This window comes from Leptodactylus fuscus, chromosome 2 (genome assembly GCF_031893055.1).
Source record: "Leptodactylus fuscus isolate aLepFus1 chromosome 2, aLepFus1.hap2, whole genome shotgun sequence".
Lineage (NCBI taxonomy): Eukaryota > Metazoa > Chordata > Amphibia > Anura > Leptodactylidae > Leptodactylus > Leptodactylus fuscus.
The window spans coordinates 239242779-239531136 of NC_134266.1; the positions used below are offsets into that span (position 1 = coordinate 239242779).

At 43.0% G+C, this 288358-nt stretch overlaps 1 protein-coding gene across 1 annotated transcript; it reads left to right on the forward strand.

Annotated features, from left to right (window-relative positions):
- Positions 1-54137: 54137 nt before the first annotated feature.
- On the forward strand, positions 54138-182506 carry LHFPL6 (LHFPL tetraspan subfamily member 6). Its single transcript, XM_075265925.1, has 4 exons — positions 54138-54359; positions 59946-60494; positions 168841-168939; positions 180016-182506. Exons 2-4 carry the CDS (start codon positions 60110-60112, stop codon positions 180132-180134), a joined length of 603 nt encoding a protein of 200 aa, XP_075122026.1. The 5' UTR covers positions 54138-54359; positions 59946-60109; the 3' UTR covers positions 180135-182506.
- The last annotated feature ends 105852 nt before the right edge of the window (positions 182507-288358 follow it).

Genomic DNA, 288358 nt, shown 5'->3' on the forward strand with positions numbered 1-288358 from the left:
TGTTCTTTTGCCTATCGTTGCAACCTGTAAATGCCAGTGTGTTGGTACGGGGTAAGTCTCTAGACATTCACAGCAAGGGCGCAATTATAGAGGTGCACGGGTATCAGCCACTACTGGGCCCTGGACCCTGAGGGGGCCCCAAAGCCATTAAAATATACCACTATTCTACATGGCACGAGGTAAGTGAGGGCCCCTTTAAAGATTTTGCATTGGGACCCAGGGGCTTCAAGTTACCCCTCTGATTCCCAGCATGGCAGTCATGACTCCATGCCTGTAAGGTAGAGTGCAGAATTGGGTGCATGTAGAGAGATATTTTCTTTTGGAAGCAATGATCCTATAAAGCCCCAAAAGCCATCTTGAATATATCACTTTTTACTGCAGATATTGTGCGCAATTAACCATACATTTTACGCCATGTTCTGGCATATAATGTAAGACAAAAGTTGCAAATTTGGCCATTTTTGTGGCAAACATTTGTGGCATAATTACATGACACTTTTATGAAGAGTGCGCATGTCCACCCAGCGCCGCACCTCCCATGAGGCGACCTGAAGCGAGCGCTTCAGGCGGTGCTATGCCAGGGCCTCAGGGAGGGCGGCATTTTTGGTTACCTAAGCCAGTCCAGGACAAGCTGTCCTGGACTGGCTTAGCACCGAGTGGTGGTTTGGGGAGGCCACTGGAGCAGCGCTGCTCCAGCAGCCTCCCCTCACGCTCAGGCAGAGAGCAGGTCGTCTCCGTGCCTGCTCTCTGCCGGCGAACAGCGCTAAGCCCCGCCCCTGCACTTCGCCACGCCCCCTCCGCTCCGCCCCCTCCTCCCGGGGGGGGGGCGGCTTTCTGTAGTTCGCCTTGGGCGGCGAAAGGGACAGGTTCGCCCCTGTGTCCACAGTAGGGCAGGTTTACCATAATTTAAGAAACTGGAGTAAATAATAGCTGAAATCTATGCTAGCGCCTAGCATATGTTATCGTGACACAGGCAAGATCAAGATTGGAAATGATAGCTCTCCCCTAATGAGTTTGTTTCAAACCACATAGTTGTAATATACTGGGGCTACCATATGGGGCGTCTTCAGATCCCAGTGTATATTAAGCGGAGGCCCAGGGGAATTAAACAAATATAAAAAATATTGTTACTCACCTCCCCTGGACTCCATGCTGTCTTTGGGTCTTTTGACTGACCCTTGATCTATTCATCACAACACCACATGACCCGCGGAGGCCCAATCACAGGCTTTGGCAAACCCTGGCATCAGTCAAAAGATGCAAAGACAGCAGGGAGTCACACCGGAACCCAGGAGAGGTGAGTAACGCTGTTTTCATGTTCAATCACCTCCTCTGGCCCTCCGCTTATTATACTCTGTTGTCTGAAGACCCCAGAGTATAATAATAGCAGTTTCAGTATGGTCATGTTTGGTCTGAACAAAACTGCAAGTGGAAACTCCCAAATATTGTAATGACTGATCCGAAATAACCGAAATGAACAAAATCACATTGGATATCCGGGTCTAGGTTCGGTTTTAGTTATTCTTGATTGCTCATCCCTGCATACTACCAAAGCTGATTTTCTCCTCAAGGCTGAGGTCACAGCATTTTTTGGCTGTTGCAGAATCTCAGCAGAAAAAATGCAGTGTTTTACTGCCATCTATATTAGATCTTTGGGAGTCCATCAGCTGGGACCCCAGCAGATCAGCTGCCTTTGGATAGTGCGACTCCCAGTAATGTTTGCAAGCTGCACTGCTCACTTGCCACATGATTTGTAGTGGCAGGTTAAGGTACTGCAGCATTGTTCCACTGATGTCTATGGACAGGCAGTACCCAAACCTGCCAATACACTTTATTCAGCAAGTAAGCAGCATAGCCCCTAGCATGTAAACATTATCTGGAGCCGCGCTATCCCAGATCAGCTGATCTGCAGGGTCCCAGGTTACGAAAGGATAGGCCTTTAATAATGGAAAGTAGATAACTTTGTAAAATAGTGTCTTACAGCTTGTATATATATATACCCTGTTTCCCCGAAAATAAGACGGTGTCTTATATTAATTTTTGCTCCCAAAGATGCGCCATGTCTTATTTTCAGGGGGTGTCTTATTTTTTTCAAAGAAGAATTCACATATATTGCTAAATATAAAAATTAACATTTATTAAATACTGTACAGTATAAAAATATTTTTATAGATTTGTAGAGCAGGCGATTTTGGACACAGGGATACCTAACATGTACGGTATGTGTTTCACAGTATTTACATACTTTTATATGTGTTCTAGGGAAATGGGTTGATTTTAATTTTTAATACTTTTATATATATATATATATATATATATATATATATATATATATATATATATTTTTTTTTTTTTGCATTTATTAACCCCCTGTAATACATTACAGACAGGCAACCTGCCTTCAAAAGAAATGACGATTTTTTGCAATGCAAATGCAAAGGTTTGATCACTAATGCATTGCAGGATGCCGGGTGTTTAACTATGCCGGCCACCCGGGAGTCGGGCGGCCGCCATAGCCGCCTGGTGTCTGCTGGTGTCAGCAGACATCCAGCGCTAAAGCCTCCGGTCGGTGCCCACACACTCTCCTATAGAAATGAATGGAAGCGCCCGGCACGCCGATTAACCCCAGCTTGCCGGCTACTTCCATTCATTTCTATTCACTACTAGAGAAATCACTACTAGAGATGAGCGAACAGTGTTCTATCGAACTCATGTTCGATCGGATATTAGGCTGTTCGGCATGTTCGAATCGAATCGAACACCGCGTGGTAAAGTGCGCCATTACTCGATTCCCCTCCCACCTTCCCTGGCGCCTTTTTTGCTCCAATAACAGCGCAGGGTAGGTGGGACAGGAACTACGACACCGGTGACGTTGAAAAAAGTAGGCAAAACCCATTGGCTGCCGAAAACATGTGACCTCTTATTTAAAAGAACAGCGCCGCCCAGGTTCGCGTCATTCTGAGCTTGCAATTCACCGAGGACGGAGGTTTCCGTCCAGTTAGCTAGGGGTTAGATTCTGGGTAGGCAGGGACAGGCTAGGATAGGAAGGAGAAGACAACCAACAGCTCTTATAAGAGCTAAATTCCAGGGAGAAGCTTGTCAGTGTAACGTGGCACTGACGGGCTCAATCGCCGCAACCCAGCTTTCCCAGGATCCTGAATGGAATACACTGTCAGTGTATTCCCGTATACCCGATATATACCCCGATACCCGTTCCAACGGTGTGCCCCCCCACCTTCACCCCAGAAATACCCTGCAAGTCCCCTAGCAATAGAATTGGGGCTATATACACCCACAATTTTTACTACTGGTATACAGTGCCATTGTCTGACTGGGAATTCAAAGAATATATTGGGAATACAAATACCCTCATTTCTTGCTACTGCCATATAGTGCCATTGTCTGACTGGGAATTCAAAGAATATATTGGGGTTATAAATACCCTCATTTCTTGCTACTGCCATATAGTGCCAGTTTCTGACTGGGAATTCAAAGAATATATTGGGGTTACGTGCACCCACAATTTTTACTACTGGTATACAGTGCCATTGTCTGACTGGGAATTCAAAGAGTATATTGGGAATACAAATACCCTCATTTCTTGCTACTGCCATATAGTGCCAGTTTCTGACTGGTAATTCAAAGAATATATTGGGGTTACGTGCACCCACAATTTTTACTACTGGTATACAGTGCCATTGTCTGACTGGGAATTCAAAGAGTATATTGGGAATACAAATACCCTCATTTCTTGCTACTGCCATATAGTGCCAGTTTCTGACTGGGAATTCAAAGAATATATTGGGGTTACGTGCACCCACAATTTTTACTACTGGTATACAGTGCCATTGTCTGACTGGGAATTCAAAGAGTATATTGGGAATACAAATACCCTCATTTCTTGCTACTGCCATATAGTGCCAGTTTCTGACTGGTAATTCAAAGAATATATTGGGGTTACGTGCACCCACAATTTTTACTACTGGTATACAGTGCCATTGTCTGACTGGGAATTCAAAGAATATATTGGGGTTATAAATACCCTCATTTCTTGCTACTGCCATATAGTGCCAGTTTCTGACTGGTAATTCAAAGAATATATTGGGGTTACGTGCACCCACAATTTTTACTACTGGTATACAGTGCCATTGTCTGACTGGGAATTCAAAGAGTATATTGGGAATACAAATACCCTCATTTCTTGCTACTGCCATATAGTGCCAGTTTCTGACTGGTAATTCAAAGAATATATTGGGGTTACGTGCACCCACAATTTTTACTACTGGTATACAGTGCCATTGTCTGACTGGGAATTCAAAGAGTATATTGGGAATACAAATACCCTCATTTCTTGCTACTGCCATATAGTGCCAGTTTCTGACTGGTAATTCAAAGAATATATTGGGGTTACGTGCACCCACAATTTTTACTACTGGTATACAGTGCCATTGTCTGACTGGGAATTCAAAGAATATATTGGGGTTATAAATACCCTCATTTCTTGCTACTGCCATATAGTGCCAGTTTCTGACTGGTAATTCAAAGAATATATTGGGGTTACGTGCACCCACAATTTTTACTACTGGTATACAGTGCCATTGTCTGACTGGGAATTCAAAGAGTATATTGGGAATACAAATACCCTCATTTCTTGCTACTGCCATATAGTGCCAGTTTCTGACTGGTAATTCAAAGAATATATTGGGGTTACGTGCACCCACAATTTTTACTACTGGTATACAGTGCCATTGTCTGACTGGGAATTCAAAGAATATATTGGGGTTATAAATACCCTCATTTCTTGCTACTGCCATATAGTGCCAGTTTCTGACTGGTAATTCAAAGAATATATTGGGGTTACGTGCACCCACAATTTTTACTACTGGTATACAGTGCCATTGTCTGACTGGGAATTCAAAGAGTATATTGGGAATACAAATACCCTCATTTCTTGCTACTGCCATATAGTGCCAGTGTCTGACTGGGAATTCAAAGAATATATTGGGGTTACGTGCACCCACAATTTTTACTACTGGTATACAGTGCCAATTTCTAACTAGGAATTCAAAATGCGCAAGGCTCCCGGAAAGGGACGTGGACGAGGCCGTGGGCGAGGTCGGGGGAATGGTTCTGGGGAGCAAGGTAGCAGTGAAGCCACAGGGCGTCCCGTGCCTACTCCTGTGGGGCAGCAAGCATTGCGCCACTCCACAGTGCCAGGGTTGCTTGCCACATTAACTAAACTGCAGGGTACAAACCTTAGTAGGCCCGAGAACCAGGAACAGGTCTTGCAATTGCTGTCAGAGAACGCTTACAGCACATTGTCCAGCAGCCAGTCAGACTCTGCCTCCTCTCCTCCTATTACCCAACAGTCTTGTCTTCCTTCCTCCCAAAATTCCGAAGCTTTACAGAACAATAACCCAAACTGTCCCTGCTCCCCAGAGCTGTTCTCCGCTCCTTTCATTGTCCCTCAACCTGCCTCTCCACGTCACGATTCCACGAACCTAACAGAGGAGCATCTGTGTCCAGATGCTCAAACACTAGAGTCTCCTCCATCTCCGTTCGATTTGGTGGTGGATGACCAGCAACCCACCCTCATCGACGATGATGTGACGCAGTTGCCGTCAGGGCATCCAGTTGACCGGCGCATTGTGCGGGAGGAGGAGATGAGACAGGAGTTGGAAGAGGAAGTGGTGGATGATGAGGACACTGACCCGACCTGGACAGGGGGGATGTCAAGCGGGGAAAGTAGTGTGGATGTTGAGGCAGGTGCAGCACCAAAAAGGGTAGCTAGAGGCAGAGGCAGAGGTCAGCAGCTTAGGCGAAGCCAGGCCACACCCGGAATCTCCCAAGATGTTCCAGTTCGTACCCAGCCCCGAAAAACTCCCACCTCGAGGGCATGTTTCTCGAAGGTGTGGAGTTTTTTCAAGGAATGCGCCGAGGACAGATATAGTGTTGTCTGCACAATTTGCCTCTCGAAATTGATTAGGGGCTCTGAGAAGAGCAACCTGTCCACCACTTCAATGCGCCGTCATTTGGAATCCAAGCACTGGAATCAGTGGCAGGCAGCAACGGCAGGACAAAGGCCGCCTGCCGTTCACGCCACTGCCACTGCCTCTGCCACTGCCTCTGCCTCTGCCACTGCCACTGCTGACTGTGCTGGCGATGCACTCCAGAGGACGAGCCAGGACACCACTTCATCTGCCTCCGCCACTTTGTTGACTTCTACCTCATCCTCCCCTGGTCCTGTCTTATCTCCTTCTCCTGCACCATCAAAGGCACCATCAGGCGTTTCTTTACAACAACCCACCATCTCTCAGACATTGGAGCGGCGGCAGAAATACACTGGTAACCACCCACACGCGCAAGCCTTGAACGCCAACATCGCTAAACTGCTGGCCCAGGAGATGTTGGCGTTCCGGCTTGTTGAAACTCCCGCCTTCCTGGACCTGATGGCAACTGCGGCACCTCGCTATGCCGTCCCTAGCCGTCACTACTTCTCCCGGTGTGCCGTCCCCGCCTTGCACCAGCACGTGTCACTCAACATCAGGCGGGCCCTTAGTTCCGCGCTTTGCACAAAGGTCCACTTGACCACCGACGCGTGGACAAGTGCATGCGGACAGGGACGCTACATTTCACTGACGGCACACTGGGTGAATGTAGTTGAGGCTGGGACTGCTTCCCAAACTGGCCCGGTGTACCTCGTCTCCCCGCCTAACATTCCTGGCAGGGACACGAGAAGAACACCCCCCTCCTCCTCCTCCTCTACCGCCTCCTCCTCCGCCACCGCCTCCTCCTCCGCCACCGCCTCCTCCTCCGCTGTTAGATTGACCCCAGCTACGAGTTGGAAACGTTGCAGCACTGGCGTTGGTAGACGTCAGCAGGCTGTGCTGAAGCTGATCAGCTTGGGGGACAGACAGCACACTGCCTCCGAGGTGAGGGATGCCCTCCTCGATGAGACGGCAATATGGTTTGAGCCGCTGCACCTGGGCCCAGGCATGGTCGTTTGTGATAACGGCCGGAACCTGGTAGCAGCTCTGGAGCTTGCCGGACTCCAACATGTTCCATGCCTGGCCCACGTCTTCAACCTAGTGGTGCAACGTTTCCTAAAGAGCTACCCCAATGTTCCAGAGCTACTGGTGAAAGTGCGGCGCATGTGCGCCCACTTTCGCAAGTCGACAGTAGCCGCTGCTAGCTTAAAATCTCTCCAGCAACGCCTGCATGTGCCACAACACCGGCTTTTGTGCGACGTCCCCACACGCTGGAACTCAACGTTTCAGATGTTGAATAGAGTGGTTGAGCAGCAGAGACCTTTGATGGAATACCAGCTACAAAACCCTAGGGTGCCACAAAGTCAGCTGCCTCAGTTTCACATCCATGAGTGGCCATGGATGAGAGACCTTTGTGACATCCTACGGGTCTTTGAGGAGTCCACAAGGAGGGTGAGCTCTGAGGATGCGATGGTGAGCCTTACAATCCCGCTCTTGTGTGTTCTGAGAGAATCCCTGATTGACATCAGGGATAACTCAGATCACACAGAGGAGTTAGGGATAGCATCCGATCCGTCACAGCTGGAGAGTAGGTCCACACATCTGTCCGCTTCACTGCGTTTAATGGAGGAGGAGGAGGAGGAGGAGGAGGAGGAGGAGGAAGAAGAGTTGTCCGATGATGTGATGGTGATACAGGAGGCTTCCGGGCAACTTCGAATCGTCCCATTGTTGCAGCGCGGATGGGTAGACATGGAGGATGAGGAGGAAATGGAGATTGAACTTTCCGGTGGGGCCAGAGGAGTCATGCCAACTAACACTGTGGCAGACATGGCTGAGTTCATGTTGGGGTGCTTTACAACCGACAAGCGTATTGTCAAAATCATGGAGGACAACCAGTACTGGATCTTTGCTATCCTTGACCCCCGGTATAAAAACAACATCTCGTCTTTTATTCCGGTAGAGGGGAGGGCCAATCGCATCAATGCTTGCCACAGGCAATTGGTGCAGAATATGATGGAGATGTTTCCAGCATGTGACGTTGGCGGCAGGGAGGGCAGTTCCTCCAGTAGGCAACCAAGTTCTCACCGGTCCACACAAACGAGGGGCACACTGTCTAAGGTCTGGGACACCTTGATGGCACCCCCTCGCCAAAGTGCCGCCACGGAGGGTCCTAGTGTCACCAGGCGTGAGAAGTATAGGCGCATGTTGCGGGAATACCTTTCCGACCACAGCCCTGTCCTCTCCGACCCCTCTGCGCCCTACACGTATTGGGTGTCGAAGTTGGACCTGTGGCTTGAACTTGCCCTATATGCCTTGGAGGTGCTGTCCTGTCCTGCCGCCAGCGTCCTATCTGAGAGGGTGTTCAGTGCAGCCGGTGGCATCATCACTGACAAGCGCACCCGTCTGTCAGCTGAGAGTGCCGACCGGCTCACTTTGATAAAAATGAACCACCACTGGGTAGAGCCGTCATTTTTGTGCCCACCTGTGTAAAGCACCCCAACATGAAACTCCATGTCTGTACTCAACCTCTCCAATTCCTCCGCATCCTCATACTCATCCACCATAAGCGTTGCACAATTCTGCTAATACTAGGCTCCCTCCAACATGATTTCCCCCAACTCTGCTGGTTAGAGGCTCCCTCCACCCTGATTTCCACCAACTCTGCTGGTTAGAGGCTCCCTCCACCCTGCTTTCCCACAACTCTGCTGGTTAGAGGCTCCTTCCACCATGAATTTGCCCAAACTGGGCTGTTTAGAGGCTCCCTCCACCATGAATTGGTCCAAACTGGGCTGTTTAGAGGCTCCTTCCACCATGAATTTGCCCAAACTGGGCTGTTTAGAGGCTCCCTCCACCATGAATTGGTCCAAACTGGGTTTTTTAGAGGCTCCCTCCACCATTAATTGGTCCAAACTGGGCTGGTTAGAGGCTCCCTCCACCATGAATTTGCCCAAACTGGACTGTTTAGAGGCTCCCTCCACCATGAATTTGCCCAAACTGGGCTGGTTAGAGGCTCCCTCCACCATGAATTGGTCCAAACTGGGTTTTTTAGAGGCTCCCTCCACCATTAATTGGTCCAAACTGGGCTGGTTAGAGGCTCCCTCCACCATGAATTTGCCCAAACTGGGCTGTTTAGAGGCTCCCTCCACCATGAATTTGCCCAAACTGGGCTGGTTAGAGGCTCCCTCCACCATGAATTGGTCCAAACGGGTTTTTAGAGGCTCCCTTCACCATGAATTGGTCCAAACTTGGCTGTTTAGAGGCTCCCTCCACCATGAATTGGTCCAAACTTGGCTGTTTAGAGGCTCCCTCCACCATGAATTGGTCCAAACTGGGTTTTTTAGAGGCTCCCTCCACCATGAATTTGCCCAAACTGGGCTGTTTAGAGGCTCCCTCCACCATGAATTTGCCCAAACTGGGCTGGTTAGAGGCTCCCTCCACCATGAATTGGTCCAAACGGGTTTTTAGAGGCTCCCTTCACCATGAATTGGTCCAAACTTGGCTGGTTAGAGGCTCCCTCCACCATGAATTGGTCCAAACTGGGCTGGTTAGAGGCTCCCTCCACCATGAATTGGTCCAAACTGGGGTTTTTAGAGGCTCCCTCCACCATGAATTGGTCCAAACTTGGCTGTTTAGAGGCTCCCTCCACCATTAATTGGTCCAAACTGGGCTGGTTAGAGGCTCCCTCCACCATTAATTGGTCCAAACTGGGCTGGTTAGAGGCTCCCTCCACCATGAATTGGTCCAAACGGGTTTTTAGAGGCTCCCTTCACCATGAATTGGTCCAAACTTGGCTGTTTAGAGGCTCCCTCCACCATGAATTGGTCCAAACTTGGCTGTTTAGAGGCTCCCTTCACCATGAATTGGTCCAAACTTGGCTGTTTAGAGGCTCCCTCCACCATGAATTGGTCCAAACTTGGCTGTTTAGAGGCTCCCTCCACCATGAATTGGTCCAAACTGGGTTTTTTAGAGGCTCCCTCCACCATGAATTTGCCCAAACTGGGCTGTTTAGAGGCTCCCTCCACCATGAATTGCCCAAACTGGGCTGGTTAGAGGCTCCCTCCACCATGAATTGGTCCAAACGGGTTTTTAGAGGCTCCCTTCACCATGAATTGGTCCAAACTTGGCTGTTTAGAGGCTCCCTCCACCATGAATTGGTCCAAACTGGGGTGGTTAGAGGCTCCCTCCACCATTAATTGGTCCAAACTGGGCTGGTTAGAGGCTCCCTCCACCATTAATTGGTCCAAACTGGGCTGGTTAGAGGCTCCCTCCACCATGAATTTGCCCAAACTGGGCTGGTTAGAGGCTCCCTCCACCATGAATTGGTCCAAACTGGGGTGGTTAGAGGCTCCCTCCACCATTAATTGGTCCAAACTGGGCTGGTTAGAGGCTCCCTCCACCATTAATTGGTCCAAACTGGGCTGGTTAGAGGCTCCCTCCACCATTAATTGGTCCAAACTGGGCTGGTTAGAGGCTCCCTCCACCATGAATTTGCCCAAACTGGGCTGTTTAGAGGCTCCCTCCACCATGAATTTGCCCAAACTGGGCTGGTTAGAGGCTCCCTCCACCATGAATTGGTCCAAACGGGTTTTTAGAGGCTCCCTTCACCATGAATTGGTCCAAACTTGGCTGTTTAGAGGCTCCCTCCACCATGAATTGGTCCAAACTTGGCTGTTTAGAGGCTCCCTCCACCATGAATTGGTCCAAACTGGGTTTTTTAGAGGCTCCCTCCACCATGAATTTGCCCAAACTGGGCTGTTTAGAGGCTCCCTCCACCATGAATTTGCCCAAACTGGGCTGGTTAGAGGCTCCCTCCACCATGAATTGGTCCAAACTGGGGTTTTTAGAGGCTCCCTCCACCATGAATTGGTCCAAACTTGGCTGTTTAGAGGCTCCCTCCACCATGAATTGGTCCAAACTGGGGTGGTTAGAGGCTCCCTCCACCATTAATTGGTCCAAACTGGGCTGGTTAGAGGCTCCCTCCACCATTAATTGGTCCAAACTGGGCTGGTTAGAGGCTCCCTCCACCATGAATTTGCCCAAACTGGGCTGTTTAGAGGCTCCCTCCACCATGAATTTGCCCAAACTGGGCTGTTTAGAGGCTCCCTCCACCATGAATTGGTCCAAACTGGGTTTTTTAGAGGCTCCCTCCACCATGAATTGGTCCAAACTGGGCTGGTTAGAGGCTCCCTCCACCATGAATTGGTCCAAACTGGGGTGGTTAGAGGCTCCCTCCACCATTAATTGGTCCAAACTGGGCTGGTTAGAGGCTCCCTCCACCATTAATTGGTCCAAACTGGGCTGGTTAGAGGCTCCCTCCACCATGAATTTGCCCAAACTGGGCTGTTTAGAGGCTCCCTCCACCATGAATTTGCCCAAACTGGGCTGGTTAGAGGCTCCCTCCACCATGAATTGGTCCAAACGGGTTTTTAGAGGCTCCCTTCACCATGAATTGGTCCAAACTTGGCTGTTTAGAGGCTCCCTCCACCATGAATTGGTCCAAACTTGGCTGTTTAGAGGCTCCCTCCACCATGAATTGGTCCAAACTGGGTTTTTTAGAGGCTCCCTCCACCATGAATTTGCCCAAACTGGGCTGTTTAGAGGCTCCCTCCACCATGAATTTGCCCAAACTGGGCTGGTTAGAGGCTCCCTCCACCATGAATTGGTCCAAACTGGGGTTTTTAGAGGCTCCCTCCACCATGAATTGGTCCAAACTTGGCTGTTTAGAGGCTCCCTCCACCATGAATTGGTCCAAACTGGGGTGGTTAGAGGCTCCCTCCACCATTAATTGGTCCAAACTGGGCTGGTTAGAGGCTCCCTCCACCATGAATTTGCCCAAACTGGGCTGTTTAGAGGCTCCCTCCACCATGAATTTGCCCAAACTGGGCTGGTTAGAGGCTCCCTCCACCATGAATTGGTCCAAACGGGTTTTTAGAGGCTCCCTTCACCATGAATTGGTCCAAACTTGGCTGTTTAGAGGCTCCCTCCACCATGAATTGGTCCAAACTTGGCTGTTTAGAGGCTCCCTCCACCATGAATTGGTCCAAACTGGGTTTTTTAGAGGCTCCCTCCACCATGAATTTGCCCAAACTGGGCTGTTTAGAGGCTCCCTCCACCATGAATTTGCCCAAACTGGGCTGGTTAGAGGCTCCCTCCACCATGAATTGGTCCAAACTGGGGTTTTTAGAGGCTCCCTCCACCATGAATTGGTCCAAACTTGGCTGTTTAGAGGCTCCCTCCACCATGAATTGGTCCAAACTGGGGTGGTTAGAGGCTCCCTCCACCATTAATTGGTCCAAACTGGGCTGGTTAGAGGCTCCCTCCACCATTAATTGGTCCAAACTGGGCTGGTTAGAGGCTCCCTCCACCATGAATTTGCCCAAACTGGGCTGTTTAGAGGCTCCCTCCACCATGAATTTGCCCAAACTGGGCTGTTTAGAGGCTCCCTCCACCATGAATTGGTCCAAACTGGGTTTTTTAGAGGCTCCCTCCACCATGAATTGGTCCAAACTGGGCTGGTTAGAGGCTCCCTCCACCATGAATTGGTCCAAACTGGGGTGGTTAGAGGCTCCCTCCACCATTAATTGGTCCAAACTGGGCTGGTTAGAGGCTCCCTCCACCATTAATTGGTCCAAACTGGGCTGGTTAGAGGCTCCCTCCACCATTAATTGGTCCAAACTGGGCTGGTTAGAGGCTCCCTCCACCATGAATTTGCCCAAACTGGGCTGTTTAGAGGCTCCCTCCACCATGAATTTGCCCAAACTGGGCTGGTTAGAGGCTCCCTCCACCATGAATTGGTCCAAACTGGGGTTTTTAGAGGCTCCCTCCACCATGAATTGGTCCAAACTTGGCTGTTTAGAGGCTCCCTCCACCATTAATTGGTCCAAACTGGGCTGGTTAGAGGCTCCCTCCACCATGAATTGGTCCAAACTGGGTTTTTTAGAGGCTCCCTCCACCATGAATTTGCCCAAACTGGGCTGTTTAGAGGCTCCCTCCACCATGAATTGGTCCAAACTGGGGTGGTTAGAGGCTCCCTCCACCATTAATTGGTCCAAACTGGGCTGGTTAGAGGCTCCCTCCACCATTAATTGGTCCAAACTGGGCTGGTTAGAGGCTCCCTCCACCATGAATTTGCCCAAACTGGGCTGGTTAGAGGCTCCCTCCACCATGAATTGGTCCAAACTGGGTTTTTTAGAGGCTCCCTCCACCATGAATTTGCCCAAACTGGGCTGGTTAGAGGCTCCCTCCACCATGAATTGGTCCAAACTGGGGTTTTTAGAGGCTCCCTCCACCATGAATTTGCCCAAACTCTGCTGGTTAGAGGCTCAATCCACCCTGATTTTCAAAACAAATGTTGGTGCCAACCTCAACTTACTACAAGGGCCAAATTCACTGCTGGTGACAAGCTCTCCTCACTGCAAGTGCCAAATACACATGTTTCAAGGTGTTTTCCTACTGTCAGAGATGTGGTATTGAGTGTGTAAAGTGTGTAGTTGTTAGGCTGTGATGTTGGGGTAATAGAGGGTCTTTGGTGTGTTAGATGCCCCCAGACATGCTTCCCCTGCTGTCCCAGTGTCATTCCAGAGGTGTTGGCATCATTTCCTGGGGTGTCATAGTGGACTTGGTGACCCTCCAGACACGGATTTGGGTTTCCCCCTTAACGAGTATCTGTTCCCCATAGACTATAATGGGGTTCGAAACCCGTTCGAACACACGAACATTGAGCGGCTGTTTGAATCGAATTTCGAACCTCGAACATTTTAGTGTTCGCTCATCTCTAATCACTACGTCTTATTTTCGGGGGAGCGCCATATATTAGGCAGGGCAGCAAAATGTCTGCCATGCCTTACTTTCAGGGTACGTCCTATTTTCGGGGAAACACGGTAGTTCCACATACCGCCAATGTGAATAGTACCATACAGTGCTGGTCCTTTTGCTATACTATAGGTCTCTTCTGGCTTGTAGTACGTGTGCAGCATCTATCATCTTCAATAGATTAGGGAGAGTCAATCTATTGTGACTCATTCGGGAATGAAGAGGTTAAGGTAGACAGCATCTTTAAATAGCTCAGTAATACACACGGGAAAGATAAAACGTAAGTCGAATATTGATCAGAACATTCTGCCATCTACCGGCTTGCAGGAAAGTAGTTTTGCTTATTGAAATATAATTGCACTTAGACTTCTACTTCCTACCCGAATCAATACAAACAGAAATAAAGTAAAAATAAGGCTACATTCAGGCGGCAGCAGAGCCCGTCCTGCGGGGAAGTCTTTGTGGCACAGAGCACTCGGTCTTGGAAATGTTATATAACCGTTTTATACAGTAAATACTGATACAAATATCGCACCTTCCAGTATAAGTCATAGGAAATAATAGTCATTAAATGTAATATAGCAGAGATGAGTTTATTCTTTTGGCACAACTGATTGAGATATTGTTATGGACAACATTGCAGGGTAATAGGCTGAACTGACGAAGGATCAGAACAATGGACAGGCGTACTGTTACAATAACGGATACTGATGGAGCCTGATAAATCCCATTGGCTATAATGGGGTCTGTCAGGTGTCCATAGTTTTTAAACTGAAATTGGAGCACACAGGGACACTGATGCAGATGTGAATTTAGCCTTACCATGCCAGAAACCTATAGGCGCTAAACATTTGGTTCTATATTTCCTTTATTTTATGCACAATATAACAACTTTATTCATGGCATAGCCTGTGTCTTCTCAGAGAAGCAGTTGTATCTTCTACCTAAGAGTAAGTTCACACGGGGTTTTTTGGACCAGATTTTGACGCGAAATCCGCCTCCAAAAAACGCCTCCCTTTGACTTGGAAGGCGTTCACTTCTTTTTCCACGAGTTGCCCCTTCTTGCCACGGATTCTGCGGTGGAATCCTCCACAGTGTCCATGGTGTGACACTCCCTCCCGACTAGGACCATTCATTTGGGCCTAATCCGGAGCGGAATGCCACGACTGGATGCTGGTGCACAGTAAATAAGGCTATACCCCATTTCCTCCAGTTAATTACAGCAGGTCCTCAGCATTGCCTACTTTAACCTCAAAAGTGCCCCCATTTCCCCTAGCACCTTCCATGCTCCTAAAACACACCCTTTGTAAACATTAAGCTTCATATGAGCAGTCTATCCCCGCCTGCTGTATTACGCTGTGTACTCTCTGCGGTGATCTGACTGTGATCATCTCTGCCAAACCCAGAACAGATGATTTAACAAAGGGAAAAAAGCAGAGAATGAAATGTGGCAAAAACTCTGCAGCTAAAAACGCAACACATTTTTGCTGTGTTTTTCTGCATCATTTTTTAGCTGTGTTTCACTACATGAGGCCTTAAACTTACTCTGATCCTACATGATCAGGTTCTACATCAGGGGCGTACCTACCGGGGTAGTAGCAGTAGCAGCTGCCACAGGGCCCGGGACATTAGGGACCTGGCGATAGTCGCTAACGCTGCGTTTTGTTTTTTTTTTAATTTTTTTTTTACTATAACTCCAGCCAGTAATGGGCCCTATTTACATACCAATCCTGCCACCGCAGGCTCCACAAACTCTATTATTATACTCGGGGGGTCACTATGGGACATAATTCTGTGTGCAGTGGCCACTATGGGGCATAATAGTGCACATAGGAATAAGGGAGGGGTCTCAGTCAGGGGGTCAAAAGTTCGCCATGGGGCCCCACCATTTCTAGTTACACCTCTGTTCTACATCATGTGTGGATTATGCTTTTGATACAAGTTTGAAGCTAAAACTTGGAGTGGAGGAGTAGCTTCTGTCCTTTATGGTCCACACGTAAAGGGGTTGTTCAGGAATTAGAGTACTTGGATAGGAGACCAGGGAAGGTAAAACATAATAAAATGTCATACTCACCTTTCCCTGGCGCTCCGGTGTCTCCCATTGATGTCCAGTCCAGCGTCCTCTGGGACTTGTGCCAGTGGAAGTCCTTGCCACACTTGACCAATCAATGGCCTCAATGACCCATGGAAAAAAACCTGTGACGTGTGTGTGGGACATCACTGGTTCCTCTCCTGTGACGGAGCATCCAACATAGGTCATGTTTTATTCTTGTCCATTTTCCACTGCAATTTTTCCCGCAGTACTTTTTTGTTGTGGTCCACTACGTGGGACCTTAGCCTCAGCCTTGGGTTCACATGGTGCATTTCTGTTGTGTTCTTGTTGCAGTTGAGTTGCTTTTGTAATAGAGCACCTTAAGATCTGCATGCTTTATTATTGCAGTAATGGCTAACATATTTTACTATACATTTCACCTGTATGATATGGGTCAGTAAACCAGATGTTTCCAGTGGTTATTATCTACAGCAGACTAGTCTATAACCAGATACAAAACCTGAATGTGTAAATGCACAGCACTCCCTCAGGTGCAGGGCACAGTCAGACAGTGCATGTGGCTGAAGACTCCCCTGTCAATAACAGTAAGTGCAAACATCGGTAGCCCCACCTGGCATGCATCATGTGTCTGCACCCTCTCCGAGAAAGTTGGAATTACTGGAACTAGACAGTTTCATCATTTAAGTAACTAAACCCTATACAAACAATCTATTGGCAAAGCATGCAGCCAACCTTATAGAATATTTAGCATTTGTCTGTTGCCATTTGCCAACCACTTCATGTGACCACTTGTCAACAGGAGTCAGTTTCAGACTACACTATGTAGAGATAAGTATTGGGAGATACCTCCTAATCATTGAATCATGGGGTTTCATTCATTTCCATTGTCATAGGTGTATACAATCCAGCACCTAATACCAAATATAGTACCGAACATCCTCTGCGGGGGCGTAGCTATAGGGGGATACAGAGGCAGCAGTCTGGACCCCGAGGTGGCCCCAAAGACCCACTGTTCTAAAATAGAACATTAGGTATGACTAAGGGGCATCCTAGCCCTGAAACGCGTCAGCAGCTAAAGGGTTAATGACAGCGATTCAAAAAAACAAAAACCAAACACTTTTTTGTACTTTCTGACTGTTCACTTTTTGTATCTATGGACTATTTTAAGGAATGAATTAAAAGCTAAATTTTAAATTAACAGTCAAGAGTTGCAGATCTTCTCTCTCTATTTTTGGATCATTTTGGATACAGCTTCTACAAGTCCAGAAGCAAGGATCCTGCACCTTGAACTGATATCGTCTGAACGGTAAGCTAATTTACTACTTTTTTGTAAGATTGTTTTACAGGGGTTGGTCAGGGTTCCTTATTTTCAGGGTAGGGAAATCTTAATGCTTCAGCATACCAAGACATGTTGCATGCTTCCAACTTTGTGGGAACAGTTTGGAGAAGACCCTTTTCTGTTCCAACCCTAATGTACACAAAGCAATGTCTGTACAGGCTGGGTTGGTTGAATTTGGTAGGAAAGAACTTGACTAGCCCACACAACTCCCAGACCTCAACCCCATCCAACACATTTGGGATAAACTAGAACAGAGACTCTGAGCCAGGCCCTGTAGGAGAATTGTATAGGCAGCCCAATACTTTTATTTATTTATTATGCTTACTTATATAGCGCCATCATATTCCACAGCGCTTTACAGACATTGCCAGTCACTGTCCTATATAGGGCTCACAATCTACATTCCCTATCAGTATGTCTTTGGTGTGTGGGAGGAAACCGGAGTACCTGGAGGAAATCCATGCAAACACGGGGAGAACATACAAACTCCTTGCAGATGTTGCCCTTGGCAGGATTTGAACCTAGGACTCCAGCGCTGCAAGGCTGCAGTGCTAACCACTGAGCCACCGTGCTGCCCCAATAATTCATATACTATATGTACAGGTACAGCAACCCAACGGAGGAAATCTGGAGGATAGTAGTAGTATTTGAAATAGTGGTATAGCCAAAACTGGATTTTTGGATAGTTTGGATATTAGTGTTGGCTTTCCATCTATGTGCTTATTGTAAATGACTGTTGTTGTGGTTGATTTTGTTAACCCGACATTCCCAATGGTATATGCGCATAGTGAGATTGGATACCAGTATGTGTCTTCCATCGGAGTTTTTCAGAGACGCATGCGTCATATGCTTTGGGATTACATCGGAGCCATTTTTATTAAGGTAAACAGGTGTTCCGTTTTTATTGCATTCCCAACAGTATATATATATATATATATGTATGGTCAGTTTGGATACTAATGTTGTTTTCCCATTCATATATACATTGCAAATGACTGTTTTTTCTGGTTATATTTTGTCAATCCTATTTTTACAGAATCTCTTTATTCAACAAGTTTTTGGATGTTTTCTGTGCCATCTTACTATTTTTTCCTTTGGGGAGACACTAAATGAATTACAATAAGGTTTCTTTAAACTTGTAATATATAATTGAACATCTATAGATTTGTTCTATATTCAGGTGCAACATTGTTTTTAATGGTGTTAGTTTTATTTGTTTGTATCTTGTGTGTTTTTAATTTGTGTTTGTAGTGTGGCCCCGGTTCTATTGATTTAGAATTACAGGTGTCTTCACTCAATTCAGATTAGTTGAAACCTTTATATTGGAACCCTCTGTGGTATTATGTCAGGCTACGACTAAGAGGACCATATGTCCTCGAAACGCGTCAGTCAACAATTCCTGATATGATATATGTTAATGGAAGATCATGATGATGTATGGTTTTAACCATCGAAAATAAAAGCTAAGTTTTAGAAAAACGTCACGTTGGAGCCAGATACAGTTTGTACATGAACAACAAGTTGAACTTCACTGTAGATGGTGCAACAACAACCAAATTCAACTTGCATAGTATGGCAGTACAGTTCTCAATAGTGGTTCCAATGTGGGATAGGGAGGAGGCAGGTGATAATCTCCAGCAATATAAGCCCAGAAGTAGCAATAAGGTGCCAAACTCTTACGTCTCTCTCTCTCTGTAATATACACTGTCTACCAATAAGTATTTGGATACCGATGCACATGAAGATATCTGCGGTCGTCATGTACATCACGCCTTCTGCCGTTAAATAGGAAACAGCATTGGCAGGTGCTGCTCCTCCTGTTCTTCATTTCACTCTTGGTTTTGGCGCCAAAAACTGCATGCAAAATGTGAAAATGTGAACGAAACCTAAGATCTAAGTATTATTGCATGCTTTGGACCATGACATTATTCTTATTTAGCGAACCCGGCCTAAACCCCCCCATCCATTATGAGTGGAATTATTAGTGCATGAAAGGAAACTTTGTGCTCAGCTTATCATAATACCCAATACACTTGTTATTGTGAGTGTGAAATATGCGAATCCAAACTGACAATCTGTCAGTCTGTTAAAGTCGATCTTCCATGACCCCGCTATTTAGCAATAATCATTGTAGACAGTAAAATGAGACGTCTTCTGGACCAATCATGAGCGCTGTAGTGACAACTAGAGGTCTAAGAAAACTACAATACCATAGATGTTTTTACGTTAATAGTTGAGACTAGAGATGAGCGAACAGTGTTCTATCGAACTCATGTTCGATCGGATATTAGGCTGTTCGGCATGTTCGAATCGAATCGAACACCGCGTGGTAAAGTGCGCCATTACTCGATTCCCCTCCCACCTTCCCTGGCGCCTTTTTTGCTCCAATAACAGCGCAGGGTAGGTGGGACAGGAACTACGACACCGGTGACGTTGAAAAAAGTAGGCAAAACCCATTGGCTGCCGAAAACATGTGACCTCTAATTTAAAAGAACAGCGACGCCCAGGTTCGCGTCATTCTGAGCTTGCAATTCACCGAGGACGGAGGTTTCCGTCCAGCTAGCTAGGGCTTAGATTCTGGGTAGGCAGGGACAGGCTAGGATAGGAAGGAGAAGACAACCAACAGCTCTTATAAGAGCTAAATTCCAGGGAGAAGCTTGTCAGTGTAACGTGGCACTGACGGGCTCAATCGCCGCAACCCAGCTTTCCCAGGATCCTGAATGGAATACACTGTCAGTGTATTCCCGTATACCCGATATATACCCCGATACCCGTTCCAACGGTGTGCCCCCCCACCTTCACCCCAGAAATACCCTGCAAGTCCCCTAGCAATAGAATTGGGGCTATATACACCCACAATTTTTACTACTGGTATACAGTGCCATTGTCTGACTGGGAATTCAAACAATATATTGGGAATACAAATACCCTCATTTCTTGCTACTGCCATATAGTGCCAGTGTCTGACTGGGAATTCAAAGAATATATTGGGGTTACGTGCACCCACAATTTTTACTACTGGTATACAGTGCCATTGTCTGACTGGGAATTCAAAGAATATATTGGGAATACAAATACCCTCATTTCTTGCTACTGCCATATAGTGCCAGTGTCTGACTGGGAATTCAAAGAATATATTGGGGTTACGTGCACCCACAATTTTTACTACTGGTATACAGTGCCATTGTCTGACTGGGAATTCAAAGAATATATTGGGGTTATAAATACCCTCATTTCTTGCTACTGCCATATAGTGCCAGTTTCTGACTGGTAATTCAAAGAATATATTGGGGTTACGTGCACCCACAATTTTTACTACTGGTATACAGTGCCATTGTCTGACTGGGAATTCAAAGAATATATTGGGGTTATAAATACCCTCATTTCTTGCTACTGCCATATAGTGCCAGTTTCTGACTGGTAATTCAAAGAATATATTGGGGTTACGTGCACCCACAATTTTTACTACTGGTATACAGTGCCATTGTCTGACTGGGAATTCAAAGAGTATATTGGGAATACAAATACCCTCATTTCTTGCTACTGCCATATAGTGCCAGTTTCTGACTGGTAATTCAAAGAATATATTGGGGTTACGTGCACCCACAATTTTTACTACTGGTATACAGTGCCATTGTCTGACTGGGAATTCAAAGAGTATATTGGGAATACAAATACCCTCATTTCTTGCTACTGCCATATAGTGCCAGTTTCTGACTGGGAATTCAAAGAATATATTGGGGTTACGTGCACCCACAATTTTTACTACTGGTATACAGTGCCATTGTCTGACTGGGAATTCAAAGAATATATTGGGGTTATAAATACCCTCATTTCTTGCTACTGCCATATAGTGCCAGTTTCTGACTGGTAATTCAAAGAATATATTGGGGTTACGTGCACCCACAATTTTTACTACTGGTATACAGTGCCATTGTCTGACTGGGAATTCAAAGAATATATTGGGAATACAAATACCCTCATTTCTTGCTACTGCCATATAGTGCCAGTGTCTGACTGGGAATTCAAAGAATATATTGGGGTTACGTGCACCCACAATTTTTACTACTGGTATACAGTGCCATTGTCTGACTGGGAATTCAAAGAATATATTGGGGTTATAAATACCCTCATTTCTTGCTACTGCCATATAGTGCCAGTTTCTGACTGGTAATTCAAAGAATATATTGGGGTTACGTGCACCCACAATTTTTACTACTGGTATACAGTGCCATTGTCTGACTGGGAATTCAAAGAGTATATTGGGAATACAAATACCCTCATTTCTTGCTACTGCCATATAGTGCCAGTTTCTGACTGGTAATTCAAAGAATATATTGGGGTTACGTGCACCCACAATTTTTACTACTGGTATACAGTGCCATTGTCTGACTGGGAATTCAAAGAATATATTGGGGTTATAAATACCCTCATTTCTTGCTACTGCCATATAGTGCCAGTTTCTGACTGGTAATTCAAAGAATATATTGGGGTTACGTGCACCCACAATTTTTACTACTGGTATACAGTGCCAATTTCTAACTAGGAATTCAAAATGCGCAAGGCTCCCGGAAAGGGACGTGGACGAGGCCGTGGGCGAGGTCGGGGGAATGGTTCTGGGGAGCAAGGTAGCAGTGAAGCCACAGGGCGTCCCGTGCCTACTCCTGTGGGGCAGCAAGCATTGCGCCACTCCACAGTGCCAGGGTTGCTTGCCACATTAACTAAACTGCAGGGTACAAACCTTAGTAGGCCCGAGAACCAGGAACAGGTCTTGCAATGGCTGTCAGAGAACGCTTACAGCACATTGTCCAGCAGCCAGTCAGACTCTGCCTCCTCTCCTCCTATTACCCAACAGTCTTGTCTTCCTTCCTCCCAAAATTCCGAAGCTTTACAGAACAATAACCCAAACTGTCCCTGCTCCCCAGAGCTGTTCTCCGCTCCTTTCATTGTCCCTCAACCTGCCTCTCCACGTCACGATTCCACGAACCTAACAGAGGAGCATCTGTGTCCAGATGCTCAAACACTAGAGTCTCCTCCATCTCCGTTCGATTTGGTGGTGGATGACCAGCAACCCACCCTCATCGACGATGATGTGACGCAGTTGCCGTCAGGGCATCCAGTTGACCGGCGCATTGTGCGGGAGGAGGAGATGAGACAGGAGTTGGAAGAGGAAGTGGTGGATGATGAGGACACTGACCCGACCTGGACAGGGGGGATGTCAAGCGGGGAAAGTAGTGTGGATGTTGAGGCAGGTGCAGCACCAAAAAGGGTAGCTAGAGGCAGAGGCAGAGGTCAGCAGCTTAGGCGAAGCCAGGCCACACCCGGAATCTCCCAAGATGTTCCAGTTCGTACCCAGCCCCGAAAAACTCCCACCTCGAGGGCACGTTTCTCGAAGGTGTGGAGTTTTTTCAAGGAATGCGCCGAGGACAGATATAGTGTTGTCTGCACAATTTGCCTCTCGAAATTGATTAGGAGCTCTGAGAAGAGCAACCTGTCCACCACTTCAATGCGCCGTCATTTGGAATCCAAGCACTGGAATCAGTGACAGGCAGCAACGGCAGGACAAAGGCCGCCTGCCGTTCACGCCACTGCCACTGCCTCTGCCACTGCCTCTGCCTCTGCCACTGCCACTGCTGACTGTGCTGGCGATGCACTCCAGAGGACGAGCCAGGACACCACTTCATCTGCCTCCGCCACTTTGTTGACTTCTACCTCATCCTCCCCTGGTCCTGTCTTATCTCCTTCTCCTGCACCATCAAAGGCACCATCAGGCGTTTCTTTACAACAACCCACCATCTCTCAGACATTGGAGCGGCGGCAGAAATACACTGCTAACCACCCACACGCGCAAGCCTTGAACGCCAACATCGCTAAACTGCTGGCCCAGGAGATGTTGGCGTTCCGGCTTGTTGAAACTCCCGCCTTCCTGGACCTGATGGCAACTGCGGCACCTCGCTATGCCGTCCCTAGCCGTCACTACTTCTCCCGGTGTGCCGTCCCCGCCTTGCACCAGCACGTGTCACTCAACATCAGGCGGGCCCTTAGTTCCACGCTTTGCACAAAGGTCCACTTGACCACCGACGCGTGGACAAGTGCATGCGGACAGGGACGCTACATTTCACTGACGGCACACTGGGTGAATGTAGTTGAGGCTGGGACTGCTTCCCAAACTGGCCCGGTGTACCTCGTCTCCCCGCCTAACATTCCTGGCAGGGACACGAGAAGAACACCACCCTCCTCCTCCTCCTCTACCGCCTCCTCCTCCGCCACCGCCTCCTCCTCCGCCACCGCCTCCTCCTCCGCTGTTAGATTGACCCCAGCTACGAGTTGGAAACGTTGCAGCACTGGCGTTGGTAGACGTCAGCAGGCTGTGCTGAAGCTGATCAGCTTGGGGGACAGACAGCACACTGCCTCCGAGGTGAGGGATGCCCTCCTCGATGAGACGGCAATATGGTTTGAGCCGCTGCACCTGGGGCCCAGGCATGGTCGTTTGTGATAACGGCCGGAACCTGGTAGCAGCTCTGGAGCTTGCCGGACTCCAACATGTTCCATGCCTGGCCCACGTCTTCAACCTAGTGGTGCAACGTTTCCTAAAGAGCTACCCCAATGTTCCAGAGCTACTGGTGAAAGTGCGGCGCATGTGCGCCCACTTTCGCAAGTCGACAGTAGCCGCTGCTAGCTTAAAATCTCTCCAGCAACGCCTGCATGTGCCACAACACCGGCTTTTGTGCGACGTCCCCACACGCTGGAACTCAACGTTTCAGATGTTGAATAGAGTGGTTGAGCAGCAGAGACCTTTGATGGAATACCAGCTACAAAACCCTAGGGTGCCACAAAGTCAGCTGCCTCAGTTTCACATCCATGAGTGGCCATGGATGAGAGACCTTTGTGACATCCTACGGGTCTTTGAGGAGTCCACAAGGAGGGTGAGCTCTGAGGATGCGATGGTGAGCCTTACAATCCCGCTCTTGTGTGTTCTGAGAGAATCCCTGATTGACATCAGGGATAACTCAGATCACACAGAGGAGTTAGGGATAGCATCCGATCCGTCACAGCTGGAGAGTAGGTCCACACATCTGTCCGCTTCACTGCGTTTAATGGAGGAGGAGGAGGAGGAGGAGGAGGAAGAAGAGTTGTCCGATGATGTGATGGTGATACAGGAGGCTTCCGGGCAACTTCGAATCGTCCCATTGTTGCAGCGCGGATGGGTAGACATGGAGGATGAGGAGGAAATGGAGATTGAACTTTCCGGTGGGGCCAGAGGAGTCATGCCAACTAACACTGTGGCAGACATGGCTGAGTTCATGTTGGGGTGCTTTACAACCGACAAGCGTATTGTCAAAATCATGGAGGACAACCAGTACTGGATCTTTGCTATCCTTGACCCCCGGTATAAAAACAACATCTCGTCTTTTATTCCGGTAGAGGGGAGGGCCAATCGCATCAATGCTTGCCACAGGCAATTGGTGCAGAATATGATGGAGATGTTTCCAGCATGTGACGTTGGCGGCAGGGAGGGCAGTTCCTCCAGTAGGCAACCAAGTTCTCACCGGTCCACACAAACGAGGGGCACACTGTCTAAGGTCTGGGACACCTTGATGGCACCCCCTCGCCAAAGTGCCGCCACGGAGGGTCCTAGTGTCACCAGGCGTGAGAAGTATAGGCGCATGTTGCGGGAATACCTTTCCGACCACAGCCCTGTCCTCTCCGACCCCTCTGCGCCCTACACGTATTGGGTGTCGAAGTTGGACCTGTGGCTTGAACTTGCCCTATATGCCTTGGAGGTGCTGTCCTGTCCTGCCGCCAGCGTCCTATCTGAGAGGGTGTTCAGTGCAGCCGGTGGCATCATCACTGACAAGCGCACCCGTCTGTCAGCTGAGAGTGCCGACCGGCTCACTTTGATAAAAATGAACCACCACTGGATAGAGCCTTCATTTTTGTGCCCACCTGTGTAAAGCACCCCAACATGAAACTCCATGTCTGTACTCAACCTCTCCAATTCCTCCGCATCCTCATACTCATCCACCATAAGCGTTGCACAATTCTGCTAATACTAGGCTCCCTCCAACATGATTTCCCCCAACTCTGCTGGTTAGAGGCTCCCTCCACCCTGATTTCCACCAACTCTGCTGGTTAGAGGCTCCCTCCACCCTGCTTTCCCACAACTCTGCTGGTTAGAGGCTCCCTCCACCATGAATTTGCCCAAACTGGGCTGTTTAGAGGCTCCCTCCACCATGAATTGGTCCAAACTGGGTTTTTTAGAGGCTCCCTCCACCATGAATTGGTCCAAACTGGGCTGTTTAGAGGCTCCCTCCACCATGAATTTGCCCAAACTGGGCTGTTTAGCGGCTCCCTCCACCATTAATTGGTCCAAACTGGGCTGGTTAGAGGCTCCCTCCACCATGAATTTCCCAAAACTTGGCTGTTTAGAGGCTCCCTCCACCATTAATTGGTCCAAACTGGGCTGGTTAGAGGCTCCCTCCACCATGAATTTCCCAAAACTTGGCTGTTTAGAGGCTCCCTCCACCATTAATTGGTCCAAACTGGGCTGGTTAGAGGCTCCCTCCACCATGAATTGGTCCAAACTGGGTTTTTTAGAGGCTCCCTCCACCATGAATTTGCCCAAACTGGGCTGTTTAGAGGCTCCCTCCACCATGAATTGGTCCAAACTGGGCTGGTTAGAGGCTCCCTCCACCATGAATTTCCCAAAACTTGGCTGTTTAGAGGCTCCCTCCACCATTAATTAGTCCAAACTGGGCTGGTTAGAGGCTCCCTCCACCATTAATTGGTCCAAACTGGGCTGGTTAGAGGCTCCCTCCACCATTAATTGGTCCAAACTGGGCTGGTTAGAGGCTCCCTCCACCATGAATTTGCCCAAACTGGGCTGGTTAGAGGCTCCCTCCACCATGAATTGGTCCAAACTGGGGTTTTTAGAGGCTCCCTCCACCATGAATTGGTCCAAACTTGGCTGTTTAGAGGCTCCCTCCACCATTAATTGGTCCAAACTGGGCTGGTTAGAGGCTCCCTCCACCATGAATTGGTCCAAACTGGGTTTTTTAGAGGCTCCCTCCACCATGAATTTGCCCAAACTGGGCTGTTTAGAGGCTCCCTCCACCATGAATTGGTCCAAACTGGGCTGGTTAGAGGCTCCCTCCACCATGAATTTCCCAAAACTTGGCTGTTTAGAGGCTCCCTCCACCATTAATTGGTCCAAACTGGGCTGGTTAGAGGCTCCCTCCACCATGAATTGGTCCAAACTGGGTTTTTTAGAGGCTCCCTCCACCATGAATTTGCCCAAACTGGGCTGTTTAGAGGCTCCCTCCACCATGAATTGGTCCAAACTGGGCTGGTTAGAGGCTCCCTCCACCATGAATTTCCCAAAACTTGGCTGTTTAGAGGCTCCCTCCACCATTAATTGGTCCAAACTGGGCTGGTTAGAGGCTCCCTCCACCATTAATTGGTCCAAACTGGGCTGGTTAGAGGCTCCCTCCACCATTAATTGGTCCAAACTGGGCTGGTTAGAGGCTCCCTCCACCATGAATTTGCCCAAACTGGGCTGTTTAGAGGCTCCCTCCACCATGAATTTGCCCAAACTGGGCTGGTTAGAGGCTCCCTCCACCATGAATTGGTCCAAACTGGGGTTTTTAGAGGCTCCCTCCACCATGAATTGGTCCAAACTTGGCTGTTTAGAGGCTCCCTCCACCATTAATTGGTCCAAACTGGGCTGGTTAGAGGCTCCCTCCACCATGAATTGGTCCAAACTGGGTTTTTTAGAGGCTCCCTCCACCATGAATTTGCCCAAACTGGGCTGTTTAGAGGCTCCCTCCACCATGAATTGGTCCAAACTGGGCTGGTTAGAGGCTCCCTCCACCATGAATTTCCCAAAACTTGGCTGTTTAGAGGCTCCCTCCACCATTAATTGGTCCAAACTGGGCTGGTTAGAGGCTCCCTCCACCATGAATTGGTCCAAACTGGGTTTTTTAGAGGCTCCCTCCACCATGAATTTGCCCAAACTGGGCTGTTTAGAGGCTCCCTCCACCATGAATTGGTCCAAACTGGGCTGGTTAGAGGCTCCCTCCACCATTAATTGGTCCAAACTGGGCTGGTTAGAGGCTCCCTCCACCATGAATTGGTCCAAACTGGGTTTTTTAGAGGCTCCCTCCACCATGAATTTGCCCAAACTGGGCTGTTTAGAGGCTCCCTCCACCATGAATTGGTCCAAACTGGGCTGGTTAGAGGCTCCCTCCACCATGAATTTCCCAAAACTTGGCTGTTTAGAGGCTCCCTCCACCATTAATTGGTCCAAACTGGGCTGGTTAGAGGCTCCCTCCACCATTAATTGGTCCAAACTGGGCTGGTTAGAGGCTCCCTCCACCATTAATTGGTCCAAACTGGGCTGGTTAGAGGCTCCCTCCACCATGAATTTGCCCAAACTGGGCTGTTTAGAGGCTCCCTCCACCATGAATTTGCCCAAACTGGGCTGGTTAGAGGCTCCCTCCACCATGAATTGGTCCAAACTGGGGTTTTTAGAGGCTCCCTCCACCATGAATTGGTCCAAACTTGGCTGTTTAGAGGCTCCCTCCACCATTAATTGGTCCAAACTGGGCTGGTTAGAGGCTCCCTCCACCATGAATTGGTCCAAACTGGGTTTTTTAGAGGCTCCCTCCACCATGAATTTGCCCAAACTGGGCTGTTTAGAGGCTCCCTCCACCATGAATTGGTCCAAACTGGGCTGGTTAGAGGCTCCCTCCACCATGAATTTCCCAAAACTTGGCTGTTTAGAGGCTCCCTCCACCATTAATTGGTCCAAACTGGGCTGGTTAGAGGCTCCCTCCACCATGAATTTGCCCAAACTGGCCTGTTTAGAGGCTCCCTCCACCATGAATTTGCCCAAACTGGGCTGGTTAGAGGCTCCCTCCACCATGAATTGGTCCAAACTGGGGTTTTTAGAGGCTCCCTCCACCATGAATTGGTCCAAACTTGGCTGTTTAGAGGCTCCCTCCACCATGAATTGGTCCAAACTGGGCTGGTTAGAGGCTCCCTCCACCATTAATTGGTCCAAACTGGGCTGGTTAGAGGCTCCCTCCACCATGAATTTGCCCAAACTGGCCTGTTTAGAGGCTCCCTCCACCATGAATTTGCCCAAACTGGGCTGGTTAGAGGCTCCCTCCACCATGAATTGGTCCAAACTGGGGTTTTTAGAGGCTCCCTCCACCATGAATTGGTCCAAACTTGGCTGTTTAGAGGCTCCCTCCACCATGAATTGGTCCAAACTGGGGTGGTTAGAGGCTCCCTCCACCATTAATTGGTCCAAACTGGGCTGGTTAGAGGCTCCCTCCACCATTAATTGGTCCAAACTGGGCTGGTTAGAGGCTCCCTCCACCATTAATTGGTCCAAACTGGGCTGGTTAGAGGCTCCCTCCACCATGAATTTGCCCAAACTGGGCTGGTTAGAGGCTCCCTCCACCATGAATTGGTCCAAACTGGGGTTTTTAGAGGCTCCCTCCACCATGAATTTGCCCAAACTGGGGTGTTTAGAGGCTCCCTCCACCATGAATTTGCCCAAACTCTGCTGGTTAGAGGCTCAATCCACCCTGATTTTCAAAACAAATATTGGTGCCAACCTCAACTTACTACAAGGGCCAAATTCACTGCTGGTGACAAGCTCTCCTCACTGCAAGTGCCAAATACACATGTTTCAAGGTGTTTTCCTACTGTCAGAGAGGTGGTATTGAGTGTGTAAAGTGTGTAGTTGTTAGGCTGTGATGTTGGGGTAATAGAGGGTCTTTGGTGTGTTAGATGCCCCCAGACATGCTTCCCCTGCTGTCCCAGTGTCATTCCAGAGGTGTTGGCATCATTTTCTGGGGTGTCATAGTGGACTTGGTGACCCTCCAGACACGGATTTGGGTTTCCCCCTTAACGAGTATCTGTTCCCCATAGACTATAATGGGGTTCGAAACCCGTTCGAACACACGAACATTGAGCGGCTGTTCGAATCGAATTTCGAACCTCGAACATTTTAGTGTTCGCTCATCTCTAGTTGAGACAAAATGCAATAAAAACATGATCTCTGCCACTTATGTCCTGGTTGACCAAATGATCATGCATGTGTAAATAATATTATAACTATTTTTTTACATGTATGACCAGTTTGACAGGGTGGTATTCCATAAAAAAGAAAAAAAAATAGAACATGATCAGTTCCACAGGTTGTTTTTTCTGGACAAAAATTGCCTATTGATGTGAATGGGTGCTTAAATCCATGTCGACTGCAATTTGGTGAGTCGGCACAGTCATCTGAATATGGTCTAAGTTATCCAATTGTTATATGCTACAACAACTGGTCACCACCAAATCATTTATCTGGTGTCCTTCTCCAGCTTTAATGGAATCCTGATCATATAATAATATAGATAGATAGGAGATAGATAGATAGATAGATAGATAGATAGATAGATAGATAGATGTATTATGTGAGAAAGTGACAGGCAAAGTCCTGGAAGGACGCTATACTTCCCTCTCTAAGTTCCCACAGAGTAACACGCCGCTCATTTAGACACGTAAACACGTGTCAGAGCGAGGCGCTTCAAAATAGATCCCATTGACTTCAATGGGTGCCGGCTTACACGCACTACACATTGAAATCAATAGGGAAGAAAGCAGCCCATTTATTTCAATGGGGAGCGCTCGGATGCCGGCTCCCATTGAAATGAATGGGATCTGCTTTGTACGCGCTGATTCTGAACGTGTTTTACATTCAGAATCAGCTCAGCATATACCTAGTGTGAATGCACCCTAAGGCCTGTTTATTTTCTGCCATTTTTTCAAAAATAAACGCACAGGGTAAAACCTGCTTATACCGGATTTTTGTGTGTCTGTCTCTGACTGTCTGGGTCCGCTGCTGCTACCACTGATTGCCCTTCTGAGCGCTACTGCACATGCCCAGGCACCATTTTCATGTGGACATTGGAAGAAAGCGCACAATAAAATGGCGCCCAAGCATGTGCAGTAGCGCTCAGAATGGAGCGTTACTGTGCATGCCTGAGATTTCAAAGGGATCAAGGTTACAGAGAATGGGGGAATTTATGCTTACGGAGGAGGAGGGCATCTTGTAGCACATGCAAAGGAGGGGGCGTTACAAAGGTATTACACAGGGGGTGCACGATGGCTTGGGGAATGTCCAGGGTGCATGGAAAGGTTCATTTACATATCGGTTTTACAGATATGTTAAAAAAAACAGGGGGTGTGGGGGGAAGGGGGTATTTTCAAAATCTACTAGCAGCACCTGAATAGCCTTTCTTTTTTAAGGCTATTCAGGCATATCACTATGTAAAAACACAATTACCACATGATAGAGCCCCTTTAAAAAGTGTAGACACAGTACAGAAGTTTGCCTCCACTGCCTACCATCTTGTTTCCCAAAGACAATACATGTCACAGTTACTTTGACATACAGTGGCATGCAAAAGTTTTCACACCTCTGGTCAAAGTAACTGTTATTGTGACCAGTTAAGCAAGTTGAAGATAAAATTATCTTCAAAAGGCATAACATTAAAGATGACACACTCCCAATGTATTTTTTAGAAAAAAATATTTTCATATTTTACATTTTCAAAATACCAAAAAATTTAAATGGCCTGTTGCAAAATTTTGGGCACCCTGCATGGTTAGTACCTAGTAACACCCTCTTTGGCAAGTATCACTGCTTGTAAATGTTTTGTAGCCAGCCAAGAGACTTTCAATTTTTGTTTGAGGGACTTTCATCCATTCTTCCTTGTGTTGTATGAGATTCCTGGGTCGTCTTGCATGCACTGCTCTTTTGAGGTCTAGCCAGAATTGTCAATGATGTTTAGATCAGGGGACTATGACTATGGTAAAACCTTCAGCTAGCAGATTTTTAGGTAGTCTGTGGTGGATTTTGACGTGTGTTTCAACTCATTCTACACTTCTAGGAGCCATCCTCCACCTCCTCTTTTCAATTTCAGCTTTTTTACAGATGAGGTTGTATGCTTCAATAATTTGCTGAAATTTCATTAAATCCATTCTTCCCTCTACCCGTGAAATCTTCCCCATGCCATTGGCTGCAACACAACCCCAAACCATGATTGATCCTCCACCATACTTAATGGTTGGAGAAATGTTCTTTCTGCCTAAAATTCAGGTGCCTTTTTCTCTCCAAACATACCTTTGATCATTGTGGCCACAAAGTTCTATTTTAACCTCATCATCCCGCAGGTCTTGTTTCCAGAATGCATCAGGCATGTTTAGATGTTCTTTTGGAAACTTCTGTCGCTGAATTTTATGCTGAGGACGCAACAGAGGTTATCTTCTGATGAATCTTCCATGAAGGCCATGTCTATGAACAGGCCATGACTCTGAACAGTAGAACAATGTACCAATACTGTCTGTTAAATCTTCCTGAAGGTCTTTTGCAGTGAAGCAGGGGTTCTGATTTGTCACTCTGGCAATCCTATGAGAAGCTGTCACTGAAATTTTTCTTGGTCTTCCAAACCTTATCTTGACCTCCGCTGTTCCAGTAACTGCCATTTCTTAATTACATTTTGTACTGAGGAAAGGGTGAAAACACTTTGCTATCTTCTTATAGCCTTCTCCTGCTTTGTGGACTCCACCACTTTCATTTTCGGAGTGCTAGGCAGCTGCTTAGAAGAACCCATGGCTGCTGTCTTTTGGTACAAGGTTAGGGGAGGCTGGGGATTGATAAAGCTGTAAAATTTGCATCATTTGACCTTTCCTAACCATGATAGTGAACAAGCCATTACCCTAACTGGCTAATGAAGGTTTGAGACCTTGGTAAAAGTTATTTGAGGTACTCCTTTCCCTTTTTCACTCTAAAATTATACTCAAAGATAATAATACACTGATATTGGTTAAAATTATAGTCAGGTCTGTTTAATCTTTAATGTTATGCCTTTTAATAGTCAACTTGCTTAATTGTTTACAATAACAGTGATTTTGACCGGGGTGTCCAAATTCTCGTGAACATGTACAATCTCTGTACACACTGCTCTGCGATATGTCTTTGTAACTCACAATTTTATTGTAAGGCTAAGGCCCCATGTGGCAGCAAAATCTGCAACAAAAAAAAGCTGCGTTTCCGCAATGTGGGGCCTCAGCCTAAAGGAGTTTTCTAGATTTCGTTTTGTTTTGTTTTTTGATGGCCTAGTGTTAGGATAGGATATCATTATCTGATAGGTAGGGTACCAACACACACTACTCCAGGCCCAGTGCTATATAGTGTACAGAGCATGAAGTAGATGACTCTGTAGATGGTGGCTGCGCAGCATTATTGCACCTCCATTACCATTGAAGTGAACGTCTACAATATACAATGTACAGAGCCATCGGGCTGTATATACTGCATGGTACCAGGAGCACAAATCAGATATTGATTATATATCATTAGTATTAAACTGATGGTAGTGGTGTAATGTCTGGATCACATCTTCCATCTTGTATTCTGTCAGCCATTTTATAAGCATTTTCTGTTCTAAGCTTCATAAGGATGTCTGTTTAGAGTCTAAGAGACCCCTTTAGGGGATAAGGCGTGTGGAATGTTAATGGTTGGGTTATAACTCCTTATCTATTTGTGGTCATCTTTGAGAGTGGGTGTAGAAACCGGTTCAAATAACCTGTTTGGTCGTTAGCCCCAAGGCCGGAGCGGACCAGTACGTGATCATTATCTCTCTTTCTGTGATATACATCTAGAACTAGTGTATGATGTTGGCTTACACATAAATATCTTAGATACTTTTTCATGTCATGAGAAAGGTCATCCCAGGTTGGAGTGTAATAATGATATGCAGACCTCAGCCAATAGTCATGTGCCAGGCTTGTCTTATATCTCTATAACCAATCGTGTTGTACCTGATTAGAATAGCCAAGCCAGCTCTTTGTCTGTAATGTATTTAAACTACCTTTTTCTTATAATAAATCAGAACTCACTTGATACACAATCACCTGCGTGTCTGTGTGGCTTCTCCGGGCCCAATGGGTGGTAGCCCATCTAGGCCTGTTAATTAATTATTTAATTTGGAGCTCTGCAACATACTATGAGGACTCTTTAATGTCCGCAACAAATTGGCGCTTCCAACGTGCGGCTTGAGAAATAAGGAGACGGTTTACTGATCCCTCGGACGACCAGTGATTACAGAAGTTCCTGGAACCACAGATCCAAAGTCAGCAGCTGCAGGTAAGAACTTTTATCTTACCAATCTGATCTGTGTTTCTAAGGACTTTGTTTTCCTGTCCGAGTGTGAGGTAAACACATATGTTCCTTATATAGATATCTCAAGCTTTTTGCAAAGAACCTAAGAGCAGTATGTTGTATGGGTGTTGCTAGATAGAAACTTGGGCTGAAATTGTTAGCTGATCTGTTGTGGTTGTGCAGTTGTTGTATTCCTCATTTGTGTTCTGTAGAAAGTAAGTAGTCACGTGACAAAGGGACTTAGTGATCCCTCATCTGATCTTGAATAGTCACTTTCGAGTCAGATACAGGTGTATCTTGTGAAAGAAAGGGCAGTGAAAGAGGCAGAAATCTAACTGACCTTGAAAAATCACTTTCGAGTCAGATACAATATATATACACTCACCGGCCACTTTATTAGGTACACCTGTCCAACTGCTCGTTAACACTTAATTTCTAATCAGCCAATCACATGGCGGCAACTCAGTGCATTTAGGCATGTAGACATGGTCAAGACAATCTCCTGCAGTTCAAACCGAGCATCAGTATGGGGAAGAAAGGTGATTTGAGTGCCTTTGAACGTGGCATGGTTGTTGGTGCCAGAAGGGCTGGTCTGAGTATTTCAGAAACTGCTGATCTACTGGGATTTTCACGCACAACCATCTCTAGGGTTTACAGAGGATGGTCCGAAAAAGAAAAAACATCCAGTGAGCGGCAGTTCTGTGGGCGGAAATGCGTTGTTGATGCCAGAGGTCAGAGGAGAATGGCCAGACTGGTTCGAGCTGATAGAAAGGCAACAGTGACTCAAATAGCCACCCGTTACAACCAAGGTAGCCAGAAGAGCATCTCTGAACGCACAGTACGTCGAACTTTGAGGCAGATGGGCTACAGCAGCAGAAGACCACACCGGGTGCCACTCCTTTCAGCTAAGAACAGGAAACTGAGGCTACAATTTGCACAAGCTCATCGAAATTGGACAATTGAAGATTGGAAAAACTTTGCCTGGTCTGATGAGTCTCGATTTCTGCTGCGACATTCGGATGGTAGGGTCAGAATTTGGCGTCAACAACATGAAAGCATGGATCCATCCTGCCTTGTATCAACGGTTCAGGCTGGTGGTGGTGGTGTCATGGTGTGGGGAATATTTTCTTGGCACTCTTTGGGCCCCTTGGTACCAATTGAGCATCGTTGCAACGCCAAAGCCTACCTGAGTATTGTTGCTGACCATGTCCATCCCTTTATGACCACAATGTACCCAACATCTGATGGCTACTTTCAGCAGGATAATGCGCCATGTCATAAAGCTGGAATCATCTCAGACTGGTTTCTTGAACATGACAATGAGTTCACTGTACTCCAATGGCCTCCACAGTCACCAGATCTCAATCCAATAGAGCATCTTTGGGATGTGGTGGAACGGGAGATTCGCATCATGGATGTGCAGCCGACAAATCTGCGGCAACTGTGTGATGCCATCATGTCAATATGGACCAAAATCTCTGAGGAATGCTTCCAGCACCTTGTTGAATCTATGCCACGAAGAATTGAGGCAGTTCTGAAGGCAAAAGGGGATCCAACCTGTTACTAGCATGGTGTACCTAATAAAGTGGCCGGTGGTATATATATTGTGTTGTATCTTGTGAAAGAGAGGATAGTGAAAAAGGCAGAAATAAAGTACGCAGAACAGAATGGGAGAAGTGCAGAGTCAGCCAGTATGGAAATCAACCCAAGAGATAGTAGAAGAGAGAGAGTAGAGCCGTGGTGAACAGCTGTAGCAAATTGTTGAAGTTGTTTAGTATTTCTACAATATAAAAGTATAAGAATCTTGATTCATGTTCCCAGACAAAGTCAGGACGTTGTTGTACTGGACTTCTGAATAGTGGTCATTGGCAAGGAACTGACTCCATCCATAGAGGCTGGGTTCAGGATCAAAAATTAAGTAAAATGTTGAAAAGTTGGACGCAGGTAAGCAGGGAAATAGAAAGGGAGGGGTATAGAAATAAGGAACATGAGGGAGTCATGTATTATCCCCCCCCTGAGAAAAACCCATCTCCCTATGGGCAAAACTCTGCACCATCTGCTCCAGGTAATCCTGATGGATGGACATGTGGTCAGGAAAGAGCATGTAAATCAAAATGGCGGCATAGTGAAGCCCCTGCCTTATTACAAGCTGCCAAGGGCCTTGAGTTAGATCACAGGTCTGAGAAGGAGAAAAAGGTATTGCTTGCCTTCAATAATTAAAATTCTGGCCAGAAAACTCGCAACAGACAAGGAGGCAAACAAAAACACAATTACAAGTGTTATCACTGTAGGAAGCCAGGCCATTTTAGGAAGGACTGTAGGTCTTTAAAAGCTAGAAACCCCCCAGCTCAGGGCACTGACCAATGTGCCAACACCCCTCAATGAGGAGTTGGCAACCCTGTACCAGTCCTCCCTGCAAAAACATCAGAAGAAGGTGTGGCAATAATACATAAAACAAAGGGGAGGTATTGGGGGAAGAAATCCCCTTCTTAGTGGATACAGGGGCTGCCATTTCTGTAGTTAAAGGATGCCACATACCTTATGAGCTGAGGACTGATAAATCTCAATCTTGTGTTGGATTAGGAGGAAAAAGATTCATTTTAAAATAAACAGTGCCACTCAATGTGAAATTTAGAGGGCAAAATGTTGTCACCAAATTGCTTGTTAGTGACGATGTGCCAACATCTCTTAATGGTACTGAGGTGTTAACGGTGTTTGGTGCAAATATGAAATTTGATCTTAGTGGGGAGGTACAAGTGGAAACATCAGCTATTACCATTGATGAATTTTGTATGCTGGCTGTCTCATTGTCTGAGTCATTTCCTGTTTCTGTACTAACTAAGGAGGAATCCACCCAGCTTTCCCAGGTACCAGATAAATTCACAATGAGTGTCAGGCCCCTCCCCCACCTCCTATTGTCCTCTGTATATCCACAGCAGAGGTATCATGTTATACAGGTTTGGTAGGAGTCAGCAAGAAGGGGGAAGGGGAGACAGCAGGTGGCTAAGTTGTCAGCTATAAGTGAAATTGTAACATTGTAACACCATTGGTATAATGTATGGAGAATTATGAATATATGGTTTAATAATTTGTAACTGTATAGGGTAAGGTGGTCATATAGATGGTATGTCGAAAGAAAAGAAAAAGATATTAATATGTAATGTTGGTATCAGTATTGGCTGTTTAAATCACATTAAATGTCTTTAGATTTGGATTAATGGCATAAATGTTAGATAATCATTATTATGTTTATTTTTCAGTTATATACATTGAAGATGAAGCCATCTAATGATTTGTTTGTTTATTTTTCCTCAATATTCAGCGGTGCAGGAATTATAACTAACCCTGTGATTATTTGTAGGAAAAGAACAATAAGATGATATCACTGTACAAAATATGTGCAAACTTGACAAGTTCTTTATGATTTAATGGATGTGTGTGTGTCTGGAGCTCCAGTGTGAAGTATGTATGGAAGTAAATGGGCCCATATGTGTTACATGTACATGCTCTGTTTGTTCATGTTTATATTGTTACATTTTTAGTCTCCACAGGGAGCAGATGAAGAAATTGAATGCTGATAGTCCCACAGAGGGTGGTGACATGTAGATATGAGTTCCTTTCCATCGTTGAAAATATATATATATATATATATATATATATATACAGTATGTCTTCTGGTGAATATGAGATGTACTTGATATACCATGTACATGTACTAGGTACTCAGTGTTTATTGGTTATGAGTTTATACTATAAACCCATGAATGTTAACAATCGGGAATTATTTTGTGAAAAAGTTTTATCTAATACTTGGACAATGTTATTAGTCATTTCTATTCAGATTGATCCTTCTGATATGGGATTAGGCACCATAAAGGGGTAGGCAATGCATGTGAGCTATCTTAATATGTACACGCAGGTAAAGATAAATCGTAGTTTTACAAAACAAAAGTGGTATTTCTGCGGCATTGTTTGCTACAAGGTGATAGACATCTGACTAAGTAGATCAGAAGGCACTCGGATATCTGCTCTGTAATGTGTTTTTGTGTATAAATTCTTGTTATGACAGGGGAGGGGGGAGATAGATTGATCCCTTAAAGTTTTTGCCTTCTCTGCTGATATATTTTGAGCATTTAATGAATTAGTTGTAATTCTGGAATAATTAGAAGTTGTAGAGAATTGAATTTACTTAGGATTGTATAAATAAGTTTGAATACAGGTTTGGCAAGTTTTAGCCAGCCAGCGACTTACAATGGCTGTACCCTTAGACTACAGTGTCTTAATTAGTGTCTTAATTAGGTCTCAAAAGTTCTATTGTATATCTGCTGAGGGCAAATGAAGTATTGTACTGCCCTGTATAGCTTAAAAGTGAGACACTGGAAATCTAATTAGACAAAAGAAGTGATAGCAAAAACCACCAGTGTATGAAAAAGATTAGACAAATGTTTTATGGGAGATTAAGTGAATATTATTGTGATATGTTGATAATTTTAATTTTTATTCTTTGTGCCACAGATAGACAGACATGAACCTGCTGTGTTTCCTCTACCAGAACGGTTGTAAGGCCAGTAAAGACAAGCTGCAATTTTGTAAGCAAAAAGGAGGTGTTTTTTAGGTCATTGTCTGAGCAAAAGTACCAAACATCTTTCAAATGAACAGACCATAGTGGTGAGAGAGCTGCAGGTGCCAACCCCCCCCCCCCCATGCTCAGTTACATACCTTTTTGGCCATGGATCAGATAAACTGTGAATGGGCTTGTAAAAACCTGTTTGACAAGGGCTTGCCTGACAGATCAGAAACCCTTTTCAAATCTATGTCACTGAGGTGGAGGGACAGGCTACTGCAGTCCTGAGGCATATTATAGTACATATTTGTATACTGTTGCAAGGGGAATGCCCTCTTGTGCAAGGGTTGTACTCTCCGTACAGGCCCTGCTTGAGACAAGCTCAGACATTGTCCTAGACCACCCCCTGGTGGTATACAAACCACATGACATCTATGCAATCCTCACACAGATAGACAGATGTCATATTTCTTTGGCAAGATAGAGCAACATGGAATTTGCTCTACAATCCTCCTCAAAACATCTCATTTCATCATTATTTGACTTTTGAATCCTGCAACTCTTTTACCAGTAGGAGTTCATGATTCAAAAGGGGGGAGTAGATAATGAGATATTTAGTAGATGAGATATTTTTAAACTCCCTCTCAGAAGAGGCGGCTTCAGTCATGTCACTGATGCCCCATTGGAGAATCCTGACTATGAGATGTTTGTGGACGGTTCCAGGTACCTAACAGAAAAAGGCAAATTTGAATACAGGGTATGCTGTAGTCATTATACATGACACCATAGTATAAGAAGCCCTTCCACCACACATGTCAGTATAAGATGCTGACCTTATAGAAGCCTGATAGCACAGCAAACATTTACACTGACTCCAGGTATACGTATGGCATTGCACATGGTTATGGTCCAATATGGAGGTCCAGGAACTTCCTGATGGCACAGGGCAAACCAATTAAGAATGGAAACTTAGTAAGTCAGTTGAGATATGGCCAGATTGCTCCCTAAGCAGTTGGCAATTGTAAAAGTCAGAGCTCACACAAAGGGAAGAGACCCTGAGAGTATTGGAAATAGAAAGGCTGAGTAAGCAGCGGCACTACTGCCATGGAAGGGTCTCAACCAGGTGAGACATTGACCTAGCAGACCCCAAGGGGCTGTACTCTAAGGTGACTGGTGAGGAAATTGAGAAATGGACAAAGGCTGGTGCCAGAAAATGTGAAGGAATGTGAAAATGGGGGATAAATCAGTGTACCCCCAAATGGCTGGTTTGGCCCACGGTAAGGTGCATGCCTCTTGAAATGCCATGGAGTCATTAGTGGGTAAACTATAGTTTGCCTCAGCTTTTGGAAGGGCTGCAGGGAATCACGTAAAAGCATGTCACATAGGTGCTCTACACAATCCAGGACAGGTAGTTAAGACACACCGCATGCACACCAAAACCCCTGTATCCATTACATATAATTGCCTGAATCTGAACGTACAAATGTGTTGGTCTGTGTATTTGTTCTCAGGTTGGATCAGCCGAGCAACGACACAGGTAACTGCCAAGAAATTGATATCTGAGCTTGTGTGTAGATTGGGGATACCTGAGATGATAGAGTCTGATAGAGGGACTCTATTTCACAGGTGAGATAATGAATAAAATAATGTATGTATTTCGGATTGAGCAGAGTTCATAAAAAGTGAAAAGTTTCTTTGAGTAGAAGTAGCCATGTGTGACCTGGTGAGCGGAGGATGGGCGGCTGCAGGATTTAGTATCACTACTGACAGATATATGTGAGCCTGCATGGCATGTTGTAAATGAAAAGTGTCTTTGAGCCATGCCCAGCGCCCTTGTACCTGCTCCAGAGATTGCAGGATAACTATATGCTATAACTATAACTTTAGTAACTACTAAAGATGAGACGGTATAAGTACGTGCTTGTGTGTATAGTGATTTCTCTTCAGGATGGCCTGGGGCATATCTGGTGAAGAAAGCCATCACAAGTGGGCTGCAGGTAGACGGCTATTGAAAGATGTAGAGTGTCACTTGTATTTGTATTTTCTGTAAGGTACCCTCCTGACAGAAGAATTGGTTTTAGCCCATAGCAAACTTTCTTTGGGTCAGCCCCTAGGTTAGAGTTGTATTATGGTGTACTGACTGACTATGTGATGTCTTGGCAAAAACATCTGACTAATGTATAGTTTTGAGTTTTCTCCTCCCTCTCAGATTTTAAGTTAAGTGGATGGGACCTATTCATTTGAACCAAGAGATTGATGACACGTGAGAAATCCTCTTGAACCAAGATTTGATGATTCCCTCCAAGTGCTGCTAACTACTAATACTCCTATGAAACTTGACGGAAAGCCTAATTGTGTCCATGCTTCACATTGCAAAGAAGTCTCTACACACAGCGATAAAGATTCTCCTGATATTACTGTTATAGATTATTCTGGCGATAAGCCTGCATAGAACATTTGACAATGAGTGGGACAATAAGTTTTTTTTTCTTTAAACATCATATGATCTTGAACGAAGATCTGAATGTGTCAGACTGTAGGATATGTCCTCATAGCCCCATATTAGCCTCAGTCATGTTATATAGCTGTTTTCATAACACAACAGGAAGTAATGATACATAGTATACGCAAGTGAATGTATAATCTTATGTTTATGTGTTTGAAAAATACAAAGCAGACTGAAAATAACAGGCCAGAACTATGATTGAGATTAATTTGGAATACAGGAACATATGAGGGGAATCTGGAAAGGTCCAGCAGTAGATGTTAAGTTACTGAAGTACCTAAATATGAATTCCTGTATCCAATTATCTCAAAATGGGGGAACTGTTAGGATCACATCTTCCATCTTGTATTCTGTCAGCCATTTTATAAGCATTTTCTGTTCTAAGCTTCATAAGGATGTCTGTTTAGAGTCTAAGAGACCCCTCTAGGGGATAAGGCGTGTGGAATGTTAATGGTTGGGTTATAACTCCTTATCTATTTGTGGTCATCTTTGAGAGTGGGTGTAGAAACCGGTTCAAATAACCTGTTTGGTCGTTAGCCCCAAGGCCGGAGCGGACCAGTACGTGATCATTATCTCTCTTTCTGTGATATACATCTAGAACTAGTGTATGATGTTGGCTTACACATAAATATCTTAGATACTTTTTCATGTCATGAGAAAGGTCATCCCAGGTTGGAGTGTAATAATGATATGCAGACCTCAGCCAATAGCCATGTGCCAGGCTTGTCTTATATCTCTATAACCAATCATGATTGTACTGATTAGAATAGCCAAGCCAGCTCTTTGTCTGTAATGTATTTAAACTACCTTTTTCTTATAATAAATCAGAACTCACTTGATACACAATCACCTGCGTGTCTGTGTGGCTTCTCCAGGCCCAATGGGTGGTAGCCCATCTAGGCCTGTTAATTAATTATTTAATTTGGAGCTCTGCAACATACTATGAGGACTCTTTAATGTCCGCAACAGCAACAATAGTCATTCTGCTCGCAATGGCGGTTTTCTTCCTCCGACACTAGAGCTTCTCTCTCCCTTGGAAAGTTTGAGTATTACAAGACCAGCAGAGGAATGCAGCTCCGTCCTCTGTCTCAGTCGCAACCACAGCCCTCGATTTTCCTTCATGTCCTGTGAGGCTTTAAAAGGGGAATAAATACTTTCATGAAAGGCTTCATCAAGTGGGATTTCTGCGAGATGACATGGAAAACGTTCCTGATTTCCCTTCTCTCCCTTGACTTGTTTTTGTCTGTTTGATCCTATTAACTCCATCACTGCCTAAGGCTGAAATGAATGGGGTCAATGAAATCAGACCTTGGCAAAAGGCTTTGCAGCTCCTCTCCCCTCCTCCTCCTCCTTCTTCTCTTCAGCTGCTGCTTCCTGATGACAGACTACTTTAAAAGCAACAGGAATTGAGAAAAACTGAATTTCTATTACTAAGACAGCATTAGGACATTATTTATAGGGTCACATCTTGTCATTCATTCCATATTGTTTCTTAACACAGCATGGGGACATCATCACTGCGGCAGGAAGGGCTGTAGAACAATAGCAGCAGGGAATTCATCATCTTTGTACAGCGCTGCAGAATATGTCCATGATATATAAGTAGCAAAAGTAAATACATAAATATTTACTAAGATATTTTAGGCGAACAATCCCTTTAAGACATTGTTAACATTCTGATTTTCCTACATGTTCTATATCACTGTACAAAGATTGTCACCATCCACCATTGATACATTGCTTTAATTCTTTATTTTCTAGAAAGCCACTTTCCTATCAGTATATTTTTGGAATGTGGAAGCAGCTCAGAATACCTGGAGTAACCCAGACAAAGCCACAGAGAATCTAAATGGAACCCATGAAGAAAACTGGACTTGCTGGATAATACGTGCAGCTTAGCCCATTGACTTATAATGGGGTTTGCCGGGCTCTTCAATGTCTGCCATTCTGATCTCTGCTTTTCGCATAAAATGTGCAACAGATTCTCTGAACAGAACCTCAAAGCAGGTGTGAACAGAACCGAAGGTCCTACGCACATGATCGTATTTTTTGCCCATGTGCATACAGTGGTGAACCTAGCCCCTCTGCTGCCTGAGGCAAACGATTAAAAGATGTCTCCTCCCCCCCCCAGACTGAATAACCATCCATGAACTATTATATATTCTTTTCACACCCCCAAGTATAATAATCAGAGACCCAGGGGAGGTGAGGAAACATAATAAACAGTTTTACTCACCTCTCTGGGATCCAATGTTAATCCTAGCAGGCACGGGGTCTGGGACATTACCATATAGGCCCGAAGCCTGCGTTAGCAGTACCATACAGGCCCGAAGCCTGTGCTAGTAGTAACAGCCTGTTATTGCTAGTGCAGGCTTCGGGCCTGTATGGTAATGTCGCAGATGTGACTGCTAGGAGTAGACTATAATGGGATCCGTGTGCTTGCCGTGCACTGCTCGCATGAATCTTGTGCGGGCAGTGTGCGGCAAGCACATTGACCCCATTATAATCTATGGGGTCCGTGGGCTTAACTGCACAGTGCTTGCAGTTGCGTTGGTATTCCATTGGGGGGGGGGGGGGTCCCTCATGCGGACTTCCAAACGCCAATGTGAACCGACCTTTACTCTGTCTATTCTCTTGAGAGAGCTAATGGAAAAGATGGACTATGTCATCTGTTCTGTTTTCAACTGACCCATACACTACTATACAAAGTATCAAAAGCCTGCAATGCAAGTGAGGTTACACGCCTTGGATATGTATGATATATGACAGATAAGTATCTCATTCTTTATTTATTTTGCTTACTTATATATCGCCATCATATTTTAGATATTATCACTGTCCCACATAGGGCTCACAATCTACATTCCCTATCAGTATGTCTTTGGAGTGTAGAAGGAAATGCACGCAAACCTGGGCAGAACATACAAACTCCTCGTGTGGATTTGTCTCCAGGACTCCTATATGTCTCTTATAGAATTCAGACATACTATATAGTGCACCACTACAGAAGACGCCTCATACACTTGAAAGGAAGCCCTAATACACCTCTGTACAAGGCCTAAGAAGCTAAATCTGATAGTTAGATGGGAAGCAATATAAAGCAATATTGGCCCCTCTTTCATGGCGACATTGTATAATCTCAGTGTATCCTTAGTTTTAGGTCACAACTTGTCTGTATTCACTAGGTATAGCAGACAGGTGCTTTATATAACTATATATCCTTTTATCTCAACAATAGCCCCTCAGGTAAAGCCCGGCTATTTGTCTCTTCTCGTTCCAAAATCCTTCTTTTCTGCTGAGGAGGCTGAGAAGGAGCAGTGTGACATGAATAGTGTGCAGGTTAGGTCCTGCTTCTCAAATAGCGCTGCTCCTGCTCTCTGCTAAATATGGCCATCGCACAGAAAATATATTTTCCATAGAAGGACATGAGAACAAAAATGATCTGACAGACGGGGAAATGCACAGACGAAATGTTCCTGTCTAAAGGGAACCTGTCACTTCCAATGAGCTGCCCAATATTAAATTCCCCGAGCATCAAGCTGCCTCTGCCCATTTGTCTTTTCCCCACTCTGGTGCCATCTTTTCTCCAGGTAAGGGATACTCACGTATTCCACTATGCACATCATGTAGCAGAAAATGGAGGGAATTTACTGACCTGTACGTTGAATTGAATGGACCGAGCTGCAAATGTGGACAGATATAGGACCTGCTCCATATTATGTGTCTCTTCTCTGCGGCCGCAAAAGCTATAGCTGTGTTTATGGATCCACAGAAATGCAGGTGTCCATATTTTGCGGATCAAAAGTACCATCATGTAAAGAAGGCCCAAGGCAAATCACCTTGGCCCAACAAATTGATAACAGCTATAACTTTATATACCTGAATTTTTTTTATGTAGATTGTGAGTAAAGTATGTCTTTGGAGTGTGGAAGGAAATCCACACAAACATGGTGAGAACTTACAAACTCCTTGCAGATATTTGTCCTTGGCAAGATTCAAACCCAGGACTCCAGCACTGCAAGGCTGCCGTGCTAACCACTGAACCACCACATTAACCCTATACCTGAAATCTACACAAGTTCCTGAGTAGTGTAAATTGCAATTCTAGTGTGCGAGACTCCAAAATCCTTAGCTGCTACACATGCATTAAAGGGATTCTACCATTAAAACATTTTTTTTTGTGGATAAGATGTCGGAATAGCCTTTAGAAAGGCTATTCGTCTCTTACCTGTAGATGTGATCTCCGCTGCGCCATTCCTTAGAAATACCGGTTTTTACCGGCATGCAAATGCTCCCACAGCGATGAGGGCGTCCCCACCACTGCCAGAGAAGTGTCTCCAAGCGCCGCCTTCTTCTTCGTCCGCAGCGTCATCTTCAATGTCTTCCGGTGCAGGCTCGTAACTTCTAGCAGAATAGAGCAGGCGCACAGGTCACGGGAAAATGGCCGCTTGCACAGTATTGTTAGCGGCCATTTTCCCGTGGCCTGTGTGCCTACGCAGTCTGCTCTGCTCGGTAACAAGCCTGCGCCGGAAGAAGACGTTGAACATGACGCAGCGGACGAAGAAGGAGGCAGCACTGGAGACAATTCTCTGGCAGCTGGTTGCAGCTGAAAATGGAGACGGCGCTGGAGTGAGCTCTCGGGCAGCAGTGGAGACTCTCCCATCGCCGTTTGAGCGCTGGGGTCCTCCCTCATTGCTGCGAGAGAACTCATTTGCATACCGGTAAAAACCGGTATTTCTGAGGAACGGCACGGCGGAGACCACGTCTAAAGGTAAGAGACGAATAGCCTTTCTAAAGGCTAGTCCAACATCTTATCCACAAAAAAAAAGGTTTTAATGGTAGAATCCCTTTAAGCCTTGGCCATGTATGACTCTTTCACAGATCGATTGTCCTTGCAACACTTTTGGTGCTTACTAAACACTGCAAACCATGATCGCCCCGCAATGCTGCTGTTTTGAAGATGATGTGACCCAGATGAAAGTTGCTTTGCTTGGTGTGAACCTCGTGAGATTCGTTTTGTGAATATTTACAAGGTTCATTTAGGTCTGAAATGACCTAAGTATAAATTGCAGGTACGGACAAACCCATAATTTTTGGAAATTTGGTAACGAATCCAGCTTGTTACGAACCCGTTTGCTTATCTGTAGCTCTGATCCTTAGATTTGCTAATTTTTTACTGCTTTCGACACATCAACTTCAAAATCTGTTCTCTTTCTGTCTAATATATCCCAGCCCTTGACAGGTGTCACGAGAGAGTCGATGTTACTCATGTCATTAGTATTTCTATATATTTTACATCTGCTTCAAAGTTTCTACTAGAGATGGAGATGGATGTGGCAAAAACCACACAATTATCAGCTCATCCCATATCAGATGTGTACCAGCGTCTGCATGGATAGATGCTCAGAGGAGGGTTCCAGCATCTCTGCGGGACTCCCAAAATATAGATTTTTTAGATTCACATACAGGAATAAAGCACTGTCCACAGAGGTATCTCCAACAATGTGTATCAGTCAATACATAAGAGATACGCCCTCCTTGTTCCATAACTGGCAATATTGTGGCAATGGAAGCCCCAATTCAGGCTAAGGCTCCACATTGCGGAAAAGCAGATTTTTTTTGTTGCAGATTTTGCTGCATTTTTTTTTAGCTTAATCCAGGAGTGGATTGAGCCGAAAGTAGAAGTATAAGAACTTTGGATATATTTCTTATTGCTTTTGGAGCCATTGTTGGCTTTGGCTCAAAAAACCGCAACAAAATCTACAACAAAAGCTGTGTTTCCGCAACGTGAGGCCTCAGCCTTACAAGGGGAAAACACTGTTTGATTCAAGAGAGCCTGAATGACCAGGTCTTCTGATGTGCGTTTCAATGTGCTCAGGGTTAGAGATGAGCGAGTACTGTTCGGATCAGCTGATCCGAACAGCACGCTCTATAGAAATGAATGGATGCACCTCGTACTTCCGCTGACGGCGGCCACTTAACCCCCCCGCATGCCGGCTACGTCCATTCATTTCTATGCGAGCGTGCTGTTCGGATCGGCTGATGCGAACAGTACTCACTCATCTCTACTCAGGGTCTGTCTGTGTTTGGGGTGGGGTATTCTCTCCAGGTAGGTGGCCATGGTGTAGTCCCTTTGTAGGGATTGGTACACGGTGAGTTTCTTGGAGTTATTTATTTCGTTTCTCCATTCTTCGATGTACTGCTCTCTGTTTGCCTCTGTGGTCGCCTTTATTTTGGCCTTGGTTATTATCTGTTGGTGTTTTTGGTTTGGTGGTTGGCTGTTGTTTGGTTGGTGAGTGTCTGGTTTGCTCAGGTGGCTTAGCCATGCTTGGTGGTGGTAGGAGTCGGGGTTGCTCCCCCGGATGTGTGCCTGGAAAGCTAGTGCCCTCTTCTGTATGGTGAGCCATAGGGGGAGTCTGCCTAGTTCTGCCCTGCAGGCCATGTTGGAGGTGTTGCGATGGACATGGAGCAGGTATTTGCAGAACTCCAGGTGGAAGTTCTCTATTGGGCTAGAGTCCCATTTTGTCTGGTCTGGGTAGGTGGCTGGGCCCCAAACCTCGCTGCCATAGAGAAGGATCGGAGCGATGACTGCGTCAAATATCTTCAGCCAGACCCTCACCGGTGGTTTGAGGTGGTACAGTTGTCTTCTGATGGCGTAGAAGCTTTTGCTGGCTTTTGCTTTCAGGGTTTCTATTGCTGCTTTGAAGCTTCCTGATTGGCTGAGCTCCAGCCCCAGGTAGGTGTAGCTGTTGGTGTTCTCCAAAGTAGAGAAAATCCTATCTGTGAGGTTGGATTGAGTTGCTGGGTTATGGTGACAGGCTCCCTTTAAGTATTGGTGGTATTATTAGAGTTACTTGTGTGGACAGGGTTTTATATGTCCTTTGTGCATTATGGATGTGGGATTCCCAGTTTTCTCCAGGTTAATCCAGACTGTTCCTATCTATAAGCAGCACAGCCTGCGCTCTGAAGATACGCTATACAGGTCTCTGGCTCTACAGTACTAGACATGAATGAGGAGAAGGCGGCGCAGCGTTTCTGCCATGAAACTGGAGGTCTTGACCCTGCACTTGTAAGAGAAAATGGTATTTATTGTCTGCCTTGTGAAACATGGAGAGTTTTAATGACTTGTGTAGAGAAGGTATGATCTGTGAGGTAATAAAAGATACGGTGGGGAAATGAGTATTCATAGCTTAGTTTATAGGTATGTTACTAACAAATGGCATGTAAAGGTGATATACAGGCTGACAGAATAAAGCCTCACTATGTAAGAACATCTGCAGGATCATGGGAGCTGTCATCTCCTGCAGGTCTATGGACGTGTGTGTATGTGTGTGTACGTGTGTGTGTATGTATGTGTATATGTGTGTGTAAATCTACGTGCGTGTATATGTGTATGTACACAACATACAAGGGGGTAGGATGGCTACACTAAAGGGTCATCTTCTGATGGTTATCGCTCAGTTACAAAGGTTCCCCACAGATTTTAGACTTGTTACATCAAAGGGATGTGCTATCAGGCATATTTACTTACACATATTATACAATACAGTATATGTTATAGTTAAAGATGAGCGAGCAGTGAAATATTCAAGATTTGAGATTCGTTTTGAGTAGGGCCTCAATATTTGACTACTCGATCGAATATCGAATCCCATTACAGTCTATGGGAAAAATGCTTGTTTCAGGGGAAACCACTATTCGACTAAGGAGAGTCACAAAAGTCCACGAGTAGCAGGAGCAGAGTGTTTAGGAGGAGCGAAGTGCAGTTAAAGCACACGGACCCCATAGACTATAATGGGTCTGTGCGCTTTAACTGCACAGTGCTTGCAGTTGCGCTGATATTCCGTTTGGGGGGTCCTCCTGGGAGGCAAGCGCTAATGTGAACTTGCTCGTCCTGCAGAACCAGCGTTGATTGGCCGAATGTTGTACACTGTATAGCATACAGCCAATCAACGCTGGTCAATGCATTCCTATGAGAAAAAGTCAGCTCCCGCATAGCCGCAAGCTGCCAGCTCTCCCGACTAGCAAAGAAGAGCCTGCAGCAGAATCAGTGTTGATTGGCCGAATACTATACTGCGAATAGGAGTAGTATTCGAACGAGTACGGGTATTTCGAATACCGTAGTATTCTATCGAATATCTACTCGATCGAATACTACTCGCTCATCTGTAGCTATAGTATATGTGCATTGGTACAGTACATAATGCAGTATATATTGTAATATACTGTAGGTGCAGTGATGCAGTGTGTAGTGTATATAATATAGTATACAGTACAATATATAGGTGCAGTGATACAGTGTATAGTGTAGTATATATAATACAGTATACAGTACAGTATATAGGTGCAGTGATACAGTATGTAGTGTAGTATATATAATACAGTATACAGTCCAATATATAGGTGCAGTGATGCAGTATGTAGTGTAGTATATATAATAATATAATACAGTATATAGTACAGTATATAACACAGTATGTAGTGTAGTATATATAATACAGTATACAGTACAGTATATAGCACAATATGTAGTGTAGTATATATAATACAGTATACAGTACAGTATATAACAGTATGTAGTGTAATATATATAATACAGTATACAGTACAGTATATAGGTGCAGTGATACAGTGTATAGTGTAGTATATATAATACAGTATACAGTACAGTATATAGGTGCAGTGATACAGTGTATAGTGTAGTATATATAATACAGTATACAATACAGTATATAGGTGCAGGGATACAGTATAGTATATATAGCACAGTACAGTATATAGGAGCAGTGATACAGTGTACAGTGTAGTAAATATAATACAGTTCGGTATATAACACAGTATGTAGTGTAGTATATATATACAGTATACAGTACAGTATATAGGTATGGTGATACAGTATGTGGTGTAATGTATAGTACAGTATACAGTACAGTATATAACACAGTATGTAGTATAGTATGTATGATACAGTATACAGTACAGTATATAGGTGCAGTGATAGAGTGTATAGTGTAGTATATATAATACAGTATACAGTACAGTATATAACACAGTATGTAGTATAGTATGTATGATACAGTATACAGTACAGTATATAGGTGCAGTGATAGAGTGTATAGTGTAGTATATATAATACAGTATACAGTACAGTATATAGGTGCAGTAATACAATGCACAGTGTAATATATATAATACAGTACAGTATATAGGTGCAGCCAGTGATACAATGTACAGTGTAGTATATATAGTACAGTACAGTATATAGGTGCAGTGATACCATGTACAGTGTAGTATATATAGTACAGTATACAGTACAGTATATAGGTGCAGTGATACAATGCACAGTGTAGTATATATAATACAGTACAGTATATAGATGCAGCCAGTGATACAATGTACAGTGTAGTATATATAGTACAGTACAGTATATAGGTGCAGCCAGTGATACAATGTACAGTGTAGTATATATAGTACAGTACAGTATATAGGTGCAGCCAGTGATACAATGTACAGTGTAGTATATATAGTACAGTACAGTATATAGGTGCAGCCAGTGATACAATGTACAGTGTAGTATATATAGTACAGTACAGTATATAGGTGCAGCCAGTGATACAATGTACAGTGTAGTATATATAGTACAGTACAGTATATAGGTGCAGTGATACAATGCACAGTGTAGTATATATAGTACAGTACAGTATATAGGTGCAGTGATACCATGTACAGTGTAGTATATATAGTACAGTACAGTATATAGGTGCAGTGATACAATGTACAGTGTAGTATATATAGTACAGTACAGTATATAGGTGCAGTGATACAGTGTATAGTGTAGTATATATAGTACAGTACAGTATATAGGTGCAGTGATACCATGTACAGTGTAGTATATATAGTACAGTACAGTATATAGGTGCAGTGATACAATGTACAGTGTAGTATATATAGTACAGTACAGTATATAGGTGCAGTGATACAGTGTATAGTGTAGTATATATAATACAGTACAGTATAGAGGTGCAGTGATACAGTGTATAGTGTAGTATATATAGTACAGTACAGTATAGAGGTGCAGTGATACAGTGTATAGTGTAGTATATATAGTACAGTACAGTATATAGGTGCAGTGATACCATGTACAGTGTAGTATATATAGTACAGTACAGTATATAGGTGCAGTGATACAATGTACAGTGTAGTATATATAGTACAGTACAGTATATAGGTGCAGTGATACAGTGTATAGTGTAGTATATATAATACAGTACAGTATAGAGGTGCAGTGATACAGTGTATAGTGTAGTATATATAGTACAGTACAGTATAGAGGTGCAGTGATACAGTGTATAGTGTAGTATATATAGTACAGTACAGTATATAGGTGCAGTGATACCATGTACAGTGTAGTATATATAGTACAGTACAGTATATAGGTGCAGTGATACAATGTACAGTGTAGAATATATAGTACAGTACAGTATATAGGTGCAGTGATACAGTGTATAGTGTAGTATATATAATACAGTACAGTATAGAGGTGCAGTGATACAGTGTACAGTGTAGTATATATAGTACAGTACAGTATATAGGTGCAGTGATACAGTGTATAGTGTAGTATATATAGTACAGTACAGTATATAGGTGCAGTGATACCATGTACAGTGTAGTATATATAGTACAATACAGTATATAGGTGCAGTGATACAATGTACAGTGTAGTATATATAGTACAGTACAGTATATAGGTGCAGTGATACAATGTACAGTGTAGTATATATAGTACAGTACAGTATATAGGTGCAGTGATACAATGTACAGTGTAGTATATATAGTACAGTATATAGGTGCAGTGATACAGTGTATAGTGTAGTATATATAATACAGTACAGTATAGAGGTGCAGTGATACAGTGTATAGTGTAGTATATATAGTACAGTACAGTATAGAGGTGCAGTGATACAGTGTATAGTGTAGTATATATAGTACAGTACAGTATATAGGTGCAGTGATACAGTGTATAGTGTAGTATATATAGTACAGTACAGTATATAGGTGCAGTGATAAATGTACAGTGTAGTATATATAGTACAGTACAGTATAGAGGTGCAGTGATACAGTGTATAGTGTAGTATATATAATACAGTACAGTATAGAGGTGCAGTGATACAGTGTATAGTGTAGTATATATAGTACAGTACAGTATAGAGGTGCAGTGATACAGTGTATAGTGTAGTATATATAGTACAGTACAGTATAGAGGTGCAGTGATACAGTGTATAGTGTAGTATATATAATACAGTACAGTATAGAGGTGCAGTGATACAGTGTATAGTGTAGTATATATAGTACAGTACAGTATAGAGGTGCAGTGATACAGTGTATAGTGTAGTATATATAGTACAGTACAGTATATAGGTGCAGTGATACAGTGTATAGTGTAGTATATATAATACAGTACAGTATAGAGGTGCAGTGATACAGTGTATAGTGTAGTATATATAGTACAGTACAGTATAGAGGTGCAGTGATACAGTGTATAGTGTAGTATATATAGTACAGTACAGTATATAGGTGCAGTGATACCATGTACAGTGTAGTATATATAGTACAGTACAGTATATAGGTGCAGTGATACAATGTACAGTGTAGTATATATAGTACAGTACAGTATATAGGTGCAGTGATACAGTGTATAGTGTAGTATATATAATACAGTACAGTATAGAGGTGCAGTGATACAGTGTATAGTGTAGTATATATAGTACAGTACAGTATAGAGGTGCAGTGATACAGTGTATAGTGTAGTATATATAGTACAGTACAGTATATAGGTGCAGTGATACAGTGTATAGTGTAGTATATATAGTACAGTACAGTATATAGGTGCAGTGATACAATGTACAGTGTAGTATATATAGTACAGTACAGTATAGAGGTGCAGTGATACAGTGTATAGTGTAGTATATATAATACAGTACAGTATAGAGGTGCAGTGATACAGTGTATAGTGTAGTATATATAGTACAGTACAGTATAGAGGTGCAGTGATACAGTGTATAGTGTAGTATATATAGTACAGTACAGTATAGAGGTGCAGTGATACAGTGTATAGTGTAGTATATATAATACAGTACAGTATAGAGGTGCAGTGATACAGTGTATAGTGTAGTATATATAGTACAGTACAGTATAGAGGTGCAGTGATACAGTGTATAGTGTAGTATATATAGTACAGTACAGTATATAGGTGCAGTGATACCATGTACAGTGTAGTATATATAGTACAGTACAGTATATAGGTGCAGTGATACAATGTATAGTGTAGAATATATAGTACAGTACAGTATATAGGTGCAGTGATACAGTGTATAGTGTAGTATATATAATACAGTACAGTATAGAGGTGCAGTGATACAGTGTACAGTGTAGTATATATAGTACAGTACAGTATATAGGTGCAGTGATACAGTGTATAGTGTAGTATATATAGTACAGTACAGTATATAGGTGCAGTGATACCATGTACAGTGTAGTATATATAGTACAGTACAGTATATAGGTGCAGTGATACAATGTACAGTGTAGTATATATAGTACAGTACAGTATAGAGGTGCAGTGATACAGTGTATAGTGTAGTATATATAGTACAGTACAGTATATAGGTGCAGTGATACCATGTACAGTGTAGTATATATAGTACAGTACAGTATATAGGTGCAGTGATACAATGTACAGTGTAGTATATATAGTACAGTACAGTATATAGGTGCAGTGATACAGTGTATAGTGTAGTATATATAATACAGTACAGTATAGAGGTGCAGTGATACAGTGTATAGTGTAGTATATATAGTACAGTACAGTATATAGGTGCAGTGATACAGTGTATAGTGTAGTATATATAGTACAGTACAGTATATAGGTGCAGTGATACAATGTACAGTGTAGTATATATAGTACAGTACAGTATATAGGTGCAGTGATACAGTGTATAGTGTAGTATATATAATACAGTACAGTATATAGGTGCAGTGATACAATGTACAGTGTAGTATATATAGTACAGTACAGTATAGAGGTGCAGTGATACAGTGTATAGTGTAGTATATATAGTACAGTACAGTATATAGGTGCAGTGATACAGTGTATAGTGTAGTATATATAGTACAGTACAGTATATAGGTGCAGTGATACAATGTACAGTGTAGTATATATAGTACAGTACAGTATATAGGTGCAGTGATACAGTGTATAGTGTAGTATATATAATACAGTACAGTATATAGGTGCAGTGATACAATGTACAGTGTAGTATATATAGTACAGTACAGTATAGAGGTGCAGTGATACAGTGTATAGTGTAGTATATATAATACATTATACAATACAATATATAGGTGCAGGGAGGGATACAATGTACAGTGTGTAGTATATATAGTACAGTACAGTATATAGGTGCAGCCAGTGATACAGTGTATACAGTGTAGTATATATAGTACAGTACAGTATACAGCCCGCTATGTGCAGCCTCCCCGTCTCTCCTCATCCTCTGGTAGTAGTGGGCGGGGCCGGGGCGGGGCTTGCGCTGACTGATGGTTCCCCTGTGAGTGTGACACGCAGGCCCCGCCCCTCCTGTGCTCCGGTCTCTCAGGCTCCAGGAATGTAGTAATAAGCCTCGCTGTGTCCGGGGCTCAGTGTGAGGACTGCGGGGAGAGCTGCGGTGTCAGCGGCCTCGGGCTCTGCTCTGCACCGGCTGCTGCGGGATCACTACCGAGGACACGGGATCTCCGAGAAGCCTGCACTTGTGGGATCGTGTAGATCTCCGGCGCTCTGCCCCCTGCAGGAGGAGGGACATGCAGCATCTCTGGGGTAAGTCACTGCCGGACGGATAACTTGTAGCCGAGTGTCCGCTGCTCGGGGAAACTTTACTGCACTGCAACCACTGTGAGCAGAAGTGTCCGCTGTAACCTGTCCAGGAGGAGCTACAGGAGGGGCATTTACAGGAGCGCACTCTCCACTCTAAACTTTCTGGGGGGCCCTACAAACTTTTCCTGTATGTGCGCTGGTGTATAGAGCTTTGTCCCCCACCTCTTTATATGTATAGCTGTGGCCCCCAGCTCAGTGGCTCGGGGTCCCTTTAATTTATAGTGGACAAATCTCACAGTCCATCCAGTCTATTGATGCAATCCAATCCATCCAGCTCCCAAATATTCATACCCCAAGACCCAGGGGGAGTGGGACTGTGTAACAGTGTATAGTATACAGTATATATACACTGTATACTGTAACTGTAAACTGTATCCTATGCTGTATAGAGGGGGAAGTATCTGTATATCCATGCCATGATATATGAGATATAATCTATCTGTCTATAGATAGATAGATAGAGATATATGTATGTATATAGTCAAAGGGTACCCGTTAATAGCTTCCAGCATGGAAGGGGTTACTAGCAGCGCCAGCCAGGTCCTGAGATTTCTTAGTGATGCTAAGGCTGTATCCCAAGGGATTGATCGTACACATAGACCCAACAGACGATAACGGGAAGAAGGAGCTGACACCAGAACAAGTGTGGGGAGAAGACTCAGGAGCCGAGGAGGTACAGTCAGATATGGGGAAGTCTTAGGGTGCAAGGAATTCAGCTCTAATACAGTGTTTCTCTACTCTCATCTTATATGTTTATTATTTAGTTACCTAGTTATTTCCTATAATACATCACATTTCCTTACTGAAGGTTCTGAACTCCTTCTACATTTCTGCCATGAGATAAGGATTCATTGACAATCCCGAATCCTCCAGGTGGGGACATTTCCCCTTCTTCTCATACCGTTCAGTAGTGACAGGCAGGGCTGAGCGCTCAGCATGACTGTGCTCGGGTTAGGAGTCAGAAACCCTGAAATTCCATCAATATCGCTGGAAAATCACATCATCTAGAACTTTTCTTAAAGTATATTATGTTACTTCTGAAAATCCCTTCCGTTCATGTGATCGGGGGTCTTTGGTGTCTTGCCGATTTCTTCCAGCCACATTCAGATAAAAAGGAAAGCTGCAACAAATCTGCCATGTGTGAATTCACTCCTAGCCTTGATGTCTTAGAATTTCCAGAATCTGGTGTTAGAAGAAAACAGGAAGAACTTTAAAGGACTAGAGATGATGTGATGTGTACCAGACTTGTATTAAGGAGCTAAAGCCTGGAAGTAATATTTCCTTTAGACATAAACAGTCTGAACAGTGTGCTAATCTTCTGTTATGTTAACCTGAGGACATATGTCCGCAGTTTTTGAGGCTTTAGCTCAGTATCGGGCTTAAGACTCTATTGCCAAAAAATAATAATACATTTTATTTATATAGCGCCAACCTATTCCGTAGCACTGTACAATTTGTAGGGTTCAAGTACAGACAAAAAAGATACATTGCAAAGAAATAGTCAATCACACAATGGGACTGAGAACCCTGTTCGCAAGAGCTTACAATCTATGAGGTAGAGGGGGTGACACAAGTCAATTGTAACTTTTGACACCCTCTCGTCCATAGGGATACTGTATATGATGCTGTTCTAGGTGGAGAGCTTGGACCCCTTCATTCTCCAGGAATGTTAAGGCTACCCTTACCCTGTATATACTATGCTATATATACTATATACTCTACTATACATATACAACACATCCCATATAGATAGCAAGTAGGAAATGGATAATCGCTGCATTGAATGCTACAATAGACCAAGGCGCAGCATAGCGTATAATGTCAGTGTGTTTTACTGGACTATACACAATATAAACATTTCTATTGGGAAATAAGGAAAAATAATGTAATTTGTATAACAGAAATGTTGTAGAGTGATGTAAAGTAATAACCCTGGCAGTAAAGTTGTCAGAGTCAGCGGGGAAATCATTATTGTGACTCAGTGAAGACAGCAGTGTCTTAAGGTATCCGTCTGTACAGAAGCCATACATTCAGTAATAGAGCATGAACACAAGCAGTGCGCCCGCCCTGCAAGCATTCTCAGCCATACAGACTAGTGCTAGTACTGAGTGTCATGCCAGATTTCCAGCCACCTCCAAGCAGTATCAAAGGGGTTTGACAATTGCAGTGTATATAGAAAAACCAAACCCAAATCTGCTCTCTAAGCCGCTACCTGATGGAATCCACTAAAGTCTCTGTGTTCTTCCTAGACTTTAGTGGGTTCTTAGTGATGGACACGCGCTAATGGGACCTTTATAGTATGTCCTATTATTAATCGAAGGGGTTATGTCAAGAAAGATATTTTTCTTGGGTATAACTTGCTCAATCGGTGGGGGTACAACAGCTCAAAGCCCCACTGATCCTGAGAGTGACCCCAGTTATGAATGTAGCCCCAGTGGACACAGAAGTGCCCCTGCTCCATTTGTTTCAATGAGAGTGCCAAGCACTGTTATTCAGCTTTCTCAAGCACTCCCATTGAAATTAGTGGAGTGGCGGTGTATGCAGAGGTGAGAGCTAATCGGTGGGGGTTCTAAGATTTGGTAATCTAATACTGATGGCCATTGATGTTTGAAACTTTAACCCCTGTAAGTGCTCTATTCCATTGTAGCTTCTCCCACTTTGGGCAACATGTTCTATGGATGATACCCCGCCCTGTGTCCATTCATTGGCTTCTGCTGGACCATATGACATTACTGTTTCAATTGCAGTATCACACTAAATTCGTTCAAGGTGTAGGGCACAATTTAGGGAATTGCGGTGGATTGTTTTTCTGTATTTTTGACATTTAGTGTTCCTTTAAAGGTAAGTGTACCTTTTTTACATTTTGAGCAGCATACAGGTGTATTATAGCCACTGGATCAAATATAATTCAGTTGGATACAGTTTGGGAACATGAAATTATTAATATTTATTATTATTATTATTATTATTATTATTATATCCATCTATCTCCGATCTAACTTATCTTTCTCTGGCTAGGTTCACATCTTCACTTGGGTTTCCATTCTGGGGTTCTGCTTGGGGATCCCCCATACGGAAACCTAATCCACATAAAAAGGGATTACCTTAGAAAACCTCAACAGACTCAATAGACTGAAATGGGGTCTCTGTGGTTTCTGTTTGCTTTCTGCCCAAAAAGGGCAAAAAATACGGAGACCGAGAGATCTCCGTCTATCTATCTATCTATCTATCTATCTATCTATCTATCTATCTATCTATTTCCAACTATCTATCTCCATCTATCTATCTACAGTGTTGGCCAAAAGTATAGGCACCCCTGCAATTCTGTCAGATAATATTCATTTTCTTCCAGAAAATGATTGCAATCACAAATTCTTTGGTATTATTATCTTCATTTAATTTGTCTTCAATGGAAAACAACAAAAAGAATTGTCAAAAAGCCAAATTGGATATAATTCCACAGCAAACATAAAAAGGGGGTGGACAAAAGTATTGGCACTGTTTGAAAAATCATGTGATGCTTCTCTAATTTGTGTAATTAACAGCACCTGTTACTTACCTGAGGCACCTAACAGGTGGTGGCAATAACTAAATCACACTTGCAGCCAGTTGAAATGGATTAAAGTTGACTCAACCTCTGTCCTGTGTCCTTGTGTGTACCACATTGAGAAAGAAAGAAGACCAAAGAACTGTCTGAGGACTTGAGAAGCAAAATTGTGAGGAAGCATGAGCAATCTCAAGGCTACAAGTCCATCTCCAAAGACCTGAATGTTCCTGTGTCTACCGTGCGCAGTGTCATCAAGAAGTTTAAAGCCCATGGCACTGTGGCTAACCTCCCTAGATGTGGACGGAAAAGAAAAATTGACGAGAGATTTCAACACAAGATTGTGCGGATGGTGGATAAAGAACCTCAACTAACATCCAAACAAGTTCAAGCTGCCCTGCAGTCCGAGGGTACAACAGTGTCAACCCGTACTATCCGTCGGCGTCTGAATGAAAAGGGACTGTATGGTAGGATACCCAGGAAGTCCCCACTTCTTACCCAGAGACATAAAAAAGCCAGTCTGGAGTTTGCCAAAACTTACCTGAGAAAGCCAAAAATGTTTTGGAAGAATGTTCTCTGGTCAGATGAGACAAAAGTAGGAAAAGGCATCAACATAGAGTTTACAGGAAAAAAAAAAGAGGCCTTCAAAGAAAAGAACACGGTCCCTACAGTCAGATATGGCGGAGGTTCCCTGATGTTTTGGGGTTGCTTTGCTGCCTCTGGCACTGGACTGCTTGACCGTGTGCATGGCATTATGAAGTCTGAAGACTACCAACAAATTTTGCAGCATAATGTAGGGCCCAGTGTGAGAAAGCTGGGTCTCCCTCAGAGGTCATGGGTCTTCCAGCAGGACAATGACCCAAAACACACTTCAAAAAGGACTAGAAAATGGTTTGAGAGAAAGCCCTGGAGACTTGTAAAGTGGCAGCAATGAGTCCAGACCTGAATCCCATAGAACACCTGTGGAGAGATCTCTTGATGGCAGTTTGGAGAAGGCCCCCTTCACATCTCAGGGACCTGGAGCAGTTTGCCAAAGAAGAATGGTCTAAAATTCCAGCAGAGCCTTGTAAGAAACTCATTGCTGGTTACCGGAACCGGTTGTACGCAGTTATTGTGTCTAAAGGTTGTGCTACCAAGTATTAGGCTGAGGGGGCCAATACTTATGTCCAGCCCATTTTTGGAGTTTTGTGTAAAATGATGAATGATTTGACTTTTTTTTTCATTCTCTTTTGTGTTTTTTCATTGCAAGCAAAATAAATGAAGATATTAATACCAAAGAGTTTGTGATTGCAATCATTTTCTGGAAGAACAACAGTATTATCTGACAGAATTGCAGGGGGGCCAATACTTTTAGCCAACACTCTATCTATCTATCTATCTATCTATCTATCTATCTATCTATCTATCTCCTATCTATCTATTTACAGGCCTTTTCTATGGTAATCCTGTATTCTGAATGCAAAGAGACTTGCTAATAAATCCGCTTTTTTCAAATAATAAGTCTTAGAAATGATCACTAAGCACTTTTCTCTAATCCTTGGCTTGACGGAAAGAAACGCCTTTTTATTTTTTGCCCACTTTTTGCCTTTGATTATTTGTCATACGGATGAGCCCTTTCCAACAAAGAGTCTTTTAGAGGTCTGTGCATTCTTTCATGGATGCTTGTCGGGGTATTGTGTCCCTGCTGAATATCCCGAGACGACCACTCGTTTGTGTCACTAAATTAAATTTACTTATTGAGCGGGGAGTTCAGTCGCTCTTTCCCCTTTTCAATAGAGAGTGGCTAAATTCAATATAATAAGAATACTGAACCCGATAATTGTACTTTTTTATGACGGGGACTGATCCATTATTATAATGCGCTTCCTTCCTCACCTTAGATAAACATGACTCCACATGAATAGAATTTTTATTTTCATTATCAGCTAAGTCTGGTTTTATTTGCTCTCCTACCAATAATTCTATTTGTTTTCCTCCTTCCTCAGGAATCCCTGAGCGGAAAAAGTATTGACTTCAGCCTCTGGAAATTGAAGCGTGCAGGATTACGTTGTATTTGGGAATTGCTCAACACATTATTTTCCCTTGGATAACCTTGTTTGTTTTAACTCTCTTTAACCTTTGATGAAGTTTACCTTCTTGGCTTGGCATCATGGCATCGAGTTTGACATGTACCGGGGTGATCTGGGCACTGCTGTCCTTCCTGTGCGCTGGAGCGTCTTGCGTGGGGTTTTTCATGCCTTATTGGCTTTTGGGTTCTCAGTTGGATAAGCCGGTGTCATTTGGTACTTTCCGGAGATGTTCTTACCCTGTGCGAGATGAGAATCTGCAGACCACAGTCATGGTGGAACAGTGTGGTCGCTACGCCTCCTTCCAAGCCATTCCAAGCCCTGAGTGGCGAATCTGTACGGTGGTTACTGGACTTGGATGTGGTCTTCTTCTTCTGGTGGCATTGACCGCTATCATGGGATGCTGTGTCTCTGAGCTTATCTCCAGGACTGTTGGAAGAGTGGCTGGTGGGATTCAGTTTCTGGGAGGTAAGTTATGTTTGTGACTTGGGTCTTTCTTAAAAGAAAGTCTTCTTTATTCCTTATTTCTGTGTCCAATATTCTTTTCTTTTTGTCAAATGTTGGAATCATTTCAAGATGTGATGGAGTATTGCTCTCAATGACTGACCATAACGGGTGCAGAATCCTAGTACTGGATATAGAGTACATTGGATGTATATCAAAGCATTTAAAGTGAGCCTGTCAGATGGAAAATGCAGTGAAATCTTCTGACCAGGAGCAACATCATTAGTCATTTATTCATTGAAATCCCTCTGAACTTGGTATTGTAGCTCAGCCTTGTGTCCAATCTCATGAAGTCACTGGCCTAAGAAGCGGAAGTGGATGTTATACATGAACACATTAATTATAACATCGGCCATGTTATATACCACTGGAAAGCTCACTCAGCCCACTGACGGCTTTACTGGTATCCGGCCCGGTTTCAGAGATATTGGTGCTTTTGGTTTCAGTACCAATATCACTGCACTGTTAGAGGAGCTAGCCTCAAAGGTCAGCGTCTTCGCTGGGTGTTGAGGAATGCCCCCTGAATCCTTGATGGTACATTGCTATAGTCTTATACTGAGTCTAGTTCAGTGATATTGGTACGGCAACTAAAGGCAGCAATATCTCTGCAACCAGGGGAAATCCTGGCAAAGCTGACAGTGCCGGGAATTCAGAGTACTGTCCGCTTTCCAGCATAAAGCGGCTGATGTTAGAGGACATGAAAGGTTGGCTTTAAATGAATACATTACTTGTTATATTGCATTTTTCCACCCTTTTTCCCTGTATATCAGTGGGCTCAGCTCCAGAATTTTGTATTCTCATTTTTTGTAGACCCTGTGAGTAACAGACCATAGACTCCGTATTGCCATGGTGTCTTGGGCGTTAATGCCTAAGTTGCCAGTTTGCCCTTGCTGTCCATACAGAAGTTCACAGTTCTATAAAATGTGTGAAACTTTGTAACAATTTTGGGATAAGGCGCTTGTATTGCTGAGATGAGGAAGATGTTTCGATCATATGGAGTTAAATTGCTACAAAGTTTACTCTAACATAATTCTCCCATCTAGAGTTGTCTTTGGCCTTGTAGAGAGGACATGGTAGAAGGGCCTGTGTATATGGCTTTACCATTTCTGCTCTGCTGCGATTCTCATGATCATATAATAACCCAGAATGGGTCAGTTCAGAATATTCTCTACTTTTATTTCCTGTTAATATTTAGCAGCGGGTCTGTTGTGATAAATGAAGTATGTGAAGAAGAATGTGATCCTGTCTATGGGAGGCCTATGGTGGTTTATCTATTCACATTGTTTGGCTGATATTGGAACCTCCTGACTTATTCCAGTATAATAATGGACCCTATTTGCTCATGTATTACGTCTGAAATTCTCAGCTGGATTGTGACTTTAATAACCTGAACCGACAACAGTACAATGCTGAAGTGTTATAGCAGACACTTCTTATTTATGAGACGTTGCTGCAGGATTATCAAACACCAGATGTAAGAATTACAAGGATCTAGAATATTCTTTTAGCGAAGTTAAAGGATAGGCTAGACAATATATATGTGTTTGGTGGCGGCTGACTGCTGAGACCCCCACCGATCCTGAGAATGAAGGGTCCGCTGCACATTTAGCCTGACTGCTTGACTGGTGGTGGACTGTGCTCCCATCCACTTGGTTGGGAGTGCCAGAGATAGCCAAGTGATGTGTGTGTGTGTGTATATATATATATATATATATATATATATATATATATGTTAATGGTTATGCAATGTAATGTAGTTGAATTATTGCTCAAATCCTGATTTTCGCCCCCTCTCCTGGTCCTTCTAGCTCCACTTCCATGTTAATCCTGACACCAGAAGGGAGCTTTGCCGTCCCCTCTTGCTTCACATCTGGATTGGGTCTCCGTCGATTGGGTCCGCTGGGGGATCCAAATGACAAAGAGCCTGACCACTAAAACAATGGTTACCCGTGAACACCTGTGGACACTATAGACTATAATGCGATCTGCCGTTTTTATACTGAGCTTGGTGGAGAGAAAATTCCTCCATGCAGGACTATTCTCTCCACCAATTTCTGGCAGCTTCTGCAACGGAGTCTCCGGCACAGAGGTGAATCTCGCCTAAGTGTTGCTTTACTTTTTCTGTTACTATTGTATATGACAGTGTTTGGTGAATATTAACCTGTTTTACTTCCTTTTAGTAGAAATCAGGCTCTAAAGTTTTCCCTAATGAGGCTCAAACTAAGCATTGCCAGGATTGGTCTGTCCTATACATATTGGAGGTGACTTAGTAAGCAAAATGAAGCAGAATTCTCACATATTTTGTACCAAAAACCGGTCTAGCATGCTAGTGTTTTAGACATTTTTCAACTTGACCAAAAAGGGGCTGGTCCTCATGGAAAATAGTTGCCACAAATGCGCCAAGAATATTTAAAACTAATAGGAGATGTAAACTTAGACTAAACAATCTAGGAATACAACAGATTTATACAACAACTGTATCAGACACTTTGATAAATCTGGTGCAATGTAAAACTGTCTAGTCTGGGTTTGCATTGTCTAGCTCTTAGACTGTATTAGTAAATCTGAGTCCCTGTGTATTGCCAGCATGTACAGATGTAGCATTTGTCAAAGAGTGGATCAATTCAACTAGCTGCACATCTGGATTTATACCCCTGTGATCTCTGTAGCATATGGTAACAGTAACTCAGCTTTCACATGACACCAGAACCACTGTTCTCGGTGATCTAAAACCAGAGATGTTTAGCCATAACAACAATAGTAAATCTGGGTCAGTGTGTATAGACTCTCCTGGCAGTACTTACTTGGATAGAACTAGGGAGAACTTTATAGCCTGGTTTCTACTAAAACTTAGTACAATAAGATAAAAAGTACCGTATATACTCGACTATAAGCCGACCCAAATATAAGCCGAGGTCCCAAATTTTACCACAAAAAACTGGGAAAACTTATTGGCTTGAGTATAAGCCGAGGGGGGGAAATGCAGCAGCAGAGTTTTGGGTGCAGTAGATGCTAGGTGATAGGGAAGGGGAGGGGGTGTTTTGGTTGTCTGTCTGCCCCTTCCCTGAGCTTGAGGACTGTTCCCCCCCCCTCACTTGGAATTCAGCCTGGCTGAATATAGGGGATCTGCACTGCTCCTATTAACCCCTCGCGATGGAACAGGAGCACTGCAGATCCCCTATATTCAGTAGACCGGGCACTGTCAGACACAGGGATACCTAATGTGTTTGTGTTTCACAGTCATTTTCTACTTTTATATGTATTCTAGGGAAAGGAGGGATTTACAACTTTTAATTTTTTTAAAGCTTCTTTTTTTTCCCCACTATTTTATGGGAGATTCTATACATTGATATTGCGTCTGGTCATAGACTCCCCCCACCCCCACCCCCTTAAAAAAAAATAATATATTTTTTATTTTTTTTGCTGACTCGAGTATAAGCCGAGGGGGGCTTTTTCAGCACAAAAACTGTGCTGAAAAATTCGGCTTATACTCGAGTATATGCGGTATATTACAAAAATGTTCACCAAACACCCTGTCTATGGTGAAAAAAAATGAAACATCACTTACACTCTAAACAGGGCTGTCGGTGTAGTTCATTTCAGTAGCTAAGCCAGAAAAAGGTACTGACATAGGTAGTCAACTGAGCCAGACAGACAGGCAGACAGACAGATAGGCAGACAGCCAGATAGGCAGACAGCCCTCTTCAAACCGAGGGATCAGATATTGGAGGTTGAAACCGAAACATTGTTGCAGATTCAGACAATAAATTATAATAATACGCTATATCACATTTCATCCACATATATTTCTACATTTCTGTTGATGGACAACTCCTATAATTTAAAGAGAACGGTTAGTCATGTTCGACAAAGGAGAGAAATGTTGAATATGCAAGAATAAGTCATTATGATCCTTTTCTTATAGATGACGGCACTTCCATACTCCATCTCCCTCTGGTCAGTCCTGTCGTGATAGAACATTGATGGGAATCATAAATCACTATCCATGTCAGTGTCCAGTTCCTAAATGATTGACAGCTAGGATATGGATTTTGACTGTGATTCACACCAATAATCCCCTATGATATCTGACAAGTGGACCAGAGGACTAAGATGAATTACAAAAAAATCTGAATTATTGGGAGCCGATTTCTTAGGAAAACAGGGATTAAGATCACAATAACTTGTAACATTTCTTCTTTATTTAGCTGACCTTTTCTATGTATGATGAATAGACTATAGCAGCATCTATTTGTTTTATTATGTAATTGAATCTGACCCGGATAGACTTGTACCGAACAAAACGGATGGAGCTGTAGCATACAAAAGCGATGAGGTCAAGTATTAGAATCTGATCTCTAAAGAATCTGAAAATGACACCAATGGAAGAGCCCCTAGGGATATAAAGACATTAGGACAGGGATTTATGCAAGGTATTACATGTCTTTTTAGCTTGTTCCAGCCAATGCACTTTGGGGAGAAACAAATTACTAGTAGCCAACACACTTATACATTTGCTTCTGGCACGTACATTGCTGCAGGCCAGCCACAAATGAGTTTTAGCCATTTCTTAGGCTGGCCGTACACAATAGATAGCTGTCAGTCAAGTGATAGCTATTCCTTTAGACACTTGGCTTGTGTTGTCTATAGGGAGAGGGGAGTAAGATGTTGCCGGATGCTTCTGGTAGCGCCTTATCTCATTTGGAGGTGAAAGGATTAGGCATGTTGGAGTCCAAGTACCTACTACCCTACGCTCTACTTCTGCCATCCAGGACAATCTGGAGGCCGCTATACACTTTATATGGTCTTCATGTTCTACCAAAAATGGTGGCTCCAATGTGTATGTCAGTTTTTGTTGCATCTTGTTCTTTAAAGGGGTATTCTGGTGGGAAGAAGTTATCCGCATCTAAAGTGGGTAACTTGTATAATTACGTAGTTACATAGTAGATGAGGTTGGATGAAGATATCAGTCCATCAAGTCCAACCTATAACCCTACAGTCCCCAACAGTGTTGATCCAGGGGAAGGCAAAAAAACCCATGCTGATCAGTGGAGGTCAGATTAGCAGGTTGGAACTGTGTGGGGAACCACTTTAGGTAGCCGAAATTCAGCACTCAGTTTCCATTGACATGAATGGAGCGGTGGAATACCTTTCCAACCTGCCGCTCTATTCAGATTAGGAGCACCCCACTTCTCCTGATCAGTCAGAGTCACTGTGGTCAGACCCCAACAAACAAATCAACAAAATACCCACTTTTATTTGCTTACGTAGTAACTTATTGATGCTGGAATACCCCTTTAAGAACTTTGCAAACAGTATTAACTGCCATAGTTGGATTTTTATGCAGTTTTTTAGACTCCTGAATGGTATTATTAAAATAATCCTTTAATAGTCCCACAGTGGGGAAATTTCAGTATGTTACAGCAGCATAGTAATACAGATACAGGATAATACACAGTAATATATTACAGATGTAGACACACATAAGCTGAGAAGAGAAGATATACTAGGAGTCCATGGCAGCTAAGGAATGGAAGAGAAAGAAGGAAGACTTCATGGTCATCGTCATAATCATTAGTTCTCTGTGTGGAGTGATCTTCAATTGGTCTGATGTAGATTATACAGCCTGGTCGCGGTTGGAAGGAAGGACTTGCGATAGCTCCTTCTCACACTTGGGGTGAAGCAGACGGTCACTTACAGTGCTGCCAAGTCCCATCAGGGTCCCATACATGGGGTGGGATTTGTTCTCCGCATGGAGGTCACCACAGACAGTATTAATGATTTGGGCACTGTAACTAGTTGGTTAGGTGGTAAAAAAAAAGTTCCTACAGCCATTGTGTTTACTGGTGTAATGCATATTTTCTCCAAGGAGTAGCAAGGGGCTGTGTGAACACTGACAGATCTCGACTTCTCTTAAAGACAGACAGATTTGGTATTCCAAACAACCGCGAGTTCTCCCAATCTACAGTCTGTAAATGAGAACAAATGGGCAGGTTGATGATAAAGGTTCAGACATTATAATTGCTAGATCAAGAAAATGGATGATCTTTAGATTAGGGAATGTTGCTACACATTACACATTACAGACTGGGAACAAGACAATGATGAATGGCTGCAGTTTATAACCAATGCACCAAAAACGGTCCGGAAGACATTAATTATTCATGAGTGTTGTCTGAACACATGCCTTCTATTGTGCCGCCATCCAGAGACAAATCTCCAGTTGTGACATGTTCTTCTATTCGGCCCCTTATTCAGTTAATGTGTAGCACAAAGATGACAAAAGCAAAGAAAAGTAACATAAAATAGAAGAATCCTGCGGCTGGCACATAACTGCGACAGTAAAACATTTTATTCTGGCCATTCCCAAACCACATTGATTAAACAACCTCCTTAAGCAGCACTTCTGAGTAACTCAATAGCGTTATATATGGAATAATGTCTCCCCTACTGTACATTATAAGGATATTATAAGACACCCAGGACTTCCTTGACCATATAAAAGTAAAATGCCTCAGGCCAAGAACCTCTTGTAGAGGTCGCGATGATATAAGGCGATTTCTGTAGTGCAGTAAGACTTGTTAAAGGAATTTTTTACCACCAGTTACCTTCTGCTTTCTCCCTAGGGGAGCAGGGCTTGGTAACGTGCCTGGATCCATTTGTCGATGGCTGATTCCATTACTCAGGATGTCTATTAATTGTTGTAATGAAGGCTTACTACTCATGGACAGCATCGTTCTCCTTGGAAATAAAGATCTTAGAGGTGTTGTTAGTAATAAGCAATATAGGGGTTATCCAGGGACTGAAACTAACTTACCTGGTCCAGGCACTTGTTGAAGCTGTACCTGGGGGTTTAAGGCTGATTCGGACTCTGGGTCACCTGATCGGAACCAACTTTATCCCCAGGTCACCGGGCCTCCTCCATCCTTTACTGTCGGCCAAACCCCATAGCACCTGTGCAAACAGGAGGGGATAGAGTTTCCCAGGGACGAGGACTGGTTTCAATCATGTGACAATGACAAATGAAAAACATTTTCTCAAACAAGGGACTCACAGTGCAGGGACCTTTGTTGCGTAGGGGAGTTAATGGCTGCTGTACAGGCATTTATCCCCAATACCCACAAGGATCAATATGTTGCGGTCTGTGGGAGGAAACCAGAGTATCTGGAGGAAAACCATGCAAACATGGGTAGAACATACAAACTCCAAGTAGATGTTGCCCTTGGTTAAATTGGAACCCATAACCACAACCCGTGTAATGTCATGTTCATTGGTCACATGTACTATTCAAGTGAATGGACTGAGCTGCAATACCAAGCAACTATTCAAATGTATGGCACGGCACTGGAAAAGTAGTGAAGAGGTCACAGCATTCATCCGATCACTGCAGCCTCTTCAAACCACTAAATGGCGCAGTCTTAGGTGTCAGGCAAGGATAGGTCATCTATTACTAAGCCTGGGAAATCCATGTAACGTGGGCTTATTCATTCTGAGAACTGTGATACAAAACCAGGGCCAAAAGCGTTCCATTAACAGTATACAAAGGAGTTCTTTACAGTAAGAGCGGTGAATAACTGTCCATCCTGTGCACTGCCGATAAATGTTTTTCCTCCAACGCACCTAAGTATCCAGACTTTATGGAAGGAAGCGACTAAAATCATAGGGGTAAATAAAATGAGACTTAGTCTATCGGCTCTTGTGGGTCCCTTCTGACATTTAGAAGATTTGTAAGAAATTTATGTTAAGATTTCCTGGAGCTTTTATATGAAGAATAAATAGAAATGACTACTATTAGACACCTCTGCAGCCGACATCCCATTACAAAGAGGGAGGTGGGAGATCAGAAAGTTTGCACAGAACTAAGTCTATTATTATATGATTATTTATCTTGCCAGTTTATAGGCTGAAGCTATTTTCTAGCCTCCGGCTATCCCGAGCGCTGCATAAACTGCAGATTTCTAAAGCAAAATTTACTGTTCATTCACACAGGTGTAGCAGAGGTGAACTTGTCATTTAACTCTTTAGAGTTAGGGAGATATTTCTCTAAGCCAAGAAAAATCGATACATATTATATACCAGTTGTTCAGTGGTTAGAGTGGTTGCATTTCAGCCAGTGGTGTAACTAAAGTCATGTGGGCCCCGGTGTAATCTTTTGTCTGGGCCCCCTACCTCACCCTAGTGATGGTTACGGGTGCTAATGAGTTGAATCTACCTTAGTGTGGTTAGGATAAGCTCCTTGCTTTATGGGCCAGATGGAAGCTGCTATCTCAATAATGATGCCAGTGCTTATGGGCCCCCTAAGGCTCCTGGACCTCGGTGCAACTGCACCCTCTGCACCCCATCAAGTTACGCCCCTGCCTTCAGCACTGGGGTGTCCAGTTTGTATTCTACCTTGATAATCTCTATGTTCTCCCCTCTGTTTCCTTGATTTCTGTTTACCTGTATACTTACTGTTATTGATCCTCTTTCCTATAACAAACCTATTGTAGCTATATTTAAAGGGAGTCTGTCACTAGAACCCAACTCTCTCAACCCAGCCCTCAGATAGATAGGATAAGGTCACTTGAATCAACTATTGTTTTCTCTTTGTGAATCGGTGTCTCCGTTGGCGAGATTTCCCTGATTTTGTCAATATGCAAATTAGAATTTTGGAGCAACAAGGACATTGCTCCAAACAGGTAAGCCACCCACTGCCCGGTGCTGTCCTCTGTGCCTCACTCATTCCTTTGGGCACAGAACATGTGTCTTTGACCAGGCAAGCCACTTCAAAGGAAGGAGGAGGAGGCCATGGGTGGTACTGAGCAGGGAGAGGCTTACGTCTTTTGGGGCAATTAAAACACCTTTGTCACTCTAAAGAGCTGATCTGTATGTTGACTAAATGGCAATATCTTCGGTAATGGATATACCAAGTCACAAGGGGAAAACACTATCTATCTAAACTATCTATCTGCAGGGCTGGATTGATATGTTCTGGAGACAGACTCCCTTTGAGACTGAGCAAATGCGGCATTTTGTTGCAGATTTTCCTGCATTTTTTGAGCCAAAATCAGGAGTGGCTATAAGAGGAATGCAACATATAAAGGAAGCTCTTAGATGTTTCCCTTCTGTTATATACACTGCTGACTTTGGCTTAAAAAATTGTAGCAAAATCTGCAACAAAATGTGCGTCCTTAGCCTAAAGAAACGTTTCAGCTAAGTGAATGCAGCTGAACTACTAAATGAATCAGGTTTGTCTGCCTCTAGCACAGCAGGAAGTCCCAGCAGGATCTTAACCACCATTGGGCAGATGCATGTAATCCAGAACATTATTTGCATGTAAACAGAACCATACTATAATACTGTGTAGTAAATAAGTGCTTTCATTCATAAAATACCAATTCTGGAACATTGTTTCTTATCATTTCTACTTCCTATATTATTCCTCTTACAGTCTTACATTGATGGTGTCAGACAAAGAGAATGGCAATACCCAGTTGCCAATGTATTCAGAAATTTCCAGGAGGCATAGCATAGGGATGACACAACACGATATGAAGAGACAACTGTATGAGCTATAATGTAGAATGTGTAGGCACATAAGTTGTATAGAAATACAGCACTTTCCTTATCAGTGTATTTTTTAATCTCATTTTTATTGAATTCATTGTAAGTGAAATGGCATGTGTGTAATCTATAGACAAACACAGCCTGCTGAGTGATGTGGACATACCGGAAGGTATACTGTGCTGTGTGATAGTATTGCAGTATGGTAATCATTCCTAATGCGCTCTAGGTTTAATAATGTACTGATCACGCCAAACTAAACATACTGAGTACAAAGCACACGTCTCTTTGAACTTCAGATAAGCGGTGCCAGCATTGTTCCATTAACTTCTTAATAAGGAATGATTGTGCATACTCTACTGCTTCTGTGCACCGACCGCTCCGCCATCAGCCATCCATGGAAATTCCTCACGTCAGATAGTTCTGCCTGACATGTCGCTGCATTTGAAACACTTGGAACTCATCATTAGGGGGGATGCTCTGGATTTTTAGACATTAGCTAACCTGTTCTGCACTGAGTAGTCTGCTGTGAGGTCATGTAGTACTTCATACAATGTAACAAAAGGAGCATTGATACCTACGGTAAAACTTTCTGTGCCCCCCAGTTGTTATGGACATTTCTTGGCAGTAGTCATAATGTATCGTGGGCTTGAAGCAGCAGGGCTGTCGAGTCAGTAGGTTATACCACCAACTCTGATTCCTCTATTACTTGACAGCCCAACCCCTTATATTTTAGCCAGAATTGCAGTCGGTAAATTGTTTGTAGTTCCAACTCCACTCGAAATTGACCTATTGCTATCATAGGTCATCAATTAACCCCCCCCCCGACGCCCCCCGTCCCAATTAACATGACATCACATGCCCTGTGAAGTGGCCGCTGTTACTTCAAACAGCTGATCCACAGAGGTTCCAGGTGTGAACCCCCTCTGATCGTCAATTCATGACCCATCCTAAGGATAGGTCATCAATTATTTAGTCCTGGAAAACCCCTTTATTTAGGCTAAGGCCCCATGTAGCAGGCTGCAGCAAAAAGTGCTGCTGGAAAAAAAACAGCGGAAACGCTTTCCTCTGCGAACTTTCTGCTTGAATTAATTATAGGTATAGGGAAACCGCCAAATTTTCCAGGAGTATAATTGAAATGCTGCAATTTCCAAAAACGTGTCTGTTATGGAAATCACAGCTTTTCCGCTGCGGGTATTTTCCTCCAATGTGTGGCCTTGAAGACTTGTTGTAAAGCAGCTGTAAACACAAAAACTGCCCTTCATACATGTAATTTGTAAAAAAAAAAAGAAAAAAAGTCCATGTATGAAATGGATTTGGGTATACTACAATCATCTGATTTTATATTTTAAGTTCTCAGTATTTCGGGGTGGAAGGTATCTGACACAACTAAGCTGATCTGAGACACTAAATGTAGCACTTCTGCCTCTAGCACAGCAGGAAGTCCCAGCAAGGTCAATACCATAGATGCATTTTATTCATTAGTTTAACCCTATGTACAAAACTTCTCTATTTATCAGAGAACAAGACTATACTTATGGTTTATATTGACAAGAGGGGCATTCGCTTTTCCATCAAATAAAAGGTTTCTTAAAATTGTATTCCAGAAGAAGGCTGGTGCTAGTGTTCTATGGGGAGGAATCCCCCTGCTCAAGGTAGTTTACAAGAGAGTGGAATTATACACCGGATGATGTGATTTATGAGATAAAAGATATGAAAAGTTCTTGTCGAAGACTGTGATTAATCTTGGAGGAGTCTACAGCTAAAGACAGCTCAGACACACTAATCATGCAAACAGTTGCAGGAAATCATAACTAATATATTAATGCCATCTGTTTTGTGTAGGCAGCAATATAACACCGTACTATCTGAGACATTTCCATTAAGATCAATCTTCCTACACAAGGTTAGCTCTTAGCAAAAACTTTCTATAGTGTCATATAACCAACTTTTCACTAGTTCCTTCGCCTTTTTTTTTTACATAGCTATATCATATGTTTTTTTTTTTTATCACAGCTGTTAAAAAACATATATGAAATGTTTTTTTGTTTTTTTTTTACTGTAGATCGTGAACCCCACATAGGGATCACAATGTACTTTTTTTTTTCTTCCTATCATTATGTCTTTGTAGAGTGGGAGGAAATCCAAGCAAGCACGGGGAGAACATACAAACTCCTTGCAGATGTTATTCCTGGTGGGATTTGAACCCAGGACTGCAAGGCTGCAGTGCTAACCACTGAGCCACTGTGTTGCCCATCAAAACCCATGAAAAATCCTATATTGTACTGTCTGGGATGTAACATGGTGGACGGTTTCTCCTAACAGACATGACATTGTGACACATAGCAGATGAAAGGGTTTATCACCCCAAATTTTCCTACTTTAATAGTTTCCTATCTTTGCGGATCCAATACCAAGATCCCACGCAGATCAGTCTGCTCCTATGCAAGTAATAACCCAATATGGCATCAGGGGAATACTCAAATAGAATTGGATTGTTTAAGTTCCCCATCCACTACCATAGCTTCTGGCATCCAGGGAGAGCCAGATCAACTGATTTCTGTGGGGTCTGGGTTTTGGTCCTCCACAGATCAGATCCTGTGGATAGGTCATCAGTATAAAGAAAGCACTTGCGGCTGAAAAACTCCTTTAATGAAAGCCAACTATCTAATGTGTATAGGGTATCTCGAATCTCCCCTGAAAGATGTTGAATTGAAAGTTCTGCAGAGATTTAAAGATTGTCTCAAACCATCTTAGGGTAAGTTCACATGGAGTTTTTTGGTCAGTATTTTGAGGCCATTTCCGCCTCAAATCAATGGGAGCCAGTCAGTTCTTTTTTCCAGAAGCTCCCAAAAAAAGAAGCGAGTTGCTCATTCTTCAGGCCGAGTCGCCTCGCAATTCGGCCTGAAGACACTCCCTCCTCCCATTCATTGGGCCTAATCCGGAGCAGAGTGCGCGACTGGATGCCAATGCAGAGCACAGACACGGCTACCCGTATTTTGGTCCGGAAAAAAACCCATGTGAACTTACCCTTAGTGGTGACAGTGTTTTGTCTTCATTGGTTTCCAATAGACATGACTATGAATACAGGAACTTTGAGCAACCCAACCATGACCTCCAGCCAGGTCACACGCTTGGGTTTCCGTTCTTCGGGTATGCACACGAACCTGAAAAACAGAAAGCCAATCTGCTTACAAAGTTGACTATAATGGAGTCCGCCAGGTTTCCGCCCGAAAAATGCGGAGAGAAAAGTCCTGCTTACTTGAATCAAAAGTTATATTGAATGTTTTCCCTAAAAAAAACTATACATCAGTTTGTTCAGCAAATCCGGGTCTATTTATGGTGATGGCAAATCAGACACCAATTTAAATTCAACAGGATCCCTTTAAGGTGCCCATACACCCTCAGTAGTTGTTGGCTGAATGCTTATTTGACCAACAGCGGTTCCTCCGGGTACCCCCTTGGGACAATCGAGAACGCTAGTGCCGAGCAACTCTGGTGGTGACTTACCTTCTGGAGCGATAAATCATTGGGCATGATAAAAGCCAGTATGCCTGATCATTTCTTCCCCAACATAATCTGTTGGGGAGAGTTGAGATGCCTCTAGTTAGCTGGTCAGCCAAAATCAATGGATTTGACCAAATTTTACACTACGGTATCATGGAGGGCTTTACTCCCCTCTACCTGTTTAGAATACGTATACAGTCAATATCAATACAGTCTGAGCATACAGGATCATGAGATCGAGTGGAATTGAAGGTGTTTGACCCTTTCAGTTGCCAATGTAATACACATATACATCAGCATACATTATATTATACTTTGAGTTACTGTCACACAACGTTTCTGACACCGTAATGAAAAATTGGTGAAAAGTGAATATTCTAAAATCATCTGTAAATCTGTATACTGTAAGTTGGTCTCAGCAATAATAATGAAGTCATATGGGAGCCAGAAAATCCACCCGACACTATGTTCTGAAGGACATCTTGTCTCAGTAAAAAGTTTGGTGTTCATCAATCTCCATTTTCGGAAACGACGTGTTCTCGCTCCTGGTGTTTGCATTTTCTCATGCCCTGAAGCAGAAGGGATTTTGTTTTAGTTCTGAAAGTAGAGAGGAATTGTGAGCTCCTAATAATGGTACCAGCAATATGAGAGTCATCCATCTATGTCATGCCTGATTCCCTCATACTAACATCTATACATCTGCTCCGGGCGGAGTCGCCCTCAGACCACAGCTATGTACTGGTCTGCACACAATGGCTTCCACATTTTAGTAAACAAGATAGTAGCGGGCTAGCGTTGGCTAACATGTGCTGTCCAGGTGTTTGCATAATGGTAACAATATGGGGTAAGAGTCACTTCATGTGTGTTTGATAGTAATACTGGATCATGAGTTACATGACGATATGATCTTGGAATGAACAAGTGATTCGACTTTCTTTTCAGGGATTGTCGAAGCGGAATAATGGTAGAATCCGCCACCATTTTCCGATCAACTATTGTGACTCCCGACAATCACTAGAACAAGGTGGCAATGGCACTACAAAAGTGTTGTGCCATTTGGTTCAGCTTTTTCAAGTCCATCAGTTTATCACCCATTGACCATAATAGATATTCAGGAGTCAAAATGATATGGTTTTTTCCTAGTGTCGCCATTGTAGTGTCGTTATTGTTTGGACTCCGACTGATTCATTATTGGTGACATGTCCTCATCTAGGTCTGCAATCAAATAATTATCTTAACACTCCAAAGCATGGCAGACACAATAGCAGGCTACGATGACAGCCAAAAGACAACGATGGCCAAACACTTGCTCCTCCACCCGATATGTACACTTCCAGGTTTCTTTGGTACAGAAATTCACTTTTCCATTCATCTAGTATTTTGGGGTGTTATAATCGGAACTATCCTCCTTTATATATGGAGACAACCAGCACCACGAGGTCCGTCTGATTTTGATGTCCTCTATAGCAATAATGGGGTCGTGTTGGGCGCCAAAAAGTATGAGATTTCGTCAACTATCGAACTGTCCTAGCTTATAGGAATAGTTTATTGCTTTTTATAGTGTTTTTGAATATTATTATTTTTATTTTATAGCATATCTGATAAACTGCAGATTTTATTTGATAAATGGCGCCCTAATGTAACGCGTCCGCGAGATACCCGTCTTGGCCGTCTATTCAGTAAAGACTATACGACTGTTCATGAGTGTATTGTTCAGGACTTCGGCTCTTTCTTTTCTCGTGAAGAGAAGAAAAGTAATAAAATAGCACAAGAAGGATGAAGGTTATAATTTGGAAGCTGCGGTTTGTAGTTGCTAAAACCACGCGGCAGGCTGGCAGGGCAGGCATTAAAATGCCACAATATGTGCACTTCTGACTCCCAGCCAGTGTATTTTTGCTAACAAAGTGTTCGCCGATATATACAGCGGAAATGGAAGGTTTTCTAAAATAGCAGGCACGTGCCCTTATTACAGTCAGGAAAGCCACTAAACTCTGAGTGAAACGTACTAAAAATGTGGAGAGGCTGGTAGTGCCAGCGTATGTCTCGTACTGAAATGCAAAGTGTCAGTGCCATGATGGCATTGTACTGCTGTCACTGTATTCAGTGGGTTTAACGGTTCTCCCCGGGTGGTAGGAATACAAAGAATATTCTGTTTGTTTGCAGATATATTTGTGTTCTATCTGGAATGATATAGAGAACTTTCAGTCTTCATCTGTTCATAACTCATGTGTCATTGAACTTAATATTACAGTATGCGGCAAGGTCTTAGGCTTCTTATCATGGCAGATAGTAATACTAAACCCAAAAAAGAAAGCCAAACGTATAGAATACATACAGTATCCCCCACTATTGTCTTCATGATCATGACACCAATAGTCCTATCGAAATCCTTAAGAAAACAAAGATGTTAATCTCTTGTTGGGCATCTTCGTCTTTGGCAAATGCACATGAATTCCAGTACTTATTCCTCATTACAATTTGGGTCAAAACCATGGCAAATCTGTCTCCCGTCAACTTTAATGGCAAAGCCGTATGGAAGCTGATACATCCAGAAAACGGCACTGAAAATAGAAGTTGCTGTCGTTTCTTGAAATGGATCTGGCATGGATTCCTCATGGAAATCGCATAAAGTAGCCATTGAAATTTGGTTAACCATTAGAGATGAGCGAACAGTAAAATGTTCGAGGTTCGATATTTGTTTTGAGTAGCCCCTCAATATTCGACTACTTGAATCGAATACCGAACCCTATTATAGTCTATTGGGGGAAAATGCTTGTTTCAGGGGTAGGCAACGTTCGATCAAATTATACTTACCAAGTCCACAAGTGAGGGTCGGGCTGGATCCTCCGAGAAGTCTTCTCCTTGCAGCGTCCCCGCGGCGTCTTCCGGCTCTGAATTCACTCTGCCAAGCATCGGGCCTGGGCAGAGCCGACTGCGCATGCCCGCACTACAAGCGGACATGCGCAGTCGGCTCTGCCCAGGCCCGATGCCTGGCAGAGTGAATGAAGAGCCGGAAGACGCCACGGGGAAGCTGCACGGAGAAGACTTCTAATGGTAGGAGAAGAACCAGCGTTGATTGGCCGACTGTATAGCATTTGTCCAATCAATGCTGGTTCTGCATCGAACTTTTCCATTCAAATAGCGAGTGGTACTTGATCGAGTACGAGTATTTCGAATACCGTAGTATTCGATCGAATACCTACTCGATCAAGTACTACTCGCTCATCTCTATTAACCATCAAATTGCACAATTGGAAATTCTCCAAACTGCATCAACAAAATCTGAATGTGTACCCTTACCCTAAATCTATCCCAGGGTCAAATGTAGTCCAAATTCCATCCTATGTGACCAAATGACCTGTAGACCTGAGACACCATAGCTTTGGATACATCCTATATGCCCCTTATAGTTATGTCCGACCTGTTTTAGCACTGACATAATGGAGGTGGGGGTTGGGATAGAGGTGCATGGACTTGTAAGGATTAACATGACTAATGGTGGACATAGGAATTCACATTACCTAAGGCCTAGCTCTGACGTAGACACGGTCTGGGAGTAGTCTGGTTTATGGAGTATATGTCACAAGTCAGTAATACGCTTAGATAGTAGCCAAAAATTTTAATGATGGCTGGATTATGTGTGATCGAGGTCGCTCCAAAGACTGTAATAAGGGGACATTAAATTCATATAATATAGGGACATTAATACAATGTAGTGGTTAGGATAGATATAGTATACCCCTCCTTATACCAACAGTAGGTTGCTTGTGTATTACATGACGGGTCAGCTGAAAGTGATGTGGATTTCCGACTCAATAGTAACCATCAATCATCGCAAACACAGGCTTCAGGCTAAAAGCACCTACATTTATTATACTGTACAAACCACTTAAAATCAAAGGCGGCGTAAAGATAAAGAAGGGATTAAGTGGTAAACTTCACTTCAGAAACGTAACCAGTGCGTGACCGGAGACACACGAGGGATGTACATAGGTAGAGATTTAAAAGCGCGGCAGTGAAAAAGTAATGGAAGAAGTGCAAGTTATAGCCTAACACTATTGGGGGAGTTTATTAAAACGAGTGCACCATGCGGCGGACTTCATATTGTGGGCGCTGGTAGCAGATAGATCGGTATTATGTCTTGTGAACCCGCATTGAAGTCTACACAAGACAGACTGATTTAAAGTTGTCCCAGAAAACTGGTGTGATAACTTAACATATTTTTTAGAATGTTATTTTAAATTTTCCATGTCGCTATATCTTGCAATTTTTATGCTGACCACTAATCCTAATAATATACTGAGTAACACAGATCCGTTCTGTCGATTTTTCTTTGGAGCAGTCATTTACAAAGACCTGAATGAGTTGGCTCCAGTCTGTTGCTGTCTATGGCCACGACTATGCTGTAAAGCAGATCACTAAATGCTGTTAACAAAGCAGAGCCCCGTCCATATACAGAGGATATAATTAAAAAAATTAGTCATAAAATAGATGAGAATAAAGTGATAGATTTTAATATCTGGTTTTAAAAAAATAAGAAAAAATATTGGCAACACATTCCTTTTAATAAATCCTGCAATATATTTTCTCTTGGGCTTCCCCAGTCTAGCCTATAATGCCTGCCAGGCTTATATCTTTTGAATAGCTGAATGGATTTGGATAGATAAAACACAACAACTATCCGATGATTTATGTCACTCGGCTGTTCAGACCTGGTGACGGGTCCCCTTTAAAGTGAATGACCTGTCTGCAATATGCGGGTGTGTTGGGTTCTCCAGAGTGAGATACTCCTTATAGTGTCGCTGCTTACCACCCTGTGTGATCTGCATGTGGTGACTTTGGTTATTACACTTATATATTCTAAGTCACGATTTGTATCCCATTTGCTTTTCTATACTGTATTTCCATTTACTTGGCCAGTTCCAGAAACTCTTGCAGCAATAGAGCTGTAACGGTTCCAGGGAGATGCCCCCGGAGCAATATGTCTAGTTTAAGGTCGAGCTGTCAAATTATACTCAGTTTTTTACGTGTCACCGCACCACCGCTCTCTAATGCGGATCTGAAGTCTTAGAATGAACAAGAACAGGGCCTGGGAATAATTTTTTTCCACAATACGAGCTAGAGGAACTTCTTCTCATGTCTGGAGTCAGCAGTGGGCCAACCTTGGGCGGATTACAGGGTCATTGAAGGATATTTCCAAGAGATAAATATTGATGACCCATTCACTATCTGATTGGAAGGGTCCGGCACCCTGGATTCTAATCTGCTTGGAGATGAATGGGGCAGAACTGCAATACCAAGCGCAGTCCCTGCACAATGTATGGCAATGTGCTCGGTATTTGGTGAAGGGGTCACAGTGCAGTATCTTCTAACAGTTGACCTGTGAAGGTCCCAGGTTTAGGACTTGCACTAACCAGATATTGATGACCTATCCTAAGGAAAATGCTGGTGCTGGAAAATGAAGAGAATTCCTGACATGCGGCTCACAATGTTACTGCCCACTTGGCCAATATTCCCTAATTTACCTTTAAGCTGGGGGTGGCACTGCCCCAAGGACCTCTTTCTTATAGGTTGAGCCGTTGGGGCCATATTAAGACCATGATAATAATAAAATAAGTTTTAATGGAGTGATAGAGCTCAGTATTTGTACACTACATACCAGTTAACCATCTGTAACAAGGGTAGTGTTACCATTCTGCAAGTGGAAAGCTTTTAAAGGATTAGATGAGCGCAAAAAATAGAAAGTTCTATACACAAAAAGACTAGAGAGACTTCAGCACCCTTTAGTCCACATATCTATATTGCAGAGCCCCGTATAGCAGCACAGCGGAGCGCGGTGTCATGTCATACCCTTGGCTCTCCTCATTAGTCGGTACAATGTGTCAGTCCAGATCCTGCTGATTCAGCCTCATATTGATTTCCCGGGATTCAGGGCCGGTGCACCTGTCAGGTCTTTTCGCCCTCTGTATCATTTCATTTTATGTGTACGTTTAGTATACTAATGGCATTTCTGCAAGGATGTTTGAGCCCAGCTGCGCCCTTTACTCTAAAGTCAAAGAGTCATTTCCTCGCATGAGTACACCCGGGACTTCTAGTATCTAGCGCTAACCCCGCTTCATTTAACCACTGATTTACCAACACTATTTCTGTGTGATTATCGGGTGATGGGATAGATGAAATACGGGCCATTTATTGTGTGTGTATTATGTGTTAAGTGAGATGTAGGCAGTATTATTTCGTGTTTCTCTGACAGGCGTTGCTTGCGCTGCAAGAATATATTGAATTTATATAGTGAAAAATTGGAATCCTTGAGGAAAGGTAAGGATGGACCCATTGAGGTTATAAGCCCAAAGCCTACAGAACGATTCTAATGATAAGTGTTAGGATAACAGAAGCAGTTCTGAGTCAATAGTGAGAACCAGCATTAGATAGACTGATCAAAATGGTTAATATGACGCTGAGTGTCCAGCACCACCCCAGGCCGCACCAACTCCAGCCCCACAGAGTTCACCAGAGCCCCAGATGGTGGGAATGGACTTGGTGGCACTGTTGGGCAGAGCAGTACGGGATGGGAAACGCCAAACACACAGCGCATCACAAATCACAGTAGAACCAGAAACTGGGAACTCTAACCAGCAGATCTTCAGGGTGCGGTGCAGGTCCAAGGAACCAGAAAGCAGAGCGGACGGTGATCAGCGAGTAGCAGCAGAGAGTCAAAGCGTAGTTGTACAGTCCGGGTCAGCAGCAAGAGGGCAATGCAGTACGGGGGTAATCCAAAGGGTAGGTCAGGCAGGCGAGGAGTAACAGGAGAGGCAGAGTAGTATAAAAACGGGTTCAGGAAGCAGAGGTCTAAAGGCAAGCCGGGGTCGTCACCAGGAGAAGGCACAGTACACAAATAAGGAGACAGGATCAGAGGTCAAGGCAAAGGGTCAGAGAACAGGAGGAAAACACTATCAGGAACTAGGTGGTACACTGAATAACCAACGGCGGCCCGGAGCAAGAGCCCATCTTTAAATAGACTCTGGACATTGCTGTGGAAGTTCCGGCCTGTCTCCCGGGACTGAGCAGGGGACTGGGGAGCGCAGGGAGTGGAGGGCCGGCAACCTCCGCACAGCATTGCAAAGTTTCGGCCCTACTCCTAACAACAACATCCTTTTCTGATTCCTGCCAGAGGGGGCAGTATCATGAAAACCTTGCCAAGATTCACAGTAACAAACACAACAGTACTATTTTATCTTGCTTACTTATATAGCCCCATCATATTCCGAAGACAAATGCCTAAGGCTGCAGTCACACAATAGGGCCCTACAATCTGCCGTAAAATAATACAGTGGCCAGGACACAGCCGAGGAACCCTGCAGTGTGAATGAGCCCTTATACATAGCATTGCAGAAATAAGACACCAACCTGTCCTCGAAAAAAAAATCACCATTCCAGTACTAATACTAAACAGTGTAGTATGTGATGGTAGACATCCTATACAGTATAATGATTCTAGACAAATAAATTGGAGGGTTTGATACCACCCGGGAATAGCACATGGCGCGTATTCTGACCTTTTATATAATGGCTTACTTCTTTCCTTAGAGACGTAGAAATTACTATTGACTGTCTCTACAGAAACATCTACCAGTCTCCTTGACAACACCCCCCATCCCGAATAGACGGGAGGGTAATTAGAGAGAGATGAGCACTTTGGGTCCTATTTTGACCCAGAATTGGTCTGACCTTCACATTAGCATAACAGGGGCATATTAATGGAAATGCCAGATAACCTTTGAACTCAAATGCCCTTTAAAGATGAACCTGCCATATATGATTTGTGTTCTTTGTGACATGTTACTGATGCCAGACTGCTGACAAATCTATATACTCCGCTAGCTTTTATCTGGCTAGGAAGTTTTGCAAGTTTGCACTTTTTGTGACTTTGGTTTCATCAAATTATTAAGTCTAATATGGTGGCTAGGTAGCAGACTGAAAGATAGAGATGTATGAAAATGAAAAATCACGCCCCCCGTTGAGCGAACCAGCTGCATTCTTTATATATAAAGGTTTGGACTTCACCCATTGTATCTATTTTTCATTGTTTTTATTGATGTCTCCCTCCTGTCCTGGCACTTCTTGGCTCCTCTGACGTTGGCCATACATTTTGGGCCCGGTTCACTTCTGCATTCGGGCCATTCCGTTCCGCTGTCCTGCAAGCACCACTTATCTCTCTTTGTGCGGAAACCGAGTGGAAACCACACGGACCCCATTATAGTCTATGGGGTCCAGCGGTTTCCTAAGGTAACCACTTTTTTATGTGGATTAGGTTTCCGTTCAGGGACCCCCTGAACGGAAACCCCTGCGCAGATGTGAACCGGGTCGTAACCTTCCCATACACATGCAGGCTCAGTTTATGTGTATGATGAGGTAGAGGCCTGTAAGCCATTGATAGACAGCTCTGGCAGCAGCTTATCTCCCCTGCAACAAGAGGATAGGGCATATTGAAATCCTACAGCCTAATCCTTCTTCCCCCAAGGTCTGTCATTGTAGGAAAGTCAGGTCACATTGAATGGTGAAATTAACCGGCTTGTCCAATATTAATTTATTTAATATTGATAATCTGTCAGGCTCCATTTACACTTCTGTCATTGAAGTCTGTTGTTCTGATCTGTCCTAGGATCAGCACAATGGAATGAAATGGAAACAGAAAGCTTACATCTTGTTATAAACAGTAGAGTGAATGGTGACAGATGTAGACAAAGGATGCTTTGTCTGCATCAGTCATTCTGTCATTTCAATCCATTGCTCTTGTGACAGATCAGAACAACAGACTTCAATAACTACAGTATAAATGTAGCCTTATTTTTGAGTGACAAAGAATCCATCCTTGTTGACCAAAGACAAAACACTGTTGCCTGGTGTTTAGAGTTTGACCCTCCAGGTCCGTAGAAACAATGTGTTCCGAATTGGACTAAAGAAAGTAGGGATCAATGATGTATTTTTCTGCACCAGACTGGAAACTTCATCAGGTTTCTTTTTTTTCATCCTGACCAAAAAGACGCTACCATTGAAATCAATGGGAGCCGGTCAATTTTTTTTTCGGGAGCCATTTGTTCCGACTCCCGAAAAAAGAAGTGAGGTGCTAATTCTTCAGGTCAGTTTGCCTCGTGATTCGGCCTGAAGACACTCCCTCCTCTTGACTAGGCCCATTCATTGGGCCTAAACTGGAACGAAGTTCGCGACTGGGTGCCGATGCAGTGTACGGGCATTCAGCCGCGGCTACCTGTTTTTTGGTCCGGAACCTGAACCGGCCTCCGTCTCAGGTTCTGGACCAAAAACCCCATGTGAACCCGGCCTTAGTCTGTAAATCTACTATTTTCATCGCCAACAACCATCTCATTTTTCCGGCTGGCACTTGGGAATCCACTCTTGTGTTAATCCATTTTGGCCCTATGGATATCTTATAAATGTAAAGTAGTAGGTGAAATCTTAAGTAGACAATTATCATTTCCGTTACAGTATTTATTTATATCTATAACAATTTTTACCTTTAACTCTCTTCTCGAAAACTTACCTGGAGTTCCCCGAAACACAATGGTTCCTGGATGTTCCATCTTGATCGTTGCATCTTCTACACCTCCATTAAGTGATATCATGAACTAACCAGTCATATAATCCCTTTACGGCCGGGGTTCCAAGTCCTATCTCATCTCCACTTTGTGGAAAAATATACACAGTGGACACTCTAATTTCCAAAATCATTGTGGCTTGTCAATTACACCTATGGAAACGTTGACAGTTTCCCTATAGGTTTTATTGAAGCAGAAAGTCCACAGAGGACAACTCTGTGGACCTTCTGCGAAAAGCGATGCGGGGAAAAACCGTGATGCGTTGCCCTCGCGATTTTTCCAGTAGCATTTTAGCCTAATACAGGATCCTATAAGAGGAATATCTCTTTATAAAGAAATACTTGGAAGAGAATGATGCCATTCCTAAAAAATTTGAAGGGTTTCAAGGGAGAAGCAAAGCAGGAGAACCTCTGGGGTCTTCTAAATCTAAGGATCAAACAAAATTTCTCTTTTTGGCTTTAAGATATGCTTTAAACTTTTACAGGACCTGTAACTTACAAGGTTTACGTGCACATAAAACCGTGCAGGATAAATTACATTCCTTATCTGGTACTTAACCTGTTCACTTATAGAAGGCTCACATGTAATAAACTAAGATGAAGCACTTCAAATGGAAAGTTTAGAGAAGACACGGCCGGCCGTATATCTAGCAATAAAAAAAATGGCGCAAATGTGCTTTTCCCTATCCACTTAGAAGTCTGTTTCTTCCTAGATAGCAAGAGGATTTCTCCCACTCATGTTGTTATCCATAATCTTTCATGATGCGTGAACTGAATGCTTTGTCTATGTTGTATTACGGGCTGTTCCTTCTTAGATCACTTAGGAGACTTATTTACTCCTACACACATTTTCCAGATTAAAATCTAATTGTAATATTACCACTTGTTTGTTAGATGGGGCAGACAAAAGTCTAACAACCGGGGCCTGGAATGAATGTGTAACAAGGGGCTCCTATGTCTTGTCTGTTATCAACTACATTGCCGTAAAATGAAGGATCCTGTTCATTGCAAAAATGTGCCAAATTTACCATTAAAATATTATGTATTATTATTATTATTATTATTATTATTTTATTTTTCTTACTTCTATAGCGCCATCATATTCAGGAGCGCTTTATAGAGATATTGTTGACACTGTCCCAAATAAGAGCTGACAATCTACGTTCCCTATCTGTATGTCTTTGGGGTGTGGAAGGACACCAAAATACTCGAAGGAACCCCAGGGAGAACATACAAACTCCTTGCAGATGTTGTCCTTGGCTGGATTCAATCTCAGGATGCCCAAAACCAGGCCAAAAGCATTGTGAAATCCACTCGGTATTTTAAAAATAAACACCTAAAAAACTTGTCTTTGAAGTTATTCCGGCATCCATTCTGCCTCTAGAAAAATCTGTATGAACATACTCTAAAACATAAAGGGGTTGTCCAGTTTCAGCAAATACTTTTTATTATAGCTATAATGAAAAGTGAAACAATTTCCCAATATAATTTCTGTATCAATTCCTTATGGTTTTCTAGACCTCTGCTTGCTGTCATTCTGCTTACTTACAGTAGATAAAAATCAGTCCATGGTCATGTGATATATATAGTCCATGGTCATGTGATGGACACAGGTGCACAGCTCGTTAGTAGGCAGATATTGGATTACTGTGCTGTGACTATAACGAGCTTCGCACCTGTGTGTCCATCACATGACCTTGGACTGTATATTGTATGACAGTGGGCTGTCCGTCACATGAACATAGTTAGAATATCACATGACCATGGACTGTATATCACATGACCATGGACTGTATATCACATGACCATGGACTGATTTTCATCCACTGCAAGTAAACAAAGAATGACAGCAAGCAGAGATCTAGAAAACCCTGAGGAATTGATACAGAAAGTATAATGGGAAATTGTAGCACCTGGACGACCCCTTTAAAGATGTAAATCTTAGTAGATGATGAGATAATACAGAAGTCTCTGAACTGGACTGGTCCAACGTATTAGTAGTGGATGATCTGGTGGACACAGGATCACACAGTGATAGACCTCATAGATCCAGCAGAACAACCCCCATAGGACCTGAGTTTAGGACTAGTCACTTGCCAGTAGGGTCTATCTGTTATAGGTTAGTTTACAAATAACCAACTCAGCCTTACTAATAATATAATGTGACATCAAAAGTACATGAAGACGTTAAGAGTCAATGTGTAAATGTTCTATATGGATGGAGGGTGGACCGTCAGAATGATTTCCTTAAGAAACTTCAGTGTGACTTCCGTGAATTTCCATCGAGAAAGTTACAAGACTTATAAGATATATTGGTTGAAGTAAATCCCATATAATGCACAACGCAGATATAGAACTGTCCATCGGGCACTACTATATGGCACTCGTCTTTGTGCCTTACATTTGGTATGTTTGTGTGTCACTTATAGATACAATAATCCTAATATTCATATATGAAACTAGGATTTTATTTTTTAGAGATTTCTGGTCAGTGACCATATTTCTTCCAGTGCATTAATAACCAATTTCATATAGAAAAATGAAGTAGCCCAGACTGTACTTGTACCCTACAGTAACCTGAACGTGTTTAGTTACATCATCAAAGCTGTAACTAGCAGATCTGCGGCCCCATCAATCACCCCAAGTAGGTCAGTGACATACATGACTGGGTGCAGACACTTAACCTTCTTAATGGCAGATCATTGCCCCAGGGGTCTCGTGTCAGTGTGAAGATGAAGCTCAGTTTGGCCAAGCCTATTTCCTGGCTTCCTTTTATTATTCATGGCTACTGTGTGTTTAGGGGTTGTATTTTGTTATATCACATTGGTAATGCTAGGACTCCAAATGCCATGGACAGAATCATTCCCATCATGTTAAACGCTATGGGGGGGGGGGGGGGATTTTTCTAGCCCTACATTCCTGAATTCTGGCGTTAAAAAAAAATCACAAAATAGGGTTTTGCAACTTTTTGGGCTTGTTTGGAACTTTTTGCGATTTTAAGCTAAGGCCTAACCTAGCATTGTGATTTTGCATTGTTTCACTCTGCGGACTTTCTGCCCCTATTACACCTATATGGAACATGCCCGCGTTTCCACAGATATAATTGAAAAAGCCACATTTCCGCTGCAGATTTTTTGCTACAATGTGTGAACGGGATTAGAATCCCATCCACTTTGCAGGTACGGTAATACGCAGAATTTTTTGCTAGTGCTTTTTCGCAACTTGAGGCTTCAGCCTTATGCTGCTCACTCCACTTTTTGGGTGGGTTTGCTATTTTGTACATCAGATTTATGGGCATTTTAAAGTCACAAAAATTGTTACAATCTCGCTCTAGTCCAGGGTAGACATAGAAAACTTAGTAACACCTCAGGACAGAAATATTAGGCTAAAAGATGCCCCAGATATAGAAAACATTGTGTGATATTTAACAAATTTGGTATATATTATGGCAACACAGCGAAACTGTAAAAATTCTGTTCGCAATCATTTTTCTCCAGTATTTCTGGGAATGTGTCACTTCTGCTGGACTTCTCATTACCGATTATACAGAGTAATTACAAGAGTTTTTTTGCAACTACATCTTGACTTGCTGTAACTAATTATCTGGGGAAACCAGATTTATTCACAGTTTAATGAAGTTCCCTCAAGGCATGGAAAGAGTATATCGTGACCTTACAGACACTCACACATAGACTACTTAAGTGGCTGCACTACATCTAAAAAAAAAAGTGATCATCGGTATTTGTAACATAACAAAATAGCAATTTACATTTTAATAACATTATTATTTATAATTACCGAACCATTAATTCCATTGTGCTGTACAATATATTCATGGTGCTGTACATTATTGTATTAACCCCACGTGCTGTACATTATTATATCAATTCCATGGTGCTGTACATTATTATATTAATTCCATGGTGCTGTACATTATTATATTAATTCCATGGTGCTGTACATTATTATATTAATACCATGGTGCTGTACGTTATTATAGTAATTCCATGGTGCTTTACATCATTATATTAATTCCATGGTGCTGTACATTATTATATTAATTCCATGGTGCTCTGTACATTATTATATTAATTCCATGGTGCTCTGTACATTATTATATTAATTCCATGGTGCTGTATGTTATTATAGTAATTCCATGGTGCTTTACATCATTATATTAATTCCATGGTGCTCTGTACATTATTATATTAATGCCATGGTGCTGTACATTATTATATCAATTCCATGGTGCTATACATTATTATATTAATTCCATGGTGCTGTACATTTATGGGTATAGATACAGTACACAAAATACGTACAATACTAACAGTGACTGACTGACTGGCACAGTGGGATTTAGGGCCCTGCTCGCAAGGGCTTACAGTCTATGATGGAAGAAGGATAGAGACATTAGGTGAGGGGAGAGACTGTTCAGATGGTGTTGTGGGGTTATTAGAGGTCGTAGACCTTCCTGAATAGGTGAGTCTTCAGGGTGCTCTTGATGGTAGTGATTGTGGGGGACAGTCTTATATGTCGAGGTAGTAGGTTCTGGGGGATGCACGGGAGAGGACGTCTTGGAGATGGTTGTGTGAAGAGCAGAGCTGAGTTGTGGATCATGAAAGCATCAGAGGTTACATGTGGGCAGGTAGCAGGAGACTAGGTCAGAGATGCATGGAGGGGGCAGGTTGTAGATGACTTTGTACGTCAGTGTTAACATATTAAACTCTATTCACTGTGCGATGGCCGCCAGTGAAGGGATTGTCAGAGGGGAGAGTCTGATGAAAAATGGGGGTAAGGTAGATTAAGCAAGTGACAGAATTTAGGGTGGACTTGGGAGGGGGGTGAGAATATTAGCTGGGAGGCCATGGCAATGTTTATTGGGTTCCCGTATACCCCATTCATCATGGACTGTTCATTTTGTAGCTTATTTTGCATAATCCACTTGAACAAATAGGGTACCCTGGTGATTTTCTAGATTGAGTTTTCCTTATCTCTAGATCTTGTCTGATAAGAGGTTTTATGCTGGAGTAGAGGTTTAGAGAATTTCACAAATGTTTGTCAGAAGCCTCTGCAATCCATTGTTAATGTCCTATTAGAAGCGTCCTAGTAAAGGTAATGTTCCATGATGGGATTTCTGAACGCCAAGTGTTGTATCCTTATATGAACTGCCGTCTGAGGTGAATCACTGATGCCTTGACAATAAGCAGAATTTGTATCTGACATTTCTGAGAAATTTTTAAAGCCTTAATGTGGTTTCAGGATAAGCTGCCCTGTGTTACTACTCCTACTATTAATACTAGTAATACTATTTCTACTCATTATATGACTTATATTCTGCAATTTGTAACAGTTTCTACAGTAAAATAAAACTGGACTTTGAAGTCCTACCTGAATTGTAGGGCGTAGATTAGCTGCCCTATACTACACACAGTGAGTACAGGAGAATCTGCTTTATAACTTTTTCTCAATCGTATGGGACATATATAGAATAGTTCTGACCTGTACTGATGTTTATAAAGTGCTTTGGTTGTGACAGAAACTTCCTGTTCAGCTGCAGCATCAGGATAAGCTTATCTTTCTTCTCTTATTGTTGAGATCCAGCTGCTTTACCTTTAATCTTACTGTGTCAGCCTGGGAAGCTTTGGCAGTTTCAGAAGTTTCCTGGGCTGCTGAGGAGGCCTTTATAAGACCCCTCCCTCCTGACACGGGGCCGGCTAATTGTTGTACTATTCCTGGCTTAGCTCTGTATCCTGTTGTCTTTGTTTTCTACATGCTGACCCCTTGACTTGATTTTGGATTCGCTTTTGTTCAATGATTTTTCTATTTGGATTTTGACCCTTGGCCTATTTCAGGATTTCATTTGTCTTCTGATTTAGTCTCCGATGTCCACTCCTGATTCTGACCCATGTCTGTACGACTTTTCATCTGATTTGATTCCTCTGTGTAAGTCAATAGTGGGTTTTGTTTTGGTTGAAGCTAGCAGTACATTTATTATTGATATATCTTTCTGTTGGTGACAATTCAGACCCAGATTCAACGAAAGTCCATCCGGCCTTGCAGTGAGCTCTGGTGAAGGTGTCTGGGGGGTCTGTCTTGATTTGTTGTTTTTTTAATAGCTGTCTACTGCTCGCTGTTATTAGCCAACTACTGCTGTTGCTTTTGTCAGGCCTTGCAACAAAACCATAACACTTATCACCTTCACTTCCTGCTGACTCCTTCCCCTTCATAGACTTCTATATTATATATATATATATATATATATATATATATATATATATATATTATTAGTCTATATTAAAATTTGGGTTTTAAGAGGGAATTTCAAATCAAGGAAAGAGCGACGGATTTATGAGTATAAACTAATGACCCTGCTTCAAACACTGGAGAAGGGGTTAAATCTGTCACATGGGTTTATGGCATCTTACAGAAAACACTGACCTGAGAACTGATAAGAACCTGGAATTGTTTACATTGTTTCTACCAATAACTAATAACCCTCTCCCCCCCCTTCTTCCTAGAATTCTATCCCTATGTGTCCTTTTGTACATAAATATGCATCCTTCAGAAATGGTTTTTAAATTTACTTGAGAAAGGAGCCGAGAGTTCCGAAACGTTGTTATTAGAGATGAGCGAGTACTATTCGGATCAGCCGATCCGAACAGCACGCTCCATAGAAATGAATGGATGCACCTGGTACTTCTGCTTTGACGGCGGCCGGCCGCTTAACCCCCCGCATGCCGGCTACGTCCATTCATTTCTATGCGAGCATGCTGTTCGGATCGGCTGATCCGAACAGTACTCGCTCATCTCTAGTTGTAATCTGTCATCATTATTAGTTAGCCATTAAAAAGGTATCAACTACTAAAGACTGTCAAGTTTTTTTGTTTTTTTTTTATATTTCCTACCCACTGGCTAACATAGTACGAGAACAAACATTTTCCTTAGACTTATATAGACATGAATTATGTGACTTGCAGTTCATCTTGAGATGATACAGTAGGAAAGGCAATTTAGCAGAAGGAGGTGAGCAAGGAAACAGCCTGATAAAGGCAGAAAGAGCCATTGTTCTCCGATAAGATGTATTACAAAGTTTCTTATCACCTGTACGGTTTCATTTATGCGCCTACTTAACTCCTGATATTATTGTGGATTATTAACTTAGGAAGTTGTGAAACGTGATAAGGGTGCTTGCAAATATCTGTGTTTTACATGAAAAAGAATGTCTAACCATAAATTGTGAGGCCCGGTTCACATCCGCGTTCGGGTTTCCATCATGGGGGTCCGCTTGTGAATTTGTTTTTTGTACAATCTTTAAGAAAAAAAAAAGAAATGCAAAACTCAGTAGTGTGTTGTTCATTTTCATTGGCTCTGCACAGACAAGTGGGCAGTCTAGACCCTCACGTATGAGCCCCAAATGAATGGCCACTTTATGATGTCATGTTTTCTGTACATGGCCTCTATATTATGTCATGTGTCCTATACGTAGCCTCTATATTATATCAAGTCTCCTGTATGTGGCCTCTATACTATGTCATGTATCTTGTACATGACCTTTATATTATGTCATGTGTCCTGTACGTGCCCCTTATATTATGTCATGTCTCCTGTACATGACCTCTATATTAGGCCAAGTTTACAGTACGTGCTCTATATTATGTCAATTCTCCTATATGTGGCCTCTATATTATGTCATGTCTCCTGTACATGCCATCTATAGTATGTCATGTCTTGTGTACGTGGCCTCTATATTGTGTCATGTCTCCTGTACGTAGTCTCTATATTATGTCATGTGTCCTGTACGTGGCCTCTATATTGTGTCATGTCTCCTATACGTGGCCTCTATATTATGTCATGTCTCCTGTACATGGCCTCTATATTATGTCATGTCTCCTGTACATGGCCTCTATATTATGTCATGTCTCCTGTACGTGGCCTCTATATTATGTCATGTCTCCTGTACGTGGCCTCTATATTATGTCATGTCTCCTGTACATGGCCTCTATATTATGTCATATATCCTGTACGTGGTCTCTATATTATGTCATGTGTCCTGTACGTGCCCCCTATATTATATCATATCTCCTGCACGTGCCCCCTATATTATATCATATCTCCTGTACGTGGCCTCTATATTATATCATATCTCCTGTACGTGGCCTCTATCAGCTGCAGTAAAGCGTTCGGATTCCATGCCTAATTGTGATACAGACATACACTATCCAGAAAAGGAATAATCTAAACAACAAAGCGCTTACGTTATACGAGATCTGCTCAGAAAATCCCCGGACTATTTCCATAACATAAGCATTCTTCTCTTCTGTACAATATCCCACTCACATAGGCTCGGAGCACAATGCTGACACACTTGTATAAATCCTTCACTTCAGGCTTACACTTCAGTGGGGGAGGTTGAATTTGCTATTTTGCCGAGGCTGACAATATACTTATTTCATGTACTGGAGTTGCTTTAGGAGATCTGCTTTACAGACATACGATAAATGAGCCATATTATGGTTTTTTTAATCCGTTTTCAAACATATCAAATGTTTCTTTCTTTTACTTCCCTTTAGTTTAGGCTAAAGTCACCGCACAAACCTCTATAAGTGGTCTCATCATGGTGTATAGGCATATATTTAGTGTGCCCATGTCCGTGACTATAGGAGACAATCCTCCTTGTAATGTCCATATCATCCTATATAGGAGACTCATTATCTTCTGACCTAAGACTCAGTCCACAATCCTCTCCTATGTCGCTCAGTTCTTTCCTCGATTTTATCACATGACACCGAGCCTTATGTAATTTCTTTTGGAAAAAAAGAACGCTGTAAATAATGGCTGATTCATTTATTATGTGGTTTATATTCTCCATCTACTAAAATGTGCATCCAAAACTCAGCTTTCACATTTTCTCCGAATTTTGGCGTCCATTCCATCTTTACTTGGCTAGTGTCAGTACCTTATAAACATCGGTTGACGCCAAGACTCTCTAACCTTGGGGGAACCCATCTTGGTAAACATGATCTGTGAGTATATAAGGGCCTCTGATGCTGAAGGACCCACGTATGCCTGAGGCTGGTCCTTCTTGGGAACCCTTTTCTTCTCTAAGTCACCCACACACTAGGGCTGAGCGATTATTATGGCCCAAATCAAAATCACGATTAATTGAGAATTTTACCTCAATTATGTTAGGACACTCCCCCTTTTTATTGCCATGCCCCTGTTTATATGCCACTCTAGCACTGGACAATTATGACGTAAAAAAAAATCGCAATTACCGTAATTGGGCATTTTACTTCAATTACAATTAATGGCAATTATTTAGTTAACACCCCGGTTTCTAAGATTGGTGGCCACACAGTGGCTCAGTGGTTAGCACTGGAGCCTTGCAGCGCTGGAGTCCTGGTGTTCATATCCCGCCAAGGGCAAAAAAAAATCCATCTGCAAGGAGTTTGTATGTTCTCCCCGTGTTTGCATGGATTTCCATCCCATATTCCAAACAAGACATACTGATAGGGAAAAATGTACATTGTGAGCTCTATGTGGGGCCCACAATCTACATAAAAAAAAAAAAAAAAAAAAAAGAAGATTGGTGGCCATCAATATTAGACAGATGGAGGTCCGACACCTTGCCTTCCCCCCCCCCCCCCCCAGATCACTGGCACCGAGACAGGATGGTAGTGTTCGCCCTGTGTCATTCCATTGGGTTTCCGTCCTCAGTCCTGGCAAAACTGGATAGGGGATGGCTTCCCGGCGGTCAGCTTTACAACCCATTCATTAGGATGGGTTTTTAAAGGTAACCTCCAGTGTCCGCCCTCCTCTCCGCGGGGAAAGTCTCGCTTGTCTGTCTGTCTTGTCTTTTGTGTCTGGCCAAATAAGACGGTTTCCCCGGAAAGAGGCTGCTGGCGGACACCAGTGGTTACCTTTAAAAACCCATTCAAATGAATGGGTTGTAAAGCTGACCGCTGGGAAGCCATCCCCTATCCAGTTTTGTTGATGCTGAAGATGGAAACCCGGCGTAAAGACACAGGGCGGACATGGGCAAAACTGTGAACATCCCCTACACTGTAGTGGTGAGTGTAGGTACTGCAGCACTGTCCCATCAGCTTCAAGGATAGGTCATCAGTCTTAGAAACCGGATAACCCCTTTAATACTTTTCTTGACCCAAAAAATACATTTATATAGTAAAACTTTTTTCCATCTCAGTATTAGAGGTTTATATATACTTCTACTGATATTGAACATTTTTTTTCTTATAAAAACGCTCTGCTATCTGAATCTGTGTGTGAATTTTATACCAGTATGGGGGAGGGGTGCATGTAGTTCAGCGACTGGATTAGCATTTTTGCGTGCCACTGGTTAAATGATAAACATAATCTTGTTTTGAGGTGAAACATAACCAGTGTTGTGTGAAATAATTCTGAATTGTAGCGTGGATGCACTCGCCGCAAGGAGAAGGCGCTAGTTGTCAAGACAATAATTAAGCATTGTAGCATTCCTCTGAAGAGCGCCTCCTTATTGGGGAGTAGCCTCGAGGTCTTCTCTTCATGTAAAGAAAGCGGTATATAGTCATTAGAGTGTCCTGATACTGGTAGTCTGTGTATTCATAGGAATAAATCACTCATATATGTATAATGTGTATTAGATCCAAACCTGTTTTAGGCTGAAGCCTCTCCGGAAGCGGCTAAAAAGTGCTGCAGTTTACTGTACCTGCAAAATGAATCAGAAAAAAATCACGCAATTTCAAAAACACTCACTATGACTGCAGCGCCTCCACAGGGCAAATGAAATATTACACAGTTAGAGGAGCTCTTTGTGCATGGCAGGTGAGAGGTCAATACAGGGGGCTAATAATCATAGTATTATCAAAAAAACAGAGGTTTTCGTGAATATTTCCTGAATAAACCCACAATTTGTCTCTCTTGTTTTCGAGATGGCTTGTAAGGTTCTTGTATGGTCTGTACAGGTAAGCCAATGTATTATTAATGAGCTGATGATGCCTATACTGGGAGCTATAGCCACACTTTATGTGGATGTTTGTGATGGGAGATCAACAGAAATTCTAGGCCAGTTTCTGACTGGTATACACTTCCATTCTGAAACATTAAGAGGCCAGAGCTTCTTAAAATTTCAGACAGGCCAGATGGGCCTTTATTATGAATGACGTTCGAAACGCTAGTCTTAATAAATCTACCCCTGTATGTCTCTGGGCAGTGGCGTAGCTACAGTCTTGTGGGTCCCAGTGCAGTCTTTTGTCCGGGGTCCCCTACCTCATCCCTACAGTGAATTCTTGATAGTGATGGTTACGGGTGCTAAGCAGTTTAATCCACCGGTCTCCTTGGTTTATGGGCCAGATGGAAGTTGCAATTTCAATACTGATGGCTGTGCTTATGAGTTCCCTAGGGCTCCTGGGCCCCGATGCGACTGCACCCTCTGTGCCTTTTCAAGTTATGCCCCTGTCTCCGGGTGACATTGCAGACTTACAGAGGTCCGAAAGTACCCTATGACATCTGAAACAGAGCCTGTCTGAGCTATAAAGGTAAGTTCACACGGGGTTTTTTGGATCGGAACCTGAGGTGAAGGCCACTCCAGGTTCTGATCCAAAAGCCGGGTAGCTGTGACTAAAAGTCGGTACACTGCATTGGCATCCAGCCGCGCACTCTGCTCCGGATTAGGCCCAATGAATGGGCCTAGTCCAAAGGAGGGAGTTTCTTCAAGCCGAATTGCGAGGCGACACCACCTGAAAAATGACCATCTCGCTTCTTTTTTTCTAGGAGCCAGAAGAAACAACTCCCGTAAAAAAGACCTGAGCGGCTCCCATTGATTTCAATGGGAGCCGTCTTTTTGGTCAGGGTTTTTACACGGATACGGCCTCAAAACCCTGACCAAAAAACTCAGTGTGAACTTATCTTAAGGATAGTCTTCCATGCTGACCCTAGGTTCACATTAGCATTCGGATTTCCGTTCTTTGGGTCCAATTGGTGACCTGAAAAACGGAAAGCTAACCCGCTTAAAAAGCAGTTACCTGCAGAAACAATAGACTGTAATAGGCTCCACCTAAAGCATGCGCTGTCAAGCGGATTTGGGGACAGAATCCCCAAACCAAATCCAAGTGCTAGTGTGAACCTAGCCTTATTGTGGGCAGGTTATCAGGCAGGAACACTACATGAATGAGAAGATAATCAATGGCTGGGTTTCTGACCATAGAAAGTTCCTGCATTCATGGTCATATCCAGTGACATTGAAATGACCGTAAAAATTCTTAAAAACTCTCCAAATAATTCAATTATTTATAATTACAATAGACTATAATGGGGTCCGCCGGGTTTCCGCCCCAAAAATGCAGAGTGATAAAGTCCTCCTTGCAGGAGTCTTCTCTCCGCAGATTCAGGGACAGGAACGCCGAACGGAAATCAAGCGCTAGTGTGAACACAGCCTGACCATGACTCACAAAGCAGATTTATAGATTTTGTCTATCGAGTCTGTTTTACGACCCCATAAAGTATGATGTGAGTGTTACTTTTCAATATGCCAATCCAATTTCCAAATAACTACACATTTGTTCATGTACCGTATCATAATCCTAAGTATTTTAATGAGATAGCAGCATTTTTATTTTCTGGATGGTGGGCAAGTAATGAAAGCGGCAGGAGATACCTATTAAATATACAGAATATTTGTTAAGGTCTTGAACATTTGTGATGGAGATTTAACTACGAGAGCAGGATAAATATTTTAGTTCTTCCTGTCAGGCAATAAATTCTCGCAGTGCCAGGGATTAGGGAAAGTTGCCATGCTTAGTTCCTCCACATCAGTGACTATGCTGAAAGCCCGCACCCCTGCAAGACACATTTCTAAATTCAATTTGGCTTTCTATGCCCTTGGCACTCCGCAGGTTTCATTAAATTTCACAGCAGTTACTTTCAATTGCCTGTGCGGATACCTTTTTATCTACATTTAACTCCGGCATAATCTCAGACAAGCACGCATTGTGCAGAATTATTATGCAATAATAATTCTGCTGTCCACTTAGACTTGGTTTCCTAACTGGCAATTTCCAGATAATTTAGTCATGGTAGAGACTTGGTTAAATAACCAGTTAAGAAATACACAAGAGCGGGGATAAAATTTGATTTGCAATATGACTTGCGGTACGTGATGGGTTTTTATAAAAGAAGATGTTACCTTAGATTATGGGACCTAAATAATTGAATCCAGGCGGTATAACTAGGTAATATACGATATTATACGACAAGATCACGTTGGTCAAGTTTGTAATGCCGAACCACCGCAGGTTTACCGATTAATAGAACCCATTAAAGGGAATCTATCACAGATCCCATAGATAGATGGATAATAGATGGATAGACAGACAAACAGATTTCTGAAATTTAAGGCCGGAGACCCATGGGACAGAAAAGCTGCGATTTACAGTAATGGCAAAGTGGATGGGATTCTAGCGAATCCCATACCCACTTTGTGGCAAAAACCGCATTGTGGGCACGACGCGATTTCCAAATTCGGTGTGTTTTTGGAAATCTCAGCATGTCAACTATACCTACGGAAACGCCAGCGATTTCCCCATAGGTATAATTGTAACAGAAAGTCCGCAGAGGAAAACTCTGCGAACTTTCTTTCTAAAGCGCTTCGGAAAGAACCGCAAAGCATTGCCGCCACATTTTTTTCCCACAGCGCTTTATTGCTGCGGGACGTCTTGTGGGGCCTTAGCCTAACTGTGATGTCCTGGACTCATGACACCAGGCTATGTGTTTTTTTCATATGTGACATAGACATGTTATGTGCTGGTCACGTCACAAGAAAAGGGGCATGACCGACCCAATGGCATGCATGCGTTATACAATAGGTCTTTTCATATCCAAGAATTGTGCATGGTCTCCACTTTGCACACATCCACTTAAATGGTTACAAGTATGAGCTCAATCCCATAGAGTTGAATTAAGCGGCAACGTTCATGCTTGACCACTGCTGCATTTTAACAGAGGGGGCACCACACCACCATTCTTATGATCGATGGGGTTTACAGAGGTCTGACTTCCACAGTTGTCACCAGTCATGTGCATGTCATGTGTTTAATTCTTGGAACAACCCCTTTAAGGCTGCCTTCACACGGAGTTTACGCTCTGCTCATTCAGACACGTAAACACGTGTCAAAGTGACCGCTGTAAAACAGAATCCCATAGACTTCAATGTGTGGCGGTCTTGCACGCGCTACACATTGAAATCAATGAGTTTAAAAGCCTCCCATTGATTTCAATGTGTAGCACGCGTAAGCTGGCACCCATTGAAATCAATGGGATCTGTTTTGAAGCGCCTCGCTCTGACACGTGTTTACGTGTCTAAATGAGCGGCGCGTTACTCCGTGGGAACGGGGCCTAAAAGGAATGAAAACAAATGAACAAACCTAAGTATCAAAGTCCTCCTTAAAGAAATGAGCTATCAGGGCTAAGAAATAGGAATGTTAGAAGTGAATTACTAAAACAGGGAACATTCGATACGGGCTATAAGCAAATTTTTGAGTATCTTGATCTTCTTCCATGAATCTGATGGCAGCTACGGAAACTAACTCTAGATCAATTGACTGAAAAATATTAAGCTTGACAACTGTCCACACGAAGCTTCGCCGGCGGCCAGGGCTGTGAATGTACCTGCTGTTACTCAGTCACCCATGTGTCAGCTGTTTGTGCCATTTAGGGCTTTTCTAAATTAGATGTGGGATTTCTCCATTCACTTAAAGGGAGATCATTGAGAGCACTTTCTGTGATCTGATCCCAAAAGCAAAAAATAGAGCTGGCCTAGGATTAATCTCATAACCCATGAGACAATTGGGATTGGGATTGCAAAGGCAGGATATATAATATTATATAATACGTAAGTGAAGTGACTATGCAAAAGTGTTGTGTCTAGCAAATCCATTAAAACCTATCCAGCTCCCAGCAGTGCCCCCTACAGGGACGCAAAGTGTAACGTTTGTCATTTGGGATTGAATATGGTAATAATTGTCTATTGACCTTGGCAAGGTGGCGCGTCTTCCCTAATACATGTATGCTTAAAACATATTCATGGAGGGGTCCATCCAATGCTATAGAGTCATTTCGATGTAAGATACTAATATAAAGAGGTCGCTGAAAGTAACTTGAAATCTACGTAATGTGAATTATGTTATATTCTACTCAGTCTCTGTTAACTCCCTCTCTTAATATTAAAAGCCACGCTGCTCTGATGGAATTGCTGTATAACAAGTCCAAATGGTGACCTTTGCACCCCTTTGTCTTTTTAATGGTAAGAATGAATAGCTCAGCTTGCTTCCAGATGAGACCTAAACAGAGGCTCAGTGTGAACACAGGCTAACATTACTAAGTCTTCATACATAAGGAATCGTATCCTCATAGATGCTAAGCAGGTCTTCCACTATGTTGGTGAGTTTTAATCTATCTTAGGTTGTAATGACAAGTGTCCGATGGGTATTCCCTATATGTGAGGCATCTAGGGACTGAACGTTGCTCAGACTCGAACCTATAACTGTCACTCAAGAGCAAATGGGAGTGTTGACTTCAGAGAGCCCACAAACACTTGGCTGAGGCCCCACATTGCAGAAATGCAGATTTTGTTGCAGTTTTATGAGCCAATGTAAGGAGTCAAATAAGCAGAAGGTAGAAGTATAAAAACTTCTCATGTATTCCCCTTTCCTTTTGCAGCCATTCTTGGCTTTGACTCAAAAAAACCGCAGCAAAATCTGCAACAAAAAAAGCTGCGTTTCTGCAACGTGGAGTCTTAGCTTGAGGCCCCATGTTGAGGTAATGCAGCTTTTTTTGTTGCAGATTTTGTTGCGGTTTTTTTTTTTTTTTTTTTTTTTGGGCCAAAGCCAAGAACGGCTACAAGAGGAATGGGAGATATATAGGGGATTTTTATACTTCTACCTTCTGTACAATCTACTCCTGGCTTTGGCTCAAAAAAATTCAACATAATCTGCATCAAAAAAAAGCTACGTTTCCGCAACGTGGGGCCTTAGCCTTAAACTTCTTTTTCTGGCTCATGTTCCTAGTATGACCATGAACATGGCACATGGTTGTAATGGGGTTACATTTTCCTTGTCTAGTGCTGTCAGCAGCTTGGAGGGGTCAAAACTACTTTAACTTTTCCCTGTACATGCCCAAGCCTAAAGCCAGCGATGCTATATATAGCGTAGCATAGACTATATAATAATAATAATATATACTATTTTTGCCAGTTACTTTGGTTTTCCTGTGTTCCTCTCGTATGCTGGTATGTAAATTCTTAGCAGAAAATTCTTCCTTCTTTTGTTTTGCCCAGGAGAAGGAGAACGTGTTGTTATACATAGGATAGATTTCCTTCCTTGACTAGTAGAGAGACCTAGAGATCCATATGTCATCATAAAACATCTTGTACTCCAGACGTCTCAGACAGCATTCCTCATGAGAAGGTTACAAGGACGCGTCAGCATGGGCACAGGTGCTTTAATCATTAGGCCATTTGTTTCCTTTGTACCACCCGTTCTGGGGCTCATAAAACTCCGATCTGTTACACGAGCACAATTCCTCTATTATGTAGCACAGTAGGCCTCCCTTTATATTGATAGCTCGGTGCCGCTGTAAGAATCTTGGAACTTGATTAAAATTGATCAAGATTGTTCAGTGCCATTATACAAAAGCTGCGTCTTACCTGAGGGATACTTCCTAATATTATCATGACTAGTGAGTTAAAGGGAACTTGTCAGATTGGTTTGGAACGCTAAACCACAAACAGGTCCTTATGGATTGGGGCGTTTAGTGTCTCAAATTGCCCTGTTGCAACACAGTCTGCTCACAGATTAAGGGTAAGTTCACACGGCGATTTTTGGTCTGGAACCCGAGGCGGAGGCTGCCTCAGGTTCCGGACCAAAAGCCAGGTAGCCACGACTGAAAGCACTGACATCTAGCCGCACACTCCACTCTGGATTAGGCCCAATGAATAGGCCTAGTCCGGAGGAGGGAGTGTCTTCAGGCCGAATCGCAAGGTGACTCATCCTGAAGAATGAGCAAATCGCTTCTTTTTTCTGGGAGCTGGAAGAAACGTCTCCTGGAAAAAACTCCTGAGCGGTTCCCATTGATTTCAATGGGAGCTATCTTTTTAGTCAGGATTTTGAGGCGGATATGAAATCCTGACCAAAAAACTACATGTGAACTTACCCTAAGAAAGAGCTTTTTTAGTTAGATGCTGGAATGGAGGAGATAAAATCAGGTGCTAGCTGGTAGGCCATGGATCCAGTAGATTGGCGCTGCCTCTTGTGACTGTAGATATTAGGCAGCTCCCACTGTGTCCACCCAAATCCATGTGCATTCACATCTGCGCTTGCCGCTCCGTATGGGGATTGTGTTCCCCTCTCTACATTTTTTGCCTTTTTCAAGCGGAAACCAAACGAAACCCCAACGGACCCCATTATATAGTCTATGGGGTCTGTGGGTTTCCAAAGGTAACTGCATTTTTATGCGGATTAGGTTTCTGTATTGGTTGTCGTCAAGTGGACCCCCTAAGCGGAAACCCATGCGCAGATGTGAACCAAGCCTTAGGGTTGCATACAGAAGAGGCATAGCTAGTCTCTAATTGGACCATGCAGCACCCAAAAATGCAGAGGCTATGAGTGTGTTTGCTGCGATGGGTGTATATGGTGACTTGATGATTGGTGTGGGTCCAACCTTTGATATTGATAAGGCCCCTTTACAGTCCTTGCAGCAGAACCCTATTGAAGAGAATGGGCCGGCTGCTTTTTTCTGCATAGCCAGGTGGCCGGGAGTTCAGCTGTGCAAGAAATAAAGGGTCTACGGCACTGAATTAGGATTGGTGAAGGTCTGACCTCCGGGAGTGATATATATGAGTTGTCAATACCATAGTAAGCCTGTCTCCCTCATCTGGCATCTACAGTATGTGACATCTGTACATGGGTGTAGAGAGAAGCTGGAGATTATTCATGTGCATTTGGGAAACTCCATTCTGCATGATGTTTATATACCGTACTAGGTCATGGTAAAGTATTTTTATGGCTAGCGCATGATGTAGCCGTAGCTGGTCTGGAGGGTGATTTTTTTTTTTGTAAATTTTTTGAATGTACAAATTTTTTTCTATAGGATGGAGAAAAGTGTTTTAGATTTTGTGAACCTAGTTCTTACATTTGGTGCCGATTTTACTGCTTTAACAAAAGGCACATAATTATTTAAGTTCTTTGTCATATTAATAGGATCCTGTTGTCACCATGACAGCCTGCTCCGGGGAATTGGAGCGTGCTATTAAAAGCAATCAGCCATCCAGCTAGCGACTTCTACAGACTGGAGACTGCAAGAGGTTAAGAAGTATGAATATTAAAAAGTCTTAAAGGGTTTTTCCAGGTCTTAAAGAGATAAGTTAAATGCAGGCACTGGTTTACAATAAAAAATGGTAAGTTGGTAATTTTTTCTTCTTCCAAGTGGTGGGACTCCTGGTGGTCATATCATAATTGCAGCAGCAGAAACTCTGCAGCTGACAACTGACTACTGCACATGACTGCTGAGGACAGTAAATATATACAGCGGCCATGTTGCCGTCAATGGTGTCATCACTGGAGGTCCCGCGTTGAAATGGATGGAGAAAGCAGGAATAAGACTTCTTAAAAATGTTTTATTTTTTTTAATATTAAATTTTTTATTTTAAACCAGCACTGTTCAAATGGCTTTCCATGCCAACAATACTGGTGATAGGTCATCAATTGAAGATCAGTTGTCACTTCCAGCTGCTGATCTCCGGCCAAAAATAGGTTATGAATTTTATAAGCCCCCCAAAAAACCACTTTAGTTTTTAATTTTTATTTATTTATTTTTTTACTGGAAAACTCCTTTAAATATAGCTTTCACATTTATCACCTAGAACCTCTATAATATAACCTTATAGATGGCTACTTACATAGCAGTGGCGAAACTAGGAATGGTGGGACCCCATGGCGAACTTTTGACATGGGGCCCCCCGACCAACGCCGAAGACCCCAACCGACCCCCCCTCTGCATTCCTACATGCACGATTATGCCCCATAGTAGCTCCTGTACACAGTATTATGCCCCATAGTGGCTCGTGCACACAGTATGATGCTCCATAGTGCCCCCTGCATGCACAGTATTATGCCTCATAGTGGCCCCTGCACATAGTATTATCCCCCATAGTGGCTCCTGCACACACTATTATGCCCCACTGTGGACACCTATGAACAATCATTATACACTGGGGTCTTTTCAGACACCAGAGTATAATAATCAGAGACCTGCGGAGGAGGGGGGGGGATAAAAACATTAAAAAACACTGTTACTTACCTCTCCCTGTCTCCACTGCCGCCCCCTGATGTCGCCCATCTTCAATGACGTACGGGATGTCACATGACCCGGGGCCTGCATCGCAACGCAGTCACACAAGTAGGCCCGAAGCCTGCCTGGAGCCAGGAAAGGTATGTAAATAGGGCCTGCTACCGGCTACAGTTACTCCAGCCGGTAACGGCCTATTAAAAAAAAAAAAAAACACGCAGCAGTAGCAGCTATCTCCGGGCTCACTAATGTCCAGGGCCCTGTGGCAGCCACTACCGCTGCTACCACGGTGTGTACGCCCCTGCTACATAGTGTCCTTGCAGCCTTGTATACTTGTATATTCAGTATATTATTGGGCTGGTGACGTATAAAAGACAAATTACGCTAGGTTCACACTAGCGTTCGGGTCTCCGTTCTCAGCTTTCCGTCTTCTGCATGCAGAAGACGGAAAGCTGTCAGAGCGGGTGCGGCGGTGTGAGCGTTTTATGCTCTCTGCCGCGAAACCATTTTTTTAAAACCAGACACAGAGTACTGCATGTCCAACTCTGTGTCTGATTTAAAAAAAAAAAAAAACGTTTTGCGGCGGAGAGCATAAAACGCTCACTGCCACTCACGGCCGGACAGCTTTATCACCTATTCAAATGAATGGGTATGAAAGAGTCCTGCAGGTTTCCGTATCCTGCCTCTGTTTTGTGCAGGACACGGAAACCTGCAGAACGGAGACCGGGCGCAGATGTGAACGAGCCCTTACTGCACATACTTCATAAACTCATCTACAGTCTAGCACTATTCACACATACGAAGAATTATCCAACAATTTGCTGACCACAGTCCTTACCAGCACTATGAGAAAATTGCTGTCATTTTTGCAAACTCTTCCATGCTATTTCCTGCTGATAAGCATCGTTGTTGAGTAAATGTTTGATTTATGGGGACATCTTAACAAATTCCAACCTATTGACGCATTTTCGGAAGCTTGTAAGATCAAATTATTTTCCCTTGCTCCCAATATTGAGCTTATCAGCAGTGGCCGCTGCAGTACATTGCTGCTTGTGGCTGATAGAAAGCAGGGTGTTGGGACTGAGCTGTTAATCTGTTGGATATAGCCTTCCTTAGCATTTAGATGAAGTAATCTTATTGACACACGGAGGTTTACCATACTAAAATGTATAATTTGTCTGAACCACCGAAAGAACTGAGGCTCGGACAAGCTGAACCGTTCAGAAATAACTGGACTCCTATTAGAGGACCTACTGACATACTGACTGACATACTGCTGTATCAGTGCAATATCACATCTACCAGTATCCTGACTAGAGTGGTTTTCTGGGTACTTAAAAGGCCTTTAGAAACTAAAAATATATCATTGTCACATTTGTAAGGATACATCACCTGGCACCCCCACTGATCAGCTGTGCTTAGCAGCTAATACCCAGAGAATGGAGTATTAAGAAGACAGCACTGTTCTCTGGGTAGTGGCCAGACCATGTTACTGCAGATCAGCCTCTATTTAGTTAACGCTGGTCTTACACGACCGTAGTTTAAGTCCGCAAATGGTCCGCAATAGAGGGTTTTCAATTGCGGACCATTTGCGGACACATTATACTCAATGCGGCCTCTTACACCACCGGATATTTTATGTGTGGTGTGCCGGGCCGCAACCGAGGTCCGCACTTTTTAGAACATGTCCGTAATGGCCGCATTGCACGGCACTGCACGGACTCGCCCATAGAACTCTATGGGCGAGTGCAGCAGATCACGGACATCTGCGGAGTGTAAGTTGATGATCAGCAACTAGTGTTGCTGATCAGCAACTTGCGGACCATAAAAGCATTACGGTCGTGTAAGACCAGCCTAAATGGGAGCAAAATTGTAGTGACACAGTTCAGTCACTGTACAGAGAACAGCGCTGTCTGCTTCCTGCTCCATTCTCTGGGTATTAGCCGCTGAAAACAGAGGATCAGTGGGGGTGCCTGGTGTTGGACCCACACCGATCTGAAATTGTTGGCGATTGGTATTTCGCCACACCCTACAACTACACCCCCATCTGGGCATTTGTCTCAGTAGGAATGGGGCTCCCCTTGAGTAACAATTGTTGCCCTGTCATTCTGTTTGGTGGCACATAGCCTAAAATGCTACTTAAAAATAAAAATAAAAAAAAATTCTGCATGTCATTTCACAAAAAGGACTACAGGTTATAAAACTACTCAATTTACGGGTGACAGAATATAGGAAGTCAAAAATAGACAAAATACGTAACATAAATATGGGTTTGGTCCTTAAGGGGCTACTTAAGGACTAGATGTGCTGCAGCTGCATTGTGTGGGGGTCTCGTCCAATAACTTCATAAAAGTAACTTTTCAAACAAATCGCATCTGGAAATATCTTAATATCTGAAAAGCTGTAAAATTGATATTGTAGAGACTTGAATGTCTCTGATTTATGGCCAGTTGGAAGAATATTGCACTCGCAATCACAAATGGTCTGATTCTGTAATATGTTCCATATTCATATCTTCTTTTCTAAAAAAAAAAAAATATCATCAAGAAGTAAGCAGCGCATTCCCTACAGATGAGATCAGATCTTGAATCCGTCAACATTTTTAATCAGACCTTGTAATATTTTTTCCAGATGTCTTCTACGTTATGGATTTATTGAGTTTATTTCTAAAAATTACATTTCGGCGTTTTAGGTGAGGACAAAATATTAAGCTGGACAGTGTTCAGATAATTTATTCTAGCCTATGACAAAGTAACTTTTAGGGGTTTTCTCTAGCTAGTCCTGTCACTTTCCCCAAATGCATAGCCCTTGGTCCTTTATCCTTTGTAAATTTGGGAATTGTGAAACTGTTGGAAAGTCGATATCTGAGAGACCTACTTGTGGCTACACAGAAAAGCAATAGGCGACAATGGGCTGTACACGTGTTGACTGTTAAAACTGCCCCCTTTGCTGACCGGGGCCAACTACTGATTATTCCAGAGAGCAGTGGTCTGGAAACCAATAGGCACTTCTAGTAGTAGATGTGGCAGCACTCACTGGGTATTGGAGTGCTCAGTGAGTCCTATCATTCCCTGCTCCTGTTGTGTATTGGTGTCACTCTGACATAGACTCAAGAACCAGATAGGGGCATCCTAAGGGTGACGGGTACTCACTGTCATACTTACTGCTCATTCCCCAGGCCCCATATTATGTGGGTCCAGGGCAATGGGACATTATACTTGGAAATTGCCAACAAGTCTGTAGAACAGCAGGTCGAGCATTCATACCACTCACCATTCACTATAGAATTGCTGAAGATATTTCAGTACAACACTTGGCTATCTCCACCAGTCCCATAGAGTTGGCTCCAGTTCTTGTGCTCAACAGAGGTCCCTCAGTTAGGGGGTAACTTGGTATAAGTGAAATACCCCTTTAACAATAGCAGGCTATTGGCTATTTAAGTTCATTTATCTCTCCAAGGAGCCCTGCTTAGACACCCATTCGTTCTTCACTTTAGCACGTTCCCAACTTGTAAACCTTGTCTGTAGCTTTCTGAAGTAATAGGTTGCTCATGAGAATACTTGCCTAAAGAGGTTGTCCAGGATTGGAAGCAAGCAGAGGAGGCCAGAGGAGGTGTTAAATAAAAAATAAATCATATTCACTTGTCTCCAATGCTCCATTGTCTGCTGCAAATGGACTCCAGTGGTGGACAATGGAGCTGAGTATGCTTTATTTTTTATTTTTACCTCCCCTGGCCTCCACGCAGGTTTTTGTTGCAGATTGTGCCTCATTTCTTTGATCCAAAGCCAAGGAATACAGGATGTCCTTATACTTCTCCCTTCTGCTCAATCCACGCCTGGCTTTGCAGCAGCAAAATCTGCAACAAAAAAAAAGTTGCTTTTCAGCAAAGTGGGGCCTGAGCTCTAAAGTACATTCTCATAAATACATTTGCATACTTCCCAAATGTTCTGAATTTGCTGGGATTGTTCCAAATTTTCTGTAACAATCCCAGAGTTCTTATCAATGTGAATGCTATATGTGAAATACACAAGTCCACTATAAGCTATAAGAGAATTATTGGAAGTTCTGTTGAGCTACATGCTGGAGAACAAATCCCACCCCATGTATGAGACCTTGACGAAACTTGGCAGCACAGTAAGTGACCGTCTGCTTCACCCCAAGTGTGAGAAGGAGCGCTATCGCAAGTCCTTCCTCCCAACCGCGACCAGGCTGCATAATCTACATCAGACCAAGCGAAGATCACTCCGCACAGAGAACCAAATGATCTTGAAGACTGCCTTCTTTCTTTCTTCTCTTTCTTAGCTGCTGTGGACTCCTAGTATATCTTCTCTTCTCAGCATATGTGTATCTATTTCTGTAATATATTACTGTGCATTATCCTGTATCTGTATTACTATGCTGCTGTAACATACTGAAATTTCCCCACTGTGGGGCTATTGAAGGATTATCTTATATAGATGTGACAGTACATGGTCCTAGACCGTGTCCACATGCTATTTTAGAGAGTTGTGCCCTTTTTGTCAGCCCCACGTATCCAGGATTGAACTTCTGAATAGAGATACACCACATCTACATATTTGCCCTTAGAGTAGATCAGAACCATTTCCATGTAATGCGCTAGAAATAGGAAGCCTGTCATTATAAACTGACAATTGGATCAGAAAAAAAAAAAAACGAAAACCGTACTGGTATTTCTTATGGTGGTTTTTAAGGAAAAACCTTAGTGTGCAAGTATAGCCATTGGAATTCTCTCAACTACTTGCTAAAGGGTTTGGAAGAAGATACACAGAAAACCAAACAGAGGTCAAGCTAACATTACCTTGTGAAATAAACAGGACCAGATGAGTTTGTGTGGGGGGAAAGAACATTGATCCACAAGAGGACAAATCCTTTATTTATGCTCTTGTTTTTATTTCCCGTGCAGATTTTCAAAAGTTGAAAACCTTTTCACTTCCAAGTCCTATATTTTCCTTAAAAAAGGGATAAAATAGTAAATTCTTAACATATTGGTAATGTTAATTGCCATATTTAACCACTGTCCCCTCCCCAATTATTAATATTACTTATTTATAAGGTGAAGGCCCCACAGCAAAAAAGCACTTCGGGAAAGACCACGGCAGCAACGAATCCCGATTTTTCCCACAGCACTTTTAACAGAAAGTCCGCAGAGATTTCTTTTGTGGACTTTCTGCTTCCATTATACCTATAGGGAAGCTGTCGGTGTTTCGATAGGTATAATTGATATTTGGCAATTTCCAAAACCGTGACCTTTTGTAATGGGGCCCCAAGGATCAGTGGCTCCTTGGGTCCTATTGATCTTGCCAGGGATAGCATTGGCCAGTCAGACATTTTCTCTGCGTCTCTTCGTTGTTTGGGTCTACATGGGGCCTCAAAAGATGGAGACCCTTTCCACTTAAAAGCAGTTAAAACCCGGAGACCACCTAGACTATAATGGGGTCTACCAGGTTTCTGCCTTTTTTTTTTTTTTACTGGTGAAGGGAAAAGTCCTTGCAGGTCTTTTCTCCCCATTGATTTAAGCAGAATCTGCGATTGAGTCTTCTAAAGAGACTCCGAAGGAGATGGAAGTCCAGCCTTAAGGTGACCAGACACAACAGACATTTATTGGCTGAAAATACAGTGCGCATCCATTCGCGACAACCAACAACAGACTTGGTAGATGGACAGATAGTTTGGCTGTTTGGGAGCTTTTTGTCCTACCAAATAACAGTGTTTGGCATTCATCCAAATGCGACCTGTTATCAGTCAATTTCAGAAGATTCCCTGTGCAAATTCACTTTACAACTAAACTGCCCGCACTGATCAAGACCTTTAGTTATTAATATCGATGGCGGGATTGTTTGTACCAATGATCCCATCATTGATCAGATGGTTGCGTCACAGCTGTCCAAAGATGTCTTAAGTCTACCAGAATGGGAAGCTGCTCATATAGGGCAACTTTCTGTTCTGGGTTATAGGCAGTAGACCTGTGTGGGGCAAGGAATCTGTCCTCATAAGACAACGTCTTCAAGAAATTGAAAATTGGATCAAATAATAATCAACAAAACTGAGTGTGCCAAAGAAGTGGCGTAGTGTGCACACAGCTCTCTCCATCTTCTTACTCTTATCATACATGTAAGTACTAAAATTACAGCTTGGAAGAAGAACAAAAATGTACAAAAAAAAATCCACAAAATTAGAAAATGTAATCAGTAGAGAAGAAAAAGTGCGTAGCTAGGCAACAAGATGGTTAAAACCAAATACTCTGGATAAACATATGAAAATGGGAAAAAAACTCATTAAAACGAGGGCACCCGGCCCACTCATAAGCAGCGCAACCTGCCAACTGTTGCCAGACGGAACGCTAACTATATTGTCATGGCTACAATATGTGTAAATATCCCATGCTATGGTATTCTAGAGTCATGGAAGGCCTGAAGAAGGAGTCTGACAATATTTTTCCATTATGAAGATATGTTATAAATTATACATGTCCTTTTATGTATTCTCTTAACTGTGTTTTTTCCTCCTCTCTGAGACTTTCGAGTACATTTTCACAAAAAGTCCATAAAATATAAATGCTGATAGGATCAGGATGGGAACAGTAGGAGCTCAAGTTTTTACTCTCCTTAAGTTTTGATATTGCAAGAGCTCCTGTGGAGATATTTTGGGTCGTTTTATAAAAATCAATGGTTTCGCCATGTCGTAGGAAACTTGTATGTTGTATTTTATGAGTTTTTACCTTAGAGTAGAACTCAAAATCAATTGTTGGGAAATATCAAGGTTGCTATTTTCTTACTCCCCACTGTGCATGACTACTGAGTGCTGAGGCAAGTAGATTATAACACTACCCAACAGAAGCCGCCATGGCTCATAACAACACTTTTATAGAAGAGACATGGAGGAGTGTACAGTTTTATGTTCTTTCACTGTCTCAATTTATAACAAGAGAGGGAACTAGTTCTATATATATATTTAATTTTATATATATATATTGTGGGAAGATAACAGGCAGAGTGCTGGAGTCCAGATATATCAGCCCCAGGTTTCTGACATATGTGAGGTCCAGGGCGGATCTTGAGTAGGCCTCAGCCCAGGTGTAGATCCTGGGATCATTACTGGGCAGAAAAAGGCTGCAGATCCTGCATTGCAGTGTAGTTCTATGGAGTGAAAGGAGGTGGATGGGTCTGTCCTGTAACCCTGAGTCCGGTGAGTCTATTTTGCGCCTGTTTTGCTCGTGTGGCTGGAAGTAAGCCATGCGTATAGTTAGGTTATCTGTTCTGTTTAGTTAGTTGCTCAGACGAGCAGGTTTTTTATACATTGTTTTTGCCTGAAGTTAAGGCTGTATTTTGTTTTGTTTATTTTTGTGCCTGAAGTCAAGGTTAATTTATTTTCCAGTTTGCTGCATATTTTGTGTCCCTGTCTTGACTGTTTGGTTCCGCATATATATATGTCTAACCTCAGCTTCAAAATTAATTGATTAGCTGTTTTAAATTTTATTGATTATTTGTTATTATTTTTATTATGTTTAATATTGTATAATAACTAGAAATATCGTTTATTACTTATTTACCCTCTTAGGAATTTAAAAAGTAACCGCAATACCACAACTATTAATCCATGGGGTATGGATCAGTAATATGTCGTCCATACAGTTCTGTAAGCCTTTATTGTACTTCTTTGTACAATCAGAGAATCAGCAAGAAAACAATTGTGCAATGGTCCATCAAATGCCATATTGCAGATGTATCCTCCTCATTGCTTATATGGAAGAATGCAGTGCCGTATGGATGCACCATATGGTAGTACATGGAGTGCGGAGGGTCCATAGGGACTACTTCTAACACAACTATATTGCTGATTCAACTTTTCATCAACAACTGATGTATAGAAAAAAGATTTTTTATATTCTTTAACCAAAGCGCCTGTGCATAGTACATTCACTGTAATAAATTCTGCTGACAACAATAGGGAAAGTTTCGTTCTGCATTCTCTCCGACCAGAATATTTAGTATGACATAAGCTTCTAATGTTCATTAGCTCTTTATAATGTGTCTCAGTCTGCCTGTAAATCGATATAATAGGCAATGTCGTCTGCTTCCCTGATAGGGATCCTTAGAAATTCCTGACCAGCCGACCTACTGTGTCACCGCCATTGATTTTTTATAACATGTACAAATACAAGCGCTGGTGATTTTAAAGTACGATGGGCCCGGGGCAGTGCTCCTGCCAGTAGCCCCCTCCTCTCATGTCTGTTTCATGTCTCATCACCCAGTAGGACATTTTTCTTTGATGTTTCCATTACTTGTCATTATACACAGTAAGCCTAACAAGCGAGAATATAAAACAGGACTGGAGTATACAAGATCCCTCTCCTAGGGCGTAGATTATCTCTTGAGAAGGTCATCATTGTGCGTAGAGGATAAATGATGTTGCCCATTCTACATGGCACAAAGGTTCCTACTTGAAGCGGCCTTTTGGAATCTGTTCTTATTCTGCTTCATTTTCTTGCTGTATACTACAAGTGTAGACTGAATATATCCTTGGAACGACCTGGATGGACTAGAAGAAGAGTAGAAGACAACAGATAAATGAGAATATTTAAGTTTCAAGAACAAGAATTGAGGTTGTTTAGACAGATGTCATCATCCTCGTAACTCATACTGGAAAGGGGGCGCCATCCTAACTACTGATGGGTGGTATGAACCAATGTTCACTCTCCTGCTTTGAGAGTCGCATATTTTTTGATGGAATGGAATATGGAATGTGATGAAGCTCTGACTGTACAACGGTATTCCACTGAGAACTTCCTCACGGACAGCACACGGATGATATTCAGATGCTGTCTGTGCACTCTGCGGACACGGACATTTCTGTAAATGAGTTCAGACTGCAAAATGGTCAGGAACAGAGCCTGTCCTAAGTTTTGCCTCTGGGTTCCCAGTCCCCTTCATGGGTGTAGAAAAAAATGGGCCAGTGTGCTAGCTGTTAAAGCACAGACAATCCACATGGTCGTGCGCATGAAGTGGTATGAAAATCTGCCGTATTTTCAGTCTGTCTGGTCTAACATTCCACCACTTAATTGGCTTAGTTTACAACAAAAAATGTACCAAATGTACCTGCCAAATTTTCAGGATGAGGATCCGGTAGGTCCTTCTGGTGACCCCCTTTACCAAGCCCTGCCCCTTTAGGTTGTGGCACACCCTTTTTATTGCATACCATACCCCTTTTAATGATTTGGAAAATGAGAGGTGCTTTTCACACCCCCTTTTTGTGACTTGATCGACACATGAAATGCCCACATCCCAAATAATATGACCAAGAGCCTAGGGGAATCCTCCTGCATCTGCCTCCTCAGGAGATTTGCCCACTCTTTTGTGTCGCCGGGAGGTCATCCCTTTTTGTAGGAGCCTCCTTGGAAAATTTCCAAGTATGATGACTCGGCATATTTGTTGCATTAAACCCAGACCCAATTTTGACAAGCCCCAGCCTTTCCTGATAAGTCCCGCCCACTTGTCGTGCAACTCTATGGCCATGGAAAGTCTTAGCAGATTATGACTACTTATAAGGAGAGTAGCGGTAAATGATATTTCCCCGAGGTGATATAAATGACTGGTTTGTGTCATTCTGTACTGACTGCAAGGCAAAATAACGGCAATGATACAGTTTGAATGTGACAACGGGGTTGTGTAGCAGTATGAGAGCAGTCTGTGTATTGTCATAGTGCACATACAGTAGTAACCGCAGCACAATGCATCACTCGTAGCCTACAGAGACGGCCCCTGCAAGGCTCGGCTGTATTTTAATGCCTGCTTTTGCATAATGTAATGAGCTTTAATAGGAAAAGCTGTTTATGGCTGCTAGCTGCGGACAATAGATTCACATGTGTCCAATTATAAACAGTTTGACCATTTCTTTGAATATTGGTCACACTATGAGCTCGCACCACATGCTGTTCCATTTTCATGTCTTCTCCTGGTGGAATTATAGCAGCAAACATGACATTACATAAAATGCTGACTACAGGAGCAGCCAGGTATAAAAACTCCTCTAATAAAAACCGCCTTATGAATGCATCTTTGTAACAGGTTTTAATTAACTTAATGGCGGCCGTATAGCGTTGCGCAGCGTGCATCTGCTTCATGAGGAGTTATTGCTTTTGTCTTGTCCCCAGTAAACACGACGATTGCATTTTGGTTATGAGGACATTTCAGTCATGGAGAACATTAAAAAAAACTCTGCTTTGTGTTTGTGCCAGTTGTCTGACAGTGTGTCAGCGGCGCGGGCTTATTTGACACTCCTGTTTCGGTGTAAGCGTGCAATTAGCCCGCGTCTCTAATGTATTGTGACATATTTTCTATGCAGACACCTGCACTGGCTGACATATGTGCATGAAGCTCTTGTTTGCTTTGGAGAACATGCTGGGTATACATGTCTATCAGACCTGTAACTTCTGATATGGTTCTTAGCAAGAAGCTGAGGAGGTCAGGTAGTAACTCGTATACTTCTGCATTGCTTTATTAGATGTAGCTTATGTATATTTGTTACTTATACAGTGCCAACATATACCATGGCTCTTTACATGTCTGTACCCAATGAGAACATACAGCTGTTTCAAACGTTAACTTGACTCCACATTTAAATGGTCAGTAACTTTTCAGACAACTTAGTCTTATTTCATAGAGCATGTTATTCTTAACCAAAATGTAATGCACTTTAATTAAAAATGTTACTGTTTCCTACCTGAAAAACTTTTCTAAAGTTCCTGCCACTAGATGTCTCCCTTCTATCTAATTTGCAGTTCACTCCTTGATACTAAGGAAGTCTGTCCATAGATACATTAGATAAGCAAGAAGTCTTCACAGTCAAGGAAGGAGGAGGGTCTGGTCTCTTCACATAGTGAATGCAGATTGGAGGACCGATTCTCCTCACGGCCTCCAAACACAATTGAGTCTAGAATTGAGTAGTTTATATCAGGTGTGTTGTGTATGCAATAGGTAGTGGTACCTTGGCTCTGGGAGTGTTAGCTGGTGGACTCGGCATGTCACTCCTTACACACTTCAAGGCCAGGGATTTTTGGGTGTTGCATTCTTGAAATTGAGGCTAACTATTAGGAGATGGCACATTTATTGATTTAGGACTTTCTACTAAGGGACAGGGACTAATTCAATACCCCCCTCTCATGGGGGGTAGGGGTAGTGAGTTCTCTTCCTCCCTAGTCAGGGAGAAAGAGGAGGCTGAAGTCCTAGTTAGGTTAATACCCCGGTTCCAAATCAGATCACATGTCATTTTGTGGTCAGGAGATGGCATATAGCCCTGCTCACTTTATGGTGATTTATTGGTGTGCAAATAGACGACTATGAGGGTAATTTTTGATCAGAACTCATAGCTATGACCCAGCCTATTAGTCACAATCCAGGTTGGACACCCTTTGATGACCTCCACTCTGCACCCAGGGTATTGTAGGCATTTTTGCGGACTCTTTTGAGATGTGATGCTCAAAAAAGACTGGGAATAAAGACATACAAGCCCAATAGTCCTTGGCAAATAAGGTTGGTACTACTACAGTCATGGGGTCTATCTGTCATAGCGTTAATTATGTTTTCTGCTCCTAGAAAAAATACATTATTACGTAATTCACAAGACTGATGTGAATTGAGTGGAATCTGTATAGGAGAATATTCTGAGGTCTCCTGTCTCTAGGTGTTCGTCAGAACTTTTTGTGGATATCCTCATCATTTGTGATTTCCTTACTGTAATATCATAAGATGACTTGTCATGACGGCCCTAGAACGATCATATCTTTATTTTGTCCCTACAAAGAAACTATGTAGGAGGTACGAGGGTCCAGGATAGGGTTAAATATTGACGCTTTCCGGATTTAATTTTATACTTTGTCTGAAGAATGTGAGACATACTTAGAATTCTTGAATCGTGTTGTTGCCATTTAGCAGTGGTAGAAAAATGTCTTTTTTTCAAGCTGAGTCCTGGCGCTTTTCCGTCTCTTACTTACAAAGCATTCATGTGGCATTCCTGACAAGTAGACTATCATTGCCGCTGCTCTATCCCAATGGACTACCATTTATTGCTCAGTTGCTTCCTACAATAACTGCGCTGCACACTGGGTCTAGCGTTCATTTTTCAATGTTCTCCGATTTCCACCCATCACAGCAGGAGGGCTCCATCAAATCACACAGCCAGAGACATCTCTGTTTTATTAGAGGGTGGGGGTGAGACGTCTCGGCTTTATCTTTTCTGTAGAGCATTGTTATCGGATCTAAATTGTACTGTATCACTTGGTTCCTTTTTTAATATCCATCAATATCATTTTAGCTGGCAGTAAAGGGATACAGTTTATGTCGCCTTTCACTAGTTTTAGATTTGCTTTACGCTATAGAAAATAGTCAAGCCCACCCATACTAAAGAATCATACTGTATTGTGCTAGAGACATGGTGGGCCACTCATACGATATGAAGGACACATGGCCATTATAGGTTAATGATAGGGGCCTAGAGGGACATGACGGAGTATGGCAAGCAGCTGGTTTAGGATGGTGTGGACTGACTTCTGTATACTAATCCAGATAGACCATCTCAGGAGCCCGTTTGATGACTATAAATCTGTGCATACACCATCAATTGTTGATGCTGGTTCAGCTAAAAGCTACTCACCTTGAATATCCCATACACACGTACACTCAACCTAGGAGAGAATACATGTGTTCTCAATGGACACAGGGAAGATATTTGTGGCGTTGGCTTATATTCCATGAAAATCAATGAACAGACACTTAAAACGTAATACGCTTGATCCTTCTTTCTTCCAACATCTGCTGGGGAACGGTGGTCATACCCCAATCCAATTAAATTGGCGGGTTCAACCATCTTTGCTGTTATTTCTAAGGACACTTAGGCATCATGAACAGCTTTGTAGGTGCATTAGTTACTAGGCTCCTGGTATTTGTCCAGGCTCCATGTATCATGATTGGCTTCCAATAAAATTGACCCATTATATATCTGAGATAACACATATGGCCAGCACACCTCTAATGTGTATGGGCTTCTTAAGATATAGGTTGGCACTATATAAGCAATGGAAAAGAAATAAATGCCCAGTATGGTTGTCACTTTTATTCACTTGGCCCAAGTCTCTTAGTCAATCATAGGAAAAGTAGAAGACCTACCTAAGCTAGGGAAACCATGAATACAATGTCCCCTACTAACCGGGAAGGGCAGGTTTGGGAAAGTGGTTCCTTGTCTGAGATAGTTTTCACTTTCTCATAAGGAATAGAAAGATGGCTCTCTCTGAAGCACGATACTTAGACTCATAGTACAAGAGCATATTCTACCAGGATATGTATATATCCTGTACAAGTACATCAGTAAGTTAGAAATAAGAAGACTATATATGTACATTTTTGCCTCGGTCAAACTGTTGTTCCACTGTCCTAGTGATATAAGTTAAGCAAACAATCCATGTCATTGATACAGATGCTCGGAAGTGTAGGAAACCGTGGAACCACAAATGATAGAACAGAATGTCCAATATCCTTAAAAATCGACAACTATATTTAATTTCCATAAAGTCACCGGAACAGAACATGAAGTGCTATCACGTACACTTTTCAAGCCTTAGTGGCTCTTAGTCATTGTATACCAGCACTCTATTGCTAGGACTAAGAGCCACTAAGGCTTGAAGCGTGTACGTGATGGCACTTTACCGGTTCATGTAATTTATGGAGCTGAAATAAAGTTTCATTTCTGCTCTACTACTGATACTTTTCAGGTTTGGGATAATTTTTATGGAGAATTTTTATTTTCATTCTACGAAAAACTTCCTGTCTATTCCGCCCCATTGACTTACAGTATAATATGGTCAATGGAGATCCATTGCGTGGTATGTCATGTACTATAAAGTCTGTGGACTCTCCTCACCACCAGTTGGGTGGTGAAAATAAGTTCCCGACTCCAGCTCCGGTGTTAAAATAAGATGATCAATTATTTTTTATTATATTATACAATTATTGATATTGCACAATATAGTTTGATGCAAATTTACTTTCATAGGAGGACAATCGCTGACTTTTTAATGAATTAAAGGAGCTTTAAGGCTTCTATCTGACCTTGACTGTCGGCCATTTACGATGGAGTCGGAGTAGGCGTGGAGATCAGAGAAGATTTGAAGTTGGAATTGGTGGTTTTGTCTACAGACTCCGCAGCCCTGGTCACCATAAACTTGTACTAGTAGTAAAATTTTGAAATAAATGAAAAATTGTCTGATTTGTGAGGATCATTTGTATGGAGCTTGTATGGTGGCATGTGCAGGAACTATGGCCCAGTATGGGGAAAGCAAGTGAACTATGTATGGTGTTATAACGTACAAAGTAGGGGAGAATATCTGCCATATAAGATTTAGTTGAACATACCATGATGTCTATTCTGTATTATATTTCATCTAAGGCCCTGTTCACATCTGCGCATGGGTTTCTGTTCGAGGAGTCTACTTGGGGACCCCCAGAATGGAAACCTAATATGCATAGAAAAGCGGTTGCCTTAGGAAACCCCCCCTAGACTATAATGGAGTCCATGTGGTTTCAGCATGAAAAGTGCTGCTTGTGGAGAAGGGAACGGAATGACACGAACACAGATATGAACTGGGCCTTACATTGAATTGTAGGTATTTAAGAGTTACTCAGTGACTCCATAGATTTCTATGACTTTATAGCATTTCTATACAACTTGGAAGCTTCTATAGAATCCTATTACCCCTCCTATGAATGAGCTTCTTAATATCATCTCCGATTCTAAACAAACACAACTATAACATTATCATCCACGGTTGAAGACATGTCAAAGCTCTGGAGAATATGACTAGGATCCAAGCACAGGTGCGGAGCATCCAGATCATAGCAACTGTTCATTGCTGAAGATAAAATCATTTTAATATAAGACTAGAACAATAAAAATCCGAAACGCGGAGAGAGCTACCGAGGAAATAGCATTGCAGCCTATACAATTATCACTACGCCTAGAAGCCGAGGCTTGAAGGAAAGGTTCATAGCAAGTGAAGCATCCCCCCTGTGCGCTGCTGTAGTATTAGCCCAAGAATCATGAATTCTTAATGAAACCTACCAATTAACTAAATAACAAATTGATTATACAGAACAATGGCAGCTTGCGCTGATTGCAGCTGCCAAAGGGTTAAAAAGGCTTTTCAGCGTCTCAGTTGGGTCTAAAGCTGACTTAGTGAACCGGCTGATAAGTGCAGCGCCTGAAGGAAGAATAGATCAGAAGGGTTTATAATATGCATGAAAAGTGGGTCAACACATAGCATATGAGAATCTTCAGGTTGCAAATTACATCTGACACCTCTCGTGTGGCACTACCAAGTCTTTGTCTCCTATTTTACATGATATTGTACTTGCTTTCTTGATCTGGGAGGCTTTGTCTGAGTGTCTGTGCATATACTCTAATATATAGTATTACCACTACTGCCAAACCGGTAAAAGCTTATGGGATACCGCCAAACTGTGCTCATCCTTGTCAACGCTTTGTTCATTTTAAGCTTTCTTTTCTCTGTATAGATGAATGTAATTGTTCCCTGCAGCCAATCCAGCCATGAAAAAAGTAGTGATCACAAATTTTTTGACCTTTTATCACCTCATATCCCCTAATATGTATCTATCATTATCAGATGATAATTCTATTTTTTAATCAGATTTTTTGGACCAAGGTTCTGCTTTGGTTTTGGGTTAAATGAATTTGTGGTACACAATTAAATGGAGTTTGCAGTATCGGGTTGGTTGAATGGTTACATCTATAAGACTTTTTATTTGCATCCATCCTCATCGAAGTTACTGTCAAAATAAAAATGGTGGAAGATTCCTTATATCACCTTTTTTTCTTCTTTCTATAAAGTGATGCGGCATGCGGTAGGGACTTACCCAAGATATTCCAGGAGGGGGCACGGTGTCCTCACCCAGCTGAAGACTGGCATCACTCCCCTCCCCTTTTGCTATGTCTGCCACTGCTCTCCAGAAGTCCTGGTGCAGGACTTGTGGGAAGTCAGAGGTGGCGCTCTACTGCACCAGGACATCAGGAGAGCGGCTGCTACTGTAGATTGTGAAGTCAAGGGGCAGCAGCAAAGGAAGGGGCAATAAAAGTGAAACTGCATCGCCACTGTCCTGATGATCATCATCATTCAGAAGAGCAGTGGCCAGCCGGGGTCAAAAGGACCAGTGAAAACGCCCCTTTGCCAGATTTTTGTTTTCATATGAAATTAGAGGTTTAAGGGGTATACCATATATTTGTAAACTGTTTAGGACTAACATACTACTGTACAACTTACCTAGGCTCCTCCGTATGAGGACCCCCCCCCCCCCCAATGGAATACCGTACGCAACTGCAAGCGCTGTGCCAGTGAAAGCACACAGATCCCATAGATAATAATAATAATAATAATAATACATTTTATTTATATAGCGCCAACATATTCCGCAGCACTGTACAATTTATAGGGTTCAGATACAGACATACATAACAAAGAACGTCAGATCTCTGCTGGGATCATGTGGACAGGAAAGTAGTTCACAATCTACTTTCCTCTCCGCATGATTCGTGCGGGCAGTATGCGGCAAGCACACGGACCCTATTATAGTCTATGGGGTCCATGTTCTTTCACTGCACACCGCTTTCAATTGCGTTCGGTCCCCATGTGGTCTCCCCAAATGGAATACCAAAAGCAGATGTGAACGAAGAATAACTGGCTACAATCACACATATGTTGGGTGACTTTTCAAGGACCCCATTCTCCTTTCCGCCCTTTCTTTCTTTTGGGTGGAAACCCGGGGACCTGAAGAACGGAAACCCAAATGCTAGTGTGAGTCTTGCACGAGGAGGACTTTTCTCTCCACTTTTTTCAGTATAAAATCGTTGGAAACCTGACGGATCCCACGCAAGGTCCACAGGTTTCTGCATGTAACTGCTTTTTACATGGACAGGGTTTCCATTTTTCAGGTCCCCATGTGGAAGGACCGAAGAACGGAAACCCAAACACTAGTGAGAACCTAACATCAGGATATATATATAGTGGGAATGTAGCCGTGTGCATGATGTCTTAAATGTTGTTGCAATATTTTGGAGCCTGTAAATAATAGGTTTCTAAAACCTCTGGTTATGAAACAACAACAGATATGATAATTCTTCTCCAAGTAACCCAAAGATGATATGGCAGCCTCCAAACCTGCTCATATTCAGCTGTCAGGTATAGTAAATCGAGCAGCTTCTTTATTGTATCTTGCTTTGTTACAGTGTTGCTTCATTTATATTCCGACTTCCTTTTATGTGAGATGCCACGTATGCGAAACGCTTAAGATATAATTAGATGTCTGACACAGCTTAGCTTCATCTACCAGATCTCTCAAATTTTCCTAACACTTTTTCCTCCCATGCCAGTTGCTCGCAGGTTGGTTGTGTTAATGTTATTAGACGTGCTATGGCTCCAAATCAGTGATGTCTTTGTTAAGAAGATCTCAAGTGGCAGTGTTACTTATATTAGAATTGCTCGGGTCTCACCTTCAACGTGAACTTCAGCTCTTAGAGACTTTGATGTTGTGTCTGGTTCTCCATTACACAGACTGTGAATACCAAGTATTCGTCTGATGTAGAGACTGTTTATACTTTCTGTAAACTTTTGCATATTTGCATTTTGGATGAAAATAGGTCAATTTATCAAGTGCTAAATATTTGTTAGCACCCCAGCTGTTACTGCAGAGAGAAGCGGTCTATAGAGAACCTTTATCTTCATATTTTTACTTAAAGGGATTTTTCTGAGAGTCAAATATTAATGACCTTTATGGTCCCTGCCACTTTGAGCAGCTGATATGTGGGGGTCTCGGGTATCAGACGCCCCCGATCAGATATTGATGACCTATCCTAAGGATACTGTAGGTTATCAATACGTAATTCCTGGAAACCCCATTTAAATACTGCTTCGATCTAGCACAGTGGAGGCCTACCCACCACATTATGGGGACCTTAGATGACACCATTGACTACATCTATACATTCAGTGACAATTTGCCCACTGCGGTTGGTTTGTTCCAGTTGTTCCAGAAGCCATTTACCATGAAAGTAAAATTCAATTATTTGGGCTAATCTGGCTCTCTAGTTTTGGACATGAGTAAAGCTTCCCAATTGCTGAACCCTCAGTAACCTGATGAACATTCGATCCTACTCACCAATATACACCCAAGCAGTGCAGAATATACCAAAACTAGACACAGATAGATTATATTGTGTGAGAACAAAGGCGTTGAAGTTCACACCCATAAATTGGGTCCCAATGAAGTCATTGGGTTTGGATACCTTTGCTCCTATGTGTATGGACCTTAAAAGGACTCTAACACCTCCAAAATCTCTTCTAAACTACTTAGTCCTCCTACACACCGGGGTCTGGAAAATCAAGTCCATATATTGACCAGCTTTCCTTCACCTGAACTCTCCCAACTTGGAGTCTTGTCTCCTTACTGGGCTCAGGCTGGGAAAACTGGTTGAGACGTGGACTAGCTTTTCCGAACTGTATTCCATTGGTAACTCGGTCGGTAACTTGTCTTTTTTGCTGCTGAAAAAATGAACTTTTAGTCATATGCTAATTGTCCGATGCTTCGGGGTGTGGCCATATCTTCTTCATTGCTACCTGTTGTCATCACACTTTGGGACTTCTTTAGGTTAGAAGGTGGTGTTGAGTGGCGACCACAGGCAAACCAGGTACACTGTTGTGGCCACATCTTAGGTGCCCCAAATAGCTCATTTGCATATGGATTAAAAGGAAATTTTCTTCTCATTAAGAAGTCATTCTTTGACTCAATAAAGGTATGTTCGCTATTCGGCTCCTTCAAGAGTATATACGCGGTTTGGAAACAATTTTGATGGTGTTGGTGGTGGATTCTTCTTAAAGTATGTTACGGGGAAGGAGACTCATTAGAACTATTAGCCTTCTAATTCTTTTACTATATTCATTTATTGTTTGGACACAAACACCGTAGCTATTTATATTTCTAGGAAGAAATCGATACCTGAATTCCATCTAGACTTGTTATTAGCTTGAGTTGTGAGGCTTGTCATGGGTCTCGGAGTATGAAGATAGAAGGTCCCAGACCTTCCTTAGTTGTTCTATAATTGATAACTTCTGTGTTCCTTCTCGCTCCTAAGACTGATGTCTTTGATGTGCTAATTAGTAAGCGAGGAGATGGGAGAAATGTATTTTGCCGCACTTTAATCTCTTTTATTAACAACAATATCTGTCTTATCCAATATTTGCTTTGTGAATACATGTAGATAAGTCTTTGATTCCGTTCTGGAACGAGCAGTAAAACGCGTCAGTCTGATAATTGCTTTTGTGGATGAAGCCGACAGGAGAATAGTATCCTTTTCCTTTGTATCTGGAATAAATGAAAAATCCATTGTTTTAGCAGGATTCAGTCCTTCATATCAGGCACATGATCAGGCACATGATCAGTCTGCTTCACTTATACTACACCTGGTCAATTATTGACAAGGTTATGTGAATATCTGATATACCGTAGACGAGATTTCACGTCTTTTGTTTAGTTAATGGGCACTGAAATTTATGTACAGTAGACGGAAGCAGATAACATGAAATTCCTTTTGCGGGTTGTGTTAGACATAGACAAAGGTGGCTTAAGATTTGCCACCCATGACATGTCAGTGGTGGTCCGTGCCTCTTTGAATTTGACGGCTGTGTCTGGGATTTTCTTTGGAGCCACATGGTTAACCATTGACTATAATAGTTTTACCATGCATCCGCCATCAAAGTCAAATGGTGGCAAAATTATAGTTATATGATGTTTTACTTACTTCACTACAACGTTGTTCTAGTGTGCAATGTATTGAGCCTTAGGCCTGGTTCACATCTGCATTCGGGATTCCATTCAAGGAGTCTGCTTGGGGACCCCCTAATGGAATACCAAACACATGGACAAGTGGTGAGCTTATGAAAAAAGCACACGGACCCCATAGACTATAATGGGGTCCATGTGTTTTCTGCGCAATGTCTGCACAAGTCATGTAGAGAGAAAAGAACTTCATGAACTACTTTCCTCTCCACATGTTTCATGCGGACACCGTGCAGAAAACACACGGACCACATTATAGTCTATGGGGTTCATGTGCTTTCAGTGCTCACTGCTTGTCAATGCATTGGGTATGCTGTTCAGAGGGTCCCCAAGCAGACTCCCCGAACGGAATACTGAACGCAGATGTAAACCAGGCCTTAGACAGAGTCTGTCACAGAATTCAGCATATCAACCCAGCCTTGCAGATAGATAGGTTACGGTCAGCAAACAGTGTAGTCCACTTTTGTCTTGGTTGCCGTGATATTGCCATTTTTGTCATTGTTCCAAAGAGCTCATTTGCATATTGACAAAAACAGCAATGCCTTGGCTATGGAGGTACCAATTCCAAGGGTAAGATACCAGTTGATTCAGGTGACCCTAACCCAGGGGTAGGGAACGTACGGCTCTCCAGCTGTTGCAAAACTACAAATCCCAGCATGCATACTGGCTCTGCAGTTCTTGGAACTCTCATGGAAGTGAGTGGAGCATGCTGGGAGTTGTAGTTTCACAGCAGCTGGAGAGCCAAAGGTTCTCTACCGTGGCCCTAACCTATCTATTGGCAAGGCAGAATTGATATGCTGGGTTCTGGTGACAGACTCCCTATAATATAGTCAAGTACATGCACGTAATATAATTTATATAGAAAGTTTCCATCTAGCAGGGTGTACACCACAAGTGAATATCATAGCATGTTAACTATCAAGCTCAGCATTCACTCCCATAAACTGGAATAGTGGGTGACCACGTGTGGTCACTTTTGTGTTGTGGCTAGAGACTTTGTTCCACAAAGCGTTCGGCTTTCCACTCCTCGAATCTTCTTCGGAACCCGAGAAACAGAAACCTAATCCATTAAAAAGTGGTCCCCTCAGAAACCTGCAGACCATATAGTCTATAATGGAGTCTACCCGGTTTCCAACTAAAAATGCGGAGAGAAAAGTCAGAATGGTGAACGGAATCGCCGAGCGCAGATGTGAACATACCCTTAGATGTCAAACTCCATTTATGGCATCTTTGTACATAGTATAAAGCTACAAATGGCAGGAACCATTTTGGATACCTATGCTATGGAAGTTTAAACCATATCAGGATGCTTTTGCACTGGAACCCGAGCACGGGCGCGACTGTTTTGCATTTAGACATTTTTTTCCTGCCCTGAATAATCGCTGTGCCATATTATTGCTTTCCGAGTTACTTATATTATTTTATGCCTGCAGACTACAGTGAATGTAAATGTGAATATAAATGAATGTATTATGTTTGTTTTATATCTGGTGTGTGTATAATATTGAGGAATGAGGTGCTATATATTATCTACAAGTTCTTCCAAGACTGTGCTATACAGTGATGTCCATATCTGCATATAACAACATGGATGCCTGAAATTTAGCATTTCATTTAGGCTCGGTTTACTTCACTCCTCTCTCAGACATATACGCCATGAGTATTCCTCACCATCTATATAGTCTCATTGAAGGGGGTCCATCTAACCCCTACAATACTGAGAACTAGGGGACCGTGCTGGAAAGTGTTCTCATATGCAGTAAAGTCGGCCCCGTCAGCCCTCAGATCTTACAATGCTGCCTCCTATGGCAATGTATTACAGAATAATTTTCCTCTGCAAGCATTGGTTCTAGTACGTAATGTCTCCATTTTATGTAATCTAATGAAGGATAGCATGATATTTTATTGTATAATTTAGAGACGTATGTAGTTGATACTATGCCTGAAGAAGAGGCCTAGAGCCCCGAAAGCTTGTAATCTGTCATCATTTTAGTTAGCCATTAAAAAAGGTATCAACTACTGAAGACTCTCAATTTTTCATATTTCATATCCACTGGCTAACACGGTGCAAAGATATTTTTCCTGAGATATATGTACCGTATTTTTCGGACTATAAGACGCACCTAGGTTTTAGAGGAGGAAAATAGGGAAAAAAAATTTGGAAGCAAAAAATGGTAAAATATTTAATATATGGGAGTTGTAGTTTTGCAACAGCTGCAAGGCCACATTGACAGGTGACCCTGCAGCTGTACGGGGACGCATAGAGTGTTTTTTTTTGCGGGGCCAGAAGTACTTTTTAGTTATACCATTTTGGGGACTATATATTGCTTAGATCACCTTGTATTGAAAAAAAAAAAACGGTGGTTTATGATATATGATTTTCTACTTTTATATATATATTCTAGGGACAGGAGGTGATTTAGAACTTTTATTTATTTCATATTTTTATTATATATTTTTAAAGTGTTGTTTTTTTTTTTTTTTTTTTTACTATTTTATTCCCCCCCGGGGGCTTGAACCTGCGCTCCTCTGCCCTGCATGAAGCCAGCGGCAGGGGGGACGGAGGAGCGGAATAGCATCGCCCCTGCCGCTGTTGGCTTCATGCAGGGCAGAGGAGCGCAGCGATGGCTCAGGCCCCGGCGTCTATCCCTTGCCGACATCCGCCTCTCTATTACGGCGGGTACCAGGCGCCACATTCAGACTATAAGACGCACCCTTCTTTTCCCCCCAAATTTGGGGGAAAAAAAGTGCGTCTTATAGTCCGAAAAATACGGGTAGGTAGAGTACTATCCACTGGATCCTATGGGTACAGTATAATGGTTTCAGAGAGGAATGACCATAATGTGTCCATGCGCAGGAGGCCATACTGTTTCTGATCCTGTGATGCCTGACACCCTCCCACCAGTCTCTACCGACAATATGTTGACATAGATACATGTGCCCGCTGCAGCCAACCAATGAAGGCAATGTGATACATGTGGGCTCAGAGAGGTCACTATTAGAGATGAGTGAGTAGTATTCGATCGAGTAGGTATTCGATTGAATACTACGGTATTCGAAATACTCGTACTCGATCGAGTACCACTCGCTATTCGAATGGAAAAGTTTGATGCAGAACCAGCATTGATTGTCCAAATGCTATACAGTCGGCCAATCAACGCTGGTTCTTCTCCTACCTTTAGAAGTCTTCTCCGTGCAGCTTCCCCGCGGCGTCTTCTGGCTCTTCATTCACTCTGCCAGGCATCGGGCCTGGGCAGAGACGACTGCGCATGTCCGCTTGTAGTGCGGACATGCGCAGTCGGCTCTGCCCAGGCCCGATGCCTGGCAGAGTGAATTCAGAGCCGTAAGATACCGCGGGGACGCTGCACGGAGAAGACTTCTCGGAGGATCCAGCCCAACCCTCACTCGTGGACTTGGTAAATATAATTTGATTGAACGTTGCCTACCCCTGAAACGAGCATTTTCCCCCCATAGAGTATAATAGGGTTCGATATTCGATTTGAGTAGTCGAATACTGAGGGGCTACTCGAATGTTCGCTCATCTCTAGTCACTATGTCTTTTTCAATGTTTGTCCACCATTCTCATCCGTTTTCACAGTAATTACTTCTTTATTGGACACCCCCTTTAATTATTTTTGAGTTTCACACCCTACAAAATACAATGTGAAATGTCCATTGGGGATGAACACTTTTTCCAGGCCCTGTATACATTGCCCATCTGTTCTTGGGTATGACTGCTCCATCAGGGAGATGGATAATAATGGCGTTTCTCGACGTCTAGGATGTCGGTGTGATCTTATAGTTGTCAGCCGTGTTTTACTTAGCTATTATGTCCATAGTTAATGGATAAATGATTTGTAAGGAAATGATCCCGTGCCAGGATTTTCAGAATCTGTGATGGAAACTGTGCAGGTGTTAATACGTTACTTGCTGCGAGCTAAATACGTGAAAAGATGGATCACGATTTTCGTGAAGAATAAGAAGTAAAAATAACATTTCTTTTCCAACAATAACCTTACAGTTAAGATCCTGTTGATTCAGCTGTAAGGAATATTGCCTTACATTTCTGTACCGTACTACCGTCTGCGTGTGGCTCGCGTCACCACTGTGTGAGACGGATTTGTGTTAGCTGTGTCATCACTTTATATTGTAGAATTTTCCATCAAGTGTAACAATGTGTTCAAGTATGTGAAAACTGATAATACCAACTGTATATTAGCTTTTGCTGCAGCTGCCTGACATCAAATGCCGCCATTAATTCTCATTTATCTTACTGTCACACATTGGGAGCGGCAGAGACATTCTTTTATATACATTTACACATGCTAATGAAGGTTGACTTATTGCTGTAAATTCCAGAGTAGTTTCTTTTTATGTATTTTTTTTTTAGCTATTTCTAGTGGTCTCCTGCACAGGTTGTCATCTGTTATAGATGATGGGTAACAGCCACAAGCCATTGTCACCCAGCTTTCCTTCAAGTCTATATCATCTATTTTTAACGCCTCCTTTAAGAAAATGTGTTTGATTTTCTTGACTAGCTCTAAAGATAGCTCAAGTTATCGTGCCAGAATCAGCGCTGCAATACTCCGTGTGAATACCCCCTATGGATAGTTGTAGCTGGCCATACATTAAGGCCAAAGCCACATATAACAAGCTACAGCCAAAAACTACTGCTGCTGCATTCTTCTGCTTCCATATGGAAAACGCAGGCGTTTACGTAGGTATAATTAACATGCTGCGATTTGCAAAAATATGAGTGTTTTTGAAATTGTAACATTTGCACTGCAGATTTTTTTTCCCTCAATGTGTGGATGGGATTAGGCAGAATCTCATCCACTTTGCAGATACTGTAATACACAGCGTTTTCTTCCGCCATAGTCAAAATGCTGCGTACATACAAGGGGCCCCGGTCTCCAGGGGTTTTCAGGATTTTTGACAAATGTGACCAAGTAGACAATGTAAATAAAAGAATAAGGCTACACACACGCGACCATGACCCTTGTCAGTGCGTTATCCATTTTTTAATGGATGGCGCTCTGACCTATTCTTTTCTATGTCCCAATACACAAGGTTGTGAGTCCGTGGGTGGGGGGATGGGCCTCAGCTTGGAAGTAAATATCAGCACAGGTCCTAGTCCTGTCTGTTTGTGATCTGGGCTCATTCACCGAGATATAGTGGTCCCTGGGGTTCACAGATGGCACATGTAGCCAAACTAATAATCGCCCCTTGCTGCTCCAGATCCTCCATTCACTTGTTAGTTTTCTCCCATAAATTTCTCCTTTCTCTACTATTATTATCACTTATATATACATAGAATTGTTAATCCCATTACAACAACTCCTTCTCGGCGCTATATTTTTTTGTCTATGTGTCGGAGCATCAAGGCTTTCCATTCTACAATGAATGTGCTTTAAAGGGATCCTATCATTAAAAGTAAATTTTTTGTCCCTAACACATAGGAATAGCCTTAAGAAAGGTTATTCTTCTCCTACCTTTAGATGTCTTCTCCGCGCCGCTGTTCAGTAGATATTCCGTTTTCCGTCTTTATTCAAATGAGTTCTCTCGCCGCACTGGGGGCGAGAGAACTCTCCAGCGCCGCCTCCATCTTCTTCAGGAACGTCCTCTTCACGCATCTTCTTCCAGGGGTTGGCTTCAAACTTCTAGGCCTAGGGTAAAGCCGACAGCGCATGCCCACCAGCCACAAGAAAATGGCCGCTTACACAGTATTGTAAGCGGAGATTTCTCTCGCAGCATTGGGGATGCCCCCAGTGCTTTTTGAGCGCGAGAGAACTCATTTGCTGGATTATATACTGAACGGCGGCCCGGAGAAGACATCTAAAGGTAGGATAAGAATAGCCTTTCTTAAGGCTATTCCTACTTGTTAGGGACAAAAAAATTACTTTTAATGATAGGATCCCTTTAATAACGTACAATGGGAACTCCTCTATACGATAGAGATTAGATACTTGTATTCTTATATAATGGATTTGGAGTCCGCATTCATATTTCAAGGACACTATACTGTACGTGAATGTGTATTCCAAGGTCTGGCCACAGTGATCGCCAGCTGTTAAAATACTGTAGCCGCAAACTGGAAATGAGGAAGTAGCAGATCTCGGCAGCTGGCATCCCAGGATGAACCATTGTGTGAAGATTTTCTCTTCTGTTCCCCTTGGATTTGATGTTTGACCTTAACCAGAAGATGAAAAGCCGCGTCTCATGCAGTCACCATTTATATATGTCTCCGCTAACTTTTATCTATTTTAAACTTCTGAATAAATCTTATTTTCAGCCATCACAAAGCGTGAAGATAAAAGCACATAGAGAATTATACCAAGGCAAACTTTTATTACAGAGTGTTTGAAGCACATAGTGTCGGTGTCAGGTATTCCCCAATTAGATTTCTTCCGGTTATTCCGGGACTTTCTGGATGTGACAGTTTGTAACATTCTTAATATAATAATGTATTATATTGAAATCCGTATCCTATAGGGTTAAAATGATGGCATTATTTATTTCCATTATGCAAGGGACGGAGGAGAAATGATATTAGGACACCAGTTATCTAAACCACAGAAATGCAAATCGGAGGATGCTGCTGCCAGCCATACATTTACCCCACAGCAGCCATTGTAAGGGTAATGTAGTAATACATGGAAACCAATGAACGTAATGGCGATGCCAAGTCTACCAGTACAGGGGCCGCCCTTTACGCCTTGTCTATCAGATGCACCGCCTATATAATGTCTGCACAGAGCGTATACGCAAGAGTCAATATCAAGAGTAGAATTTCAAGTAGCTGCTTATAGTCTGTACAGAATACATAGATTACCATATGTTATCTCCAGTCTTAAATCAATACATGTAAATATGGATAAGGGGAACTACAATTTCCTTCTGTACAGCTGTTAGTTGAATGCATGGGGCCATATGATCTAATAGTACAGATGGAAAGAGACAGTATTTTGTAGACCAGTCCCTTTCAGGTGAATGGGGCTGAGCTGGAATACCAATACAGCCAGTCTACAGTATACGGTACACAGCCTGGTGTGGTGCGGCGGTCGTAAAGCTGATTGGTGAGGTTGTCAGTTGTCAGGGGCCCACCAGTCTGATATTGATGTCTGTCTTCAATGATGAATGGTATCAGTATCACAGAGTAAGAAAAAGGGCTCGTCCAATATCCTAAAATTAAGTGCAGAGAGCAGGATAGGGCTAGAGAAGGCATGAATCTATTCCTGCCCTGCTAGGATACAGTGACTTCATATTGAAGGGGCTACTGCAGTGAATGACCAAGCTGGACTGTATACTGCCGCGACCGGTTATTGGCTGCAGCAGTCCCATCAAAGTAAAGTCACTGCTACAGCCAATCTGTATACAAAGAGCCGCAATGGTGGTGGTCACCCAGTGCAGGAATGGAAGATAAGGATGCAGGAAAGCAGGAGTGAATGGTTATTTTCCAGATTCCCTTGTATTTAGTTTTATGATCCCAGACAACCCCTTTAGGCTGACGCCCCACGTTGCAGAAACACAGCTTTTTTTGTTGCAGATTTTGCTGCGTTTTTTTGAGCCAAAGACGTGAATGGAGTGGTGTGTTCATGGCCCCGTTCTCCTGATAGCAATTTATCCATTATCCTAAGGGAAAAATTCTCTTTAAGGCTAAGGCCCCACGAGCCAGAACTGCCTCACTAAAGCGCTGCAGGAACAACCGCGGCGTGAACGCATTGCGGTTCTTCCCGCAGCGCTTTGAACAGAAAGTTCATGGAGTTTTCCTCCGCAGACTTTCTTTTACAATTATATCTATGGGAAAGCCGCAGATATAATTGACATGGTGCGTTTTTCAAAACCGCAACGTTTTTGGAAATCACAGCGTGTCCATGCTGCTATTTTTTTCCGCAAAGTGGGCATGGGATTCACATGAATCCCATCCACTTTGCAAGTAGTGTACAATGCCGCGATTTTACCCGCAGCATTTCTGCCACGGCCAAATCGCGGCATTTCCGACCCGTGAGGCCCCAGCCTAAGTCTTCACCTCCCTACCACAACTAGATTGACTACATAGTAGGGTGACTTATCAAACCTGTTACGTCAGCGAGTGGCATAAAATATTTGCAAGAGGCATTATGGTGCCGGCCTCGCCATGTTTCTGGGGGCCAGGATATGCGCCACTACTTTGCACCATATTCATGAACATCTTGTAACGTAAATCTCACCAGAATCTACTTGAGCCCAAGGGGCAGCAGAGGAGCAGGAAACCTCTACACCAAGGGGCAACAGAGGCGCAGGACACCTCTAGACTAACATAAAATACACTAGTTTTGATTGAATTCCTCCCAATGTCTTCTCAATCTTCCGTTCATTGAATTATGTTTATCTCATAAAAATCTAAAATAGAACAGGAAATTCTATATGAAGAAGTATTTCAGAATTTTATTGGAAAGATTTTTGCATAAGTCATCTTGTCTTTAGTATCTAATGGATATTTCTGCAGACACGCTGACTCTGTGACTGGCGGATTGCTCTGCAAGCAACCCGATCAGTTGGTGAGGACACAAAGGAGAATGATCTGACTGCCAAAGGTAAGCATATTGTAAGAGGAAGGAGCAGCCGGGACAACATATGTTCTCGCAGGAACCCACTGACTGATGCAAGTAACACTGCTGTCTATGATACATAATATGTCAGCTGCAGCAAGAAATAAAAATCACATTCTTCAGATATGAAAAAAATATTTTCTCACCAGAAATCCAATAATCTCAGAATTCTTTTCAAGAACCAACTTGTGTATACAAAGACTCAGCAAATAACTTTACTAGCACTCACATATGTATCTGATGGTTATATGGTAATTTGAGGACGTCTAATTTTTTGACTGTTTAGATCATTTTTCCAGATTATTCAACATTTTAACATTTACAAGGAAATAGTCAAATGCTGTTTTTTAAAGGGGTTGTTTAGGGTTAAGGTTTTTGCTATATTTTAAAGGGGTTGTCCAGGGTTAAGGTTTTGTTATATTTTAGGATCCATTCACACGGAGGAATTTGGCGTGGATTCTGACGCGAGTTCCGTGTGCAAAAATAAGCCTCCCATTGACTTCAATGGGTTCTGTTTTCCGCGCGGAATCCATTGAAATCAATGGGAGACTTTTTTTCCCATTTGAGTTCAAAGGGGACCCAAAACGGAACCCATTGAAGTCAAAGGGAGGCTTATTTTTGCATGCGGATTCTGACGCGAGTTTTGCGTCAGAGTTTGCACCAAATTCCTTGATGTGTGTGAATAGACCCTTTAAGGGGTTGTCCAGGGTTAAGATTCTTTTAATACCTAATCCGTGGGAGCCCAACAGTGGGCTGTACTGAGCCGCTTCCGGCATCTGTCCTCTACCTAATAGAGGGCTGGAAGCAGAAAGCTCCATGCACTGTATAGCGGCCGACAACCTCTTTCAAAGGGAATCTATATTGATTTTTGTGTCCCACTGATTTGGTAATAACATGCCTGAACCTATAACTATTTGGTATTTTTTGGTTAGTCTTCATACATACAAAAATTTGTAGATTTGGCATAAGTAACACCACCTAAAGTGATTTCAAAGTGAATTTTTCCTCATAGATTTTAGTCTATCTGGTTCGTAGGACCCTTCAGAGGAGGAGATTGCAAGTATTCCCACCAGGTATGGGTTGTCATCACAGTTTACTTGGTTTAGAAGAGTATTAAGTGAGTTTAAGTGAGGGAAAAAGTGCCCCTGTCAAAATCAAAAACAACATGGCAGAGAGGGCAAGGAAATGCTTGTGTATTATATATAGGCGAGTGACCAAATACAGCTTTCCGAAACATTCAGAATAACTGACCATAGTGGAATCTTCTTGTCTTCATAACATTTATAAGCAAATATTAAAAATCAAGTAGATGCTTCCCACTTAACCGACATGGAGAATGGAAATAAACTTTTTTTAAAGGGATGTAAAGGCATTGAAAATATCCCAAAAGGCGATACACTTCAAATTAAAATTCAAGATGGCAGGTTTTGAGTTGGTTAAGGGTTAAAGAGGACCTTTCACCACCTCAACCAACTCCAGGTCATAGCATCTTGGATAGCTGCTGCTCCACTCATATTGGCACAGTTGGAATTTTTTCTCTAGCCTCCACCATTCCTGAGCAATCAGTGCAGTTAGTTTTGGTGCCTGATATTTAGTCTCTGTACTGTCAGGAGGGCGGTGCCAGGCAGGAACAGGCGAGGGGTGTGATTCTGAGCTCTGACACTGGCTGCCTCTGATTGGAGCTCTGAATCTCACCCCCTGCCTGACACCACCCACCTGACATTACAGAGCTTAAATAGCACATCAGGCACCAAAACTAGCTGCACTTGTTACTCAGGAATGGTGAGGGCTAGAGAGAAAATTCCAAGTGTGCTGGAATCAGGTGAGTAGAACCTACTGATAGATACTAAGAACTTGAATTGGTGGAGGTGGTGAAATTTCCTTTTTAAAGTAGGGAGAACAGACACAGAGTTGAGTAACCCCTTTAAGGAAGCATCAGATTGGGTCAGTGCAATATCTTAATTATGTAACATTTTCTGGTACAGTTCCTGTCATTCTCCTGACCTGTTTCCATCATGTTAGACATGAATCGGTTAGTAAGGATATAAAATGAGGTCTCAAATGAGGTAAACCATACAAGTGATTTGGCCAATGTTCAACGTGGCATTGGGAGACGAGGGCTACATATTGGGTAATGCATTTGTCTGGGCAACTGGATAGCCCATAATGGTAGCTTTGAAACTTGTTCATTTTACAAGGCTCATTGGATACTTACAGGGTATGATGTTGGCACGGCCATCGTTGTTGCTTTTAGTTTGTTTGGGTAGGGTTGAGTCTGCCAACTTTTGCAGCTCTCTGGTACCAAGCATGTCTTGACACCCCTCTGTTAGCATTGTTCATGCCTGGTTGTCAATAGTTGCCCTTTGTCCAGAACATTTATGATGGATATGTGTACTTTTTAACATGTGCTTTTTTTTCCAATCCGCCCATTCATTCCAAGAGATTATTGATTGAATGCATTTGGCAGCGCGATCCCGGGCACAAGGAAATGATTTTATGTACTCAGCTTTTTTCCAAATCATGGGGGCAGTGAACCTGGGAGTGCTATTGATTGTAGTCGCTGAGAATGCGCTCGGAACGCTTCACGTTCTTAATCTTTCATTTGGAGAACGGCCAATAAACAGTAAGAAGCTCTGCGGAACAAGAAAGCCATTTACAAAATCAAAACATGAAATGCCCTGATTCTTATCAACGGAGCACAGGCTTTATGAACCCTGCCAGATAAGTAATGTCTTCTATCTTACTTACGCATAATGCTCGCCAAAATGGTCCTAAACCCACTGTGGCTGTGAAAAGCCTGTTGGTTCTTAATTGCATCAAGAAAGAATTGATCCCACTAGGATTCAGCAACTCACAAAGTGCTTTTTCTCTCTGCTATCTTTCATGTACCATTTCAAGAAATTGGCTCTAAAATCTTGACTTGGACCAGTAGACATCTAGATTTTCAAGTATAGCATTACACCTGGTATGTGATGCCACAACTAATATATATAGTCTGGATTATGATGGTCCATCAAGACATTATAACAAATTTTCTTGCTTTATTTTTTATTTATTTTTTTTTATAGCATGTATGCAGACCAGTTTAGTCTGATATTGCAGTAAGGGCTAGTTCATATGGGGCGCAGTATGGCATATTTTGGTTCTTATTCTGATGCAGGAAGCCGCGTCAATAGGGCCAAAATGCATCTGTCACGACTGTCGTGGCTTCTGACACTCGCGTCTTCCCGCTCCGGAGTAGGCGGACACCGGGGCTGAATCAGCCTGAAGAAAGGGCAGCTCGCTTCTTTTTTCCGTGAGCGGCCACAAGCTAGCGGTCTACATAGACCTCCATTGTGAGGGGGCGGATTATGACGTGGATTCAGCACCAAAATCCACCCCCTCTTGCCCCATGTGAACAAGACCTAAGGCTATTTTTCATCCAACTCTTAGGCCTGGTTCATATCTGCGTTTGGTATTCCCCAAGCGGACTCCCTGAACGGACTACCGAACGCACTAACAAGTGGTGAGCCTAAGAAAGCACACGGACCCCATAGATTATAATGGGGTCCGTGTGTTGTCCGCACAAGTCATGCGGAGAAGAAAGCAGTTCATGAAGTACTTTTCTGTCTCCATGTTCCGTTCGGACGCAGTGTGGAAAACACACAGACCCCATTATAGTTTATAGAGTCCGTGTGCTTTCATAAGTTCACCGCTTGTCAATGCATTCGATATTCAGTTCGGGGAGGGGGGGGGGTCCTGGTCCCGGTCCCCAAGCAAACTCCCCGAATGAAATACCAAACACAGATGTGAAGCAGGCCTTAATTCTTGGTAAGATATATTCAGTAGCTTAACAAGGAGCAGGGGACAGATGGAGGAGAGCATGTCTGCAAGTAGTCTGGAACCATGAGATGGTATAGGAACAATAGACAAAAAAGTAATCGGATATTTTTAATAAAGTATATTTGTGAAGTTGCTTCATTTCGTCCTTTATGTACTGCGAAAAAAAGCTGAAAATGTTTATTTCAAAGATGATCTTACTGTGTGTTCTCAGCTCTATACACAGAAGTTGTAAGTTACGCAGCATTCACATGGATCATATAGATGCAATTGATTCTACACGCAGAGGTCACATATACGTAGAACATATATTATATTCCTTGCAGCAGGTATAGACCACCAGCAGTGCTCCCCTCTCCGCCTCCCGCAGGTGATCATTTACTAGATTTCCTCCCAGTGGGTCTTCTTCATGTCTGAACAGGCTCTCATGCTGTGGAGAAGATGTCTGCAGCCCTCCCTGTGATGACTCCTACAGTATAAGGGAAGCATGTATGGGTCGTGCTGACACTTTGTACTATTTTGAGATCCTGAATTTCCTGCAGGTCAGAACACCGACGGTCAGCAATGATTTTCTTAGAAATTTCACCATCAGAAAATATTATATATAAAGGGAAATCTTGTGTTACTTACTTTAACGACCGTTTTCTTAAAGGGGTTATATGCTTTTTCAAAATTGATATCGCTGTGACTGTCTGGACCTCTGCTGATCAGCCTTTTCCTGAGTCTCATAGACTTGAATGGGATGACTGCTACTGTACTCACAATCACTGCTACTAAAAGTATGGCAGGTGAGCACGGGGGAAACAGCTGATCTGCAGGGTCAGATCCCCGCTTGTCTATCATAACAGTCCATTTTGAAGTGTTGTCAAAATTTAAGCACTATTAAGAAAGATAGATAGATAGATAGATACTAGATAGATAGATAGATACTAGATAGATAGATAGATAGATAGATAGATAGATAGATAGATACTAGATAGATAGATAGATATCAGATAGATAGATAGATAGATAGATAGATAGATAGATAGATAGATAGATAGATAGATAGAGGTATCTGTAAATAGATAAGGTATTGCCAGTTATTTTCTGGTAATCATACTGCAATAAGCGCATGCACGCACATGCACATTAGCAGTATTATCTCCCTTGCTCATTTTATGTATGTGAATGTCAAATGGCATCTATAGCAACATGTGACTATTATTATATGGGGATGGGGATGAAATTCCCCCTGCTGAAGTCTGATTATATATAGGTGATCTGATTATACACATATGCAATGGATATCATCTATTCTGGCGCTGAGATGTGTAGATGATGTATGAAGAGGTTGGAATGTCTCACAGATTTCTCATTCCCTGCTACAATTGGGGCCTTTATGTATTGGTGTACGATACGCCAATCTCAATAAATCTGCCCAAGTATGTTTTTCATGGATATGAAATTAAATTTTTAGTCAAAAATATTTTTCTTAAAAAAAAAAAAAAGAGATACATTTCGGATACATTTCGTTTGGAAAAGTATCACAGAAGTATTCACATAATTCTCCTTTATTCTATGGATAGAGATTAACTTTCTCATGGTTCAACCCCTTTAAGGCCAGGGCCCAATGTGTCGTAAATGCCATGGTTTGGCTGCAGCAGAAACGTTGCAAAAAATGACGCGACATTTTACAGTAATTGCGAACTGGATGGGAGTCTTTCGAATCCCATCCTCACATTGCGGAAAAATACACATAGTAGACATGGTGTAGTTTCCAAAACCGTTGTGTTTTGGAAATTGCAGTATGTCAATTACACCTATGGAAAAGCCAGAGGTTTCCTTATAGTGGAAGCAGAGAATCCGCAGAGGAAACATGTTTTTGGTTTTCCCGCAACACGTTGTCGCTGCTGTTATTCTGTACTTTTTTGCTAGATCATTGAAAGACCCCAGCCAGTAGATGCACGTCCTTGACTATCCCTTTAAGTACAGTCAACCCTGGAAAAGGAAAAGCAGCAGTCAATATAGAAAACAAGATCCCCACCCCCAGCTCAACAAACAAGAGAGGGCAGGAAAAAGGATCTGCAGATATCAATGTAATTGCAAATAGAGCGCCTGTGTATTCAGCCATATATACTGGATATTGCAGCTGTGAATGAGCCTGCCCCAGCACACTACTAACAAATACATCATTGTCCACATGGATTTACCACCAATATTAAGTGGCACTAGCCAAAAACCAGAACAGTTAAATGCAGATAGAGACCCGCTGTCCTATAGCCCGAGCCTAGAGACCTGCTGTCCTATAGCCCGCGCCTAGAGACCTGCTGTCTTATAGCCCACGCCTAGAGACCCACTGTCCTATAGCCCGCTCCTTACATCCATCACATACAGTCCTATGAAAAAGTTTGGGCACCCCATTTAATCTTAATCATTTTTAGTTCTAAATATTTTGGTGTTTGCAGCAGCCATTTCAGTCTGATATATCTAATAACTGATGGACACAGTAATATTTCAGGATTAAAATGAGGTTTATTGTACTAACAGAAAATGTGCAATATGCATTAAACCAAAATTTGACCGGTGCAAAAATATGGGCACCTCAACAGAAAAGTGACATTAATATTTAGTAGATCCTCCTTTTGCAAAGATAACAGCCTCTAGTCGCTTCCTGTAGCTTTAATCAGTTCCTGCATCCTGGATGAAGGTATTTTGGACCATTCCTCTTTACAAAACAATTCAAGTTCAGTTAAGTTAGATGGTCGCCGAGCATGGACAGCCCGCTTCAAATCATCCTACAGATGTTCAATGATATTCAGGTCTGGGGACTGGGATGGCCATTCCAGAACATTGTAATTGTTCCTCTGCATGAATGCCTGAGTCGATTCGGAGAGGTGTTTTAGATCATTGTCTTGCTGAAATATCCATCCCCGGCATAACTTCAACTTCGTCACTGATTCTTGAATATTATTCTCAAGAATCTGCTGATACTGAGTGGAATCCATGTGACTCTCAACTTTAACAAGATTCCCGGTGCCAGCATTGGCCACACAGCCCCAAAGCATGATGGAACCTCCACCAAATTTTACAGTGTGTAGCAAGTGTTTTTCTTGAAATGCTGTTTTTTTTTGGACGCCTTTTTGTATGACCAAACAACTCAATCTTTGTTTCATCAGTCCACAGGACCTTCTTCCAAAATGAAGCTGGCTTGTCCAAATGTGCTTTTACATACCTCAGGTGACTCTGTTTGTGGCGTGCTTGCAGAAATGGCTTCTTTCTCATCACTCTCCCATACAGCTTCTCCTTGTGCAAAGTGCGCTGTATTGTTGACCGATGCACAGTGACACCATCTGCAGCAAGATGATGCTGCAGCTCTTTGGAGGTGGTCTGTGGATTGTCCTTGACTGTTCTCACCATTCTTCTTCTCTGTCTTTCTGATATTTTTCTTGGCCTGCCACTTCTGGGCTTAACAAGAACTGTCCCTGTGGTCTTCCATTTCCTTACTATGTTCCTCACAGTGGAAACTGACAGGTTAAATCTCTGAGACAACGTTTTGTATCCTTCCCCTGAACAACTATGTTGAACAATCTTTGTTTTCAGATCATTTGAGAGCGGGCTGTCCATGCTCGGCGACCATCAAACTTAACTGAACTTGAATTGTTTTGTAAAGAGGAATGGTCCAAAATATCTTCATCCAGGATCCAGGAACTGATTAAAAGCTACAGGGAGCGACTAGAGGCAAAAGGAGGATCTACTAAATATTAATGTCACTTTTCTGTTGAGGTGCCCATACTTTTGCATCGGTCAAATTTTGGTTTAATGCATATTGCACATTTTCTGTTAGTATAATAAACCTCATTTCAATCCTGAAATATTACTGTGTCCATCAGTTATTAGATGTATCAAACTGAAATGGCTGTTGCAAACACCAAAATATTTAGAACTAAAAATGATTAAGATTAATAGGGGTGCCCAAACTTTTTCATAGGACTGTATAGTAAGTAATGGCTAGCTGAGAATGGTCGGATTTATTCACATTCATAGAATATTGCTGCTCTGTTTTAAGTGGAAAATGTCCATGTCCCTTGCAGAGCTTTGAAGTTGCGTGATACGCTTTCTAAGAACGCTCGGGGGACTTCCAGTCGGTGGATCCTGTCACTGTTACTTAGTATCACTTAGTAAGCTGCGTGACCTGATATTCCTCTTTGTAAATGAATTGAAATACTCTATTAAGTGGCTGAGCTATTTATGTCAAATGGGAGCTGCCTATTACAATGATGTATGCGCTGGATACATTTGTGACGCTTCACAGGAGAAACCGGAACTAGTGATAATCCCAAAGTATTCCCTCTATGAAATCTTTGTTTCATCTATGTGTGAGTGTATAAAAGATATCTATCTATCTATCTATCTATCTATCTATCTATCTATTATCTATCTATCTATCTATCTATCTGTCTGTCCTGTGATAGTAGGTCCTCATCTTGTACGGAGGGGGGGGGGGGGGAGCCTGTGGCCCAATTGCAGAGGTCTACTGGTTCCTGGGTCTCATCTTTGAATGCAAAGTCCAACAGCACATTTCCAGACAGAAGCAGCTGTGGTTGAAAATCAAAGCTTGGATATAGATGTCATCTTTGTACAGTGCATGCTTCATGACTTTCTCTGATGCTAGTACACTTAAACTTGCATTCAACTTTACATTCATTTCAGTGGGCGTAGCTTTGTGGGGTTTTTGGCTACAATTCTATGACCTCCTCTTCTGTTCTTTGTGTCAAGCTTTGACTTCTGACCAAAGCTTTCACATAATAACAGCCACCTGGTGTATAATGCCATAGAAAAACATAACTGAGATCTGCACAATTAAATATTTAACCACTTCCTATGAATGGATGTGGTGATGTAACTAAGAGTCAGTGAAGCTGTAGAATTTCTAGGGTTACTTCTATAATATGAATGCTAATACGCATCTGGATTATAGCAGCTTGAGATCAGTGAATGTCACGTTTTAGACTAGTTATAGATGATTCTCATGATATCTGATACATTGCTATGAATTAGAGCATCCTGCCAGATGATTCCAGGGTACTTCATTTATTAACTGCTAGTATCTTCTCCAAATGTATACTCCAAGGAGGTCAAGCTGGTCTCTGTGTACTTGCTCGTATTATATGGATTGCAGATCGTTCTCTCTTATGGTCTAGATGTGTCATAATAGTGTACATCCCTGAGGAAGTTATTCCTGTATGATGGATGTAAATATGAATATGGACTTATACACTCCAAAAGATCATCTCTATAAGTAGACTATTCCTTATCCAGATCAGGTTTGGTAACACATTTGCTGCTCCACCCTATGTTATGCATACTGGCCATGTTCTTTTGAAAAGACCAACCCCTTTAAAGACAACTTTTCATGGCACTTGTAGGTGCCCATCCCAAACAGGTTTCATAGTATTTGCTCTTCAATGATTCGGTGGTAACACCTATAGTATGAGGACATAGACCCTTACAGCAGCGTGGGGGCAAGGGTTCATTTTTATAGACCATTTGCTGCTTTTTCTTTTCCAGTTATATGTAAACTAGCATCTGCCCGTGGCTTCGTCTGCGGGTTGGCGCTGACCGGCGTGCATTTAGGCAATTGCTTGTGGTTATGATCCGCCGTGTGCCAACGTGGCCCCCCTTTGCCCCCACAGTCCCCTATGACTTGTAAGTCTCCGTACTGCCTATGTAGGCAAACACTCTCCCTGATGTGTACGATTGTCCCCTGACCCTGGTCTATAGTCTCTCACTCTGCCAAATCAGTATCCCTGCGCTATGCTGAGGATGGCCCAATAGGCCGAAACAGCGCTGTCCATAGCTGGGAATCTGTTCCTTTTGGGACAGAAATACTGATTTGGCAATTAAATCCACATCATGATTAAAAAGACTTTATATCTGAGTCATTCATGATGTTAAGGATGCTGCCTTCTATAGGGTGGTGCACAGAGTGCACTGTTCTCCTAATTCCATCCTGGATAGAGATGAGCGAGTACTGTTCGGATCAGCTGATCTGAACAGCACGCGCCATAGAAATGAATGGATGCACCTGGTATTTCCGCTTTGACGGCGGCCGGCCGCTTAACCCCCCGCGTGCCGGCTACGTCCATTCATTTCTATGCGTGCGTGCTGTTCGGATTGGCTGATCCGAACAATACTCGCTCATCTCTAATCCTGGAGAATAGATTTGCATATTTTTTACCCAGAATCCCTAGCGGAGCAGGAATGACTTGTAAGTCTCCGTACTGCCTATGTAGGCACACACTCTCCCTGATGTATACCATAATATCTTACACAATCCTGTTCACTATTTAGTTGCACGGTGGCTTGGTGGTTACCACTGTTGCCTTGTAGTATTGGGGTCCTGGGTTCAAATCTGACCAAGGGCAACATCTAATGATAACATTGTATGTTGTAAAATATTTATGCATGTTTTTTTCTTAATGCTTTGGTTATATGACGGTATGGAAGGGATGGCGATATGGCCTTTGCCTTTAGTCTACGGAAAATTTTGCAGTCTTTGTAGCTGATCAAGGTGACTGTGACAAGATCTGGTTTTTAGCTGCTTGGTGTTATCAAGTGAGTGTCATTCCTCGAGCTGTCACTTCATCCTTCTTGATGGGCCTGTCACTTCCCTTCATCACATCATCACTATGTGCAATACAATGCACTACATACAGTGCATAATAATAGAGGTTCAGCTGCTTAACAAATGTATGCTACGTGCTCAGCTGGGAGAGATGACCTATTTTATGTCTGTAAGGGAACTTTATGGTGGCTGTGAAACCTGTTATTTTGTACAAAACGTACATTCAATACTTGCATGTAACATATACTACTTTTTATATACCATTATGAAGATGGTCACCCTATGAGATATTCTGCATTAAGTAGCACTCTGGACTTCCTGAGGCTTATTTGATTGGTATATGTGTTACCTGAGAGGTTCTTTGCAGCAAGTGTATGGCCACTACTCGATTTCTTGAGCAGTATGGAAAGTGGAAACCTGAAATGAGCAAATCACGATCACCAGACTCATGTTCTGCTACTAGGCAAGGGGTCCATGGACATAACCGTGTGTGCTTCCGAGTTGGGGGCCGAGTTTATTATAGAATGCAGTTGGATGACATCTGAGTGCATTCTGTGATACATTCATGTCATTGGGGCTTCCAGATCCATTCTGTTCCGATAACATGGTTGATTATAGAGCAGGTCCTATTCTTCTCCATGTTATCGGAATGGCCTGGAAGCCCCATAGATTTGAATGTATCACGGAAAGCATTTGCATGTCACTCCAAGTGTCATCCAATGGCATTCTGTGATTAACTCGGCCCCCAATTTGGATGAACACATGGTTGTGTGCATGGACCTTTATGGTGTTGAAATGTCACAAAATCTGAAAAGCACCATGTTTGCGCTATAACTGAATGGTGAGAAAAGTGGCCAGATTTAGTGGGGGGGCGGAATTCAAATGGGCAGATTTACTATTTATTATTCCAGAAATTATAGCGCAAATTGACACCTGCTCATATTCACCTTGAGCCCAGAAAAGAACTAAATGTATTGACAGATGTGCACCTCTTAATTCACCTGCATTGAAGTGTGGATAGCCTCCATTTTGGATTCCAGGGTCTTGCCTGTAGCCATTTTACATTCCTCTTTGTTTAAAGAGTTTATCCCCCTCTCAGATGCCCTATTGGGATGAGCTGCTCTCGTGTTTCTTATCCAATAGCCATGTGCCAGAACTATTTTACAACTTTGCCACCAATCATGTTATACTAATTATACCAGTCCAACCTGTTCTTTGTCTACACACTGTTCTTAAATTACCTTTTTCCCTCCATTAAAGAAGAGCCCACTATATACACAATAGCTGTATGTATGTATGTATGTATGTATGTATGTATGTATGTGTGTCTCTCCAAGCTAGCTCATACATTGACTTTATGACTTTGGACTTCAATATGGTGATACTTACAGCGGATTGCACACACAGAAGTATGATTTAAGAATAGTGGGGGATCCGCCAGTCCTCATAAACTCCATTGATCACTTTGATCTCGGCAGCAGATCATCCTCTGGCCTTCTAATTGTCGGGGGACACTTACCATAGTGTTTGTAGGTAACACTATGGGCAGCAGCTATTATGGTACATCTGGTGCACGTAGGGCCCCTGATCATACACCTGATAGAACTGTGTTCACTTAGAAGTTATACATGACTTTATTTTTTTGAACACCGGTATATAGCCGTCATAAGGAAGGAAACAGCAGTGATGTCTTGCTGTGAGAGGTTATTATAGGCTCTTATTCTGGCATCCCCACTGAGCCATTAATATCTTCATTACTGCCTTGTAAACACTCTTCTAGTGCGACATGTATTGTGCATTGCAATTGTCATGAGAAATCAGTCTCTGATCTTCAGGGAAACTATCATTATTCTAAAAGTTCTAAGTTCTTTACTATTTACTGTATTGAACCGCAGATTGAAAGGAATAAGCCATTATTTTCTTCGCATTGCCTTACTTGCTCTGTCAAAGGCGTAATTACAAGGAAATTGTCTTTAGGGCCTTGTGATCTTTGAGTACTAGGATGTCCATAGAAACGAGGAGGCTTGAACCTAAAGTCCGCAGGGTCGCCTGGATAACACCGTATTTTCCCTTTGTAAATCCTTGCAGGACACCTACAGCAGGTATTCAGGCATTGCGAGAACATTTCGCTAGTCCTCAGAAGATGCCGGCTTTCTTTCTTCTTGTGATTGGCGTTCTTCAACCTGTTCTTATTGACTAGAGATATTTTTACGTGTATGTTTATTCCCGACACTACAAAGCATCTTGAATGTGTGTCTGCATGTGATCACTGTTACATTATGGATGTGTACCCGCTGCCAGATTGGCAGTGCCAGGCACTCTATGGGGGCCTTATCTAGCTGTTGCATTTACAGTTCCGGGTGGAATATCTAGGAATGCTCTTCAGAACTACATTGGCGCTTAGCAACATTTCAAGTGCTGTCTGCCAGAGCTGATAATGATGTTTTCTGCTGCACTGTCTGAAGAGAGAAGAAGAAGAAGAGTCCTTTACTAACAGGGAATATTATTATCATTACCACTTTATTCTTAGCAGCTCTTTATTACATATATTTAGTGGTGAATAATACTACAAACACTTTGCTACGACATCGTATCAGTCCGGGCTCTACACTGTACTTTACAGACAATTGCTTAGACTTTATGTAATTGTTGCATACCCTTACACCTGGTTCACATCTGCGTTTGGTAATCCATTCGCAGGAGTCCACATGGAGACCCCCCGAACGGAATACCAAACGCACTGGCAAGCATTGGGCAGTGAAAGCACACAGACATTATAGACTATAATGGGGTCCATGTGTTTTCCGCGCACTGCCCGCATGAATCATGCGGCAGGAAAGTAGATCATGTAGTACTTTTCTGTCGCAATGTTCCATGCAGATACCGCGCGGATTGCACATGGACCCCCATTATAGTCTATGGGGTCTGTGTGCTTTCACTTCACACCGCTTGCCAGTGCGTTACGTAGTTCGTTCGGGGGGGGGGGGGGGTCCTCATGCAGACTCACCGAACGGATTACCAAATACAGATGTGAACCAGTCCTTAGCTGTAAGAAGTATGAGTTCTGTGCAGCTGATCAGGATGGAAAGTCTTAAAACCAGGTTCAGTATATTATATATAATCCAACCGTTGCGGTTTTGTAAATTGCACCCTGTCAATTATACCTACGGAAAGGCCGGCGGTTTCTCTATAGGCATAATGGAAACCTCTGCAGACTTTCTATGATGAACGTGATGTGTTGCCGCCGCATTTTTTTCATGCAGCGCTTTTATTGCTGCATCCTGCTACATGGTCAGTGATTGGCTGAACGCATTTCCAGTTTGTCAAGAGGAACCAAGAAATAGACACCAGCAGGGACTGAGGAAGCTGTATATGGAGAGTGGATGACCCCTTTAAATGGATTCTTAAAAGGATTTGCATATGGCAAAAAGAAGTAAAGGGGCAGTGATGCTTCATAATATACAATAGTCTGTCAAGTTAAACTTTGCTTTATCTGTACATCAACATATACATTTTACAATATGTTGGTGAGATACTTCTACAATTCCCAGTTTTAGGATTCATTCACATCATGCTTTCATCGTCCATTTTGTGGATACAAAAAAACTAATGCAAAGAATGTACGAAAGCAATCGAGATGGATAACCATCCATTTACATAGAGTCAATAAAAACAGACCGGTTTCTGTAGGACAGATAACACTACTGTGTCCCACAAAAAAAAGACAGAGACTGTTTTTATATGACATTGACTCTATGTAAATGGATTGTTGTCATCAGTTTCCATCCATTTTCGGCTCTATTCAAATCACGTTTTTTACATTTGTTTCACAGATGAGAAAAAAATTGGTGATCCATTTCCATAGACATCAATGTAGAAAAAAAAAAGATCCGTTGCTGGTCCCTTTCTTTCAAGGATACAAAAACTTAGTATATCATACCTTTATGTCTGTCCCAAAAAAGGGACAGCAACTGTTTGCTTTTTTTTTTGTTTTTTTTTTTCACATTGATGTCTATGTAAACGGATATCCATTTACATCCATTTTTTAATCAGTTTTTGCATCCATTAAACAGAATTTAACCTTAAAAAAGGTTTTCCAGTTTTTTTGGGTTTTTTTTATACCTGGACAACCAGGAGAGGTGAAGTTTAAAAAAAAAAAAAAAATCATACTCACCTGTCCCTTACTCCAGTGTCCTCCCGGCACATTTCGGTGCTTCTGCTCTGGTGGCTTCTCACTGGTTTCTTCCTGGGTTCCACTAAAGCCACTGATTGGCCTCAGTGGTCACGTGACCGCTGAGGCCAATCAGCGGCCTCAGCAGTCCTCAGGAAGAAACCTGTGATGTACCGGTAGTGACATCATATGCCCTTCGCTGACATTGCTGATTGGCTTCAATGGTCATGTGTAGATGGGACTTCCGCCACACGTCGAGAGATGAGCGAATACTATTCGAAACGGCGGTTTCGAATAACACGCTCCCATAGGAATGAACGGGAGCGGCGGGCGCGCAGGGGGTTAAGCAGCTGGACGCCGTTGCCGTCTGCGTCCATTCATTCCTATGGGAGCGTGCTATTCAAAATTGCCGTTTCGAATAGTATTCGCTCATCTCTAGAGAAGACTGGACCATGCAGGGAGCAACTGGGGCATCAAAAAAAGGTTAATATGATTTTTTTTGTTTACTGCCCTCTTTCGATTTAAAACTTAAACAGGTTGTCCATTTAAAAAAAAAAAAAAAAGTTACGATTTTTTTTTTTTTAAGGCACTGGTTATTATTTTTTTAAGACATTTCTTTAAATCCCAAACACTATAAAACAAGAATAAAGTAATATCTTCTTTCTCCTTTTCTCTAAATTGTTGTGTTTTTCGCTTGCATTGATTCCAGGCTTTTACACAGACCACACACACAGAGCGCAGTCACAGCACGGCAGGGTAATGGCCCACAAGGCCTGTTCTACCTAATTGACTGCTTGGATCCATGATTCATTCAGACTCGTAGCAAGTTGGTCATATTTCAGTAAATGTTTCCTTATGTACTCTTACTAAAGTGCTTATGTTTTGCTAGGTACAGAAAATTTGACAGTTTTAACAGAAAAGTGATACATATCAGCTGCTGAAAGGCACGGCTGCTGAATTGTAGATTGTAATGGAAGATTGATAAATTCAATGTTTGCTTTACTTGGTTAAATGAAGCAAACATTAATATTAGACGAGATGCCGGCAGGCGCTGATGACCAAAAGAGCCTTATGTCTACAACAACTCTTCTAAGCATGAATTTTTTCTCAGCCCCTGATGAGTCGCAGCAAGATTCAGTGATGAAACTTATTAGAGATTTTATTTGTTAGGCATTTCACAGGCTGAACAGATAGTCAGTAATTCATAATAATGTTCACAATGTGTTTGTGCCTAGCTGAAAAAAGTCGCAAAAATCCGCTCACTATTGATGCGGTTTGTGAATTCAGGGAATTTTTGACCCACTTTGTTATTTCAATAGTTTGGCTGCTGCGAAAACACAGATATCAGATTGGTGAGGGTTCAGCACCTCTTCCAGTGTGCTGTTTGCAGGGTTTGGCGCCATGTGACTTTTCCGCGTGCATCGGCATCCCGCTCCTCATTAGGCTCAAATGAATGGGTCTAATCAGGAGGGTGTCTCGAGCCGCGGATGACTCAACGGTGGAATTCGAGGGAAGATAGGGCATGACGCTTCTTTTTCCTGCTAGCTGAAAAAAATCGCTAGCGGGAAAAAACATAAGGGACTTCCATTGAAATGAATGGGAGATGTTTTTGCAGGCAGATTTTGAGGCAGATTCAGTGTCAAAATCCTCCTGCAAAAAATCTCCATGTGAACGAAACCTAAGACATCCAAGTGAGCGCAGCAGCTTCTTCATTGTTGGCATAGGTCCGTCTACTCAAGTGAAGAGAAGATGGACCCATGAAGTGAGACAAAGCTGTAATACCCTGCACCACCACTGCTAACTTGAGGGTCTAGAGCTCAACCCCATACAGTCCCTTTGAACAGCTTTGAGTCGCATCCCCACCGATGAGATATTAGCAGTCCATCCCAAGGAATTTGTGAAACCAGAAAGCTGTTGTCAGTCTATGTACATAACTAAGACTGTTCACCTCAAAATTTTGAGGAATTAGAACAGAAAATGTATTAGAAATTAGCAAAATTGTGTATTTGGTAGTAATCATACTTGACAACTCAACCAGGATGTCCACGAGAAACCAGAACTAAGGTAAGACTACCTGGGCTCCACCAGAGCTTGGAATCTACTGGGCCAAGCCGGCTCTTTATTATTGTATATGTGACATTAGTCGGGTCACACAAATAGGCGCGGCGTGCTCCCAAAATGGTGTCACGGACAAATGCAAGAAAATGCTAGCTGGGGGATTCTCGATAGGAGTCTTAGGACGACCCAGTCCATATGCCTCATCAGATGTTAGATGGATGCCCCCTCGGGCTCTTCCTTTATTAGTCAGCCCAACCATATATTATATGGTCGGCCATTTCACATATGGCCATCTGGGCTTCCTCTCATGTTAACAGCTGATCACCAGGGGGTTTATTAAATCAGACCTGCAGCGATCAGCTGATCCCTAGGCCACGGCTTGTCATGTAGAGCCAACCCCTTTAAGCTATCCAAAAAATCCCTTTAAATATATACCTTTTGTTACAACCATGACATTAACAGCGATATAATTCCATGTAGAAATTTAAGAGATCAGTGAAGTGTAAAAAGTCAGATCAGCAAAGGGTTATGTAAATGACAATATTCAGCGATTTCTGAGAATATCGTGTATTGTAGGAATCTCTGCTGTCTCAGGTATTCGTCTTTTCTATTTTTGCTTCTGAGGCAAATTGCATCAATATTTTATAGCTGTCACTTCAGAGAAGTCATTGCGTCTTAAGGTCTGACAGTCCCACTATTTTGTTCTTTATCAAAGCAGATCAAAATATGCCTGAAAGCGATGGACTGCCAGAAAGCCACGAGTCAAATTCCCTGTGTGGCATCTGAAGAAGATGTTGTTAAGTGATAAGCACAAGCGGCCCGATATTGTCTCCGAAAGGAATGAATAAAGATTGTTGTCGTAATTGTGTTGTAGTGTTACAGACCAAGGATCAGGACTGCCGAAAGGCCGCACTTATACGATTGTCAGGGAGATGCATCAAAGAGAAGCTTCATAGTGAAACCATGTAAAATAATAGTACTAGGAGCAATTCTCTAAGAATATTAACCATAATGGTGGAAAAACTGCTATAGGCATAGTGGGGGAATGTACGGTGATCTGTACTATATGTGCTATACTGTGTACTACTTCTACTACATGTATTAATATCTAATGGTGCTGTACTACAACATTATACTACAATCCACCTATAGTATATGTACACTACTGCTATATATCTGTACTAGCCTCTGCCCACGACTTCGTCCGTGTATTGTTGGCGTCGATGATCCGCCTATATTCAGCGAATTGCTGCCGTCAATGGTTTGCCTGCTCCAGCGTTTTGGCAGCTGTTAAGCTGTCCTGCTGCTGAACTTGTTCCTCACACCATGCCTGTGATTGTTCCAGCATCTCAGCTGATCGCTGGGACGCCATATAATGAGCGTGTTGTTGGCATTGATGATCCAGCGTTTTGGCAGCTGTCAAGCTGGACTGCCGCTGAACTCATTCCTCGTGCAGTGCCTGTGATTGTTCCGGCATCTCAGCAGCTTGCAAACTTTCACATTTATAATAGTAGGATAGGATTACAAGCACTAGGCTGTTCTCTACCTGTACTACATATACTATACTGCCACCTCTACTATATGTACTGTACTGTTCACTACCTGTACTACATGTACTATTCCGCCACCTCTACCACTTCTTCTACTGTACTGTAAATACTATACTATTCTTGGCTGTATGACCGGATGACGGAAAGATATTTTGGGGATTTGGTTTTGTTTTTGGGATGGCATTTAATATATATATATATACAGTCCTATGAAAAAGTTTGGGCACCTTCATTCAGGATCCAGGAACTGATTAAAAGCTACAGGAAGCGACTAGAGGCTGTTATCTTTGCAAAAGGAGGATGTACTAAATATTAATGTCACTTTTCTGTTGAGGTGCCCATATTTTTGCACCGGTCAAATTTTGGTTTAATGCATATTGCGCATTTTCTGTTAGTACAATAAACCTCATTTCAATCCTGAAATATTACTGTGTCCATCAGTTATTAGATATATCAAACTGAAATGGCTGTTGCAAACACCAAAATATTTAGAACTAAAAATGATTAAGATTAATAGGGGTGCCCAAACTTTTTCATAGGACTGTATATATATATATATATATATATATATATATATACATATATATATACACACACACACACACACACACACACACACATTTCATGTACTACGGTATTTTAATGTAACACAGGCTTGTAGTAAGATAAACCTCTTCCCCTCTAGGAATCTCTGTAGTAGCAAAACATAAAGATGGCACAGCAAAAACACAGCTTGGTGTGTAATCACATTACAATAAGAGTCTCCCGCCGGTGGGAATATCTTCTATTTTACTCAGCACTAAATAACAATTTCCATTACTGGTGATACACATACATGCAAACAATTCCTACTGTATATGGGAAAACATAATGATAATTAGGTCCCCGGGGATCGCAGGGAGCAGGTACGGATGACCGCAGCAGATGTCTAAATAGTCTAAAATAATAGCCCTTCTAATAATGTGCAGGATTAATGAGATGCAGATTGGTTGCTTTATGGATTGCCAGATAGACAGCGTACATTTGTCAGTTCCTGTATACTCGGAAAGTGTCTGGAACATTGAGGGGACCAGACTGGGGATAAATGAAATATTATTATCATAACTGCTGGCTTGTTAAAAATCGTACTGCACATAATAGGGTTAAAAACGCTGTATATCCTGAGTACATCAAATGTATTGTGGTCCTTGGGCAACAGCATAAACTAGGTCCTGTGTCTATCCACCCTCGATAAGTATAAATCATGTTTACCCAGTGCTACGTATCCCCCTCCCCAGTATATTCCGCCCTGGCATCTGCTTACGCTTTGCCTGCTGTTGTCGCCAGCCCTGAGCATGGCGTGACATATCAGGAACACTTTTACATTAGTATAATGTATATATGCATGTACGCTTGATAAATCTCCAGCTCAGGGCTGGTGGTGTTCGTCATAGAAGATATTATGATAAATTGGTCACATTTGTATGTGTCGGGAAAAGTAGCTCGGAGACTTTATAAATATGGTATTAAGCTCTAATGTATTTAGGCCAGTATGCTGGCCTAATAGATCAAGAAATCTTCTCCATGGACTTTGTAAGTAATAGAAATCTTGGACGTCTTATGATGACTGGGCAGCCACATGTGCTTGTATTGCCTCACGTGTAACATTGCAGGGTGAGAGTACTTGTTGCATTGTCCTATGGCTTCAACATGGTGAATGTCATATGAATTAAAAGTGTATGCTAGTATATACTTTTACTTTATTATCAACAGAGGTCCAACTTCTGCGATAGCCACCCCTTGAGTGCAAAATTTGCACATTTTTTACAGTTACTTTGCACCACGGTTATGTAAGCTTAGAAGGGTATGCAATACTACCCCAGAGGATCGTGGGTGACCCAAATGTAAGATCCCACCGATTATAAAGTGATAACATGTTCTAGCATTATGCCATAGCATTTATTTCGGATTACATAATTTTTATATTTATAGAAACCTCGAGCTACAGATATTTCTAGATAAATGGTATTGCGTACTGTATCTTATTATTAGGTGTTTTATGTGGTGCTGTCTCTATTCTTGCCAGGGATGATTGGGTTAAAAAACTTGACTCAGATTCTGGACCAAAAAATGGCTAGCCGCGCCTGGATGCCGATGCAGTGCACCGGCATCTAGTCGCGGCATTCCGTTCCGGATTAGGCCCAAATGAATGGGCCTAGTCAGTAGGGATGTGTCTCTAGGTGAATCCACCTGAAAAAAGAGAATGTTGCTTCTTTTTTCCATGAGCGGGAACAAATCGCTCGCGGAAAAAAGAAATGATCGGCTCCCAATGATTTCAATGGGAGGCATTTTTTGGATAGGATTTTGACACGGATTCCACATCAAAATGCTGATCAAAAAACCCCATCTGAACTTATCCTTATATTTCTACCTTTTGATCAATGCACTCCTGGCTTTGAACCAAAAATCGCAGCAAAAAAAAAGCTGTGTTTCCGCAACATGGGGCCTCAGCCTTAGGCTAAAAACCTACATAGTGAGCCACAGCAAAAAAGCGGTTTGGGAAAAAAACGTGGCGTTGCAATTTTTCCAGCAGTGTTTTGCACAGAGACCTAGCCTAAGGGAGCCTTCACACGGAGTTTACGGTCAGCTCGTTCTGAACGTAAACTCGTTCAGATTGAGCAGCGTTAAAACAGATCCCATTGACTTCTATGGGTGCCGGCATACGCGCACTCCCCATTGAAATCAATGGGAGGCTTTTTTGTTTTTTACGCTGCTCACTATGAACGAGTTTACATTCAGAATGAGCGGAGCGTAAACTCCATGTGAAGGCTCCCTGAGTTGGAGATCCTGTTTTCTGGTCATAACTAAGGACCAGAAGGAAGCAGAAAACACATTTCTCTTCAAGTATATGCCTTTCTAAAGGACCAGAGAATAACAAAAATTAGTGGGAGTTCTACTTTAATGTGTGTCACCTGTATGTAATAGTAAGAACTTGGCATTGAACCAAATAAATACGTACGTTACATATAGGTACCATTTTTGTAGATGGTGATTGTATAGATTGTTTAGGTATGTAATGGCTCTTTAACAAAAATTTAGGTACAAGAAACCAAATATCCTGCACAGCTGAGAGGGTCAGCGATTTCCCATATTAGTAATGCACCAGAGCACTCCTGTTTGATGGACTTGGTGGCAGCTGGAGTGTCCCGGACAGCCTTGACCTGTAAATCAACACCGTCTGGAGACCTGCAGTGCAGTAAGAAGACAAACTTCTGACAGAAAAGGAAACTTGAGTTTCGGAAGGAATTTTAAAGTCTAAACACAAGTGTTGCTAGGCGCACCTCCATTGGGGACGTTACTTTTTCCAAAACCTTCAGAATCTCATGTGGCAGTTTGTTTATATGGAAATTTCTATTACATTTTTAACTAGAAGAAGCTCTTTCCTGGATCCTTGGCAAATACACAGAACTTTTTAAAAGAAATTTTCAGATTTTGTTCTTCTCTCGAGGCCTGTTTTTTATTAGCATTGTAAAGTTGGTTTTCATAACATTTAGCGGTATTATTTCTATTGCTAGAATCGTCATTCTAAAGAATAGAAACCAAAACCTGATCATACTATCCAATTACTATACATTTTCAGACTGACCCTCTGTAGCTATGTTCACACTATCATTATTAATGTCCGTTGCTGTCATCTGGCATAGGATGACAGCAACGGACAAGGGAGTCCTGTAAGGGCCCCTTCACACTACTGATACGCTGCCTGATTCTGAACGTTAAAACACGGTCAGAATCAGCGCGTATAAAGCAGATCCCATTCATTTCAATGGGGAGCCGGCATACGAGCGCTCCCCATTGAAATGAATGGGCTGCTTTTTACTCTACGAGCGCTCCCATTGAAGTGAATGGGAAGCACTCACGTGTACGGCTCGCCGTGTGAAGGGGCCCGGCGCTCAGTCCGAGCCGTACACATGAGCGCTTCCCATTCACCTCAATGGGAGCGCTCGTAGAGTAAAAAGCAGCCCATTCATTTCAATGAGGAGCGCTCGTATGCCGGCTCCCCATTGAAATGCATGGGATCTGCTTTATACACGCTGATTCTGACCGTGTTTTAACGTTCAGAATCAGGCAGCGTATCAGTAGTGTGAAGGGGCCCTAATTCTTTGATTCTTACCTTCATTTCTTCAAAATTCGATATAATCCTGGAATGCATTCGCACAGTGCTCTAAGCACCCCACCACATCATACATGACCACCACCCCATTCATGTTTGTGCTTCCTCCCCTCCTATTCTTCTCTGGAACTTGTGCCTTGCACAGGCCTCTGATGCCGTGCTCCACCTATCTAAAATCTCGTGCATGCGCAATCGGCTCTGCCACTCTGGGTTCAGACAGAGCCGACTGCACATGCCCAAGAGGCCATTTTATGGTGGTGTGCTACATGAGCGTACTGTGCTCATATACGGAGTTCTCCAGAGAATTACAAGCGCGTATTACGCAGGTGCAGTATGCTCATGTACGCTCAGACCAAAACAAATTGGCCGCTCAGCATGCGCAGTAGACTCTTCCCGAGCTCGCAGTGGCAGAGCCAATTGCGCATGCGCGAGATTTTAAATAGGTACAGCGCGGCATCAAAGGCCTGTGCAAAGCACAACAGAGCAGAAGAGAAAGTTCTGCATGCATAACATTTCCTCCCATCACAAAAAAAGATGAAAAAGAGATTACATCATGTTTATTACGTTGGGGTGAATGCAGACGCACACCCAATAGAGGGAGCGCCATCTGCATCTATCATTTAATGTCCGTGATACGTGAACTACAATAGTAGTGTGAACCTAGCCTAAGCTTTCGTCTTCCAAGTCTTCATCAATGGCTTTCGAAATTCTGTATTATGTCACACTGGAAATAATACATTGATGAATATCTTACATTACGTTTTCAACGCTTTTACCATTAACAGAATGCGACTAAATAGGGCAATGTAAGATGGGGGAAAAGTTGAGAAGTCTTTGTGATATCGGTAGCTGTACAGAACATTGGCGGCGAAGGCTGCGAAGTCTTTGATTTACTGTGGAAAGTGAAGGAGACCTGGTGAAAATGAACTCATCATTTCTAATTAGTCTGACTTTCACTGTGTATTAGAACAATGTTATGAGCTTGTATTACATAAATGCCCATTTATACTTCAAGAGAGCGAGCCAATGGAATAGATTTCCAGCAGACATCCATCTCCGAAGATCCGCCATTCCTTACATTAGTCAAAGGAGTTTTTTTTAATGTCCTATGATTATGAAATCTGTTTCTCCATTTGTAAAAAAATCCCCTTCAAAGCTTACTGTTACTTAAAGGGGTTGTCCGGGGAAAACAGATTTTTCTAATCTAAGCTATAAACGTATGAACTATGTTAAAAAGGTTTCCTAAAAATCTAAATAGAATATAGCTATCACTTTAAAAATATTGTTCTGAATATATGTGGATGGTTTTGTTTTCCTCATTTTAATGTGGGGAGAGTGTTGTGATATTTGGCGACCACCCCAGACATAGAGACCCCTTTTAAATTGAGAAATGGCCAAATTCTACATTAGTATGCAAATTAGCTCCCCTCTAGAAGGCAGAAAACTGTGTAGAGCCACCAATAGGTCAAACCGATTAAGCTAGTAACTTGCTCTGTACAGGCGAGGAGCAATAATGGGTAACTACCTATAGGTGGCACTAGGGAGATCCTTCAGGAAACCAGCTAATTTGCATATTTTTATGTAGATTGTGAATTTCTTATAAGGCTCACAATCTACATTTTTCCCTATCAGTATGTCTTTAGAGTATGGGAGGAAATCCACGCAAACATGGGGAGAACATACAAACTCCTCGCAGATGTTGTCCTTGGCAGGATTCAAACCCAGGACTCCAGTGCTGCAGTTCTATCTACTGGGCCACCATGTTGCCCCAGCTAATTGGCATATTTGTTCCCAGGCAGCAATGTATGTAAGACTCCCTATCCCACTTGGATCCCTGAAAGAAAAATCTATATCCCCCCAGTAGCTGAAACTACAGTAGTCAAACTAAATGAGCTTATATATCATTATACAGATAGAATAATGTGTGATCTATACATGGCTGACATTAATCATACTGTATACATATATACATTCTATATTGTAGCACTAACTTCCTATATGTGGCCAGGAAGCAGTAATAAACATGTGAGCGCACAATAGCGGTATTATTTAAGGACGATTGAATAATGCTGCTTAACAAATCCTATATTGTTCTATTATTGTGATAGCCCCGGGTGCCCTCATGTCAAGAGATGGCCATGGTATGATGGAGAAGGATGTGTTCTAGTGTTTTGCCTAGCCTAGCATAAACCTATAAAGAAGAAGATATTAAGTTCAGCTCCATTATATCATTCTGACAATAGTGTGACTTGTATCGCGCCCGTGTATATAACGTGTTTATAACATTGATATGCAGCCTCCGTATATGTTCTGCACATTTTAGCAAGATATAGTGAAGAGTCTCCAAGCGAGTGAGCTACAAACTGTATGTGAGGTTAAGGACATGTCCTGGAACAAAAGAAGCAAAGACTGTGCAATGGAGGGGCGAGTGGAATTGGCAGAAGAAGCTCTGAGAATGGCTATTCGTATTATACATCTGGGCTCCAAGCCAGGCTCAAGCAGGTCAAGAATTGTATCACAGTAGGCCAAGCTGCTCAATGGCTCTTACAGACCGACAGAAGAATTTGTCTTCTTTCTTCCAGAAATCTTTAATCTGCTCTATGAATAGAGGTCTTAGGAAGGGACTAAATGTTTAATATGTTCCTTATTAGCATCATTACTGTGAATGGTATTGGTGTAAAGAATAAAGTCAATGTAGAAGATGTAGAAGTAGAACATGTTGAAGGCTTTGTGTAGGGGGTTCTTACCTTTGTTTCCTGCACTAGTTTTTGCTTTCTTAAACGAGGTTCCTAGGACATAGCCAGTGTTGGTGTAAGTCCTAACATTGGTCAAAAGTGGTCTGACCCTACCAAACGTGAATGAACCAATGCACAACCATTGGGATGAGTGAGCTGTTGTGCCCATGTCAATCATTAAGAAGAAGGGATGTGGCCCATTTATTCTGACGGTCAGCAAGTTGGAGCCCACTATTGGCTTCCATAAATATACACCACCAGTATTTAAATGGGTTGCCCTACCAAAACAACTTATCTGCTATACACATAATATAGTATAAATCTAAAGGATTATGTTTACCACACACAAATACAATAGAAAAAAAGCTTTAAAAAGCTATTTGGGGTCACCCCCACTAGATGTGTCCTTAATAACCTATCCTCTTGGCTAGACATGTCCAGTTATATGTATCACAAGTTAAGTATCCATCCTCAACACAACGTGTTTTTTGAGTAAGGTTATCCTTACTATTCTAAATGTGTGTATTTGTCACCACCTTGGGAGAAATTGGAGAGTAGTTAAGTGTGGACACATCTTTAGCTGCCAGAAATATATTTAAAAACTATTAAAATACATTAAAAAGGGGAAAAATAAAAAAGACACAAAAATGACAAGTGAACATACTCTAATGTCTCATGTTTTGCTGTACAGAACTGTAATATGAGATTTATTTTGCATGCCAATGGTACATACATTGATATTTCTGTTGAATTTAGCATAAATCCAACTCCAAAAAGTTCACTTGCACTACTGATGGACTCAAACATAAGATAAAGGCAAAAAAATCCGTCTTGACAAGACATACCTGAGAATTGAAAACCATTCCAGGTGACTACCTCATGAAGCTGATAGAGAGAAGGCCGAGAGGTTTAAGTGGCTACTACCTTTAGAAGCTAAAATATAAAACATATGTTGGTTTGGTTATCACTTTTTTGTTTGCTACTTAATTCCATATGTATTCCTTCGTAGTTTCCATATCTTCAATATGATTCTACAATGTAGAAAATAAAAAACAAAACAAAAGGTGTGTCCAAACTTTTGACTAGTACTGTAAAATCTGTAAGACTTTTTTAAATCGGATTAGGTTTCTCTAAGCGGACCCTCTGAATGGAAACCCGAACGTAGGTGTGAACCTAGTGTCACGTGTATAACGGAGGGAATGCGGAGGTCTTCTATTTTTTTGGATACCCTCCACTTTACAAATCCAGTGTGTCAGCGTAGGCCTCGAGTTCAAAAATCTGGATTTGTTACTTACATATCAAATGCAAAAAGGCTGAGAGATTCCCTTTATGCACATTAAACCTCGTCTCATTCATTGTAGTGTATTAAAGGATAATATCCTACTTGTGCGGAGGAGATGATTTAGAAATGCCTCCGGCGCTGACAGCGTTACCTGCACACTTGTTTTATTAAACCTCTGAAGAATGTGTCTGCGGATTGGGTGCTTTAAATCTTTTGAGACCTGAGATTGTCGAGATTTGTATTGTCTGCTTGTAAGGGATGAAACAGTTTTTAGCTCCTGGAAGGAGATAAGATTTTATTTTTGGCAGCAGGTTGACGCATTTGTGAACACAATGTCTAAATAATTATTCTTGTCAATTTATCAAAGTCGGGACATTCTTTTATTCTTCAAAGATGTCAATTATTATGAATTATTGTGAATAGTAAAAAAAAAAAAAAGATAAAAAATTATAATTAAGATCTTTAGTTTTCTATTATATTGGAAGTATTCGGAACTAGAGTCTTCATTTTTTTCCGAGACGAGCAACGTCTGTAACTTATGCGTATCTACAATGATAGTGTAAAGGACAGGCATAAAAATTTATTATATCATCAATTACCATAGTCGTTTTATTGCGAGGATAGATTTCAGATATATATACATGAAATTTTTGCTAAATATTACACATCAGATTTGAACCTCAAAAAAAAAATTATTTTATTTATTTTAATCCTTATTTTGACCCCATTGCTCGTGGGACCATCCAGATCGGAAAATTAGCCAGATTTGTTGGTGTGAACCTTGCCAGGAGATAGGACTCCCTCCTTGCATCATGCTGGGAGTCCCTGCCTCCTATTATGGCTTTTAGCTATACTGAGATATATTATTTAAAATTTTTAGGTCGATGCTGTAGATGGACAACTGTATGAATAGTCTGTATGCAGTGCCGCACCTCCCATTAGGCGACCTGAAGCGAGCGCTTCAGGCGGCGCTATGCCAGGGCCTCAGGGAGGGCGGTATTTTTGCTAACCTAAGCCAGTCCAGGACAAGCTGTCCTGGACTGGCTTATCACCGAGCGGTGGTTTGGGGAGGCCACTGGAGCAGCGCTGCTCCAGCAGCCTCCCCTCACGCTCAGGCAGAGAGCAGGCAGTCTCCGGGCCTACTCTCTGCCGGCGAACGGGGCTAAGCCCCACCCCTTCACTCAGCCACGCCCAGATCCGCCCGGCCACGCCCCCGATCCGTCGGCCACGCCCCGACCCCTCCTCCCGGCAGGGGGGGGGGAGCGGCTTTCTGCAGTTAGCCTTGGGCGGCGAAAGGAGCAGGCTCACCCCTGTCTGTATGGTATCCGTATTTTTCCCAGTTAGCATACAAGCCCATTCATTTCTATGGGCCCGTACACATGACTGTGAATTACACGGTGCCATGTGCGGACCAACAGTTCGGGACGCAAAATATGGAACAGGTCCGATTCTTGTCCAATTTTGTGGCTCTGCTTCCACGGCTCTTATTCATTGAATAAAAAGGGGCCACAGAAGTGGCCACCTGTGCCGTTCATTCACGGCACCCAGTTAGCACATAGCTGAGTGCAACCGACTTTAGGCAAGGAGAGGCACAAGCTGTGCCTATACTTAGATTTCGTGACAATAGGGCTAAGGAGATGTAACATGGGACTTGTCACCAAGTGCAAGATGCTCAGTGACATATATTTGGTTAGGGGATGATCGTACACATCAGGGAGAATGTGTGCCTACGTAGGCAATACGGAGACTTACAAGTCATTCCTGCTCCGCTAGGGATTCTGGGTGAAAAATATGCAAATCTATTCTCCAGCATGTAATTAGGAGAACAGTGCACTCTGTATCCCGCCCTCTAGAGGGCAGCATCCTTAACATCATGCATGACTCAGTTAATAAGTCTACTATCATGATGCGGATTTAATTGCCAAATTAGTATTTCTATTCCAAAAGGAACAGATTCCCAGCTATGGACACAGCACTGTTTCGGCCTTTTGGGCCTCCTCAGCATAGCGCAGGGATACTAATTTGGCAGAGTGAGAGACTATAGAATATATTTGGTTGTTATTGTGGCCCTAAAGAATCTGGTGTTTGTTTTTTTTTATTCTATCAATCCATACAATAGATATGGCTCCCGGAAGGTTATATGTAAATTAGCTCTTATTCACCATGAGGGCGTTGACATTTATTTTCTATCTCCATGTCGTAGTTCACATTCGGCCTTCAGTTAGAAACATTTCTACAAACGGGTAGATGGCAAAAACTATATTTAAAAAAATACAAAACCAAAATTGTATATTTCATGTAAAATACGTGACACTATTACGTGATGTGAACCATGTCTTAAATTAGTGACGTGAATAAATTTGGGGAAGATTATGAGTGTTTATGTTAGCAAGAGATAAAAGGAATAATAGAGCGCTCACGATTTCTAGGAAACTACTTTTTACTTGCAGCTGACGTGTTTTGCTGGAGCCTACAAGATTTTAATCTTGCAGTATTGAACCTGACAGCAGAGATGTGTCTCTGTATTCCAGGGCTGACTTGTTTTCTCTATGGTCACCTTCCTTTATTGACCACCTGGACCAGGGCATGGGGGTCACATCTATATTATCATATGATGATCTTGTATGTTACACTGTCTCTCAGTCAGTATAACATCTACACATTCAGTAAATCAATAATCAGAAACATAATCTGAAAAAAAACGTCATGTACAGGAGCACTAAAGCATATAACTCTACATACTCTGATAACATTACCCAATTCTTAATGTGGTCGTGTTACAAGATTACAACACCGCAGTCAGCAGACATCCGAATATTCTGGATTTCAGAACAACCACGTTCACTATCATTAGTTGAGATTAGAATAGTGAACTTAATGCTGCACATGTAGCATAGTCTCTCTTTTCATTCCCCTTGAGATATACTGTAGATTTATGGAATTACCGACTGTAAGATTTTTTTTCACCATGAAACTGAATTGTAATTTCATATTTTGGTGTGTAGTAAGATTGAGCCTTTGGGGTGATTTTTGAGAAGTGTCAACTTACTCTAGGTTCACATTTGCGCTTGGGTTTCCTTGCTTGGGGACCTGAAAAACGGAAACCCAATCCGCTTAAAAATCAGTTAGCCACGTAAGCCCACGGACCCCATAGACTATAATGAGGTCCACAGGTTTAAATCCGAAAAATGCGGAAAAAAGTCCTGCTTTTTAAAGTATAATGGGGAATGGAATCCCCGAGTTCAGATGTGAACCCAGCCTTGCCGGTGTCTTGAAAGGTTACAATGTCTGTGCAGAGCTACGTATACTGGCACTATATACTATATATATTACTGTGTATTATCCTGTATCTGTATCACTATGCTGCTTTAACATACTGAAATTTCCCCACTGTGGGACTATTAAAGGATTATCTTATCTTATCTTACATACGTAATTGCCAATAAATAATAAATCGGTCTGGAAAATTTTCCTTGGCAAACACTTTAGATTAAATTCTTTGGTCGTCTTGAGTCACAAAATTATCGGCAAAAACAATCAATATTGGCCAGTTGATGGATGAACCTGAAATGCTATTTGACTGCCACATGGTATATAGAATAGTTACAAAATATTTCATTATAGGAGTTATATTAGGCTTTGGTTTATTAGTAAGATAACAGGTTAAGGAGATATTTGTCACGTTAGTCCTAAGATTGCAACTGAGAAGTGAAAATTCTAAAAAATTTTCATTTCTATGAAAAGGGTTTCAAACTTGTAGTATGGATCTCATGTGAACAAGAACATAACCATATTTACACAATAAAAAAACATTTTTGCCAATATAAAAAAATGTAAATTTTGCTAAATTTTACAGGTTATCTTTACCCATCTTACTGGAGAAAACCATTTGTTTTGGTCGACTGCCAGTGGAAATGGTTAGAGAAAATCTTTCAAATTTTTAATTATTTATATTCACAAAATATTTCATTTTTAATTGTCTACAATTTTTTGTTCTGTATTTTCTAGTTGATGTATATTTTTGGAAATCTGTATCTGCTCTAGTCCTTTCCATTACACCGCCGCCATTACATTATATTTTCTCACTACACAAGTCAGAATTTTGGGATGATTTTTTTTTTTTTTTCCGGATTTTGTCTCTGCATATGTGATACACAGAAGCGTATTGTGATAGCGATGACACAGAACAGATGCTGCCTCTTAGGTGCCACATTTCTCAGGAACGATCTGGGCAACTTAAGAATTCTGATTTTAGTATTCCTCGCTCCTCCTGGCCAATGTTGCTGGCTACAGATACTAGTCACAAGCTCATGTAAATTTCATTATCACCATCTGTATATATTGTCAGTTTACATTGCCCTGGCAGTCTTGGTGAATACAAAAGAAGAAAATATTTTGGTAGTTCATTGTCTTTGTTGCTTTTGAGCCTGGTTAATTGCACATCTTTGCGTATTTGCATTTTTATTCTTGGTTGAGGCGGCCATTTTTGTTTCAGTGACAGCAGGAAGTGCAGTCTTATAGGTTGTCATCTCTAAATTATATTGTCACAAAGTGATGCCCGGCTGGCATTTTGTCAGCACGTTGAAACTATTACAAAGTAATAATTTACTAAGAAGCTAAGGTGGCGACCAATATGGCTGAATATCCTGTTGTCGAATAAACAACAAAACGGATATGGTAATAAAATAGACTGTCACGGAACAAAGGTATACGTCTTCCTCCGGATGGTCTTTTGAATCAACACGGACGCAAGAGGTCGGGAGACAACAGCAATTTATTGTAATCCACAAAGTTAGTAGCCGGTGGCGGTCACATCAACCGTAATAACAATAAGTCCACAGAAGTCACAATCCAATGATAACTTTGGTTCCTTGGTCCTGTAACTAAGTCCTGGCTCTCTGCAGAGCTGTGCACAGGCCGGCTAACACATACTAACTGCTAGCTACATCTATATACTAAACTGTTACTTCCTATATCTGTGGGTGGGAAGGGCTGAGTCACAGATCCTTCCCCCCTCACCTATACCAAGGAGAGCAGACTCCCTGTCTACTATGGACAATGCACCATCCAACATCTTCTTGGAGACACTGATCAGATTATCTCCACCCATTGTCCTCACTGGTCCTCACTAGTTAGAGGTATTTGCATACAATGTGCTAACACACTAGACCCTAATCAGCCAACTACACACTGATGTTTACAACAGGTTAGAGAATACATTCCACATGAAATATATATTACACATGGCCTATAGTATAGACTCTAACCATCCCGTGACAACCCCTCCCCCTCTCAAAACATGTGCATGACACAATTGGCCTACACAGGTAAATTGGGGAATGCACATCAGTCTCTATAGCTCATATGTCCTCCTGCCGGGATAACCCATCCGTGTTCTGGTGTTGGCTCCCTCGGCGGTACTGAATGGTAAAGTTGTAGGGTTGAAGGGCCAGACTCCACCTCAACAGTCGTCCATTGTCCCCAGAGACTCTCTGCAGCCAAGTGAGGGGGTTGTGGTCGGTAACTACGGTGAACTCCCGACCATACAGGTACGGCTGTAACTTCTTGAGGGCCCAAACTACTGCCAAGCATTCCTTCTCTATAGTGGCATATGCTACTTCCCGGTCCTGCAGCTTCCGGCTGAGGTAGGCAATGGGGTGCTCCTCCCCCGCGGCATTTACTTGGCTGAGGACGGCTCCCAGTCCATATGTGGAGGCGTCTGTCTGAACAATAAACCTTCGTTTATAATCCGGGGCAGCAAGGACAGGTGAGCAGGCAAGGGCGTCCTTCAGTTGGTTAAAAGCTCTGTCGCAGGCCGGGGTCCAGCTCACCACTCTGGGCAGGTTCTTCTTCGTCAGGTCTGTCAGGGGCTTGGCCACGGAGCTGAAGTTAGAGACAAATTTTCGGTAATAACTAGCAGTACCTAAGAACGCCATGACCTGTTTCTTGGTCTGTGGTATGGGCCAGTCTCTAATAGCCTGTATCTTAGCGGGCTCTGGTCGCAGTTTTCCCCCTCCCACTCTATGTCCCAAGTATTGCACCTCGCCCAGACCTATCTGGCATTTGTCTGGTCTAATTGTCAGGCCAGCCTCCTGTATCCGATCTAGAACAGCCTCGACATGATGCAAGTGGTCCTCCCACGTGTGGCTAAAGATTGCGATATCATCCAAGTAAGCACAGGCAAAGTCTCTGCATCCTTGAAGTAGCTGGTCCACCATCCTCTGGAAGGTTGCTGGGGCATTCTTCATTCCAAAAGGCATGCTTAGGAATTCAAACAGTCCGAAAGGGGTTATGAACGCTGACCTTTCCCTCCCTGCAGCGGTCAGGGGAATCTGCCAGTACCCCTTGCTGAGATCCAAGGTGGTGACATACTTAGCCGCAGCGAGTTTGTCCAGAAGCTCATCAATGCGTGGCATAGGGTAGGGGTCACTCATAGTATGGTCATTCAGTCGCCTGTAGTCCACACAAAATCTCGTACTGCCATCCTTTTTGGGTACAAGCACCACTGGAGAAGCCCAGGGACTGTGCGAGGCTTGGATAACCCCTAGGGCTAGCATATCCTCCAGCTCTTTGCACATGGTGTTTTTGACAGATTCAGGGACCCGGTAAGGTGCTTGTTGCATTGGTGGGACACCGGGGGTGTCCACATTGTGTTGGGTCAGCCTGGTTTGCCCTGGTCGGGAGGAGAACGCAGCCCTGTGCTGATGAAGTATATTGGACACTTCCTCTCGCTGTGCTGGGTGCAGGTGGTCCTTTAGAGGGACATCTTCTACAGTGGTGATGCGTTGGGCCGTTTCTAGGAGATCCGGGAGGGAGTCTCCTTCTGAGCGCTCCTCAGAGGCAAGTTGGCACATGGCAATCATAGGTGGAGCCCGATCGTGATACTCCTTAATCATATTAATATGGACAGTCTTTTGTCGGAGCCCCTGCTCATCTAGTGCTAAGAGGTAGTTGGTGTCATTGAGCTTTCGGAGGACTCTAAAAGGCCCTTCCCAGGTGGTCTGTAGCTTATTTTGGGGATGTGGGACAATCATAAGAACTTGTTGCCCCTCAGTAAATTCCCGATAGCGTGCTTTGCGGTCGTACCAAGTCTTTTGTCGAGTCTGCGCCCTCTGGACCTGCTCTTTAGCAAAATGGGCCAACTGGGCCAGCGTGTCTCGAAGCTTCAGAACATAAGGGACAACAGGAATTCCGGTATCCTCCACTGTCCCCTCCCAGTGCTCCTTGACTAAGGTTAACGGACCACGAACTTTCCGGCCATACAGCAGTTCAAAGGGGGAAAATCCAGTAGATTCCTGGGGCACTTCCCGATATGCAAACAGGAGATGTGGTAGGTACCTTTCCCAGTCTGGATCAGTCTCAGTAAAGGCTTTTAACATGTTCTTTAGAGTACCATTAAAACGCTCACATAGTCCATTGGTCTGGGGGTGGTATGGGGTGGTCCGGATCGCCCGCACCCCGCAGGTACGCCATAGACACTGTACCAGTTCGGACATAAATTGGGTACCCTGGTCTGACAAGATCTCACTTGGGAATCCAACTCTGGTGAAGACAGTCACAAGGGCCTCGGCTACTTTGGTGGCAGAGATACAGGATAGTGCCACAGCTTCCGGGTATCGGGTGGCATAGTCGACTACTGTCAATATATATTGTTTCCCAGATTTACTAGGTCTAGCCAAAGGCCCGATGATATCAACAGCCACTCGTTGGAAGGGTTCATCGATGACGGGCAAAGGCTGTAAGGGGGCTCTTGGGTGGTCCCCTGGTCGGCCTCTACGCTGACATACATCACAAGTCCGACAGAACTGCGCAACAGCCTGAGAGATCCCAGGCCAATAAAACAAGTGAGTAAGCCTCCGTTCTGTGCGAGTTTTCCCTTGATGGCCAGCCATGGGAATGTCATGGGCAAGGTGCAGTAGGGAGGCCCGGTATCGCTGGGGCACAACAAGCTGTCTACAATAAGTCCAGGGTTTATCTGGAGAGCAAGCCTCTGTAACCCGGTAGAGGAGTCCATCTTCCTTAATAATCTTCTCACCACTTTCTCCTATCTGTCCAATCTCAGCCCGTGCTCGGAAACTATCCAATGTAGGGTCCGTCTCTACCTCCCTCCTAAACTGTGCCTTGTCCCAAATTGCAGGATTATTAGCCCCGAGGAAAGAGTCACTCACCAGTTGGGAAGTTGGGGCCGCTGGGCTGGAATCTGGCAGCAAATCCGGTCGATCCATGTTGGCTTCTCTCTGAGCTTGGCTTCGGGTCACTGCTCCCACAAAATGGCACTGTAGATTTCCAACATCGTTGCCTAACAGAACATCGGCCGGCAGCCCGCTCATCACACCAATTGTGCATCGTTTTGGTCCATAACCATAGTCAAGTTCCACGGTAGCTTTAGGAATACGTCTCCGAGTACCCTCTGCCAACTCGATAGAAATGCCAGGGCCCTCCTCTAGGGCCTCGGGTCGCACAACTCGGGGGTCCGCTACCGTTAGGAAAGCTCCCGAGTCCCGGAATCCAACAACTGTTCGGCCATCCAGTAGGACCTCCTGCAAGTGCTTCCGCTGAAGGTTTGCAGGATGTGTGGCAGAAGGCTGAATCCCATAGACCCCTGGAGGTGGAACAGATGGGTCATTCATGGAGTCATCTGGACATGGGGCCAAACTTTCTGTCCTAGGGGTGGTTCCCAGGTAGTGAATAGGCCGAGATGCCACGGTGGCCCGTGCCCCCATGTTAACAGGGCAACTAGCTTGCAAATGTCCAGGCCGCCCGCAACCAAAACATCTGCGCTCTAGCATTCTTCCAGTAGGTCGTTGTCTAGGGACAGGGTTGTTCATAGCTGGAGGCCGATGGGCTGGGGCAAGGGTAGAGGGGAAATTGTAATCCTGAGGCCGGGCACGAAAGGTGGGTGGCTGGCTGAAGGGTGTCTGGCGGACTGTGGTAGTTTTCCGCTCCTCTGCAAACAACCTCTTCCACTGCGGCTTGATGGTCAGGCCCTCATCTGCAAGAGAAGCAGCTTGCTCAACTGTGGCTGGGTTCCGTTCCAGCACCCACTCACGGATCTCAGCGGGGCACTGGGAAAAGAACTGTTCCTTAAGTATGACTTGGAGGATCTTATCGACTGTGACAGCCTCCTCTCCTTCTAGCCAGCGCTTGCATGCTTGCTTCAACTTGTGGGCGAACATGTGGAAGGAGCTTCCCCCATTGTAAGACAAAGAGCGGAACTGAACTCGGTAGGACTCTGGAGTGACTGCATAATACTTCTGCACCGCTCTTTTAATGGCCTCATAGTCCCGCTGATCACTAGGGTCCATGGCTCTGAGAGCTTCCGCAGCCCCATCTCGTAGGTGCCCCACCAGATACCGGACCCAATCCTTCTCTGGGACTTCCATCAGGTGGCACTGGTGTTCGAAGTCCTGAAAATATCCATCAACATCCCCAGCCGCTTCATCAAAGGTCTTGAAGTGTTTATGGGAGACATATGGTGGTTCTCTCACTGTTGGGCTGGGGGTCGACGTTTGATTATAATTCCGCGCAGTTATCTCAGCCATTCGCATTTCATGCGCCATTCTTTCCTTTTCATGCGCCATTCTCTGTTCCTCCTTCTCCGTTTCCTGAGCCCTCTGTAACGCTCTACTCCTTTGCTCTGTAGTTGCTCCTAGCCCCAGCACTGCCAATTCCTCCTCATACAAAACAACCCATCTGCTCTTTTGGGTCTGTACCTGCCACTCCCGTATCTCTACTGTCTCCTGGGGGCAGCCCTCCTCATCGTCGCTTTGCAGGGTCATCTCCTCCAGTGCCTCGATCAGTTGCTCTTTCGTTCTTCCCTGGTAACTCAGGTTTAGTTCCCGGGCCCTTACTTGTAGACTTGCCATAGTCCAGTTCCTGTATTCTGAGGTTGTGGCTCCATTAATCGCTGAGCTGCTGTAGTCCATCTCGCTGTCCGCTGTTGATCCCACCGCTGCCAACCAGTTGTCACGGAACAAAGGTATACGTCTTCCTCCGGATGGTCTTTTGAATCAACACGGACGCAAGAGGTCGGGAGACAACAGCAATTTATTGTAATCCACAAAGTTAGTAGCCGGTGGCGGTCACATCAACCGTAATAACAATAAGTCCACAGAAGTCACAATCCAATGATAACTTTGGTTCCTTGGTCCTGTAACTAAGTCCTGGCTCTCTGCAGAGCTGTGCACAGGCCGGCTAACACATACTAACTGCTAGCTACATCTATATACTAAACTGTTACTTCCTATATCTGTGGGTGGGAAGGGCTGAGTCACAGATCCTTCCCCCCTCACCTATACCAAGGAGAGCAGACTCCCTGTCTACTATGGACAATGCACCATCCAACATCTTCTTGGAGACACTGATCAGATTATCTCCACCCATTGTCCTCACTGGTCCTCACTAGTTAGAGGTATTTGCATACAATGTGCTAACACACTAGACCCTAATCAGCCAACTACACACTGATGTTTACAACAGGTTAGAGAATACATTCCACATGAAATATATATTACACATGGCCTATAGTATAGACTCTAACCATCCCGTGACATAGACGTATGAGGATACATTGGCAGATGCTTTAATGTTCGAATTTTTACATTTTGGGTTGAAAATCTCAAATATATACATCACAATTAGAGATGAGCGAGTAGTACTCGATAGAGTAGGTATTCGATTGAATACTATGGTATTCGAAATACTCGTACTCGATCGAGTACCACTCACTATTCGAATGGAAAAGTTCAATGCAGAACCAGCATTGATTGGCCGAATGCTATACAGTCGGCCAATCAACGCTGGTTCTTCTCCTACCTTGAGAAGTCTTCTCCGTGCAGCTTCCCCGCGGCGTCTTCCGGCTTTGAATTCACTCTGCCAGGCATCGGGCCTGGGCAGAGCGGACATGCGCAGTCGGCTCTACCCAGGCCTGATGTCTGGCAGAGTGAATTCAGAGCCGGAAGACGCCGTGGGGACGCTGCAAGGAGAAGACTTCTCGGGGGATCCAGCCCGACCCTCACTCGTGGACTTGGTAAGTGTAATTTGATCGAACGTTGCCTAATGCCTACCCCTGAAACGAGCATTTTCCCCCCATAGACTATAATGGGGTTCGATATTCGATTCGAGTAGTCTAATATTGAGGGGCTACTCGAAACGAATATCGAATCTCGAACATTTTACTGTTCGCTCATCTCTAATCACAATGTGTATTCAGTCCTGCATTCAGGACTCTTCTCTTCCCATTTTTTATGCAGGTTCAGGGACTGGTGTAAACTCAGCCTGAAATGTTTGTCACTTATCTATAGGCTACATATAAGTCTGAATCCCCTATACAGTACTTGTTGTCCTTGGGTCTCATCTCCTCTGTAAGTGTACATCTAGGAAGCCCTGCACGGTCTGATACAGTAATATGTTCTTGTTTCCTTGCAGGGCTGCTGATCGGATCCGGTTGCGCTTTGTACCCTCTGGGCTGGAACAGCGAGGAAGTTCGACAAGCATGTGGGAATCTTTCTGCACAGTTTGAATTGGGTACGTACAACCGCTATAACCACATATGGAGACACTTGGATAAATATTTTGTATTTGTTTACTTAGCCTGTTTGGAAAAACTAAAGCGCTAGGACTCATGCTCCACTGTTGTTCCATAAATAGGGGGTTTTAGACCCAAAATAGATTTTTAATACACATCAGCTGTTTCGGCAAGTTTTCTGGTTCCATAAGATGTTGTATTGAACAGAGAGCATATACAGGCTGCTCCTATTCAGGTATTACTTCACCTGCTCCCTGTCTACTGCAAGAACGTCTGGTGTCTGTAGGCTGTCAGAAAGGGTTGAAGGGTGCAGTTCTGGGTTTAGACCCTCAACATAATAGATACTGTAGATAGGTCATATGTATGAAAAAATCCATTTTGGGTCGAAAAACCCCTTTAAACTCATGTTCTCTCAGTGGAGGACCACTGTGCAGGGAAAGTGCATAGCCGATAATATGCACTCCTTCTACATTGACCTCAGCAGAGGTAGACGCAGTGGCAGGCAGTAGCTGATTTGCAACAGAGAGCATATCCCATTAGCTCATTAGCATATAAGAGGTACAGTTGCAAGAAAAAAGTAAGTGAACCCTTTGTAATTATCTGGTTCTCAGCGTACATTACTAATAATATGTGGTCTGATAGTGTGAGGCCCGGTTCACATCTGTGTTCAGACCGTTCCCCTCTCCGCATGAAAAATGCAGAGAGAAAAGTCCTGCAAGCCGGACTTTTCTCTGCATTATTCGTGCGGAAGCCGAGTGGAAACCACACGTACCCCATTATAGTCTATGCAGTACGCAGGTTTCCTTAGGCAAGCGCTTTTTTAATGCAGATTAGTTTTCCATTCTGGGGGTCCCAAAACGGAAAACCAAGCACAGATGTGACCGAGCCTAAGTCACAATTGTAGACAAGGACAATCTAGCTAAACTAAGGACATATAAACCATTTCACCATTCATATGTTTTACTGAGCATATTAAGTTAGTGCAGGGAGAAGTGAACCCCTCAAATAACAGCCTGAAGATGCCCCTTTCACAGCAACCATGTCCACCATATGCTTTCTATAGCTGTAAATAGGATCTGCACAAAGTTGAAGAGGAATTTTGAACCGATTCTCATTGCAAATTTGTTTCAGTTCATTCATATTTCCGGGATGCCTTTCCTACATAACCTTCTTCAGGTCGTGGAACAGCTTCTTAATAGGGCTTGCACTTTGACATTATCCAATCCAAAACACAAATTCTACATTTTTAAATGATTTTTAATCAAACTGCTCAATAGAAGATGTGAACAGTACAGCTGGTTATGTGCGGTGAGTGCAGAGCGGTGGAGCCCTGTTGTGACCATAGAGTGAAGTAGATGGAGAATATCCTGTTTTCTTTATATAGTGTTATTCATAGGCCACTACTGATATATGTGCCCCAGTTTTAATGTATACCTGGTGAGTACACATCATTCTGCTTAGCTGGAAAGTCTAAGGGGGAAATGTATTATCATTGGCTTATAACATATGATCTGGCAGGTGGACGATCTGCCCGATTTGTCACAGTGGCTCAAGCTGTGTGATAGATTTGGCTACTGTTGCCAGACACGTTAGAAGATATGGCTGGCTTACTTTATACCAATGTACACAGCTATGGAGATGGTCGGTTAAACCACTGACTCCGACTTGTTTCTTTATGCTGGCTCCGACTTCTTCATTACTTCATTACTGGCTAATGGTCATGGTCAAGTACAGACAAAATAACACATTACAGAGTAATAAATCAATGAGACTGAGGTCTCTGCTCTCCTACAATCTATGAGGTAGAGGGGATGACTCAAGAGGTAGCGGGGGCGGCATCGGAGGTAGTATTGCTTATACAGCGGTCCGTTACACATATAGCTGTATGAATTGTCACCAGTCGTGTCCTTTTAAGTGCAGATGTTGCCTGAACATATAAGGTTACAGTCCATCATATTCTGTGAGGTAACGTGGGAGTGTTAGTTTTGGGGAACCTAACTGCAGAAGTATTTAGATCACGAATTGTGATAGGCCTGTCTGAAAAGATGTGTCTATAGTGGGCTCTTGAAGCTGTAGAAATTGAGAGTCAATCTGCTTGTCTGGGATAGAGCATTCCAGAGAAGTGGTGCAACTCGGGAGAAGTCTTGTATACGAGCGTGGGAGGTTCTGATAATAGAGGATGTAAGTCTTAGGTCATTGTCATCTCGATCAAGCAAGTCTATGGGTGAAAAAACAGACCACACGCAGACGTCATACGTGTGCTCTCTGTGTTATGCCTGTGTTTTTACAGATTTATTGGTATGAAAAATAATGACACATATATCAAACACAGGACAGTATGGGAGAATGTGGGCAATTACCCGCAAAGTGAATGAGATTTTGTATAATCTCAACCACACATTACAAAACAAGAAAGTTGCGGAACAACAGCGTGTTCCCTATATATTTAATAGGGGAATAAAAATTGCAGAGAAAAAGGAAGCAAAAATTCAATGAAAAATTATTCAGAAAAACACACTGCGTCTCATCATTGTGGGTTTGTTTTTTTTTAGCTGCGTTTGGCTTCATGGGGCCTTAGCCATAATCTGGTGTAAAGCTCATACCCCAGTTTTTGGCACAGATTGAGTCAGAAGTCATTCAGCTTATTTGGAGTATCTCTCCGGTCTATCAGGCGGTGTACTATTGGTATGTTTTCCTATTAATGAAGTCACGCTTGTCTCTTTAATTGGTTTCTACTTGAGGCAATATTCCCCGTTTTCTCTTAATGTCTGATCTCTGCGATGCTCTCGCCGCCTCCCGTACCTGTTTTCCTTATTTTGACTGCGCCCCATACGTGCTAATCTCGCTGCTTTGATTTTCATGTTAGATTTCAATGATCTCCCCGGAGCCTGAGCCGGAGATTAATGAATTCAATTGCTTAAAAAAAGAGCACAAGGTTCATTTAAGTAATTGCTACTTGTAATTGAATATTCAAGGCTAAAAAATAAAATGTACAAAAGATATGCAGAGGATAAATATGAGCAGCAGACAGGTTAAGAACACATGGAAATAGCCTTATTAATACAAGCTCCCGAAATCCCAGTGGTTGGACCCCCAGCCGTGATATACCGTATTTTTTTTTTGGACTATAAGACGCACCTAGGTTTTAGAGGAGGAAAATAGGGGAAAAAAAATTTGAAGCGAAAACTGGTAAAATATTTAATATATGGGAGTTGTAGTTTTGCAACAGCTGCAAGGCCACATTGACAGGTGACCCTGCAGCTGTACGGGGATGCATAGAGTGGTTTTTTTTGCGAGGCCAGATGTACTTTTTAGTTATACCATTTTGGGGAATGTCCATTTCTTAGATCACCTTGTATTGAAAAAAAAAACAGGAGGTGATTTAGAACTTTTATTTATTTCATATTTTTATTATATATTTGTAAAGTTGTTTTTTTTTTTTGTTTTTTTTTTACTATTTTATTCCCCCCCCCCGGGGGCTTGAACCTGCGGTCACTTGATTGCAAGTCCCATAGACGGCAATACAAGTGTATTGCCGTCTATGGGACATTCTGTATATTAGTATTACGGCAGCTGGTCATAGACCCAGCCGCAATACTAATATACAGCAATGACAGGCCTGGGAGCCTCATTAGGCTCCCGGCTGTCACCCGAACAGGTCGGCTCCTGCGATATCGCCGCGCAGGAGCCGTCCTGCAACTTCACAGGTACGGGGCCGGTGGGGACCGGCCCCGGGGGAGAAGGGGCCACCGATACTGACCCGGCATCCGCTGTACTAGAGAGGCGGATGCCGGCGAGGGATAGACGCCATCACAGGTGCCGGGGCCTGAGACATCGCTGCGCTCCTCTGCCCTGCCTGAAGCCAGCAGCGGGGGGACGGAGGAGCGGAATAGCATCGCCGCTGCTGGCTTCATGCAGGGCAGAGGAGCGCAGCGATGTCTCAGGCCCCGGCTTCTATCACTTGCTTGCATCCGCCTCTCTATTACAGCGGATGCCAGGCGCCACATTCAGACTATAAGACACACCCTTCTTTTCCCCCCAAATTTTGGGGAAAAAAAGTGCGTCTTATAGTCCGAAAAATACGGTATGTATCGCCTATTCTATGGATGGTAATAAAGGTTTGTCATGGGGGTAGGCCCAGTTCACATCTGCGTTCAGGGATTTCGATCCCCTCTCCGCATGAAAAATACGGAGAGAAAAGTCCTGTAAGCAGCACTTTTTTGTCTCCACATTTTTCATTCGGAAACCACACAGACCCCATTATAGTCTATGGGGTCTGTGGGTTTCCTAAGGTAATCACTTTTTAGGTTTCCATTCGTAGGATCCCCAAGTGGACTCCCGAATGGAAACCCATATGCAGGTGTGAACCAGGCCTAAGTCTTTTACAAACAAAGTTGATAGTAGCATCTCAGAGGGCTAACGTCTGAGAATCTATACACACAGAGTAATATAGAACAGATAGGGTTTCCATTGTATTATAAAAAAAAAAAATTAAATGGATTGTCCAGTTCCAGCAAATAAATGTTATTGTTTGTATAGTGAAATGTTAGATCATTTTTGAATATACTTTCTAGCAATTCCTCAGGGTTTTCTGGATCTATGCTTGCGGTCATTCTTTGTTTATTTTCAGTGGGTAAAAATCAGTCCATGTAGGGGCCACATGGTGGCTCAGTGGTTAGCACTGCAGCCTTGCAGCGCTGGAGTCCTGGTGTTCAAATCCCGCCAAGGGCAAAAAACCATCTGCAAGGAGTTTATATGTTCTCCCCGTGTTTGCATTCCAAAAAAGACAAACTGATAGGGAAGATCTATGTGGGGCTCACAATCTACATTAAAAAAATAAAAAAATCAGTCCATGGTCATGTGTTGGATAGTTCATGGTCATTTGATGGACAGTCCATGGGCATGTGATACACAGTTCATGGTCATGAGATATACAGTCCATGGTCATGTGTTGGACAGTCCTTGGTCATGTGATGTACAGTCCATTGTCAAGATTATGTAATGGGTAGTCCATGGTCATGTAATATCCAGTCTATGGTCATGTGATGGACAGTCCATTGTCATGTGATATAAAGTCCATACCCATGTGGTATACATTGCATGGTCATGAGATATACAGTCCATGATGATGTGATATACAATCCATGGTCATGTGATTCACACACAGGTGCACAACTTGTAAGAAGACAAAAGTCTGACTATTGTGCTGTGACTATTGTCACATGACCGTGGCCTGATTTTTTTTTTATCCATAAATACATGAGCTAAAAACTAAAATAAGATCCAGTCATTACAACATATCTAATAAACATATTGCAGACTTTACAGTTTTCGGAGAATGGTTACATTGGAAAAGTAAAAATTCACACACATGACATTTTCTTTCTGATTTGTATTCAGTATCTTTTATTGTCCTTCTTTTTGTTTCTTTGGGTAACTAGAGATGTCTTTGAGTTAAAGTCTTCAGAGTCTGCTAAATGTTCAACAACATATTTTATTTTTACAGCTCCTACATTTCTGTTCTTATAACTACATCTGGAATTATACGTATGTCATATTTCTAGAGGATTGTAGGATTAGTCTTTTTTCATTTATTTTGGATGGTTGCGGCAACGTACAGGGAACTACGAGAGGACATCAAATAATCTCACCCCTCCCCCACCCCGCACCTTGTTCTGAAGCTAGTGTAAAGTCTTTGGAGCTGTAAGAAGTTTCTGAAACTTTTGTGTGTCCATGGAGATATCACACGCGCCTGTCCTCACAGGTTTTGCTGGTGAAGATAAAGCTGATAGATGTTTTTGCCTCATTCGACCTTTACAGTAGTGTCAGCATTGGATTTATTACAACACGTGAAGCTTTGTTATAACAAAAGCATAACCAATTTTCTGGTTAATAATCTTTCCAAATGATTTATGTGACTGTTAAACAATAATTTTGCATCTCGATGTGTTCTCAAGTCTGTGAAATTACTGACCTTCTCTAACTTTTACTCTGGTAAATAGAACCGCCGGAACATCAACAAGTTTATAGTTCACAATAACACTTTATGCGCCTTCATACAACTTTATCATATTTTAATGCAAAGGAAATGAAGGCGACTTGAGCTCTACGAAGAGCAATGTCCGAACTGATTTACTTTGCATGTTTTAGTCTGATTGGTTTGAGTAGACATGGAAGGGTGGTTGGGGGTTGTTGTGTGCCAGTTTCTCTCCCAATGCGTCAAGTAGGATGTAGTTAAAGGGGTTGTCTGGGATAAATTGATATTTAAAACTAAACTATACAATATACTTCCCTAACTTCTAACTTACTTACTTTAAAAAAAAAGTATATTTTCCCAGGTGCCCGGGGCGATCATATGACTGCCCCAGGCACATTTTATGATTTTTCCGGTGACGTTCCATTTCCGGAAAAGGAACATCACCAATAGTACTCAACCCATCATACTTGCCTGTGTTCATCTCCTCCTCTTCTTCTAGGCATGAAACATTACTTCCTTCATTTCTGCCGCGCCTGTGCAATAGAGCCAGAGTGCATTTTGACTGTATTGCGCAAGCACTGGCAGACATGAAGAGGAGAATGATTGGGCCTGCTGGCACTCTGGGTCTGTTACACAGAAGCCGAGGGCAAAAGAAGCTGGCAACACAGAAGAAAGTGATCTCTGGTGTAATGGGGTAGATGGAAGGGCTAAGTTAGTTAAGTAGGTTTAGCAGTCCTCAGGCTAGCTAGGGAAACAGAGAGAGGGTGTGAGAGAGGGAGGGGGAGGGAATGAGAAGGGGATCTGAGTGATGATCAATGCATCATGGTAGTTGTTGGATAGGAGAGCAGAAAGCTACCCATGTAAACAAATGCAGAAGATGCCTGGAACTCCCAGAGAAACCCAGAAATCACACAAAACACTGCTAAAGGTATTTGCGTGAACTTATTAACCTATTAATAGCATTAACAGACCTATTTTTTTTAGGTCATGCAACAGATACAGTAATCCTTATTTTACCATGTCTGTCATGTAGCCAGAGGTCGCAGTGAAGGAGTAGACTTAAAGGGACTCTATCATTAGAATCCCTTTTTTTAACTAAGAATACATAGGAATAGCCTTAAGAAAGGCTATTCTTCCCCGACCTTTCTTTTTCTGATCCGCGCCACCATTCCTGAGAAATTTCTTATTACTTTCATTTGTAAATGAGTTTTCAGACAGCAATGGGGGCGCTCCCTGTGCTGTTCGAAAACTGCAGCGACACCTCTGTTTTCTTCTCCCGACCGCCTCTTCACCGCATCTTCATCTGAAAGCACTGACAGCCCATGTCCGTTGGCCATTTTCCTGTGGTCGAATAGGCACTCATGTAAGAATCCACAGGAAAATGGCCAACGGACATGTGCAGTCAGCACTTTTGGATGAAGATGTGGCCAGTGACACAGCGAAGAGGCGGTTGGGAGAAGAAGATAGAGCTGTCGCTGGAGAGTTTTTGGACAGCACAGGGGAAAAAGAAAGGTAAGAGAAGAATGGCCTTTCTTAAGGCTATTCCGACATGGTCTTAGTAAAAAAAAATGATAGAATGATAATGATAGAATGATAATGATAGAATCCCTTTAATAATAACCATCTGTGTTGATTTACAAAGAGGGGCAGATTATTAACATTATACAGTTCAACATCATGGAAGTGGATTTTTCTCAGCTCTTATCACTATGCACTTCAATAGCTTTGGCTTTTTATTTCTCTAAATTTAGCTTTAGCCTCTGCATTAAGTGACGCGTCACTGCTTACACCTTAACCAAGTATAAAAGAGTAAAATGACACTCCGAACATTGGAGAGGCACTGAAGCTTCAATATCAGCAGAGATTTTACACCCAGCTGAGCGGACAGAGAACGGAGCTGCTGATGCATCTTGTGCACTGGATGTACTGGATGAGAATAGCTAATCCATTGTGCACTTACCTGGAAATCCCTGCCCGGCAGCAGCAAGCATTCATCATAGGACACCCCAGAGTGCAAAATTGTACTGAATTTAATGGTATACTTGTTACTTTCTATAGGAATGAGCTGCAATAGCAAAAAAGATTTACTAAAGTGGTGATATTTCTGGAAAATTGTTTTTCCAAACAACTCCTTTTGCAGTGGCGTAACTAAAATCTTATTGGCCCGGGGTAAATCTTTTGTCCAGGGCCCCTTACCTTATCCCTACAGCGAATTCTTGATAGTGATGGTTACGGGTGCTAAGGACTTTAATCCACCTTAGTGTGGTTGGTTTATGGGCCGGATAGAAGCTGCAATCTCTATACTGATGCCAGTGCTTATGGACCCCCTAAGGGTTCGTTCACATCTGCGTTGCCCTCTCCGTACTTGAGGTTTCCGTTTCCTGCCTAAAACAGAGGCAGGAGACGGAAACCTGCAGGAGACTTTCTCACCCATTCATTTGAATGGGTGAGAAAGCTGTCCGGCCGTGAGCGGCGGTGAGCGTTTTGCGCTCTCCGCCGCGAAACCGGGTTTTATAATCCGGACACAGAGTCGGACATGCAGTACTCTGTGTCCGGATAAAAAAATCTGGTTTCGCGGCGGAGAGCCTAAAACACTCACCGCCGCTCACGGCAGGACCCGGTCTATGGTTTCCGTCTTCTGGCATGCAGAAGACGGAAACCATAGAACGGAGACCCTGAACGCAGGTGTGAACCTAGCGTAAGGCTCCTGGGCCCTGGTGCGACTGCACCCTCTGCACCCCCTCAAGTTACACCCCTGCCCTTTAGAGGATCAAGTATGTCTGCTATCGGAAATGTCCCTTTTGGGCAGGAACGCTCTGATAGTAGAGAGGGCCAGCAGAAAGGATATCTGGTAGCAGACTGGCTACTTTCCCATAGCACTGTATATCAATGGCAAAATTGCTGAGTAAAATTAAGAATCGATTTCCCCCAACCCATTAACCTTCTCTATTATCAAAAACGGTGAAGTTCTGATAATGATATGCAAATTATAATTATTATGTGTTAGGGAGTTAATAGAAATGTAAACCTTCTGTATATAAAGATAGATTGCAGAAAGGTGGACCATTTCCGAGAACCAAAACATTTCCAAATTCCAATTATTCATAAGGGATCTTTAGATTTACTGTGAATATATTTATAGCTGTTCCATTTTCTAAGCAGTAGCTTCAATATTCTTGTGTTGTTGCTTGGAAACATAGGCCTTAGCTAGTCGGTGACTCCTCTGTATCTCCATGATCTCCGTGAGGGATCTGGTGGTGTTAAACATTATACAATAGAATGGGTCTTCTAGAACTTCAAGTCAAAGGTCTACCTATGGCTGCTGTAAGGCCTTTGATGTGAGGAGGTTTGGTTCTGGTTAGACCCATCACTTTTGGCATTAGTTGAGAAGAACCTGTGCTGTGGTCACCTCTCTAGAAGTGCATTGTTGGCAAACAACGGTGGCCCGAGAAACATAGGGTGCAAGTGGAAAGAACCAGCGGGGTGGACCTAGATAGCAAAACCTACACAAGTATGATCTTTGCTGCGAGGCCCTTTATTTCTTTGTATCCCAGATAAAATTTTTGACTATACTTTGATAACACTTATTCAGCATTTTAGATATGTATGGCATATATACTGAGGACTCTACTTCTGGGACTCGACTTATCAGGACCGTAGATACCCACTTGCTCACCTTTTTTGGACCCCAGACAAGATTGTCTCCATTGTAGTTTGTGGGAAGAGCCAGTTATCTATTTCATGACTTCCATAAACGTCCTTATCTCTTCCCGCCGTTAGTGCCAAATGGAATAAGATCCCCAAATATAGGGACACTAGCGATAGCACGGGCTACAGAGGGAAGCATTGTGTGCCACAGGTTGTGCAGTCTTGGTATACAGATATGTCCATACTTTCCTTAGCTTGACTTTGGTTAGAGTCCAATTTTTCTTGAAACAAATTCAATGCAGTATCGTGACATGATAGCAAAGCCTTTGATAGGCTGTCGCTTACAACAAAATCCACTGAGTGGCCACACATATAAGATTGACTTATCATGGAGAGTCTGCCACAAGAAACCAGCATATCAATCCAGGCCCCCACATAGATAAGTTTGGGTCCTCTGAATAAAAGGAGTTTTTCAGTGCCAAACAGGAGCAGAGCATGGTATAGTGCAGCGCTTTCCCCTTTGATCCATTGCCACAATATTGCTGTTTTGCTCAATATTCAAATGAGCTCTTTGAACAACAAGGACATTGCTGTCTACTTCATTGCTCCAAAGAGTTCAAGAGTACAAATTGACATAAGCGGCCGTGTCTTGGCAATGGTGATGTTTGATGAAGGTGACACTAACCTATGTATCTACAGGGATGGATTGATTTGTTGCAGTCTGGTGTCAGACTCCCTATTACACTGCATATTGCGAAATTGTTTTGAAAAGCTGGTCATCTCACAATTCACAAAACTGGAGATATCAAGAGGAATGGTAAGGAAGGACACATCTGTATGCCATCTTTCTAGTCTTCTCAAAAACAAAAAAAGATGAATCACCGAGCGGCCCATAGTGTAGTTTGGTAAATAAAACAACTGGTGTAGAGATAGAAATATATCTCACCTTGGGGGGTTGTGAAAATGGTCTCAACTCCACACTGCACTTAGGGACCAGTTGGTCAGAGGGTTCCTTTATCTGGGTGGGGTATAGCTGCTAAGCTCCTCACACCTCTTGGTCAGGTGAATAGTTCTCAACTGCTGGGCCAGATGCGCATCTGGCCCAGTGGTCGAGAGCTATTGCACCTGATGAAGGGCGATTCTTAACCCTAAAATGCGTTGTATCCAAAGTTTATCTCCAATAAAGCCGTTTTACTAAACTCATATGGTGGGAGCGCAGTTCCTTTTCTATTACATTGACAACCCCGTCTGTGTACCGGTCCTTCCAGCCATCTTTCTAGTCTTGGCTCTCAGGCAGAGGAAGTCCTTGTTGCTGTAAATGCAATACCCTCTATTGTTCTTATTATATGTTTAATGTTAAAATATGGAGATTGAAGCAGCTGATCCAGAGGTTTTATTATATGATGTTACATGTGTCCCTTTATTCATAACAGTATCTGTTTTTCTCTAGGCATGTGCCGAATTGGATGGGCTTATTACTGCACCGGAGGAGGAGCAGCGGCCGCAATGCTCATCTGTACATGGCTGTCATGTTTCTCTGGAAAAAAGCAAAAGCAATATCCATATTAGAAGCCACACAGAAGATGAGGAGCAGCCTTCTATTCTCTGAACCTAGTTTTGGAACTTGCCTACCAGGATTGTTGACAAGTTAAAGTGACTTTGTGATCTGACTCTGCACCGGCAAGAACTTGAAATGGATAAAATGCAAAGTAGGAGAAACAAACGTCAGGTTCTAAGTATGGACAGTGTGCTGCGGACAGGTGACCATGCTACTTGAAGGCCACAATAGTGAATTTGATGGAGCAAGGTCTACACTTGATAACTATCGATTGGGATAAGCACATATGTATGAATAGCACAAAGGCGTCTGTCACCACAGCCTTTGATAATCCCGTCTATCTAATGGATTACTATTACAGTGAAATATAATAGAATGCGGTGAATTGGAGGACTTTTTTCTCTCTCTCGTTTTCACGTTTTTCCTTACGCTGGACCATCGGACCACAGGTGGACTCAGCACAATGGTCCCAGACAAGATACTGTATTTGAGACTCCATAAGAAAAATTGCTCCTTCCAGTCCCCACAGTTGTCTCTATATACACATTATGGAGATGGGCAGAGTCTTAAATTCGACAGTCCACCATAGATTTTAATGCACTAGACTAGCAAAGGTGTCGGCATTGACCTATTCTCTATTTATACCACCAGGGCAGATGGCATGAAACTATTACTTACCATTGACAACTTAAGATGCCGATATTAACCCTTTCACTCTTGTAGACTGCAGGGCTATTACACAATACAAGGTCTCCGGAGGAAGCCATGACCCTATTAACGCAACCTATTTTTATCTAGCCATGGTAATAAAGCAGGTAATACTATATAGAAAGCTGACAATCTTAAATTTGGCTCAGAATATAGGCTAGGGCTACTTTGGTGGCGACTTCACTAATGTAAGTGTATGGACAGACGGAGGTGCGACTGCGACTTCTAGTTACAAAAAATCCAGCGCTGCTCAATCTTCTTGTGACTAGAAGTCTCAGTCCTGATACTAGTGAACACGACATGGGAAGAATATGCAAATCTGTCTCCCAAGATGTAAACAGGGAGACATGAAGTCCAACCAGACAGAAACGGTGCCATCCGTAGCTGAGAAATTGATTTGGTTATAACCTCGCATTATGCAGAAAAGACTTCTGGGAAAGTCGGGCATGTTGTTCAGGGTTGCTTCCCATAGAGGGCGGCATAACAAAGGCACTGTCTCCTTGTTTACATCTTGGGAGACAGATTTGCATATTCTTCCCATGTTCCCTTGCAGTGGAGCAACTATGGCTGTGTAAGTCTCCACACACCTGAAAAGGTGGTCTCTCCCTAAGGATGGACGTTATCCCCATAATCTAGTGAAGACGAGTAAGTCGACAATCTTCGGTTGCATGACCAGAGTTGCCATGTAGCCCTCTTCTTAAAGAGCCTGAACATTTTTCCCTAGAAGTTAATACATTTTTGTAATTCTGTAGAGATATAACTTTTGGTCCTGGTTGGACAAGCTGCATTTTAGAGGTCTCACCAGGCTTTTTATATAGGTCATGCAGTGCCATATGCAGTGTTATAGTCTAGGAAATCCATTGACATAGGAACTTTTTGCCCCCTTAAATTCGGTAGATGCTCTAGATATTATATACTGTACCGTATATGTAAATTATAACAGGAAAGCAATGGACCTTTCACAATTCCTAGTAAAGGACGACAACATTTTCGCACCACTTCTTCTTCATTCCTTCAGATTCACGGCACGAATCTCGAACTATGTAAGGAAACCTTCTTGGCCTTTAATCTGATCTATATAGTACCTTCCCCAGAGCTTTTCTATGGTGTAGATCAGGTAGAAGCCATTGCGAAATAACATGAAAACCTGAGAGACTTGTCTTTAACTCTCCCATGTCTCTGAATCTCCTCTGTGCTACTATGTCCTCCGAGAAACAGAGGAGCTTCACGTTCAGTATTATTTTTCCTTTGCTGCATATATTATGTATAATACTCATTGGCCCGGTAGTCACCCTATATAACGCCTTCCGTTATATGTGCACAGGTGACGACAGGAACCAATATTGCGTTATCTTATATTTTATTATACATGTTTTATCATATTCCGACAATATTATATAACAGGTATCGTTTGATTTGCTCTCGCAATGCAATATCCGGATGTTTTATGGGCAGAACCCCAATAATACTCTCCTGCATACACGGCTTATATTCTACATTGCCATAGAAGTCACATGTGTGGTTTAGTCGCCATGCCGTCTTTGGACTAGGTAACGTTTACTATCATTTTTTATCTACGATGACAAGGTAGTATGTTTGTAAGACCTGTAAATATACAAGCTTCTTTTACCATTGGTTTGTAGACTAAACAATAAAGTACGGATGGTACTTTTTACGTATCCTGTGTTATTGATATTTGCTACAATTGTACACTATGTTTCAGGATTGTGGAACTTGTATTATCATCGAATGAGCCGCGTGTCTCTCCATTATTCGCTGACTTGCCGCCCTCATGGAATTGACAATAGCTTATTATTGGTGTTTAGCTAAAATTCCGATATTTGCTTGGGGGAAGGTCGGCAGAGTGTCTGTATAGTTTACCAGTAACGTTCTTGCGTGGTGTGACAGCCACGGTCATTTACCATTGACTACAGAACCTTATTGATTTGCTCTATTCACAGATTATGCACAAACTGTACAGAAAGCCTATCAACCTAAACCCAAAGATGGATAGGGTCGGGTCATGTGAATCAGGCGATGTTTTCCCTTTGTATATCGGCGCCTCTGTTACTGTGAAATCACCTTTTCTGTTAATATGCAAATGTAGAGGTAACACCCTTGTTGTTCCAAAGAGCTCATTTACATATTGCCAAAAATAACGATACCTCAGCAACCAATGCACTGATTCACAACGGGGAAAATGCTTGGTTTGGTTCAATGCATCTGCATGGTTTAGTCAGTACGTTGGATGACATACTCACTTTAAAGGGGTTATCAAGGATTTTAAAATCAATGTCCTATCCATCTTGTCTGCCAGGACTCCTGCAGATCAGCTGTTTCCTCATGCCAGTGCGAGCTGCCGAACTTTAAATGGCGGCTTTAGTGAGCAAAAGTTGTCTCATAGCCTTAAATGTGACAACTGCTGCAGTACTCACTACGGCCACTATTACATGTGAGCACTGCAGCTTGCACAAGCACGAATAAACAGCTGATCAACACGATCAACAGGCAGCAAAAAAAATTGATGTCCTATCCTTAGAAAGTGACATGAGCAGGAAAAACAAAATAAAATGACCATGACATGCTACAAAACTGGCATGTGTCAACAATTCTGTATACAGAGAACTGAACTTCAGTGAAGGGAATTTCTATGTCATGATGTGCAAAGTAGGGCTTGGATTGATAGCCATAGCACAGTATAATAGCAGACATAGTAGGCGGCCAGCAGGGACTCATCAATGGTAGTCAGTAAGGTAACACTAGAGGGAGACAGATGTCAGGGTCAAGGTTAAGGGCAAACATATTAAGCGGCCAGTAGGGACTCTAGAGGTCGATAGATGTCAAATTCAGGGTCAAGGCTGAGGCCAAATAGCAAAGAAGTACAACACAAACCAAGCGTTGATCCAAGAAACAAACAGAAGGAGAGTCAAGGACAAGCCATGGTCAGGAACTGGATCTGATTTATGTACTGAAGCAAAGACCGAGCGAAACCTCTAGGGAAATACTTGTCACTGGCAATAAGTGACGTGTATAGTAACATGCCGCACAACTAAAAGAAGCATGCATTTGTTGATTAAAAAAAAAAAAAAAGCAATGTGTGAATCCACCCTAAGGCACAAAATATGGAACAGGTCCTATTCTTGTCCAATTTTGCAGCCTTGTTTCCATGGCTCCTATTCATTAAATGAAAGGGGCCGCAAAAGCACGGCCAGTGCAAGGATGGCACATGTGACATGTGTTGCCCACACACTGCCCATAACAATCATTAACGGCAGCCAGTTGGTACATGGCCATGTGCAATTGGCTTAAGCCTAAGCAATGTGACTGCGTGTATATATAACACATATGTCAAGCTCATCCAGATCAACTCAATAGCAGATAAGTTCAAGACAAAGAAAAGTTAACCATTGTACTGCTGCAGCAGAGCAAGAACCAACTAAAGGAACAAAAGTGTACTGGAACCTTTGAAGGTGACATCCTATTACCAATCTTTTATATGGTGAGATTATCTTTTACTGGACATAACCATTAAATAATATTCAGCAGATCCTGCCAATATTCAGAACTCAACAAAAATCTATTGCATATTGATCGGGCCTCATCGTGAAACTTTTTGGAAAATGCTTGGTGGTAAATACCCTTGGGCAATTACTGCCTTTACCCTTCATATAATCTAGCCCTAGTCTATGTTGAATATTTTCTTCCAGATGAATAGGGCACTATGTGGAAATGATCATTACATCAGCCACTAGATCAGGCATAGATTTTTGGACATAGCTTTGTAAATTTTTGTCCGTTTAGGACAACACCTTGGTGAGGTTAGGTTATAGGACTTGGTGAGGTTAGGATATAGGACTCTGTGAGGTTAGGATATAGGACTCGGTGAGGTTAAGAAAAAATGTCTTTGTACCATGTTAGCCAGTGGATATGAAATGAAAGAAATTTTTTGAGAGAAGTCCTCAGTAGTTGATACCTTTTTTAATGGCTAACTTAAAAAAACTTTTGATGACATATTAGTCTCGAAAGCTCGGTATGTCATCAAAAAATTTTTTAAATTAGCCATTAAAAAAGGTATCAACTACTGAGGACTTATCTCAAAAAATTTTGTTGAGGTTAAGTCATAGGACTTGGTGAGGCTAGGATATAGGACTTGTTGAGGTTAGGTTATAGGACTTGGTGAGGCTAGGATATAGGACTTGTTGAGGTTAGGTTATAGAACTGGGTGAGGTTAGGATATAGGACTTGTTGAGGTTAGGATATGGGACTTGGTGAGGTTAGGTTATAGGACTTGGTGAGGCTAGGATATAGGACTTGTTGAGGTTAGGATATAGGACTTGTTGAGGTTAGGATATAGGACTTGTTGAGGTTAGGATATGGGACTTGGTGAGGTTAGGTTATAGGACTTGGTGAGGTTAGGATATAGGACTTGTTGAGGTTAGGTTATAGGACTTGGTGAGGTTAGGATATAGGACTTGGTGGGGTTAGGTTATAGAACTGGGTGAGGTTAGGATATAGGACTTGTTGAGGTTAGGATATAGGACTTGAGGTTAAGTTATAGGACTTGGTGAGGTTAGGTTATGGGACTTGGTGAGGTTAGGATATGGGACTTGGTGAGGTTAGGTTATGGGACTTGGTGAGGTTAGGTTATAGAACTGGGTGAGGTTAGGTTATAGGACTCGGTGAGGTTAGGTTATAGGACTCGGTGAGGTTAGGATATAGGACTCGGTGAGGTTAGGTTATAGGACTCGGTGAGGTTAGGATATAGGACTCGGTGAGGTTAGGCTATAGGACTCGGTGAGGTTAGGCTATAGGACTCAGTGGGGTTAGGTTATAGGACTCGGTGAGGTTAGGATATGGGACTTGGTGAGGTTAGGTTATAGAACTGGGTGAGGTTAGGTTATAGGACTCGGTGAGGTTAGGTTATAGGACTCGGTGAGGTTAGGATATAGGACTCGGTGAGGTTAGGTTATAGGACTCGGTGAGGTTAGGCTATAGGACTCAGTGGGGTTAGGTTATAGGACTCGGTGAGGTTAGGATATAGGACTCGGTGAGGTTAGGTTATAGGACTCGGTGAGGTTAGGATATAGGACTCGGTGAGGTTAGGATATAGGACTTGGTGAGGTTAGGTTATAGGACTCGGTGAGGTTAGGTTATAGGACTCAGTGAGGTTAGGATATGGGACTCGGTGAGGTTAGGTTATAGGACTTGATGAGGTTAGGTTATAGGACTCAGTGAGGTTAGGTTATAGCACTCGGTGAGGTTAGGTTATAGGACTCAGTGAGGTTAGGTTATAGGACTCAGTGAGGTTAGGATATGGGACTCGGTGAGGTTAGGTTATAGGACTTGATGAGGTTAGGTTATAGCACTCGGTGAGGTTAGGTTATAGGACTCGGTGAGGTTGGGTTATAGGACTCGGTGAAGTTAGCTTATAGGACTCGGTGAAGTTAGCTTATAGGACTCGGTGAAGTTAGCTTATAGGACTCGGTTAGGTTAAGTTATAGGACTCGGTGAGGTTAGGTTATAGGACTTGATGAGGTTAGGTCATAGGACTTTACTTGCTGCCACTCGTACATTTTATTTTGCAGCTATTCGATGAGGTCACGGTTTTGCAGACCGGTCAAGTTCTTTCACATAATTTCATGTCGACAATAACTCTGCTCAGTGAGCTTGTGCGTAATAGTCCTATATTTCCCAACCTGCTGATTGATATTATTGCTCGGAACAATTAGGACTCTTTTACCAATGTAATAAATATAATGGGTCCTGTTCCAGTGAATGGTGACCTCTAATACACATGGCTAGCCAGTGTAACGTGAATGTTAATTGAGATTTGGATGACATGTGGATCTGGTGCTGGAAATTGTAAAGGCTTACGACAGCCTTCTGACCTTGGGCTCTACTTGGATTTCCAGTAAATGATTCTAAATCTACTTGGATCTGGTGACATCTGTACAGATGCAGCAGGAGTAATTTCATATTATTCGGTGGGCAGAACATCTTATTTATTGCAGACAGAATGAACTCTTCATATTCTAGTTGGACAGAACATTATGTCTCATTCAAGGAGTCTTCAAAGATTTCTGAACTTCTATTGTGAACAGCAAAGATTTTGCTATGACAGTTCTGAAACATTTGTTGTACTCAGATTTACAAGACAGATCGTCTCGCACAGCAATAGCAATGACAATAGAGTGCCATCCCATGTCATTACCGTGCAGCCTGGCGAGAACATGATGCCCAATTTAAAATAATGAAGATCAAATGCTGTCAGCGCCTGTCTGCCGCTGCCTGCTTAAAGTCTCTGTACTGTCAGTATTATGGCATTCCAGCAGGTATTGTGCTTTGCATTACCTAAAAACTACTATGTCACAATGCGGTAGCGGCAGTGAAGACTTGCTATTAAACTGCTATTGCTGGCAATAATTGGGTCCACACTACAGGGAAATATCACATGTATCACTTTCTGGCACTCACCAGCAATTTATATCAGTCAGGATCTAGGGGGTCACTGTGTAATGATCTAGGGGGTCACTGTGTAATGATCTAGGGGGTCACTGTGTAATGATCTAGGGGGTCACTGGGTAATTGTCATGTAAATTGCTAATAGATGCATAACTCTAGATCAATATATATATATATATATATATATATATATATATATATATATATATATATATATATATATATATTGTCAGCATCTGGGTTTGCTAGGTGGGGTGGCATAGACACACAAGTCCAGTTTCTTTTAGTCCAAAACAAAGGTAGAGTTTATTTTCACTCAAAAATGTAGTGCAGCAACAAAGGGAAACAATACAAAAATAAATCCCTGCCCGGCTAGGCTCTAACTGAACATAGAATAGGTTACCTCACCTAGAATAGCAGAAATCCAAAAAGCCAGTAGAATCATTCAGGACACAGCTCCAAAAATATGACCTCTCTGTTGGCTCTCCAGCCAAACTCTGCCAAAGTGTTGCTGCTAAATCTGGCTTCTTAAGCCTCCTTGACGAGGAGACTCTCTGCAGCTGAGTCGTTGCCGGAACATCCCCAAAGTGTGGACTGGAGAGGGGTGGAATGACAGATCCCACTACCAATCCTACCTGCCATTCCTAAAAATCCAGCCCAGTACTGAGCATTTACCAAAATGCTCAGCAGAAGAAAGTTGTCTGCTGAGAACAAACATTCTTGGAGTTTTCTCATCTCACCCACCTGAGCAGTCTGGGTGAGATGTACACCCCCTCCATTACCTGACCAGCCATCGGCTTACAATATACTACTACAATATACCTACTTAGCAAAGCTGGTTGGCAGTAATCCGGCAGTCATTACAGAATGGATGAAGCCATTAGGTGGTTAAAAAAAGGGGGGGGGGGGGGACTTGGAAGACCCCTGTAACTAACTATTACTAACTATTAAATGGAGGGGGGGCACGGATTTATGATGAAAAAGGCAGCGTGATACACATGGATAACGGTGAGGGTTAGGACAGTAGGGAATGTGATGACAAACTGAGGTAGATAAATGTAGTTCAACTTATAAACCAGTTACGATAGGTTCACACTAGGACCCGAACGACGGAGAACCTGTCTGCTTAAAAAGTGAATACTCCAGGAGACCCGCGGACCCCATAGAATATGGTCCTCCTTGCAGGACCTTCCTCTTCTCCAATTTTAGGCGGAATCTCCAAAGCAGATGTGAACTTAGTCTTAGTTGGACAGAAAGTTTTGTTATTTGGACCAAGGGGTCCAAATCTTTAAGAATTGGGCATGTGAACAGGCTCCCCAGTGTAATATCTCATCTAGTCGGTAGACTTGGGTGCATTTGTTGACCCACCTAACCATTGTCAGGGTTAGTCCAGTAGTATTAGGGCTGTGGCTGTGGCTGGTGGACTTCTAAGTTTCATTTGTGATATGGTGGCCTTAATTTGAGAAAGCAGGCCTAAGAGACAAGTCTGAGGGGAGGAGGGATAGGGATCCCAGATATCACTGAAGTCTGCTTGTATATTTGATCCAGGACTCTTCTATCTCATGGCAACTTCACCAAACGTAAAGAAAGGTGTCTCATTCCAATAAACATTGTAACCTTTTTTTTTTAAACCCTACTTAAGAAACCAGCGGGTAAAATAAGATTATTGACGTGTAGATTCTAACATGGTTCAGAAGCAAAAATAAATCATTACAGTATTACACTTACTTATACTTGAAGATTTGGGTCTCCATGGAAACTTCACGCTACTAGAAATGTAGAAAATATCACCTACTGATCATAGAAAGTCCAAGTCCACGCAGTGTTTTATCTGGTACATGACATAGTCTTAACCCGTTAATGACTGGCCGATAGACTTTCTACATCTGTCACTAACAGGACTTATCCAATGCATATGACTTTCTATGTCTTGTGCATCAGAATACCGTGGGATCTCCTCCAGTATTGAAGCAGAATGTACTCTGTATTGGTAAGCCTCTCTAGATGCCTCCTCTGGCCACCCCAGTATCCAAATGGCTGCAGAACAGTGGTTCCAATCTGTGGTTCCCGACCCTCTGGGGGGAATTCATGTGAAGACTATCAGAGATCGTAAGTAGAGATGAGCGAACACTGTTCGGAACAGCCGTTCCGAACAGCATGCTCACAGCACGCTCCCATAGAAATTAATGGAAGCGGCCGACACGCAGGGGGTTAAGCGGCCGGCCCCCAGCAAAGTCTGCGTGCCAGGTGCTTCCATTCATTTCTATGGGAGTGTGCTATGAGCGTGCTGTTCGGGACGGCTGATCCGAACAGTGTTCGCTCATTGCTAGTCGTAAGCCATCACTGATAATTATGCTGTGCATTACTGCAATACAGTGCCAATGTGGCTACTGAAGAGGTGAGGCATCCGACAATGTCCTGACATCCTCTTAAGGCCTCTTATGGCCTCTGAGTAACATCAAGCGCTCCAGGGCTAACTGCTAAGAATGTGATTGAGACTCAGTGGTCACATGGGGTGCACTGATCTCATAATGCTGGATCAATAGATCATGGCGTCAACGCTCCCCCTGTGACTGTTAAGGACCAATCACAGGCCTCAGAGTGACCCCTCTGATGTCTGAAGAGGACAAGAGAGGCCACACGATGCTACTGGATACTGCTAGGATGCCCAGGAGTGGTGAGGCAAGGTAAGTGTTTTGTTTTTTATTTTTCCTCACCTCTCTTGGGCCTAGACTTATTATGACACCGAACAATTCAGCAATTTACCATAATGAACCTGGGGAAAGAGGAACCTCACACATGTTCATTGAAACAAATGGTCTGCTCTTGAGCATTAAACTGTGTGGAGACACTGTGGAGCATTATATAGTGTTGGGCCACTGTGTAACTTTATACTATATGGAGACACTAAGGAGCATTATATTGTGTGGAGATACTGTGGAGCATTATATAGTGTTGGGCCACTGTGTAACTTTATACTATATGGAGACACTAAGGAGCATTATATGGTGTGGAGATACTGTGGAGCATTTTATACTATGTGGGGCTACTCTGGATCAATTAGTTGGCCCTTCTTCGACACATGCAACTTTACAGTCCAGTTTTTCTTAAATGTACGTTTTTGAAAATTTTTGCTTTTCAGCAAAAGATCGCTGTAAATTTGTATGTGTATTTATTCTATTTTTATATGTGGAAAATAATATTACAAATCTTTCTATATCTAGTGTATCCTGACACTGCAAAAATCCTCAACAGAAGAAGAATTTCATAAAATAAAATATAAAATGAATAAGAATATGAGGACGCATGGTATTGGCAATACTTGGTGACACTAAGCCTTCTTATATTGATATTGATTATATAATGGTCTCATTTAAAAGATATCTCAGTAAAAGAAGAAGCTTATGACACAAGAAGATTCCTTAAAAGAGAGCTGGATCTGTCTGGTCTTAGGGGAAAGTGCTGTCTTTTCTATGGAAGACAGAAGTCTCAAAGGAGAAATAAGACTGGAAGGGAAAATGTTATTTTTGTTTTCGGCAATGCCTGATGTTACTTTAATTACCTGTCGGGGGACCTGTCATTAGTCTTCTTCATATTGTGTCTGCCGCACTGACAAGGAGTCTTGAAATCCAAATTTGTGGTCGGCTGCTCCAATTCTGTATCCTGTGACACAGCTGGAAGAGATCAGCATTGCCAGTGTGACCCATTTAAGCAAATCATTGCGGCTCCCTTACCAAGGCTTACGTTCCGGTTGTGCTGAAATAATACACTAATATTAAAATACCTTCACACTTAACCATTGAAAGCCGGGGCCCTAAGTGGTGGAAACTACAGCGTATTACAGTCCCTGCAAAGTGGACTGGCGAATCCCGTTCACACATTGCAGAAAAATATGCGCAAAGGACACGGTACAATTCACAGCATGTCCAATAACCCAGGTCTGTCATACTGTCTCCGGCTTTAACTTAATGTGGCTGAATGTTACTTTCCTACCCCCCTTGCAGGGACCATCTCTCCTCTTTATCCTACCTATCCATCCCTTTTTTTCTCCTCCATATGTTTGTTACTGGCTAGCTTCCTTTATATCCATATTATCCTATAGGACGTACTATTTTGGATTAATTACCATGTCGGTGTACTATGCCCTGGATGTTTCATTTCCTCTTAGGCATGTTTAAGGACTTTTCTTGCGCCAAATCTGCACCACAACCCCTGATCCAGGCATTGGTTGCCACATTGTGTGAATGGGAGTCGGCAGTCAGGTGAGCCCAAGCAGGAACATCTTGGCCGGTTATTGATTGGAGTATGTTTGCATTCCGGCGCTGGGACATGTGGATGGAAGGGGCCTCTTTATAAATCAACTGTTCCCTGCCCCAGTTTGGGGGTGGTCCAATAAACACTAGGCTTAAAGAGGTTGTCCAGGCAAAAATGGTCTAAAGTCTAAAACTGGCCAGGGATGGTGTAAAAATTTTAAAAAAAATTAAACTCACCTTTCCACGGTGCTCTAGTGTCTCCCAGCACAGTCCGGTCTTCTTGGCGTGTGGCGGAAGTCCTAGCCATCGTGACCACCAAGGCCAATCAGCGGCCTCAGCAATGGGCATGCAATGTGATATCACGGGTCTCTTCCTGAAACCTACCGAGGCCACTGATTGACCTTAGCAATCACATGACCAATCGGCGGCTTCAGCAGAACGCAGGAAGAGACCCATGAGAAGATGCCGAAGCAGAAATACCGGGACACGCCGGGAGAGCACTGGAGCATTTGGGACAGATGAATATCATTTTTTTTTTATTTTTGTCACCTTCCCCAGTTGTCCAGACATTAAAAAAAATTCTGGACAACCCCTTTAATAAATCTGCCCCATTGATTTTATTTAGGCTGTTCACATGTCTGTCTTTTTGATATTCTATTTCAAAAAATAAGACATGACCTATTTTTGTCTGTTTTCAAAGATCCATTGATAGATTCAATGATGGATCTGTCAAAGCGGATGCCCCGCAGATGTAAAACAAGTTGGAAAAAAGAAAACTTGCCTTCATTTTTAACTCTTTTTTTTTTTTCCCCCAACATGCATGAGGTGTGCATGAGGCTTAAAAGCCCAATTTTTACAATACTTTCTGGGTATAAAGATAAAACTAAAAACTATAAAACCCTATCTAATGCTACAAAGAGAAGGAAAAATCATCATGGAAGATAGATTTGCACATTCTCAGTGAGCGCCCTCTATTGGTGTGCGTGTCTGAGGCACTGGCTTCCTAATTACATCATGGAAGTCATATTTGCATATTCTTCCCATGTTCCTTTGCACAGTGGAGCGCTCATGGCTTAATAAGACTCCACACACCTAATTGGTGGTCTCTCCCTATGGAGTGACGATATCCCCTCATCCCTGTCTAAGCCTCTCACCTCTGCCAGGTCAGTCCTCTCTGCGCCAAGCTGATGAGATGCAAGAACATTGAAACAGCTGTCCTTGGCTGAGAGACTGTATCTGGTAAAATCCCAACATCATTGCAAACAAAGGCCTCTGAGAAGGTCGGCATGTTGTTAAAGTGAGCGCCCTCTATTGGTTTGTTTGACTGAGACTCTGTCTTCCTAATTACACCATGGAAGACAGACTTGCACATTCTCAGTGAGCGCCCTCTATTGGTGTGCATGTCTGAGGCACTGACATCCTAATTACATCATGGAAGTCAGATTTGCATATTCTTCCCACGTTTATAGCCTGAACATACAAAAAATATTTAACCAGTATAAATGGAAAATTGCCAAAAAATTCTTCATAACAGGGAAAAATTTGTACATTTTTAAGAGGTTAAAATGAATTTGCCCCCTTGTTCCCCAGTACAGGTATCGACTTCCATTTATATAGTAGGATGTGCTATATTTTAGGGTTAGTTGTACACTGGTGACGTCTTCACGATGCGTCCATTGCTTAGTACAGTCTTCTTCAAGGTCTCTCCTTCCGACTAATACAGAGACAGTAATAACTCGGTGTTCATTGAATGTCATGGGAGCGAGTCTATGATGAAAATGAATGGAACGTATTAGGATTTTCACTGCAATGAATGGGTCTAATCTGTCAGAGATCATTATGCCCTATTTTCATACGAGCGCATATTATAGCAATATTACAGACCGCCAAATAACGCTAATATCTCATAGCAGCCATTACCGCACAATAATATAGTAATAATTATTCCCTAGTAATAAAATCATAGTTTTATTCATGGATTTATATCTATTGACTTCTCCCCCGAAGATCTTAAAAATGACCTTCCCGAGTCCCGAACCGGTTAAACATGTAAAAATCAATCCGAGTCTTCATTCACTTCTCATAATGTCATGTAATCACATCATTCCCTAAGGAGGAAACCTCCGTCCCACTAAATTAATTGTTTGTAAAATTCCATCTCGTGCTTCAATTAATTAGAAAGCCCGACATAATGAAATATCTAAAGGGTCATATGAAATGGAAAATAAAGTGAACACGGAAAGCAATTTATATATAATTGCTGGTTATTTGCTTTTAGATTTCTTTCATGTTCTAGTGTTACCATATGAGGAGGGGGACGGAGATAATGAGCCGGAAGACGGAGATTTCGGGGCCTTGAGTTTAATTCATTTGCAAAATTTAAATATGTTTAATTTTTAAGATATTGGCGGGGGAGGGGAGATTGGCTTTTCTCATCACTCAGCGGGGTTGCATGCATTCCCATTGTAATTATGGTGAAATGAGCGGATACAAATTATCACGCTCAAGAAAGTGACGTAAGGCTCTGTTCACACAAACGTATGCTTTATCAATGTGCTAGACTTGGCTAGAACAGTGACCTATTATATTCTATGGTCCCATACACACACTCGTGAATTATCAGGTCCTTATGGGTAAGAAAAGTCAATGGGTCCGTGGAGGCTCGGTGGGCACATAGATGTCATCAATGTGCCATCCATGCCGTATTACCATAGACCCATTGCTGTACACATTCATGTGCATATAGCCTAAGGCTTCATATACACCCTGGGGGAGAAATATCAAGGGGGGTATTTTTAAGTCAGGAGTCCATGCTGTGTTATTATAATTTGTGCCAAATGTATTAAATCCCACAATGTTTGATAAACTTGGTGCAGCTATAAGTCTAACAATTCTGTCCTTACTCCACTTTCTACTACTCCCACTCACCAGATTGCAAAATTTTTCTACTTTGTAAAATATCACAGCAGTTTTGGCTGTTGTCTCTTCTTCTCACTTCCTATATTCTTTAGCAAGCTGGTGGGCGACTTTGACTTTTTGACGGACAGGACACTATGAACCACCTCAATAGATATAGACATTACCTTTACCATGAGAGATTATTTATATCAAATAATATAATATGCACAGTAAACGTATATTATATTACACAGGTTTGTATAAAGGTCTATTAGAAGATCTGTTACAGAAATTTTGCAACTGTTCCATAAATTTGAATTGTAGCTTGCAGAAATCCATGCACATGGTGCAGAAATAACCCATGCACTTGTGGCATATACAGTAGCTTTCTTTGGGCACTGTATTACAGATCTGGAAGACACAGAACTGTAATAGGCCCATGTTCTAAACACCTAATGGTGGCATTACTGGTTGTCAGATGTATAGATGTGTTCTCATTATCTGTCGCAACATGACTAATTTTTCAAACCAATATGATTTTGTAATATTCGGATATGAGGTACCTATCCTGTATTTCTATGGGAGGCCCGGTTCACATCTGCATTCGGTATTCTGTTCAGGGAGTCCGCTTGGGGAACCCCCTGAATGGATTACCAAACGCATTGACAAGCAGCGAGCACTGAAAGCACACGGACCCCATAGACTCTAATGGGATTCATGTGCTTTCCGCGTGGTGTACGTACAAGTCATATGGAGAGAAAAGTACTTCATGAACTACTTTCCTCTCCGCATGATTCATGATTCATGCAGACACCGCATGGAATACACACAGACTCCATTATAGTCTATGGGTCCGTGTGCTTTCAATACTCAATGCTTGTCAATGTGTTCGGTATTCCATTCGTAGGATCCCCAAGCGGACTCCCTGAACAGAAAACTGAACGCAGATGTGAACCAGGCCTCAGACTATGTGTGACATCCTATCCTTTCTTTCCTGGTATTTGTGTCCTCACCCGGTGGTTGTTTTGTTACATACGGTATGCCAAGGGTTTTACTAACTTGTCACAATTTTGTATTGAATTGGTTTAAAGGGAACCTATTATTTAAACCCTTTTTTTCTGAGTAACATGTAGGAATAGCCTTAAGACACTCTACCTTTCGATGTCTTCTCTGCGCCGCCGTTCTGTATGAATCCCAATTCTTGTTGGTACGCAAATGAGTTCTCTCACAGCACTGGGGGCAGGCACCAACGCTCAAACAGCACTGGGGACGTCCCCAATGCTGCGAGAGAACTCTCTCCAGCGCCGCCTCCATCTTCGTCAGCAGCGTTGTCTTCACCCGCTTTTTCTGGTGGTGGCGTGTAATTTCTAGGCCTCGGGCCATGAACATGAAACAAAAATGGCCGCTTGCACAGTATTGTAGGCGGCCATTTTCTCGTGGCCTGTGGGCATGCGCAGTCTGATCTGCTCAAGGCCCGAGGCCTAGAAGTTACAAGCCACTGCCGGAAGAAGGGGATGAAGACGACGCTGCTGACGAAGATGGAGGCGGCGCTGGAGAAAGTTCTCTCGCAATATTGGGGACGCCCCCAGTGCTGCGAAAGAACTCATTTGCATACTGACAAGAATCAGGATATGTACGGAACGGCGGCACGGAAAAGACAACGAAAGGTAGGAGACGAATAGCCTTTCTTAAGGCTATTCCAATATTTTACTCAGAAAAAAAAGGGTTTATATGATAGGATCCCTTTAATTAAAGGCTGGACTCCTTCACAGCTTGTTCCGACATTTCTTTTTAATGACCTACAAAATAGAAGATTGGGATGGACAAAAAATAAAGTTCAATGAAGTTCATTTTAAAGGGGTTGTGCTGTTATGAACACCTATCCACACTATAGAGAATAAATGTCCAATCGCTGGGCACGCTGGTCATCAGAAGGACAGGGGATTGCAAGAACCCCTAAAGCCTCCTTGTGAATAGAGCGTGAGTGCGTTTGTGTGAATGATGCTCTATTCAATTCTGTGGGGCTATTGGGACTGCAAACTCTGGTAGCCCCATAAAAATGAATGGCACATTGGTCACGCCAGTAGTCGTGGTCTCCTGTCCTTCTGTTTTGTAGGGAACCCAGAGATCGGACACTTATTCCCTGTCTTGTGGTCAGGGGATAAGTGCCCATACAGACAGATAAAAGATGACAAACTGATGCAAAACGGATGAGAAAACTAATGAAAAATATGTGACACGCTGATGGAAAACGGATGTCATAAAAGGGACAGTTTTATCAATTTTTAATGTCTGTATTTTCAGTTATTCATGTATCCTTAGAGTATCCCTAACTAAGGCCAGATTCACATGAGAACATTTCACACCTGTATTACACCAGATCGCAGGTCCCGATCAATGATGCTGTCAGTTCTGTCCAGGAGACCCTGATTTGGATTGGGCGTCATATGGGCATATTTTTGAACTCGTGGCACCGCTCGGTGCTTCTTGTTCCTGCTAACATGAGCTGAGAACAGATTGAAGATGTGAATAATTGCAGATTATAGGGCGGCAGATGGGCTCATTGCTGGGAACAGCTGATGTTTGCATCACTTAATTAAATAATACTTGGGAAAGATATTTTACATCAATACATTCATGGAAATATATGTTATATACCGTGAAATGAACAGTCGCATCCTGAACATTCACTGTTCAATAGACAACAAATGCAAAAATCATAGAAAAATATTTGTGTATTCCATCATCGCTGTAATATATTAGTAAGCTTTTAATACAGCATTTGTATGTTACCTCTTATTCCCACACCAGTGACTGGGCATGGCATCGTACATGGATAGCATGGCACATCGTCCTCATGTACAGATCCTAATGGAACATCTTGAACTTCTTTATTGCAAAGATTAGATTGGGTATGCCTACACAAAGATTGGACCAATGTTGGGTCAATGAGACCTATATCAATCAATATTATTGTTCAGAAATTGCACATTCATTTAAAGGGTTTCTCCAGGTCTTCTCCAGATATGAACATAGACTTAGTTGGCTTACTTTAACTCAGAATTTTATGACACAATCTTCTCACATTTAAGAGTCAACACCCATATGTCTAGCAAGTCTAAACCTCTTAGCCCAAAATAGATGCACCAAGACACGCTTGGTATATCTAGTGTGATCCAGATTCAGTTCTGCATGGGGTGTAACTTGAGGGGGTGCAGTTGCACCAGAGCCCAGGAGCTTTAGGGGGCCCATAAGCACTGGCATCAGTATTGAGATTGCAGCTTCCATCTGGCCCAAAGACAAAAGATTGCACCAGGGCCCACAAGACTTTAGTTACGCCATTGGTTCAGCATGTTCTATATCAGCGGTGTTGTATATCACCTACAAGCTATGATTCTGTTCCTGTAACCTGCTTTTGGTTACAATGTAGACATAATAAAAGTAGCACATTCTAAGAATATCTGGAAGATCATTGGTTTCTTCAATATCCTCAGTAGTTCATTACACACTTGAAGGAGGTCACAGATCACCCAAGTGTTCCACATTATTCTTCTGCCAGTCGTAGGGTCTCCCATAGTGTTAGCCTGTAGGCCAGTGCTTGGGTCACGCCCTATGAATTTTTTCATGACTTGAGAAGGTCACTGGCTGTGTTTTAAGATTTAGCAAGGAATGGTAAGATTCCTTCTGAATGTATTTACATGTGCTATAATAGATGTTTCTTCTCTCTCTTCATCTCTTTCCCACAATGTGTAATAGTAGATTGAATTATTTTGGGCAGAAAGTAAAACCGTTCTGTTCTCATCCCTCCTCTTTCAGTTACTTTGAGACTTTACCCATAAATGGAAATGTATCGAAGCTTCATTGCTGCTGCCAAAGATATAAATCAGAATCACGGAAATAGTAACCCATTGCTACCCATGTGCAGTTAAGACGGAACTTGTATTCGCTTACAGATAATGAAGCAGATTCCTTAAGATTGGTGTCTTGGACGTAAATCAGAAGATAAGAACATTCTTGACAGCGGCAGATGTTGATGTTTGATAGACTTGGTGCACATTAGACTCAGTCTTCTTCTTGATGCTAAAGCCCCGCGTTACAGAACGGCAGAAGAAAAAAAACATTGCGTTTTCCAATACCAGCAACGTGAATGAGATTCTGACTAATTCCATCCCATATTGTATAACTGATAGTTACAAAGACACAAACGTGGAAATTTAGAAGAACAACTAAGACTAATAACTAAATCTATTTCTCCATTCTTTGAAATAAGATTTACAAGACAATGGATAGAAACGCAGACTCCCGGGATAAAGATTCCTCTGCTGCAGTCAAGTGTAAAATGTGACATTTCCTAGGAGATTACGGAATATAAATAACTGGGCATTGAGAATAATCTGTTAAATAATACTCAGTGTTAGCAAACAAAATGCCTAATAACTTCTCCGACAACAAGCCGCCACCGTCATGGTGAGCGATGGAGGTGACTTACATAATCGATTAAGTATCTGTGGGAAGCAGAAAAGGAATTTCTACAATACTTGTCTTTCTATGTACATAAATGACATCACAGGATGATAGCGGTAATGTGGGAGCTGTAGTTACCTACATGTATGATTGACTAATATGTTACACAGTAGAATGGGTCACCTAAGAAAGACCAACGCTGTCTATGTCTTATTAGTATAGATATGTACTGTATATATGAACTTCTTGGTGGATTAAGTAAATCTGCACAAAATATTTTCTTTTTTTTTCCCTAAGGATCACCCACCAGGTCCTCAACAAAGAAGTATGCCGAATGCTTATAGTATTTGATGGGGTCAGCAAGTATGTATAGTCCCCATAAAACACAAAATTATGATCAAAGAGCCCAGATCATATATTTTATGCTAATCATTACATCAGCATATTATAAAAAAAGGCACAAGTCATACCAGTTCCCATAGTGGTTCATCCCTTTCCTAATTAAAGATGGACCCTTCATTCTTGATCTCCAGTATGGCACCCATCTAATTCTTGGTATCCAGCATAGCTCCCCTCTTATTACTAGCCTGACTAGCACAGCACCCCTCTTATTACTACCCTTACTAGCATAGCTCCCCTCTTATTACTAGCCTGACTAGCACAGCTCCCCTCTTATTACTACCCTTATTAGCATAGCACCCCTCTTATTACTACCCTTATTAGCATAGCTCCCCTCTTATTACTACCCTTACTAGCACAGCTCCCCTCTTATTACTACCCTTATTAGCATAGCTCCCCTCTTATTACTACCCTTATTAGCATAGCTCCCATCTTATTACTACCCTTATTAGCATAGCTCCCCTCTTATTACTACCCTTACTAGCATAGCTCCCCTCTTATTACTACCCTTACTAGCATAGCTCCCCTCTTATTACTACACTTACTAGCATAGATCCCCTCTTATTACTACCCTTACTAGCATAGCTCCCCTCTTATTACTACCCTTATTAGCATAGCACCCCTCTTATTACTACCCTTATTAGCATAGCACCCCTCTTATTACTACCCTTATTAGCATAGCACCCCTCTTATTACTACCCTTATTAGCATAGCTCCCCTCTTATTACTACCCTTATTAGCATAGCACCCCTCTTATTACTACCCTTATTAGCATAGCACCCCTCTTATTACTACCCTTATTAGCATAGCTCCCCTCTTATTACTACCCTTACTAGCATAGCTCCCCTCTTATTACTACCCTTATTAGCATAGCTCCCCTCTTATTACTACCCTTATTAGCATAGCTCCCCTCTTATTACTACCCTTACTAGCATAGCACCCCTCTTATTACTACCCTTATTAGCATAGCACCCCTCTTATTACTACCCTTATTAGCATAGCACCCCTCTTATTACTACCCTTATTAGCATAGCACCCCTCTTATTACTACCCTTATTAGCATAGCTCCCCTCTTATTACTACCCTTATTAGCATAGCACCCCTCTTATTACTACCCTTATTAGCATAGCACCCCTCTTATTACTACCCTTATTAGCATAGCTCCCCTCTTATTACTACCCTTATTAGCATAGCTCCCCTCTTATTACTACCCTTACTAGCATAGCTCCCCTCTTATTACTACCCTTATTAGCATAGCACCCCTCTTATTACTACCCTTATTAGCATAGCACCCCTCTTATTACTACCCTTATTAGCATAGCTCCCCTCTTATTACTACCCTTATTAGCATAGCTCCCCTCTTATTACTGCTTTGGCTCTCTGGCTTTGACCCTTGACTTGCTGACTCCTCTTCTGTGTTGCGTTGACTTGTCCGCGTATACTGTTTAGACTTATTCAGAGAAGGGACCGTCGCTCAGTTGTCCCTGTCATTAGGACAGTTGTGGTAAGTAGGTAGAGATATGGGCTGAGTCAAGATTAGGACTCACTGCCTCTGTCTACCCCTTCCTTCATGGTTTCAGCAGCAGCACTAGAGAATTGCTCAACAAGCAACTCCCTTAATCTAAAAACATTCTAGTAAAGGTCAATTCTAATCTAATCTGAAATCCTAACCTTGGCAGAAATAATCAAAAAGTATAGTAAGTCCTCATGCACATAACTGTATAAAAACGGGAACCAATCCTGAACCTCTACTAAGACACAAACTTTACTTGTTTAGTTCCATATTGTAACATTGTATTTTGTGAATGAATATTTCATATAGTGATCCATAAGGGTACTACATGAGTCCTACGTACTTCTACTGAATACAGTGTTATGTACATGTACTGTATACAGATCTATATATTTCCTGATTCATAAGGAGTCTTGCCAGGATTCACTGGTGCATAGAATTATTATTATTATTATTATTATTTTTATTTTTGGCTGACAGATCAGATAATCATCTATGTACAAACAAAATGCATCATACAGAAACCTCCACTGGATACCTGCCAATAATTTATCCTGAAAAATCAAAAAACAAAATCTATTAAATATGCCAGTATCCAGTCATATTATGCAGTAATACAGGCATCAAGTTATTGAGCAACACACCCGGGGTGTAACTTGAGTGGGTGCAGAGGATGCAGATGCATCCAGGCGCACAATCCACTGTGGTATTATCTGCAGCAAATAGTGCAGGTTTCTATGCAGAATTCATAGTGTAATTTCTTTCTTTCTGGCCTCGGGCAGAGCCAACTGCGCATCCCCGCCTGGTGTAAGTGGCCATTTTCTTGTGGCTGCTTACCCTGTTTACTGTGTAAGCGGCCACAGGAAAATGGCTGCTTACACCAGGCGGGCATGTGCAGTCGACTCTGCCCAAGCCTCGATGGCAGAGCCGACTTACACATGCGTAGAAGCTCCACTCCAGCACCGGAAGAAGACACGTGAAGAGGCCATTCCAGAAGAAGATAGAGGCGTCACTGGAGATTTTTCTCGCAGCATTGGGGACACCCCCAGTGCTGTTTGAGCGCTGGGGACCGCCCCCAGTGCTGCGAGATAACTCATCTGCATACCAAAGAAAACCAGGATTTCTACTAAACTTTGGCGCAGAGAAGACATCTAAAGGTAGGAGAAGAATAGCTTTTCTTAAGGCTATTCCTAAGTGTTAGTCACAAATAATTGCATTTTAATGATAGAATCCCTTTAATGCTGTATGCTATATATTGCATCTTTTGGCGTGAGGAGACAATTTTATAAAATCTCATCTGCTTGGCTGATATAACATTCAGTAGACTTTCTGCAAGCAATTCTATATTGGGAAGCCAAGAACATATCCAGGATTCGCATCCCATCAAGGGCAATATCTGTATGGAGTCTGAATGTTCTCCGCAGGTTTACGAGGGCGTCCCCAGGGCCTCTGGTTTCCTTCCACACTGAAGAGACATACTAATAGGGAATTTAGAGTGTGGGCCCTACTGGGAACAGAAACGAATGACGTCTGTAAGGAGTTGCTGCTATAAAAGGAAGAGGAATAAATAGCTGCGATATGTGAACATAGCCTTAGAAACCACTGACGCTCTATGTGCACAACAGCAACAATTCTGAACCTAATGCAACTCCCAGGTTTATATTCTGGCAAAGTATTCCTCATATTTTCGCACAATACATGGTGATCTTTCCTTGACAATATCCAGCCTGTGAAGATGACCCAGCACTGAGACATTATGGCTGATGACCTCCTCCACATTCGGCAGCCTATTTCATAAGTGACGTTAGGTCACAAGGAAACAGTTACACAGTTGTCAGAAAGAACCCTGGGAAATCTCATCTAGCACCTCTATGGATACAATAAATATCAATGATGTCCTAGTGACAGAACCCCAAGCAAAAATTCCCAAAGGGTTCCTCAATGATGGAGACATTTTGGAAGATATTTTTGACATTTACAGATCTGGTAGAGATCAGCGAATAATGACGGAAAAATGCAAAAACCGATGGACAATCTGCAAAGTAATACAATGTAGGAGATGTAGTGGGTGATAAAAACATAAAGCACCATGCACAGAAGAGTATCCTGGAAATGTAATATACATGTCAGCAATTCCATCTGAATGAAATTCTTCAAGGCTCTAGCGGGAAAATGTAATGAGTAACATCTCGGGCTTACAAGATCTGATCTATACATCTCATATGCAGGGACAAATCCAACCAAGCATCACATTAGCTCTCCATCCATTGTCTGAAACTGCATATTTCATTACAACCTCCATATGTGTACTGTTAGTTAAAAGGGGTTTTCTGGCCACAAGTGGATTTTTCATACAGACAGGTCATCAGTATGTCATGTGAAGGGGGTCCGACACCTGGACCTCACACAGATCAGATGTTCTGGCAGCTTCCAGGTGCCAGAAGTCACAGCAGCGGAAATAAGAAGTCCATGCCCATAGGTCATCACTATGAAAAATACATTTGGGGGTGGAGAATCCTTTTATACATTTTTCCAAATATGAAAAAATATAAAATGTCAATTCATAAAAATCTTGACTGGTTGACAATGGTCAATGGTCATGGTCTGGGACTATGGTCTGTTTTCTTTATTGTGGACAGATTATCAGGCAAGGACACTACATGTATGAGAAGATAACCTGACCACAATAAGGACATCATATCTGGATATCAGGAGGGAACACTACATGTATGAGAAGATAACCTGACCACAATAAGGACATCATATCTGGATATCAGGAGGGAACACTACATGTATGAGAAGATAACCTGACCACAATAAGGACATCATGGCTGGTTATTAGGAGGACACTACATGTATGAGAAGATAACCCGACCACAATAAGGACATCATGGCTGGTTATCAGGAGGACACTACATGTATGAGAAGAAACCAGGACACAATAAGGACATCATGGCTGGTTATCAGGAGGACACTACATGTATGAGAAGATAACCTGACCACAATAAGAACATCATGGCTGGTTATTAGGAGGACACTACATGTATGAGAAGATAACCCGACCACAATAAGGACATCATGGCTGGTTATCAGGAGGACACTACATGTATGAGAAGAAACCAGGACACAATAAGGACATCATGGCTGGTTATCAGGAGGACACTACATGTATGAGAAGATAACCTGACCACAATAAGGACATCATATCTGGATATCAGGAGGGAACACTACATGTATGAGAAGATAACCTGACCACAATAAGGACATCATGGCTGGTTATTAGGAGGACACTACATGTATGAGAAGAAACCAGGACACAATAAGGACATCATGGCTGGTTATCAGGAGGGGACACTACATGTATGAGAAGATAACCTAACCACAATAAGGACATCATGGCTGGTTATCAGGAGGACACTACATGTATGAGAAGATAACCTGACCACAATAAGAACATCATGGCTGGTTATCAAGAGGGGACACTACATGTATGAGAAGAAACCTGGACACAATAATGAAATCATGTCTGTGTTTCTGACAAGTCCCAGATCATAGAATGGTCTTGTATATTATTATTATTATTATTATTATTATTAATAATAATATTTTATTTATATAGCACCAACATATTTCCCAGCACTTTACAAGTCATAGGGTACATGGTCATATCCACTGGCAACTGATGAAGACTAGACTGTCACCCATAAGAATATTACAGAAAATATTTAAAACTCTACAAAATTTGTCTATTTATATTTGTTGAAATTTTATCTTTTAATCGTCTACATACTTATATATGTTTTTGATCTAGAACATGGAGATCGTGGAAATTTCTTCCAATTTTTCCCATATTTTACCTCTAATTCATCCCTTAATCTTAGAGGGGTAACTCATAGTAGAACAATGCAAAATATATGGCGCTGTGTGTATACCAGCAGCACTACTTGTACCCATTTGAGAAGCAGGTATATATTGCTGTCATTTTGCTGTCAGAGACCTATTTTTTGCTATTACGGATCAGACAATAACAGATCAAAGCGGCAGACATGAGGCAGACGTTTTTGTGTACGGCTGGCAATAGCATCTCCATCATATTTTAATTTAAGTGCGGAGTTTAAGACAGTCCTGGATTACAAAAACAGCAAGGGAGCTACGTCATGCTGACTGTCTCTAATGAAAAAGTCAGGAGATTTCTCCCCTGCCATTTGATCAGAGCGCAGAAGTCAGAAGTAAGCCCACAGCTCTGTAACATCATTAGATAGCAGATTTGCTGCTTGGTGGATCAGTTATCTTCAAAAAGGCAGCGATACAAAAGGAAAGAACAAAGCTACATAACATCTGGGGGGTTCTCAACACTGCACATGAAAGAGGAGACGGATTATCATCTGTGGCAGATTGGTGACTGATTTCGGTTATAGATGTCAGACAAAGCTGGAGTTGTCTTAGTGTCTCATCCTTGTGTCATTAACAAACAGCATTCTAGGTAAGACATCAGTCTTAGTCTCAGCACATTGGGGCGTCCTTTGTTATAGTCAAGGCCCAATGAAGGTGGTGAAAGTCTTCGTGCAACAAAAAAAATGGAGGGCCATTATATCATCTCTAGGACCCAAACTCCACTTGATCCCCTATCACATTGGTCTATGTAGTCTATGGGACCTAGCCACTGACTCCCTTGGTACGTTCACACATTGTGGGATTTGCTTATGGCAATTCAGTTGTATTTACAGGGGAATCCACAGCAGAAATCCAAGGCTGACACATATCTCTGCCATGAATGTACAGAGCAACTATGCACGCGCATTCAATGGGACTAATCCATGGCTTTTATTAAGGAATCAATGAGAAGAATGAATATGTAGCCTATTCTGCAGCCTTAAAAAAACCTGCACTAATTTTTTTTAGTGCCATACGTAAACTGGGTAAAAATTGTTTAATTCATGTACACTGGGTACGGGAAGTATTCAGACCCCTTTAAATTTTTCACTCTTTGTTTCATTGCAGCCATGTGCTAAAAGCAAAAAAGTTCATTTTATTTCTCCTTAAAGAGGACCTTTCATGGTTTGGGGCACAGGCAGTTCTATATAATGCAGGAAAGCCGACAGTGCGCTGAATTCAGCCTATCGCGCTGTACAGTGTGAGCGGTGAGGAACGCCCCCCTCCCCTCCTGATAATACTCGTCTATGGATGAGCACTGTGAGCAGAGGGAGGGGGGCGTTCCTCCCCACTCACACTGTATAGCGCGATAGGCGCTGCTGTGGAGAAGGACGTACCTGACTGACTGTCAGGAACGCCCTTCTGACTGTAAAGCGCTATGGTACTGGCACCGAAAGCTCTTTACCCAGGGCACAGATCGGGAAAGCCGACAGTGCGCTGAATTCAGCGCACTGTCGGCTTTCCAGCAGTATATAGAACTGCCTGCGTCCCAAACCATGAAAGGTCCTCTTTAATGTACACTCAGCACTCAGCACTTTTTTGCAAATTTATTAAAAAAGAAAAACTGAAATATCACATGGTCATAAGTATTCAGAGCCTTTGTTCAGTATTGAGTATTTGCACCTTTTGAGCTAGTACAGCCATGAGTCTTCTTGGGAATGATGCAACAAGTTTTTCACATCTGGATTTGGGGATCCTCTGCTATTCTTCCTTGCAGATCCTCTCCAGCTCCATCAGGTTGGATGGTGAACGTTGGTGGACATCCATTTTCAGGTCTCTCCAGAGATGCTCAATTGCGTTGAGGTCAGGGCTCAGAGACAGAATTGTGGCAGGGCACAGATCTGGCCAAGGTTACAAAAGAATTTCTGCAGCACTCAAGATTCCTAAGAGCACAGTGGCCTCCATAATTCTTAATTGGAAGAAGTCTGGGACAACCAGAACTCTGTCTAGACCTGGTCGTCCAGCCAAACTGAGCAATCGTCGGAGAAGAGCCTTGGTGAGAGAGATAAAGAAGAACCCAAAGATTACTGTGGCTGAGATCCAGAGAAACAGTAGGGAGATGGGAGAAAGTTCCACAAAGTCAACTATCACTGCAGCCCTCCACCAGTCGGGGCTTTATGGCAGAGTGGCCCGGAGGAAGCCCCTCCAAGGTGTAAGATATATGAAAGAATGCATAGAGTTTGCCATAAACTACATGAAGGTCTCCCGGATTATGAGAAATACGATTCTCTGGTCTGATAAGATGAAGATTAAACTTTTTGGTGTTAACTCTAAGCAGTATGTGTGGAGAAAAGACACTGCTCCTCATCTGCTCTATACAATCCCAACAGTGAAACATGGTGGTGGCAGCATCATGCAATGGGGCAATTGCAATGGTTGCAATTGAAGGAAAGATGAATGTGGCCAAGTACAGAGATATCCTGGAAGAAAATCTCTTCCAGAGTGCTCTGGACCTCAGACTGGGCCGAAGGTTCACCTTCCAATAAGACAATGACCCTAAGCACACAGCTATAATAACAAAGGAGCGGCTTCGGAACAACACTGTCATTCTTGACTGGCCCAGCCAGAGCCCTGGCCTAAACCCAATTGAACATCTCTGGAGAGACCTGAAGATGGCATCAACCAACAGTCACCATCCAACCTGATGCAACTGGAGAGGATCTGCAAGGAAGAATGGCAGAGAATCCCCAAATCCAGATGTGAAACACTTGCTGCATCATTCCCAAGAAGACTCATGGTTGTACTCATGGCTCTGAATACTTAAGACCATGTGATATTTCAGTTTTTCTTTTTTAATACATTTTCAAAAGTATCTACATTTCTGGGGGGTTTTCTGTCAAGATGGGGTGCTCAGTGTACATTAATGTGAAACAAAATGAACGTTTTTGCTTTTAGCAAATGGTTGCAATGAAACAAAGAGTGAAAAATTTAAAGGGGTCTGAATACTTTCCATACCCACTGTACACTCAATGTGGAATTTTAGTGGATTTGATGAAGATTTCTGTATAAAATTCACTCTAAAATCCTCATCAATATTTGAATTGAGCTTAAAACTTCAAGATAAAGAGACACACTATATCCTCTCAGCTCTGTAGGATTCCCAAGAGATCCCAATTTTCCTAAGGGGTTGAGGGCAGTGTATATACTACCCGTAGTAATAATGTAACTAAAAATTGTGGGTCCCACAACAAGACTATTGAAGGACGACGGAGGTCCCTAGGTCATAAATACCAGCTTCAATATTATTTGTCAACTCCTGATACATCTATACGGAACAATTCTAGTATCTTTTTCTCATCACTTGCATTGCATTATTATTTTTCTTAAAGGAATTTCATTTCCGATAGCTAAAATACATTTTTCTGTGGTTACTTATAAAAGAAAGTTCTAAGAGAGAAAACTTGCACCTGCAACAAAAAGATGCCAAATACGTCCAAGTGTTGGGATTTTTCAGGTAGTGTGATCTCCTTGCTGCTGAAATTCAACTCCATTTTTGGAAATAAACCTACAAGGAAACATGTAAGGAAGCCAAGTAAGTGAGACCTAGAGGCAAAAGTAATCTATGGCAATGACGTTACACCCTCACGGGGGAGAACAACTGAAGGTAACAGAGACATTCAACTAGATACGTGGTTTACCAAGTAGAAAGCCTGAAGCTGTGTTTCTCAAGCAGGATTCTGTGGTCTGGTGTTATCCGGGGAACTGTAGCAAGAATCGACACAATTGCAGTAAGGCTAGGGAATACATATCTTTTCAGGGGTTTCCCAATGGTATAAAGGTTAGTAGTAACTGGCCTAGGAATTCGGGAAAGCTTTATGTTCTCGCAGATATTTCAAACTGTGGCCGCTTATACAGAGACAAATACTAGAGTTTGCCACCGTGCCAAGGCTTGGTGCCTAAAGGGTGCCTAAGGGATCCAAAGGATCCAGCCAACCCTCTCGAAAGGATTTTCCCACAATGGACATTTATCACCTATTCATAGGTCAGGTAGTCAATGTTGGATCACTGGGGGGCGCCACCTCTAAGATCCCCACCAATCAATACAGCAGGGTCCCGAGCTCACCCATAAATCCTCACTACATGAGTACAATGAGGGAAGTCTGTATGGCACATTTATGCTGCCTCTTCTTTCAATGGCTTGAGTTTGCAGAAACAGCAGAGTACACTGCCTTTTTGGGGACAATGACTTTATAAGGTTATTCCCATATTGGCAAAGTGCTGATATGGTAAGAAATGCTTGTAAGTCCCAATAGGACTTAATAATAATAATAATAATAATAATAATAATATTATAGTTTATTTATATAGCACCATTAATTCCATGGTGCTTTACATTTGGGGTTTACATACAATACACAGAATATACAGGTAGATATAATACTAACAGTGACCGACTGGCACGGTGGGGTAGAGGGCCCTGGCCGCGAGGGCTTACAATCTATTACCAAACCAAATGAGCGGTGCTATGGATATAGCAGAACATATTTAGCTACATTATTTCTGTAACGTCGGTGACATGGGAGCAATGTAGCTCAGCTGTACCACACAATTCACCTCTATGGGTGTTACAGAAACAGCTTAGATCATTCAGGTGAATGATCCCAGCATGGTCACTACACAGTTTGCACCTCTATGGCAGTATCGAAACAGTACAGAGCAGCATTCAAGTGAATGGGAAGTAAGCTACAGTAAGCCAGCATGGCCAGTGCACAGTCTACTGCAGTGGTTCTCAATATGCTGTATGCATATGCCGGGGGTCTGCTCTGGGGGTACAAGCCATGGCTGAGAACCACTGTACCCCCTGCTCAGAATGGATGCCTAGGTATGACTGGGGGCACCTGTATTAGTTTAGAAGGGTAATAGGCACTTCCATCAGTGTTGATGGAGGTGCTCATTGCAGTTACAAGTGCCCCAGGGAGCGAGAGGTGAGTTGTATTCATGATTCATCACTCTGTTCCCCATTTCCTATCGCGCGCTGACTGCTGACATCACAACAGGCCCCAGAGCAGAGAGGAAACCTGGAGTAGAGTGGTGAATAATGAATACAGCTCTGAGCTCACTCCTTAGACATTGCTGGGTGTGAGGTCACTGAGAGGATCATTATACTGAGTGTGGGACCATTATACTACGTGTGAGAGCACTGAGGGGGTCATTATACTGAGTGTGGGACCATTTTACTACATGTGGGAGCACTGAGGGGCCATTATACTGAGTGTGGGAGCATTAAACTACATTTGGGGCTCTGAGAGGGCCGTTATAATACATGTGGGAGCACTGAGGGGACCATTATACTACATGTGGGAGCACTGAGGGGACCATTATACTACATGTGGAGCACTGAGGGGACCATTATACTACATGTGGAGCACTGAGGGGACCATTATACTACATGTGGAGCATTGAGGGGACCATTTTACTACATGTGAGAGCACTGAGGGGGCCATTATACTACATGTGAAGCATTGAGGGGACCATTTTACTACATGTGGGAGCACTGAGTGGACCATTATACTACATGTGGGAGCACTGAGGGGACCATTATACTACATGTGGGAGCACTGAGGGGACCATTATACTACATGTGGGAGCACTGAGTGGACCATTATACTACATGTGGGAGCACTGAGGGGACCATTATACTACATGTGGTAGCACTGAGGGGACCATTATACTACATGTGGGAGCACTGAGGGGACCATTATACTACATGTGGGAGCACTGAGGGGACCATTATATTACATGTGGGAGCACTGAGTGGACCATTATACTACATGTGGGAGCACTGAGGGGACCATTATACTACATGTGGAGCACTGAGGGGACCATTATACTACATGTGGGAGCACTGAGGGGACCATTATACATGTGGAAGCACTGAGGGGACCATTATACTACATGTGGAGCACTGAGGGGACCATTATACTACATGTGGGAGCACTGAGGGGACCATTATACTACATGTGGGAGCACTGAGGGGTCCATTATACTACATGTGGGAGCACTGAGGGGACCATTATACTACATGTGGGAGCACTGAGGGGACCATTATACTACATGTGGGAGCACTGAGGGGACCATTATACTACATGTGGGAGCACTGAGGGGACCATTATACTACATGTAGGAGCACTGAGGGGACCATTATACTACATGTGGGAGCACTGAGGGGACCATTATACTGCATGAGGTAGCACTGAGGGGACTATTATACTACATGTGGTAGCACTGAGGGGACCATTATACTACACATTAAGACATAACTGTTGATGGAGACTCCAAACAAAGCCTTATTTTAACATTCTTAACTGATTGCTATTTTGGAAGAACTAGGTTGAGACCTTTTCTCTCTTCTGGGTACTTTACTTGAAAAGGTTCAGAAACCCCTTTCTATTGTATACTGCAGTTCTGGCACTAGCGACTGCTGTGAACAGCAGATGAATGGGGGTCACGTTTTGGACCCCAATCAATTTGATATTGATCACTTACCTTATAGGGGTTGTCCAGGATAAACTGATAATTAACGCCTAAATTAAACCACCTCCCCCACCTAACTTATAATTTACTTCAATTTAAAAAAAATTATATAATTAAAAATATCCCTGGAGCTGTCATGTGACCACCCCAAGGACACTTTCTGATAATCTGGTGACGTTCCGTTTCACCGCTTCAAAAACAGAACGTCACCATCACTCTTCCCCTATCCCCATCAATACTTACCAAGCCTATCTGTGTCTGGAGACAACTTCTCCCTGTCTTTTTGTCTTCTAGTAGTGGGCGGAATTGGTTAGCCATAGAGACTGGTGAGGGTGGGAGGGGCTAGTAATGGGCGGGATTAATAAACTTTTGTGAGACAGTGAGGGTGGGAGGAGCTAATAATGGGTGGGATCGCTACAGTGGGAGTGGGAGGAGCTAGACTTAGTGAGAGGGAACTAGTGCAGCAGCTACACAGGAAGCTGCACAGCAGGAAGCTAACACCAACTAAACAAAAGCAGAGAATGCAGCAGCTGCCAGAGACACCCAGAAATCACTCCAAAAACTGCTGAAGATATATGGGTGTGCGTATTAACCCATCACTAGGACTAACTGACCTTTCTAAAAAAAGAGAAAAAAAAACATTTTCTGCCCAGAAAACCCCTACAAGGATAGGTCATGAGATTTAAAAGGCTGGACAAACCCTTTGAGATAAATGAGAAAAGTGCAAAAATGTATGCTGCAAATCTGCCATATCCTCAGTGGTCTCAATATTAGTACAATATTATATCCTCTCCCACCACGTTGATAAATGGAGCTGGATCTTCTTCGCTATTCTATGTATTTTTCCCTTGAGAATATTCTAGAAGTATATACTTAGTATCTTGCAGCCTCTGCTTTGTTGACATCCTGGTAGTTCTTAGTGAATTGAGGTTACATTCTCATGTGTATTGTACAAGTTCTCATTAATATTTGTTTGCATTAAATTTATAATGGGTTTTCTTTGTTATATTTTGTGTATATTGATAGATTCCCAAGTAACTCGGTCTATTACTGCTCTCTTGTTATAGGTCTGAGAATGAATTCCACATATTTACCAAGACTTGTCAAAAGCCGGCTGCGGTGCTGTCTATTACCGTGAACCTGAGAGGGATAAACAAGGGTATAATACTGAGACTGATGAACCCTACACAACAGTCTCCGTCATTACCTAACAGGAGGGCGGACGGAGATATATGCTATATATCTAAAAATAACCCATACCCTTTAGGTACAATGTGATACATTGTATGCTCTGCTGTACAGAAGAACTCTGCTGTACAGAAGAATGGAAATATAATACCAGCGTTCCCAATGCCACGAAGCTAGATTCCTGGGAAAATGTAACCTATAGTATATAGGTAGTAATAGAAAACAATCATACCTGGAAAAGATAATGCATTGTATAGTCCCTAAATAACAGTACTACAAACTATCAAGGACAACACATACCACCATACAGTGGTCAAACAATACAACTATACACTGACACCACAACAGCACCATATATAACATTATGTGAGCGGCCATTTCACACAGTATAATGTCCCATAGTGGCCCCTGCACACAGTATAATATCCCATAGTGGCCCCTGCACACAGTATAATATCCCATAGTGGCCCCTGCACACAGAATAATGTCCTATAGTGGCCCCTGCACACAGTATAATATCCCATAGTGGCACCTGCACACAGTATAATGTCCCATAGTGGCCCCTGCACACAGAATAATGTCCTATAGTGGCCCCTGCACACAGTATAATATCCCATAGTGGCACCTGCACACAGTATAATGTCCCATAGTGGCCCCTGCACACAGTATTATGTCCCTCAGTGGCCCCTGTACACAGTATTATCCTCCATAGTGGCCCCTGCACACAGTATAATGTCCATTAGTGGCCCCTGAACACAGTATAATGTCCCATAGTGGCCCCTGAACCCAGTATATTAACTCATAGTGATCCCTGCATCCAGTATGGTGTCCCACAGTGGTAGTGAATTTTTGGGGTTCACCACCCACAGACTATTATTATACTCGCAGGTCTGATAATGATCAGAGACCCATAGGATGTGACAAACATAAAAAACAATGTTACTTACCCCTCCTGTGCTCTTGAGCGACTCCCTGCTGTCTTCAGCTCTCTTAAATGACATCACAGAAGTGTGTTCTGGGAGACCTGGCACCACATGGGCACAAAACCCAAGAAAAACTCCCTCCACATCCAAAATGGCAATATCTGGCTCAACTACTTCAGAGGTCTCTACAAAAACATCCCAGAAGAAGACCTAACTCCAGAACAGCAACAGATAATAACCAAACTGAGGGACATGGAGAAAGTCATCAAAGACTTCCAGAACCCTCTGGACTCGCCAATCACCATAAAAGACATACAGGAAAGAATTGCCCTGCTGAAAGGCAAAAAGGCCAGTGGCCCTGACGGCATCCTACCAGAGATGATCAAATACAGCCCTCCAGCAATACACGCGGCACTGGCAAAGCTATTCACCCTCGTGCTCAATGCTGGACACTTCCCTGAAGACTGGAACAAAGGCCTCATAACCCCCATCTACAAGAATGGGGACCAATACGACCCCAACAACTACAGAGGGATCTGCATCAGCAGCACGCTGGGGAAACTGTTCAACAGCATCATCAATAACAGAATCCTCACCTTCCTCACACAACACGGGGTCCTCAGCAAGAGCCAAGCAGGGTTCATGCCAAACCACCGCCCCACAGACCATATCTACACCCTGCACAGCCTCATCAAGATGCACGTCCACAACACCAGAAGAGGCAAGATATTCGCCTGCTTCGTAGACTTTAAGAAGGCGTTCGACTCAGTATGGCACCCAGGCCTACTCCTAAAACTCAGAGAGAGTGGAATAGGAGGAAGAACATATGACGTCATCAAGAGCTCCTACACCGGAAACCATTGCAGTGTGAAGGTGAATGGGAAAAGGACAGCATACTTCCAACAGGCCCGAGGGGTCAGACAAGGCTGTAGCCTGAGCCCAACGCTCTTCAACATCTATATCAATGAACTGGCTACAGCCCTGGAGGCCTCACCAACCCCAGGCCTCACCCTGAACGACCGGGAGGTGAAGTTCCTGCTATACGCCAACGACCTCCTACTCCTGGCCCCCACCGAGAAAGACCTCCAAGAAAGCCTGTCAGTGCTGAAAAAATTCAGCACCACATGGGCTCTACCCATCAACCAGAAGAAGACCAAAGTCATGGTATTTCAGAAGAAGGGCCACAATAAAGCCTCCACCCCACAATTCACACTGAACGGCTCCACACTGGAGAAAACCAACAGCTACACCTACCTGGGGCTGGAGCTCAGCCAATCAGGAAGCTTCAAAGCAGCAATAGAAACCCTGAAAGCAAAAGCCTGCAGAACCTTCTACGCCATCAGAAGACAACTGTACCACCTCAAACCACTGGTGAGGGTCTGGCTGAAGATATTTGACGCAGTCATCTCCCCGATCCTTCTCTATGGCAGCGAGGTTTGGGGCCCAGCCACCTACCCAGACCAGTCAAAGTGGGATTCCAGCCCAACAGAGAACTTCCATCTGGAGTTCTGCAAATACCTGCTCCAGGTCCATCGCAACACCTCCAACATGGCCTGCAGGGCAGAGCTAGGCAGACTCCCCCTATGGCTCACCATACAGAAGAGGGCGCTAGCTTTCCAGGCACACATCCAGGGGAGCAAGCCCGACTCCTACCACCACCAAGCATGGCTAAGCCACCTGAGCAAACCAGACACTCACCATCCAAACAGACAACCACCAAACCAAAAACACCAACAGATGATAACCAAGGCCGAAATAAAGGCGACCACAGAGGCAAACAGAGAGCGGTACATTGAAGAATGGAGAAACGAAATAAATAACTCCAAGAAACTCACCGTGTACCAATCCCTACAAAGGGACTACACCATGGCCACCTACCTGGAGAGAATACGCCACCCCAAACACAGACAGACCCTGAGCCGGTACAGACTGAGCGCCCACAACCTAGAGATAGAGAAGGGGCGATACAGGCAGACGTACAAGCCACGGGAGAACAGACTGTGCCAGCACTGTGACCAGGAGGCCCTAGAAGACGAGACCCACTTCCTGCTACACTGCACCAAATACTCAGCTGTGAGTGCCATCTACTACCAAAGACTCTCTGCCCACATCCCAGATTTCATATCTGCAGACGAGAAGAGGAAACTCTACATCCTACTGGGAGAAGAAGAGGCCACTGTGGAGATCGCTTCCCAATACGTGTCCAGCTGTCACCAAACAAGAGGAAGATGAGACTCCACGGACTGTTATATTTATCCCAATACACCCGCCCCACCCCCACCCCCACCCCCACCTCCCCATATAGCGGTCACCAACGAAGAGGAAGATGAGACTCCATGGACTGTTATAACCCAAACCACAGCCCCACCCCCCCATACCCACCACTCACCCACCCGAATCCAACTCCCCCCCCCCCACCGCCCACTTTACTAGCTTTGGCAATGCCAAATACCGATTCGGACGTGCCAATAAAGCTTTTTTTATTTGATTTGAGATACACAGGCTCGCTCCCTGCACTTAGCCCCTCCTCCCTCCCCCCTGAGAGCAGCAGATACATCACTTGACTCATGAGCAGCTAAGTCAGGGCTGTGGCCACAAAGAATTGAATAAAGTAAGATAGTGTTACACCGGTGTCATTATGCTTTGCAACACCAGCTTTATCCAAGTGTGACATATGTTACATCATTTAAGAGACCCGAAGAAGCAGAGAGTAGCGCCAGAGCCCAGGTCAGATGAGTAACACTGGTCACCTCCCTGGGCCCTCCAATCATTATACTCCAGGCAAAAGTGTAACTATAGGCATTTGGAGTAAAAAAAAGGTTAATTTCCTCTTCATTGATAGTGGAAGGCTAAGTATCATAAATCTTCTCACTCATGGTCACCAGAGGACAGGGGTAATACATTTCTAATGCACAAACTGCCAGTGATCAGAGGGATTCAGAAAGTTGATGAAAGAAGTTTAATTAGCCTTTGTGTGCTGAGGGTGACTTATAGACCCAGTGGTAGATGAGAGCACTGTGCGCCATTTAAGTTATGCCAGTGCTTATGGCCCCCCCTAAGGCTCCTGGGCCCGGATGCAATTCTGCCGTCAAGTGACGCCCCTGACTCTGGGGTCTGAAGTAACCCCAGAGTATAATAATAGCAATTTTGGTTCAGACCTATGAGACGCAAGGGGCCCCTTGGAGGGCTGAAGGGGAAGTAAAGGCAGCCATGGCCAGGAGTGGGGATCGTAAAAGGAGGATGTTACCGGCTGGGGCTACTCCAGCAGGTAACGGCCTATTTAAAAAACAACAGCAGCCACAGTTGACACCCGACAGCAGAGTGGGCCCCTTCAGTAGCTTGGGGCCCCCGGCACTTGCCCGGGTTTGCCTGATGCTGGCCCTGATCTTTTGCTTCTGTATTACAAAAATTAGGAGGTGAATTTTCACTAATTTAGCATTGGGATGTGGAAACTTCAGTGAAATTTACATTTTAGTAAATGTCGCTTTGTTATCTGCTATTCAGCAAGATTTAGTCAAGGCGACAGATTTTCAACAACAAAATCAAATATTCATGCATGTCCTCGAAACAGCGGATTATTAGGTGCATTAATCTTATATCAAGTATTAGATGGCGCGCTGGGTATTGTGCCCACTGTCTGTCAGCCGCTCTGGCACAGGCGCATGGTATTTCATTTCATTCATTTATAATTAGTAACATTTGTTGAGTATTTATTACACACTGTAAATGATGGCGGTTATTTAGTATACAGCTAGTTTCATTTCCTTTCTATTCCGCATTGTTTACAGCAATCTGCTTCTAATTGGTTTCCACAAATCTGCTTGAGAAATGGCTTCAAGATGTCAGCCTTGGCCTGGTCCAAATGTAAACTGCAAGCAATGGGATCAGATTACTGTTACGTAGCAGATGCTGTGTCCTTCAAGAACAGTGAAGACAACTATGCAGCGGGGTCTTGGTAACAAGTTTCCAACATCTTATCTTAAAGGAAAAATTTTAAAGCTGGAACCACATAGAGCAAATACCAAGAAGTGGTGACATGCTCCTTGTTGTGTGCCTCTAAGACATACTGTAGTTGGCATGTAGAGGGCGCAATATTATCTTAATCATAAGATTTTTGGTAAATTTCTTGATGACTTGATACCAGGAATAGTATCAGTATCAGTACTGTATTATTAGCCACAGTTGTGAAATATTCATATCTAGCGACCTTCGAAGACTGATGCCACATGTGGCTTAAACACCGCTGCAAAAAGCGCAATGTTTTACAGCTCCCTTTAAAATCAAATATGCTAATCTGTTTCCCAAGATGTAAATGGGGAAACATTGCCTCTGTTTGCTGCCCTCTAGGGGTAGCTCCCTTGAACATCATGCCCAACTTTCCAACAAGCCTTTACTGCTATGATGCAGGATTTTGCCAAGTCAGTTTCCCAGCTGTGGACAGCACTGTTTCAATCTGGTTGGATCTCTTCAGCACAGTGTAGGGAAAACTGACTTGGCAGAGGTGAGAGACTTCTAGACCAGGTTATGGGGATAATGTCACTCCCTAAGGAGAGACCACCTTCTCGGGTGTGTGAAGTCTTACAAAAAGCCATTTTAGCTCCACTGGGGGGATTATGGGAAAAATATGCAAATCTGTTTCCCAAGATGTAAATAGGGAAACAGGGCTTCTGTTTGCTGCCCTCTAGGGGTAGCTCCCGTGAACATCATGCCTAACTTTCCAACAAGCCTTTACTGCAATGATGCCACTACCACTGCATTTTTTTTAATTTTTTTTTTAGTAGGTCGTTACTGGCTGGAGTGAATGGGAGCGGCCGGCGCGCAGGGGGTTAAGCAGCCGGATGCCGGCGCCAGCTGCATCTATTCATTCCTATGGGAGCATGCTATTTGAAACTGCCGTTTCGAATGGTATTCACTCATCTCTGTTAAACACCATTTGCAACAAATTTTTATTTAAAAAAAATGTCACTTAAAAAGTAACAAACCTAATGTTTGCAACTTTTTACACCACTTTTCTGGCATAGGGGCTTAATATATTGTATCTGTCTCATTGTCTTGAGGACCTAACAATGGTGCACATCCCATCGCACTAGTGTAAGATTTTAGGATTAGATGTTTAGACACTCCTAGCTTTATTACAGTCCTATAATGACAAGGATGCTCATAGTAACAATGGAGGATTCAGCCACTGGGGAAATTAACTATAGGATAGAAGCCGGTATAGTGAATGATAACATAAGTACTGACAAGAACATCCAGCAATCTGCATTATCAGGTCTGGATAATGATATATGGGGCAGGGAAGGAATTTTCAATATGAGGCAATGAGCACTGCACTTACGTATGTGCTGGCGAGACAAATAGGTACATTAGAATGGGCATTTTTTTGCATGTTCAGATATAGCAGCAATATCGTCTTTGTTTTTTTATAGAAAATGCAGGTAAAAGTACTGCAGGAATGTATTGGCATGTGTTATACGGCAGTGCATGGGTGTAAGATGTGCCAAATTATTAAAATTGTCCTTGCAAGAGATTGTGGATTCTAAGCTAACTAGGAGGCACTATAGATCCCAGCAATAATTCACACTGGTGTCCTAATGTAAATTATAATGGATTTGTCAGGGCGCAGTGAGTTTGCTTATCCACCTCTGCCCACGCGCTGCTTACCAAGTAACATGAGCACCAAAAAATGCTGAAAAGGTGCAATTTTTGCCACACAAATGGCATATGGCTGCTTCTATACCAGAAAGTGGGCATAAATGCAATGATACACTCCCCAGTGAGAGTTATAATAGTACTTAGACCCAGCTGCAGTGTATTTAATAACAAATCCAACTCTGCTACATCTGTATTTTTTCAGATTCCATGTGTCTTGGATCAGAAACCGTGCTGCAGCCAAAAGCTTTTTAAGGAGGGGATGGAAAGGAAAACCAGTCACACATTATAGTTAGAGATGAGCGAGTACTGTTCGGATCAGCCGATCCAAACAGCACGCTCCATAGAAATGAATGGATGCACCTGGTACTTCCACTTTGACGTCGGCCGGCTGCTTAACCCCCCGCGTGCCGGCTACGTCCATTCATTTCTATGCGAGCGTGCTGTTCGGATCGGCTGATCCGAACAGTACTCGCTCATCTCTACTTATAGTCTAGCCTAGCATGCGATCCTCGCTGTCCATAACATTTGGTTAACACAGTGCAGCGCCCACATGTGGCCGCTTTCCTCTGCTTCCCCATCTTATTACAGTGAATGGTTTCAATATCAAGGTGGGGGAGGGGTCACAGGACTCCTGTTCTTCCAATATACCATGGAGTGGTGTTTTTGGCGTATACCACCTCTAGGATCTGGTGGCCTCAGTGAGGGGAGAGGTGGCCGTGTATACGTTCTCCCCATTCACCGGCCCAAGGTACATTAGACATGCAAATATACTGTAAACCTCATCTGGTAGTCAAATTCTAGTTCTAGGACTATTCGGTACGTGAAATATAATGTCTAGCTGTAGTTACAGCAGAATGCTGAAGAAATGAAATGACAAACCTTCACTGACCATCTATCCTACTATTAAAATTCTTGAGTTTATTGCAAATCTAGTAATCCAGCATTTCAGCCATAGTAATGTTATACAAGTATATTAATAGAATTTGTGTTTTGGAAAAAATCTGGTAAAAACTCTCAGATAGCATTAGCCCTTAGGTCTATTTGCTATGTATGTGGAGCACCTCCAGATGTTTCCTGGGTCTACATATTCCATGATGTCATGCTGTAAATTGACATCTGGTAACTTAGTGCTTGTGTTTTGGAATGTTGCTGAGGTCTGCTCAGTGGGGCACCAGTAAGGGATCAGCTGTACGCCCTATACTGCTCCATTCCCAGTGCCTGCCCTGGTAGACTGTAATGTGGATATTCCAATAAAACACTCTATAAACATCAATTCATGTTGCTCTTTTTCTGGACACACACACAAAAAAAATGGAGGGCATGGAGGTTCACTCATTTATGCTGTTTGCACATGGTGGCACAGAAATCTAAATTCATCTTAGGCTAGATTCACACTAGGTCTCCGTTGGGGGTTTCCGTTCCCCATTCTGGTTGAAAAATGCGTGATTTTCTCTCCATATTTTCCAAGAGAAAACCCAGTGAACCCTATTATAGCCTATGGGGTCTGCAGGTTTATGCAAGTAACCGCTTTTTAAGTGGATTAGGTTTCCATTCCTCGGGTCCCCAAGCAAAACCAAAGAACGGAAAGCTGAACGCAAGTGTGTACTAGTGTTACCAGGACATGTAATACAATTTTTTTCTCTTTTTCCCACCACAGTCTTGCCTTTTTGTTTCCCCCAGACAGCAATGGCCCTTAAACTGGTCGGCTGCTGTTATAGCCCATCTATGGTAAAGAATGACTAGTTATACATTAGTACACATTAGTTGCACACCATCATTGTATTCTGTGGCTTGCTTGACTGTGGAGGGGGGAGGGGCAGGTCTTTCTTCACAGGCCTCCGCATGTTTATACACAGATTTGCTGCTCTGTGCTCCTTGCTTGTACAATTCAAAGAGAGGGGTCTGCAGCTTCTCACAGTTTACAGTGAGTGCAAGAAGAGCCTATGTACTTCTGACTAGCCGCTTGTCTTATTGCTGATGAGATGTTAGTCACAGGTAGCAAGCAGCTTTCCTTATTGTGTTCTAGAATTTTTTTTTAGCTGCATTGAAACCTTGGAGTTCACTATCCCTGGCTCTTCTATATTGTGTTCACTCGGCTTTTCTCAGCTATTTGTTTATTATTATTATTATTATTATTATTATTTATTTATTTATTTATATAGCACCATTAATTCCATGGTGCTTTACATTTGGGGGTTACATACAATACACAAAATATACAGGTAGATATAATACTAACAATGACCGACTGGTACAGTGGGGTAGAGGGCCCTGCCCGCGAGGGCTTACAATCCATGAGGGAAGGAGGATAGAGACATAAGGAGAGGGGGAGACTGTTCAGATGGCGGTGCGGTGATGGTGTTATTGGAGGTTGTAGGTTCTGGTTGTCGGGGGGGGGGGGTGAGGTGGATTAAACGAGCAGCGCAGTTTAAGGTGGACTGGAGGGGGGCAAGGGTGTTAGCTGGGAGTCCATGGAGAAGGGTGTTGCAGTAATCTAAGCGGGAGATTATGAGGGCCTGGATGAGCATCTTAGTAGTTTCAGGGGTGAGGAAGGAGCGGATTCGATGGATGTTCTTGAGTTGGAGGTGGCAGGAAGTGTTGAGGGTTTGAACGTGTGACTTGAAGGATAGGTCGGGGTCCAGGGTTACCCCAAGGCATCAGGTCCATGGGACAGGGGTAATTGTGGTTCCGTTAACTTTGATAGATGGGTCAGGTGGAGGGGCCATACGGGGTGGGGTGAAGATGATGAACTCCGTTTTCTCCATGTTGAGTTTGAGAAAGCGGGAGGAGAGGAAGGAGGCTACGGCCGCTAAACAATCTGGAACTCTGGCCAGCAGGGAGGTAATGTCTGGTCCAGAGATGTATATTTGGGTGTCATCGGCATAGCAATGGTACTGGAAAACATGAAATTATATGAGTTGGCCCAGGCCAAGGGTATAGATGGAGAACAGGAGGAGTCCTAGGACGGAGCCTTGGGGACACCTACAGAGAGAGGGCGAGGTGAGGAGGTGGTGTGCGAGTGGGAGACGCTGAATGTGCGGTCGGTGAGGTATGAGGAGATCCAGCAAAGGGCCAGTGGAATGTCGGGGTCTGAAGCCTGACTGTAGTCTGTCAAAGAGCAAGTTGGACGAGAGATAGGAGGAGAGTTCTGAGTGGACGTGTTGCTCAAGCAGTTTTGAGGTGTACGGGAGTAGTGAGATGAGACAATAGTTGGCTGGAGAGGACGAGTCGAGGGACGGTTTCTTAAGTTCCTACTTTACAATTACTAAGGTAAAGAAGCCAATAGTAGTAATAATGGATAGGGGGGCTCTGTACATATCTCATGCCTCAGAGAGAAATGCAAAATGTGCTGCAGTCATAATGTGGATATTAGCAGCAGAAAAATTGATAGGACACCATGTATGAAGGCTTATACTGCCAGACAACAGACTGCCCTGCATGACCCCGCAGATATTTCAAGTTTTGATGAAGATCTGGGTACCCTTTAAAGAACAAATTTGTCTCAAGTAAAGTGGCCATCCAGTGTATATGTATAAAATGGAACCCCAAGACTGTAATGGGCCATATTCTACCCCTGTGTACCTCTGATTTTGTATTTTTCCCAAAGATTCTGTGAGCTAAAATACAGTCCTCAATACACTTCTTTAGGTTGCTGGCCCTCATAGCAAAGTCTATGCCACAAAGCTATATCTAACCTTTAGCCATCACTTTGTTAGAATGTGACTATATCTTTGCAATTATATCTTCACATTAATACAGTAGGTTCCTGATATTTTATGCTGCAAGGTAGATGCATCTAGAACAGGGAAGTTGCTACAGGTATAGGGGATACAGAAGTCGCTACCGTCCCATAGAACCTTAGAGGATGCAAATGTCTCTCTGTAACATAAGTAACACCAGTATTATAGATAGCTTATGATAAGTGGGCCCCATTACAGATTTTACATTGGGACCGCAAGCTTCAAGTCACGCCTCTGATCGAGAGTATCCACCTATTTGTGAATATGTTTGGATGCCCCTCGTTTTCTAAGACTCCATTATCTACTGTAAGTGGCCAAGCCCAAATCATAAAAACCTTCCCTGCTATCTCAACAAAACAATACAGTGGGCACTATAGTAGATTCTGGTAACATGCTAGTGCTTGTGGGCATTACCTCATTCCAGCTTCACCGTGCAGGGTATATTGTGGTGTCGGATCTAGCTTTGTAATTCATAAGGAGTATTATCTTTGTCTATGCTGTTCCAGTTCAGTCTAGGTGTTTGAGAATTTAGTAGCGCCATGGTGTAGGCACCTCACGTACTACCGTACAGCTCAGAGCTACTGATAATATTTGTCTATGGTGAATACATCCCTGTAACCTTAATTTTATGTTCTTCTTAGCCATGAATTTGTGTTACAAGGTCAACAAAACATGTAGATCCACTGAATTGCTAACAGATTAGCTAAACCAAGCATCAGAGTCTATGAGATTATGTGTTCTTCACTTACAAGGTGGAAATTGTTCTTTCCCACAGGTAAACCCCCAGGATGCTGAGCTGGTCCTAGAGTAGTCAGTGTTAGCAATAGGTATTGTGCTGGACAAATGAAGACATCAAGTTATGACAGAGTTTATGATGGACAGCGGACAAAAAGACGTGATCCAGTATGAAACCCAAGTCAATGCCATATGGGACATGAGAAACATACTATGGTAAATGTCAGATACTATACAGTCCAGTTACATTAATGTGACCACCTGTCAAAATCCAGAATAACCATCTTTGGCAGAGTGGACCGCTGTGAGATGGGCAGGAAGAGAGAGGATGTTGTGATGATGATCACTGGGATGTTGAGCCATGCCGACTCCAGTGCCGTGGCCAGCTGCACTAGGTTACGCGGTTGAGTATCCATGGCGCGAACAACCCAATCGAGGTGGTCCCACAGATTCTCCATTGGGTTCAAGTCCGGGGAATTTGCTGGCCAAGTGTCATGACCTGGTTGTTCGTGTATTTTGTTTCGGTTGGGGATTTGATCCGGGCTCCTATTTTCTGCTGGTGGTTGCTTTGCCACTGGACCATCTGGTTTGGTATTGGGGTCAGTCCTCTTAGCACACTTGAGGTTCCAGGAATCGAACCTCAGGTGTTTAATATTGCCATCATCCTATAGGAGGATTCTGGGGCCTTTTTAAGGAAGAGGGCTGGCCCCACATGTTGCCGGTTTTCGTGGTTTACACCTTAGAATTCTTGGCTCTAGGAGCAGGATTGTTTTTGGTGAAAGTTCCAACTGATTAGGAAGTGGTGTGAGAGTTGCCTGTTGTTTGTATCTGGTTTGTTCCCTCACACCCTATCCTTCTGCTCTGTTTGCCTGGCACTTTCTTGTGGTTTGAGAGGTTTTGGGTTCCAGTGTTTTCCCCAGTCCTGTGTTTACCCTTTCCTCACCTCTCCACTGTCCCTCTCCTCATTTTCTTGTTTTGTTTTGTGTTGTGCTGCGTGTCTGTTGTCCAGCACCTCCCAGCCCGTTTGTCTGTCTGCAGCTGCACCTGGATTTCTGTAGGGGTCACCACTTTAGAAACCCCAGTCCTTAGCTCTCCTATAGCTCTTGCCCTATCTGTCTGCTAGGTCTTCGTGCTAGAGAGCCAGGAGTTGTCGGGGCCAAGACTAGCTTGGGGACAGCTGACCACCACCCGTAGGCAGGGCCTAGCTAGCCACCGCAGTGCCAGGGATAGTCTCCCCCCCCTGTTTCCTTAGCGGTGCAACCTGCAATCCGGAATCTGGGTCTGGACTCAGACACGAACGTAACACCAAGGGAGTACGGTAAACTCATCCTCCTGCTTCTTGAACCACGCACGTACACTGCGAGATTTATGACATGTCGCATTGTCCTGCTGGTAGATACCATCATCCTGAGGAGAAACAATTCGCATGTAGGGGTGAACATGGTCCACAAGGATATATGCATACTTATGTTGATTCATTGTGCTTTCCTCAATGATCTGTGCACCCACATGACTTATAATACGTGCCTTCTGCGATTGGTTAACGTTGACGTCAAAAGTAGGCGGTGGTCACATTAATATGATTGGACTGTGTATATAGATCTTATTCCTTAGGCATGGAGAAATAGGTAAAGGTAATGAAGACGTCTTGGCCATTGGCTGAACATGTTATGGCTTTCAGAAACCAAGTGTCAGGTCATGCATGTATTTGGCACCCAGAGTAGCCTCAGCAAAGGTAGGACATGAGGCGTGAGCCAGCGAATTGTCACAGTAGGGAAATTTATTAAAACTGGCATTTCTTGCACCAGTCAATTTCTCCAGTCTCTTCATAATTCTAGCGCATCTTGAAAAGTCCTTTGAGCTAATATCGAGGTCTACGCTGGTCAGGAACTGGAATATATTTCTGGTATAACTCAAGCTCACTTCTAGTAAGAGTTCTAATATATCTTCTAGACTAAGATGTCTCTGCCCTGGCCCACATTGATCCATACACTGCCCACCTTCTTAAAAAATGGTGAGTATGGTGCATAAACACAACAATGGCACATCTTTGGTGCGAACCTGGGTTGGTCAATTTTTTGCTGCAGAAAATTTGCATGAGTAAATTCTAGAGATGAGCGAACACTATTCGAAATAGCCGTTTCAAATAGCACGCTCACATAGAAATGAATGGAAGCGGCCGGCACGCAGACTATGCCAGCGGCCGGCCGCTTAACCCCCCACGTGCCGGCTACGTCCATTCATTTCTATGGGAGCGTGCTATTCGAAATGGCTATTTTGAATAGTGTTCGCTCATCTCTAGTAAATTCCACTCAAGGTCTTTGAAATGGTCAACACCACTAAAATTTGTAATAAATAACACCTGACCAGTCTCGACATCTAACTCCACATCAACCCTACTTGAAATAATAAGCTTTACCCGGAGAAGTTTAGTTATTCATTAAATTAAAATTTGATGAGACAAACTTTTTAATCAAACGTAAAATGCAATTGCTTTAATGAGGATACGGCACATTTTGGTTTATCATTACCGTGAAATTGTTCATGAGCTAAATATAATTTGGAAAATGAAGTTTTATATTGGGTTATATTACGTTCTGTGAATCAGGAGTAGAGGATGAAGTAATCACAAGATGATGATACGAGTACTGATGGCGAAAAACAAGCGAAAATTCTTAAAAAACGAATGTTCTTGGAAGTAATTGTTTCCATCTGTGTGTGAGGATGAATACGACAGCAGGAGAAGAGGGGGAGGTATAATTTTTTTTCCAGTTATTGAACCACCTGCGGAAGTATAATACGGCAATGTAACATAATACAAAGAAATAGGGTCATCTGGTAAATAATATGTGAGGTGCGCAGAAGATTTGTTCATTAATAGCCAACAGTAAATGCCTGGAAAACATAAAGTAATAGAAACCTTACAAATGTGGGATTACTACCATCCATCCTATATGTCAGGGCCACCCCTGAATGGCCTTTTTAAAGGCTATTCACGCATATGTGGGGCTCTATCAGCATGATTTTGCTGATAGAGCCCCTTTAACTATTGGTGATGAACATATCAATGTACATGTATGATTTTGTTGGCAGCCTATACACAATGGGCACTCAATGGTTAATGGGTTTTACAACACTAAGGCTCGATTCACATCTGCGTTTGGGTTTCCGTTCATGGAGTCCACTTGGGGACTTCCCGAATGAAAACCTAATCCGTATAAAGAAGCAGATACCTAAGGAAACCCGCGGACCCCATAGACTGTAATGGGGTCCGTGTGGTTTCTGCTCGATTTCCGCACACAAAATGCAGAGAGAAAAGTGCTGGAATGGCCCGGACACAGATGTGAACTGGGGCTAAGATATTGATAACATATCCTTATGAAATAACCCAAAAATAAAGGTACTCAGTTAATAATGACCCAGCGAGTCTAAAGACCCTAATCCAACTAGGGGTCATAACCTTTAATGATACTGTTATAAAAAATGGGGTACAGTCACCTAAGTAAGTAAAGTAGGTTCCAGGGACCCAGATCACCAAAGCAATTAATAAATATTAGAGATGAGCGAACACTGTTCGGATCAGCCGATCCGAACAGCACGCTCCCATAGAAATGAATGGAAGCACTTGTGACGCTGACTTTGCCGGCGTCCGGCGTCACAGGTGCTTCCATTCATTTCTATGGGTGCGTGCTGTTCGGATCGGCTGATCCGAACAGTGTTCGCACATCTCTAATAAATATATAAAAGGCCCAAAACATCGACATGGAAGCCAAAGAAAACCACCCTGTTGTACCATATTCTCCTAGGAGGTGGCTTGTACATTGGGATGTCTGGGTTCTCATATAATGCAGTGAAGTGTAATCCCAGGGTAGGTCCAGTGGTTCTGTAGCCAAGGATGTGATGAGGACACTTAAATACTGGGAGGTGTCATTAACTGCCCTATTACACCCTATCCAAAAGATTGCCCTATTATGCCCTAAATCCCTACCTTCAGTACTGTGGTCCTAATTATCCACAATCCAAACCTACAATCTTACCCTAGTTTTCCATGCTCTATGAGACCCTGGGGTAAACATAACAGTGTATTTCCAAAAAGTCAAATTCCTATCCTTGGGAAAGGTCATTGATAGCAAATTATTGGGGGTCCAACGCTAGCCCCCCATCAATTAGCTGTTTAAAGAGAGAGCATTCAAAAGAGCTTTGCAGCCGATTCACTGCTTAGCCAGCACAGCATAGAGCATACACAGCATACAGCTCAGCCCCATTCATTTCAATTGTTACCTTGTGAAAGCTCTGAGCTTATTTGTTCTACAGAAACCAGCATAGGGAATTGGGTCGCTCTACCAATACATTTTGTCTGCAAGCTTTTGAGAGTTCTTTCCTTAATGACTGTTCATTACTTGTTGGAACTACCAGAATTTTAAACGGGAAACCATGAAAAAAAATTTGCGTGCTATTTTTCCAAAATAAAACTACCCAATAAGCGCTCCAGTAAATTTATTTTTACCCCAATATTTAAAATTGAGCTTTTGTGTATTCCAGGGTTCGGCAACCCCCGACACGCGTGCTGTGCAAGTCTATGGGAGTCAGAAGGCACAGTATTCTGAGTTTGACCTCCAATTTATACAGGGAACACTGTGTGCATTAGATGTGCAGAGAGCAGGTCTGTGCTCCAGAGAGGAGCAAATAACCTCATAATAAAGCTGTAAGTTATTCAGAAACAGTACATACACACAGGCTCATACAAACTGATTTTTTTTTACTGGAGTACTTCCTTAACATTATGGTACAGCGTCAATGTTCTTTCTTGGATTTGATATTTCATAGCATTTGCTGGCACTAGCATTTTTATTCATCTGGACCATTTTTCATAAATTATAGGCAGGCTTCATGAATGGCCCTCAGCACTCAGACCAGTGGCGTAACTACCACCATAGCAGCGGTAGCAGCTGCCACAGGGCCCGGGACATTAGGGGCCCGGTGACAGCTGCTACCGCTGCTATCATTATTCTCGGAGGTCTTTTCGGACCCCCGAGTATAATGATCGGGGCCCCTGTGGTGGAATACTTTCCATCAACAGGGGGCCCCGAAGCTGCAGCAACGGCTGAGACACAGGAGCTGCAGGTCTGGCTCCTGTCAGCTCTTCAGGACGATCCCCCCTCTCTCTCCCCCCTCCCTTTCTCTGCTGTCCTCTGCCCACCAATGAGAGGAGGAGGCGGGGCTTATCCCTTCGGCAAATAGTTCTAAGATACGGAGCGTGTCCACTAGCCAGGCCACTTGGCCCGTGTTTGGGGCATATAAATTTGCAAAGGTGTACTTGTGAGACGCGATCGTGCCCTTGACAAGCAAGACCCTGCCGTCCTTATCCATATAGCTTTGAGACAATTGAAACGGTATCGACTGGTGGATCCAAATCGAGACACCACAAGAAGAGGCTTTAGGGCTAGTGGAATGGAAGCTAGTGGGAAAGTTTTTAAGGGGCATGCGGGGGACATTATTCGTTTTGAAGTGTGTCTCCTGAAGGAAAACCAGTTGAGGATGAAGTTTACGGAGCAGAGTGCAAATTTGTGAGCGTTTATTGGGCGAATTCAGACGGGGCTTATCCCTGCCGAGCTCCTGCCGTCCGTCCTGCACTGGAGGAAGAAGGAAAATGAAACTGAAGCTACACAGGTACGTACTGGGGTTACTTATTAATATCAGGCATATGGGGTGATTACTTGTGTTTTAGTAACTCCATGTGCCTCATATTAATAGTAGTTAACCCCATCATCTCCCTGACATTAACCCCTGTGTGCCTCACCATAAGAGTTACTGATGTGTGAGACATATGGGGGTAATAATAATGAAGATACTTTATTATTACCTCCATGTCTCTCACATATCAGTAACCCTTATGGTGAGGCACACAGGGGTTAATGTCAGGGAGATGATGGGGTTAACTGCTATTAATATGAGGCACATGGAGTTACTAAATTGTAATGCACAGGACCAGATTTTATATCCACAATTTGTCCTGGTATAGCGGTCAGCGGGTGACGTGACAGTATTTAGTCCTGTAGGGGCCACTAAGGGACATAATACTGTGTGCAGGGGCCACTATTGGGTATAATACTGTGTGCAGGGGCCACTATTGGGTATAATACTGTGTGCAGGGGCCACTATGGAACATAATAGAGCGCGCAGGAATGCGTAAGAGGGACTCGGTTGAGATCTTCGGTGTCGGGGGGGCCCCGCCATTCCTAGTTACGCCACTGACTCAGACCACTAGAAATTGCAATTTGCTGTCACCAAAGAAGCTTTTCTGCTCGGAGTCTATTCCATCACATAGTCAACATATGGAGATTCATTTTTCATTCACAAAAGACTCTGATTGAATATTATTCTGAGCGACAGATATAAATGTAGTTCAGAAATTAACTGAATTTTGCTGATTTGATATCAAACATCTCTGGTTTCTGTCCCTTGATCCTGATGCTGACAGTTATGTAAAACCAGCCTTTGGATGAGACACAATCAGAGCAAAGGCAACATAAATTACCCCGACTATTGAATATATATACATTTATATAGATTTCGGAAAAGCTCCAGTATGGCAAAGAGGTTACCTAATGCTTTGAAAGCATCTTCTTATAGATATATTGCTGCGCATTATCATCCTATGCAAGGCTCCGTGCCCACTTAACATGCACTGTAAAAAGTAAATGTATCAATACGTTCACAAGTTGGTGTTGGATATATGTCCAGCAAGTTCGACCACTAGAAGGAATGGTTAAATATATTGTATGATGATGGTTGGGGTGATGAATCAGAATTATGTGCCCCGTGTGAGATAGTGAAGGGTGTGGTCTGGGAGAACAGGTATGTTCCAGCCAGGCAGCTAAAGGGTGTATGGTAAAGACCCACACCAGGGAGGTCAGCTGACTAAACAAGGCCTAATATTAGATTGTGTGTAAGTGCTAGGAGCTGTGGCACCACACTGACAAAAGCTGAGAGTTCCTGTGTGAACTGAACCTATAAACCGGGTACTGTGCCACCGTTTGATGTATCCAGAGTGAGAGTCTGGTAGCCAGGCTCCTGTATAGTCAGGGAACAGTTCCTTATGTTATAGTTAGTTCTCAGCTGAGAAGGCTTTTGTTTTGTTTGCTTATGCCTTTGTGAAGGCAGTTTATGCACTACAAGTGAAATAAATGCTGAACTTGAATATAATCCAGTTTATGTGTCCCTGTTTCCTGCACTGCTACCAAGCATCTACCTTAGTAGTTCCCCACACCCACTATTAATCCAGAGGAAGTCATAAAGCATAGAATATATGGCATGAGCTAGTCATGAACTGTTTCTGGCTAAAATGACTCCTAGGCTAAGGCCCCATGTAGCGAGGCGCAGTCAAAAATTGCTTTATACTTATACTGAAAATCGCACCATTTATGCTACATGGGGCTCCGGCCCTAAGGTAATTATTCCACAGCATTGTCAGATAGAGCGCCCCCTCCACTCTTGAGGGAATTTTGCACAATGCAGATTTCTACCATATTTTATAGAGACTATTTTTATACTTATACAGATGCAATTGGTTAAACTGCTGCAGCGAGATATCACAGAAGACAAGAAAAACAATGAAAAGGCATTGAAAATTTTTAATGCTTTTTCATTGTTTTTCTTGTGTTCTGCAATAAGATATCTTGCTGCAGCAGTTTAACAAATTGCAGAAGTTCAGGTTAACTCTGCTACATTAGTATACTGTCTACCAATAAGTATTTGGACACCCATGCAAATGAAGTGCAAAGTTGTCCATTTTCGAGAAAGGGGTAGTTGTGGGGTACCACAGAAATGGTCGATCCTTAAGGGACATAGCAAGCTACTGAATTACCCAAAATCAACAGTGGCCTATGTGATTACAAAGTGGAAGGTGAACGGTGATTGTCGGAATGTGCCCCGAGTCGGTGGACCCCCGAAACTGGGAGATAGAGACCGACAAGTGCACCCACCGATGGCTCACATACACCAGGAGTTTCACCAGGCATCCCGGAGTATTGTGTCGCTCAATCCCATCCATAAGGAAACATCTGCTGGGGTCTACCTACTATTATATATGAAGAAATGTTGTTTTTCTGTTCTACCCCAGGCGTCCAAATACTTATTGGCACACAGCGTATATGATGTTCTCCCTTTGGTATTTCTTTTCAAGTCTAAATAAATGGTCAAAGTCAATGTAATATTTTTTAAACTCTAAAAATTATAACAAAAAAAGAAATGGTAAAATAGCACAAATTTAGAACAAAAAGATAAGTAAAAAGTGAAAATTCACTATAAGGACAGGAGTCAAGAAAACTCATAACCACTTTACTTTAGTCTTATTTTGTCTCCTGTTACAATTAAAGGGGTTTTTCCATACCTGCTGGACATGAGACATCACTTCTTCTGCGCTGTCCAGAAGAAGTGACATTCCATTCTGAGAAATTCTGGATCGGAAGACAGATAAGTATGGGGGTTGGGTTAATTAGGAAGGGCTAGCAGTGGAAAGGCTAGATAGGGAGACAGGAAGTGAGTGAGAAAGGGAGGGGGAGGGAGGGAGTGAGCGAGGTGGTGCAAGTCAGCTCTGAGTGAAGCCCAAGGCATCATGGTGGTTGTAGAACAGGATGATGCCCATGTAAACAAATGTAGAAGATGGCAGGAGCTCCCTGAGAAACCCAGAAATCACTCAATACACTGGTAAACGTATTTGGTTGCACTTATTAACCCATTAACAGCACTAAGACCTTTTTTTGAAAAATTGCTTTTTGCCTGGAAAACCCCTTTAAAACTGAGAGATTATATATCACTTTCTTCCCTGTGACTATTATGTCAGGGAAAGGTAGTGGTTGACAAACTATGTGGGGACAGCACCCTAGTTTTGGGATCTGTGGGCCTACTCCTGGCATAGTGAAGGAGACGGCTACTCCTTCACAGTGAAGTTCCCCTTTCTGTACCCCATGGCCCTCAAAAATAAAATTATGTTCAGTTACACTTATCTGATCCCTGGGTTTGGCAGCATCCCTTATGCATATCGTACATATCGCATGTGCATTGTATAATCCCAAACTAACACTGGGAACTGATTGAGAATGAACATTCCTATGAATTATCATTCAGCTGATAACCAGCCCATTTTAATGGCACTGAAAAATTTATTCTGGTGGGGGTCCATAGTACTGGATATGCTCAATGGGCATGTACCATACCTACTGGTATCTCCACCGAGGAAGAACGGTCCCATTGTCATGTGCTAGTAAGGTACAATACTGCTCCTAAAACATCGACATTGGACCAATGGGAGGTTTACAAGATGAGTATTTTTTTTTTTTAATGAATTATTTTATTTACTTATTGTTAACTCTCATATAACCCCTTTAAATAGTATATCCAGAAAATATCTCCTTCCAGCATTTTACCTAAGGATACAAGAAACACAAAAAAAGAATAATGCTGGGGCTTGTACCTGTGAAAGTACAGAAAATACAGTCAGGTCGCTTGCTGATATATATATATATATATATATATATATATAGTCAGTCATCTGTAAGTGAGGCACAAGAAAGCATGGGCACAGGATTCCAATACTGTTTAATATTATGGATATAATGAAGATTTATCGTTGGCCATTTAATCACAAAAAGGACACAAAAAATGGAAATGACAGAGATGGCATCAGATGGAGACCTCAGTGTGTATTAGGTACAAGTGGTCCCGACAAGGGGAATAAAAGATGGAGATATAACATGGTATGATTGATTGATGTGTCACAAATGTAATCACAGGATAGTAAAAAAGATATCAGTCACGGGGCGCAGAGGTAAAATATACCGTGTGATCCTAATAGGAAATACTAGACTCTGAGAAATAGGTCTGTGCATAGATACAGGTGATGCAGGGACCCGGTGTGAATAAATCACTAAAGATGGCAGAAGAAGATGACGAAGAATCTTAGCAATGTCCATCTCAGCAAATCAGAGTGTGCTGGTGACAGATTTATCTTATAGCATTCACAGTCTGGGCATTTTATGTATGTTTTCTCAGCAAGTGCGAGCTCAGCTCTATTTGTAGTAAAAGATGTGAAACTTTGAGCTGGTCTTAGGAGGGCATCAATAACCCTTTAAGGACGAAGTCTCAGGTATTGTCAGGGCTCCCACTGTTAGGGAAGTGCCAGGACAGTAATTCACCAGTAGCTGCTGGAATCCCTGGGAAGGGGCACAAGAGACAGTGAGCCCTGGTCTGAAACCCCCCCACTGTCCCTTCCTGCTTGCCTGGTCCTATCCTGTGTAATAGGTGGCAACTGGGAGACGGGCCCTACCTATATACGAGAAACACAAAACGAAGACAAGACAAACAACACAAAGGGGAAGTCAGCAAGCCAAGGGTTCGGTAACAGACGAGCTATGCAGTGCCAAATCAAAATCCAAAGGATAGTCAATAGGGAAAACCAGAGGTTGGAGGTCAGTAATATAATAGAAGAAGAGAAGCTTAGCAGGGACAAAGTCATTAGCCAGCATGTCTATGTAGGCTGATCTCCTGTATATAGGAAGCCAAAGACCAGCCCTAGGCTTGATTGGAAGACAGACTGTCAGTCACACGGCAAGGCTAGAATTAACCATTTCATGAACAGAGGCAAACAAGGTACAGAAGATGGGTGTGGTGGAAATTCAATTACAGAAATAGAGCCACGTTCACACAGTGCAACCATATACTCTAAGCAAGGAATGAAACACACGCCTCCTGTACCGCAGCATGCGAACAGAGGGTGGTGCAGTGACTGGAACAGGCAGAGACGTTACACCCACACAAGTCAATGGAGAGTCCTGTGCGTACCCAGACATCTCTCCCTTAACTGCAACTGCAAGACAGCTAGGTACCCTTATTCTTGACATAGTGTAGATGGGGACCTGAAAGATGTGATCAACATTTATTGGGCAGCTATGACATAAATATCTAGATGGGAATACCCTTATCAAGGATGAAGCTAATAACATATAAGGGCTTTTATTTGATGAATTGTAATTTTATGTTTAATCAGTTTTTAGAAAAAGTTTTTACAAGTAACAATAGAAAAAAGAAAGACAAAATTCTTAGAGGCGTGCAAGCCTCCCAAAAAAGAGAGAACGTAAAAGAACAATCAGGGCAGAAGGCGTGCGCCACTGAACAGACTGAGGATAATAATGAGATGGACAATAATGTTAAGGAGAAGAGTCACAGATCAACAGAAGAATTAACATCCCAAGGAGCAGAGAGGTCCAATAATGGGAGACCATCACAACGCTATCCTAAAAAAAAAACACAGAAGAAGAAGTGGGGGAACAAGTGGACACTCAATAATGGACAAGGAAAAAAGCAAAAGAAGAGGTAAACAGGAGGAAGATGCTCTGAAGAGGGTGCGGTGGAGGTGCCAGCACGAGACTGAATGGACACTACCGGCAGACAACGGAGCGCCAAGGACAGATAAGTATGTTTTATTTATTTATTTGCTTTTTATTTTACACCTTCCGCCCGGCACATGAGTTGCTCCAATTCCTGGACAACCACTTTAAAGGGGCTCTATCAGCAAAATCATGCTGATAGAGCCCCACATATGCGTGCATAGCCTTTAAAAAGGCTATTCAGGCACTGTAAATGTTAAATTAAACTACCCCCCCCGTTTTAAAATAATAACTTAAAAAAGAATGTGATTTACTTATGGAACGTGCACGCTGGGCGGGCATTCAGGGTGTGTCTTCATCTTCTTCCCCGCCTCTTCTTCCTCCGATGTCTTCGGGTCCCGTCCTCCTCCGGCGCTTGCTCGCGGACACTGATAAAAAAAATATAGCCCGGGCGCATGCGCAGTAGCCGTAGTAGAAGCCGCATGCTACTGTGCATGCGCCCGGGCTATTTTTTTTTATCAGTGTCCGCGAGCAAGCGCCGGAGGAGGATGGCACCCGAAGACGTCAGAGGAAGAAGAGGCGGGGAAGAAGAAGACGGCGCACCCTGAATGCCCGCCCAGGGTGCACGTTCCGTAAGTAGAGAACATTCTTATATAAGTTATTATTTTAAAACGGGGTGGGGGGGGGTAGTTTAATTTAACTTTTACAGTGCCTGAATAGCCTTTTTAAAGGCTATGCACACATATGTGGGGCTCTATCAGCATGATTTTGCTGATAGAGCCCCTTTAAAGGATTTATCAATGTTTCTAATATTGGTGGCCGGGCCTTAGGATAGGCCGTCAATATTACATTTGTGATGATACAACAGCCAGGGCTTCTATAGCCGTTGTGTCTCAGTACCACTGATCTGCAGGGTCCTGGCAGTGAGCCCCTAGAAACAATTCCACTGGTGGGCCCTGGACACCCCAGTCCGACCCTGATGCCATGATATCGTCAGTTGAAGAGGCACAACAGGACAGCTGAGCGGTAGTACAGTGTAGGGTCTGGTAGGTCCGTGTACCCATCGCTAATAATGGCAAGGCAAAGTCCAGAACCATATTCTGCTGCGTGCTATTCTGGACACAAACTTCTCAAACAAGGACTGGACACGGGCAAAGAAAGTGCACAGGAGGTGGATGGGAAGTGCCTGGAACACATACAAGCGTTGGGGAACTATATACATCTTCAAAGTGTGAATGTGACCAAACCAGGTAAGAGTGAGGGCACATGAATTGTAATTTTAGAAGCAATTTTTAGCATTAGTATATTCACATCTTCTGTGCAGGTATTATTGCAGGGCTGTACTATTAGGGGCCTAGGCGTCAGCACAATATAATAGTATGGTCCAGAGCAGGAAGGGATTCAATACTTTATGTGCATTATGGAGTTGCCTATGGAAGTGTGTAATAGATCCTCAGTAATGACAGGCTTCAACAGGGTCCCAGCCGATCGCCATCCTCCATTGACGTATCTGCGTGTGAAAATCAGGAGACGATGGCACCCCTGCACCGCAGATATTTAGATGCCTCAGTCGCAATTTACCAAAGCATCTAACAGCACCGACTGTGGCTATTATTGGTAGGTGGCCGTGTGTGCCCCCTCTATACCAACTTAACAACACCATGATGTACTAGTATGTCATGAGCTAAGGGGTTAAGGAAATTGGTTATTAAAAAATACCTTGAGATAGCGGTATAATAATCTCACAATATACCGGTAATATTGTTACTATATTACTATTATAATTATTCTATTGCGGACTCGCTTCTCTATAATAACATATTAGAAATATTTAAGCAATTGTTTTATTATAATTTCTCCGTAAATTGTCTCTGCAGGTGTTTGACTTAGAATAAGCCTTTACCCAAGAATTTACACCGCCTCCTGTCTAGGCTATAAATAGTTATAGATGAGAAATGCTCGTGTGAAATCTCATGCGTGTAAAGACTAAGCTGTATCTCGTATTTTATCAAGAATAGGCTGGATTGTAGCTTAAGGGGAAACCTGATCTGCAATATTTTTATACATTTTTTTTTCTAAGCAACACAATTTTAGCAGCCTTCCCTTACATCAGAAATATTTATTGAAGTGCTATATATTTATTACGTATGTGACAAGAACATTGCACTCAGTACTGCAATGAAAGGCCTAGCAGACAGATACAATAAAATGTCGTTAGTCTACCACAAAGGAAGTTGTGTCTTCAGGTGGCTTTACACCAGTGGCGTAACTAGGAATGGCAGTGTCCCGTGGCAAACTTTTGACATGGTTTCCCCCCAACCAACGCCTCCCCCCCCCCCCCCCCGAATTCCTGCACGCTCTATTATGCCCCATAGAAGCCCCTGTACACAGTATTATGCCCCATAGTGGCCCCTGCACACAGTATTATGCCACATTGTGAACACCCATGAACAATCTTTTCAGACCCCAGAGTATAATAATCGGAGACTGAAAGGAGATACCAACATAAAAAACACTATAACTTACCTATCCTCGGCTCTGCTGCACTCCTCGATGGTGTCGGCCATCTTCAATGACGTCCGGGACGTCACATGACCCGGGACACAGGCCCCTGGACGTCACATGACCCGGGGGCCTGCGTTACAACGCAAAGGAGGCCCCGGTTATGTGACATCAGGGATGTCCTACAAGTAGGCCCGAAGCCTGCCTGGAGCCCGGAGAGGTAAGTAACACTTTTTTTTTTTTTTTTTACCTTTCCTCTCCTGGGCCTCCGATCATTATACTCTGGGGTCTTTTCAGACCTCCGAGTATAATAATAGTGTTTGTGGGACCCGCGGTGTCACTTACCAATCCCGGCCCCTGACAGGATTGGTAAGTAATAGAGCCCATTACCGGCTGGAGTATTTCCAGATGGTAACGGCCTATTAAGAAAAAAAAAAAAACGCAGCGGTATCGTCTGTCGCTGGGGCCCCTAATGTCCCAGGCCCTGTGGCAGCTGCTGCCGCTGCTACCCCGCTAATTACGCCCCTGCTTTACACAAAGAAGCTGCCACTTCAAATTGTGTGTTATAATCGTAGCAGTGCGTAAATGTGTTGTTGCGATTGTTGGTGGGATGGCAAGTAAAAGTGAGGGAAATTTTAATTCAATTAAATAATTCATTGATTAAATGTATCAATTTAATTAAAAACATCTTTGGTAGATTGGTGGCGTACACAACCAAACGGCACATCACTGACTGATCTCCGCAGTATTGTGCCATTTGTGTGTCTCCAAGGAAACTAGCGAAGAAGTAGCAAAAGCCATTACTGGGCGGCCGATGTGGAAACAAAAGGGTAAGGCCCCAGCGCTTGTACTACGTTCAGGGTTTCCATCCTGAATCCACTTAAAAAATACGGAGAGAAAGTATTTCTGAGGCAGATACCTGGCGCACCCCTTTATAGTCTATGGGGTCCGTGGGTTTATGTGGGTAACAGTTTTTTAAGTGGGTCAGTTTTCTGTTTTCCAGGTTCCCAAGTGGACCCGAAGAACAGAAATCTGAATGCTAGTTTGAGCCTAACATAAGTTATTTTTTCTATGTAGTCCAACACATTGCAGTACCAGTAAGTTTGATGCGTTGGGCAACTACTTATTTCATCTGGTTGTGTATTGCCCAGTTTAGAGGGAACTGCCCCGGACACTAGCTACAAAGGCTTAGAGAGAACATTGCCAGTAATGCTGCTGAAAGTTCTGGGGGTGTAAAGGCCCCTCGGTCACCCATCTCAGCAATGTAGTTGTAGCTGGTTTACCACAGCGCTGTAGTCAATCGATTATTAACCAGAAAATATATTCTTACACATTTGTAGCAATGGAAAAACTGGATATTTACTCAAATTTGTTCAGCTACAGATGATCCACAGCTGCATAAATAAGTACTGGAGACTCTCACATGTGCAAAAGTATCTCAAATTCCATATAACAGGATTAACACTCTGGGTAACTCATGTGCATGTGGTACATGGTTTCATGGGTGATGTATGAAGGACCGCATGGAGGTATCGCAACATAACACTGCTCATACTGGCAGTTATGTAGTGGCACACAGGTACTGCTATCTATAGAGTGAAGGGTCACTGCGTAGACCCAGTGTAAGGGCATAGCCAATTCTGAATTGTACTGCAGAGAGCGTCCACCAAACTCTGAAGACTGTAACACAAAGGCTGAACAAAAGGCCTTAAGGGGTAATGGGACCTGGTCACAGAAAATAGGAATGCTTCTAAGTTGCCCAAAAGTATTTTGCTGAGCAATTTGTGCTTTTCCCATCTTTCTCTCTCACCAGTTTGCCTGCTGTCTCTTCTTCTCACTTCCTGTATTCTTCCACAAGCTGGTGGGCAGGTTTTGCCTGATTGATGGACAGGACACTATGAAGTATCTCAGATATAGATATTGCCTTTACCAGGAGAGATTACTTATTATCATTACTAGAAATCTCTAATAATGCAGATCAAATATTATGCAGAGTAAATATATATTACATTACACAGGTTTGGAGGAAAAAAAACTACATCCTACTAGGACAGACAATGGTCTTGGAGTAAACTCAATGTTATGTTTGTATTTATGTAGGTGTAACATCTCTGCCTGTTCAGGCCTCTGCGCCACCCTCTGCTCGCGTGCTGCGGCGCAGGAGGCGTGTGCAGTTTGATAATCTGATTAAAGTTTTTAGTTGCACTGTGTGAACACGGCTCTAGTCCTTAATTGGATTTGCACCACACCCGTCTTCTGCCAAGGTTGCCTCTGTCCATTAAGTGGTTAATCTGGCCTTGCCCTGTGATTGACAGCTGCCTTTCTGTGAACTCCATGGGTGGGGTCTTCCTCCCTATTTAGCCTTGGTTCCCATTCACACCAGTGCTTGTTATTGCCGTGTGCATACCTGCTCTTACTGTCCCTGTTTTGCTTATACTATTATACTTGACCTTTGGCTTTCCTCATTGACTATTCTCTTGACTCCGATTTGGCACTGCATCGCTCTCCTGTTACCGAACCCTGGCTAGCTGACCTCCCTTTGTTGTTGTTCGTCTTGTCTGCGTTTTGTGTTTCACATATTCAGGGCGGGGCTGTCCTCGTGGTTGTCGCCTATTACCTAGGATAGGGTCTGGCAATAGGAAGGGAAAGCGGGAGGCTTCAGCTTAGGGCTCACTGTCTCTTGTGCCCCTCCCAGGGTTTAACAGTTCTGGGAATTGCTGTCTTAGCAATTCCCTTACAGTAGGAAGATAACAACCACTGTCTGAGCCTTTAAGAACAAACTGCAATTAGAAGAGCAGGAGATAACAGAAAGTAATACAGAAAACTCAGCCCCCCTCCCCTCCAGAGAGCAGTGAATCACATCATCCATTCTATAGTGCTAGATAAGGAGAGATACAGGTCAGGGAACAAGGAAATGATGTATAAACAATGGGGAGGGATAATGTGCCATAGCAGGTAAACAAAGCAGCATTGCTAAAGAAATGTATTTAGGAAATCACTTGAATTTAAATAAACTAGAAGCTTAGAAAGGATCCTTAAGATGGGAATATCCCTTTAAATGGATAGATAGATAGATAGATAGATAGATAGATAGATAGATAGATAGATAGGAGATAGATAGATAGATAGATAGATAGATAGATAGATAGATAGATAACTCTTGCTGAATTTCTTATCACTCGGTTCACACTAATCTGGCTGATTTTGCTGTAAACTTGCTTTTGCACCAGTAAACATATTTCCGTCTTTTTGTTAGTAGTATAATTATTCCATTAAAATGAAGCGCACGGGATAAATTACCGAGCGTCGTACGAGCAGATGCTGACACATCATCCAGAAATATTTGCAATGCAAAACTGTCCCTTTACAATTCACTTGTGTAGGATTACTAGAACCAGATTGTATGATTTACTTGGGAGTTAATCCTCAGAAATTAGTTTCATAAATCAACATTACCCCGGTCAAGTGATTAACGCTATTATCATTTATTACTAATGTCAGCATTATAGCCATTGGGCTTTCTTAATATGTATTTTTTATTTTTTTGCAAGAATTTGTGAGCAGAGTTTTTGCGGAAAAACCGTGATGCCGCAGTTTGTCCCACATTACTTTTTTGATTGCAGCTCACGACGTGGGGCCTTAGCCTTACTCGCGGTTTCTCCTTTGTTGTTTGTTCCTCCCAAGAAAATTATGACAATATTAACAAATGGGGATGTGTCCCCATGCTGGCAGACATAGCCCATCTGCGTAGGAACACATCCCTCAACAAGTAGAATGGTAACACTCAGTTGTCAATTTATTCTTACATTTCTTAGAGGAATAACAGAGGAATGGCACAAAGAAGAGTTATATGCCTTATTGCTCCAGAATTGTTATTTCATGGAAAATACAATTATTTCCTAAAACAGACACGTCTGGGAGGTGACAGGTTCTTTCACATGGATTTATAGAAGACTTGTCATTTATAGTGACGTGTTTGGTTTTTTTTTCCCACATGGAAAAAAACACAACATTTTACTGTTCCTGCAAAGTGGATAGGATTCTAGCTAATCCCACACTGTGGAAAAAGTGGACATGCTGCAATTTCCAAAACCCTTGCAGTTTTGGAAATTGCAGAATGTCACTTATAACTACGGAAACGCCGACAGTTTCCCTATAGGTATAATGGAAGCAGAAGGTCTGCAGAGGAAACCTCTGTTTTTCCTGTAACTCTTATTTTGCTGCAGCTCGCTACATGGGGCCTTAGCCTTAATAATGTCCAAGTGCCACCTTAATTAAGTAAATTGCTTCCTTAGATTGTGTCCCTGACATAAATACTGCTCCCCTAATAGCCCTAATAGCCACTTATATAAATAACCTAATATAATATAAATTCCCCATCCTAACAACCCCCTTATACTAATAAAATATCCACAACCGTGTAGAGTGGTGAGCCTAGCCTATCTGCTGCCTGAGATGGATGACAGAAAGGCGAACCTTTCCCCCCTTACTGGAGACGTCGCTGACCAATCACACACATGTCCCGTCTCTTCCCTCTGGACCGCCATGACCACGTCTTCCACCTGTGATTTGTCTCTGGAAAGTTTGCAACACAAACATCTTTGACTCCTCACTTCTCCAAGCACCCGACCAATATTGTCCTTACCTACCCAAAGCCCCTTAAATAGTGCCCCATATTAATAATACCCCCTTGTATTAATAATGCCCCTAATAGCCCTTATATAAATATCCCCCTTGTATTAATGAAGCCCCTAACAGCCCTTATATAAATACACCCCTTGTATTAATAATGCCCCTAATAGCCCTTATATAAACACCTGTTAATTTATAAAGTGCCCCCCCAACAACCCCTTAAAATACCCACAACTCGCCTAAAAAAAAGAGTTATACTCACCTACCTAAAAGACCCTTGATGCAGCCGGCGTCTTCTCTTCATCACCCGGGATCACAGCGCACAGGACGTCTGTGTCTCAGCGTAGGAGGTGCGTGACGTCATCGCATCGCGCATGCTACACAGAGAAACAGACATTGCCTGTATTTCCTGTGTCTACAGTCATAGAATTAGTTTTAACTAGATTGGTGTCTTGCAGATGCCGATCTAGTTAACAGTGCAGCCTGGGGCATTACTATCTGGAAAGGCATAATAATGGTCTGGGGCATGACGGAAAGCATGCAGACCAGCGCCCCTCCATGCCGCCGCCCTGATAGACCCGCCCGAGGCCGCCACCTCACATCGCCTCATTAGAGGTGCAGCCCTGACTGTGCTAAGTCTCTGCACAGACTTCTAGTGAATCCCATCCACATATACATGACATAATACATGCAATTGACATGCTGCAATTTCCAAAATCCTTAAGCATAACTACTCTGTAATAACATTCATCTCCTCACACAACTCTTTTAACTTGACTTTCAAGCCCCATCTATTTAATTGTGACAAAACTTTTTTTTTTTTTTTATAAATCTTTGGCCTTGTTCACACTGCGCAGCTCTGAGAAACAATACCAAATGGCTAAATCCAATGGCGACTTCTCTCTTCTTATTCTTCTGGACCTCTCTGCAGCTTTTGACACTGTTGACCATCAACTCCTCCTCACTATGCTCCACTCAGTCGGCCTCAATGACACTGCGCTCTCCTGGTTCTCCTTTTATCTCTCAGACCGCACTTTCAGTGTATCATTTGCGGGCTCTGTTTCCTCCCCTCTTTCCCTTGCTGTTGGGGTTCCTCAGGGCTCGGTCCTAGGCCCCCTCCTCTTTTCTCTCTACACAGCCCCCATTGGACAAACCATCGCCAGATTTGGCTTCAGGTACCATCTTTATGCTGATGACACCCAATTATACACATCTTCCCGTGACATCACCCCTGCACTCATACAGAACACCAGCAACTGTCTCTCTGCTGTCTCAAATATCATGTCCTCGCTCTATCTGAAACTAAATCTCTCTAAGACTGAACTACTACTGTTTCCACCATCTAATAGATCTGTCCCTGATATATCCATTGTAGTCTCAGACCTTACTATAACTCCTAGGCAGCAGGCCCGCTGCCTCGGGGTCATATTTGACGCAGACCTTTCCTTCACCCCTCATGTTGAATCACTCGCACGTTCATGCCACCTCCACCTCAAAAACATCTCCAGAATACGCCCTTTCCTCACCAGAGATACACTAAAGACACTTATTGTCTCTCTGATTCATTCTCGCCTTGACTACTGTAACTCCTTACTTATCGGTCTTCCCCTCACTAAACTCTCCCCTCTACAATCTATTCTGAATGCAGCGGCCAGGCTCATCTATCAGGCTAGACGCTACAGCGATGCCTCTGGTCTGTGCCAGTCGCTACATTGGCTGCCTATTCATTATAGAATAAAATATAAAGTTATCCCCCTCATCCACAAGGCTCTCCATAATGCCGCACCTCCCTATATTTCCTCCTTCATCTCTGTCTACCGCCCAACCCGTGCTCTCCGCTCACTCAATGACCTAACACTTACATCCTCTATTATCAGAACCTCCCACGCTCGTATACAAGACTTCTCTGGAGCTGCACCACTTCTCTGGAATGCTCTACCCCGGACAATCAGATTAACTCCCAATTTCTACAGTTTCAAGCGCAAATTAAAGACACATCTTTTCAGACAGGCCTATCACAATGTCTAACGTAAACCCTTAACCCTCCTCTGTCCCCGCTCCCACATTACCCCACATGATATGATGTCATCTCAGGATAACTTTATCTGTCCAAGCTCCATCCACATGTTACAGGACACGACTGGTGACGGCTCATAAAGTTTTATGTTTGTGTAATGACAGTCACCTCTATTACAAAAGTGTCTGACCTCTGCATAAGCAAAGCCGCCCCTGCTACCTCTTGTGTCACCCCCTCTACCTCATAGATTGTAAGCTCTTGCGAGCAGGGCCCTCAGTCCCATTGTGTGAAATGACTTTCTTTGTAATGTATTTGAACCCTACAAATTGTACAGCGCTGCGGAATATGTTGGCGCTATAGAAATAAAATGTATTATTATTATTATTATTACCAAACAGAAAGCTGGGTGTGTCGTACCCTAGACATGGGAGTCACCATAAGTTTTGGCAGAGCAGAGCTAAGGATTGTACTGCCTGGGTCATGAACGACTGAGGGTGCATTCACATGGAGTAATGTGCCGCGTGACCTGGCCGCAAAATAACGGCCACAAAATAACGTGGCGTTTACGATCCACGCTCCCATTGAAATCAATGGGAGCGTATACGGCCCGCAAAATCTCACATGGTGTATATGTGCCAGGTCACGTGGCACGTTACTCCTTGTGAATGAGCACTAAAGTATCCTTGGTTTATCCAAGTAAGGATTGTGTAATACATAAATGTCTATGCAAATGTGGTATAACAAAGAGTTAACCTTAATTACTGTTCATTTTACTATTTATTTGACAAAAATGCAAGAAACAAGAAGAAAAGGTAACACGTATCATTCCTAGCTTGACTCATATATTCATGTATCTTATGACACTGAGGGTCAGGACAGTAACTTTAAGGGCTACAAATAGATACAATGTTCCTGTAATTGCCATGGAGATCTGTCCACAGGCATCTGAATCACAGGTTGCTGGAAGATGCTGTTTGCAGACTGATCTGTAGGTGTAAGATGGAAAATTGTTCCTTCAGTTCTGCAATGGAAATTAAATACGTCAAAGTACTGTCAGATCTTATGTACATCACCTTTGTGAGACCTTTCTTTAAGGCTCGTTCGCTTTAGCGCTAAAGTTCTCTTTGTTCCTAATTGGAAATGATGTTTGTCTGCTGTGTTACTAATACAGTGTTGAGGCCTGGTCATAGTCACTTTCTTTATGAGCCAGCTCTCATATTAGAATATCCACTCTTCCCCTCTATTCACACAGTAGACGCTGATTGCTTAAGTTAGTGTAGGGTAAGTTCAGAGTTTTTTTGGTCCGGAAGCTGAGGCTGAAAGCTGGTGCACTGCATTGGCATCCAGCCGTGCACTACGCTCTGGATTAGGCCTAATTAATGGACCTAGTCGGGAGGAGGGAGTGTCTTCAGGCCGATTCGCGAGGCAAAATGGCCTGAAGAATGAGCACCTCGCTTCTTTTTTCCAGGAGCTGGAAGAAAGGGTTCCTGGAAAAAAGACCTGAGCGACTCCTATTGATTTCAATGATTTCTAAGACTTGTGACTTCCATGTGGACAGAGGAGGTGCAAAACCTGCCCGCACATACTGACCACTGACAAGATAGAGATACCAAACTCTAACAGGGAATATCAAATCCCAGGTACGTTCACCTGTAACACACCTAATGTGGTGTATTTGATCATTTGCACCAAATGTTCCACTGAAAATCTGTATGTTGGAGAGACTGGTCAGAAACTCCGAATGAGAATTAATTCACATCGCCATACAATCAAACAACAGAGAACTGATCTTCCCGTGCCAAGTCATTTTTGCCAGGAAGATCATAATATCACCAATGACATGAAAATCTTGATCTTAAAAGGGAACTTTAAATCAAGGAAACAGCGACTGATTTATGAGTACAAGGCCATGACCCTATTCCAGACGTTGGACAATGGGATGAACATCTCACGTGGGTTTATGTCTTTTTATACACATCATTAAGACAGCCATTAAGATAAGAACTGAGGGATCTGGCAATTGATTGTTTGTTGTTATAAGTATATAGTAATAAGCCTCTTCCCCCCTCCCTCCTGTAATTCTAGCCCTGTGTCCTGTTGTACATAAATATGCAGCCTCTAGAAAGTGTCTTTTAGTTATATCTGAAGAAGAAGCTCAGAGGAAAGCTTCGAAACGTCATATTCTGTCATCATTATGAGTTAGCCATTAAAAAAGGTATCACCTACTGAAGACTTGCAAAGTTTTTTTTTGTTTTTTATATTTTATAACCACTGGCTAACACGGTACCAAAACAAACATTTTCTAAGACTTGGAAAGAATAAACACTTAAAACGGTTGTCCCATCACAAGGAACCTATCTATACTGCTAGTTTATGTGGATTTAGGACTTTTCCTAAATGCATTGCTTTATCAAAACTGCATTTTTGGCCCCTGTCCTAATTTATTCACTTCATTGTTTACACTCCATTTCTATGGCCCTTGGGATTATCTGCTCATTTGTCAATTGATGTAGCTGCCTGCTCTCAGGGGGGAGGGAAGGGCTGGGAGCAGCTCTGAACTGTTTGTGTCTTTTAAGTAGCGGAGCTTCTCAGATAGGGGAGGTGAGAGCTCCGGGATTTCTGAGCTCTTATCAGTCGGTTTAATTGAATTTGGCTGATAAGGGCTGAGATAGGGAGTCCGTTACCTCTGTATGTAATGCAAGCTGACTCAAATCCAGCTCTGCTACATCAGCTTCATACTGTGGTAATTCATTTACAACCAATCCCGTGCAAGTGAAACCCCGCCCACCTATGTGCCGAGAAAAGCAGGAAGTGAAGAGAGCACAACAGCCTGCAGGTTCAAGTGAATGCGGCAAAACCGTTTTTTTTTTTTTTTAATGGACACAAAGTCCTGCATGTCCAACTTTGTGTATGGTTAAAAAAACGGTTTCACCGCGGACAGTTACACAACGCTCACGGGCCCTCACTTTTTCCGTCCCCTGTCCAGTTTCTCGGGGCAGAAGACGGAAATCCAGCTGGATTGGCTAAAGTGCGCATGAGAGCAGATGTGAATTCGCCCATATTGAGCTTAATACATCAGCCCTTATAAGGTTTGTGTACAGAGAACCCCCCGTAGCCTCAGATATAACATTGTAGGATGGCGATTCTAAAAAAGTCTCATGACAGAATAACCTCTAATGCATTCGCCCGCAGCTGTCATGATCTGTGACTGCTTTGTGTATTGCCCATGAAATAGAACCAAATGTAAAAATCCATGAAATGCTTCCGTATCTTCCAAATACTTTTTTATTACAAGATATTTTCTGCTGAAGTGAGAAAATGTACAAGCATAGCACGTAATAAAAACACAAAATGCCCAGATCGAGAGAAAATACAATATTAACAAATAAGATACAACATCCAATGCCACTGAAATGCAGAACTCTGAAAGCATCATTCCCCGGACTGTAAAAGTGATATTCATGGTGTGCACACAAACACTTCAGACAGCATAGTAATGGATGGAATATGAGATGGTAGACCTGCAAGCTTTATTACAGGCTACTATAAAATATTAGGCAAAGCCCTGACTCCATAGATTGGAAAGATATAGGAATAAAAGGACTATTACAGCTGGGCTAAGCCAAAAAGACAAGCAAAGGAAAAGGAAGGTACAAAGTGCAAGCATCAGGCTCGATGCAAGAGGCAAATAAAAGGGGGTATTGGTTTGTCCTTGTAGGGACCAAAAAGTGTTCCCATTATGTTAATACAGTGAAACCTAATCAGAAGACCACCCCATTGAGAAGATCTCCCCAAGTGACCGATTTTCTCCCATTCTACTCTATGGAAGTTTAATACTGATATGTAATATACTGATGTGATACCTGGTTCTGTGTAATATACTGATGTGATACCTGGTTCTGTGTAATATACTGATGTGATATCTGGTACTATGTAATATACTGATGAGATACCTGGTTCTGTGTAATATACTGATGTGATAGCTGGTTCTGTGTAATATACTGATGTGATACCTGGTTCTGTGTAATATACTGATGTGATACCTGGTTCTGTGTAATATACTGATGTGATACCTGGTTCTGTGTAATATACTGATGTGATACCTGATTCTGTGTAATATACCGATGTGATACCTGGTTCTGTGTAATATACTGATGTGATATCTGGTACTATGTAATATACTGATGAGATACCTGCTTCTGTGTAATATACTGATGTGATATCTGGTTCTGTGTAATATACTGATGTGATACCTGGTTCTGTGTAATATACTGATGTGATACCTGGTTCTGTGTAATATACTGATGTGATATCTGGCTCTGTGTAATATACTGATGTGATACCTGTTCTGTGTAATATACTGATGTGATACCTGTTTCTGTGTAATATACTGATGTGATACCTGGTTCTGTGTAATATACTGATGTGATACCTGGTTCTGTGTAATATACTGATGTGATATCTGGTTCTGTGTAATATACTGATGTGATACCTGGTTCTGTGTAATATACTGATGTGATACCTGGTTCTGTGTAATATACTGATGTGATATCTGGTTCTGTGTAATATACTGATGTGATACCTGGTTCTGTGTAATATACTGATGTGATACCTGGTTCTGTGTAATATACTGATGTGATACCTGGTTCTGTGTAATATACTGATGTGATACCTGGTTCTGTGTAATATACTGATGTGATACCTGGTTCTGTGTAATATACTGATGTGATACCTGGTTCTGTGTAATATACTGATGTGATACCTGGTTCTGTGTAATATACTGATGTGATACCTGGTTCTGTGTAATATACTGATGCGATACCTGGTTCTGTGTAATATACTGATGCGTTACCTGGTTCTGTGTAATATACTGATGCGATAGCTGGTTCTGTGTAATATACTGATGTGATACCTGGTTCTGTGTAATAGACTGATGTGATACCTGGTTCTGTGTAATACACTGATGTGATACCTGGTTCTGTGTAATATACTGATGTGATACCTGGTTCTGTGTAATATACTGATGTGATACCTGGTTCTGTGTAATATACTGATGTGATACCTGGTTCTGTGTAATAGACTGATGTGATACCTGGTTCTGTGTAATACACTGATGTGATACCTGGTTCTGTGTAATATACTGATGTGATACCTGGTTCTGTGTAATATACTGATGTGATACCTGGTTCTGTGTAATAGACTGATGTGATACCTGGTTCTGTGTAATATACTGATGTGATACCTGGTTCTGTGTAATATACTGATGTGATACCTGGTTCTGTGTAATATACTGATGCGTTACCTGGTTCTGTGTAATATACTGATGTGATACCTGGTTCTGTGTAATATACTGATGTGATAGCTGGTTCTGTGTAATATACTGATGTGATAGCTGGTTCTGTGTAATATACTGATGTGATACCTGGTTCTGTGTAATATACTGATGTGATAGCTGGTTCTGTGTAATATACTGATGTGATAGCTGGTTCTGTGTAATATACTGATGTGATAGCTGGTTCTGTGTAATATACTGTTGTGATAGCTGGTTCTGTGTAATATACTGATGTGATATCTGGTTCTGTGTAATATACTGATGTGATACCTGGTTCTGTGTAATATACTGATGTGATACCTGGTTCTGTGTAATATACTGATGTGATACCTAGTTCTGTGTAATATACTGATGTGATACCTGGTTCTGTGTAATATACTGATGTGATACCTGGTTCTGTGTAATATACTGATGTGATACCTGGTTCTGTGTAATATACTGATGTGATACCTGGTTCTGTGTAATATACTGATGTGATACCTGATTCTGTGTAATATACCGATGTGATACCTGGTTCTGTGTAATATACTGATGTGATACCTGGTTCTGTGTAATATACTGATGTGATAGCTGGTTCTGTGTAATATACTGATGTGATAGCTGGTTCTCTGTAATATACTGATGTGATATCTGGTTCTGTGTAATATACTGATGTGATACCTGGTTCTGTGTAATATACTGATGTGATACCTGGTTCTGTGTAATATACTGATGTGATACCTAGTTCTGTGTAATATACTGATGTGATACCTGGTTCTGTGTAATATACTGATGTGATACCTGGTTCTGTGTAATATACTGATGTGATACCTGGTTCTGTGTAATATACTGATGTGATACCTGGTTCTGTGTAATATACTGATGTGATACCTGATTCTGTGTAATATACCGATGTGATACCTGGTTCTGTGTAATATACTGATGTGATACCTGGTTCTGTGTAATATACTGATGTGATAGCTGGTTCTGTGTAATATACTGATGTGATAGCTGGTTCTGTGTAATATACTGATGTGATATCTGGTTCTGTGTAATATACTGATGTGATACCTGGTTCTGTGTAATATACTGATGTGATACCTGGTTCTGTGTAATATACTGATGTGATACCTGGTTCTGTGTAATATACTGATGTGATACCTAGTTCTGTGTAATATACTGATGTGATACCTGGTTCTGTGTAATATACTGATGTGATACCTGGTTCTGTGTAATATACTGATGTGATACCTGGTTCTGTGTAATATACTGATGTGATACCTGGTTCTGTGTAATATACTGATGTGATACCTGATTCTGTGTAATATACCGATGTGATACCTGGTTCTGTGTAATATACTAATGTGATACCTGGTCCTGTGTAATATACTGATGTGATATCTGGTACTATGTAATATACTGATGAGATACCTGGTTCTGTGTAATATACTGATGTGATATCTGGTTCTGTGTAATATACTGATGTGATACCTGGTTCTGTGTAATATACTGATGTGATACCTGGTTCTGTGTAATATACTGATGTGATATCTGGCTCTGTGTAATATACTGATGTGATACCTGTTCTGTGTAATATACTGATGTGATACCTGTTTCTGTGTAATATACTGATGTGATACCTGGTTCTGTGTAATATACTGATGTGATACCTGGTTCTGTGTAATATACTGATGTGATATCTGGTTCTGTGTAATATACTGATGTGATACCTGGTTCTGTGTAATATACTGATGTGATACCTGGTTCTGTGTAATATACTGATGTGATACCTGGTTCTGTGTAATATACTGATGTGATACCTGGTTCTGTGTAATATACTGATGTGATACCTAGTTCTGTGTAATATACTGATGTGATACCTGGTTCTGTGTAATATACTGATGTGATACCTGGTTCTGTGTAATATACTGATGTGATACCTGGTTCTGTGTAATATACTGATGTGATACCTGGTTCTGTGTAATATACTGATGCGTTACCTGGTTCTGTGTAATATACTGATGTGATACCTGGTTCTGTGTAATATACTGATGTGATACCTAGTTCTGTGTAATATACTGATGTGATACCTGGTTCTGTGTAATATACTGATGTGATACCTGGTTCTGTGTAATATACTGATGTGATACCTGGTTCTGTGTAATATACTGATGTGATACCTGGTTCTGTGTAATATACTGATGCGTTACCTGGTTCTGTGTAATATACTGATGTGATACCTGGTTCTGTGTAATATACTGATGTGATAGCTGGTTCTGTGTAATATACTGATGTGATAGCTGGTTCTGTGTAATATACTGATGTGATACCTGGTTCTGTGTAATATACTGATGTGATAGCTGGTTCTGTGTATAATACTGATGTGATAGCTGGTTCTGTGTAATATACTGATGTGATACCTGGTTCTGTTTAATATACTGATGTGATATCTGGTTCTGTGTAATATACTGATGTAATACCTGGTTCTGTGTAATATACTGATGTAATACTTGGTTCTGTGTAATACACTGATGTGATACCTGGTTCTGTGTAATATACTGATGTGATACCTGGTTCTGTGTAATAGACTGATGTGATACCTGGTTCTGTGTAATACACTGATGTGATACCTGGTTCTGTGTAATATACTGATGTGATATCTGGTTCTGTGTAATATACTGATGTGATACCTGGTTCTGTGTAATATACTGATGGGATACCTGGTTCTGTGTAATACACTAATGGGATACCTGGTACTATGTAATATACTGATGTGATACCTGGTTCTGTGTAACAGACTGATGTGATCCCTGGTTCTGTGTAATATACTGATGTGATACCTGGTTCTGTGTAATATACTGATGTGATACCTGGTTCTGTGTAATATACTGATGTGATACCTGGTCCTGTGTAATATACTGATGTGATACCTGGTTCTGTGTAATATACTGATGTGATACCTGGTCCTGTGTAATATACTGATGTGATACCTGGTTCTGTGTAATATACTGATGCGATACCTGGTTCTGTGTAATATACTGATGTGATACCTGGTTCTGTGTAACAGACTGATGTGATCCCTGGTTCTGTGTAATATACTGATGTGATACCTGGTTCTGTGTAATACACTAATGTGATACCTGGTACTATGTAATATACTGATGTGATACCTGGTACTATGTAATACACTGATGTGATATCTGGTTCTGTATAATATACTGATGTGATACCTGGTTCTGTGTAATATACTGATGTAATACCTGGTTCTGTGTAACAGACTGATGTGATCCCTGGTTCTATGTAATATACTGATGTGATACCTGGTTCTGTGTAATATACTGATGTGATACCTGGTCCTGTGTAATATACTGATGTGATACCTGGTTCTGTGTAATATACTGATGTGATACCTGGTTCTGTGTAATATACTGATGTGATACCTGGTTCTGTGTAATATACTGATGTGATACCTGGTTCTGTGTAATATACTGATGTGATATCTGGTTTTGTGTAATATACTGATGTGATACCTGGTTCTGTGTAATATACTGATGTGATACCTGGTGCTGTGTAATATACTGATGTGATACCTGGTTCTGTGTAATATACTGATGTGATACCTGGTTCTGTGTAATATACTGATGTGATACCTGGTTCTGTGTAATATACTGATGTGATACCTGGTTCTGTGTAATATACTGATGTGATATCTGGTTTTGTGTAATATACTGATGCGATACCTGGTTCTGTGTAATATACTGATGTGATACCTGGTTCTGTGTAATATACTGATGTGATATCTGGTTTTGTGTAATATACTGATGTGATACCTGGTTCTGTGTAATATACTGATGTGATACCTGGTTCTGTGTAATATACTGATGCGATATCTGGTTTTGTGTAATATACTGATGCGATACCTGGTTCTGTGTAATATACTGATGTGATACCTGGTTCTGTGTAATATACTGATGTGATATCTGGTTTTGTGTAATATACTGATGTGATACCTGGTCCTGTGTAATATACTAATGTGATACCTGGTCCTGTGTAATATACTGATGTGATACCTGGTTCTGTGTAATATACTGATGTGATACCTGGTTCTGTGTAATATACTGATGTGATAGCTGGTTCTGTGTAATATACTGATGTGATAGCTGGTTCTGTGTAATATACTGATGTGATACCTGGTTCTGTGTAATATACTGATGTGATAGCTGGTTCTGTGTATAATACTGATGTGATAGCTGGTTCTGTGTAATATACTGATGTGATACCTGGTTCTGTTTAATATACTGATGTGATATCTGGTTCTGTGTAATATACTGATGTAATACCTGGTTCTGTGTAATATACTGATGTAATACTTGGTTCTGTGTAATACACTGATGTGATACCTGGTTCTGTGTAATATACTGATGTGATACCTGGTTCTGTGTAATAGACTGATGTGATACCTGGTTCTGTGTAATACACTGATGTGATACCTGGTTCTGTGTAATATACTGATGTGATATCTGGTTCTGTGTAATATACTGATGTGATACCTGGTTCTGTGTAATATACTGATGGGATACCTGGTTCTGTGTAATACACTAATGGGATACCTGGTACTATGTAATATACTGATGTGATACCTGGTTCTGTGTAACAGACTGATGTGATCCCTGGTTCTGTGTAATATACTGATGTGATACCTGGTTCTGTGTAATATACTGATGTGATACCTGGTTCTGTGTAATATACTGATGTGATACCTGGTCCTGTGTAATATACTGATGTGATACCTGGTTCTGTGTAATATACTGATGTGATACCTGGTCCTGTGTAATATACTGATGTGATACCTGGTTCTGTGTAATATACTGATGCGATACCTGGTTCTGTGTAATATACTGATGTGATACCTGGTTCTGTGTAACAGACTGATGTGATCCCTGGTTCTGTGTAATATACTGATGTGATACCTGGTTCTGTGTAATACACTAATGTGATACCTGGTACTATGTAATATACTGATGTGATACCTGGTACTATGTAATACACTGATGTGATATCTGGTTCTGTATAATATACTGATGTGATACCTGGTTCTGTGTAATATACTGATGTAATACCTGGTTCTGTGTAACAGACTGATGTGATCCCTGGTTCTATGTAATATACTGATGTGATACCTGGTTCTGTGTAATATACTGATGTGATACCTGGTCCTGTGTAATATACTGATGTGATACCTGGTTCTGTGTAATATACTGATGTGATACCTGGTTCTGTGTAATATACTGATGTGATACCTGGTGCTGTGTAATATACTGATGTGATACCTGGTTCTGTGTAATATACTGATGTGATACCTGGTTCTGTGTAATATACTGATGTGATACCTGGTTCTGTGTAATATACTGATGTGATACCTGGTTCTGTGTAATATACTGATGTGATATCTGGTTTTGTGTAATATACTGATGCGATACCTGGTTCTGTGTAATATACTGATGTGATACCTGGTTCTGTGTAATATACTGATGTGATATCTGGTTTTGTGTAATATACTGATGTGATACCTGGTTCTGTGTAATATACTGATGTGATACCTGGTTCTGTGTAATATACTGATGCGATATCTGGTTTTGTGTAATATACTGATGCGATACCTGGTTCTGTGTAATATACTGATGTGATACCTGGTTCTGTGTAATATACTAATGTGATACCTGGTCCTGTGTAATATACTGATGTGATACCTGGTTCTGTGTAATATACTGATGTGATACCTGGTTCTGTGTAATATACTAATGTGATACCTGGTTCTGTGTAATATACTGATGTGATATCTGGTTTTGTGTAATATACTGATGTGATACCTGGTTCTGTGTAATATACTGATGTGATATCTGGTTTTGTGTAATATACTGATGCGATACCTGGTTCTGTGTAATATACTGATGTGATTAGGGGTATAAAAGTCCATGGAGTCTCATCTTCCTCCAGATTCAGGACAGTCCTACATGTCAGGTACCGCCCCGCTGTTTCGGGTGGTGGGTTTCATTTCACCTTGACAAGGATGCATTTCAACTCTTGAGGACACAGATCAATTTGAATACAATGGTGGGGCAGGGGAGAAATTACCATTACTTTAAGCGATCTCGCAGTTTAAGTTATTTATTAAATTTTTTTTAAAAGGAAGTCACCTGCTGGATTATTCCAACAGGTAATGGCCAATATTCACTTACCGATCGCCTCTGCTGCCCAAAGCCTCCTCAGCTTCACCTTCAGCCTGACAGATTACACCCCAATGCTGAATCTCTCTATAAGTAGATCAGCCCCTTATCAATGACCACTTTTTTTAAGCAAATTTTTTAGTGGACACCCTTTTGAAAAGACCACACATTAGACTTACATACACTGTGAGACCAATATGGGTGCAGCTCTGTGCTCTATCACTGGACGGCAGGGAGAAAGAGTCCGAGGATAGAAAACAGAGTCCATGTCATGCTCAATGCAATCTGTCACCTTGCCAGGACGATCCCAGGAGAACTGGGCCACAAAAGGGATGGGTTTTATATATATACCATATTAAAATGGGGATTTAATTGGTTGTGCCCAGGTTGACTTTAGATTGAGTCTATCAGCACAAAATTGAGATATAAACTATTCTTATTACCCAGGGGAGAACCATGGGTTTCTGCTGCCTGAGGCGGACGTCAGAAAAACGCCCCCTCACCCACGGAGGAGGGGGCAGAGCGGAGGGGGCGGGGCTGCGCGGAGGGAGAGGACCTGCTCTCAGCCTGAGTGTGAGGGGCGGCCGCTGGAGCAGCGCTGCTCCAGCGGCCTCCCCAATCCACCGCTCAGTGACGGTGACCCTAAGCCAGTCCAGGACAGCTTGTGAAATACCGGCCTCCCCGGGGCCCTGGCATAGCACCGCCTGAAGCGGTAGCTTCAGGTTGCCTCATGGGAGGTGCGGCGATGATATTACCTTGTAGGGCTGTCACCACAGTTTACAATGACGTATTTCTTATTAAGGATCGCAGCTCCAGTCTAGTATCCCTATGCAAATGAGTGAAAAAGTGCATTAGGGACGTTACTTTCCATCAATGGGCTTCACTATCTGCTGCTATGAACTGCTCCTCAGCTCCACCTCCACTAATTGACTGATTTCTGTCTCCTCTGCCTCAGCATACAGTACTAACTGTACTGTGTATGTCTTATAATGACACACTGCCCCCCATCTAAAGCAAGCTTCTTTCACTGCAGGGTGCGGGCTAAAGGCTGCCTCAGATCACCTGATCCAAGGGTATCATGAAATGGCCATAACCCATGGCTTCACCCGCAGATGACACCATGGGTGAAACGTGCATCTGTAGGGTTGACTGTTTGGCTACTATTCCCACTATGTAAGTTTGCCTTATTTAGGTCTCATGCTGTCTATATCTTTCATTCTGTGCCACCAGTTGTGAGCGATATATTTTGGAATTTGCATTGATATGACTTGACAATGAACCAGGTTTAGGCATTTGGATCCTGAACGTCACATTTTGCATGAATTAAATGTTATAAACCCTAGCCATGCTTCATTGTCACTTATCTCAGTGTATGGAAGTATTATATGGATTCATTCATGAGTGCGGTGAGATTACAGCGCTGTACATTTACACTCCTCTACATGTAAATTCATGTGGAATGAGAATGTTCAATAGAATATAGAAGGATACTGGTGTAGCATTCAGGTGCAAATCAGTAGGGGGTGCAGACAGTGGTGTAACGTGGCGAACCTTTGACATGGGCCGCCCCCCGGCCGACGCCGAAGACCCCGACCAACCCCCTCCCCCCATATTCTTGCGCGCACTATTTTGCCCCATAGTTGCCCCTGCACACAGTATTATACCCCATAGTTTCCCCTGCACACAGCATTATACACCATAGTGGCCCCTTCACCCAGTATTATGCCCCATAGTTGCCCCTGCACACACCATTATACCCCATAGTGGCCCCTTCACTCAGTATTATGCCCCATAGTGGCCCCATCACCCAGTATTATGCCCCATAGTGGCCCAATCACCTAGTAATATGCCCCATAGTGGCCCAATCACCCAGTAATATGCCCCATAGTGGCTTCTTAACACACTATTATAAACCATAGTGGCCCCATCACTCAGTATTATGCCCCATCACCCAGTATTATGCCCCATAGTGGCCCCATCACCCAGTATTATGCCCCACAGTGGCCCCATCACCCAGTATTATGCCCCATAGTGGCCCCATCACCCAGTATTATGCTCCATTGTGGACACCCATTAACAATTATTATACTCTGGGGTCTTTTCAGACCCCAGAGTATAATAATCGGAGACCGAGAGGGGGATACAAACATAAACACTGTTACTTACCTATCCCTATGCTCCCCGCTGTCGGCTATCTTCAATGATCAGGGATGTCATGTGACTGGGGGCCTGCGTCACGACGCATAAGGACGCAGGCCCCGGTCATGTGATGTCTGACACGTCACACAAGTAGGCCCCGAAGCCTTCGCAGAGCGTGGAGAGGTAAGTAACACTGTTTGTTATGTTCGGTTACCTCTCCCGGGCCTCTAATCATTATACTCGGGGGTCTGAAAAGACCCCTGAGTATAATAATGATGTTTGCGGGGTCTGCGGTGTCGTTTACTGATCCCGGCCACTGCCAGGATCGGTAAATAAGTAGCCGGTAACCGCCTATTAAAAAAAAACAAAACGCAGCAGTAGCGGCTGTTGCCGGGCCCCGTAATGTCCCGGGCCCTGTGGCAGCTGCCTCCGCTGCTTCCCCGGTAGTTCGTCACTGGGTGCAGATGATGTAGACCCTCTGCCCCATATTAGGAGATCAGGATTTTTCATTTTACATAAGTTTTAGGTCTCTATTATTACCTACGTCCATCAAGCTCAACCCAAGTATGGAAATGGACATAGCCGTGAAGGGAAGGGATGTGGGTAACAAAGGTGCATTCACACGTGGCAGATTCTCTAGCAGAAATTTTTGTGACTCAGTATCAGTTTCATTCTTCTGAATACGTTTGTTTTGGAATCACTATTAAAATAAATGCATTTTTGTTGCAAAAATCTGTGCAACTAAATCTGCTGTGGGTGAACCTTAAAGTTTTGAACTAGAAGTGTATGAATGAGCAATAACACTGCAATTTTTAGACGTTTTCCCCTCCACATGCTATATCTGTAGCTTGTACATCTTTCATAGTTGCTGGATGGACTAACCTCTACACGGTACATGGTAAGTACAGGAGAATGTGCTCTACAACTCATTCAACAGTACCAGGAACATGCAGGACATAGAAAGAGAAGTACTGATATGTAATGATGTGAATGAAGCAGTCTGGTTCTAATAGAAAGATCTTATTTAGCTCCAGCATCAAACTTGTCCAGACCTTCTTCTCTCCTGCACTACCTTTCTCACTCCTTCCCTTCTCATCTTCATAGACTTCTAAATTCATAAATAATCTGACAATCCATATCTAGATGGATATAGCAGAATTTTCAGAGTGAAAGTCAGTTTAACAAAGGGAGGGGGAGCAGGGAAACAGTCTGAGAAGATCATATTACATTTTTTTATAAGATATATTACAAAGTTTCTTATAATCACTTGTACTTTTAATTTATGCAAAGTTGTATTTAGAACTCTGATGACATTATTACAATAGCTGGAAAGCATCGGCTAGACATTGGTGTCTGGTGAAAAGCTCTGTACTACTGAGTGGATGTCCTGAGATATAAAATGCATGTGTGCATGACCACTTACTAGTATTTGATAGCTTTTCAAATCGATATGATTCCAATTGATTGATATATTATATTATATTATATTATATATATTGTGAGAGGATGACACGCAGAGTGCTGGAGTCCCGATATATCAGCCCTAGGTTTCTGACCTATGTGTAGTTCAGTGCGGGTCTTGAGTAGGCCTCAGTCCCAGGTGTGGGTCCGCGTCTCGTTATTGGGCCATAAAAGACTGCAGAGCCTGCACTACAGGGCAGAACCTGGGAGCGAGAGGAGGCGCTTGGGTCTGTTCTGAAATACTGAGTCTGGTGAGACTGTACTGTACTATTTTGTTTGTTCATGTGGTTGGTAGTAATCCACACATATACCATATATACTCGAGTATAAGCCGACCCGAATATAAGCCGAGGCCCCTAATTTTACCACAAAAAACTTGGAATACTTATTGACTCGAGTATAAGCCGAGGGGGGAAATGCAGCAGCTACTGGAGAATTTCAAAAATGAAAATGGTCAGTTTTTGGGTGCAGTAGTTGCTGGGTGCTGGGAAAGGGGAGGAGGTGTTTTGGTTGTCTGTCTGCCCCTTCCCCGAGCTTGAGGACTGAGTTTTTTTTCCCCCACTTGGAATTCAGCCTGGCTGAATATAGGATATCTGCAGGGATCCTATTAACCCCTTCCTGACGGAACAGGAGCACTGCAGATAACCTATATTCAGTAGACTGGGCACTGTCAGACACAGGGATACCTAAGGTGTATGTGTGTCACAATCATTTTCTACTTTTATATGTATTCTAGGGAAAGGAGTGATTTAGAACTTTTATTATTTTTTTGTTATATATTTTTTTAAGCTTCTTTTTTTTTTACACTATGTTATGGGAGATTCTATACATTACTATCACAGCTGGTCATAGACACCCCCCCTCCCCCCCCAAAAAAAAATAAAAAATAAAAAAATATATATATATATTTTTTCTATTTTGCTTGACTCGAGTATAAGCTGAGGGGGGCTTTTTCAGCACAAAAACTGTGCTGAAAAATTCGGCTTATACTCGAGTGCTGTTTACTTAGTGCTCGGACAAGCAGTGTTTTCTTTGATGTTTCTGCCTGAAGTTAAGACTGTATTTTATTTTGCTTATTCTGTGTTTGAAGTGAAGGTTTATTTGTTTTGCATTTTTCCAAATAAACCTGTTTGCACCAGACATTGTGTCCCTGTCTCTGACTGGTTGGGTCCGCACCATTGCTGCTACCAAGTTACCTTCCCCATCTAAATATAGATCTCATCTAGATATATATCCCTGAGACTGCTCTAAAGCCATAGTAGATCATATACACATAATATATAAGACACTTTTGAGTAATATATAAGTACAACTCACTAGGCAAATCTGCATATAAGTCTTTCTAGTTCAATATTGTTATTGCAAATGATATCTTCTGTATCACAATGTTAACAAGCTACATGCTACGTGGCAATGCCCATTTTCTTGAAAGCTCCATTTAGCACTCATCTAAAGAATACATTGTTATCTCAGCAGAAATCAGCGCCTTTGTTGGAAAGCTTTTACACAGCACTTTATAATCTCCATCTTTACCAGTGTAATGAGTAAATCAACATTAGAAGCAGCGGCATGCAACTGCAACACCCCAGCTCACCTTTTACAGCCTCCGCACCGAACCCTAACAATGAGGTTGATAATGCTTTTATGACTTATTAAATCAGAATTCCTTCAATCCATTCTCAGCATTTTGCTAACACAACATAAATCTCTAGGAATCTTAAATTTCAAGCTCTCACAGAGAATGGTATGGAAAAATCTATATATAAAAATGAGCCATGATTGAAATCGTCATATAAAGCTATTTCATTTGCATAATTCATTTATGAAAACACTTCAAAATTGTAATGTTTGGTATTAAAACCAAAATGATTTTCTTGCAATACCATGTACAACCACAAGGGGTGCTGATAAGTCAAATGGGTTTTCTCATCTATGGGTTTCACCTGGTCACTGGTCTCTTCTCCCCTCCACTTCCTGGCTTCAGTGACAAGTTGTTGGATCAGTCTTAGGGTATGAGTGTGGGCCGTATGTCCTGGATTGACCATGGCCGTGTGACTAGTCAGTGCATCATAGTCAGTTATTAAGCAGTGAGCTCCTGAATGGCCCGATCCCTACAGTAATAAACTGATAACCTTATGTCACTTCATGACTGTAGCAATTGGTCTGATCCAGAGCCGACTGTATCATAACTGATGGAAGAACAAAAGGACGGCGCTCTCAGGTCCAAAGGAATTTATACAAAAAGAAGATTGCACAACGAAAAAACAGTTCCGGGAATTTAACCCGGAAGTGGCACATGGAGCGGTACGGTTAAATAGGCCGAGTAGCGCTCCGGATAGAGTTTATTTCTTCCTAGCTTGAGTGAAGCTCGATTAGTGAAGTTACGCACTTGATAAAGGGTTCCGACCCGAAACGCGGCAACTGTTTTTGCGTTGTGCAATCTTCTTTTTGAATAAATTCCTTTGGACCTGAGAGCGCCGTCCTTTTGTTCTTCCATTGGTGCATCCTCCTGGTTTTTGACCAGTGTTATAGAGACGTGCTGCCACTCTCACTCTGACGAAGCCTAATATTGCTGAAAACAGAGTTGTGAATGGAGTCACAACCCGATCAGGTGAGAGGCCACCAGGTCCTGAGTAGAGATGAGCGAACACTAAAATGTTCGAGGTTCGAAATTCGATTCGAACAGCCGCTCAATGTTCGTGTGTTCGAACAGGTTTCGAACCCCATTATAGTCTATGGGGAACAGATACTCGTTAAGGGGGAAACCCAAATCCGTGTCTGGAGGGTCACCAAGTCCACTATGACACCCCAGGAAATGATGCCAACACCTCTGGAATGACACTGGGACAGCAGGGGAAGCATGTCTGGGGGCATCTAACACACCAAAGACCCTCTATTACCCCAACATCACAGCCTAACAACTACACACTTTACACACTCAATACCACCTCTCTGACAGTAGGAAAACACCTTGAAACATGTGTATTTGGCACTTGCAGTGAGGAGAGCTTGTCACCAGCAGTGAATTTGGCCCTTGTAGTAAGTTGAGGTTGGCACCAACATTTGTTTTGAAAATCAGGGTGGATTGAGCCTCTAACCAGCAGAGTTTGGGCAAATTCATGGTGGAGGGAGCCTCTAAACACCCCAGTTTGGGCAAATTCATGGTGGAGGGAGCCTCTAAAAACCCCAGTTTGGACCAATTCATGGTGGAGGGAGCCTCTAAAAACCCCAGTTTGGACCAATTCATGGTGGAGGGAGCCTCTAACCAGCCCAGTGTGGGCAAATTCATGGTGGAGGGAGCCTCTAAAAAACCCAGTTTGGACCAATTCATGGTGGAGGGAGCCTCTAACCAGCCCAGTTTGGGCAAATTCATGGTGGAGGGAGCCTCTAAAAAACCCAGTTTGGACCAATTCATGGTGGAGGGAGCCTCTAAAAAACCCAGTTTGGACCAATTCATGGTGGAGGGAGCCTCTAACCAGCCCAGTTTGGGCAAATTCATGGTGGAGGGAGCCTCTAAACAGCCCAGTTTGGGCAAATTCATGGTGGAGGGAGCCTCTAACCAGCCCAGTTTGGACCAATTCATGGTGGAGGGAGCCTCTAACCAGCCCAGTTTGGGCAAATTCATGGTGGAGGGAGCCTCTAAACAGCCCAGTTTGGACCAATTCATGGTGGAGGGAGCCTCTAAAAAACCCAGTTTGGACCAATTCATGGTGGAGGGAGCCTCTAAACAGCCCAGTTTGGGCAAATTCATGGTGGAGGGAGCCTCTAACCAGCCCAGTTTGGACCAATTCATGGTGGAGGGAGCCTCTAACCAGCCCAGTTTGGGCAAATTCATGGTGGAGGGAGCCTCTAAACAGCCCAGTTTGGACCAATTCATGGTGGAGGGAGCCTCTAAACAGCCCAGTTTGGGCAAATTCATGGTGGAGGGAGCCTCTAAAAAACCCAGTTTGGACCAATTCATGGTGGAGGGAGCCTCTAACCAGCCCAGTTTGGACCAATTAATGGTGGAGGGAGCCTCTAAACAGCCAAGTTTGGACCAATTCATGGTGGAGGGAGCCTCTAAAAACCCCAGTTTGGACCAATTCATGGTGGAGGGAGCCTCTAACCAGCCCAGTTTGGGCAAATTCATGGTGGAGGGAGCCTCTAACCAGCCCAGTTTGGACCAATTAATGGTGGAGGGAGCCTCTAAACAGCCAAGTTTGGACCAATTCATGGTGGAGGGAGCCTCTAAAAACCCCAGTTTGGACCAATTCATGGTGGAGGGAGCCTCTAACCAGCCCAGTTTGGGCAAATTCATGGTGGAGGGAGCCTCTAAACAGCCCAGTTTGGGCACATTCATGGTGGAGGGAGCCTCTAACCAGCCCAGTTTGGACCAATTAATGGTGGAGGGAGCCGCTAAACAGCCCAGTTTGGACCAATTCATGGTGGAGGGAGCCTCTAAAAACCCCAGTTTGGACCAATTCATGGTGGAGGGAGCCTCTAAAAAACCCAGTTTGGACCGATTCATGGTGGAGGGAGCCTCTAACCAGCCCAGTTTGGACCAATTAATGGTGGAGGGAGCCTCTAAACAGCCAAGTTTGGACCAATTCATGGTGGAGGGAGCCTCTAAAAACCCCAGTTTGGACCAATTCATGGTGGAGGGAGCCTCTAACCAGCCCAGTTTGGGCAAATTCATGGTGGAGGGAGCCTCTAAACAGCCCAGTTTGGACCAATTCATGGTGGAGGGAGCCTCTAACCAGCCCAGTTTGGGCAAATTCATGGTGGAGGGAGCCTCTAAAAAACCCAGTTTGGACCAATTCATGGTGGAGGGAGCCTCTAACCAGCCCAGTGTGGGCAAATTCATGGTGGAGGGAGCCTCTAAAAAACCCAGTTTGGACCAATTCATGGTGGAGGGAGCCTCTAACCAGCCCAGTTTGGGCAAATTCATGGTGGAGGGAGCCTCTAAACAGCCCAGTTTGGGCAAATTCATGGTGGAGGGAGCCTCTAAACAGCCCAGTTTGGGCAAATTCATGGTGGAGGGAGCCTCTAACCAGCCCAGTTTGGACCAATTAATGGTGGAGGGAGCCTCTAACCAGCCCAGTTTGGGCAAATTCATGGTGGAGGGAGCCTCTAAACAGCCCAGTTTGGACCAATTCATGGTGGAGGGAGCCTCTAAAAAACCCAGTTTGGACCAATTCATGGTGGAGGGAGCCTCTAAACAGCCCAGTTTGGGCAAATTCATGGTGGAGGGAGCCTCTAACCAGCCCAGTTTGGACCAATTCATGGTGGAGGGAGCCTCTAACCAGCCCAGTTTGGGCAAATTCATGGTGGAGGGAGCCTCTAAACAGCCCAGTTTGGACCAATTCATGGTGGAGGGAGCCTCTAAAAAACCCAGTTTGGACCAATTCATGGTGGAGGGAGCCTCTAAACAGCCCAGTTTGGGCAAATTCATGGTGGAGGGAGCCTCTAACCAGCCCAGTTTGGACCAATTCATGGTGGAGGGAGCCTCTAAACAGCCAAGTTTTGGGAAATTCATGGTGGAGGGAGCCTCTAACCAGCCCAGTTTGGACCAATTCATGGTGGAGGGAGCCTCTAAACAGCCCAGTTTGGGCAAATTCATGGTGGAGGGAGCCTCTAAAAAACCCAGTTTGGACCAATTCATGGTGGAGGGAGCCTCTAACCAGCCCAGTTTGGACCAATTAATGGTGGAGGGAGCCTCTAAACAGCCAAGTTTGGACCAATTCATGGTGGAGGGAGCCTCTAAAAACCCCAGTTTGGACCAATTCATGGTGGAGGGAGCCTCTAACCAGCCCAGTTTGGGCAAATTCATGGTGGAGGGAGCCTCTAACCAGCCCAGTTTGGACCAATTAATGGTGGAGGGAGCCTCTAAACAGCCAAGTTTGGACCAATTCATGGTGGAGGGAGCCTCTAAAAACCCCAGTTTGGACCAATTCATGGTGGAGGGAGCCTCTAACCAGCCCAGTTTGGGCAAATTCATGGTGGAGGGAGCCTCTAAACAGCCCAGTTTGGGCACATTCATGGTGGAGGGAGCCTCTAACCAGCCCAGTTTGGACCAATTAATGGTGGAGGGAGCCGCTAAACAGCCCAGTTTGGACCAATTCATGGTGGAGGGAGCCTCTAAAAACCCCAGTTTGGACCAATTCATGGTGGAGGGAGCCTCTAAAAAACCCAGTTTGGACCGATTCATGGTGGAGGGAGCCTCTAACCAGCCCAGTTTGGACCAATTAATGGTGGAGGGAGCCTCTAAACAGCCAAGTTTGGACCAATTCATGGTGGAGGGAGCCTCTAAAAACCCCAGTTTGGACCAATTCATGGTGGAGGGAGCCTCTAACCAGCCCAGTTTGGGCAAATTCATGGTGGAGGGAGCCTCTAAACAGCCCAGTTTGGGCACATTCATGGTGGAGGGAGCCTCTAACCAGCCCAGTTTGGACCAATTAATGGTGGAGGGAGCCGCTAAACAGCCCAGTTTGGACCAATTCATGGTGGAGGGAGCCTCTAAAAACCCCAGTTTGGACCAATTCATGGTGGAGGGAGCCTCTAAAAAACCCAGTTTGGACCAATTCATGGTGGAGGGAGCCTCTAACCAGCCCAGTTTGGACCAATTAATGGTGGAGGGAGCCTCTAAACAGCCAAGTTTGGACCAATTCATGGTGGAGGGAGCCTCTAAAAACCCCAGTTTGGACCAATTCATGGTGGAGGGAGCCTCTAACCAGCCCAGTTTGGGCAAATTCATGGTGGAGGGAGCCTCTAAACAGCCCAGTTTGGGCAAATTCATGGTGGAGGGAGCCTCTAACCAGCCCAGTTTGGACCAATTAATGGTGGAGGGAGCCGCTAACCAGCCCAGTTTGGACCAATTAATGGTGGAGGGAGCCTCTAAACAGCCAAGTTTGGACCAATTAATGGTGGAGGGAGCCGCTAAACAGCCCAGTTTGGACCAATTCATGGTGGAGGGAGCCTCTAAAAACCCCAGTTTGGACCAATTCATGGTGGAGGGAGCCTCTAAAAAACCCAGTTTGGACCAATTCATGGTGGAGGGAGCCTATAACCAGCCCAGTTTGGACCAATTAATGGTGGAGGGAGCCTCTAAACAGCCAAGTTTGGACCAATTAATGGTGGAGGGAGCCGCTAAACAGCCCAGTTTGGACCAATTCATGGTGGAGGGAGCCTCTAACCAGCCCAGTTTGGACCAATTAATGGTGGAGGGAGCCTCTAAACAGCCAAGTTTGGACCAATTAATGGTGGAGGGAGCCGCTAAACAGCCCAGTTTGGACCAATTCATGGTGGAGGGAGCCTCTAAAAACCCCAGTTTGGACCAATTCATGGTGGAGGGAGCCTCTAAACAGCCCAGTTTGGGCAAATTCATGGTGGAGGGAGCCTCTAACCAGCAGAGTTGGTGGAAATCAGGGTGGAGGGAGCCTCTAACCAGCAGAGTTGGGGGAAATCAGGGTGGAGGGAGCCTAGTATTAGCAGAATTGTGCAACGCTTATGGTGGATGAGTATGAGGATGCGGAGGAATTGGAGAGGTTGAGTACAGACATGGAGTTTCATGTTGGGGTGCTTTACACAGGTGGGCACAAAAATGACGGCTCTACCCAGTGGTGGTTCATTTTTATCAAAGTGAGCCGGTCGGCACTCTCAGCTGACAGACGGGTGCGCTTGTCAGTGATGATGCCACCGGCTGCACTGAACACCCTCTCAGATAGGACGCTGGCGGCAGGACAGGACAGCACCTCCAAGGCATATAGGGCAAGTTCAAGCCACAGGTCCAACTTCGACACCCAATACGTGTAGGGCGCAGAGGGGTCGGAGAGGACAGGGCTGTGGTCGGAAAGGTATTCCCGCAACATGCGCCTATACTTCTCACGCCTGGTGACACTAGGACCCTCCGTGGCGGCACTTTGGCGAGGGGGTGCCATCAAGGTGTCCCAGACCTTAGACAGTGTGCCCCTCGTTTGTGTGGACCGGTGAGAACTTGGTTGCCTACTGGAGGAACTGCCCTCCCTGCCGCCAACGTCACATGCTGGAAACATCTCCATCATATTCTGCACCAATTGCCTGTGGCAAGCATTGATGCGATTGGCCCTCCCCTCTACCGGAATAAAAGACGAGATGTTGTTTTTATACCGGGGGTCAAGGATAGCAAAGATCCAGTACTGGTTGTCCTCCATGATTTTGACAATATGCTTGTCGGTTGTAAAGCACCCCAACATGAACTCAGCCATGTCTGCCACAGTGTTAGTTGGCATGACTCCTCTGGCCCCACCGGAAAGTTCAATCTCCATTTCCTCCTCATCCTCCATGTCTACCCATCCGCGCTGCAACAATGGGACGATTCGAAGTTGCCCGGAAGCCTCCTGTATCACCATCACATCATCGGACAACTCTTCTTCCTCCTCCTCCTCCTCCTCCTCCTCCTCCATTAAACGCAGTGAAGCGGACAGATGTGTGGACCTACTCTCCAGCTGTGACGGATCGGATGCTATCCCTAACTCCTCTGTGTGATCTGAGTTATCCCTGATGTCAATCAGGGATTCTCTCAGAACACACAAGAGCGGGATTGTAAGGCTCACCATCGCATCCTCAGAGCTCACCCTCCTTGTGGACTCCTCAAAGACCCGTAGGATGTCACAAAGGTCTCTCATCCATGGCCACTCATGGATGTGAAACTGAGGCAGCTGACTTTGTGGCACCCTAGGGTTTTGTAGCTGGTATTCCATCAAAGGTCTCTGCTGCTCAACCACTCTATTCAACATCTGAAACGTTGAGTTCCAGCGTGTGGGGACGTCGCACAAAAGCCGGTGTTGTGGCACATGCAGGCGTTGCTGGAGAGATTTTAAGCTAGCAGCGGCTACTGTCGACTTGCGAAAGTGGGCGCACATGCGCCGCACTTTCACCAGTAGCTCTGGAACATTGGGGTAGCTCTTTAGGAAACGTTGCACCACTAGGTTGAAGACGTGGGCCAGGCATGGAACATGTTGGAGTCCGGCAAGCTCCAGAGCTGCTACCAGGTTCCGGCCGTTATCACAAACGACCATGCCTGGGCCCAGGTGCACTGGCTCAAACCATATTGCTGTCTCATCGAGGAGGGCATCCCTCACCTCGGAGGCAGTGTGCTGTCTGTCCCCCAAGCTGATCAGCTTCAGCACAGCCTGCTGACGTCTACCAACGCCAGTGCTGCAACGTTTCCAACTCGTAGCTGGGGTCAATCTAACAGCGGAGGAGGAGGCGGTGGCGGAGGAGGAGGCGGTAGAGGAGGAGGAGGAGGGGGGTGTTCTTCTCGTGTCCCTGCCAGGAATGTTAGGCGGGGAGACGAGGTACACCGGGCCAGTTTGGGAAGCAGTCCCAGCCTCAACTACATTCACCCAGTGTGCCGTCAGTGAAATGTAGCGTCCCTGTCCGCATGCACTTGTCCACGCGTCGGTGGTCAAGTGGACCTTTGTGCAAAGCGCGGAACTAAGGGCCCGCCTGATGTTGAGTGACACGTGCTGGTGCAAGGCGGGGACGGCACACCGGGAGAAGTAGTGACGGCTAGGGACGGCATAGCGAGGTGCCGCAGTTGCCATCAGGTCCAGGAAGGCGGGAGTTTCAACAAGCCGGAACGCCAACATCTCCTGGGCCAGCAGTTTAGCGATGTTGGCGTTCAAGGCTTGCGCGTGTGGGTGGTTAGCAGTGTATTTCTGCCGCCGCTCCAATGTCTGAGAGATGGTGGGTTGTTGTAAAGAAACGCCTGATGGTGCCTTTGATGGTGCAGGAGAAGGAGATAAGACAGGACCAGGGGAGGATGAGGTAGAAGTCAACAAAGTGGCGGAGGCAGATGAAGTGGTGTCCTGGCTCGTCCTCTGGAGTGCATCGCCAGCACAGTCAGCAGTGGCAGTGGCAGAGGCAGAGGCAGTGGCAGAGGCAGTGGCAGTGGCGTGAACGGCAGGCGGCCTTTGTCCTGCCGTTGCTGCCTGCCACTGATTCCAGTGCTTGGATTCCAAATGACGGCGCATTGAAGTGGTGGACAGGTTGCTCTTCTCAGAGCCCCTAATCAATTTCGAGAGGCAAATTGTGCAGACAACACTATATCTGTCCTCGGCGCATTCCTTGAAAAAACTCCACACCTTCGAGAAACGTGCCCTCGAGGTGGGAGTTTTTCGGGGCTGGGTACGAACTGGAACATCTTGGGAGATTCCGGGTGTGGCCTGGCTTCGCCTAAGCTGCTGACCTCTGCCTCTGCCTCTAGCTACCCTTTTTGGTGCTGCACCTGCCTCAACATCCACACTACTTTCCCCGCTTGACATCCCCCCTGTCCAGGTCGGGTCAGTGTCCTCATCATCCACCACTTCCTCTTCCAACTCCTGTCTCATCTCCTCCTCCCGCACAATGCGCCGGTCAACTGGATGCCCTGACGGCAACTGCGTCACATCATCGTCGATGAGGGTGGGTTGCTGGTCATCCACCACCAAATCGAACGGAGATGGAGGAGACTCTAGTGTTTGAGCATCTGGACACAGATGCTCCTCTGTTAGGTTCGTGGAATCGTGACGTGGAGAGGCAGGTTGAGGGACAATGAAAGGAGCGGAGAACAGCTCTGGGGAGCAGGGACAGTTTGGGTTATTGTTCTGTAAAGCTTCGGAATTTTGGGAGGAAGGAAGACAAGACTGTTGGGTAATAGGAGGAGAGGAGGCAGAGTCTGACTGGCTGCTGGACAATGTGCTGTAAGCGTTCTCTGACAGCCATTGCAAGACCTGTTCCTGGTTCTCGGGCCTACTAAGGTTTGTACCCTGCAGTTTAGTTAATGTGGCAAGCAACCCTGGCACTGTGGAGTGGCGCAATGCTTGCTGCCCCACAGGAGTAGGCACGGGACGCCCTGTGGCTTCACTGCTACCTTGCTCCCCAGAACCATTCCCCCGACCTCGCCCACGGCCTCGTCCACGTCCCTTTCCGGGAGCCTTGCGCATTTTGAATTCCTAGTTAGAAATTGGCACTGTGTACCAGTAGTAAAAATTGTGGGTGCACGTAACCCCAATATATTCTTTGAATTCCCAGTCAGACACTGGCACTATATGGCAGTAGCAAGAAATGAGGGTATTTGTATTCCCAATATATTCTTTGAATTCCCAGTCAGACAATGGCACTGTATACCAGTAGTAAAAATTGTGGGTGCACGTAACCCCAATATATTCTTTGAATTACCAGTCAGAAACTGGCACTATATGGCAGTAGCAAGAAATGAGGGTATTTGTATTCCCAATATATTCTTTGAATTCCCAGTCAGACAATGGCACTGTATACCAGTAGTAAAAATTGTGGGTGCACGTAACCCCAATATATTCTTTGAATTCCCAGTCAGACACTGGCACTATATGGCAGTAGCAAGAAATGAGGGTATTTGTATTCCCAATATATTCTTTGAATTCCCAGTCAGACAATGGCACTGTATACCAGTAGTAAAAATTGTGGGTGCACGTAACCACAATATATTCTTTGAATTACCAGTCAGAAACTGGCACTATATGGCAGTAGCAAGAAATGAGGGTATTTGTATTCCCAATATATTCTTTGAATTCCCAGTCAGACAATGGCACTGTATACCAGTAGTAAAAATTGTGGGTGCACGTAATCCCAATATATTCTTTGAATTCCCAGTCAGACACTGGCACTATATGGCAGTAGCAAGAAATGAGGGTATTTGTATTCCCAATATATTCTTTGAATTCCCAGTCAGACAATGGCACTGTATACCAGTAGTAAAAATTGTGGGTGCACGTAACCACAATATATTCTTTGAATTACCAGTCAGAAACTGGCACTATATGGCAGTAGCAAGAAATGAGGGTATTTGTATTCCCAATATATTCTTTGAATTCCCAGTCAGACAATGGCACTGTATACCAGTAGTAAAAATTGTGGGTGCACGTAACCACAATATATTCTTTGAATTACCAGTCAGAAACTGGCACTATATGGCAGTAGCAAGAAATGAGGGTATTTGTATTCCCAATATATTCTTTGAATTCCCAGTCAGACAATGGCACTGTATACCAGTAGTAAAAATTGTGGGTGCACGTAACCACAATATATTCTTTGAATTACCAGTCAGAAACTGGCACTATATGGCAGTAGCAAGAAATGAGGGTATTTGTATTCCCAATATATTCTTTGAATTCCCAGTCAGACAATGGCACTGTATACCAGTAGTAAAAATTGTGGGTGCACGTAATCCCAATATATTCTTTGAATTCCCAGTCAGACACTGGCACTATATGGCAGTAGCAAGAAATGAGGGTATTTGTATTCCCAATATATTCTTTGAATTCCCAGTCAGACAATGGCACTGTATACCAGTAGTAAAAATTGTGGGTGCACGTAACCCCAATATATTATTTGAATTACCAGTCAGAAACTGGCACTATATGGCAGTAGCAAGAAATGAGGGTATTTGTATTCCCAATATATTCTTTGAATTCCCAGTCAGACAATAGCACTGTATACCAGTAGTAAAAATTGTGGGTGCACGTAACCCCAATATATTCTTTGAATTACCAGTCAGAAACTGGCACTATATGGCAGTAGCAAGAAATGAGGGTATTTATAACCCCAATATATTCTTTGAATTCCCAGTCAGACAATGGCACTGTATACCAGTAGTAAAAATTGTGGGTGCACGTAACCCCAATATATTCTTTGAATTCCCAGTCAGACACTGGCACTATATGGCAGTAGCAAGAAATGAGGGTATTTGTATTCCCAATATATTCTTTGAATTCCCAGTCAGACAATGGCACTGTATACCAGTAGTAAAAATTGTGGGTGCACGTAACCCCAATATATTCTTTGAATTCCCAGTCAGACACTGGCACTATATGGCAGTAGCAAGAAATGAGGGTATTTGTATTCCCAATATATTCTTTGAATTCCCAGTCAGACAATGGCACTGTATACCAGTAGTAAAAATTGTGGGTGCACGTAACCACAATATATTCTTTGAATTACCAGTCAGAAACTGGCACTATATGGCAGTAGCAAGAAATGAGGGTATTTGTATTCCCAATATATTCTTTGAATTCCCAGTCAGACAATGGCACTGTATACCAGTAGTAAAAATTGTGGGTGCACGTAACCACAATATATTCTTTGAATTACCAGTCAGAAACTGGCACTATATGGCAGTAGCAAGAAATGAGGGTATTTATAACCCCAATATATTCTTTGAATTCCCAGTCAGACAATGGCACTGTATACCAGTAGTAAAAATTGTGGGTGCACGTAACCCCAATATATTCTTTGAATTCCCAGTCAGACATTGGCACTATATGGCAGTAGCAAGAAATGAGGGTATTTGTATTCCCAATATATTCTTTGAATTCCCAGTCAGACAATGGCACTGTATACCAGTAGTAAAAATTGTGGGTGCACGTAACCCCAATATATTCTTTGAATTCCCAGTCAGACACTGGCACTATATGGCAGTAGCAAGAAATGAGGGTATTTGTATTCCCAATATATTCTTTGAATTCCCAGTCAGACAATGGCACTGTATACCAGTAGTAAAAATTGTGGGTGCACGTAACCACAATATATTCTTTGAATTACCAGTCAGAAACTGGCACTATATGGCAGTAGCAAGAAATGAGGGTATTTGTATTCCCAATATATTCTTTGAATTCCCAGTCAGACAATGGCACTGTATACCAGTAGTAAAAATTGTGGGTGCACGTAACCACAATATATTCTTTGAATTACCAGTCAGAAACTGGCACTATATGGCAGTAGCAAGAAATGAGGGTATTTATAACCCCAATATATTCTTTGAATTCCCAGTCAGACAATGGCACTGTATACCAGTAGTAAAAATTGTGGGTGCACGTAACCCCAATATATTCTTTGAATTCCCAGTCAGACACTGGCACTATATGGCAGTAGCAAGAAATGAGCGTATTTATAACCCCAATATATTCTTTGAATTCCCAGTCAGACAATGGCACTGTATACCAGTAGTAAAAATTGTGGGTGCACGTAACCCCAATATATTCTTTGAATTCCCAGTCAGACACTGGCACTATATGGCAGTAGCAAGAAATGAGGGTATTTGTATTCCCAATATATTCTTTGAATTCCCAGTCAGACAATGGCACTGTATACCAGTAGTAAAAATTGTGGGTGCACGTAACCCCAATATATTCTTTGAATTACCAGTCAGAAACTGGCACTATATGGCAGTAGCAAGAAATGAGGGTATTTGTATTCCCAATATATTCTTTGAATTCCCAGTCAGACAATGGCACTGTATACCAGTAGTAAAAATTGTGGGTGCACGTAACCCCAATATATTATTTGAATTACCAGTCAGAAACTGGCACTATATGGCAGTAGCAAGAAATGAGGGTATTTGTATTCCCAATATATTCTTTGAATTCCCAGTCAGACAATAGCACTGTATACCAGTAGTAAAAATTGTGGGTGCACGTAACCACAATATATTCTTTGAATTACCAGTCAGAAACTGGCACTATATGGCAGTAGCAAGAAATGAGGGTATTTATAACCCCAATATATTCTTTGAATTCCCAGTCAGACAATGGCACTGTATACCAGTAGTAAAAATTGTGGGTGCACGTAACCCCAATATATTCTTTGAATTCCCAGTCAGACACTGGCACTATATGGCAGTAGCAAGAAATGAGGGTATTTGTATTCCCAATATATTCTTTGAATTCCCAGTCAGACAATGGCACTGTATACCAGTAGTAAAAATTGTGGGTGCACGTAACCCCAATATATTCTTTGAATTCCCAGTCAGACACTGGCACTATATGGCAGTAGCAAGAAATGAGGGTATTTGTATTCCCAATATATTCTTTGAATTCCCAGTCAGACAATGGCACTGTATACCAGTAGTAAAAATTGTGGGTGCACGTAACCCCAATATATTCTTTGAATTCCCAGTCAGACACTGGCACTATATGGCAGTAGCAAGAAATGAGGGTATTTGTATTCCCAATATATTCTTTGAATTCCCAGTCAGACAATGGCACTGTACACCAGTAGTAAAAATTGTGGGTGCACGTAACCACAATATATTCTTTGAATTACCAGTCAGAAACTGGCACTATATGGCAGTAGCAAGAAATGAGGGTATTTGTATTCCCAATATATTCTTTGAATTCCCAGTCAGACAATGGCACTGTATACCAGTAGTAAAAATTGTGGGTGCACGTAACCACAATATATTCTTTGAATTACCAGTCAGAAACTGGCACTATATGGCAGTAGCAAGAAATGAGGGTATTTATAACCCCAATATATTCTTTGAATTCCCAGTCAGACAATGGCACTGTATACCAGTAGTAAAAATTGTGGGTGCACGTAACCCCAATATATTCTTTGAATTCCCAGTCAGACACTGGCACTATATGGCAGTAGCAAGAAATGAGGGTATTTGTATTCCCAATATATTCTTTGAATTCCCAGTCAGACAATAGCACTGTATACCAGTAGTAAAAATTGTGGGTGCACGTAACCCCAATATATTCTTTGAATTACCAGTCAGAAACTGGCACTATATGGCAGTAGCAAGAAATGAGGGTATTTATAACCCCAATATATTCTTTGAATTCCCAGTCAGACAATGGCACTGTATACCAGTAGTAAAAATTGTGGGTGCACGTAACCCCAATATATTCTTTGAATTCCCAGTCAGACACTGGCACTATATGGCAGTAGCAAGAAATGAGGGTATTTGTATTCCCAATATATTCTTTGAATTCCCAGTCAGACAATGGCACTGTATACCAGTAGTAAAAATTGTGGGTGCACGTAACCCCAATATATTCTTTGAATTCCCAGTCAGACACTGGCACTATATGGCAGTAGCAAGAAATGAGGGTATTTGTATTCCCAATATATTCTTTGAATTCCCAGTCAGACAATGGCACTGTATACCAGTAGTAAAAATTGTGGGTGCACGTAACCACAATATATTCTTTGAATTACCAGTCAGAAACTGGCACTATATGGCAGTAGCAAGAAATGAGGGTATTTGTATTCCCAATATATTCTTTGAATTCCCAGTCAGACAATGGCACTGTATACCAGTAGTAAAAATTGTGGGTGCACGTAACCACAATATATTCTTTGAATTACCAGTCAGAAACTGGCACTATATGGCAGTAGCAAGAAATGAGGGTATTTATAACCCCAATATATTCTTTGAATTCCCAGTCAGACAATGGCACTGTATACCAGTAGTAAAAATTGTGGGTGCACGTAACCCCAATATATTCTTTGAATTCCCAGTCAGACATTGGCACTATATGGCAGTAGCAAGAAATGAGGGTATTTGTATTCCCAATATATTCTTTGAATTCCCAGTCAGACAATGGCACTGTATACCAGTAGTAAAAATTGTGGGTGCACGTAACCCCAATATATTCTTTGAATTCCCAGTCAGACACTGGCACTATATGGCAGTAGCAAGAAATGAGGGTATTTGTATTCCCAATATATTCTTTGAATTCCCAGTCAGACAATGGCACTGTATACCAGTAGTAAAAATTGTGGGTGCACGTAACCACAATATATTCTTTGAATTACCAGTCAGAAACTGGCACTATATGGCAGTAGCAAGAAATGAGGGTATTTGTATTCCCAATATATTCTTTGAATTCCCAGTCAGACAATGGCACTGTATACCAGTAGTAAAAATTGTGGGTGCACGTAACCACAATATATTCTTTGAATTACCAGTCAGAAACTGGCACTATATGGCAGTAGCAAGAAATGAGGGTATTTATAACCCCAATATATTCTTTGAATTCCCAGTCAGACAATGGCACTGTATACCAGTAGTAAAAATTGTGGGTGCACGTAACCCCAATATATTCTTTGAATTCCCAGTCAGACACTGGCACTATATGGCAGTAGCAAGAAATGAGCGTATTTATAACCCCAATATATTCTTTGAATTCCCAGTCAGACAATGGCACTGTATACCAGTAGTAAAAATTGTGGGTGCACGTAACCCCAATATATTCTTTGAATTCCCAGTCAGACACTGGCACTATATGGCAGTAGCAAGAAATGAGGGTATTTGTATTCCCAATATATTCTTTGAATTCCCAGTCAGACAATGGCACTGTATACCAGTAGTAAAAATTGTGGGTGCACGTAACCCCAATATGTTCTTTGAATTACCAGTCAGAAACTGGCACTATATGGCAGTAGCAAGAAATGAGGGTATTTGTATTCCCAATATATTCTTTGAATTCCCAGTCAGACAATGGCACTGTATACCAGTAGTAAAAATTGTGGGTGCACGTAACCCCAATATATTATTTGAATTACCAGTCAGAAACTGGCACTATATGGCAGTAGCAAGAAATGAGGGTATTTGTATTCCCAATATATTCTTTGAATTCCCAGTCAGACAATAGCACTGTATACCAGTAGTAAAAATTGTGGGTGCACGTAACCACAATATATTCTTTGAATTACCAGTCAGAAACTGGCACTATATGGCAGTAGCAAGAAATGAGGGTATTTATAACCCCAATATATTCTTTGAATTCCCAGTCAGACAATGGCACTGTATACCAGTAGTAAAAATTGTGGGTGCACGTAACCCCAATATATTCTTTGAATTCCCAGTCAGACACTGGCACTATATGGCAGTAGCAAGAAATGAGGGTATTTGTATTCCCAATATATTCTTTGAATTCCCAGTCAGACAATGGCACTGTATACCAGTAGTAAAAATTGTGGGTGCACGTAACCCCAATATATTCTTTGAATTCCCAGTCAGACACTGGCACTATATGGCAGTAGCAAGAAATGAGGGTATTTGTATTCCCAATATATTCTTTGAATTCCCAGTCAGACAATGGCACTGTATACCAGTAGTAAAAATTGTGGGTGCACGTAACCCCAATATATTCTTTGAATTCCCAGTCAGACACTGGCACTATATGGCAGTAGCAAGAAATGAGGGTATTTGTATTCCCAATATATTCTTTGAATTCCCAGTCAGACAATGGCACTGTACACCAGTAGTAAAAATTGTGGGTGCACGTAACCACAATATATTCTTTGAATTACCAGTCAGAAACTGGCACTATATGGCAGTAGCAAGAAATGAGGGTATTTGTATTCCCAATATATTCTTTGAATTCCCAGTCAGACAATGGCACTGTATACCAGTAGTAAAAATTGTGGGTGCACGTAACCACAATATATTCTTTGAATTACCAGTCAGAAACTGGCACTATATGGCAGTAGCAAGAAATGAGGGTATTTATAACCCCAATATATTCTTTGAATTCCCAGTCAGACAATGGCACTGTATACCAGTAGTAAAAATTGTGGGTGCACGTAACCCCAATATATTCTTTGAATTCCCAGTCAGACACTGGCACTATATGGCAGTAGCAAGAAATGAGGGTATTTGTATTCCCAATATATTCTTTGAATTCCCAGTCAGACAATGGCACTGTATACCAGTAGTAAAAATTGTGGGTGCACGTAACCCCAATATATTCTTTGAATTCCCAGTCAGACACTGGCACTATATGGCAGTAGCAAGAAATGAGGGTATTTGTATTCCCAATATATTCTTTGAATTCCCAGTCAGACAATGGCACTGTATACCAGTAGTAAAAATTGTGGGTGCACGTAACCCCAATATATTCTTTGAATTCCCAGTCAGACACTGGCACTATATGGCAGTAGCAAGAAATGAGGGTATTTGTATTCCCAATATATTCTTTGAATTCCCAGTCAGACAATGGCACTGTATACCAGTAGTAAAAATTGTGGGTGCACGTAACCACAATATATTCTTTGAATTACCAGTCAGAAACTGGCACTATATGGCAGTAGCAAGAAAAGAGGGTATTTATAACCCCAATATATTCTTTGAATTCCCAGTCAGACAATGGCACTGTATACCAGTAGTAAAAATTGTGGGTGCATGTAACCCCAATATATTCTTTGAATTCCCAGTCAGACACTGGCACTATATGGCAGTAGCAAGAAATGAGCGTATTTATAACCCCAATATATTCTTTGAATTCCCAGTCAGACAATGGCACTGTATACCAGTAGTAAAAATTGTGGGTGCACGTAACCCCAATATATTCTTTGAATTCCCAGTCAGACACTGGCACTATATAGCAGTAGCAAGAAATGAGGGTATTTGTATTCCCAATATATTCTTTGAATTCCCAGTCAGACAATGGCACTGTATACCAGTAGTAAAAATTGTGGGTGCACGTAACCCCAATATATTCTTTGAATTCCCAGTCAGACACTGGCACTATATGGCAGTAGCAAGAAATGAGGGTATTTGTATTCCCAATATATTCTTTGAATTCCCAGTCAGACAATGGCACTGTATACCAGTAGTAAAAATTGTGGGTGCACGTAACCACAATATATTCTTTGAATTACCAGTCAGAAACTGGCACTATATGGCAGTAGCAAGAAATGAGGGTATTTGTATTCCCAATATATTCTTTGAATTCCCAGTCAGACAATGGCACTGTATACCAGTAGTAAAAATTGTGGGTGCACGTAACCACAATATATTCTTTGAATTACCAGTCAGAAACTGGCACTATATGGCAGTAGCAAGAAAAGAGGGTATTTATAACCCCAATATATTCTTTGAATTCCCAGTCAGACAATGGCACTGTATACCAGTAGTAAAAATTGTGGGTGCATGTAACCCCAATATATTCTTTGAATTCCCAGTCAGACACTGGCACTATATGGCAGTAGCAAGAAATGAGCGTATTTATAACCCCAATATATTCTTTGAATTCCCAGTCAGACAATGGCACTGTATACCAGTAGTAAAAATTGTGGGTGCACGTAACCCCAATATATTCTTTGAATTCCCAGTCAGACACTGGCACTATATGGCAGTAGCAAGAAATGAGGGTATTTGTATTCCCAATATATTCTTTGAATTCCCAGTCAGACAATGGCACTGTATACCAGTAGTAAAAATTGTGGGTGCACGTAACCCCAATATATTCTTTGAATTACCAGTCAGACACTGGCACTATATGGCAGTAGCAAGAAATGAGGGTATTTATAACCCCAATATATTCTTTGAATTCCCAGTCAGACAATGGCACTGTATACCAGTAGTAAAAATTGTGGGTGCACGTAACCCCAATATATTCTTTGAATTCCCAGTCAGACACTGGCACTATATGGCAGTAGCAAGAAATGAGGGTATTTGTATTCCCAATATATTCTTTGAATTCCCAGTCAGACAATGGCACTGTATACCAGTAGTAAAAATTGTGGGTGCACGTAATCCCAATATATTCTTTGAATTCCCAGTCAGACACTGGCACTATATGGCAGTAGCAAGAAATGAGGGTATTTGTATTCCCAATATATTCTTTGAATTCCCAGTCAGACACTGGCACTATATGGCAGTAGCAAGAAATGAGGGTATTTATAACCCCAATATATTCTTTGAATTCCCAGTCAGACAATGGCACTGTATACCAGTAGTAAAAATTGTGGGTGCACGTAACCCCAATATATTCTTTGAATTCCCAGTCAGACACTGGCACTATATGGCAGTAGCAAGAAATGAGGGTATTTGTATTCCCAATATATTCTTTGAATTCCCAGTCAGACAATGGCACTGTATACCAGTAGTAAAAATTGTGGGTGCACGTAACCCCAATATATTCTTTGAATTACCAATCAGAAACTGGCACTATATGGCAGTAGCAAGAAATGAGGGTATTTATAACCCCAATATATTCTTTGAATTCCCAGTCAGACAATGGCACTGTATACCAGTAGTAAAAATTGTGGGTGCACGTAACCCCAATATATTCTTTGAATTCCCAGTAAGACACTGGCACTATATGGCAGTAGCAAGAAATGAGGGTATTTGTATTCCCAATATATTCTTTGAATTCCCAGTCAGACAATGGCACTGTATACCAGTAGTAAAAATTGTGGGTGCACGTAACCCCAATATATTCTTTGAATTACCAGTCAGAAACTGGCACTATATGGCAGTAGCAAGAAATGAGGGTATTTGTATTCCCAATATATTCTTTGAATTCCCAGTCAGACAATGGCACTGTATACCAGTAGTAAAAATTGTGGGTGCACGTAACCACAATATATTCTTTGAATTACCAGTCAGAAACTGGCACTATATGGCAGTAGCAAGAAATGAGGGTATTTATAACCCCAATATATTCTTTGAATTCCCAGTCAGACAATGGCACTGTATACCAGTAGTAAAAATAGTGGGTGTATATAGCCCCAATTCTATTGCTAGGGGACTTGCAGGGTATTTCTGAGGTGAAGGTGGGGGGGCACACCGTTGGAACGGGGATTTGGGGTGTATATATGGGGTATACGGGAATACACTGTCAGTGTGTTCCATTCAGGATCCTGGGAAAGCTGGGTTGCGGCGATTGAGCCCGTCAGTGCCACGTTACACTGACAAGCTTCTCCCTGGAATTGAAGTTATATGTAACCCCAATATATTCTTTGAATTCCCAGTCAGACAATGGCACTGTATACCAGTAGTAAAAATTGTGGGTGTATATAGCCCCAATTCTATTGCTAGGGGACTTGCAGGGTATTTCTGGGGTGAAGGTGGGGGGGCACACCGTTGGAACGGGTATCGGGGTATATATCGGGTATACGGGAATACACTGACAGTGTATTCCATTCAGGATCCTGGGAAAGCTGGGTTGCGGCGATTGAGCCCGTCAGTGCCACGTTACACTGACAAGCTTCTCCCTGGAATTTAGCTCTTATAAGAGCTGTTGGTTGTCTTCTCCTTCCTATCCTAGCCTGTCCCTGCCTACCCAGAATCTAAGCCCTAGCTAGCTGGACGGAAACCTCCGTCCTCGGTGAATTGCAAGCTCAGAATGACGCGAACCTGGGCGGCGCTGTTCTTTTAAATTAGAGGTCACATGTTTTCGGCAGCCAATGGGTTTTGCCTACTTTTCTCAACGTCACCGGTGTCGTAGTTCCTGTCCCACCTACCCTGCGCTGTTATTGGAGCAAAAAAGGCGCCAGGGAAGGTGGGAGGGGAATCGAGTAATGGCGCACTTTACCACGCGGTGTTCGATTCGATTCGAACATGCCGAACAGCCTAATATCCGATCGAACATGAGTTCGATAGAACACTGTTCGCTCATCTCTAGTCCTGAGTTCTTTTCATAAACACCAGATAATTCATCTATATATTTATAATAGACCATCTACACTATAAGTGTGCTCGGTGTCTCTCTATTCTCTGTATCATAACTGAGGATGGTGCAGTGACTACTATACACATGGCTGAGCCCGGAATATGTGAAAGGGCCCTGAGAGTGATGTATATGTCAGGCTGTTATCTCTAGATATAAATACAGAGACAGCAGATAGCCTGGTCAAGTACTGTTCTAGCCCTCAGCATCTAAGTGCACTTTGCAGAGCTGACAGACTAGTCCATTAGCCATCACTCACAGTAAAAAGAAGAGAACTAGGCAGAGAAACTGAAATGACCAGTCCAGCCACTGCTACTAGATAGCAGAAGTGGTCGGAAAAAGTTAGGTAACAAGTTGTAAACACTGAGGAGACACATGCAGAAGTATCTGACAATGCAAGATAGGTAAATGTAATGTATTGAATAAAACATATCAGATAGCTTAAAAGGAATGTATTGCCATATCAATATATTACTTTTTCTCTGTTTTTATCTTCTGGTTGATTTTTTATTCTATGGGCAACTGGATTATGGGTTCCGGCATCTTGCCTGAGCTTCTCCACTGCTATATTAACATCAGTTTATGATACGCTATGGGGGTGGTCCCCTGCGTTCAAACAGCACTGGAGGCGTCCCCAATGCTGCAAGAAAACTCTCCAGAGCTAGCTTCTGTCTTCTTCTGCAACGCCCTCTACATGTCATCTTCTTCCGATGCGGGAGTGCCTTGGTGGTGGACAGTTCTCCCATTCACTTCAAGGTGATTGCCGGAGAAAGCCGAAGTTAAAGAGGACCTTTCACTGATTTGGGCACAGGTAGTTCTATATACTGCTGGAAAGCTGACAGTGTGCTGAAATCAGCGCACTATTGGCTTTCCCGATCTGTGCCCCGGGTAAAGCGCTATCGGTCCCGGTAACGTAGCGCTTTACTGTCCGAAGGGCGTTCCTGATAGTCAGGAACGTCCTTCTCCACAGCAGCGCCTATCGCTCTGTACAATGTGAGCGGGGAGTAAAGCCCCCTCCCCTCCTGATAATACTCGCCTATGGACGAGCACTGTGAACAGAGGGAGGGGGGTGTTCCTCCCCGCTCACACTGTACAGTGCGATAGGCGCTGCTGTGGAGAAGGACGTTCCTGACATGAAACGCCCTTCTGACTGTAAAGTGCTATGGTACCGAGACCGATAGCTCTTTACCCGGGGCACAGATCGGGAAAGCCGGCAGTGCGCTGAATTCAGCAGTATATAGAAACTACCTGTGCCCAAATCGGTGAAAGGTCCTCTTTAAGCACTCGGCTATCTCTGGTGCTCACATTGAAGTCAAAGGGAGCGCCGCCCACCACTAGTTACACCCATATTCAGCCAGGCTGTGGTCAGTGGGGGTAGGACCTCCCCATTCTCAGGATTGGTGGGGGGCATCTTAGCAGTCATACCCCCATTCTTGCTGTATGGCATAACCCCTTTAAGAGACTTTTAAATGGATTTTGATTTAAAGACCAGTCCCAGATTTTTCAAGTATATAAAATTTCTAATATAAGCGCCGGTATCTCATTAAACAAGACATAAAGTAATGACTAGACATTCTTGAGCTCCTCGTTAACACAAGAAATCCATCGCTGTACATTTCTCACATACAGTAGGGTACAACTCAGAACATCTTATGGGTCACGGCAATAATAACTTTACTTTTGAAGTTTTCGATTTTCGTTGACTAAACACTGCAGCTCTAAAACCTCTTATTTCTGATGACCTTGGATAAATAGGTGCGGGTTTAGCATGGAGAAGTCAGACAGTGAGCCTTTGAAATGAACTCGCCTGCCCAGAGATCATCCTTTTTAATAATGAGGAGCTCTGATACTTTTATGAGCCTTCCTTGTATTTCAGAAATGCTGGCTGGAGATCAAGACGGATTCTTGGACGCCTTTCAGAAGGGAGAAAAGTGCGGCTAATCAGTTCTAAGTCTCTGACCCTAAAATAATATGTTGCTGCGGCAATAAGATACTGAACCTCCCAGTCATTCTCATTGAGAATCCCAAGCAAATGTACCCGACACAATGACTAACACAGATAGAAAATGTGTTCTCCAGCTCTTGACAGAAGTAATTCGACAAAGTTTCCGCCAAACTACAGTCTGAACATGATCCCTTACTTTCCAGTGTGGGAAAATGTGTGCTCGGTTTATGGCGTTTCATAGGTTTGATGGAGGACGCTGGATCGGTTCCATTGAACATAAGATGTTTACACAGCGAATCTTATATTATTGTGCGGGTTCTGGGTTATTAATACATTTGTCACCAATGCTCTAAATATTATTATATCTGTCTGTCCTGCAAACCTTCTATCCTCTGAAATCACATCAGCATAAACAGAAAATCAAAAATCGTCACACGACCCCCTAACCCCTCAAAGTGTGGGATAAAATTAAAGGGGGTGTCCAGGTCAGCAAATAATTGTTATGGTTTGTATATTGAAAAATTTTCCAATATGCTTTCTGTACCAATTCCTCAGGTTTCTAGATCTCTGCCTTCTGTTATTCATTTTGCTTAATTCCAGTGGATAAACATTAGACCTTGGTCATGATCTATGGTGCATGGTTATGTGATGGACAAACAGGTGCACACTTGGTTACAAGACAGTGTCTGACCCGTGCGTCCATCACATGTCCATGATCTGATTTTTAGCTACATCAGAAGCTGTATACTACACAGTCCAGGCACATTAATGTGACCACCTGTCAAAATCCAGAATAACCACCTTTGGCAGAGCGGACCGCTGCGAGACGTGCAGGAAGAGAGGGGATGTTGTAATGATGTTCACTGGGATGTTGAGCCATGCCGACTCCAGTGCCGTGGCCAGCTGCGCTAGGTTTTGCAGTTGAGCATCCATGGCGCGAACAACCCGATTGAGGTGGTCCCACACATTCTCGATTGGGTTCAAGTCCAGGGAATGTGCTGGCCAAGGGAGTACGGTAAACTCATCCTGGTTTAAGCGCAAGGGTTCTTAAAATGTGCAGTGACCAGCTGTGTGGCGTTATTATGCACATGTACAATATGAGTCTAAAGCTGGGAGTGGTACCTCTACTGTGGAAAACATCTTGTGTGGTACCAGTCCCAAAGAAACCCAACCCGATAGGCTACAATGACTACTGACCTGTAGCACTGACATTCCACCTGATGAAGGTCCTAGAGAGACTGGTTCTGACACACCTACGCCCTCTAGTGAGCTCTGCTCTGGACCCCTCCAGTTTGCCTATCGGCCGGGCACTGGGGTAGATGACACCATCATCCACCTTCTTCACAGAGCTCTCACTCACTTGGAGAAACCTGGGAACACTGTGAGGATAATGTTCTTTGATTTCTCCAGTGAGTTCAACACCATTCAGCCAGGACTATTGAGGGAGAAGCTGAACCTCGGTGGTGTGGACCATCACCTGTCCAACTGGATCCTAGACTACCTGACAACCTGCCGTCAGTATATGAGAGCCCGGGTCTGCGTGTCTGACACTGTGATGTGTAGTACGGGGGCACCACAAGGTACAGTTCTTGCCCCATTTCTCTTCACACTGTACACTGCTGACTTTAGGCACAACTCATCCAGCTGTTACTTACAGAAGTACTCCGATGACTCTGCTATAGTCGGCCTTATCACTGATGGCGACGATAGCGAATACAGAGACTTAAACCGGGACTTTGTAGAATGGTGCCAGCAGAACAAGCTCAGGATTAATGCTGGGAAGACCAAGGAGATGGTGGTGGACTTTAGTAAATGAAGTGCTCCGACCCCGGTGGAGATCCAAGGAACATGTATTGAGATAGTCAGTACCTATAAGTATCTGGGTGTGCTCCTCAATAATAAACTAGACTGGGCTGATCACCTGGAGGCGCTGCACAGAAAGGGCCACAGCAGACTCTACCTGCTCAGGAGGCTGAGGGCCTTCGGAGTCCAGGGGCCACTTCTTAGGGTCTTTTTCAACTCTGTGGTTGCTTCAGCCATCTTTTTCAGTGTGACCTGCTGGGGGAGCAGTATATCAACCAGGGACAGAAATAGACTTGACAGCCTGATCAGAAGGGCCAGCTCTGTCCTGGGGAGCCCACTGGACCCAGTACAGGTGGTGGGTGACAGAAGGATACTGTCCGTGGTGAGCTCCATGCTGGAGAACAACTCCCATCCCATGTATGAGACCTTGATGGGACTTGGCAGCACTGTAAGTGACCGTCTGCTTCACCCCAAGTGTGAGAAGGAGCTACCGCAGGTCCTTCCTTCCAACCACTGTCAGGCTACATAATCTACATCAGACCAAGCGAAGATCACTCCGCACAGAGAACTAATGATTATGAAGTCTTCCTTCTTCTGTTCCTTAGCTGCTATGGACTCCTAGTATATCTTCTCTTCTCAGCATATGTGTGTCTACATCTGTAATATATTACTGTGTATTATCCTGTATCTGTATTACTATGCTGCTGTAACATACTGAAATTTCCCCACTGTGGGACTATTGAAGGATTATCTTATCTTATTTTAAGTGGCAAAGAGAGTCAAAAATTGCTATTTTTGGAGCAAATCTGACCCTATGCAAAAAAGGACTTCTTATATTCACACATTTTACTGCAGAAACACCCTAGACATCTATTATATTGTTTTTCTTCTTTAAGACTAAAACAATAGAAATATCTTAATTTGCGTCAATGACTATGAGCGAGCAGATATGTCAAGAATTGTGACTTCAAAGCAAATCTCTCGCTATGCAAGATGGATTCTGAAAGCGGTGTCAGTCCCAGAGGAGGATTGACTTTCTTGATAATAAGAATCCTGGGAATTGGGAAGAACATACTACAATAAAGAGAGTCAAGACAGGCCTCTTCGGAGACACAAGTTGAAATCCCAAAGACAACTTTAGAATTCATAATTTTGTGTTATTCTCGGGGCGGCCATACCGAATCTGTTTTCTACAATTTGCAGGAATCGCTGCGTACAATATGTCAGAAATCACCAGTGCATTACAACAAACACATTGTCATAACTGAATTACCGGTGCTTTGCCATTATCTTACGGCAGGATTGTCCTGGGTGTCATTTACTAGGTCTGTATTCACACAAGTCCCATAAAAATAGAAATTACCTTAAAAGTGCAATAACAAGTCCCTTTTTGTAGCAGTAAATAATTAATAATGGAGCCGTCTGTCCAAGACTGACTCACTAATGCAAGAGAAGATTCCCTGCAGGTTCTGGAGCAGGAAACATATTGCTTCTTATGTGCTCGCCATCTGCGCCTTTACTCTCTGCTATTCTTACCTGGCAGAAATGCCAAGAGCAGACGGAGATTCCAGTAGTGGGTGGTACTGGGAACAAATGTGATCTTTACAATCTCAGAAGTGCTAAAGACGTGGACGGTAGATGCTGGGAATAAAGATTTTACTTCTAATTATCAGTGTAATTCAGTGGCTGACAGCAGAGGGCACTGTGCACGGTTATGAGCGCCTTGTTTCCAATACAGCGCACACCCCATATGACACTAACAATCCACCACTAGTAGTTAGCCATGAAGATCATTTTATCTGCAAACTAATCAATTTCTCCTGCTGTTGTGCAAATGGAATAGACAACAGATGGAAATTATTGGCAATTATCGAGGCACACTCAATAAAGGAGGGTTCTGCAGGTGGGGACCACAGACCACATCTCAGTACCAATGCTCTCTGGCTGATGTTTTGGTTGTACTTTCACACTCATGGTAGTGGGAGACCGACTCTACAACCCACACAAGTGGCTCAGGTAGTGCAGCTCATCCAGGATAGCACATCAATGCGAGCTGTGGCAAGAAGGTTTGCTGTGTCTGTCAGCGTAGTGTCCAGAGGCTGGAGGTGCTACCAGGAGACAGGTCAGTATACCAGGAAACGTGGAGGGGGCAACAACCCAGAAGCAGGACCGCTACCTCCACCTTTGTGCAAGGAGGAACTGGAGAAGCACTGCCAGAGCCCTGCAAAATGACCTCAAATGTGCCTGTGTCTGCACAAACGATTAGAAACCGACTCCATGAGGATGATGAGGTCCTGAGGCCCACAGATGGGGGTTGTGCTCACAGCCCAACACCGTGCAGGACTCTTGCCATTTGCCACAGAACACCAGGATTGGCAACTTCGCCCCTGGCACCCTGTGCTCTTCACAGATGAAAGCAGGTTCACACTGAGCACATGTGACTGACGTGACAAAGTCTGGAGTCGCCGTGGAGAGCGATCTGCTGCCTGCAACATCCTTCAGCATGACCGGTTTGGCAGTGGGTCAGTAATGGTGTGGGGTGGCATTTCTTTGGTGGGCCGCACAGCCCTCCATGTGCTCGCCAGAGGTAGCCTGACTGCCATTAGGTCTCGAGATGAGATCCTCAGACTCCTTGTAAGACCATATGCTGGTGCGGTTGGCCCTGGGTTCCGCCTAATACAGGACAATGCCAGACCTCATGTGGCTGGAGTGTGTCAGCAGTTCCGGCAAGATGAAGGCATTGAAGCTATGGACTGGCCCGCCCTTTCCCCAGACCTGAATCTGATTGAGCACATCATGAGCACATCTGGGACATCATGTCTCACTCCATCGTCACGTTGCACCACAGACTGTCCAGGAGTTGGCAGATACTTTAGTCCAGGTCTGGGAGGAGATCCCTCAGGAGACCATCCGCAACCTCATCAGGAGCGTGCCCAGGTGTTGTAGGGAGGTCATACAGGCACGTGGAGGCCACACACACTACTGAGCCTCATACTGACATGTTTTAAAGACATTACATCAAAGTTGAATCAGCCTGTAGTGTGTTTCCACTTTAATTTTGGGGAGAACTCCAAATCCAGGCCTCTATTGGTTAATAAATTTGATTTCCATTGATGATTCTTAAGATGCAGGTGGAGCTGGAAGCCATTAGTTTGTACTCCATCACTCAGGCATGCGCTAGTTATATCTGATACAGAGCTGCTGCATCCAGCTGCAGGTAAGAGGAATGAGGTTGGGCGTTTT

Bases quoted from the DNA above. Each gene is read 5' to 3' on its own strand.
- LHFPL6 (XM_075265925.1), top strand. From the start codon at position 60,110: ATGGCATCGAGTTTGACATGTACCGGGGTGATCTGGGCACTGCTGTCC. The intron at 60,495-168,840 runs GTAAGTTATGTT...GTTTCCTTGCAG, and splicing joins TGGGATTCAGTTTCTGGGAG to GGCTGCTGATCGGATCCGGT. The intron at 168,940-180,015 runs GTACGTACAACC...GTTTTTCTCTAG, and splicing joins TTCTGCACAGTTTGAATTGG to GCATGTGCCGAATTGGATGG.